This window comes from Corvus moneduloides, chromosome 26, assembly GCF_009650955.1.
Source record: "Corvus moneduloides isolate bCorMon1 chromosome 26, bCorMon1.pri, whole genome shotgun sequence".
In the NCBI taxonomy this organism is placed as follows: domain Eukaryota; kingdom Metazoa; phylum Chordata; class Aves; order Passeriformes; family Corvidae; genus Corvus; species Corvus moneduloides.
Window position 1 is genome coordinate 3,641,444 of NC_045501.1, and position 273,774 is coordinate 3,915,217.

Genomic DNA, 273,774 nt, shown 5'->3' on the forward strand with positions numbered 1-273,774 from the left:
GACAAGATTTCCTAAACCTTCAAACAAATTAAATACTTAGAAAAAATAGAACACAGAAGTGTAATTATTAAATTATCCCTCTTCACTTACCTGGTTTTACAATAATTCTTGTTCCTTGTCCAAAAGTTAATTTCCCTGTGTTTCCTGCATTCGCACAACCAGAAAGTGCTTTGCAAAAACCATTCAAAGAAATATATTTGCCTTTTTAACTCCTCCTTTCCTGAAGAGAAGACAACTAAGCAAAATTGGGAGTAATAAACGATAATATCCATAGTTTATTATGGAATGAGACTCATGGCTTAAATAAAGACATTCCCATCAACCTGTTACACCTATTGGGATGTATCCCTTCCTTTTCTTTCTCCTCTAAACTGGAAACTGATTTTTTTCACCAAGGAGTAATTATCACTCCATCTTAACTGTATGTCTACTTTCAGCAATAAAAACATGCACAAGGCAATCCTTCACTAGGAAAGAAACCCCACCTATCAATAGATTTCAGGGATCAGGGTCAGGTAAGGACATGCATCAATTCTTCCCAGCCTTTGCTATCCCACTGATTTAAAAACCTACGTTATAAATAAATTAAACATTAAATTCTTTGGCATATTGAAATGTAAGTGTTCACACATCATCCCCCACCTCAATTATGGAAACTTAGAAAAAGGAATTTCCCCATCCATGGGGAACTAGGACTGGACATCTTTGCCCAGATCTACCTGCATGCAATCCTCAGAACCACAGGCACTTGCTTCCTAAAGCCTCTCATGATTCTTTCTGGCTTTACTTTTATGTGCATTCCTCATCCACATTTAAGCTCTTGATTTTCACCTCCAAAGTTACACCTTGGCAAACCTTTACCATGGAAACTCCTGATCTATGACAGATTTTCTCTCTACTTATTAAAAAAGGAGTAATTACTAAATGCTTTTTCAATTTCTAAAAGTAAAATTTGTAAAAACCTTAATTTGAAGAGAAACTGACACTCTGAATTACATGTTCAGGGAAATGAGGTATCATGAGAGACCAGAAACCTGTCCTACACATGTGAGCTGTCTAAACTTACTACAGTCCTAGTGTCCCCTATAACCAGTAGGAAAAAAAACATGGTCATTTTTCAAGTACAGTTCTCATCTTGGGGATATTAACTCTGAAAAAAAACCCACCTCAAAAAGCACTGAAGAAGATGGAAGCAAAATCCCCTTGGGTTGGCGGATTTGACCTCAAATGTTTTGCACGAAAGAAAGTAAACTGGACTCACAAGTCCAACAATTTCAAGATCAATATTTTCACTTATTCTATATCTGAAAGGTGACACATCCACTAACTCTTGGTAGTTGGAAAGATTGTCATTTAGGAAAAAAACTATCTTAAACCCCTGATTCACAGATATAAAACATGGCTTGGGTTGAAATGGACCTTAAAGGTCCTCTCACTCCAACCCCTCTGCTGTGGGCAGGGGTCACTCACTAGATCAGGTTGCTCAGGGTCCCACATCCAACCTGGTCTTGAACAATTCCAGGGATGGGCCAAAGCTCAGCTCAGCATTAGAAAGCTCAGATTTTGATACGTTTATTTCTGGCACTTACTTGGATAAACAGACAGCTTTGTCCCTTCTCCAAAAGTCAGCTTGTTGTAGCTACCTCTGGAGTTTCACTGTGACAAAGAGCTTTACCAAAACTGCTGGCAGTAGCTTTTGAGTAAAAGGAGATTTTAAGCTTTGATGTGTGTTCAAAGATCTCCCAGGGCGTTTCTCCTCAAGCTTCCTAGGTCAAAACTGAGCAACCTGATCTAGAGAAGGTGACCTGGTCTAGAGAACGGGGCTGGAATGAGGTGATCTTTAAGGTCCCTTCCAACCCAAACCCTTCTGTGATTAAAATGCTTGAAAAAATTCTCACGACAGTTCTGTACAGTGACCCCCAGAGCTGTGGGACCCTATTTCAGCAGCCCAGCTCACATCTATCACAGAGCAGATTGTGGGTCCATCCTCCTGTAATAGCAGTGACTGTAGAGAGCAGAATAATTAACTGGGAGCAGGAAGATGAACAAGAAAAAGCAAGACAGGAGTGAAGTTTTCCTACAGCACGTTGTCCATCCACCTCAGTTAGTGCTTATCTTATCCCAGCTTACACCAGCCTGCAACATCAGGCATCTCACATCAAAACTGTCTGAACTCCTCACCCAAGTGTCTCCCATCCCCTGAACAGCACCAAAATGATGATGAAGCTTTAAGGATTCATTCCTCTCTAAGATATGAATTTGCCTTTGTTCTCACATTTCCAGTTTTGGGGAAAAAAACCCCAAACCCAAACAATGAAACAACAACTAAATCCCAAAACCAAACCAAACTAAACAACAACAAAACCACAAACACTTCTATAATCTTCTTGTATAACTAAAATTATAGACAGACAAGCCACAGAGCAACTCAGCCCCACTTTCTGCCTCTATTTTTATTCCAACAGATGCACAGAGATTTCTAGAAACTGGCATTGCAGCCCCCAAATTCAGTAGTTTCTCTTTCTGGCCTGCACGAGACCAGCTGCACCTCAGAAACTCTGATAACTTACATGCAAACAGAAGAGTGGAATATACTCAGCCAATTCTTTTTCCTTCACGTGTTTTTTTCCTTATTCTTCTTCCATTATACTCACTTGGATTTACCTTCAGAGGAGGTGAAGCTTGTGCCAAAGCTGAGTGCATTGCCATTTCCAGCATTCCCACTTCCAACATCCCCACTGCTGTGGAAGTTATCACAAAACTGCCTCAAAATCCCACTCTGAACTCTGGTTTAAAAACCTGGGGAAGCCATCCAGTTCCAGGAACCTTTTACTGTTGCTTCGTAGCTACTCTGGAATGATCAGGATCTTTACTGTTCTTCAGAATTCCTTGAATTTATTATTAAGCTCTTCCTTGGCCAAAAATTATTTTCTCGAAACTGGTGTATCACAACTGTAAGAAACATCCCAAAAATCTAAGAAACTTTACAAAAACCTGAACTTGAAACTTGCTGAGTTCTCACAACTAAAACATGGAGAAACACTTGTTTCAGCCTGGTGTAAACCCCCCTGTTCTTTAAGGCACTTCTGAGTATTAATTCCAAGATCTCCAAGTAGAGCAGCTGTTTGAGAAAACCACATGCTTCTTCTCCAACCACTTTCCTTCTCAGAATTCTCCATGAGACTTTCACTATAAAACTACAAAAGCACATGTTTTTCACCTGACAGGGCTGTAGGGGCTGCTCTAGTGCTGCAGAGAGATAAACCACTAACCTGTGCTAAAAGCAGCGCAAATTGGTCTCTTTGGCTTCAGGGACACTGGATTATTGCTGATGATTTACTGAGGACAAGAACTAATTTGCTCCTGTCTGTCTAGCTCAGCTGTAAAGCAAGAGATTTCACGGAGATGTTTTCCCCATTTGGGCTTGGTCTGTGTATTCCTCATATTTAAGGAGAAATAACCTTTTACACAAAAAACCACCAAATCCCAAAACAGGGTAAAACAAGCTCAGAAGTTCTTATGCTGAGTGGATTTTAGTGTGAGATATAAACCCTTGAGAAAAGCAAGCTGCTGTTTGCCACATGTGTTTTCAGTACCATAGAAAGGTTTGTTAAAAAAATAAAAGAAGCAAAGCAAAGCAGACTGATGCATGTCATTCATTTTTCATCCCATGCACCACTTCTAGATTTTTTTCAAATTGCTGATGTACAGAAAAAAAAGCATTGTAGAATTTTAATCCCAATTTTCCTTTCTCAAATGTAACTTCAAACCCTTCCACACAGGACAAACCATTCTGCATGGTGCCTCTGTCCCTGAACAGGCTGTAGCTTCCCAACCCTTCCTCATGTAACACTGGACTGGCAACCACAGCCAGTTTGTCCAGTCAGAAACAGGCCTGAATTTGCAGAATGACATTAAACTGAAAACATATGATTCAGTAGCAAGGATCTCAGGTGATACCAGCCTTCAAAAGCTAAATGAACTTGAATTAAAATAAAATGTAAATAATTAAAGGAAAAAGACATTTAAAATTAATAAGAAATTTAAGTAATATAAAAATGAAGTAATTATAATTAAATTAAATTGGCCATCTCTGTGTATTAAGTTCATTTAAATGCACACGGAATAATACAATATAACTTGCTCATATCCATCCGTTTGCAGTGTTTCTTTCCACTCTTTCTTACTCAGCTGCAATTTTTGTTCTGAATGGCATCTCTGGGGAGATGCCTCAGTGTTATGTTAGACTAAAGCTTTGAAAGCAATTGCTGTAAGCAGAATCTTACTGACTTTATCTTCCTTTTACTTCCCCTGCTGTAGTTGGCAGGGAAGTGATTTGTGCTTCTGTCATTTATTTCACATTTTGGAATTGTAAATGGGAATACCATCCATTCCAATACCTTGGAAATACCATCCCCACATTCCTCCAAAGAGGAGCAGCTCACCTGAAAACACTGTCAGCTGAACTCCAGACAGAAACTGGAGATTCTCAATGAACAAGCCCACAGCAGCTCAGCCCTTTACAAAAACACCACCTCCGTCCTCTCCTGAAATTTAAGATGTTTCCATGGCACATTATCATTTTTAACTATTCCTTATCACACAGAAGTATTGATAATGTTTATTTTAAAGTGATCTGATAACTATAGGCAGGGATTAACTATTCAAAGCCATGAAAGATCCATTAAAATATCAGCACCTCTAAAACCAGCCACACCTTCCTCGGTGCGGTAACTGTGCTAACTGACATGATTGTGATGAAACCAATAATTCTGTACTGGTTTCTGAAATAACTGAATATGTGCAGACTTTCCTTGGAGCAAAAAGAACATTTATTCAAAACTTTCACTTTTCCCAGGAGTGCAATCTCTCTTTCTGTGCCCCACTCTATACAGAAGAAAAACATTCTGAATGGATAGTCAGGATCAAATGGAAAAAAACCAAACTGGGCATCCCTTCCAGAATAGCTCAGCCCACCACTTCCACTGCAGTCAAGCAGTCTCGAGCACATTTACTTGCAGAAAATAAGTAAAAAGAAAAAAATTAGAACCAGCAGCTGACGATACTTCTTTCTTGGCTGGCAAGAACAGCCAGAATTTTGTCTTTACTCAGGGTTATCATGACTAAATTGAAGTGTTTGTGGTTCCTGCACAGCAGTAACTCCCAGTGTCAGTGTAACAGCACTTCACAAAATAATCCCTTCTTACCACATCCAGAGGAGTTTTTCTCAGGAGGTCAGCCACAGCAGAACTGGCATTTGGAATTTTCCCGAATGCCATTCCCAAAACTACTGTACAGCATAGTGAGGAAGGAAGGAAGTAAAGGAGGGGAGGGAGGAATGATTATTGTTCAAATTATAAATTGATTGGAAACCTTTGTGCCTGCCCATACAGAAATGATTTCTATACAAATTCATTACCTTTCCAAGCTACTTGTACTGCATGTGCAATCCCTACCAATATTTTCAACTAAAATCTGGCTGAGAGGAGGGAGGAACAACTGCTGGAAAGCAGCAGATCACATCACTGAACAGTTTTAAACATCTCACCCAGATTTCCAAATACACAAACTTGTTCAACAAATGGAAGCTCTCCCACTGATGGTACTATAGCATATATAATTGGAAAACTTTATATATTTCTATAAAATAGAAATTTCATTAATTCAAATTAATTTAAAAACAAGAACGGGCTGATTCTGTGTACTTAATCCATCCTTTTCCAAGTCCCTGCCGCATTTTGGTACAGAACAAGATTTAAGGACTTTAATTTCTCTCTCCAATTTCGCAGAGTGAATTACCCACCAAAAGATAAGGCATTTTCCCAGAGTCCCACAGCAAGTGACCATGTCTAAGGCTGGTCCTTTGAGACCCACCCTCCCCCTGTTTCCCGTTCCACCCACCCCTTAGAGCTGTTCAAAGCACACCCTCGGTATTGTGATGCCTAAAGGAGAGAATTCCAAAGCACAGCCCCCTGAATTCCCAGCTGGATTAAATCAAAGAAGTATTACATCCACAGGTTTGTGCCATGCAAACAGACTCACCTGTTGGCAGAAAGAGCCAGGTCCAGAGGCAGAACCTGATGTGAGAAACCCCTCAGCAGACACCACACGGTTCCAAGGACTGGAGCTGGTGAGGGCACCTCAGCTGCAGCCTTCCTGCAGGAAACAACTTCCTCACAGCATCCTTATCCCGGGGCACCAGGCACTCTGGCACTTGCATTCGCTCATTTTCTTATCAGCCTCTTCATCGCCTGCAGCCAGAAAGCTTGAGCTGCATTCCTTGCTGGTTCAGACTTGCTGCTTGCTCAGCCAGACATCCACGCCTTTGGAAGACCTGACTTAGGCACAACAGCTTTTTGGGGCACAAATGAACCTCCTAATCCCATCAAGACATCTTTCCTCCAGCCCAGGACATTTTGACCACCAAGTTTCCCGAATAACTTACAGTTTAAAACTCCTTTAGAAATCCTAAGGATTTTGAAAGCAGTGCTGCAAGTGCTTCCCGTATTCTACTCCATTCCTCCTGTTACAAATCACTTCCAGCTGTAACCCTGCTGTAGTTTGCACCTTCAAATGAAGCTTCTCTGAATCTCACTTCAGTTTTTCAGCTCTTTCAGCTTCCTGGCCCTGGACTTTCTAAAGCCTCTGTATCACTTAGCAAGAGTTTCCAACGGCACCTGCTGGCACGGCCAGAATGCAAATGAAGAGCAAAGAAGTTTAATTTGTGGCATGTGCAGACACAACACTTCTTGTGGGGTTTGGGTGGTTTCTTTGGTTGGTTGTTTTTTTGGTTTTTTTTCTCCTGTTTGAGCTATTTGCTGGATTTCATGAAGGTGAAAATGTTGTGAGAGCAATAAACGCTTTGGCCAGAAGGTAGCAGGAGAGATCAGAGAAAGAAGTTCAGTTGACATCAATAGATCTCATTTTATCAGGAACTTTTTAGTATTTCAGGACACAAAACAGACAAGTCAGATTGTACCCAGCAGATGCAGGAATATGCTTATTACATTGTATTTTTAATGCTGTATAAGACAGCAGAAGGATTCAGTGGTACAAAAAGCTATTTAATATTGCACATTCTCATGGAGTTTGATACTGTTTAAATTAAAACTGAGAAAATAATACATTTATCATCTTATCAAAAGGTTATGTGACCAGAGAGTGAAACAGTCTGTTTTACCCTCTCAACTGTGAAGTTGAAATTGAAAATAATATTATGACGAAATCTGATTTAAAATAAAGGAAACCAAGGAATTTTCTTAACCTCATCCCACGTATTTTAATTACTTCAAGCAAATTAAAACTCACAGAAGTTTTGAGGTTTGCTTTGAGTATCCTTTTAAATACATGCCTACCCTTCTTCCCAAACACAAGCCTTGCACCCGGGGATGCAGCAGCTGCAGTGATGGGCACAGGCAGAACTCGGACACCCAGCCCAGCCTTACCTCAGGAAGAAAGGAGCAGCATCAGCCACATCCCATCCAGACCCATCTGCACTGCAACTGGCTGCAACCTTCCCTGAGCTCCTTTGGCAGGTAAATAAACCCCGGGTCAGGTTGCTGTGTTGTGCCCAGAGGCAGCCAAGGGCCTGCGGATGAGGAATTCTGGCCCTAGAACGCTGTGGGGCACCACAAGGGAAAAGCCCCAAGGATTTCTGCAAGGGCAAGGCTGAGCCTTTGACATGTGGGGGTTCAGGGGGCTGAGGTGCAAAGGGGTCAGGTAATGCAGAGATGTTGATATTGTCCTGAACTTCTCCTTCTGTCACATTCTTGCTGGCTCTGGGAAAGCCCCTCCACTGAAGGGATGAGACTGGGAGTCCGGTCTGGTGCTGCCAGAGCCTTTCTGGCTGTGAAGCTTCACCATCCTTTGTGTCTTGGGCACAGAAACCTTTCAGATATTGAACCTTACTTGGGTCATTCCCATACATTTCTGCTTGGGTCATTCCCATACATTTCTGCTTGGATCATTCCCATACATTTCTGCAGAAGCAAGAAAGGTGTGGACTGGAAGCATCAACACTCCTCTCCCTGGATGTAAATAAAAACGTGAGAGAAAATGCAAAATATTCTCCCTGCTATTCAGATTTCCTTGTTCCTCATGATGCTTTCCCATGTAACCTCTTAGAAAGAGATTTATTCTTTCAGGATGCTTTTAATATTCTCTGCCACAGGAGAGAGCTCTCTCCATTTTGACTTGCTCAGCGGGACAGATGTTCCATACCACACTCTATGAGTGAGACCAACCAAGGGGGAGGAAAAATAAATATGATGTGCAGGAGGTGAAAATGTTCCTAAAATTACTTTGGAAGTTTTATTGCAGTTCACATTGTGGGTGGTCTTGTCACTGAAACTGCGGGAAAAACAAAAACTCTCCAGCAGCAATTTTTAGTGTTAGAGAATGAAGGCATTACTTTATTCTGGCCAGGATGTTTTTCTGGCCAGGATGTGCAACAGAAATCATTTCATCCACACATAGCCCGGGTGTGCAGAGAAAATCCTTCCATCACACAAGGTTTTCACTGATTTTTCATGTACTTATATATGGATACAAAAATGCTACTAGCAAGGATTTTCTTGCTATTTTCTAAGTCCGTGAGAGATTTTTCTCTCTCACAGAAAAGGTAGAACGGAATGTAAACAACCAAGCCACCTGCAACCTTGAAAAGTCTTGTTTATGGTATAGTAGAAAAATACTTTGACAATGGATGTTTTAGGATTTTGGCCAATCACCCCCAAGGGGTGGCTGGTCCTTTGTCCAATTAGACTATGAAGAAAAGTCTATAAAAGAGTTTGTAAAATAATTAAATCAATCAATCTTGCTGCACAATTCCTGCCTGCTGGATCTTCTCTCCTCCCCTCTACGGCTGTGGGACACGGTGATACACCCTAGGGCATTTTAATACTTATACAGTCAAAACCCAGAGAAATTCATTGGTTCAATGTTCATCGGTCCCAAGTTACACAGTTCTTAGTACTTAGTTTCCTATTGATCCCTTCACCTTCAGTCTTAATTAGTTAATTCTTCATTCTCTTATCTTCCCTTATCTCTCTTCTCCCAGACCAGGTGTCTCTGACCATGCCAGGAGTGATGTTTGAGCTGATGATCTTTAATGGTCGTTTATGCCTTGTGCATCCTCTGGCAGCTCCCAGTCTGCTGATATGTGAAACTCATCAGGCCTCCCACGGTGAAACAGTCCCCTGAAAAGGAACTTCAATTCCTTTCCCTCAGGAAAAGTGAACAAAACCCCTGACTAAAGTTACATAAAAAATTCTAAACTTGGTTTCATTTCCAGCAACTCTGCAGCTTTACTGCATGGGTGAAACAGACACAGGAACATCAAACTGGAATTAATTTAGAAGGATTGATGCTGAGACTGGGGGCAGGAAACAGGTTGAACTGTAATAGGGAGACCTTCCCACTGAGTCATGAGGTGCAGAAAAGGCACCCCTGCTTTCTAAACACCTTCTCAGGGGAGGTGCAGATGGATCCAATCCCAGCCCCAGACTTGAGCAACACTTTATGACTAAGGGATTATAACAGCACTTAATCATGGGCCTTTCCCTCCTGTCCATCTGATTCCACTGGTTTTTGTCTAAGGGACTGTTCTCAAAATAGGAATCTGCCTGAGAGACTGGGAGAAGGTGTGGCAAGAAAATGTGTCACGGGAAAATCAGGATAAAAATGCTGGTGCACAGCTCCCCCTGATTGACATTAGGGTGGTAGAATGCACTTATTGAGCGTTTTAATGTTTTTGGATTTGCCATGCAAATTTCACGTAGCTTCTGCAAGGGCAGAGGGTCTTCTCTGGGTGTCTGCAGGGCCTGAGGCTCTGACCTGAGCAAGCCTAATGCAGCACACCTTGCTCTGTCCTCTGCAGAGGCTCTCTTGAAGGCAGCAGGAGCTGAGCCAGGGGGAGAAAAGCCTCAATTCCCCTTCAGGATGTGGTGAACTGGTTTTGTCAAAAGCAGGGGAGGGTTGCTCTTGCCTGGTGTAACTGAGTCAGAAATGGTGACCACAGCGTCCTGCCTGTTGCTTGTGAGAGGGGGGCGAGCTGGGGAAGGTGTGTGCTGGGCTCCATTAGGTAAGAACCAAGTTGCTGTGGAAACTATCACACCATCAAACCGCCCGACATTATTTCCTGGTGGCCCCTTCCTCCTCCCTACCCCTGAGTGCAAAACAACTGCAGGGTTTCTTCTCTGCTCATATGAGCATTTTCCTCCCTCAGGCCTTCAGCAAGGTCTCTCCTCACTGAAGCTCTTGAATGTGCCAGAGAGACACTTCCCTGCACAAAGTCTGGAAAAGACAAATTCAGCCAACAGGAAATCTACCTTATCAAAGCTGTGTTTCCAATCCCACTGGGCATTAGGACAGTTGGATTCCAGCAATCTCCGGGCCGGCTTTGGAAGAAAAAGCACAGAAACCCCACAGCATTTTGGCCTCATAAAACTTTATTTTCATCACTACTACAGGAACCTAAAATGCACATGAGATACATTTGGCAGAAGAAATGTGGCTTAATAAATAAATATTTCTCTGGTTAAACATTATCTGGTTGAATTGAATCACTTCAGATCCTACACAGCTCTTCTCATCTGCACTATATACTTAACTGTTATTAAAGCTGTCTGAAATGCAGTGCTAGAAATGGCAACTGCTGGGTGTGAATTCCCTCAGCAGTAATACTTCCAGGTCTCCAGGCAGTAACACAACATGCCTGGGAAAGGTGCTTTTAAAAGGCCATTTATCTAGGGTGAGCCCTGGAGTTTTCAGAGCTGCTGAAGCAGGGAGGACACTTGTATGCAAATGCCAGAAGAGTGGGGAGATCTACTTAGCAGGAGCATGAGGATAAATCCACTCTCCTCTGTTCTCAGGGAAGAGGAAACAGCAAAAGCACTTAAAGCTCTTCAGTGTAAATCATCTGGCTAGGCAGGAGTGAACAGTATTCAGTGTCTGCAGGGGAAGGTGCTGCCTTGTGTCCTGGGTGGTCACTGTCAGCAGCTCTGCCACTGCTTGTTCAACCCCTCGTGCTGCTGGTTCACGTTCTTTCCTGCTCTTCCTCGGGTTCCTCTTGCCTTCATTCCCCATGTCTGGAAGAGCAGAGGGGGATTTAAACTCCATTTAATGAAATTGGGCCTATGAACCACAGCTGGACAGCTGTGTGCTCCCTTACCTCAGAAAAGAAACAGCTTGATACTCAGGAGGGTGTTGAAGGCGATGCTCTTTGCCAGCAGGACTCTCAGGCCCAACACAGCCATGGACAGCATGTTCACTCTGTGCCCTTCAGGATCTGCTCAGAGACCAGAAAAGAGGGGAGAGATCATGGTCTACGTTTGGATGTTGTGCTCGTGGCAGAAAGCGGAAAAAATCCCAGCTGGTGGTTTTGGGGAAAGGAAGAGCAGGAAAGGAAGAGACGATAGAGAACACGGCAACAGCAGGGGAGCCCAGGGTCTGTCTGTGTTGCTTTTGGCTTCCTGGGGCTTGGGTGTTAGTGCAGGAGCAACCTTGGAACAGCAGCTTGTGTCTGGTGAATATGTTGTGTTCTGACTCCTCTGCCCTGGAGAAAATACATTTCCATGCCTTTATCCCCCAAACAGCAACGTAACTTCACAACCTGTTTGGGTAACTCACCTTGTGCTGAGGGGGCTGTGCTGTTACAAACCCGGTTACTGGCCCCTGGTTCTTCAGCCTCCTCTTCTGTAGTATCATAAGGAAATTCACATTTTAAATAAATAGATTGTGTCTTCCCTCTTCCTCCCAAAGTTATTAAACAGTTGAAATAATTTCTTTCAGATGCTTTGAAACATCTTTCATCTCTCTCTGCTGAAGAACCCAATGTCTTTCTCATTTCTGCTGGCTGCCCTGGGCAATGCTGACAAGCAGGAGAACACTAAGCCCCACAGGCCACTGTCCCTTGAAATATGTTACAGCTGTGCCACCAAACCGTACCTGGCAGTATTGTTATCATGCTGCTGTCGAACTTGTCCGTGCAGGGCATCTGTGTTGTCGAAGAGGATCTGTTCTGTTCATATATGTCCTCCAAGTTCTTTGTATGGAAAATTGTTGGCAGAGGTGTTGTTTTCCCAATGCTGCCATCTTCTGATTTAGTTGATTTCTCCACCTCTGGGACAGAAGTTTTTGGACTGTATGTAAAAAACCCATGGTTTGGGCATGACTGATTTTACTGCAGGCTTGCCCAAGTGCTGAGTGAGTGAAAATTCACATATACTCCAGCTGTGACTAATCTGTAACATTCTCATTTACTGTCTTTTATGTCATTATTCCTTGCCATAAGACATACAAGTAACGAAATAAGATTGCTTAAAGTTGCAGCAGCTGTCTTAAAAGGAAATGGTGTCAAAAGAATTTAGCAGCCAACAAATCATTGTGGTACCATGGTTTCTTTTATAAACAAAATATCTTTTCCTCTAGGTCAAGTCATACATGGAAAATCAAGGGTTATCTCAAAAACCAATGTCAGGACTTAACTGAGATTAACAATTTGAATTAGAGTAAAAATATGGAACTGAAAGGAATCCTCCAGCATCCTTCCTTGCCAGAAAGGGCTCAGCTTATGAAAGGCTGTCCGACACATCCACAAAGATGTATGTGTCTGCTTTGACAGGAGCTTTCTGAGGGGTCTCTTAGTAAAGGGAAGGCCATTGGGCTTTTCATTTTGCCTGGTGTCTGCCTTGCAGGTGGGTCAAGAGATCCCTTAGCTCTAACATTTTGTTCATCACAGGGTACTGATCGAAGTTTGATCAAGGGGCTCTGATTTTCCACCCTTTCCCCATCAGCCCTATGCCACCTCTGAGGAACTGAGGTGAAAGCCAAACCATGCTCTGCCAGAACTTCCTGGGTCGGCTCCTCTGATCCAACAGGCAGAACTACACACTTGTCCACATCTACAGCAACCAGACACCCAACAGAAATCAAACTTTTCCTTCCCAGGTGTTGTACCGTGGTTTGCCAGAGCCTGTCAGCCCTGTGCATTCTGTGTTCTCTGAGAAGACCTTGAAAGGCTTTTCATGTGGTCTCCTCTCCAGGCTTTCCAAACAGCCAGAATACAAACAAGCTGCTTCTCTGCAAGAACTCCCTGGGCAAGATCTTCAGCAAGAAATAATGCACACAGTGCAATTGTAGTTCATAGAGCAGAAGATTTGTTTTGTCTGAGCCCAGAGGCCTCACCTGAGTCCCACGAATTTACGTTACCTGACAATACCATGTCAGGTAACAAAGCCATGAATTCCTACCACTGCTTGGTTGTGGAAGGGATTTGTGGTTTATGTTCTGGCATTTTATAAAGAAAAAGTTGTACTTCTCCTTCAGTCTTATAAAGTCTCAGGAAGAAACCTATATTCCACAAAGAAATGGGGCTCAGCATTCTTAATGAATGTTTAATCTGGAATAATCCAACCTGAACCAAAAGAAAAACCTTCTCTGTCCTTAACTGACCCCTCAGGACGATATGCCTGGAGTATCCCACAGCGACACTAATGGATGCTACTTTATGTCATTTTCACTTGGGGAAATTCTCAGAAGGACTAAAACCAACAATAATAATAATAACAACAATGACAACAACAATAATATAGTATGTAATATATAATACATAACCAAGATGAAATATAATAATGTATATCTTCATGTGTACATCTTAAAATACATAATAGTATCTCCCAAAGGAATTCAAAACCAAAAGGGTTTTTGATTGCTCAAATCCTGGAAATTATGGCTTCAACTTACTAAGTATTTCCGCAGTCTCAAGAGGGACTTTGATACTTAAGGCTCAATATCTTTGACAAGGTTCAAATTCAAACAGAATTCCAGAGTCTCTGTCAGCTCTGAAAATATCCTGTCTTTAGCTAGAAGAAGAAAATCATTGAACAGCATGGAAGGAAGAGATCTTTCTTCAGAATGATATCTTTGCATTTCTTTGTCCCTATGGAATTGGAAGTGCACCAAGATTGTTCCCAAATCCATGTTTATTCCCATGCAACATATCCTACAGACATGGGCATATCTTAGGCAGCACCCAAGGGAGTCCCATGCCCTTCTGGAAGGAGAGCAGGAGGTTTTAGGGATGTAAAATAACATGGGACATTCTTGCAGCACTTTCAAGACATGCAGACCTCTGAAAGCACTGCAACAATTCCTAAGGGATGCACCTGGATCTTTAGGATAACACAGATCAACATTACAAACTTCTCTGCCACCCCAACATTCACATTGCCATAGAAAAGCTTGGGGTGACATCCACCTTTTTTGTACATCATGGAATTCCAAATAAAGATAGGAATAGCTAAGGCTTCCTATAATCCCTGCTCCCCACATTGGTCTTTTCAGAGCCCACACAACTGGAGAGCCAAGGGTCTTTCATTCCAGGAGCTCTTTGGATAGGAGGCAAGAGGTTTAAATTCTTGTGAGAATTTAAGCCCAAGGCTATTTAATCTCCTTCCTCCTCTGTCCCCATGGCAGTGGAATTACTTACCTGGGGACACTGCTGAGTGTAGTGCCAGTGTCAAAAGTTCTCAAAGCAGGCAGTTACAGATCTGTCTCAAAACTCCTCACCCCTGGGAGCTCTTCACTGAGCTCTGCATTCCTGCCCCGAGTGAGTCAGTGGAAGTCCACTGGACAATTGGACACTTCACAGTAAATTTGGGCCAGTGGGCTGCCCAAACTGGGAATAAGTTATCACATGCCAAGTAGTGCCCTGCTGGTGTTCGGGGATCATGGAATAAAGGTGCTGTGCAGAGTCAGCCCAGTGGTTCCTGGGAAACCTTCCCCAGCAGATGCAAGCCGAGCATTTGGTTTGAAAGCCTGGCTGGAGAGCGAGTGCACTCAAGGGATTATTGCAGCTGAAAATTCTTACAGTGAACCCAAACCTTTACATTCCTTTGTCTGCCCCCACCTTAATTTTAAATGAAGTTTTAGAAATAAAGAAATGGCACTTACTTGGTACAACTGTGAGTGTCGTCCCTGGTCCAGTTGCTGCTCACAGTGCTAAGACTTATTCCAATAACTCATTCTTTCCTCAGGTGTTCAAAAGTGTTGTAAAACAGGAGATGAAAAGCCAGATATTAGTCCTGATTTTCCATGGGTGCATGTCCATGAGGGGATCCAGAGGTACATTTACTTCCAAAACTGGAAAGGGAAAGAAAGTTCATTGAATAGTTCCATGATTTCAAATAGCTTGACTGAGTACAGAAGTTCCAAGTTCTTCCTTTCTTCCATCATTTAGAACCCCCATGAGCTCTTTTATCTTTCCAGGGTGAAAGGAACTATAGAAAGAATGTTCTATTTGTCTCTTTAAGCATTCCAGTCATCCATCCATCTTCTTTCCCAAAATATCTCACCTTTTTTCCTTCTTTGGGCTTTTGTGCAGGTCCCTATGCTGCTTCTATCACTGTGATACTCCCGATACCCAAAAACACTGTGATCTATTTCATAGCAAAAACTGTCTCTGTTCCGCTACACAGAATTTTGGATTATACAGGCAGTCACATGACTCCTTCAGTGGTTTAAGACCCAACGTACCACATGAAGAAACACCACATGTCTTTCAAGGAAGGATCTAAAATAATATCCAAAATGTTGAGTTGTAAATGAGAACTTGTGGATGACATGACAGCTCTGCAAAGTCTGAGGGACTTAAGCTGGATAGAAAGCAGGAAAATAACCAGTACTTTTGGTGTTATTTCAAAGCATTTCTGAAAATTCTTCTGCCTTGCTGGAAGCTGTCCTCTTTTTCTCCTTTGTTTCAATGCTCAGAAGCTGGAGGAATGTGCCCTCTGGGCTCTTAGAATTGGCATCTGGGGGTCGTTTAGTACCTTAGAAAGTCTTTATGCTGTTTTAGGTAAGAGGAGAAGGTGGGCAAAATGATTGTTCTTTGTTATGTAGAGGTGCTGTACCCTTGGGAGTGAGGATCAAAGAGTAAAGGAGGTGCTACCCATTGACCAAATCCTTCATGATATTCAAGCTCTGTATCAGAACCCCTTGATGGCCAGAGGCAGACTCAGCTTCTGAGACTCTACAGCTTCAAAAGCCCAGCCGTGCCTTTTGTAACAAAGGAAGGGCTCGTTGAGTCTGTGTTCATCAGGATGGGAAATGGAGGTTCTCATGATGACAAAGGCTGGGAGCTTCTGGCACCAAGGTGAAGGCTCTTGCTTCACATGAAGATTTGCAGCTACAGAGTAGACTCAGAGCTGTCCTATGAAATGAGGAGCTGGGAGCTCTGTCAAATGAGGTGTCTGAGCCCATCACCCCTAAGCCACAGAGGAGAACCTGAAAAAGTGGTGAGTGATAGCAATGGAAGGCTCTGTGCTGCTGGACCAGCCATCACCTTGCCATGGACTTCAACTGGGGCCACTTTCAAAAGACTTGCAGAACTTATTGCAACTGCAGTCCATTACCCCTACTTCTCTTCCTAGTGGTACTAATGGTAGGGCAACGGGAGACCTGGGAAGCAGCAGGATGGCTCTGGGAGTGATGCCTTAAAGACCTAGAAATAAAACAACACGCTTTTGAGACAGTATTAGTATAGGAGGTAATATAAAGGCTGGTCTTTACTGGAGGTCTCCAAAGGGCAGACATGGAAAAATGCCCACTCCGCAAAGATTTAGTACAGTTTTATAAGTCTGGCAAATTAGCATAATTGAAAAGAGTCCCCAGTTAGAAGCACAAGTGTTGAAGTAATTGGTTCCCTCTTTGGTTCCACCTCTTCTGTAGCCCTCCTTTAGATAGGAGCTAAACTTTGTTTATGAAAATGTGTCTGGGGAGGGTATTTCATCCTTGTCTCCCAGGAAGAACCAAGATAGGATAGGGGACTTGGACCCCCAGGGTTTGGAGCCTCCGGAATGTGTTTTGTCTTTCTGTCTGTGAGGGTAGGGAAAAGGTAGGGAAAAATACTGGGGCTAGCTAGGAACTCTATAACTATACAGCAATAGCTTATAGAGCTACAAATATATATGATGGATATATAAAAGCAAAAAGCATTCTGACATCAGAGTGGTTGGAGGAATGGGTTAAAAGCAGAAGTGAGAACTCTAATCAAGTGAGAAAGCAGTGGGAAATCTGGGTAGGAAACGTGACGAATGGTATGAACAAGACAGGTTTAATAATAAAAAACCTCAAATAATTTGTGTATAATGATAAGAAACCAAAGGGCTGAAAGGGGTGTATAGGTACAAAAATGCTGCTAGCGAGGATTTTCTTGCTATTTTCTAAGTCCGTGAGAGATTTTTCTCTCTCACAGAAGAGGTAGCAGGGAATGTAAACAACCAAGCCACCTGCAACCTTGAAAAGTCTTGTTTATGGTATAGTAGAAAAATATTTTGACAATGGATGTTTTAGGATTTTAGCCAATCACCCCCAAGGGGGGGCTGATCCTTTGTCCAATTAGACTATGAAGAAAAGTCTATAAAAGAGTTTGTAAAATAATTAAATCAATCAATCTTGCTGTACAATTCCTGCCTGCTGGATCTTCTCTCCTCCTCCTCCCTATGGCTGCGGAACACAGTGATATACCGTAGGACCCAGGCCTGCGGTAATATTTGGTGACCCCGACGTGATCTGCACTCTCTGACGTGTCCTGCACGCTGCGAGCCAAGCCGAATTCCTCTAGAGGTACGCTGTTCCACTTGCCCCCTGGGACCGGGAGGTCCGACAGAACTGAGAAATGGTGAACAGCGGCTCACAAACCGACGCTGTCATACTGGTCTGGAAAGGTGTGTTTAGCATATTGCACACCTCCATTCCTGAAAACTCAGTTCGGGAATTATTAGACTGGGCTACTTTAAAAGGGATTTCCATGGACAGAGATACTGCCCTGGACTTTGCCTTATGGCAGGAACTCGGCTGTGCTGTCCGACACGAGCTCCTGACTGGGGACCCAGCAGCGTTAGAATTATACAAAACCTGGCGTTTGTTATTTATCCTGCTGACAGACCTTGACTTTGATAGCAGGGCTGGATCGCCTATTTCGGTGATGAGTGACGGAGGAATGTCCGAGGGGGGCCCCGCTGACTGGGCTTCCGGGGCAAATGATGGTGGATTTGGAAAACCCTCCCCGGCTCCACAGGCAGAGACTGCGCCGGCTCACGCTGCACAATCACAGGACTCCGCAGCCCCCAGGGACCCTGCGCCGCCAGAGGCAGGGGGGTCGGGGCGGCGAGAGGGCGCACAGCCTGCCTTGCCGCTCAGCTCAGCGGCTGCCACGGCCTATCCAGGGCCGCAAATCAGCGGCTTAGCAACATGGACGCCCAGAGCGGCTCCTAGCTCGGTTGCGTATGCACCTGGATCTAATTTCTTAGCCGGCGTAGCGCTGGGCATGCCTGCGCCGAGACTGCCTGGGTGTGGTCCACTGCCCTCCTTGGCGCTGGACTGTTCTGCGCGATCGCAGAACCGAGCCATCGACCTTTTAATACAGCATCTGCCTTTGCTGACAGTTACCGAACCTATCCCGAAGGGTGGAGGACCTGCTTAGCTTGCTAGAGCAGCGGATGCCCGAACAAACCTGCCCTGCGGGGCGCGCCGAGCCCGCGCCACCTGTGCCACCCGCACTGCCCACACTGCCCACGCCGCCAGCACTGCCTGCGCTGCCCGCGGGAGACGCGGCTCCGAGCCAGGAAATGGTGCGGCCAGCGGCGAACCCGGAAGCTGCGCTGCTGCGGGAAAACTCGGAAGCAGCGGTGGCTGCGGAGATGCGGCCAGAGACGGCGGTGCCGGGCACAGCCGGGGAGCGCGAAACAGGTGCGGGGGCAGTGGCGCCAAGCGCAGCTGGGGAGCGAGAAACAGCAGCGGAAGTGGCGACCGCGCCGAACGCAGCCGCGGTGCAAGAGGCAAGCGTGGCGCCAAGCACGGCTGCAGCCCCAGAGACGACGGCAGCAGCTCCAGTACCAGTTCGGTCGGGACTGGCCGAGACGGCCTCCCGTAAAGAAGCTGCTGTCCAAACTGCAGCGCAGCTGACTGCAGCCTGTGCTGTCTGTTCTGGCTCTAGCGAACTTAGCCAAAGTGCCCCTCTCCGTCCATTTCTGTTCACTCCCAGCACCTCAGAGTTGCATTTGCCTGATGACTCATCGTCAGGCAGTGAGGCAGATGAGGTTCTGGCCCCAGGTTGTCAGGCGGCTGTAGCCACGCAGCGAAGAAAAAGGCTGTGCCGGTCTCGGCCCTGGACCTTTCAGGACTGCATGGTAACAGTGCGTCTGACCCATTACAATCGCTTCTTAGAGTCAGTTAAGGTACGAGCATTGGAGGAGGGTGACTGGAGGTTATTAGAAACCCTTGGAATGCCAAATAGATCTGAGGATTCAGGGGGTAACCGGGGAGCTGTTACACTCCATCCGCAGGCTGTGCCAGAAGTTCAGGATGGTAGTGCTTCCCCAGAAGGGGAGATCTGAGCTTTCCCAGTGTATAAGGCTCTCCCAGATTCAGGGGAGCATGACAAGCATGAGGTAATTGCTTGGAAAGTTGCCCAGGACCTCCAATCCAAGGTAGCACAATATGGGCTAGGTTCTGCTGAGGTTATGCAGATAATAAGGGTGATAAATACAGATTTGCTTTCTCCATTTGATATCAGACACTTAGGTCAAATTCTATTTCAACCTGTACAATTTACAGTTTTTGAGAAAACCTGGAGAAAGCTGGCCGGCAAGGCTGCATTAGCAAATATACAGCTCCCTGCTGCTGATCCTAGACAGACAGCAGGAATGGATGCTTTGATGGGGACTGGTCCCTTCTCTGATCCCAGTCTACAGGGTAACTTGTCCTCTAGCGTCCTGCAGCAAGCACAACAGATTGGCATGGCTGCCCTGTTGAAAACCATAGGGTTGTCAGCACCCAGAAAGCGATATACTGAAATAGTTCAAGGGAAATCAGAGTCATTCTTCTCTTTTGTAGAGAAAGTCGCTGCTTCTCTCGAGAAGCAGGTTGAGGATGACGGGTTAAGACAGTTGTTGTTAAGGCAGTTAGTGAGAGATAACGCAAACGAGGAGTGCAGAAAAATCATAGATGCCTTACCAGGGGATCCTGAGGTAACAGACATGGTCGAAGCCTGCGCTGAGGTGGGATCTGGGAACCAGAGAAGGTCTGCTTTGGCTGCGTTCCTGCAGCCTGTTCACGCATCTTCTGGTCGTGAACCAAAGCAACCAAAACAGGTGAAGAAACGGAAGCAGCCTAAGCCGAGCGAAAAAGAGAACACACCGATCCCGCAGTGCAAGAGGTGTGGCAGGCCAGGGCATTGCACGGGCTACTGTAGATCCCAGACTCATGCCAATGGTTGGCTGTTGCCGGGAAACTTCCACCGGGGTGCAAGGAGGGGGAGTTGCTCTCCGATGCAGTTGCTCCCCCAGAGAGTGGCACAGGTAAAGGCACAGGCCTACCCAGCCACCCTAGAGACGGCACCCAAGGATCAGACGGCACCCAGGGATCAGACGGCACCCAAGGATCAGACGGGTTTGACGTCCACACCACAGCCGCAGTCGTCTTAGACTCTAGCGGTATTTATAAAGTTCCTTTGGATGCATATGGACCCTTAGCCCAGGGATCCAGTGCGATGCTGGTGGGAAAACCTGATGTTGCCCATCAAGGAATCTTAGTGCACTCAGGAGTTATTGATGCTGACTTTAAAGGCCAGATTTGCGCTATGGTCTCCACGCAAAAACCCCCTGTAACTATTCCTGAAAAGACTTGCCTTGCTAAATTAGTGCCTTTTAAGTCTCGTGTCCCCAGGATAGAGCAACAAACTCACGAAGATAACGGCAGTGGATCTACGGGACTTCCGCAGGCCTTCTGGACTGCAGACATTTCTGACCAAAGGCCACAGATGACATGTACCCTGATCCTGCCGAACGCCCATCCACCCCGGATTCAGCTTCGAGGTTTGATTGATACTGGTGCTGATGTAACTATCATCTCCTTCTCTGCGTGGCCTCCCTCATGGCCTTTAGCCCCGGTGGGATCGGCCATCGCAGGATTAGGAGGAACCACACAGAGCTATTGAAGCGAACGGCCTGTGATGGTGAGGGACCCAGAGTGGCACACAGCTACAATTAGGCCTTATGTTGCTACCACCTCCCTTAACCTTTGGGGACGGGACGTGTTGGAAGCTTGGGGCATACGGATTGGGACAAAATTTTTAGCAGGGGTCACTGTGTGTAAGGGCACACAGTATCCTACACTGCCTTTGCGGTGGCTGACTAACACACCAATCTTTGAGCTGCAGTGGCCCCTACCAAAAGAGAAGTTAGACGCCCTTCATCAGCTGGTTCAGGAACAGTTACAACAGGGGCACCTTGAACCTTCTACTAGCCCCTGGAACACTCCTGCTTTCGTAATTAAGAAGGAATCAGGGAAATGGAGATTATTGCAGGACCTCCGGAAAGTTAATGCAGTAATGGAAGGTATGGGGGCATTGCAGCCTGGCATGCCCTCTCCCACCATGATTCCCACGGGGGTGGGACATCCTGGTAATTGATTTAAAGGATTGTTTTTTCACAATTCCTTTGCATCCTGATGACAAACCAAAATTTGCCTTTACTGTGCCTGCCATTAACAACGCTGAACCTGCTAAGAGATACCAGTGGAAGGTCCTCCCTCAAGGGATGAGGAACAGCCCAATTATCTGTCAGTGGTATGTTGCCCAAGCGTTAGCCGGAGTTCGCAAGCAGTTTCCTGATGCACACTGCTACCATTACATGGATGATATCCCGGTGGCAGCGCCCACTTGGGACGAGCTGCTGAGAATACAGCCTCAGCTGCTCGCTGCTCTGCATGCCTATGGATTAGAGGTAGCTCCGGAGAAAGTTCAACAGCATCCTCCTTGGAAATATTTAGGAGTGAAAATTTTGGACCAAACTATCCAACGCCAAGAGGTGCAATTCCCGGATTCGATTAAAACCTTGAATGATGCTCAGAAGCTGTTGGGTGTCATCAATTGGTTACGACCTTATTTAGGTCTAACTGCAAAGCAACTTTTCCCGCTTTTTAATATATTAAAAGGGGATCCTGATCTGAATTCACCTCGGGAGTTGACTCTGGAAGCGTGACAAGCGCTGCAGGAGGTCCAACGGGCTGTTTCTGCTTGTCAGGTTTATCGAATGGATCCCTCCATTGCTATCACTGTTTTCATTACTATTCCAGACCTCCATCCTGCAAGTATCATTGGCCAGTGGAATGCACAATGGCCTGATCCTTTGCATATCCTAGAATGGGTCTTTTTGCCTCACCAGCCGAAAAGGACTGTGACCACAGTGTTTGAATTGGTCGCTTCTCTGATAATCAAATGTCGTCAACGGTGTTTGCAACTGATGGCTGCGGATCCTGCAGTAATTGTCATTCTGATCTCAAAGGAATACTTTGAGTGGAGCCTTATCCATAGTGCTCCTTTGCAAAGCGCGCTGCAAAACTTTTCAGGGCAGATAATTTACCATCTGCCCAGCCATAAATTACTGCAGTTGGCAAAATTGACTGTGCTTTCCTTGCGGCCAAGAAATAGCCGAGTGCCAGTGCAAGGACCCACCGTCTTTACGGATGGTTCAGGGAAAACTGGGAAAGCCATTGTTATCTGGAAGGAGGGATCGGAATGGCAGGTGCTGAAGGAACACGAGTCAGGCTCTGCTCAGTTAATTGAATTAAGGGCTGTTACCATGGCTTTTCAGCGATTCTCATAGGAACCTTTGAATTTGGTTACTGACTCTGCTTATGTAGCAGACATCACCCAACGCTTAGATTGTTCACTTCTGAAGGAGGTGAACAATGCGGCTCTGTTTTCGCTGTTGCAAACCTTGTGGTCTGCAATTCAGGCTCGAGTGCATCCGTATTACATTCTGCACATTCGAAGCCACACCAATTTACCAGGGTTTCTAACAGAAGGCAATGCCAGGGCTGACATGCTGGCCAACCCTGCGTGGGTAGGGCCTCAGCCTGACAAAATTGCACAAGCCAAGGCATCGCACGGTTTCTTCCATCAAAGTGCACATACCCTTTGCAGAAGCAGTTTCATTTAACGCCAACCGAGGCGCGCGACATTGTCAGCGCTTGTGCTGACTGTCACGGACTCGCTGCGCCTTTGCCAGCGGGGGTAAACCCCAGAGGGCTAAAAGCCTTGCAGAGTTGGCAAATGGATGTAACTCACATCCCAGAATTTGGTCGGCTGAAATATGTGCACGTGTCTATTGACACTTTCTCCTCGGCTATGTGGGCTACTGCTCACACTGGAGAGAAGGGCTGTGATGTCATTGCCCATTGGAAATTGGCTTTCTCAGTCCTGGGCGTGCCAGCTTCTGTGAAAACCGATAATGGTCCTGCCTACGCCTCGGAGAAGACGCGGCAGTTTTTACACCTATGGGGCGTAGACCATACCTTTGGTATCCCACATTCTCCTACTGGCCAAGCCATTGTCGAACGCGCTCATGGTACCTTGAAGCGTGTTTTGGACAAACAGAAAAGGGGAAATGCATGGAGAAACCCCACAGCAAAAGCTTTGTATACAATTAATCACCTTACAGTACCACAAAATTCAAAGAATCCTGTTATTCTGAATCATTTTCTCTCATTGCAGTCTGCAGGTGAGACACAACTGCCCCGGGCAAAGGTCTGGGTGCGGAATTTACTCACTAACCAGTGGGAAGGCCCGCGTGAGCTTATCGTTTGGGGTCGTGGGTATGCTTGCGTTTCCACAGATACTGAGATACGGTGGCGACCTTCAAAATGCGTTCGCCCTGCCCTACGGCACCAGAGGCAGAACAGGCAACCTCCAAATGATGACCAGAACGCCAACCATCCAAATGGCGACCAGCATGTACATCATCAGCCTAATGACTCTTCTGATGATGACCAGGATGTCAACCATCAGGCAGATGGTCCTTCTACAAGCAGAGACTGGGATGGTCCTTCCACAAGCAGAGACTGAACTTTAAATTTCTTGTTATGGAGTCAGATAGTTAAAGCCTTAAGGACATATTTAGAATTAATAACTGATGTAGATTTCTATTTAGGATTAATAGAAGAGTTGTTATCTTATAAAATAAAAAGGGGGAATTGTAGGTACAAAAATGCTCTTAGCGAGGATTTTCTTGCTATTTTCTAAGTCCGTGAGAGATTTTTCTCTCTCACAGAAGAGGTAGCAGGGAATGTAAACAACCAAGCCACCTGCAACCTTGAAAAGTCTTGTTCATGGTATAGTAGAAAATATTTTGACAATGGATGTTTTAGGATTTTAGCCAATCACCCCCAAGGGGTGGCTGATCCTTTGTCCAATTAGACTATGAAGAAAAGTCTATAAAAGAGTTTGTAAAATAATTAAATCAATCAATCTTGCTGCACAATTCCTGCCTGCTGGATCTTCTCTCCTCCTCCTCCCTATGGCTGCGGGACACGGTGATATACCGTAGGAACCAGGCCTGCGGTAATAGGGGTGCACTTTGAGAGTGTGCACATACACCAGGAATATCTATGGGAAAAAAGCAAACAGTCTCACCTTCTGGGAAATCACCATGGCTGGGTGTCTCTTTACAGCGCCTGTGCAGAAACACATGGAGTATGGGGAGCAAACATGAGACTTTAGAGCTCCAGCAGTAGGTGCAGGGCTATGGCTTCATGGACAGCAGAGAGAAGTGGTGGGACAGCTCACATGAGCCAGGAAGGGAAATGAGAGGTGCAGTGCAGGTCAGGGGACATGGCCTGGGCGCCTCTCCAAGACAGGACCCTCGGTTGGGTTGGATTGGATTGGAAGGGTCCATAAGGTCATCTACTTCCAATCCCTCTGGCATGGGCAGGGACACCTTCCACTATCTCAGGTTGTTCCAAGGACAGTCCAGCTTGGCCTTGGACACTTCCAGGGAATGGGGATGCTCTGGGCAACCTATGCCAGGGCATCACCAGCCTCACAGCCAAGAATTCCTTCCCAATATCCCATCTCACCCTGCCCTCTGGCAGTGGGAAGCCATTCTGCCATGTCCTGTCACTCTGGGCCCTTTTCCACAGTCGCCCTCCAGCTCTCTTGGAGCCCCTTAGGTGCTGGAAGGGGCTCTAAAGTCTCCCCAGAGCCTTCTCCTCTCCAGGCTGAACACCTCCAGCTCTCAGCCTTTGAGTTCTAACTCTGTGGGCTGGATGCAGAGCTGTGGGATCATGGACATGTGGTGGGAGAGCTTCCAGGAGTATTGTAGTGACTGAAGCCAGCCTCCAGGAAACGCAGGCTGGGAAGGCAAGGAGTGGGCATTGCCCTTGCTCTGAGAGAACAGCTGGAATTTGTGCTTTGGGATGTGCGATGAGCCAGCTGAGAGCGGATGATGGGTCAGGATTAGAGGCCACAGCAGCAGGGGGACACTGTGGTGGGTGGCTACTGCACATCACCGGATGGGGAAGAAATAGGTGAGGCCTTCTTGGGACAAATGGGCCATTGCTGGCCTCCGGTCCTCATGGGGTGCTTGAAGAGTGTCAAGTGTCTGTTGGCAGGACAGCACAGCTGAGCACACACACTCAGGGAGTTTCTGGAGTGTACTGGTGCAAGCTTGCTGACACAGGTGCCTGGGGAGCTGGACCTCCACTGGCCAGTGAGGAGGAATTGGTGGTGGATGTGAGGTGCTCGGGGCAGCCTTGGCTGCAGTGACCATGCACCCTTTGAGCTCAGGATGCAGGGAGAAGGGAGCAATGCAAAAAGCAGGACTGGAGCCCTGGGCTTCAGGAGAGCAGAATCTGGGCTCTTCAGGGATCTTCTGGGAGGAATCCCAAGGGTTATGGTCCTGGACACAGGAGGGGTCTAGGAGAACTGCTGATTTTCAGAGATTAGCTCCTTGAACCTCTTGAATGGTTTCTCTTCACAAAGCAGTAAGTCAAGCATTGTGTCAGAAGGCCAAAAGGATGAACAAAGGGCTCCTGAATAAACTCAGAACTGGTAAATACAAAGCATCCACAGGTCACAGTTCCTGTTCTGATGTCTATAGCTGAGAGATTCCTTGTGGGAAGTGCCATTTCTGGTCTCCAGGTCTTGTTGTTCATGTATCTGCTTCTGGCCATTTTTGGATCTGAAGTTAAAAGGATCTTTGCTCTTACCAAAATCCTCCTCTGTGCTCTGAGACAAACATAACGCTGAGCTAAAATGGAAACATCTAAATACAGAAGGTTCCTGCCCACTTGTTCAACTGGAGCTGGTGATCAAATGTCTAAAGTGACCTATTTGCAAGAGCTGAGATCTGAGGTTGAATGTTGAAGAAATCGGTCCTGGGAAAAACAGGTTTTTCTGCTGTTTGAGTAATTCTGGGAATCAAATCTGTGTATGTGCACACAGTTGTCTGGGGAAAAATAGGCGAGGTAGAGGCACCATGTTTCCCCCTTCAAGAGAAGGGAGGGCAGTTTGTGTGTGGTGGTTCAGTTGTTTTCAATCACTGTGGAACGCATTTCACACTGTGCTCGATGGTCCTACAAAAACATTTGGGTTTTTTTCAGTGCCAGGTGATGTCTCCTCTTTCATGTCTTTCAAAAGCTGCCTTTTGTTTTCCTGTCCCTCTACACTGCTCTACTTCTGAACATGTAACACTGTTCAGAGGGTTGTGTACACTAAAAATAACATTATCAACCTTGCCTCTTTAGGCAAATTGAGTAGTTAGTATTAATCTCATTAAAATATTGCCCCTACCTGTATCTGGGAAGAAGTTACCCAGGCTTGATAAGTTTAAATTTATTTTGCTCAGTTTTTTCCTTCCCCCTCTCAGGCTCAGTTTAGAGGCATAGAAAGGCACAAAAATTAATTTCTGGGCATAGGCAGTGATATGGGATACACATCATAAGGTCACCACAAGACATTTCCATATTTCCTAAGCCTTTCTGGACCTTCAAGCATATTTGTCTTCAAAGCCTATTTGCATGCCAAAAAAAAAGTGATGCCATGTTTAGAAATTTTTCTGAAGATATTTTGCTTGAGCTGATGGTGCTTTAATTGACTCTGTTTGTTTTAATGTCCTAAAGATGCTTATTTACTCAGCTATTTAATTTTTAGTATTCCTTATTTGAGTTCCATTTTTATAAGGGTCATATGAGTTTTGTTCCAATTATATCAGCACTTTCCCCCCTTCAATTTCTTTAATCTTATAAATAGACTATTTGACCACTGAGCTGGCCATTGTTTACAGTTTTGATTTATTTCTTTGTGCTTTTCAATGAGTTTCTAGGTGGGGAACATCTGGTTATAGTTGAATGAAGTTGGCTTTTCATTTGATTTTTATCTTACCTCAGTCATTTTGAATAATGGTAGTCTGGAATTGGGGAGCATTTTCCTAATTCTCAGATGCAGTTCTAAGACACAAAAAGCAAATCGCATTATTTCATCCCATTTGCACTGCTGTTGTTCCCAACGACAGAGGTGTGTTTCTCATTTTTAACCACTGGTTCTACAGCAGTGCTGCTATTTCCCGTTGGTAACACGGGCATGTTCATCTGCTGTTCCCCTGAGTGTGTCAAATTGTTTTCTCCGCCTTGTTGGTCGAGTCCTGCAGGAAAGCTGTGGAATGTGCTGATGTGATGCTGCCAGTCTCTTCAACCCTTGGCATGACAAAGAGAACAAGCCCTAAACACCTCCTGCAACAGGCCTGGGAACACAGGTTCCACTCACACATCCTGCCGTGGCTGGCAAATCTTCCCAGAGCAGTGAGACCTCACCCTCATTGAGATCTCCCAGGCTGTTAAACAGCCCCTTTCCATTTGAGTGGCCACAGAGACACCCTGTGCTCGCAGTCCCCCTCAAGTCACACAAGCTTGCATTTCTTTGCTTTAAAAGCTCAGTTCTGCCTTTCTTTTTGCTTCCAATGTCCTGGTGCAGGCTTTCCCCAAACTTACAGGAGGTACTCCAATACTGTCAGTGACGTGTTGGAGAGAATGTTTAGACTGTGTTCCACCAGGTGATACTGAACACCCCTTCTGGAGTTCTGCTTCAGAGATGCCTTGGTTTAAAAGACAGGTGTCTGCCAAGGAAGGCGGGAACCTTCCTGGGATGGAAAATGTGACCCTCCCCCCCAAATTATTAAAACTTTGAAATTACAGATCTTTCAGGCAAAGATATAGGAAAAGGAATAAAAGTTCTTTACTAGTATATATATGTATAAAAAGAGAAACAAACCACAACGGCAGCAACAACAAACAGAAGCAGACACCCGGTGCCAGCCGCGCCCGGCCGCCGGCCCTTTCCCCTCGGTGCAGTTCCGCTCACGGCCGGCAGGGGCGCTGGTGGCTCCCGGCCGGGCAGGGCGGGTGCGGTGATTCCCCCGCGCCTGCAGGGGGCGCTGTGGCGCGAGCTCGCCGCCTCACTGCACGTGGCAATGGCGGCTCAGGCGGCAGGGGAGTGGGGAGGTGGCTCCCTTTGCAAAACTCACGGGGAGCAGCCGGTCTCAGTGCCATTCCGGGTGGCCAAATGGGCTGTAGCAGAAGCCTCAGAGCAGCAGGCTGGAACAGCTGAGGCGAGCACATCCAGGGTGGCAAACAAAGTGTAGCAAAAACTCTGAAGCTGTGGCAGGAGTAGCAGGGGATCTGAGTGGATGTGAGGTGTCACATTAAAGTGTAGCAAAAAACCCGAAGCAGTGGCAGAAAACAGCAGGGCTGGGCAGCGGCAGCCGGGCCCCCACAGAGCTCCATCACTCTTAATGGAAATACAAATGCCATCACTCAATATCCCCCCCTTCCTTCATCTTCCCCATCTTTATATGCTGAGCATGATGTCCTATGGCCTCGAATAACCCCTTTAGTTAGTTGGGGTAAGTGGAACCAGCTGTGTTCCCTCCCAGCCACCTCAGCTACCCACTGGTGGGTGGAATGAGGAGCAGAAGAGGCCTTGACTCCATGTAAGCACTGCTCAGCAATAACTCAAACATCCCTGAATTACCAACACTCTTTCCAGTACAGATTCAAAACACAGTCCCATTCTAGCTACTATGAAGAAAATTACTCCCCGCCTTTCTCCTGTCCCTTTCCAGCTTCTGCCCCTGTCCTTTCATGTCCCTCTCCCCTCCTGGGCTGACCTTGTGTCCGGCTGCCGCTGAGGCTCCACAGGAACTGCAGAGCAGCTGAGCGGAGCCACCCTTCCAGTGTTTTGTCTTTGCTCTAGGGTATTCTGAGCTGGGAAGAGCTGGCATAGTTTGGGCCTTCAGAACAATGAACGCTGAGGTAAAAACTTGTAGTCTCAGGCAGGGCTCATTTTTCTAAGCATCAGTATTGCAATCAGCAGGGAGGAGGATTTAGGAAGGAGGGGCTGGAGGTGCTGCAGAGACCAGAGCAGATATTCCCCAGCTGCCCAAGGTGAAAACCATGGTTTGTCCCTCTCAGCTGGTGGGGATTAGTGGTGAAGCAGATACTGACTCTGCAGACAGTGCAGGACACCACACAGGAGCAAGGGGATATGGCCTGAAATAATCTGTGACTCCATGGAGAGCCGACATTGGAGCAGGCTCCTGACAGGAGCTGTGGTCCCATGGAGTCAGTAGCCCATCCATGAGGAGGTTTTCTGGCAGAACCTCTATCCCACAGAGGAGCCACAGTGCCACAGTCTGTTCCTGAAGGGCTGCACCCCATGGAAAGGACCCACTGGGCTGGAGGAGTTTTTGAGGAACTGCAGCCAGAGGCAAGAACCTGCATTGGAGTTCTTGGAGAAATGTTTTCTATGGTTTGGACTCCACACTGAAGCAGGGGGAGAGAATGAGAAGAAGACAAGGCCCAGAACACATGTTCTGAACTGATTGCAAGCCACATTCCCCATTCCTGTGCAGGGATCAGGTAGAGGAGATGTTTAATTATTTGTTCTGATTTCTCATTATTCTACTCTTATTTGATTGGCAATGACTTAAATTCCCGTCCCCAAGTCCATGTGTTTGCCCATGGTGGCACTGCTGGGACATCTCCCTGTCCTTATCTCAACCCACAAGCCTTAATTCCATATTTTCCCCCTGTCCAGTGGAGGAGGAGCTCTGAGGCAGCAGCTTGCTGAGCACCTGGAGGGCAACCAAAGTCACCTCACCACCCCTTCTCAACTCCTTCTTCCTGATCAGGAGCTCTGTAGCAGCCACCCAGAGCAATGTCATCCCTGCTGATGTGGCTTTCCTAAACAGCCTGCCTCCATCCACCACAGCACTCTGGAAGCTACAGCAACACATCTCCATCATCCCATGGCTCTGCAGCCAAGGCACAGAGGGAGAATGAGGCTGTGCTGGACAGGAGCCCAGGCAACGTGCACTAAAGCTGCCCTTGCCCAAACAGCCTCTGCAGTTCCCAGAAGAGATCCTCCTGCACCATAAATGCTACCAGCCCTTCTACCACCCTCCCTGCACTGCCTTTTAGTGCCACCAAGGCACGGGGATGTTTCCTGCACCTGCTATTGCCTGACAGGATCCTCGGGGAGCAGCTGCTAGAAAGAAATGCTGAGAGATCTGTCTTCCCCATCTGTTGGTTTTTGGTCCCCTCTGCTGCAGAGCTGCTCCAGGGTGGCACTTGCTCTACAATAATACGTTGCGGAATCCCCTTGCTTTGCTGCCAGGATCTGCAGTGGGAATTTGTTCTTGAATCTCTCATCTCTTATCTTAAAGCGATCCCTGAAACCTTCTCCATAGGTACCACCCTCTGTGTAAATCCATTCCTGAGTTCCACTTGGGCCCTGACGGTACCACGACATCAAGTAGTTCCTCATAGAATCTCCTTTCATGCTGCACTGGATGGTGGCTGCCTTTCCCTCCTGCATGGTCAGTTCTCTGGGGTGCTGCTCCAAGGTGGCTGCACCAGCGAGTGAGACTGCTGCAGAGAGCAAGAACAAGGCACAGTCAGTCTAAGAGTCAGCAAAGGTCAGGGCAATGCTGGTGGGGCTTTGGAATGGCACTGGACCAGTGGGAGGACAAAATCGTCCTCTTTGAAGCCAGCTGACACAGATGGGCAGAGCTGGTAGCAGCTATCAAGGCTCACAAGGAAGGAGCCACCACATTTCCCTCCCTCCTTTTCCCTGTCTGACAGGAAGCTTTTTCTGATTTTCCCCAAAGAAGCAGGAAGGATTTGCAGCATGGGGGGACAAATCCCTTTGTGTTTGCCAATGGAGAATGGTGAGGAAGCCACTCTCCTGTCCCTGGAAGTGCTGCTCCAGCTGAGCACAGGAAAGACAAAGGCCTGTGCCGGGCAATGGGCTTGGGCCCTGTGCTGCCATCCTCAAGCTGCTCTTTGCCAGAGGGGCCGCAGTGCCCCAGGAGCAGAGTGCCCAGTGCCAGGGCAAAGCGCTGGGCCCCAAGATGTGAGTGCAGCAGGGAGGTGCCCTGCGTGTCCCCAGGCTGCAGAGGAGGCAGCTTGGCTGGAGGTGCCGAGCTCACAGCCAGAGGAGGAGCAGGGCTGCTCTCGCCGTGCTCCACAGGCAGGGCTGGGAGCTCGAGCCGGGGAACAGGTCCGGCTGCAGGCGCTCGGCACAGCTCCCCAGAGCTGTGCGGAGCTCAGGGCCACGCTCAGCTGCTGGGGGCATCAGCCCTTCCCTTCACTCACCTACAATGGGCAATAAGGCCACGCACAGGGCCCTCCACATGGCCAGGCCCGCTCTGTCTCGCCTCTCTGCACCTTCTCTCTGCCTGCAGAACAGCTCTGCCCACACCTGCCCTGCCTGGGCCTCTGTCACTGCACTCAGGCCCAGTCCCTCCTAGTCCCTCCCTCTGTCTATGACAACACTGAGGGCGAGAGGTGGGGCAGGAGGAGCAGAACTGGAAGCTGTTGGTGCCCTCCTGCATGTCTCTCACCCTGCATGGTCCCCACCTTTCTTTTAAGCCCTCTCTGTGTACGTGAGGCCTCTTCCACATTCACCCCTTCTGTGATCCAGTGAAAGACTCTCAGAGACATTCACGTCTCTGCATCTGATATGGACCAGGGAGAAAACTGACTTTGCCATCTCTGTCAGTTGTTTGTCACCTGGGCAGGGACACAAGGACACTGAGCATAGGATCACCAAGGGAATTTATTCTTTTACACTTTAGCTAAGCACACGGCTGTGCCCTTGCCTAGTGCATGGCAGGCCCTGCTGCAGAGGACAGCAGGTCAGATCTGAGCCTTATCAGCGGCTCTTGCTCACATAATCCCTGAGTGCTTGTCCTGTGCTGGATCCGTGCAGCCCTGTCCCGTGGAGGTGGTGCAGATGAGTGGTCAGTGGTGTAGGAAACTCCATTCTTCTAAACCCAGGCCCCTGCAGGGGGTGGAATTTCTCCTGGATTCTGGCTGATTCCACTTCTGGATATGGTTCAGTGTTTGGTTTCCTTGAAGGATAAATCATCTAGTGCTTTTCTGTGGTTATAGGTTCTTCTGAGCTGGGAAGAGCTGCCTGGAGGTGGCTTTTCAGGACAAACCAACTCTGAGGTCAGAGCTCCCAGTCCCAGGCACTGTTTGTTCTTCTACAAAAAAGACAAAGGACAACTGTGTCCCCTTCAGGCTGCAAGTTTCAAAGCACAAAAGGAGCAGAGAAATAGGCAAGTGATACAAAAGTAATTTGTTGTGGGTAAGGCAGAGGCACACAGAGGAGTGAGGAGAGCTATTCAGCGTGGGTTTTTTTCTGTATTTCTGTAGTTTGCTGTATCTGTGGTGTGTGTTCTTCTGTCAGAACTTAGAGTGTGTTGTTCTTCTGTAAGGCTGCAGACACAGGTACAGGCACATGTGATGGGGTTGCACAACTCCGCAGACAAGCCCTGAGCTTGGCTTTGGAAGGATGGGGAAGAACGTTCATTGTGGACTGGCTGCTTTCTGGAGCACCTGTTCATGGGGCTGTGGTGCCTAACCCTGTGTATGTTCCCAAATGTGCTCCTCATGATGATATTGTGCGGGGCTGTGGGCATTGACAGGGGCATTGGGAAGAGGACAGAAACTCTCAGCCTCTGGAGGTGACTCCTGTCAAGTGTGAACAGAAGGTGTTCTCCCAAGGATGATCTAGCAGTGTGCCCAGGCAGGTGGAACCCCATGGCCAGAGAGTCTGTTTGTCGTCAAAATAAAACTGCATGTGCACAGTGCCCGTTAGAGATCCCCACAAAATGAAGCTGGGTTGTTTCTACTCTGTCTCCTTGCAGGTTATGTTCCAATACCTTCTACAGATGACAAAAGATGAAGTGCCCTGATCGTGGGAGGCTTTGACACAGCCAAGAATCAACTCAGGCCCTCCCTGCAGAAATCATAGAGCTGAAATCTATTTTCAAAGCTGTGCTTTGGAAGGACAGACATTCCCAGGAGCACTGCACTCCCCAGTCCTGAGTGGTTTTGCAGGGGCAGATCAGGTTCTCCAATACTTCAGTTCAGACAATATCTGCTGACTGAAATATAAGGGAGAGAAAGAGAAAGAGCTCTTGCCTTGCAGTCAGGTAATTAAGCACCCTCCTAATGAGTTTCTGTGATGGATATGCCCCTTTCAGCTATTCCTTGCATATCCTCTGTGGTTCCACACACATTTAAGTGGATGACTTGCTTATGGGAGGTTTTCAGAAATGCAATAATGAAGATGGCCTGATTGCAACCCCATGCAGTTGTCCTCCCTGCATCCAGTCAGGGCACAAATCACTCACTGCATCCTGAATAAGATCCGGATCAAACCAAGCCTGTAGCTGAATTAACCTACCCATTGTGGTGCTCACTCAGGTGAGCCTTGGGTTTCCTCCTGGCATTTTCTCCCTATGACTTTGCATTACCAGCATTCTCCCCTCCTCCAGTATTTCCTGATATTTGGAAAAGAGAAATGCTTGTCACAGAATTCAGCAGAACCACAGATTCTCACCTGTAAATCGAAGGCAAAATCTGACAGAAGCCCCATGCTGATCATAAGTCAGGAATCAGGACTTACTAAGACTGGGGTTCCATCCTTCTGTGATGGCAACAAATGTACAAGTTTGAATAATTAACTGTGAGCGTGAAAATGAATAAGAAAAAGCAAGGCAGGAGTGAAATTATCCCACAGCATTTGTTTGACCAAGTTTCCCGAATAACTTACAGTTTAAAACTCCTTTAGAAATCCTAAGGATTTTGAAAGCAGTGCTGCAAGTGCTTCCCGTATTCTACTCCATTCCTCCTGTTACAAATCACTTCCAGCTGTAACCCTGCTGTAGTTTGCACCTTCAAATGAAGCTTCTCTGAATCTCACTTCAGTTTTTCAGCTCTTTCAGCTTCCTGGCCCTGGACTTTCTAAAGCCTCTGTATCACTTAGCAAGAGTTTCCAACGGCACCTGCTGGCACGGCCAGAATGCAAATGAAGAGCAAAGAAGTTTAATTTGTGGCATGTGCAGACACAACACTTCTTGTGGGGTTTGGGTGGTTTCTTTGGTTCCTTGGTTGTTTTTTCTCCTGTTTGAGCTATTTGCTGGATTTCACGAAGGTGAAAATGTTGTGAGAGCAATAAACGCTTTGGCCAGAAGGTAGCAGGAGAGATCAGAGAAAGAAGTTCAGTTGACATCAATAGATCCCATTTTATCAGGAACTTATTAGTATTTCAGGACACAAAACAGACAAGTCAGATTGTACCCAGCAGATGCAGGAATATGCTTATTACATTGTATTTTCAATGCTGTATGAGAAAGCAGAAGGATTCAGTGGTACAAAAAGCTATTTAATATTGCACATTCTCATTGAGTTCTTCCCAGTGCTTTCTCATGTAACCTCTTAGAAAGAGATTTATTCTTTCAGGATGCTTTTAATGTTCTCTGCCACAGGAGAGAGCTCTCTCCATTTTGACTTGCTCAGCGGGACAGATGTTCCATACCACACTCTATGTGTGAGACCAACCAAGGGGAAGGAAAAATAAATATGATGTGCAGGAGGTGAAAATGTTCCTAAAATTAGTTTAGAAGTTTTATTGCAGTTCACATTGTGGGTGGTCTTGTCACGGAAACTGCTGGAAAAACAAAAACTCTCCAGCAGCAATTTTTAGTGTTAGAGAATGAAGGCATTACTTTATTCTGGCCAGGATGTTGTTCTGGCCAGGATGTGCAACAGAAATCATTTCATCCACACATAGCCCGGGTGTGCAGAGAAAATCCTTCCATCACACAAGGTTTTCACTGATTTTTCATGTACGTATACAGTCCAAACCCATGGAAATTCATTGGTTCGATGTTAATTGGTCCCAAGGTACACAGTTCTTAGTATTTCCTTTCCTATTGGTTATTGATGCCTTCACCTTCGATGTTAATTACGTTCTCATTCTTTGTTCTCTTATTGATCTTCTCCCAGGCCAGGTGCCTCTGACCATGCCAGGGGTGATGCTTGGAGGTGATGTTTGTTAATGGTGGTTATCTTTTGTTTATCTCCTGTGCTGCTCCCAGTGTGTTGTGATGTTAATCTCATCAGTCCTCTCCTGGTGAAACAGTCCTTTGAAAAGAAACTTCAGTTCTTTTCCCCTGGGCAAAGGCAAACAAAACCCCTAACTAAAGTTATACACAAATTTTCAACTTCTTGTCATTTCCAACACTATGAGAAAGGTATCACAGAAATGCAAACGATTGAGGTTGGAAGGGACCTGTGCTGGTGATTGGGTCTCCCCTGCTCTAGCAGGACTGTCTGGAGCTGTTTGCCAAGGAACATGTCCAGGTGGCTTTTGAATATCTCCAGGGACAGTGGCTGAACCCCATCGAGATTTTCAAAGGCTGCCTGAGCACAATCAGATATGGACACAAATTAATCTGTAGGAGAATAGAGATAGCACTGTTAAAATGTATTGTACCAAAGCCTTCTGCTTCTAGTCATCCTCCCTTATTCCACTGCTGTAGCATCCCTTAGAGAATAATAGGTTTTCTTCAGATTTCAGGATAATTCCAAATGCAAAGGTGCTTTTAAGAGAGGGAGGACAATTACTGTGGAGCACAGGTTCTCTACAAAACTCTCCTCAGCTGATCTCAGTTGGGAGAGCTGCAGATTCTGTCCCCTTCAGTGGAATTAACCCCACTAAGTCAATCTCACTATTGGCCCACAGCAAAGCTCCCAGTTGTGGGGTTCCTTCTGGGAACAATTCTATTCTCCTGTTCTCCTGAGCTGCATGTTCTGCATTGCAAATGCAAAGTGAAAAGGCACTGCTTGGTGGGGGCAGTCAGGAAGCCTGTCATGAAGTGAGGGCTTTAGGTCCATTAAACACTCACTGTCAGAGGTGTCAGCAAAAGCAGGTTTAATACCAATTTGCCAAAGCATGGCACAGTCCAACAGCAACGCTGACTCTGCAGCTTTACTGCATGGATGAAACAGACACAGGAACATCGAACTGGAATTAATTTAGAAGGATTGATGCTGAGACTGGGGGCAGGAAAGGGGTAGAGCTGTAAAAGGACCCACTGAGTCATGAGGTGCAGAAAAGACACCCCTGCTTTCTAAATACCTTCTCAGGGGAGGTGCAGATGGATCCAATCCCAGCCCCAGACTTGATCAACACTTTATGACTAAGGGATTATAACAGCACTTAATCATGGGCCTTTCCCTCCTGTCCATCTGATTCCACTGGTTTTTGTCTAAGGGACTGTTCTCAAAATAGGAATCTGCCTGAGAGACTGGGAGAAGGTGTGGCAAGAAAATGTGTCACGGGAAAATCAGGATAAAAATGCTGGTGCACAGCTCCCCCTGATTGACATTAGGGTGGTAGAATGCACTTATTGAGCGTTTTAATGTTTTTGGATTTGCCATGCAAATTTCACGTAGCTTCTGCAAGGGCAGAGGGTCTTCTCTGGGTGTCTGCAGGGCCTGAGGCTCTGACCTGAGCAAGCCTAATGCAGCACACCTTGCTCTGTCCTCTGCAGAGGCTCTCTTGAAGGCAGCAGGAGCTGAGCCAGGGGGAGAAAAGCCTTAATTCCCCTTCAGGATGTGGTGAACTGGTTTTGTCAAAAGCAGGGGAGGGTTGCTCTTGCCTGGTGTAACTGAGTCAGAAATGGTGACCACAGCGTCCTGCCTGTTGCTTGTGAGAGGGGGGTGAGCTGGGGAAGGTGTGTGCTGGGCTCCATTAGGTAAGAACCAAGTTGCTGTGGAAACTATCACACCATCAAACCGCCCGACATTATTTCCTGGTGGCCCCTTCCTCCTCCCTACCCCTGAGTGCAAAACAACTGCAGGGTTTCTTCTCTGCTCATATGAGCATTTTCCTCCCTCAGGCCTTCAGCAAGGTCTCTCCTCACTGAAGCTCTTGAATGTGCCAGAGAGACACTTCCCTGCACAAAGTCTGGAAAAGACAAATTCAGCCAACAGGAAATCTACCTTATCAAAGCTGTGTTTCCAATCCCACTGAGCATTAGGACAGTTGGATTCCAGCAATCTCCGGGCCGGCTTTGGAAGAAAAAGCACAGAAACCCCACAGCATTTTGGCCTCATAAAACTTTATTTTCATCACTACTACAGGAACCTAAAATGCACATGAGATACATTTGGCAGAAGAAATACAGGCTTATTACAGAAATGAACATTATCTGGTTGAATTGAATCACTTCAGATCCTACACAGCTCTTCTCATCTGCACTATATACTTAACTGTTATTAAAGCTGTCTGAAATGCAGTGCTAGAAATGGCAACTGCTGGGTGTGAATTCCCTCAGCAGTAATACTTCCAGGTCTCCAGGCAGTAACACAACATGCCTGGGAAAGGTGCTTTTAAAAGGCCATTTATCTAGGGTGAGCCCTGGAGTTTTCAGAGCTGCTGAAGCAGGGAGGACACTTGTATGCAAATGCCAGAAGAGTGGGGAGATCTACTTAGCAGGAGCATGAGGATAAATCCACTCTCCTCTGTTCTCAGGGAAGAGGAAACAGCAAAAGCACTTAAAGCTCTTCAGTGTAAATCATCTGGCCAGGCAGGAGTGAACAGTATTCAGTGTCTGCAGGGGAAGGTGCTGCCTTGTGTCCTGGGTGGTCACTGTCAGCAGCTCTGCCACTGCTTGTTCAACCCCTCGTGCTGCTGGTTCACGTTCTTTCCTGCTCTTCCTCGGGTTCCTCTTGCCTTCATTCCCCATGTCTGGAAGAGCAGAGGGGGATTTAAACTCCATTTAATGAAATTGGGCCTATGAACCACAGCTGGACAGCTGTGTGCTCCCTTACCTCAGAAAAGAAACAGCTTGATACTCAGGAGGGTGTTGAAGGCGATGCTCTTTGCCAGCAGGACTCTCAGGCCCAACACAGCCATGGACAGCATGTTCACTCTGTGCCCTTCAGGATCTGCTCAGAGACCAGAAAAGAGGGGAGAGATCATGGTCTACGTTTGGATGTTGTGCTCGTGGCAGAAAGCGGAAAAAATCCCAGCTGGTGGTTTTGGGGAAAGGAAGAGCAGGAAAGGAAGAGACGATAGAGAACACGGCAACAGCAGGGGAGCCCAGGGTCTGTCTGTGTTGCTTTTGGCTTCCTGGGGCTTGGGTGTTAGTGCAGGAGCAACCTTGGAACAGCAGCTTGTGTCTGGTGAATATGTTGTGTTCTGACTCCTCTGCCCTGGAGAAAATACATTTCCATGCCTTTATCCCCCAAACAGCAACGTAACTTCACAACCTGTTTGGGTAACTCACCTTGTGCTGAGGGGGCTGTGCTGTTACAAACCCGGTTACTGGCCCCTGGTTCTTCAGCCTCTGGTACTTCAGGAGGCTCTTCAGCCTCCTCTTCTGTAACATGATAAAGAAAAGGCATTTTTAACCATATCCACATTTTATAAAGGATTAAAAAGTGTTCATGTGACATTTCCCATTGGAGTTTGAGGAAAGTACAGACTGGGGCTCAGATGATCAGCATTAATTCCAACATTAATTTGTGGGGCCAGTTTCTCCATGCACTTGCAGGAAACAAAAGGATTCCTGCATTGCTTTGGTTTTACTATTTGAATGGCCTTCAGGAGTACAAAAACAATTTCAAAAATATATAAAAAGTGATTTATTAAAAGCCCCCGAACACCCCACCTATAACTCTTTGTAGGTTTTAGAAAGGCTGTTTCAGCTTGTGCTGCATGAGGTTTGCTGCTACAGGGTAAAATATTCAGTCATAAGGAAATTCAGATGTTAAACATAGATTGTGTCTTCTCTCTTCTCCCCAAGAAAAGTTATTTCCATGTAACTAAACAGTTGAAACCTTTTTTTTTAGATGCTCTGAAACATCATTCATCTCTCCCTGCTGAAGAACCCAATGTCTTTCTCATTTCTGCTGGCTGCCCTGGGCAATGCTGACAAGCAGGAGAACACCAAGCCCCACAGGCCGCTGTCTCCAGAAATAAGTGACAGCTGTGCCACCAAACCGTACCTGAAAGTGTTGTTATGTTGCTGTTGTTGAATTTGGCTGTGCAGGTCAGCTCTGTGTCTTTTGTCACATTGACCACTTTAATTGCATTGTACAGCCCCTCTGATGTCAAAATGGACGTGCTCTGTTCATATACGACCTCCTTAGAGGGCATCTCCAAGCTGATGTCCTTTGTAAGGAAATTCCTTGCCAAACAAGCTGCTTTCCCAGTGCCGCCACCTTCTTCCAGCTTCTTTGAATTCATCACAATGACTTGAGGGACAGAACTGTTTGGAATATCTGTAAAAAAAGCATGGTTTGGACAGGATTGATTTAACTGCAGGCTGGCCTGAGTGCTGAGTTACTGAAAATTCACATATATTCCAGCTGTGACTAATTTGTAGCATTCTCATTTACTGTCTTTTTGCTGTCTGTATTTCTTGCTGCTGCTTTTGAAAGACCAGACTGAAGACAGAAAGGGGTATGAGGGGCATATTTTATAGGAGATTTAATCCCACAGGATCTCCGCTTCGTTTTGCCAAAGCTCATGCCTGTAAGTGAACTCATGATTTTATAAGAGACCTACAAACAAGAAGGGAACATTTATGAATGCCACTCCAAGAGTCCACTTATTCTGCTTCCTCAATAATTTAATTCCAAAAAATAACAATTCTAGTAGGATTTCCTTGCATATTCATGAGACATGAGGGAATAACTCTGTTTTCCTTTACTCTCCCTCCCCTATTCTCCTCCCAGTGTGGCTAAAGGGTCTAAGCACAGCAGGAGTTGCAGGGAGAGCAGAAGTCAGTTTGTTGCTTCAGTGTTGTGCAAAGTTCCTCCTGTGAGGGACGTTACTTGCAGAAATGAAGTCCTGCTGCTGGAGCACGGGACAAGGTGGAGCTTTGCAGTGACAACAGCTCAGGTGCAAGAAGGAGTTTTGTCTCTAAGATGGGAGAGTAGGAGGGAAGCAATCAGAAGCCTGTGAATTGCAACTCTCCCCACGGAATCAGAGAATCACAGAATGGTCTGGGTTGGAAGGGTCCCTGAAGATCATCTCGGTCCAAGCCCTGCCATGGGCAGTGATGCCACTCACTACATCACTGCTCCAGGGCTTTCTGACAAGGTCAAGAACTTTCCATTGTGGGGGAGGTTTTCCCCACTAGAAACTGCACAAGGTGCGAGACATTCCAACCAGGCTGCATGTTCATGGACAAATTTTACAATATTCCCCAGGTTAGTACCATAACCTCCAGAGGTGCTCCTTTAGCACTAAGATACCAACAAATATCAAGACACCAAAAGAGGAACTTTGAAAGAATTTAAAAGGTGCTGACAAGTTTTCACTGGATTTGAGATCACTGCTCTCACCTGTCAGTTTCTCTGAAGGTTTTAGATGTATTTTTTTCAGTTTGGTAAGAATTGTACTCTTGAATTCCCCAGGAAATACATGACAAAGGGTTGGCAACCACAAAGGACTGAATTTCAACGGTAAAGCAGAAGCCTTCTCTGGGAAATTGCCATAAGACATACAAGTAATGAAATAAGATTGCTTAAAGTTGCAGCAGCTGTCTTACAAGGAAACGGTGTCAAAAGAATTTAGCAGCCAACAAATCATTGTGGTACCATGGTTTCTTTTATAAACAAAATATCTTTGCCTCTAGGTCAAGTCATACATGGAAAATCAAGGGTTATCTCAAAAACCAATGTCAGGACTTAACTGAGATTAACAATTTGAATTAGAGTAAAAATATGGAACTGAAAGGAATCCTCCAGCATCCTTCCTTGCCAGAAAGGGCTCAGCTTATGAAAGGCTGTCCGACACATCCACAAAGATGTATGTGTCTGCTTTGACAGGAGCTTTCTGAGGGGTCTCTTGGTAAAGGGAAGGCCATTGGGCTTTTCATTTTGCCTGGTGTCTGCCTTGCAGGTGGGTCAAGAGATCCCTTAGCTCTAACATTTTGTTCATCACAGGGTACTGATCGAAGTTTGATCAAGGGGCTCTGATTTTCCACCCTTTCCCCATCAGCCCTATGCCACCTCTGAGGAACTGAGGTGAAAGCCAAACCATGCTCTGCCAGAACCTCCTGGGTCGGCTCTTCTGATCCAACAGGCAGAACTACACACTTGTCCACACCTACAGCAACCAGACACCCAACAGAAATCAAACATCCATTAACTTGGTTTGACCCAAACTTGAGTTGAACCCAGACTCTGAACAATTTAGTAAGATTTAACTAGTCCAGAAATGTTGCATAAGATTTTATTTTACGCTTTTCTACGTTACCCTTCTCTGCCATCACTGTGTATTTTTAACTCTGACACAAGAGACAGTCTTAGGAACTTAAATGCCAACCTCTGCAGACACTTTATTTCCCTTTAGAGAGTCCAAGCATGACTTTAAAACCCAACAGTTACTATGAAAATCTTATTAAGAAGCCTGAGTAATGGATAGATGTATGTCCCAAAGAAATTCGGAATGATAGCAGACAGAACTTCCCTTGTGGAGCTCAAGTTCTTTGGCAAAACTGAGAAGTGGGATCAGAATTTTTCTACATATAAATTGTTTAGTTGCATGCAAAAGATTACTCATAGAAAGTCTGATTAGTGACTGAAAAACATGAATGAGTGTCTGCATGAATTTTAAAAGGATAAAAATTTAAAAAAAAGTGAAAAACGAAAGAGTAACAACTCAGAAAATGGTAATGTATAAAGGATACCTACTTGGCTCCACGGTCAGCTGAGTTCCTTTCCCAAATACAAGACCAGCAGTAACACACAGTTAAAATATGTAAATCAAAAAGGGCTCATTTTGCTGTTCTTCCTATACACATTTCCTTCCCAGGTGTTGTACCATGGTTTGCCAGAGCCTGTCAGCCCTGTGCATTCTGTGTTCTCTGAGAAGACCTTGAAAGGCTTTTCATGTGGTCTCCTCTCCAGGCTTTCCAAACAGCCAGAATACAAACAAGCTGCTTCTCTGCAAGAACTCCCTGGGCAAGATCTTCAGCAAGAAATAATGCACACAGTGCAATTGTAGTTCATAGAGCAGAAGATTTGTTTTGTCTGAGCCCAGAGGCCTCACCTGAGTCCCACGAATTTACGTTACCTGACAATACCATGTCAGGTAACAAAGCCATGAATTCCTACCACTGCTTGGTTGTGGAAGGGATTTGTGGTTTATGTTCTGGCATTTTATTTGGACAAAACATTGTACTTCTCCTTCAATTTAGTCTTATAAAGTCACAGGAACAGCCCTGTGTTCCAGAAAGTAATGGGGCTTAACATTCTTAATGAATGTTTTATCTAGAATAATCCAGTCCGAACCAAAGAAAAACCTTCAGTGTCCTTAACTGACCCCTCAGGATGATATGCCTGGAGTATGCCACAGTGATACTAATGGCTGTTATTTTATGTCATTTTGATTTGGGGGAATTTGCAAAAGATTTGGATAATAAAGTATTTGTGCTCTAAAGATGTTAAAACGCACATTAGTATCTCCCAAAGGAATTCAAAACCAGAAGGAGGAGGTTACTCACATCCTGGAATGTGGATGCTAAAAAGCTAGGAGCAGAGGACATTTTCAGCTAGCTTGCATGAGAAAGAAAAACTTCACAGAACTGTGCAGCAGCTGGAAAAGTCCTCTGCTCCTAGCTTTTCAGCATCCACACTGGAAATTATGGCTTCAACTTACTAAGTATTTCAGGAGACTTGAAAGGGACTTTGATACTTAAGGCCCAGTATCTTTTACTGTCAAACAGAATCCCAGAGTCTATGTGCAGCTCTGAAAATATCCTGTCTTTAGCTAGAAGAAGAAAATCATTGAACAGCATGGAAGGAAGAGATCTTTCTTCAGAATGAGAACTTTGTTTGGGGGGACATCCACCTTTTTTGTACATCATGGAATTCCAAATAAAGATAGGAATAGCTAAGGCTTCCTATAATCCCTGCTCCCCACATTGGTCTTTTCAGAGCCCACACAACTGGAGAGCCAAGGGTCTTTCATTCCAGGAGCTCTTTGGATAGGAGGCAAGAGGTTTAAATTCTTGTGAGAATTTAAGCCCAAGGCTATTTAATCTCCTTCCTCCTCTGTCCCCATGGCAGTGGAATTACTTACCTGGGGACACTGCTGAGTGTAGTGCCAGTGTCAAAAGTTCTCAAAGCAGGCAGTTACAGATCTGTCCCAAAACTCCTCACCCCTGGGAGCTCTTCACTGAGCTCTGCATTCCTGCGCCGAGTGAGTCAGTGGAAGTCCACTGGACAATTGGACACTTCACAGTAAATTTGGGCCAGTGGGCTGCCCAAACTGGGAATAAGTTATCACATGCCAAGTAGTGCCCTGCTGGTGTTTGGGGATCATGGAATAAAGGTGCTGTGCAGAGTCAGCCCAGTGGTTCCTGGGAAACCTTCCCCAGCAGATGCAAGCCGAGCATTTGGTTTGAAAGCCTGGCTGGAGAGCGAGTGCACTCAAGGGATTATTGCAGCTGAAAATTCTTACAGTGAACCCAAACCTTTACATTCCTTTGTCTGCCCCCACCTTAATTTTAAATGAAGTTTTAGAAATAAAGAAATGGCACTTACTTGGTACAACTGTGAGTGTCGTCCCTGGTCCAAACGTGAGCTTATCTGTCCTCACAGTGCTAAGACTTATTCCAATAATTCATTCTTTCCTCAGGTGTTCAAAAGTGTTGTAAAACAGGAGATGAAAAGCCAGATATTAGTCCTAATTATCCATGGGTGCATGTCCATGAGGGGATCCAGAGGTACATTTACTTCCAAAACTGGAAAGGGAAAAAAAGGTTCATTGAATAGTTCCATGATTTCAAATAGCTTGACTGAGTACAGAAGTTCCAAGTTCTCCCTTTCTTCCATCATTTAGAACCCCCATGAGCTCTTTTATCTTTCCATCATAAACAGAAATATGAAAAAGAATGTTCTGTTTGTCTCTTTAAGCATTACAGACACCCATCTTCTTTCTTTCCCAAAATACGTCACCTTTTTTCCTTCTTCGGGTTTTTGTACAGGTCCCTATGCTGTTTACATCACTGTGGTACTCCAGCCCCAAAAACACTGTGATCTATTTCATAGCAAAAACTGTCTCTGTTCCGCTACACAGAATTTTGGATTATACAGGCAGTCACATGATTCCTTCAGTGGTTTAAGACCCAACGTACCACATGAAGAAACACCACATGTCTTTCAAGGAAGGATCTAAAATAATATCCAAAATGTTGAGTAGCAAATGAGAACTTGGGGATGACATGACAGCTCTGCAAAGTCTGAGGGACTTAAGCTGGATAGAAAGCAGGAAAATAATCAGTACTTTTGGTGTTATTTCAAAGCATTTCTGAAAATTCTTCTGCCTTGCTGGAAGCTGTCCTCTTTTTCTCCTTTATTTCAATGCTCAGAAACTGGAGGAATGTGCCCTCTGGGCTCTTAGAATTGGCATCTGGGGGTCGTTTAGTACCTTAGAAAGTCTTTATGCTGTTTTAGGTAAGAGGAGAAGGTGGGCAAAATGATTGTTCTTTGTTATGTAGAGGTGCTGTACCCTTGGGAGTGAGGATCAAAGAGTAAAGGAGGTGCTACCCATTGACCAAATCCTTCATGATATTCAAGCTCTGTATCAGAATCCCTTGATGGCCAGAGGCAGACTCAGCTTCTGAGACTCTGCAGCTTCAAGAGCCCAGCCGTGCCTTTTGTAACAAAGGAAGGGCTCGTTGAGTCTGTGCCCATCAGGAAATGTTGGTACAAAACGGGTGAGGAATGGTATGAACAGGACAGGCTTCATAATGATGGAAAACCAAAGGGCTGAAAGAGGTGCACTTTGAGAGTGTGCACATACACCAGGAATATCTATGAGGAAAAGCAAACAGCCTCACCTTCTGGGAAATCACCATGGCTGGGGGTCTCTTTACAGCGCCTATGCAGAAACACATGGGGAGCAAACACGAGACTTTAGAGCTCCAGCAGTAGGTGCAGGGCTATGGCTTCATGGACAGCAGAGAGAAGTGGTGGGACAGCTCACATGAGCCAGGAAGGGAAATGAGAGGTGCAGTGCAGGTCAGGGGACATGGCCTGGGCGCCTCTCCAAGACAGGACCCTCGGTTGGGTTGGATTGGGTTGGAAGGGTCCATAAAGATCATCTACTTCCAATCCCTCTGGCATGGGCAGGGACACCTTCCACTATCTCAGGTTGTTCCAAGGACAGTCCAGCTTGGCCTTGGACACTTCCAGGGAATGGGGATGCTCTGGGCAACCTATGCCAGGGCATCACCAGCCTCACAGCCAAGAATTCCTTCCCAATATCCCATCTCACCCTGCCCTCTGGCAGTGGGAAGCCATTCTGCCATGTCCTGTCACTCTGGGCCCTTTTCCACAGTCGCCCTCCAGCTCTCTTGGAGCCCCTTAGGTGCTGGAAGGGGCTCTAAAGTCTCCCCAGAGCCTTCTCCTCTCCAGGCTGAACACCCCCAGCTCTCAGCCTTTGAGTTCTAACTCTGTGGGCTGGATGCAGAGCTGTGGGATCATGGACATGTGGTGGGAGAGCTTCCAGGAGTATTGTAGTGACTGAAGCCAGCCTCCAGGAAACGCAGGCTGGGAAGGCAAGGAGTGGGCATTGCCCTTGCTCTGAGAGAACAGCTGGAATTTGTGCTTTGGGATGTGCGATGAGCCAGCTGAGAGCGGATGATGGGTCAGGATTAGAGGCCACAGCAGCAGGGGGACACTGTGGTGGGTGGCTACTGCACATCACCGGATGGGGAAGAAATAGGTGAGGCCTTCTTGGGACAAATGGGCCATTGCTGACCTCCGGTCCTCATGGGGTGCTTGAAGAGTGTCAAGTGTCTGTTGGCAGGACAGCACAGCTGAGCACACACACTCAGGGAGTTTCTGGAGTGTACTGGTGCAAGCTTGCTGACACAGGTGCCTGGGGAGCTGGACCTCCACTGGCCAGTGAGGAGGAATTGGTGGTGGATGTGAGGTGCTCGGGGCAGCCTTGGCTGCAGTGACCATGCACCCTTTGAGCTCAGGATGCAGGGAGAAGGGAGCAATGCAAAAAACAGGACTGGAGCCCTGGGCTTCAGGAGAGCAGAATCTGGGCTCTTCAGGGATCTTCTGGGAGGAATCCCAAGGGTTATGGTCCTGGACACAGGAGGGGTCTAGGGGAACTGCTGATTTTCAGAGATTAGCTCCTTGAACCTCTTGAATGGTTCCTCTTGACAAAGCAGTAAGTCAAGCATTGTGTCAGAAGGCCAAAAGGATGAACAAAGGGCTCCTGAATAAACTCAGAACTGGTAAATACAAAGCATCCACAGGTCACAGTCCCTGTTCTGATGTCTATAGCTGAGAGATTCCTTGTGGGAAGTGCCATTTCTGGTCTCCAGGTCTTGTTCTTCATTTGCATCTGCTTCTGGCCATTTTTGGATCTGAAGTTAAAAGGATCTTTGTTTTTATCAAAATCCTCCTCTGTGCTCTGAGACAAAGAGAAGAACATAATGCTGAGCTTGAATGTGTTGTCCACAAAAATTAGGTTTTTTATCTGGTGTGTAACAAGCCAATAATTACACATTGAAGGAGACATCATTTATTTATTTCAGAGTTGCACAAGCCTGGGTGCTCGGTGGAATTCCACAACTCAGGCACATCAACTATGAAAATCTTTTAGTATTTATACATTTTAGCAAACAAAGGAATTAGTGTTCATGGCCACAAGAACACAGTTCTATTATTAATTAATAGTCTATATTCTATTGGTTAATGATTCTCTCGTTTCTCATGCTAATTTGTCCATGCTCAGTCTTTCTCTTCTTTTGGGTCAGGGGGTTTCTTGGGTCAGTGGTCCGTGCATTGGTGGCCATGATCTGCCCCTGCCAGAATTACCTTTACTGACTTGGAGCTGATTTCAACACAATTGCTGAGTTGGCTTTGTTGGTTTCTTCCTTACTTTGGGAGTTCTGCCAGATGTTCTTGTGGCCCAGAATTCCGGATTGTTTGTGTCCGCTACCAGTGGTACATCTTTCTCCCCAAGCTTTGATAGCCTCCCATTAGGACTGAGATCACTGAAACGTTGTCATGGCTTAGGAATGGCACTCCCCAAGTCAGTGTCCCCACCGAGACCCTCCAAAAAACCACTGCTGCTCTCTTTCACTTCCCCACTGCTCTGTTTTCCCCTCCACTTCCCTCTGCAATGGGATGGAGTTAAGAACTGGAGGCACAAAAGGTGAAGATGATGGGTTGAGAAGAGAACAATTTAGTGGAAACAGCAGTGAGATAAGAAAACAAACAGTAACAGCAAAAATATTAATAACAAAAGGTTTATGAAAAAGAAACTACTCAGAAAACTCACAACACCTAACAAATACAGGATGGCTTCCCCTGCTACATTTTTGGGACTGGAAGGAAGACCCGTGAAGAGAGGAAGAGTCCCTTCCCCACCCCCAGAAATGAAGAGAGGTACTATAGAATGACATCCGTATCTTAGCCATGCCACCTCCTTGCTTCTGCAAAAATTAACCCTGTTCTTGCAGGAATCAGGACAGATGTCAAGCCCTAAACCTTAACAAGGCAATTCCAAGAACAAGTCATTTGCCTTTCTAACACTTGGACATAATTTAGGGCTTGTTGGCTGCTCTCTGTTTCACAGATTAAATCTCTCTTCTTGTTGATTAGTCTTGAAAGTACACAAAGATGAAACATCATACTTAAGAAAAGTTTACATCTTCCACATTTTGCAACAAATAGAAACATCTAAATACAGAAGGTTCCTGCCCACTTGTTCAACTGGAGCTGGTGATCAAATGTCTAAAGTGACCTATTTGCAAGAGCCAAGATCTGAGGTTGAATGTTGAAGAAATCGGTCCTGGGAAAAACAGGTTTTTCTGCTGTTTGAGTAATTCTGGGAATCAAATCTGTGTATGTGCACACAGTTGTCTGGGGAGAAATAGGCAGGTAGGGGCACCATGTTTCCCCCTTCAAGAGAAGGGAGGGCAGTTTGTGTGTGGTGGTTCAGTTGTTTTCAATCGATGTGGAACGTACTTCACACTGTGTTCGATGGTTCTACAAAAACATTTGGGTTTTTTTCAGTGCCAGGTGATGTCTCCTCTTTCATGTCTTTGAAGAGCTGCCTTTTGTTTTCCTGTCCCTCTACATTGTTCTACTTCTGCTCCAGAGGATGCTCTACACAAAAAATAACAGCTGGTCATGGATTCCTTGGAGACACTACAAGTGATCATGGAAATAGATATTGAAGGTGAAACAGCAAGTCACTGTCCATCCACTATGGACAGGACAACTAAAAGCAGTGATTTGAAGTGAGCTGGAATATCTGCTTGGGGAAATCCCTGGGCTGCTGACACCGACAAGAAAAGAGGGAGGTGACAGAAGAAATCAAGTGGTATTATCTTTGTGTTTGTCGCTTTTGGCAGTGCTGTGTTGAATGGCTCTGAGATTAATCCACTACAGCAATTCTTCCATAGAGCCAAAGGTGGGAACTAGGGCAAAGTCTGCAGACAATTGCCTGACCCTCTGGCATCTGTAGCTCCTGTATAGGATGCCCTGGGCACTGTGCTCAGGAACACAAACCCATGGATGCACTTGCAGAGGTCTCCTTAGGTCTTCCATGATATCCTACACTTCTAAATAAAGAAAGGAATGCTCAGTGCTCAAAAGAAGAACACCTGTGTTTATTCACATGGAGCCAAAGCTGGGAGTACAGCAAAGGAGTTTTTCATCGTGTCCCAGGAAAGTCCATCTTGGCAGTGCAGTTCCTGGTGCAGTGCCACTCTCCTCTGATATAATGAATTGACTCCCTAAACATCATGAAGTATCCAAATGCAGTTGAGTTCCACTTTCCCGTGTTAAAACTTCAGCTCTTTCAGTGCCCACTGTGTTTCTTTGTCACGGTTTAACCACACATGGTAACTAAGCACCACACAGCTGCTTGCTCCTTTCTCCCTTCTTGGATGGGGCAGAGAATTGGAAGGGTAAAAGTGAGAGAATTCATAGGTTTAATAAATAACTCGAGAGTTTAAGAAATAAAGCTAACACTGCATGTGTGACTAGAGCAAAGAAAAACAAGGAATTCATTCACTACTTCCAGTTGTTAGGCAAGCGTCCAGCCTACTCCAGAAAAGCAGAGCTCCATCACACATAGCGGCTACATGGAACGAAAACCCTCAGTGTCCACCCCTTTCCTTCTTCTTCCCCATCTTTACATGCTGAGCATGATGTCCTGGAATAACCTCTTTGGTCAGCTGGGGTCAGCTGAACCAGCTGTGTTCGCTCCCAAATTTGGTGCACACTGAGCTACTCACTGGTAGGTGGAATGAGGAGCAGAAGAGGCCTTGACTCCATGTAAGCACTGCTCAGCAATAACTCAAACATCCCTGAATTACCAACACTCTTTCCAGCACAGATTCAAAACACAGTCCCATTCTAGCTACTATGAAGAAAATTAACTCTACTCAAACCAAAACAATCACATTCTTTGAAATACAAACCCACCCTCTTTCCCATGCTCTTTCTGCCTGTGGGAGATATTGAGAAGGAAGGAAGGAGTTAACATGTTAATGGTTTGGGGTTTGCTTGCGGGAGACTGCTTTTGTTATTGCTGTAGCACCTCTGCATCTGTTTCTGCAGAAGACAGCCCAGACTAGTCTTGAGAAGTTTGGGAAGAGCCTTGCCTTGCAGCAACCACAAAAGACCTGGGTGAATTAAAACCCCTTCTTCCCATTCTGCCCTGGCCTTGCCTGCATTTCAAGCACTGTGCCCTTTTCAAGTTCTCTCATGCTGCAGAAATAGGTGGCTGTGTCTGCAGCTGCTGGCGAGAGCAGTCGCAGCCACAGCTGGTTCCTGGAGGGGTCAGCTGAGCTGTTGACTTGGGTCTGGAAGGATGAAGCAATGTGCTGGAGTCCTGTGAAAGGATACTGCATCGCTATGTGCTGCAGCTCTTTGCCAGGAGTCTGCCGGATCCAGTCCCATGCATAGCTGCTGTCGGTGATGGCTACACCAGAGATGTGACAGGAGAGCGAGACAGATTCCGAGATCTTCCCTACTGTGGGGCCTGAGGCCTCTGTCTTCACCCGAGAAAGGCCACCTGCAGCCCCAGGAGACAAGGATAAACAAACAGCAACAATTTAAGCAATCAATCTATTCCCCCATGTCCCTGTGTTTCTGCTTGTGATGTCCAGGATCCAGCAGTTACAAACCCATCTGCTCAAAAACCCTTGCTCCCTTTAGAATCTCAGATCTGGGAGAGACACACACAGCCTTCCCCATTCTCCCACTGAGCTCCCAAATGACCCTCTGGAATTCCCCATTTCCTCTGCTCACCCCTCAGGCAGCAAAACCTATGGGCTGGACTGAGTGGACATGAGCTGTGCCCAAAAGCATAGCAGGGCTATTCACACACCACACCACTTGGACTGGGTACCCATAATACCGGAAACCAAGGGAAACAGGAAAATTGCTTCAGAGCTGGGGACTGAGAAGCAAGTTGGCATGACAAGTGGGAAGAAGAATAGCATAAAGGTTAGAGCTCACTTGGGGACAGCAAAAGATAGGAAGTCCCTGTTAGAATCAAACATTTGAAGACTTTGTGCTGTGTCTACACGAGTCTTTGGGAGCAACCCTGAACATCTGGGCAACACAGGCCCCTTCCAGCTCCCAGGCAGAGAGCTGGGATGCTGACGGGTGGTTTGTGTTCAACCTCAGCTGGATTTTGTGTCTCTGTGCGAACAGCACAGAAGTAGCGGGCACAGTCCCCAGCATGGAGGAGGTGCAGGCTGAGAGATGCCACAGAGTGGGAATTGTTCCTGGAGGCTGTGGCTCGACCTTCCACTGCTGGCCCAAACTCAATCTGAGTTGAGTAATGGCTTATCCAGGACACCCATTCGAATCTGCCTCTGGGTGCCTGACGGTACCAGCGAACATAATGATTCTCGAAGGTGAAGCCGGACCCGCGGCAGGAGAGGGTCACGGAGTCCCCGGCCGCTCGCAGCCCTCCGCCGGCCTCCTGCAGCCTCAGCTGTGCCCAGAGCCCTGCGGAGGGAGAGCGCAGGGATCGGGCAGGGCGCGAGCACGGACCGAGGGCGTTGTCCCGGTGTCCCGGTGCCCCCGGCCCCGGCACAGTGACAAAACCTGCCCTCCTTCTCCCCCGCACATCTGCATCTGCCCATGTCCCTGCGTCTCCCTGTCCCTGTCCCTGTCCTTGTCGCTCCTTCCCCCGCCCCGGGCTCGCTGCCCTCCCCGCCCGGCTCTCACCTGCCGGCCACAAGGCCAAGGCCAAGGCCAGCAGCCACGGCCCCAGCCCGGCCGACATCGTGCCCGGCCCCGGCTCCGCGGCAGCCGCCCAGGAGCCGAGCGGAGCCGCGCTCGGGCCGCTCCCGCCCGGCCCCGCCTCGCCGGGGCAGCGCCGGCGCCTCTGCCCGCCCCCGGCACACCCGCCCCGGGCCCCGGGGCCGCGGCCCCGCCGGGCAGCGCCAGCGCCGGCCACGGGCGCGCCGCGTACGCGAAGCAGCGCTGCGCACTCGGAGAGCGCATTCTCCCAACGGGACCCGAGGGCTTCGTGGGCAACGCGCCCACGAGTTCGCCCTTCTGGAAGCACAGAGGGTCACTGGGCTGCTGGGCTGCCCGAGACAAAATGCTGCCAGCGGCTTAGGGAGGGGATGGCTCCTCTCTCCTCGGCACTGCTGAGGCCACGCTTGAGTACTGGGGGCACATGTGGACTCCCCCTTCAAGAGGGAGCTGGATCTACTGGAGAGAGGCCACTGAAGGGCCATGAAGATGGTAATGGGACTGGAGGAGCTCTTGCATGAGGAAAGGCTGAGAGAGCTGGGACTGATTTCCCTGGAGAAGAGAAAGCCGGGGCTTGAGGAGGGGGAGATGTTCCCTCAACAATGGATAGAAATACAGGGAGGTTTAGAACTACACTATGGTTTGGGTTGCAAGTGAAATTTAAAGGTGGTCTAATCCAGCCCTCATGCTATTAGCAGAGATACTTCAGCAAGTAGCTCAAGCCTGGCCAAATCTGATTTTAAATGTATCCATGGTTGGAGCAGATACAACTTCTTGGGGCAGTTTGTTTCATCACTGTCATTATAAGATATTAGTGCTTAGTTTGGTGCCATACAGTGCTTAGTACAAATACCAGAGATTAATGGGACCTTGTGTTAACTCCCTACAACTGTGACTGGTCACTAGGCTTGTGTCAGCTAATGCTTCCTTATTTACTTATATTAGTGATTAATATGTACTCGCCAGTGTCTTAGTTTTCAGAACAAGGATTGTGTGTCAGAGTGAGAAATGGTAAGAGAAGTACATTATGACCTGACCACTTATTTGAGATAGTCTTACAGAGAAAAGGTTCATCAGAAGATCTAGAACCATATCCAAACAAGTCCATGGAAATAATTAGCCTATATGCATGTATTTAGTTTCGGGAATATAATCTGGTCTGTTAGGTTTCTGAGCATGCTTTGAGGAGACATCTCCATGCATCCAGCTCTGCTAATTAAGTAATGCTGGCTTTCTAACCAGCAAATTTGTTGGAGAGTTTATTTCCAGTTTTTGGTGGCACTGGGCAGAGTGGATGGGAGGAAATTCATTTGGGAAATGTTGAGTAGAAGTCCTTTTCCACTCACAGCAACCCAAAGGCCACTGCTGAAGGATTGCAGAGGGTATATGTTACATTTCATTTCTATATTAAACCAACCCAGTTCTCCCAGGCTCTCCTATGTCAGCTGCTCCCTTCCTGGTCTTCATGGCCTCTCACTACATTTGTTCCCCTCTGTCCTCTGTCCCTCCCAGGCTGGGGAGCCCAGCGGGGGCCACAGTAGTCCCCAGCCTCAGCAGTGCTGAGCTGAAGAGGATTCCTCTCCAGCGAGCAAGGAGTCAGGTCAACGTGCCAGGAGGCTGCACGGACAAACGAGGCTGGGGAAAATGTGGGCCCACTGCTGAATGGGATGGGGACCAGGTGACACAGGATGTGTGTCCTCGTCTCAGCCAGGACAGGGTTCATGTTTTACAGTAGTCGGGAGGGGGTGAGGCCAGAATCTACCATTGTTCAAAACAGACTAAGGTCACTTGCCAGGCATGGGAGTAAGGGATTCCCTCTCTTCTTCAGGTCGGGAGGAGGGACAGGGAGAAAACTTGGCAAGTGAAAGAGTCCAGTATTGTTTTACTTTCTATGTAAAAAGTTTCTTTGTCTTACACTTTTTGTTATTAATCTTGTTGCGGGTACTGTTTGTTTCTTATCTCATTGCTGTTTCCAGCAAATTATTCTCATCTCAACCTGTGCTTTGAACCTTTGTGCCTCCAATTCTCAACTTCATTCCCAGAGCAGAAAGGGAGAGGGAAGGGGTGGGAGGCCTAAACCAACGCTGGTTTGGAACAGTCTCCATAGAGAGCACTGAATTAGAGTCTACTATTCCTAAACCACAACAACATGGAAAAGGGCTGAGGTACTGAATGATTTATGCACCTCAGGCTTCACCAGTCAGACCTGGCTTCAGAAGCCCCAGGTCCCACAGTCCATGGGGAGAGGCTGGAACAAGGAACATGCACTATAGGAGAAAGTTTCACGAAGGATGTCTGGACTTCAGGCGGCTCTCTTGAAAGCTGTCTATTGCATAGGCGAAGTTACAGCATTTCAGGGAGTGGGTATCCAGAGCCAGCCCTACAGCTGCCAGCTCCAGCTGTAGGCATACCTGAAGCCACCCGCTGTTCAAGTTACAAAGCATTAGATACTTTTCTTTGCTGAGTATCTTAACACATGACAACCAGTAAGCACCATACCCAATACCTTTACATTTGCCTATAGCCTATCATTGCTACTACCATCACCATATTACAGTCATTATTATCCAATCACAAGAGTAAGTAAGTTACAATTTAAGCTTGCAGCAGAAAATTCTCAGACCTTTCTTCTTCTTGCTACATCAACATTTCTTGTTTGCCTGCCATATCTCTCTTTTTGGTAAAGACATGTTTTCTATTTACTTATGCTCTTCTTGAGACTTATTTACTTGGTGAAAAACATGTCTTTGTTTGCAATCACATACCTTTGTCCTACTCCTAGAAATCTCCTTCGAACTCATCTCCAACCTTTGCCTTCTCAGTTACTCAGCGATCAGTGTTTCAGCAAAACATCTTTTATTCTATATCAAAACTTGGTTCCATTTCTACCTCATCCCCAGCTTCTACATTCACAGACCTTTCTGCCAAGCCTACATACCTGTGAAACTTTCTTACCGAACTTTCATCCTCCCCAACATCTCCCCCTTTCTGCTGAACTATTAAAACATTAGAATTGTCTTATTCATTATTTTCTGCACACATTGAAGTACACAGGGTACTACTACTATAACCACAATTATCACTACTAAAATAATTAAGCTTATTTTATAAAGTTCCTTCAGCCAAGGTGCAAAGCTCCAGCTATCAAACAAACTGTCTAGTCAAGATGGTTCATCTGTTGTAATTTGGTTAGCTAAATCTCTTAACTTTTGCAACTGCTTATGAATAGAAGCAGAATGATCAGATAAGTTTATACAACACAATCCTTCAAAATTTTCACAGCCATGCCCATGTACTAGTAAAAGACAGTCAAGGGCAGCTCTGTTTTGTAAAGTGGCATGTTTGACAGCCTCTTCATCTGTCAGCAAGTCACTGATCATAAAAGAAGTGGCACTTACTCTTTGCCTAAAATTTCTAATTGTTGAAGGTCAAATTTATCAACTTTAAAATTATCAATATAAGTTATGTGTCTCGGGCTGGGAGTTGGAGAAATGTGATGATCATCATATGGCTAATATTTATCAAAAGTAACATTACCAAAACCTTCTGGGAAAGGCACTCAACTAAATAAGTTGAGAAAGGTTTGTCAGGGCTCGTGTTGGATAAACAGATGGTGTCGGATCCTGCGGACTTGGCTAAAGCAACCCAAACATTTGTCTTTGGTTGATTTACAGGTAAAGCTTCACTGCAAAAATAAAAACAAAAGGTTAAAAGCAACATGCATTTGCACAAATAATGCTAAAACTCCATTCTTTTCTTGAGCCGTTTCTGGCAGATGATCTTCTCTCAGTGGTTCTGCCTAGTTCACATTTGGGTGCCGCTTCTCAGCTTCCACTCGCGGGGTCACTGGCTGAAGTGGAACCGTCAACAGGCTTTGATGTGTGGTACAGCTTCACGTTCTTTGCTGGAATCCACTTGATTCCTTCACCTGTGGAGAGACATGCAAACCCCTTTCCCCATGTTATAAGATCGTATGGTCTTTCTATTTTTCCTGATTCTAAATTCTTAATTAAAACTGGGGGGTGTTCTTTCAATTTTGCTTTTTTGTTGTTCAAGAAATGTCTGTAAATGGGGAGGTCAGGCTCTTCTGCAGAGCTGTTCAAGAAATTATAAACATACAAGGCTTTATTCAACCTTAACCTTCTTTGGGGTGTAGCCTGGGCTTCTCCCCCTTTCTGTTGATTTAAAATGCGTTTTAAAGTTTGATGTGTTCCTTTTAGGGTACTTTTTAGCAGTTGTTTAAGATACGGTGAGCAAATACCACTGTATCTTACAGCTCTTCTTAGTTCTTTAATTTCGAGAGTGGGGATGGGAGCCCACGTTTTAGGACTGTCAGGCTGTTGGCTAGCTATCACAGGCTTAGTTAATAGACTAAGACTTTCATCTTTACAGATTTGGCGTCTTATTTCATGCCAATCTGTTAATTGAGAATAATCTGAGCACTTTGGAGGATTTTTTGATTCAGAAAGTAGCGCTGACAAACTCTCAGAACTCGTTTTCTCTTTCTGGGTTGCAAGATCCCCGCCGCTCGCTGGCGGGACTCTGGGGCTCATTGCAAACAAATCTGGCTGCTTTTCAGGGTTTCCTTGTGTTAGATTTAAAGCATCAGCTCCGGCAGAGCGGCTCTCCGTCTCCCCTGCCACTGGAGCTGCATCGTTGCCCTCTGTTCCCCCCCTGTTTGCGGCTTGTGAGGCGAGGCTGCGCTGCGCAGAGGGATACGGCTGGGCGGCGGAGGGATACGGCTGCGCGGTGTCGGGGGACCCCGGGGCGGGCGGCTGCGGCAGAGCGGGGATGGGGCCCGGCGGGGGGCGGTGATGGCACGGCAGAGCTCGGGAGTGGCACGGCAGAGCTCGGGAGTGGCGCAGCCGATTTCGGTGGCGGCGGGCGAGGAGGCGGCGGGGCCGCGGGGGACTGGCTCCGTGACTCCGGCACGGCCGATCGAGGCGGCGGCGGGCGAGGAGGCGGCGGGGCGGAGCTGCGTGGCGGTGGGGCGGGGGGGAGGGGGGCGCGGCGAGTATTTCCACTCACGCTGCACAAACCGGGATGAGTTTTGCGGTTCTCTTGTCCCGGCGTGATATGGCATTAAATAATTTGATTCCCACTGAGTCCTAAAAGTCTCTGGTGTAGACTGCTTTAGAGTCAGCGATTGGGACATGGGTCACAGTCCATGCTATGAGATCTTTCAGTTCTTTTTTCGCCAATTTAGTTGGACTGGACTTAACTAGAGGTTTTAGGTGCTGATAGACATCCTTCTGTTGGGCAGACACATGCTGACCCATGACTGGATTACTCGGTGCTCTCCTTTGCCGGCCCGTCGCGGCAGGTGTCTGTTGTTGAGGTCCGGTCCAGGCTCTGACCCGTCGCAGTGTCTGTCCGGCCTCCACACGCCTTCGTTTCAGGCGTCTCCTCTCGTTAGCAGCTGCACACGCTTTCCTTTCAAGCGTCTTGTTTGCAGCTACTCAGATCACTGAGTTTCAGCGACCGACTACACGTTCACCGAGAAGTCTCCTATATGCGGAAAAAATCCCTTTTTGCCCCTCTATAACGCTGAGCGCCAATTAATACGAGAAAGTTTCACGAAGGATGTCTGGACTTCAGGCGGCTCTCTTGAAAGCTGTTTATTGCGTAGGCGAAGTTACAGCATTTCAGGGAGTGGGTATCCAGAGCCAGCCCAACAATGCACCCTTGCACAATCCATGTCACTGAGCCCTTCTCAGTCCCTAATAAAAGACTTTGTCCAGAAGGTTCACAGGGAAGTCAGTGCTGGAAATGACTTAAATTGCTTTCCCCAAGTCCATGTGTTTGCCCATGGTGGCATTCCTGGGACATCTCCCTGTCCTTATCTCAACCCACAAGCCTTAATTCCATATTTTCCCCCTGTCCAGTGGAGGAGGAGCTCTGAGGCAGCAGCTTGCTGAGCACCTGGAGGGCAACCAAAGTCACCTCACCACCCCTTCTCAACTCCTTCTTCCTGATCAGGAGCTCTGTAGCAGCCACCCAGAGCAATGTCATCCCTGCTGATGTGGCTTTCCTAAACAGCCTGCCTCCATCCACCACAGCACTCTGGAAGCTACAGCAACACATCTCCATCATCCCATGGCTCTGCAGCCAAGGCACAGAGGGAGAATGAGGCTGTGCTGGACAGGAGCCCAGGCAACGTGCACTAAAGCTGCCCTTGCCCAAACAGCCTCTGCAGTTCCCAGAAGAGATCCTCCTGCACCATAAATGCTACCAGCCCTTCTACCACCCTCCCTGCACTGCCTTTTAGTGCCACCAAGGCACGGGGATGTTTCCTGCACCTGCCATTGCCTGACAGGATCCCCGGGGAGCAGCTGCTAGAAAGAAATGCTGAGAGATCTGTCTTCCCCATCTGTTGGTTTTTGGTCCACTCTGCTGCAGAGCTGCTCCAGGGTGGTTCCTCTCCCACAGTAATACGTTGCGGAATCCTCTTGCTTTGCTGCCAGGATCTGCAGTGTGGTCCTGGAACTGTCCACTTTTCCCTTAAAGCGATCCCTGAAACCTTCTCCATAGATATCACCCTCCCTGTAAATATATTTGAGAGAGCCACTTGGGCCATGACGGTACCAGTACATGAAGTACTTATAAGAACCTCCCATGTCGCACTGGATGGTGGCTGCCTTTCCCTCTTGCACGGTCAGTTCCCTGGCGTGCTGGACCAAGGTGGCTGCACCAGTGAGTGAGACTGCTGCAGAGAGCAAGAACAAGGCACAGTCAGTCTAAGAGTCAGCAAAGGTCAGGGCAATGCTGGTGGGGCTTTGGAATGGCACTGGACCAGTGGGAGGACAAAATCGTCCTCTTTGAAGCCAGCTGACACAGATGGGCAGAGCTGGTAGCAGCTATCAAGGCTCACAAGGAAGGAGCCACCACATTTCCCTCCCTCCTTTTCCCTGTCTGACAGGAAGCTTTTTCTGATTTTCCCCAAAGAAGCAGGAAGGATTTGCAGCATGGGGGGACAAATCCCTTTGTGTTTGCCAATGGAGAATGGTGAGGAAGCCACTCTCCTGTCCCTGGAAGTGCTGCTCCAGCTGAGCACAGGAAAGACAAAGGCCTGTGCCGGGCAATGGGCTTGGGCCCTGTGCTGCCATCCTCAAGCTGCTCTTTGCCAGAGGGGCCGCAGTGCCCCAGGAGCAGAGTGCCCAGTGCCAGGGCAAAGCGCTGGGCCCCAAGATGTGAGTGCAGCAGGGAGGTGCCCTGCGTGTCCCCAGGCTGCAGAGGAGGCAGCTTGGCTGGAGGTGCCGAGCTCACAGCCAGAGGAGGAGCAGGGCTGCTCTCGCCGTGCTCCACAGGCAGGGCTGGGAGCTCGAGCCGGGGAACAGGTCCGGCTGCAGGCGCTCGGCACAGCTCCCCAGAGCTGTGCGGAGCTCAGGGCCACGCTCAGCTGCTGGGGGCATCAGCCCTTCCCTTCACTCACCTACAATGGGCAATAAGGCCACGCACAGGGCCCTCCACATGGCCAGGCCCGCTCTGTCTCGCCTCTCTGCACCTTCTCTCTGCCTGCAGAACAGCTCTGCCCACACCTGCCCTGCCTGGGCCTCTGTCACTGCACTCAGGCCCAGTCCCTCCTAGTCCCTCCCTCTGTCTATGACAACACTGAGGGCGAGAGGTGGGGCAGGAGGAGCAGAACTGGAAGCTGTTGGTGCCTCCTGGATGTCTCTCACCCTGCATGGTGCAAGAACAGAGTTTCTTTGGCAGGAAATGCTGCGGTGGGCAAAGGTGACGTGTTTCTGTGGGACCAGCCCTGGCCTTTCTCTCAGGAAGTCTTGCAGGCTGCTGCTGGGACTTTGCAGCTCACCAGGGAGCCTGACAGCTTGTCCTTCCCCTGGCCCCCTGGCCCTCTGGCCCTTGCTGCTGCTGAGCTGCTGCTCACACACAGGATGCCCCAGGATCCCAGCTTGGCTTGGCCAGGGCACCCCTAAGCCAAAGTGCTCCCCACCCTGCTCCCTGCACTCTGGCCCAGCACCCTACTCCCTCCCCAGGGATGACGCTTCTCCAGCTGCCTCTTCCTGTCAAAGCCCTCCCGGGCCCCTGTCCAAGCAGGAGAGGCAGCGCAGGACTCTGCAGGGACCAGGCTGCTCAGCAGAGCCAGGACACTCCCTTCCCTGTGTCCTCCTCCTCAGCAGGAACCCAGGGCTCTCCTTGTGACCACAGAATGGGACAGCTCTGAGCCCTGACAGTGTCATTGTCCTGACTGCCACCACCCTTCTGGGGAGCATTGCCCACTCCACATAGTCCCATCAGAGACTGATTGAATTCATGGCCTCCTCTCTCTTTTCCTGGGTATTTAGGTACAGTCCCTTGTGGAAGAGATCGCCAGGACAGGGGTGGGAAAGAACAGTTGAAGAGCGTAGAGGAGCCCACTGAGAGTGGAGGCTTGAGGCTGGGGAAAGAAGCAGTGCTATGCAGGCCCAGGGGGAACCAGGTTGTCCTGGGACATGTGGGGCTGCTCCAGCATGTCAGTGGTTACCCTGAGATTAGCTCAGTTGTTTAGAGCATGGCGTTAATAGTGCCAAGGTCACTGGTCTTGTCCCTGTACATGGGTCATGCACTTAAGAGTTGGACTCAGTGATCCTTGTGAGTCCCTTCCAACTCACAATATTTTGTGGTTCTTTGACATGCCAGGTTCCCTAGAGACCCAAGCCCATGGAAGATTGGTCTGGTTTGCAGAAAAAGAGACTGAGGGGCTGCCTCATCCTTCTTCAGCTTGGTGAGGAGGGGAAGTAGAGAGAGAGGTCCTCCCTGGTACACAGTGATGGGACATGTGGGAATTGTTCAGAGCTGCACCAGAGGAGGTTAAGGGTGGATTATAGGAAGTGTTTCTTTACTGAGTGGTCAAACACTGGAACAGGCATCCGGGAGAGGTGGTCAATGCCCCAATCCTGACAGTGTGTAAAAGGCATTTAAACAGCATCCATGCAGTACAACAACAAGCTTTACATTTGGTTGAGGACTGGAATAGTCAGGCAGTTGGGCTAGGTTGGTTGTTGTAGCTTCCTTCCAATTGAAACAGCCTTTCGTCTCCCCTCCCCCCAATCTCTTCCTCTCCTCTGCAAACCCCAAGGACCAATGAGACCCCGTTTCCCTGAGCCCAGGCACAGCCCACGCAGACTCTCCCCTTGCACGGGCTGTGACCCACGTGAACATGCAGGAGGGGAGGCAGCTGATGCTTTTCACGCACACCCCCAGTGTCTCTTGCTGTGGTTGCTCCAGGGTGCAGTAACAGAGTGCACTGTCCCCCAGCTCCAGCCCGCTGATGGTCAGTGTCCCGGAGCTCCTGCCAGCCTGGCAGGAAAACCTCCTGAGGGCAAAAGGGGCTGTGTGGCTGTAGGAGCCTCCACGGCCCTGGCACTGCAGCAGCTACTGCAGGGGTCCACCAGGACACTGCCAATACCAGGCCACGAAAATACAGGAGGCTTTGGAGCTGTAAGTGCAACGGAGGGTCCCAGTGTTCCCTGCTGGCCACCACACTGCAGAGCTTGTTGCTTGGATCTCATCACCCTGAAATGCAGCTGACAGAAAAGCAGGCCCACTGCATCACTGCTTTGCTCTCAGTGGTGCAAGGAGATGGCCTCCAAAAGGGTCAAAGGAAGCCAGCAAAGGTGTTGTGAAAGGCCAGGTGCTTTGAGTGCCCTGGGGAAGAAGGAGACCAAAGGAAGGCAGAGTGAGCAGGCTGCTTTGTGCTTTGAACAACCTCTACAGGATAAACACTGTACTTGAGATTTTGGATATGCTACATGCCACTGTGGTGAAAGGAGCTCTTGATAAAAAGCCAGGATAACTTGTGGTGCACAGAGATGGCCCCAGATTTCTTGGGAACAGCCCTGAACCACTTCGGAATTCACCATCTCCAAATTTTGTGGGTGATGTGCCAGACCCGAGCTGGTTTGTGTTAAAGCTCAGCTGGATTTCCTGTCCCCGTGTGAACAGCACAGAAGTACCGGGCAGAGTCGCGGGGGTGCAGGGTCAGCAGAGAGAGATAAGCCTCGGACCGCGAATTGTCCCGGGAAATCTTGGCCCGACTCTGCACTGACTGGTCAAAATAAAAATATGTCGGATCGTAACTAATAAAGGACACCCACTGCAGGCTGCCTCCGGGTGCCTGACGGTACCAGTAAATATAATAATCCTCGAAGGTGAAGCCGGACCCGCGGCAGGAGAGGGTCACGGAGTCCCCGGCCGCTCGCAGCCCTCCGCCGGCCTCCTGCAGCCTCAGCTGTGCCCAGAGCCCTGCGGAGGGAGAGCGCAGGGATCGGGCAGGGCGCGAGCACGGACCGAGGGCGTTGTCCCGGTGTCCCGGTGCCCCCGGCCCAGCACAGCCACAGCCGCCACCCCCAGCCCACAGCCCCGGTCCCTCCGTCTGCCCCGGCTTCTTCCCGTCTTCCCTACCCTACCTCTGTGGCACTTAAGTAAAACCTTATAAAATTAAGGCCTTGTTGCCTTTGTAAAATTATGGCTCAGGCTTGTTACTTTGGCAAGAGAAGGACTATGAGAAAAGTCCGTGAGAAGGAAAACAATTAGTTCTTACCCATGAGAATGTAGTATTAACAGAAGCAACAAAGTTAAACAACAAAAGGAGTAAAACAGCAACATATCCACACCTGTTATTTTTCTGAGTGCTTGAAGGCTTATGTTATAGGTAGCCAATGGGCAGTACGTTGTAGTTAATAATAGCCAATGAGTCTATTGTAGTAGTTTAGCAGCCAATGAATATGTAACACGAATGGTAACATACAAAAGGTGTATAAAGAAGCTTCTTTGTTTAATAAACGGCTTTTTGTCGCCTAGAAGGGGCACTGTCTGTGCATGTCGTGACCGCCCCAACAGCGACATACCTCTGCTCATCTCCTTTCCCCAGTCTCTGCCCTTGTCCCTGTTCCTGCTCGGGCTCCTGCCGCTCCCTCTCCATCTCCCTGCCCCTGTCTGTCTCTCTCCAGCTCCCTCCTTCCCCCGCCCCGGGCTCGCTGCCCTCCCCGCCCGGCTCTCACCTGCCGGCCACAAGGCCAAGGCCAAGGCCAGCAGCCACGGCCCCAGCCCGGCCGACATCGTGCCCGGCCCCGGCTCCGCGGCAGCCGCCCAGCAGCCGAGCGGAGCCGCGCTCGGGCCGCTCCCGCCCGGCCCCGCCTCGCCGGGGCAGCGCCGGCGCCTCTGCCCGCCCCCGGCACACCCGCCCCGGGCCCCGAGCAGGGCAAGGGGCGGTGCAAGAAGGGACGAGAGACAGCAGCGTGCGAGGCTTTGTTTTCTCTTTGTGAGCAAACAGCGTTATATACGAGGCTCTTTATCCTCTTCCTCAACAGTGCTCAGAGGCCTTTTTTGGTTTCTCCCACAGTCTCGCCAGTGAGTGGCTGGTGGTGGGCAATAAGCTGGGATGGGACGTAGCAGCACCACTATTGCCAACCAAGCGAAGGAGCATTCCGTACTGTAAGAAAGGGTTCTCAGAAATAAAGCTCAGGGAAAGGAGGAAAGGGGACATTTGGAATGACAACCTTTGTCTTCCCAAGGAATCATTCTGTGTGAGAAAGACCATTTTTCCTGGAAATGGCTAAACACCTGCCTATTGATGGAGAAGTAGGGCATGAATTCTTCATTTTGCTTGTCTTGTAGCCTCAGCTTTTTTGGTTTTCATCTGTTGAAGTGGAACATCTCTCCAAGTTAAAAAGGCTGTCAGAGGTGGCCCTGTTTACTTACCCTGGAGATACAGAAGCTGGTTGGGGTTGTCATAAATATACAGAAACACAAGGAAACATGGCCAGGCTCTTCTCAGTGCTGCCCATCGACAGGACAATGATCAATGAGCACAAACAAAAAATCACGGGAGGTTCTCACTGAACATCAGGAAACACTTTTTCACAGCATGAGGGTGACCAACCAGTGCCAAAGGTTGTCCAGGCACCTTCTGAAGTCTCCATGTTTGGAGATATTCACAAACTATTTGGTCATGCCACTGGGGAAGTGGAGCCTGTGGAGAACCCAGGCTGGAGAGGGTTGATTTTGAAGGACAGCAGTTGTTGTGAAGGAACCATGGTGGAACCATTTGACTGCAGACTGAGGTAGGGAGCAGAAACAGTAGAGATGAAGACCTGTGATCAAGTGTTAAGAAATGACCCCACACCTGATTCCCCCTTTTCCCTTTGATTTTTGGAGAGAACAGCTAGAGAATTCAGGAATGCAGCATTGAGGATGAGGCTGGGAAGAAACAGGAACAAATTGGGGATAAGGTATTTTAGAGTTGCTCACAATTCTACTCTTAACGAAATTTGCAATAAATCAGAATCTCTGCAGTGTGCAGTGACGGCCAGGAACGTCTGTGGTGCACAGTGATGGCACCTGACTTCTTGGGAGCAGACCTGAGACCCATCGGCTGCCAGCCCCCGGCAGCTCTCACCTTCCCGACATCTAACGCAACCTCTGCCAGACCCCGGGAGGTTTGTGTTAAAGCTCAGCTACATTTCCTGTCCCCGTGTGACGGGCACAGAAGTACCGGGCAGAGTCCTGAGGTTGCAGGGGCCGCAATGACAGATAAGCCTCGGACCGGGAATTGTCCCGGGAAATCTTGGCCCGACCTTCCACTGCTGCCCCGTACTCCTTTCTACTGCCCGTGGGGCGGCTAATAAAGGATATCCACTGCAGGCTGCCTCCGGGTGCCTGACGGTACCAGTAAATATAATAATTCTCGAAGGTGAAGCCGGACCCGCGGCAGGAGAGGGTCACGGAGTCCCCGGCCGCTCGCAGCCCTCCGCCGGCCTCCTGCAGCCTCAGCTGTGCCCAGAGCCCTGCGGAGGGAGAGCGCAGGAATCGGGCAGGGCGCGAGCACGGACCGAGGGCGTTGTCCCGGTGTCCCGGTGCTCACAGCCCTGCGGAGGGAGAGCACAGGCACCGTGCGCAGCGCACCCAGAGCCCGAGGATATTCCTCTGCCGTCCCGGTGCTCCTGGCTCAGACACAGCCACATTCGCCACCCCACTTCTCGGGGGAAAACACCCGTGCCCGGGGTGATGCCCTGCGAGTCCTCCCGGGGCTGAGCCGCACCTGCTTCAGATATTGCGGCTGAACCCGCGGGTAGAGCCTGCCCCTGTCCCTGCGCCTTCCCTAGACCCTGTCCCTAACCTTGTCCTTGTCGCTCCTTTCCCCGCCCCGGGCTCGCTGCCCTCCCTGCCCGGCTCTCACCTGCCGGCCACAAGGCCAAGGCCAAGGCCAGCAGCCACGGCCCCAGCCCGGCCGACATCGTGCCCGGCCCCGGCTCCGCGGCAGCCGCCCAGGAGCCGAGCGGAGCCGCGCTCGGGCCGCTCCCGCCCGGCCCCGCCTCGCCGGGGCAGCGCCGGCGCCTCTGCCCGCCCCCGGCACACCCGCCCCGGGCCCCGAGCAGGGCAAGGGGCGGTGCAAGAAGGGACGAGAGACAGCAGCGTGCGAGGCTTTGTTTTCTCTTTGTGAGCAAACAGCGTTATATACGAGGCTCTTTATCCTCTTCCTCAACAGTGCTCAGAGGCCTTTTTTGGTTTCTCCCACAGTCTCGCCAGTGAGTGGCTGGTGGTGGGCAATAAGCTGGGGTGGGACGTAGCAGCACCACTATTGCCAACCAAGCGAAGGAGCATTCCGTACTGTAAGAAAGGGTTCTCAGAAATAAAGCTCAGGGAAAGGAGGAAAGGGGACATTTGGAATGACAACCTTTGTCTTCCCAAGGAATCATTCTGTGTGAGAAAGACCATTTTTCCTGGAAATGGCTAAACACCTGCCTATTGATGGAGAAGTAGGGCATGAATTCTTCATTTTGCTTGTCTTGTAGCCTCAGCTTTTTTGGTTTTCATCTGTTGAAGTGGAACATCTCTCCAAGTTAAAAAGGCTGTCAGAGGTGGCCCTGTTTACTTACCCTGGAGATACAGAAGCTGGTTGGGGTTGTCATAAATATACAGAAACACAAGGAAACATGGCCAGGCTCTTCTCAGTGCTGCCCATCGACAGGACAATGATCAATGAGCACAAACAAAAAATCACGGGAGGTTCTCACTGAACATCAGGAAACACTTTTTCACAGCATGAGGGTGACCAACCAGTGCCAAAGGTTGTCCAGGCACCTTCTGAAGTCTCCATGTTTGGAGATATTCACAAACTATTTGGTCATGCCACTGGGGAAGTGGAGCCTGTGGAGAACCCAGGCTGGAGAGGGTTGATTTTGAAGGACAGCAGTTGTTGTGAAGGAACCATGGTGGAACCATTTGACTGCAGACTGAGGTAGGGAGCAGAAACAGTAGAGATGAAGACCTGTGATCAAGTGTTAAGAAATGACCCCACACCTGATTCCCCCTTTTCCCTTTGATTTTTGGAGAGAACAGCTAGAGAATTCAGGAATGCAGCATTGAGGATGAGGCTGGGAAGAAACAGGAACAAATTGGGGATAAGGTATTTTAGAGTTGCTCACAATTCTACTCTTAACGAAATTTGCAATAAATCAGAATCTCTGCAGTGTGCAGTGACGGCCAGGAACGTCTGTGGTGCACAGTGATGGCACCTGACTTCTTGGGAGCAGACCTGAGACCCATCGGCTGCCAGCCCCCGGCAGCTCTCACCTTCCCGACATCTAACGCAACCTCTGCCAGACCCCGGGAGGTTTGTGTTAAAGCTCAGCTACATTTCCTGTCCCCGTGTGACGGGCACAGAAGTACCGGGCAGAGTCCTGAGGTTGCAGGGGCCGCAATGACAGATAAGCCTCGGACCGGGAATTGTCCCGGGAAATCTTGGCCCGACCTTCCACTGCTGCCCCGTACTCCTTTCTACTGCCCGTGGGGCGGCTAATAAAGGATATCCACTGCAGGCTGCCTCCGGGTGCCTGACGGTACCAGTAAATATAATAATTCTCGAAGGTGAAGCCGGACCCGCGGCAGGAGAGGGTCACGGAGTCCCCGGCCGCTCGCAGCCCTCCGCCGGCCTCCTGCAGCCTCAGCTGTGCCCAGAGCCCTGCGGAGGGAGAGCGCAGGAATCGGGCAGGGCGCGAGCACGGACCGAGGGCGTTGTCCCGGTGTCCCGGTGCTCACAGCCCTGCGGAGGGAGAGCACAGGCACCGTGCGCAGCGCACCCAGAGCCCGAGGATATTCCTCTGCCGTCCCGGTGCTCCTGGCTCAGACACAGCCACATTCGCCACCCCACTTCTCGGGGGAAAACACCCGTGCCCGGGGTGATGCCCTGCGAGTCCTCCCGGGGCTGAGCCGCACCTGCTTCAGATATTGCGGCTGAACCCGCGGGTAGAGCCTGCCCCTGTCCCTGCGCCTTCCCTAGACCCTGTCCCTAACCTTGTCCTTGTCGCTCCTTTCCCCGCCCCGGGCTCGCTGCCCTCCCTGCCCGGCTCTCACCTGCCGGCCACAAGGCCAAGGCCAAGGCCAGCAGCCACGGCCCCAGCCCGGCCGACATCGTGCCCGGCCCCGGCTCCGCGGCAGCCGCCCAGGAGCCGAGCGGAGCCGCGCTCGGGCCGCTCCCGCCCGGCCCCGCCTCGCCGGGGCAGCGCCGGCGCCTCTGCCCGCCCCCGGCACACCCGCCCCGGGCCCCGAGCAGGGCAAGGGGCGGTGCAAGAAGGGACGAGAGACAGCAGCGTGCGAGGCTTTGTTTTCTCTTTGTGAGCAAACAGCGTTATATACGAGGCTCTTTATCCTCTTCCTCAACAGTGCTCAGAGGCCTTTTTTGGTTTCTCCCACAGTCTCGCCAGTGAGTGGCTGGTGGTGGGCAATAAGCTGGGGTGGGACGTAGCAGCACCACTATTGCCAACCAAGCGAAGGAGCATTCCGTACTGTAAGAAAGGGTTCTCAGAAATAAAGCTCAGGGAAAGGAGGAAAGGGGTCATTTGGAATGACAACCTTTGTCTTCCCAAGGAATCATTCTGTGTGAGAAAGACCATTTTTCCTGGAAATGGCTAAACACCTGCCTATTGATGGAGAAGTAGGGCATGAATTCTTCATTTTGCTTGTCTTGTAGCCTCAGCTTTTTTGGTTTTCATCTGTTGAAGTGGAACATCTCTCCAAGTTAAAAAGGCTGTCAGAGGTGGCCCTGTTTACTTACCCTGGAGATACAGAAGCTGGTTGGGGTTGTCATAAATATACAGAAACACAAGGAAACATGGCCAGGCTCTTCTCAGTGCTGCCCATCGACAGGACAATGATCAATGAGCACAAACAAAAAATCACGGGAGGTTCTCACTGAACATCAGGAAACACTTTTTCACAGCATGAGGGTGACCAACCAGTGCCAAAGGTTGTCCAGGCACCTTCTGAAGTCTCCATGTTTGGAGATATTCACAAACTATTTGGTCATGCCACTGGGGAAGTGGAGCCTGTGGAGAACCCAGGCTGGAGAGGGTTGATTTTGAAGGACAGCAGTTGTTGTGAAGGAACCATGGTGGAACCATTTGATTGCAGACTGAGGTAGGGAGCAGAAACAGTAGAGATGAAGACCTGTGATCAAGTGTTAAGAAATGACCCCACACCTGATTCCCCCTTTTCCCTTTGATTTTTGGAGAGAACAGCTAGAGAATTCAGGAATGCAGCATTGAGGATGAGGCTGGGAAGAAACAGGAACAAATTGGGGATAAGGTATTTTAGAGTTGCTCACAATTCTACTCTTGATGAAATTTGCAATAAATCAGAATCCCTGCAGTGTGCAGTGACGGCCAGGAACGTCTGTGGTGCACAGTGATGGCACCTGACTTCTTGGGAGCAGACCTGAGACCCATCGGCTGCCGGTCCCCGGCAGCTCTCACCTTCCCGACATCTAACGCAACCTCTGCCAGACCCCGGGAGGTTTGTGTTAAAGCTCAGCTACATTTCCTGTCCCCGTGTGACGGGCACAGAAGTACCGGGCAGAGTCCTGAGGTTGCAGGGGCCGCAATGACAGATAAGCCTCGGACCGGGAATCGTCCCGGGAAATCTTGGCCCGACCCTTCACTGCTGCCCCGTAGTCCTCTATACTGCCCGTGCTGATAAAGGATATCCACTGCAGGCTGCCTCCGGGTGCCTGACGGTACCAGTAAATATGATAATCCCTAAAGGTGAAGCCGGACCCGCGGCAGGAGAGGGTCACGGAGTCCCCGGCCGCTCGCAGCCCTCCGCCGGCCTCCTGCAGCCTCAGCTGTGCCCAGAGCCCTGCGGAGGGAGAGCGCAGGGATCGGGCAGGGCGCGAGCACGGACCGAGGGCGTTGTCCCGGTGTCCCGGTGCTCACAGCCCTGCGGAGGGAGAGCACAGGCACCGTGCGCAGCGCACCCAGAGCCCGAGGATATTCCTCTGCCGTCCCGGTGCTCCTGGCTCAGACACAGCCACATTCGCCACCCCACTTCTCGGGGGAAAACACCCGTGCCCGGGGTGATGCCCTGCGAGTCCTCCCGGGGCTGAGCCGCACCTGCTTCAGATATTGCGGCCGAACCCGCGGGTAGAGCCTGCCCCTGTCCCTGCGCCTCCCCTAAACCCTGTCCCTATGCTTGTCCTTGTCGCTCCTTTCCCCGCCCCGGGCTCGCTGCCCTCCCCGCCCGGCTCTCACCTGCCGGCCACAAGGCCAAGGCCAAGGCCAGCAGCCACGGCCCCAGCCCGGCCGACATCGTGCCCGGCCCCGGCTCCGCGGCAGCCGCCCAGGAGCCGAGCGGAGCCGCGCTCGGGCCGCTCCCGCCCGGCCCCGCCTCGCCGGGGCAGCGCCGGCGCCTCTGCCCGCCCCCGGCACACCCGCCCCGGGCCCCGAGCAGGGCAAGGGGGGGCTCAGCAGAACGGGGGATCGGCGAGGGGCGGAGGCAGCTGGAGCAGAGGCGCCCCGGGAGGTGAAGGCTGCGGTCCCGGGGCTACCCGCGCTCCTCCGTCGCTGTCCCGGTTTCTTGCCCTCTGAGCCCTTTCGAAAGTGTCAACGCCTCAGTGCTTCTAAGAAAACTCTACCAGAAGTCTAAATACTGCAACATCATAAAACATCATCAGAGTGGGGACCTGTGCTGTCTTCTATGTCCTGAGTAGAGTCCCACCTGAGGCTGTGACAGTGTGGGGTTCCCAGCATGAGAAGATTTCATGTAAGATTTCATAACTTCCTATCACCTTTCCTGGGGTATTAATAGAATAGTCTCTATTCTGAGAGATTCATGCAGTATCTTCTAGCCTTAGAGAGATCCAGCACCTCCTGGGGCAAAATGTCATGCATCAGGGAGGGTCTTCAGGAATTAAAATCAGGGGAACAGTCTGGAGAAAGGAGGCTCTCAATAAGCTTTGAAGGATCATGGTGTTTTGGGGAGGTACCTGAGGACTGCTGGAGGAAAGCACTGCTATCTTCAAGAAGGACAAGAAAGAGAACCCAAGGAACTTCCCTCAAGCCCTGAGATGCTGACAGAGCAACTAATCCAGGAAATAATTTCCAGGCACATGAAGAACAAGAATGTTTGCAGGATTCACCAAGGGGAACTCATGCTTGACAGACTTGATAATGAACTTCTATCCTGAAATGATTGGCTTTGTAGATGAGGGGAGAGAAGTGTGTATTGTTTTCCTTAACTTCAGGAAAGCTTTCAACACTGTCCTTCAAAATAAGGTCCTCCTAAGAGAAGCTGATGAAGTCTCAACTGAATGAGTAGATGGTGATCTGGACTGAACAGTCGACAGACAGATGATCCCCAAGAGCTGTGATAAGTGGCATGAGGCCTAGTTGGAGGTCAGTTCCTAGCAAGGCACCCCAGGGGTCACTGTTGGGTCCAGCCCTCTTTAGCATCTTTAGCCATGATCTGGAAGATGGAAATAAAGACGAACCCCAACAAATTCTTTCATGAAACAAGAGTAGTAAGAGAGGCTGCTACACGGCAGGGTTGTGCTGCCACCCAGAGGGACCTAGGCAGGCTGGAGAAATGGAACCTGAGGCAGTTCAAAAAGCTGTACTAATTTTCGGTGGGATAAAGTTAATTATTTTTCACAGTAGCTTGCAGAGTGCTGTGTTTTCTATTTGTGATCAAACAGTGCTGATGACACAGACAGGGGGATGTTTTAGCTGTTGCTCAATTGTGCTCACAGAACATCAAGGCCTTCTCTGATTTGCATACTGCCCCAGCAGTGAGTAGGCTCGGGATGGACAAGATGCTGAGAGGAGAAACAGCCAGGACAGCTGATGCCAAATTAGAAAAGAATTATTCCATTCAATAATACATCATTTTTAGAAATAAGACTCAGAGAAAGAAGAAGGAAAGGAGCTGTTTGGAATTATGGCATATGGCACCCACAGTTCAGCCTCACAGTGTGAGGGTAACCAAGCACCGGTGCAGGTTCTCCAGGCAAAAGCTGAGAGCTGATAAAGAGAAACCAGACAAATTTCCAGGGCACCCTTGATGCGTTTTCCTGTTCTTGCCAGGACAAAAGAAGGTGTTCTTCAGGTCCCGGCAGTACAGTGATCCCCAGTGTACTGCAGTTAAGGTTTCCGGGTGGGAAAACCTCTTGTGAGCAACAGAAACAATGCAGCTCTGGGAGTTCTCCTTGTAGAATAGGCCAAGCTGAGTTCTACTTGAGCTCTGGGATGCCCAGATCAACTCACCTTTGAGTTTCCAACTCTACCAAACAGTGAGCCCAACCCAGGGGAAACTCCCATCTTGGTCATCATCTTCACCTTTGTCTTCAATCAGTTTCATTACCTGATGATCTCAAGTCACTGTTTTAAATATACAGCACCTCTTGCCTCATGGACAGCAATGCTATTGGTTGCATAGGTATTTCGTAGTTTTACTAGGCTATCCTTAGTTTTTCTCTTCATTAGTATCTTCCAAAGAAGCAGACTTTGTGCTGACTGGGATGTGGGAGGATCTCATCATTTAACCATGTGCAGCGCAGAGAAGGTTACCCTGCCCAGTGCTGAAGGCATTAAGGTAAAAGCTGCTTTTGTCTTCTTTTGCTGCTCTGCAAAGAGGAGCAAGATGAGGATCTGTGGTCTATTGGGTTCTTGTGTTAAGGGCTAGGGCTGGCCAGGAGCAAGGCAGAGACATGCATCCCCTGGCTCTGCCCACAGCCTGGTCAAGGCTTTGGACATGATGCCCCAGCAGCACTGGATTCTGCAGTGTCAGCTCCCTGGAAGTGCAGGTAAGGATTGACACTGTAACTGGATGTTACGTCCAGATGTGTTGATTGTTTCTGCATGAGGAAGTGAGAAAAGTCACCTTTCAGCTCATCTGCAAAGAGTCCCATGGTCCTGCCTAAGTCACTGCTCTGAATACCTCTGCTTAGATGGGGACTTCAAGAAAAATAGGGAGGAGTTGTGATGGGAGATGTTGGAAAGGCTGATATAAGAAGGGGAGGATAATTTCAGGCATGAAAGCACAGCTGAGGCTGGAGGATGTAGAGCCTCACCCCTCCTGCGCTGTTGGTGACACAGATTTTGTACGAACGGAAATTTGGCTTAGCTTAAGGTGGTGCCTCAGAGCGCAGTAATAAATTGCAGTGTCCTGAAGAGAGACTCTTGCTATTTCTAAGGGGGCTGTTTTATTTTTGTAGACCATCATAGAGAATTTGCCACTGCGGTACCTGTCATTCTCTGAAGTTCTTAGTCCTTGCAGGAGAAATGTCAAAGTTCTTCCCGAGAACTGGCGGTACCAGAAGAAATTCAAAGTGGTGGCGCTCTCCTCAGTGGTGGACTGGCAAGGCAGAACCACTCGCTGCCCAACTTTGACTAGCACCTCAGAGAAGAATTGCTTCAGGGGGTCACCTCCAACAAGACCTGCAACACAGGCACAAAGGTTTCTGCAGAGAAGTTTGCTTCCTTCTCTCACTTGCTCTCTGTTTAAGACTTCCCCAATCTTTGCTGTCTTTCCAAAGAAATGGAAAGTTCAGATATCTACATCCATCCCCCTTCTATATTTCTCCCTGACATCATCTTGTCAGTAGAGACCTCCAAGTAACTTATTAAAAACCATGAGAGACAATAGGAAGGACATGAATACACCCACCTGACTGGATTAGCAGGACACATGCTGGCACAGCCATTGTGAAGATCATTTTTCCCAGCTCAAGAATTCTTTTCGTTTGAGAGACTCTCAGCACAAAGCAGAACACTCTTGGTAGTACAATGAAATGGCTGCACCCTGCAGAGAGTGCAGAGCATGTGTGACATAGTCACGCCTCTGGGAGGGCTGGAATGAGGCCCTTTTGCCTTTGCTTGTCTCCACAGCAGAGAGTGGACAGTCTCAGTGGCTTCCTGTACTTTTCCCTTGGCTTCCTTCTCTGTTCATAACATTTACTGTACGAGGTAATGTCTCTACCTCGCTGCAGAGTGTGTCTGCTTTTGTCTGCTCCTTGATGGTGGGCGGGCTTCTAAAAGCACAACAGCTCCTCAGAGCGTCCTCAGAGCATTCAGGGGTCTGGGAAACACAGGTGTCATGCTCTTTTCAAACAGTTTTTTCTCTTAGTTTACCCTATGGTATTTTGGAAGCAGCTGTTCAGTGTTTCTCCACACTTGACGACTCAGGAGACAAGGGAGGAAGTTGATTGGTGGGGAAAAGTTATCTTAATGGGTGAACACAAAAGTTTCTAGAATAGGGTGATGAAGTCCTGGTTCCAATGGGTTGGCTTAGTGCTGGCTGGGGGAGAGCAAACTGAGGGGATGGTGGGGAGGGGGAATCTGCAGCCCCATCCCCAGTGCAGTTCTTTACCTGCGCAAGGCATAAGGGCAGGACTTGGGCCTTTCCAGCCACTGTTGGCACAGTGAAAAGGAGAGGGACTGAGATGGGGACGGGCACGGGGACAGGAACAGGAGGCAAAACCCTGGTGAGCAGAGAAGTGCCAAAGAGCAGCTCCTGAGCAGCACTCTCCCTCTCCAGGCTCCTGGCAAATCCTGAGTATTACTGCAACCCTAGGGTATATCACCGTGGACTGTAGGGAGGAGGAGAGAAGATCCAGCAGGCAGGAATTGTGCAGCAAGATTGATTGATTTAATTATTTTACAAACTCTTTTATAGACTTTTTTCTTCATAGTCTAATTGGACAAAGGATCAGCCACCCCTTGGGGGTGATTGGCTAAAATCCTAAAACATCCATTGCCAAAATATTTTTCTACTGTACTATAAACAAGACTTTTCAAGGTTGCAGGTGTTTGGTTGTTTACAGAACTCTGCTACCTCTTCTGTGAGAGAGAAAAGTCTCTCACGGGCTTAGAAAATAGCAAGAAAATCCTTGCTAGCAGCATTTTTGTATCCACACCTGACCCTCTGCTGTTTCTCTTTTTGGTGCATACTTTGACTACAATAGAGAGAGACCTTCACTGCTGGGCATCTGATTCTGCAGCAGTGTACTTTTTATCAGCCAAGGCTGCAAGGTGGGGTTGGCCCTGTAAATCAAAGAGCCTCAGCTGAAATCTGCCCGGGTGGTGAACATCCCCTGGCCAAAGCAGCCACTGTTCCTCGAGGACCCAGCGATTCCTAGAAGGTGCCCGGGCTCACTGCTCCTCAATGACCCATATGACCAGTGATTTCAGTGCAAGGGGATGATGGTGCAGATGTTTGTGACAGACTGCCCAGCCAATGTGAGCACTTTGAAAGCTTCAGTGGGAAGGAGCTGGTTTGGTGCCATGCCTGTGGGAGGGCAATAAGGTACTCAGGTTTCTGCCTTTGGACACAAGGACAATGTCCTGCACCTGGGGAGGAGCAACCCCATGCACCAGTATGTGCTGGGAACTGCCCAGCTGTTAAGCAGATTTGCAGAAAAGAGCCTGGGGAGGTCCTGCTGGATACCATGCTGACAATGAGCCAGTAATGCTCCCTTGCCTCAAAGAAGGAACTCATAAGGCAAACCCTATCCTTATTTACTCTCTAGCACGTGGGACAACAGCTGTGTCTTGTGCTGGTGAGGAACAGAGATGTGCCTTCCAGCTGTGGGGATGCACTCCAAATACTTTCACATTGAATTAAGCTAAGAATCCAAAATGATATGAAGACATCATTGTTGGGGCCTGAAATGAGCAGGAAAACTGATCTTTGCAGGTGCAGGATAGAGACAGCTGAAGATACACAAGGTTTCATTTCAGTGCGTCTGCTGTGGGCAGATCTCTGCCAGGTTTGATCTGTTGCTGCTCAGCTGCACTGAGTCTCCTTCTGGGCCTGGCTGCTTTGTGGAACCTGTGGGCAGAGGAATAGATGGAGTCCCTGCTGTGAGCAGCATGTTCCCGTGTCAGGAGGGACACACACAAACACACACATGCTCGTGTGCCCTGACTCATGTCACTCATGCAAAAATCTGCACCCAAAACCACTTGCAGAAATCTAGCATGCAAAGAAGTCCAGGCAAGAGAACACATGCAGAAACATGGCAAACTGTGCACTCAGCTGGGGATGCCCTGGGGTAACCCCATCAGGGATTCTGGAACATTCTGGACAAGGGCAAGGCCCCAAATGGGCTAACTGTGTTGTTTGAAGACTGCACAGAGGGGAAGCAAATTGGGAGCTTTAAAGAAAACTTTGTATTCGAGGAGTCAGTGATCATGGGCAAGACACGTCTGCTCTCTTAGGCCTTGCACTGAATATTTGGGAAGCCCCTACAGTGCCCTGTGCCAGCCTGTGGGTGGGTGTCATGGCAGAAAACCTTTCAGCATGTAAGGAGAAAATGTATGATTTTTTATTTGTTTGTTTGGGGTTTTTTTGTTACACCAAATAAAAGGCACCATGGTGTGGGAGGGAAGCAGAAGCTCTTTCTGGTTGGGGTCTTTCTGGTTGGTTGTCTTTGGAAAATCCACCAGGGTCTGTATAATGCTGTATGAATGCAGGATTCCTAGCATCTGAAAGGAAGCAAGGTTTAATTCCTAGCTATCTCCTGGTTTTAGTCTGTATTACTAAATTTAATATTACTAATTTTACTAATACAACCTCTTTATTATGACATATGATCAGGGAGGGACCCTGCACCCCTTCTTCTGCCATGCCACCTCCCTGATGCAGAAGAGGAAAACACAAAACAGGCCAGCAGAATTTTACTGATAAAATGTTAGGTGGGATATGGTCAAACCCAGGAACCGGCCACTTCTTGCCAACAAGATCCCAAAGGAGTGACCAAGACTGACATAATTTGCCTTTTCTGGACTCTTCCAGTGTGTGATCTGAGTCCTCTGCCCACACTGATGTGTTTGACCCAGAAATGCTTGGGCCTCTCATCCTATCACATGAAAAAAAGTCTTCATGCAGGAAGCCAAATCCCAGCCCATGGATTCAGCTGGGATGTTTTGCATTCAAGATGAGTTTGTCAGAAAAAGATCACCTCTACAAGGGATGCCTCTGTCAGCCTGGGACAGTAAAAGTCCATGCTAAAAACCAGCCCAGTTCTTTGCTCTCTCATTCCCTTCTCTTGCTTCATTCTCCTTGGGATTCAGGTGAGCCTGAAACCCTTTCTCCTCTGCTTTCTCTAAAAGGAGGTCTCAACTCAAAGCTGTCTCAGCTGAGACTGGCTTTTTCCTATGACAGCTCATGGGGCTTCTTGTCATGGGAAGCGCAGAAGGTTAGACATGGAGGGAGGCTGGGACTGTGATCAGGTGGCATCTGGACTTGGGGCTGGGCAGTGGCTGCATAGTAGCTGGTGGCTTTCTTTGAGCCCTGGCAGGATGAGGCCAATAAGCCCTCATACATCTCTGCAGAGCCTCCACCTCCTGGCCCCATGCTTTTCTTCCTCCCTGCCCTCTCTTCAGCTGCCCCTCATGCCTTAAGACATGTCCTGCACAGAGAAGTGCCAGCCCTGCCATCCTTGCCAGCCCTGTGGCCCCTGCCCGCTGGCCAACAGCTGCAATGAGTGCTGTGTCAGGCAGTGCCAGAGCTCCACCGTGGCCATCCAGCCCTCCCCAGTGGTGGTGACCCTGCCCGGGCCCATCCTCAGCTCCTTCCCACAGAACACCGTGGTGGGATCCTCCACCTCCGCTGCCGTTGGCAGCATCCTCAGCTCTGGCGGAGTGCCCATCAGCTCTGGGGGCTTTGACATCTCCTGCATCACCAACCACTATGGTGGCAGAAGGTGTCCTCCATGCTAAAGCCACTGGTGCAGCCCTCACAAGGACCCCCAGGAATCCAGAAGCTGATGCTGGACTGAGGACAGAGCTCCCGGCCATTGAATTCAGAGGTGCTGAGCATCCAGTGCTGCCCTTCCAAAGGAGGGCAGGTGGGGTTCTCTGAAACCATGGCCAGTATTTGACTTCCCTGTCTTACTCTCTCTTCCACCTCTTTCTTGTCTTTTGTATTTTTGTGCTGAAGGAACCCCAAAGCCAGAGTTACCAAGCCCAGCCAGGGAAGGGGAACAGAACCGATCCTTCACTCTCTTACTTGGAAGTCTCTGATCATGGGCTTTGGACAGTTCAGACAGCTACTGGAGCCACACAGAGTTCCTTGGGGACCTGCTGAGGGGCACAGCCTCTTCCCACACACCTCAGACCTCCAGCCCCTTAGGGCAATTTAGCAAACTTGATGCCCAACCACTCATCAAGCAGGAACCTCACAGCCTTTGAGGCTGGGTGTTAGCATGTTCAGTCCAGCTTTTATCCTGTCTCCTGGGGTCAACTCCAGCGATTCTGAGTTCTGTAAAATAAGTTCATGGTCTCAACACTGAGCCACTGTGAGGAGCACTTGAAGATGCCCATGACCACTACATTCCCTTCTTTTATGGGTGGGGAGCTTGAACTCCTGTTGATGTTGGTGCCGGTTCTGGTGCTGGTGCCGGTATCAGTGTCAATGCCGGTTCTGGTGTCGGTGTTGGTTCCGCTGCTGGTGTCGGTGTCACTGCCACTATCAGTGTCAGTGCTGCTGTCGGTGCCGGTGTTGGTGTCGGTGCCAGCGTCAATGCCAGTATCAATGTCGGTGTCGGTTTCAGTGCCAGTGTCTGTGTCAGTGTTGGTGTCTCTGTTGGTGCCGGTGACAGTGCTGGTGTCAGTGTCAATGCCGGTGCCAGTGTCAATGCCGGTGTCGGTACCGGTGCTGGTGTCAATGCTGGTGCCGGTGTCGGTGTCTCTGTCGGTGTCAATGTCGGTGTCGATGTCTCTGTCGGTGTCTCTGTCGATGTCAATGCCGGTGCCGGTGTCTCTGTCGCTGTCGGTGTCGGTGTCTCTGTCGGTGTCGGTGTCGGTGTCTCTGTCGGTGTCAATGCCGGTGCCGGTGTCTCTGTCGGTGTCAATGCCGGTGTCGGCGCCGGTTCCGGTGTCTCAGTCGGTGTCTCTGTCGGTGCCGGTGTCTCTGTCAGTGCCGGCGCCGGTTCCGGTGTCTCTGTCGGTGTCTCTGTCAATGCCGGTGTCTCTGTCGGTGTCTCTGTCGGTGTCAATGCCGGTGTCTCTGTCGGTGTCTCTGTCGGTGTCAATGCCGGTGTCCGTGTCTCTGTCGGTGTCAATGCCGATGTCGGTGTCGGTGCCGGTGCCGGTGCCGGTGTCTCGGTCGGTGTCAGTGCCGGTGTCGGTGTCTCTGTCGGTGTCTCTGTCGGTGTCAATGTCGGTGTCTCTGTCGGTGTCGGTGCCGGTGCCGGTGCCGGTGTCGGAAGCGCCCCGGCAGCCCGGCACGAGCGGGGCGAGGCGGCCCCGGCGGCCGAGCGGCAGCGCCCCCTGCTGGCCGCGGGCGGCGCTGTGGCCCCGGCCCCGCCCGGCCCCGCCCGCGGCGGTTCGTGCCCGGCCGCAGCCCCGGCTCCTCTGCCCGTGTCCCCCAGCGCGCAGTAATACACGGCCGCGTCCCCGCGCCGGGGCCGCCGGAGCCACAGCGCGCTGCTCCGGCGATCTGCCGACACCCACAGACCGCCCGCAATGTCCGGCAGCTCTTTGGACTCTTTCACAATGAGTGCTAGGAATTCGGGTCCTCGGCCCGGGAGATGACAGTACCAGTAGATATACTCGCTGGTCTGGATTTTGGGATGTGAGCAGCTGATGTTGATGCCGGTGCCCTCGGTGGTCTCCAGCCGTGACTCCTGCTGGACCTGGGCTTTGGCCAAAGCCACTGCCAAGGAGAAAAGAAGAATCACTTTTCATCAGCAGCAAATGCCGTGCACGCGGATATGGGATCGAGCAGAGGAGGACAGATCTGAGCTAAGTGAGCTCTTTTCTGAGAGTAAAGTATGGAGAGACAATTTAAGCGAGAGTGGTTGCTTGGACATTGTATGTGAGATATTTAGGAGAAGAGTCAGACTGCAGAAGGGGAGATTGGAATGAGGAAAAGGGATTGACTGCAATGAATGGGCGGGTGGATGAAGGAATGAACGAATGAAGGAATGGCTCAAGAACTGGAGTAATAAAAGCGGCAAGTTCGGAAGGAATGGATTCATTAAGGAGAGAAAGGATGAGGGCAGTGGGTGCAAAAAGGGAGAGGAGGAGCAGGAGTGCCAGAGAGGAATCCCGAGCCCAATGCTGATCCCAGGCAGATGCAGACCCAGCCCCGGCCACCGCCACCTCCACTGCCACCCCCGCGCACCGAGCAGCACCGCGGCCAGCGCCGCCAGCGCCGCGCCCCGGCCCCGCCGCATCCCGCCGCTCCGCCGCCCGAGCATCGCTGCTCCCGCCAGCCCCGGCTCTCTGCTGCGGCCGTGCCGCCTCCTCTCCGCCGCCTCCACTCCCCTTCTGTCCTCTCCGCCGCCGCCAGCTCCGCCCCGGGGCTGAGCCCTGCACCGGCGCCGCTCGGGCTCTCACCGAGTCCTGGCACGGAACGGAGGCGAGGCGAACGCGGCGGGAATGGGGCGGCGGTCCGGACTCTGCACTTCGGAGGCGGCGGGGCCGGGGTGGGTGCCAGGGGATCGGGCTGGTATCGTGGAGCTCAAGACTGACAGTCCATGTGTTCCTTTCACTCCCATGATCCGTTCCCTCGCATTCTCCCTTTGCCGTCACCTGGCGACTCCTGAATTGGCCTTCAGGGCACGGATTTGTAAGAATGGACAAGGGGCACGAGAGGCAGAGCGCCCCGCTGGGCTTAGCACTTCCTCTGGGGGCACAGCTCGGTTGGGATTTTGCCAGGGCCTTTGGCACGAACCTCCCGTGAGGCAGTTTATAGAGAAGAACCTTCCCCAGAGGAGGCACAGACATGGCACGGCATCTCCCACCTGCTCTGGAGTCATGCAGATGCAGTCTGCATTCATGGAGAGCAGGGGTAACACAGGTGGAAGGTCAGCGATGACAAGGCAGTGTGGTCTGTGGACAGACATGGATTCAGAAACATCTGTGCTTCCATGGAAAGGATAAGATGCAGGAAAGCCAGGAGAGGACTAGAAGGGTTTCTCCTCTCCAAAATGAGTAGCTCGATTTGCTCAGTCTGTCCTCACATGCCTAGATTGACAGTGCCCAAATACACTTGGTGGCCTTTGTTGCACACATTTCTGTTGATACATTTTTTGGACTGGAGAGCTCCAGCACGGTTGAAATACTCCAGGTGTGGGCTCAAACGGGCCAGAGGGGCAGGGTCACCTCCCTAGACCTGCTCACAGCACCGTGACTAGCACAGCTAAGGATGCAGTTGCCCTTCCTTGCTGCAAGGGTGCTGCTGTCTCATGTTGTGCTGGATGGCTCCTAAAACACCAGATCCTGTTGTGTGGATCTGCTTCCAGGACAGACAGCTCTCAGCCTGAGGGACCTGTGTGGGAAAAGAGTGTTAAGGGGTCTCAGTCATCTCTAGGTGCACACCTTGCCTGCCCTCCCATCTCCACGGAGATGTGATCTGGGGACAAATGAATGGGGTTTGCTCTTGGTTCCACTCGTCCCTCATTCCAAATGCATCTCCATGGGGGGGAATGTGGCCTGGCCGATGTCTCCCAGCAGAGCTTCCTGGCAATTACCTCCCCAAGGTCAGTCCATGGAAGAGTGAAAGTCCTTAACTGCTCTGTCTTAAAGCTCAACATAAGCCCAGTGTGACAGGCAGCCAGGCAGGGAGACGGGCTCAGGAACTTTGCACGCTCTGCACAGCCCTTGACAGAAGAGGGTCTGCTGTGGACACGCCTGCGGGGCACAAGGACGTGCTCTGGAATCCAGACAGTTACGGGGCTCTCAGGCTGAGATTCCAAGGTGGAAGTTAAAGGTCCTTGCGGGGTGAAGTCCAAAACAGTCTCCAGGATGCTGGTTTTCCCTGTGCAAGCCACAGGGTATGTCCTTCCTCTCACAGCACAGAGACATTAGGCTTTGTGATCCCTTCCTTCAGTCTGTGTTTGCGACAAAATCTCAGCCTCTGCTTCACTCAGCACCTGCTCACCGGGCTGCACAGGTACACTTGGCATGAGGTTAGACAAGAGAGGGGCTGTGTCCCAACCCTAATGCCACCAACAGTGCATTGAAAAGAAATCCACTCACGTGGGTACAGGAGGTGGAAAGGAACCCTCAGTCTTTCTCCCTGGCCACGAATCCAACCTGATGCAGCACAGGGGAGAAGCAGCTGTGCACTGGCCTGGAGACACATGTCTGTGTGTGTGTGTGAGCACTCGCAGCCATGCTGAGGCACTCTCAACCTTCCAAACAGAATTAAGCTAAGAATCCAAACTTGGGTGAAACCTTTGTTGGGGCCTGCAATTGGCAGAAGCAGAGCGTGATGTTTAGAGCAGCTGGAAAAGGAGGTCTCAGGAAGCAGGGACTGCATTTCAGTGCCTCTTCCCTGGACAAATCTCCTGCAGGCTGCTACATCCTTGTTCAACTGCACCCAGGCTCCTTCTGAATCTGGCAACCAGCTGAGTCGGAAGCCCCTTCCCTTTCTCTTTCTCTTCCAGAATGATCCACTTGACAAACATCTCAGCTGATGTTGTTTTCTTCTGAGCCCGCTGTCATGGCAAAGATATGGGTGGACACTGTGTATTAGAGAGAGGCTGAAATGTGGTTGCAGGGGCTCCTGCTTAAGAAATTAGGAGAGACACGCCATGGCCCAGGCTGCTCTTTGCAGGGCAAGGAAGAAAGTGGCTCCTTGTGAAGGCTCCAGCTCCCAGCTCAGGAGTGGCCTTGGTTGCTCTCATTCACCCTTGCGCTCTGTTTCCTGTCTGCTCCCTCTCCCAGGTGCACCTCTGACTTTGAGACGTGTCCTGCTACACCCCGTGCTGGCCCTGCCAGCCCTGTGGCCCCACGCCACCGGCAAACAGCTGCAATGAGCCCTGTGTCCGGCAGTGCCAGGACTCCACCGTGGCCATCCAGCCCTCGCCTGTGGTTGTGACCCTGCCTGGTCCCATCCTCAGCTCCTTCCCACCGCCGTGGGATCCTCCACCTCTGCTGCTGTTGGCAGCATCCTCAGCTCTGGCAGAGCGCCCATCAGCTCCGGGGGCTGTGACCCGTCTGGCATTTCCAGGTGCTACTATGGCAGAAGGTCCCTCCCCTGAAGAAGATGCTGGGAAAGCCCCATGGAGACACCTTGAGGAAATCAGAACATGGTACTGGGGAAAGGATGGACATTTTTCAATGTTGGTACCAGGACAGCTGGAAGGCTTTGCCTTTCCCTTTTCTTTGGTCTCCCCTTGGGAGCAAGGTCCCACCAAGGGCAGCCTGGTGGGGACCATCTGCCTCGTCTCCCTGTCTGGGACAGGTAGACAGGCACCGTACAGGAACTTCTCCACTACCAAGGAGGACACACTCTCAGATGCCCCTGGGCTACCAGCACTGCTGTTCTCCGCTTGTGGGGACTTTCCTTCTGTCTTTGTGACTCATTAAATCTTTCTGCTGCATTCAGGCCTGGCCTCTGTGCAATCATTCCCCCCCTGTAGACACTTTCCAAGCTGTCAAAGGTGAAGGGAGCCTACCAAGGCTGGGGCCCCAGAAGACCTGCTGTTTACAAACAGAGGAGTGCTGGTGGGAGATGTGGAAGCCGTCTTGGGCACAGCAACCATGAAATGATGGAATTTTCAGTATTATGTAAAGGACGGGGAATCGACAAAATCTCTACCCTGGATTTCTGGAGGGTGGACTTTGGCCTATTCAGGACACTGATTTGCAAAGTCCCTTGGGAAGCAGCCCTTTAAAACAAAGGGGCCCCGGAAGACTGGTTATATTTTAAAATAGAAATCTTGAAGGCACAGGAGCAGCGCGGCGCTATGTGCCGAAAGATGAGCTGGTGGAGAAGAAGACCTGCGTGGCTGAGCAGGGGCTTTCCGAGGAACTCAGTGAATAAAAAGAAAGTGTATCACCTTTGGGAAAAGGGCAGGCAGCTCAGGAACAGTTGAAGGATGTTATTAGGTCACGCAGAAAGAAAAGTAGACAAGTGAAAGCTCAATTAGAACTTAATCTGGCCAATTCTGTTAAAGGTAATAAAAAGTGTTTTTACAAACACATTAAGGAAGGTCGAGGAAAATCACATTTCTTCACTGGATGCCGTGGGGAATATATTCACCAAAGATGAGGAAACACACCTGAGGTGCTTACCACCTTCTTTGCCTCACTCTTTAAGAGTAGGATTGATTATCCTCAGGACAACTGGCCTCCTGAGCTGGGAGACAGGGAAGGCGAGCAGAATGGGACGTCTGTAATCAAGAAGGAGGAAGATAAAGATCTGCTAAGCCACTTAGACGCTCACAAGTCTTTGGGGTTGGATGGGATTCACGCTAGGGAGCTGGGGGAAGAGCTCATTAAGCCAGTGCTGAGAAGAGGGGCAGAGCAAGGACGGTGACTCCAAGTTGGAGCTGCCGGTGTTGGTGTCGGTGCTGGTGTTGGTGTCTCTATCGATGTCAATACCGATACCCGTGTCTCTGTTGATGTCAATGCCGGTGTCGGTGTCTCTGTCGGTGTCAATGCCGGTGCCAGTGTCGGTGTCTCTGTCGGTGTCAGTGTCGGTGTCGGTGTCGCTGTCAGTGTCAATGCCGGTGTCTCTGTCGGTGTCTCTGTCGGTGTCAATGCCGGTGCCGGTGTCTCTGTTGGTGTCAATGCCGGTGTCGGTGTCTCTGTCGGTGTCTCTGTTGGTTTCTCTGTCGGTGTCAATGCCGGTGTCTCTGTCGGTGTCTCTGTCGGTGTCAATGCCGGTGCCGGTGTCTCTGTTGGTGCCGGTGCCGGTGTCGGTGTCTCTGTCGGTGTCTCTGTTGGTTTCTCTGTCGGTGTCAATGCCGGTATCGGTGTCTCTGTCGGTGTCAATGCCGGTGCATCTGTCGGTGTCTCTGTCGGTGTCAATGCCGGTGCCGGTGTCTCTGTCGGTGTCAGTGCCGGAGTCGGTGTCTCTGTCGGTGTCTCTGTCGGTGCCGGTGTCTCTGTCGGTATCTCTGTCGGTGCCCGTATCGGTGTCTCCGTCGGTGTCAATGCCGTTGCCGGTGTCTCTGTCGGTGTCTCTGTCGGTGTCAGTGCCGGTGTCGGTGCCTCTGTCGGTGTCGGTGCCGGTGCCGGTGTCGGTGTCTCTGTCGCTGTCAGTGCCGGTGTCGGTGTCTCTGTCGGTGCCGGTGCCGGTGTCTCTGTTGGTGTCAATGCCGGTGTCGGTGTCTCTGTCGGTGTCTCTGTTGGTTTCTCTGTCGGTGTCTCTGTCGGTGTCGCTGTCTCTGTCGGTGTCGGTGCCGGTGCCGGTGTCGGTGTCGGTGTCGGTGTCGGTGTCGGTGTCGCTGTCTCTGTCGGTGTCAGTGCCGGTGTCGGTGTCTCTGTCGGTGTCTCTGTCGGTGTCAATGTCGGTGTCTCTGTCGGTGTCGGTGCCGGTGTCGGTGTCTCTGTCGGTGCCAATGTCGGTATCTCTGTCGGTGTCAATGCCGGTGTCTCTGTCGGTGTCAATGCCGGTGTCGGTGCCGGTGTCTCTGTCGGTGTCAATGCCGGTGTCCGTGTCTCTGTCGGTGTCAATGCCGGTGCCGGTGTCGCTGTCTCTGTCGGTGTCAGTGCCGGTGTCGGTGTCTCTGTCGGTGTCTCTGTCGGTGCCGGTGCCGGTGCCGGTGTCGGAAGCGCCCCGGCAGCCCGGCACGAGCGGGGCGAGGCGGCCCCGGCGGCCGAGCGGCAGCGCCCCCTGCTGGCCGCGGGCGGCGCTGTGGCCCCGGCCCCGCCCGGCCCCGCCCGCGGCGGGTCGTGCCCGGCCGCAGCCCCGGCTCCTCTGCCCGTGTCCCCCAGCGCGCAGTAATACACGGCCGCGTCCCCGCGCCGGGGCCGCCGGAGCCACAGCGCGCTGCTCCGGCGATCTGCCGACACCCACAGACCGCCCGCAATGTCCGGCAGCTCTTTGGACTCTTTCACAATGTGTGCTAGGAATTCGGGTCCTCGGCCCGGGAGATGACGGTACCAGTAGATATACTCGCTGGTCTGGATTTTGGGATGTGAGCAGCTGATGTTGATGCCGGTGTTCTCGGTGGTCTCCAGCCGTGACTCCTGCTGGACCTGGGCTCTGGCCACAGCCACTGCCAAGGAGAAAAGAAGAATCACTTTTCTTGAACAGAAAATGTGGTTCAGGGGGAGATGGGAGAGGAGGACAGATCAGAGCTAAGTGGGGTATGTTTTGAGAATAAAGGATGGAGAGATTATTTCTCGGAGAGTGTTTGGGAGAGGACGAGAACGTATGAGGGATGTTTTGAAGGAAAATCAGAACAAAATGACAAAAGCAGACTGGCTGAGAGGTATACATGGAAGGATGGATGGATGGATGGACGGATGGATGGATAAAGAAATGGAGTAAAAAAGGCAAACTGGGAAGCAATTACTTCACAGAGGGAAGAAAGTATGACAGCAGAGGAGGAGACAGAGGGTAAAGAAGAAACGAAAAGGAGCAGGAGGGTAAGAGATGACTTTTGGGCTGGGGACGGCCTCACACAGCCCGCCGACCCGGACGCCCCGACACCACCATCCACACACACCGAGCAGCACCGAGGCCAGCGCTGCCAGCCCCGCGCTCCGACACCGCCGCATCCCGCTGCTCCGCCGCCCGAGCATCCCTGTCCTGTCCTGTCCTGTCCTGTCCTCTCCTCTCCTCTCCTCTCCTCTCCGATCCCTCCAGCTCCGCCCCGGCCGGGCGCAGACCCCGCCTCTCACAGCAACACCACAATGAGCGACGCAAGGACGTTTGCCATTGCCAGGGACAAGAGACAGCTGCGTCCCATCCCGCACAGCACCGACACTGCATCGGAAGCAGATCCGCTCCGCCACTGGCAGCCCACGGGCGGCAGGATTGCCGAGCCTCTCGCCGTGCCCCCAAGGCACGGCTCCTCCTTTTGCCCTCTGCAGCGCTGCTGAGAGCGGCTGTGTCCCGCCTGGGGCCGAGGGCACGGGGGCTGCCAGCCGTGCTGAAGCCCCGCCCGTGCTGTTTGTCCCGAGTTCAACTGATCCTCCGAGCTGGAGTGAAACCGTCCTTGTGGAGCCTGAAATCAGCATCAGCGGAGCGTGAGCTTTGGAGGGGCAGGAGAGGGAGGGCTCAGGAGACAGGGGCTGCAGTTCAGTGCCTCTTCCCTTGAGACATCTGTAGCGGGCAGCTGCCGTCCCCACTCAGCTGCACTCAGGCTCCTTCTGACCCTGGCAAGCTGCTCTCTGTGCTGCTCAGGGCCGGAGCAGTGCTCGGTATCCCTGGCCCAGTCAGGAAATTCCCTCGCGGTGAGGGACACACATGCACAGACACGGCTTCGTGCACAGCAGTGTGGAGCCCCACACAAATCTGTGCTTCACGTGTGTCCATGCAAACGGGGCTGCTCCAAGAGCACACGAGGCAGGGACACAGAACCAGCCCTGGGCTCTGCTGAGGACGTGTGGGGCCAAAAGCAGCAGGGCTGGAGTGTGGAAGGACAAGGTCCCAGACAAGCACAAGGGCACTTTTTCTTTACTTAGAGACTGCACAGGGTGGAAATGAGCCAAAATAGTCCAGAATATTTTCCCGAGGGAAGTGCTAGCATGGATGGGGTGAAAACCATCAGACCATTGTACAGACGTGGGGAGGTCCCGTCTGGTGAGCATCGGGGCGATCTCAGGGTCCCTTCCCCAAGCTCACCCTCTCACAGACACATCCCCTCTCTCCCTCCCTCGCCTGGGTTGTTGCACAGCCGAGGAAGTTCCCTGCACCAGGGTGTCTTGCACAGCACAGAGGTACAAGGCACTGTCAGAGACCTCCACTTCCTCCACCTGCAGGACACTGTATTTCCCCGTGGTGTTCAGGTGCGTGGTGATACGGCCGCTGTGCTTGGCGCCAGGCCCTGCGTGATAGGAGACCAGCTGTGGGGCTTGGCCTTTCTGCACCTGGTACCAGAGCAACGCATTAAAATAATTGGTCTGGTATGTGCAGGTGGTCTGGAAGGGATGTCTCTGCTCCACTATGACTTGTCCATCTTCCTGGGTGACCGTGATCTGCCCCGTGGTGCCTGGAAGAAAATCAGTGTCAGCAGCTCCACAGGGAAGGACTGTGTGTAGCAAAACAAAATGGGGTGCAAAACCCTGGTTGAAGAAAGCTTTCTGCCTTGTAGAAGAGTCCTGAGAGATTTTGGGCAGGAGTTGGGAGCTCTTTGCACTGCATGACCCAAAGGAGAGCTGTGTTGTGTCTGTCTCCTGCTCCTACTGCTCAGAGGATCAGGGAACAGCCTGTCCTGCCTGAACTTTGTGTGCTGGAAGCAGCACCCCTCCAGCAGCCTGAGGAGCCCATCGAAGTGCAGCAAAAGGATTCATCCTGCTTCGCCATTCCTGTCACCTCTGAGGGCTCCTAGATCCCTGAGTACACACAATGCTGAGCTTGGAAAGAGGGAGCCCTGGTTGTGGTGGCAGCCCAGAGAACACTGGAAGCCACGGCAGAGCTGGCTCAGCCTGGAGGCAGAATGGGACACCCTGTTATTGTAATGAAATGGGAACTCTGAGGTACCTGGGGCAGGTTTGACAGAATCTCAGAATTTGCATTAAAACAAGAGCAATACACAACTGCAGAGACAGCTGAGATTTCCTGTGGTGACTGCAGGAGGATCAGAAGAGAGGCAGAGGAGGTGGATTGAAGGAAAGAGAAAAGACAGTGAAGGACTCTGAGGTTTCTCTTCTCTCCCTTCCCTTTTCTAAGAACTTCTTGAGAAAACTCCCAAATCTAAGAGCTTCTTGAGAAAACACTTGCAAAACCACAAATAGAAGCAGAGATTTCGCAGCCTTTTCCCTCTATTCACTGATATTTCCCCACACGATCCTGGGAAGGCTGTTGAGGTTTTCCTGGCAGGAAGGAGAATGATGCCTTAGGGAAAAGCCAGGACTTACCCAGGAGCTGGCCCAGGAAGACCGTGAGGATGAGATAGGCGAGGTGCATGCCGAGACCAAGCTGCGTGTTTGCTGAGTGAGGGAGAGGCAGAAACCACCTGCCAGCCCCGAGATAACAGAGCTGCCGGAAACCACTCTCTGGGGGCAGCAAAGGAAGGAGCGGAGGCAGGGCAGAGAAATGACCTGTCCTTCCAGTGCCTGAAATGCTCCTTCTGCGTGTCTCCCTCCTCCAGCAGCTGCCCCCGTGCCTCCCTCAGCCACCGGCATTCTGACCATTCCGTGCCTCTGGGGCCTCAGTCATGGGAAGGGGCTGTTCCCGCTCAGCTCGCAGTGGAGTCCTCACCTCCCCAGCTGGAATCACCAGCTCTGCTGCACACCCAGTGCCGGGCATCTGGGAGGTCAAGGGCTTCTTCCCCAGTGAGCTTTCTCATCTTCCCGTGGTGTCCTCAGCTCTGTGGGGTCATTGCTATTTCCTCTGGGAACAGAAGACTCCTCTGTCTCTATTGCTTCTCCCCTGCCCTTCTTCATCATGCCTGGTACAAATGCCTCTGTCCCAGCTCCCTTCCTCCCACCCCCTTTTCCGAGTCAACTCCAGAGTGATCCCATACTGGTCATTTTGGTTTCATCTAAAACGGGTATGCCACAAAACCCCGTCTAGAATGACGTGAATAATAAATAATACAGGTAATGATAATGGTCATATGAGGAACATTCTCATGCAACTGTTGCACCTCCCCATGGTTTAGAAGGGGTTTCTAGAGAAGTGGAGGGTCCTGAGGCTGTCACAGATTTTCCAGCTGAAAGAGCAGGATCAAGCTTACCCTCTTACGGGCTCCTTTGATGCTTGTGCCTTCTTAAGCTTCAGAACAGAGATAAGACAATAAGACACATACCAGGGAGATGAGGATTCTGCACTTGTGCTGAGAAGAGATACCAGGGCCACATCACTGCAGTCTGTCCTTTCCTGGGCCTTGTGTGTCCTCTCTCATCATGGCTCCACAACCTCACAAGCTTTCCTTGCTGACAGCTCCCTCATCCCACAAGACCCGCTCAAACCTCCATTGTTGTCATGTTCCTCTGTAGCAGTGAAAGCTTCTCTGGACTCAGGCCGAGAGGGAAGTCAGATTTCAGGGGCTGAATTAAAACCTTTGGATAAGCTGAGATACATGAAGTCACACCAAAGTGAAATAGAAATATAGATCTTTAACTTTTAGTAGAAATATATGCTAAGTGCCTTAAACATTGAAAAGCTGCAGCAGAGACCTTAAACTTAGTTTTTACTACAGCAGTGTTGTAGAAATTCACAGAATTTCTTTACTTTAGACAAAATATAGATAGAACTATGTGCTTCATATTTTTTAGATAGAGTGTTCACATAAACAATAAGAGCTGATAGAAACTGTAAATGCAAATCTGTGTAATACCTATGTAACACTTGTGTAAGTTTCACAACTGCTAGAATGAGACCGGGATAGGTTAAGAAAAGAAAAACTAGACTAATGTGTTAGTCGTATTGGTCAGTTAACAAATATAATCCACACTTCTGTAAGAAAAAATTTATAGAGAAACTAGAACTAGAAGAAGAAGCTGTTTTCTGCCTGCTGTGTGCTGTTGCTGCTTGGCTTTATCATGTAACCCCCTTGAACTCTGCCTTCAAGAAAGCTATGAGACTATGAAATAAAGAACTTAGCACAACAGCAGACTCCTCTGCTCTTCTACCCTGGTTCGAGAAGGAAGGGTATCCCGTGAAAAGCCCAACATTCCTATTGTCACTTCTTGTCACTGACAAAGCTCAGCCTGAGCCACTTCACAGCAGTTTTCTAATGACCCATCAATTAGAACCTGATGAGCTCCCTCCTTCTCTCCCTTATCACCTACTGCCACATTGGTGTCATTGTGTGCTTTGTTTGTCACTTTCCCTTTTCCTTGTTCTTCCCTTGGCAAGGGAAATGGACGTGATGTGAGCCTTAGAGAACCAGACACCCTGGCCTTGCACATGCCCTGACAGTGGCCTCTGCTGAACTTGCTCAAGTGAGGCAGTTCCTGAACATGCTGAACGGCTCCTGTCCCCAAAGCAAATGGGGTTTCTAGAACAAGTCTCTGCAGGGAAACCTCATGTGCAGCTCGGTCTTTCAGGTGTCTCCCTCCAACGCTTGCAGCATCGCTAAATCCTGGCATCTGCTTTGCAGGCTGCCTGAGAAGTGACAAACGTGAAGGAAAAGGGACCAATCCGTTTCAGGTGGAAGGTGGGTGTGACAGAGCCCTCCGATGATGTGAAATGCTCCTCTAATCCAACACATTCCTTGTTTTCCCTCACAGATATTCTACTGCTTCAGTAAGGTGCTGAATGCTCATCCAAGGGTGTTTGGGGAAAGCCGAGGATGAGAACAAAATGTAGAGAAGCGAATTCCAGCCTCAGGTGGGATTCAAAGTACACCTTCCTTACACATCTAGATGGGAAAGTGGCTTCTCATCCACGTTCCAGTACGAGGCAGAGACTTTTCCCCAGGGACAGAGATGGAGATTTCCCTGTCACCTCAGCAAGACTCCCTGCAAACATCTCTCCCGCTGTGACCTACTGAGGTGACGGCACTCCATTTATGAGACCATGTGTGCCTGCCAGCGCAGCTGCTTTGTCAGCTCCCAGCACAGATGCTGGCCTGAAGGAGCAGCTCTGCTTTGCAAAGCAGGCTGAGAAGAGCAATGCACGCGCCCAGAGGGCCAAAGGCCATGGCAGAGCCGCAGCCCGCAGCAGTTTCCTGCCAGGCAGAGGAGGCAGAGGGGCGGAGGGGAGGCCGGGCAGTGCGTGCCGAGTGTGTAAGCGCAGGGGGCAGGCTGTGCGAGCCGTGTGTCCGGCGGCCGTGCAGGGCTGTGTCGGGCGCGGTGTGCGCGGGCTCGCTGCGCAGGAAGGAGCTGCGGAGCCGCCTGAGGCCCGGCGGCCGAGCGGCAGCGCCCCCTGCTGGCCGCGGGCGGCGCTGTGGCCCCCGCCCCCCCCCGCCCCGCCCGCGGCGGTTCGTGCCCGGCCGCAGCCCCGGCTCCTCTGCCCGTGTCCCCCAGCGCGCAGTAATACACGGCCGCGTCCCCGCGCCGGGGCCGCCGGAGCCACAGCGCGCTGCTCCGGCGATCTGCCGACACCCACAGACCGCCCGCAATGTCCGGCAGCTCTTTGGACTCTTTCACAGTGAGAGCGAGGAGTTCGGGTCCTCGGCCCGGGAGATGACGGTACCACTGGATGTAATCGTTGCTCTGGATTTTGGGATGTGAGCAGCTGATGTTGATGCCGGTGCCCTCGGTGGTCTCCAGCCGTGGTTCCTGCTGGACCTGGGCTCTGGCCACAGCCACTGCCCAGGAGAAAAGAAGAATCACTTTTCATCAGCAGCAAATGCCGTGCACGCGGATATGGGATCGAGCAGAGGAGGACAGATCTGAGCTAAGTGAGCTCTTTTCTGAGAGTAAAGTATGGAGAGACAATTTAAGCGAGAGTGGTTGCTTGGACATTGTATGTGGGATATTTAGGAGAAGAGTCAGACTGCAGAAGGGGAGATTGGAATGAGGAAAAGGGATTGACTGCAATGAATGGGCGGGTGGATGAAGGAATGAACGAATGAAGGAATGGCTCAAGAACTGGAGTAATAAAAGCGGCAAGTTCGGAAGGAATGGATTCATTAAGGAGAGAAAGGATGAGGGCAGTGGGTGCAAAAAGGGAGAGGAGGAGCAGGAGTGCCAGAGAGGAATCCCGAGCCCAATGCTGATCCCAGGCAGATCCAGACCCAGCCCCGGCCACCGCCACCTCCACTGCCACCCCCGCGCACCGAGCAGCACCGCGGCCAGCGCCGCCAGCGCCGCGCCCCGGCCCCGCCGCATCCCGCCGCTCCGCCGCCCGAGCATCGCTGCTCCCGCCAGCCCCGGCTCTCTGCTGCGGCCGTGCCGCCTCCTCTCCGCCGCCTCCACTCCTCTTCTGTCCTCTCCGCCGCCGCCAGCTCCGCCCCGGGGCTGAGCCCTGCACCGGCGCCGCTCGGGCTCTCACCGAGTCCTGGCACGGAACGGAGGCGAGGCGAACGCGGTGGGAATGGGGGGCGGTCCGGACTCTGCACTTCGGAGGTGGCGGGGCCGGGGTGGGTGCCAGGGGATCGGGCTGGTATCGTGGAGCTCAAGACTGACAGTCCATGTGTTCCTTTCACTCCCATGATCCGTTCCCTCGCATTCTCCCTTTGCCGTCACCTGGAGACTCCTGAATTGGCCTTCAGGGCACGGATTTGTAAGAATGGACAAGGGGCACGAGAGGCAGAGCGCCCCGCTGGGCTTAGCACTTCCTCTGGGGGCACAGCTCGGTTGGGATTTTGCCAGGGCCTTTGGCACGAACCTCCCGTGAGGCAGTTTATAGAGAAGAACCTTCCCCAGAGGAGGCACAGACATGGCACGGCATCTCCCACCTGCTCTGGAGTCATGCAGATGCAGTCTGCATTCATGGAGAGCAGGGGTAACACAGGTGGAAGGTCAGCGATGACAAGGCAGTGTGGTCTGTGGACAGACATGGATTCAGAAACATCTGTGCTTCCATGGAAAGGATAAGATGCAGGAAAGCCAGGAGAGGACTAGAAGGGTTTCTCCTCTCCAAAATGAGTAGCTCGATTTGCTCAGTCTGTCCTCACATGCCTAGATTGACAGTGCCCAAATACACTTGGTGGCCTTTGTTGCACACATTTCTGTTGATACATTTTTTGGACTGGAGAGCTCCAGCACGGTTGAAATACTCCAGGTGTGGGCTCAAACGGGCCAGAGGGGCAGGGTCACCTCCCTAGACCTGCTCACAGCACCGTGACTAGCACAGCTAAGGATGCAGTTGCCCTTCCTTGCTGCAAGGGTGCTGCTGTCTCATGTTGTGCTGGATGGCTCCTAAAACACCAGATCCTGTTGTGTGGATCTGCTTCCAGGACAGACAGCTCTCAGCCTGAGGGACCTGTGTGGGAAAAGAGTGTTAAGGGGTCTCAGTCATCTCTAGGTGCACACCTTGCCTGCCCTCCCATCTCCACGGAGATGTGATCTGGGGACAAATGAATGGGGTTTGCTCTTGGTTCCACTCGTCCCTCATTCCAAATGCATCTCCATGGGGGGGAATGTGGCCTGGCCGATGTCTCCCAGCAGAGCTTCCTGGCAATTACCTCCCCAAGGTCAGTCCATGGAAGAGTGAAAGTCCTTAACTGCTCTGTCTTAAAGCTCAACATAAGCCCAGTGTGACAGGCAGCCAGGCAGGGAGACGGGCTCAGGAACTTTGCACGCTCTGCACAGCCCTTGACAGAAGAGGGTCTGCTGTGGACACGCCTGCGGGGCACAAGGACGTGCTCTGGAATCCAGACAGTTACGGGGCTCTCAGGCTGAGATTCCAAGGTGGAAGTTAAAGGTCCTTGCGGGGTGAAGTCCAAAACAGTCTCCAGGATGCTGGTTTTCCCTGTGCAAGCCACAGGGTATGTCCTTCCTCTCACAGCACAGAGACATTAGGCTTTGTGATCCCTTCCTTCAGTCTGTGTTTGCGACAAAATCTCAGCCTCTGCTTCACTCAGCACCTGCTCACCGGGCTGCACAGGTACACTTGGCATGAGGTTAGACAAGAGAGGGGCTGTGTCCCAACCCTAATGCCACCAACAGTGCATTGAAAAGTAATCCACTCACGTGGGTACAGGAGGTGGAAAGGAACCCTCAGTCTTTCTCCCTGGCCACGAATCCAACCTGATGCAGCACAGGGGAGAAGCAGCTGTGCACTGGCCTGGAGACACATGTCTGTGTGTGTGTGTGAGCACTCGCAGCCATGCTGAGGCACTCTCAACATTCCAAACAGAATTAAGCTAAGAATCCAAACTTGGGTGAAACCTTTGTTGGGGCCTGCAATTGGCAGAAGCAGAGCGTGATGTTTAGAGCAGCTGGAAAAGGAGGTCTCAGGAAGCAGGGACTGCATTTCAGTGCCTCTTCCCTGGACAAATCTCCTGCAGGCTGCTACATCCTTGTTCAACTGCACCCAGGCTCCTTCTGAATCTGGCAACCAGCTGAGTCGGAAGCCCCTTCCCTTTCTCTTTCTCTTCCAGAATGATCCACTTGACAAACATCTCAGCTGATGTTGTTTTCTTCTGAGCCCGCTGTCATGGCAAAGATATGGGTGGACACTGTGTATTAGAGAGAGGCTGAAATGTGGTTGCAGGGGCTCCTGCTTAAGAAATTAGGAGAGACACGCCATGGCCCAGGCTGCTCTTTGCAGGGCAAGGAAGAAAGTGGCTCCTTGTGAAGGCTCCAGCTCCCAGCTCAGGAGTGGCCTTGGTTGCTCTCATTCACCCTTGTGCTCTGTTTCCTGTCTGCTCCCTCTCCCAGGTGCACCTCTGACTTTGAGACGTGTCCTGCTACACCCCGTGCTGGCCCTGCCAGCCCTGTGGCCCCACGCCACCGGCAAACAGCTGCAATGAGCCCTGTGTCCGGCAGTGCCAGGACTCCACCGTGGCCATCCAGCCCTCGCCTGTGGTTGTGACCCTGCCTGGTCCCATCCTCAGCTCCTTCCCACCGCCGTGGGATCCTCCACCTCTGCTGCTGTTGGCAGCATCCTCAGCTCTGGCAGAGCGCCCATCAGCTCCGGGGGCTGTGACCCGTCTGGCATTTCCAGGTGCTACTATGGCAGAAGGTCCCTCCCCTGAAGAAGATGCTGGGAAAGCCCCATGGAGACACCTTGAGGAAATCAGAACATGGTACTGGGGAAAGGATGGACATTTTTCAATGTTGGTACCAGGACAGCTGGAAGGCTTTGCCTTTCCCTTTTCTTTGGTCTCCCCTTGGGAGCAAGGTCCCACCAAGGGCAGCCTGGTGGGAACCATCTGCCTCGTCTCCCTGTCTGGGACAGGTAGACAGGCACCGTACAGGAACTTCTCCACTACCAAGGAGGACACACTCTCAGATGCCCCTGGGCTACCAGCACTGCTGTTCTCCGCTTGTGGGGACTTTCCTTCTGTCTTTGTGACTCATTAAATCTTTCTGCTGCATTCAGGCCTGGCCTCTGTGCAATCATTCCCCCCCTGTAGACACTTTCCAAGCTGTCAAAGGTGAAGGGAGCCTACCAAGGCTGGGGCCCCAGAAGACCTGCTGTTTACAAACAGAGGAGTGCTGGTGGGAGATGTGGAAGCCGTCTTGGGCACAGCAACCATGAAATGATGGAATTTTCAGTATTATGTAAAGGACGGGGAATCGACAAAATCTCTACCCTGGATTTCTGGAGGGTGGACTTTGGCCTATTCAGGACACTGATTTGCAAAGTCCCTTGGGAAGCAGCCCTTTAAAACAAAGGGGCCCCGGAAGACTGGTTATATTTTAAAATAGAAATCTTGAAGGCACAGGAGCAGCGCGGCGCTATGTGCCGAAAGATGAGCTGGTGGAGAAGAAGACCTGCGTGGCTGAGCAGGGGCTTTCCGAGGAACTCAGTGAATAAAAAGAAAGTGTATCACCTTTGGGAAAAGGGCAGGCAGCTCAGGAACAGTTGAAGGATGTTATTAGGTCACGCAGAAAGAAAAGTAGACAAGTGAAAGCTCAATTAGAACTTAATCTGGCCAATTCTGTTAAAGGTAATAAAAAGTGTTTTTACAAACACATTAAGGAAGGTCGAGGAAAATCACATTTCTTCACTGGATGCCGTGGGGAATATATTCACCAAAGATGAGGAAACACACCTGAGGTGCTTACCACCTTCTTTGCCTCACTCTTTAAGAGTAGGATTGATTATCCTCAGGACAACTGGCCTCCTGAGCTGGGAGACAGGGAAGGCGAGCAGAATGGGACGTCTGTAATCAAGAAGGAGGAAGATAAAGATCTGCTAAGCCACTTAGACGCTCACAAGTCTTTGGGATTGGATGGGATTCACGCTAGGGAGCTGGGGGAAGAGCTCATTAAGCCAGTGCTGAGAAGAGGGGCAGAGCAAGGACGGTGACTCCAAGTTGGAGCTGCCGGTGTTGGTGCCGGTGCTGGTGTCGGTGTCTCTATCAATGTCAGTGCCGGCACCAGTGTCTCTGCCGGTGTCGGTGTCTCTGTCGGTGTCAATACCGGTGCCAGTGTGGGTGTCTCTGTCGGTGTCACTGTCGGTGTCGGTGTCGCTGTCAGTGTCAATGCCGGTGTCTCTGTCGGTGTCTCTGTTGGTTTCTCTGTCGGTGTCAATGCCGGTGCCGGTGCATCTGTCGGTGTCTCTGTCGGTGCCGGTGCCGGTGCCGGTGTCGGAAGCGCCCCGGCAGCCCGGCACGAGCGGGGCGAGGCGGCCCCGGCGGCCGAGCGGCAGCGCCCCCTGCTGGCCGCGGGCGGCGCTGTGGCCCCGGCCCCGCCCGGCCCCGCCCGCGGCGGTTCGTGCCCGGCCGCAGCCCCGGCTCCTCTGCCCGTGTCCCCCAGCGCGCAGTAATACACGGCCGCGTCCCCGCGCCGGGGCCGCCGGAGCCACAGCGCGCTGCTCCGGCGATCTGCCGACACCCACAGACCGCCCGCAATGTCCGGCAGCTCTTTGGACTCCTTCACAGTGAGAGCGAGCAGTTCGGGTCCTCGGCCCGGGAGATGACGGTACCACTGGATCGTTTCGCCAGTTCGTATCTTGGGATGTGAGCAGCTGATGTTGATGCCGGTGTTCTCGGTGGTCTCCAGCCGTGGTTCCTGCTGGACCTGGGCTCTGGCCACAGCCACTGCCCAGGAGAAAAGAAGAATCACTTTCCATCAGCAGTAAATGCCGTGCACGCGGATATGGGATCGAGCAGAGGAGGACAGATCAGAGCGAAGTGGGATATGTTCTGAGAATAAAGTATGGAGAGACAATTTAAGCGAGAGTGATTGTATGGGCATTGTATGTGAGATATTTAGGAGAAGAGTCAGACTGCAGAAGGGGAGATTGGAATGAGGAAAAGGGATTGACTGCAATGAATGGGCGGGTGGATGAAGGAATGAACGAATGAAGGAATGGCTCAAGAACTGGAGTAATAAAAGCGGCAAGTTCGGAAGGAATGGATTCATTAAGGAGAGAAAGGATGAGGGCAGTGGGTGCAAAAAGGGAGAGGAGGAGCAGGAGTGCCAGAGAGGAATCCCGAGCCCAATGCTGATCCCAGGCAGATGCAGACCCAGCCCCGGCCACCGCCACCTCCACTGCCACCCCCGCGCACCGAGCAGCACCGCGGCCAGCGCCGCCAGCGCCGCGCCCCGGCCCCGCCGCATCCCGCCGCTCCGCCGCCCGAGCATCGCTGCTCCCGCCAGCCCCGGCTCTCTGCTGCGGCCGTGCCGCCTCCTCTCCGCCGCCTCCACTCCTCTTCTGTCCTCTCCGCCGCCGCCAGCTCCGCCCCGGGGCTGAGCCCTGCACCGGCGCCGCTCGGGCTCTCACCGAGTCCTGGCACGGAACGGAGGCGAGGCGAACGCGGTGGGAATGGGGGGCGGTCCGGACTCTGCACTTCGGAGGCGGCGGGGCCGGGGTGGGTGCCAGGGGATCGGGCTGGTATCGTGGAGCTCAAGACTGACAGTCCATGTGTTCCTTTCACTCCCATGATCCGTTCCCTCGCATTCTCCCTTTGCTGTCACCTGGCGACTCCTGAATTGGCCTTCAGGGCATTGAAAAGAAATCCACTCACATGGATACAGGAGGTGGACAGGGACCCTCAGTCTTTCTCCCTGGCCACGAATCCAACCTGAGGCAGCACAGGGGAGAAGCAGCTGCGCACTGGCCTGGAGACACATGTCTGTGTGTGTGTGTGAGCACTCGCAGCCATGCCGAGGCACTCTCAACCTTCCAAACAGAATTAAGCTAAGAATCCAAACTTGGGTGAAACCTTTGTTGGGGCCTGCAATCGGCAGAAGCAGAGCGTGATGTTTAGAGCAGCTGGGAAAGGAGGTCTCAGGAAGCAGGGACTGCATTTCAGTGCCTCTTCCCTGGACAAATCTCCTGCAGGCTGCTACATCCTTGTTCAACTGCACCCAGGCTCCTTCTGAATCTGGGAAAATGCTGCTCTGTGATGGTCAGGGCAGAGCCGTGGACAGTGTCTCCAGTGCGATCAATGCATTTCACTTGTTGAATAACACACACACACACACACACACACACACACACACACACAGAGGCTCCTGGAGGCTCCTGCACATTGGTGTGGCTTTGTGCATGAATTTGTGCTCCCACATGGATTCCTGTGGACCCTGGCCGCACAGAAGCGCACACAAACCAGGAGCACAGGCAAGAACACAACCAAGCATGGATGCTGCTGAGGACACCTGGGAACAACTGTGGCAGGGCTGGAGCCTTGTGGGGAAGGACAAGGAGTCAGGCAAGGCCATGGCACCGTTTGTGTACTCACAGGCTGAACAGAGGGTAAGATGTCAAACAAGGCCCGAACACTTTCCTGAAGGCGGTTTTAACGGGACAGGGTCAAAACCAGCTGCCCAGTGCCCATACGTGGGGAGGTAAAACCCGGTGACCATCAGGGTGAGCTGAGGAGTGAAGAAGGGAGGGCATATATGTAAGTGTGTGGGAATAGATATGTGTTGGGATGTGCTTTATGTGTGCACATCTCTGTACAGGAATGTTCATGTAGATGTGTGTGGGAAGACTTGGGTGCAGGAGAAGAAACAGGAGTGAGCGTGTGTGTTTGCATATCTGTGGGTACATGCCGGAAGAAGTATCTGTGCCTGGATCTCCTTTGGCAATGTGTGTGCACACATCTCTTCCTAAATGCAGAGCAGAGGTATGAGTCACTCTTTGGGTGTATGCAAGCTCCAGAGGTTTTTTGTGGTACCGTGAACTTGTGTATGTGCAAATGGATGTGTGAGTTCTTTAATTACTTCTTTTCTACTCTGGGTGCTGCTTTATTCCCAGAAAGCCTTCAGGGAGGCTCAGGGAAGTGACGGAAGTGAGGAGAAGCGACACCAGTTAAAATGAGGGTAAATAGGCATTGAGCGTGTCAGCCTTTTCTCTGTCATTTCTCAGCAGGTCCCCTTCGTCACCGAGCAATGAACCAGCATCTCCTGAGCCTTCCTTTGGCTGCCAATAGGCTCCGAAATACCTTCCCTGATTCCACTGACCCTGCCTGCGGTGTTCCTCTCCAGCAAATTGTTTTGTGCACGTTGCAGGGGAGCAGCCTTGTGCTCGGCGGAGTCTCTCGCGGAAGGCCAGTCCGTGTGCTGGGCCCGTGACCGCTCCCGGCCGGGGGCCCGGGGGTCCCGCGCGCGGCTCCGTCCCTGCCCCGCCGGGGCCGTGAGCCGGAAGCCGAGCGCCCCCTGCTGGCCGCGGGCGGCGCTGTGGCCCCGGCCCCGCCCGGCCCCGCCCGCGGCGGTTCGTGCCCGGCCGCAGCCCCGGCTCCTCTGCCCGTGTCCCCCAGCGCGCAGTAATACACGGCCGCGTCCCCGCGCCGGGGCCGCCGGAGCCACAGCGCGCTGCTCCGGCGATCTGCCGACACCCACAGACCGCCCGCAATGTCCGGCAGCTCTTTGGACTCCTTCACAGTGACCGCGAGGCGTTCGGGTCCTCGGCCCGGGAGATGACGGTACCACTGGATCAATTCTGTCCTTTGTATCTTGGGATGTGAGCAGCTGATGTTGATGCCGGTGTTCTCGGTGGTCACTAGCCGTGGCTCCTGCTGGACCTGGGCTCTGGCTGCAGCCACTGCCAAGAAAGGAGTAAGAAAATCCAAAGCTCAGCTACAATCGTTCAGCTTTGCTGTTTCTTTTCCCACAGAGACAATCAGGAGCAGGGGCAGTGAGACAGAGCCAATCTTTTAAAAGATGGGGAGGAATGCACCTTTTCAGGCATGGAGAATGGTGCTGGTGTGTTTTGGAAATTGATGCATGGAGAAATAGAAATGTCGGCTGCATGGAGGGATGGACAGCAAGAGGGAAAATGGACAGGAGGGCTGGGTTTGCAACAGGGAATTATGATAGGCTGAATTCAGAAGAAAAAATAACTTTTGATGCACAGGGGGACGTGTGGATGTATGGAATAACGGGGACATGCAGGAGATCAAAGTTATGGATATGAAACAATCAGAGGGAGCTATGAGAGAGGTCTCGGAGTAGAAAGAGAGGCAAGGGATGATGCTTGGAAGGAAGGGTGAGGCTGTGTGGGTGGATGGATGAAGAGTAGACAGGGAAAGGAGTTGTTACAATGAAGGGTAGAGGGTCTCTGATCAGGGCAATAATAGCTGAGCATGCAGAGGAAGGAGAAGGGTGCATTGCAAAGCAGGCACAGACACAAGCAGGCTCATGCCAAGAGAGATGGGGACTTGGAGGGTTCGGGAAGGGGGATGAGATATGACAGAGATATGACCAAAGAAGGGGGTAGGAGACGTTGAAAGAGATAGAGCAGCCCCGCGCCGGGATCCCTGGGGAACATCCCAAACCCAGCCCCGCCCCTCATTCTCCGCCGCTACCCCGCGCACCGAGCAGCAGCGCGGCCAGCGCCGCCAGCCCCGCGCCCCGACACCGCCGCATCCCGCCGCTCCGCCGCCCGAGCACCGCTGCCCCCGCTCAGCCCCGGCTCCCCTCGCCTTCCCTTTCCTTCTCCCGCCTCCCTTCCCCCTCGCTGCCAGCTCCGCCCCGGGGCTGAGCCCTGCGCCGGTGCCGCTCTGGCTCTCGCCCGGGCTCAGAGCACTCAGGGGCTCTGCACGGGCACAGCTTGGTGTCTTGGCAAATGGACTCTCCCCCTCCTCCAGCAAGGACGTCCCGGCGAGAATCAGCCTGCACAGAACCAGCTGCAGCCTGAGGCAGCAGCAGCGCCCCGGCCCAGGAGATGGAGCAGCTTCCCGGAGCTGCTTCCGAGCACAGGGGCTGGAAACATCCTGGAGATGGCAGAGAACCTCCCTTCAGCTGCAGCCCCACGACGATCACTCTGAGCTGTGTTGTGGCCAAAGGAGTTTGAGGAAAGAGGTGCACATGGGCATGTGGGCATCAGGGCCAGGGGTTATTACTTCTTCTGGACTATTGCTTAATAAAACTCCCCATATTCCATCTCATGAGCACTCCAGAGAGCAGGTCCATCTTCTCTCTTTCCTCTCAGAAAGTCGTGCTAGAAAGCAAGAAAGTCAGCCTGAGACATCTCTTCTCCAAGAGAAGCAGGCCAACCCACTGTCCTCTCCTTGCATGTCATCTTTGTCAGGCCTCTAATTGACTTGGTGGCCTTGGAGGCACTTGCTTCAGGATGTCGATTTCCTTCTTGGAGCAAGGATCTCCAGCATGGATGCAGTACTCCCAAGGGTTACCTTTTCTCTCAAGGGCTGAAGGGACAGGGTCACCTTCTTGGACCTGCTGACAACACTTGGACTCATACAGCTCAGGGCGCAGTTGGCCTCCCTTGCTGCAAGTGCTCATTGCTGTCTCATGTTCTGCTGGGTGTCTCCTGAAGTCCCTCACTCTTTTCTGGGAGGGGTCTGTCCATGTCTTCTGAAGAAGAGCTGTGCCTGACAGTCAAGGCCTGTTCCTCTCACTGTGTGTTATCCATGAACTTCTGAGAGCTCCCCACTTTCCAGTACTCACGCTGTTCATGAAAACATTAACAGTATTACCATTAACAGGGTCTTCCTACTAACTTCTCTTACTAGGCCTGGGCTTTGCAGGAAAATAACAATTCTGAGCCTGGTAGGACGGGCACTTTTCCACACACCTTATGCCTGAACCCATTTGTCACTAATTTGGTCATAAAGGAAACATGAGGGAGGCTCTGTTAGGTCTTGTGAAATTCTGGGTACAAATCTCCCCTGCTCTTCCCTTCTCTGCAGTGCCCATGACCTTGTGATAAAGGGATGAGGTTGGCCCTCAGCTACTCCCAAGCTGCAGCTCAAAAGCACATCCACGAGGAAAAGAGTCAGCCCTGGCTGAGCTTGCCAGCAGAACTGCCTGGCACTGATGCCGCTGAGGTCACAGAAGGACAGCAAGAAGCCCTCAGCTGCACCAGCTGCACACTGGATCTGAGCACCACCTGCACGTTGGATCGATGCCCAGCCAGTCCCGGGGCAGTGATTGGCACCTCCTGCACCACTCCCCCCCAGTTGATACACTGAGCATGGCATCATACGGTATGGAAGCTCCCTTTGGCAATGTGGATCAGGTGTCCTGGCCATGATCCCTCCTATCTTACTGTGCACCTTGTCATTGGCAGGACATGAGGCACTGGAAAGCCCTTGACTGAGGGTAAGCACTACTGAGCAAGAACTAAACCAGCAGTGTGTTACAACATCATTCTCAGACTAAATCCACAACACACCTCTGTGCCACCTTCTAAGAAGATGCAGCAGGATGTTCTGCCTTGGGAGGGGTAAAGCAGCTCAACCTTTGCCCTATTTGCAAAAGTGATCAGTGATGGGTGGGGAAGAGGGGGAGTCACACTAGTTTTGGTGTTGCACAGTGCTGAGAGCAGTCTGACTCATCAATCCCAAAATTAAACATTCTGAAGGAGAAAAGTGTTTCCTGACACAAACTAACATTGGTGACGATGTGGCAGGCAGAGTTCCTGACAAAGGAACCAACAAGCAATAGTACTGAAAACTTCCCTAAAGCCGCTGAGCTAAGGGCTGCTGAGGTGGCGCAGCTCGACGAGCAACATCTGCCTGACAGTCCCTCACTTTATGTTATAAAAACCCAGTCCCACTTTGAAAGGGCAGGGAGGTCTAACACACCTTTCTAGGAGTACGTTGGAAATACACTCCTTGAGGGGGGAGATCCCCTCCAGATCACTTCTCAAGGCAGGGCAAAAGAGATTTTCCCATGGTCATTTGTATTGCGAGTTACATCAATATCTACTTAATAGTTGTTAAGCTAACTTTGAAATTATTGATTTGATGAATAGGGCACTATTCTGGTAGTTATAACTCTCTATACATTGTAGTAAATAATTCGGATTAAAACCTTTTATCCTAATCATTATCATCATCGATCAAACTAGTAATTCCTTTTATTCATATAAATATATTTAGGTTACCATCCTTAGACGAGTCCCTTCAAGGCAAACATGTCTGGGAACAACACCTCGTGCAAACACCTATACCCAGAGTCAGACACACTGCTTCTCTTTGGCTGCAGGACTCCCAGCAAAACCCTCTTTGGTATAACCTCCTCACTCAAGATTAGGGGATGATGACTGACACTTGTGTGGGGATGAAAGTCCTCAAAAGGGTGAGGTGATCATCTTATAAACCCAGGAATTTTCCTGCCTTATCGAATGCAGTGAGAAAGTGTTAGGGTGTCGTGAAAGACGAGGGATGTTTAGATAGAGGGCAAAGATAGGGAAAGAGAATGATGGAAGTTTTGGGACTGCAGGGGCACGAGGGTGCCGGTGTCGGTGCCGGTGTCTCTGTCGGTTTCTCTGTCGGTGTCTCTGTCGGTGTCAATGCCGGTGTCGGTGTCTCTGTCGGTGTCAGTGCCGTGCCGGTGTCTCTGTCGGTGTCAGTGCCGGTGTCGGTGTCTCTGTCGGTGTCAATTCCGATGCCGGTGTCTCTGTCGGTGTCAGTGCCGGTGCCGGTGTTGGTGTCACTGTCGGTGTCAATGCCGATGCCGGTGTCTCTGTCGGTGTCAATGCCGGTGTCTCTGTCGGTGTCGGTGCCGGTGCCGGTGCCGGTGTCTCTGTCGGTGTCAGTGCCGGTGCCGGTTTCTCTGTCGGTGTCTCTGTCGGTGTCGGTGCCGGTGCCGGTGTCTCTGTCGGTGTCAATGTCGGTGTCTCTGTCGGTGCCGGTGCCGGTGCCGGTGTCGGAAGCGCCCCGGCAGCCCGGCACGAGCGGGGCGAGGCGGCCCCGGCGGCCGAGCGGCAGCGCCCCCTGCTGGCCGCGGGCGGCGCTGTGGCCCCGGCCCCGCCCGGCCCCGCCCGCGGCGGTTCGTGCCCGGCCGCAGCCCCGGCTCCTCTGCCCGTGTCCCCCAGCGCGCAGTAATACACGGCCGCGTCCCCGCGCCGGGGCCGCCGGAGCCACAGCGCGCTGCTCCGGCGATCTGCCGACACCCACAGACCGCCCGCAATGTCCGGCAGCTCTTTGGACTCTTTCACAATGTGTGCTAGGAATTCGGGTCCTCGGCCCGGGAGATGACGGTACCAGTAGATAAACTCGCTGGTCTGGATTTTGGGATGTGAGCAGCTGATGTTGATGCCGGTGTTCTCGGTGGTCTCCAGCCGTGGCTCCTGCTGGACCTGGGCTCTGGCCACAGCCACTGCCAAGGAGAAAAGAAGAATCACTTTTCTTGAACAGAAAATGTGGTTTAGGGGGAGATGGGAGAGGCGGACAGATCAGAGCTAACGGGGGTATGTTTTGAGAATAAAGGATGGAGAGATTATTTCTCGGAGAGTGTTTGGGAGAGGACGAGAACGTATGAGGGATGTTTTGAAGGAAAATCAGAACAAAATGACAAAAGCAGACTGGCTGAGAGGTATACATGGATGGATGGATGGATGGATGGATGGATGGATAAAGAAATGGAGTAAAAAAGGCAAACTGGGAAGCAATTACTTCACAGAGGGAAGAAAGTATGACAGCAGAGGAGGAGACAGAGGGTAAATAAGAAACGAAAAGGAGCAGGAGGGTAAGAGATGACTTTTGGGCTGGGGACGGTCTCACACAGCCCGCCGACCCGGACGCCCCGACAGCACCATCCACACACACCGAGCAGCAGCGCGGCCAGCGCTGCCAGCCCCGCGCTCCGACACCGCCGCATCCCGCTGCTCCGCCGCCCGAGCATCCCTGTCCTGTCCTGTCCTGTCCTGTCCTGTCCTGTCCTCTCCTCTCCTCTCCTCTCCTCTCCTCTCCTCTCCTCTCCACCGCCTCCAGCTCCGCCCCGGCCGGGCTCAGACCCCGCCTCTCACAGCACCACCACAATGAGCGACACAAGGACGTTTGCCATTGCCAGGGACAAGAGACAGCTGCGTCCCATCCCACACAGCACCGACACTGCATCGGAAGCAGATCCGCTCCGCCACTGGCAGCCCACGGGCGGCAGGATTGCCGAGCCTCTCGCCGTGCCCCCAAGGCACAGCTCCTCCTTTTGCCCTCTGCAGCGCTGCTGAGAGCGGCTGTGTCCCGCCTGGGGCCGAGGGCACGGGGGCTGCCAGCCGTGCTGAAGCCCCGCCCGTGCTGTTTGTCCCGAGTTCAACTGATCCTCCGAGCTGGAGTGAAACAGTCCTTGGTGAGCCTGAAATCAGCATCAGCGGAGCGTGAGCTTTGGAGGGGCAGGAGAGGGAGGGCTCAGGAGACAGGGGCTGCAGTTCAGTGCCTCTTCCCTTGAGACATCTGTAGCGGGCAGCTGCCGTCCCCACTCAGCTGCACTCAGGCTCCTTCTGACCCTGGCAAGCTGCTCTCTGTGCTGCTCAGGGCCAGAGCAGTGCTCGGTATCCCTGGCCCAGTCAGGAAATTCCCTCGCGGTGAGGGACACACATGCACAGACACGGCTTCGTGCACAGCAGTGTGGAGCCCCACACAAATCTGTGCTTCACGTGTGTCCATGCAAACGGGGCTGCTCCAAGAGCACACGAGGCAGGGACACAGAACCAGCCCTGGGCTCTGCTGAGGACGTGTGGGGCCAAAGCAGCAGGGCTGGAGTGTGGAAGGACAAGGTCCCAGACAAGCACAAGGGCACTTTTTCTTTACTTAGAGACTGCACAGGGTGGAAATGAGCCAAAATAGTCCAGAATATTTTCCCGAGGGAAGTGCTAGCATGGATGGGGTGAAAACCATCAGACCATTGTACAGACATGGGGAGGTCCCTTCTGGTGAGCATCGGGGCGACCTCAGGTTCCCTTGCCCCAAGCTCACCCTCTCACAGACACATCCCCTCTCTCCCTCCCTCCCCTGGGTTGTTGCACAGCCGAGGAAGTTGCCTGCACCAGGGTGTCTTGCACAGCACAGAGGTACAAGGCACTGTCAGAGACCTCCACTTCCTCCACCTGCAGGACACTGTATTTCCCCGTGGTGTTCAGGTGCGTGGTGATACGGCCGCTGTGCTTGGCGCCAGGCCCTGCGTGATAGGAGACCAGCTGTGGGGCTTGGCCTTTCTGCACCTGGTACCAGAGCAATCCTCTAAAATTACTGATCTGGTATGTGCAGGTGGTCTGGAAGGGATGTCTCTGCTTCACTATGACTTGTCCATCTTCCTGGGTGACCGTGATCTGCCCCGTGGTGCCTGGAAGAAAGTAAAGGTCAGCAGCTCCACAGGGAAGGACTGTGTGTAGCAAAACAAAATGGGGTGCAAAACCCTGGTTGGAGAAAGCTTTCTGCCTTGTAGAAGAGTCCTGAGAGATTTTGGGCAGGAGTTGGGAGCTCTTTGCACTGCATGACCCAAAGGAGAGCTGTGTTGTGTCTGTCTCCTGCTCCTACTGCTCAGAGGATCAGGGAACAGCCTGTCCTGCCTGAACTTTGTGTGCTGGAAGCCGCACCCCTCCAGCAGCCTGAGGAGCTCATCGAAGTGCAGCAAAAGGATTCATCCTGCTTCGCCATTCCTGTCACCTCTGAGGGCTCCTAGATCCCTGAGTACACACAATGCTGAGCTTGGAAAGAGGGAGCCCTGGTTGTGGTGCCAGCCCAGAGAACACTGGAAGCCACGGCAGAGCTGGCTCAGCCTGGAGGCAGAATGGGACACCCTGTTATTGTAATGAAATGGGAACTCTGAGGTACCTGGGGCAGGTTTGACAGAATCTCAGAATTTGCATTAAAACAGGAGCAATACACAACTGCAGAGACAGCTGAGATTTCCTGTGGTGACTGCAGGAGGATCAGAAGAGAGGCAGAGGAGGTGGATTGAAGGAAAGAGAAAAGACAGTGAAGGACTCTGAGGTTTCTCTTCTCTCCCTTCCCTTTTCCTTTACAAATCTAAGAGCTTCTTGAGAAAACACTTGCAAAACCACAAATAGAAGCAGAGATTTCGCAGTCTTTTCACTCTATTCACTGATATTTCCCCACACGATCCTGGGAAGGCTGTTGAGGCTTTCCTGGGGGGAAGAAGAAGGGTGCCTTAGGGAAAAGCCAGGACTTACCCAGGAGCTGGCCCAGGAAGACCGTGAGGATGAGATAGGCGAGGTGCATGCCGAGACCAAGCTGCGTGTTTGCTGAGTGAGGGAGAGGCAGAAACCACCTGCCAGCCCCGAGATAACAGAGCTGCCGGAAACCACTCTCTGGGGGCAGCAAAGGAAGGAGCGGAGGCGGGGCAGAGAAATGACCTGTCCTTCCAGTGCCTGAAATGCTCCTTCTGCGTGTCTCCCTCCTCCAGCAGCTGCCCCCGTGCCTCCCTCAGCCACCGGCATTCTGACCATTCCGTGCCTCTGGGGCCTCAGTCATGGGAAGGGGCTGTTCCCGCTCAGCTCGCAGTGGAGTCCGCACCTCCCCAGCTGGAATCACCAGCTCTGCTGCACACCCAGTGCTGGGCATCTGGGAGGTCAAGGGCTTCTTCCCCCAGTGAGCTTCCTCAGCTCTGTGGGGTCATTGCTATTTCCTCTGGGAACATCAGACTCCTCTGTCTCTGCCACTTCTCCCCTGCCCTTCTTCATCATGCCTGGTACAAATGCCTCTGTCCCAGCTCCCTTCTTCGCACCCCCTTTTCCGAGTCAACTCCAGAGTGATCCCATACTGGTCATTTTGGTTTCGTCTAAAACGGGTTTGTCACAAAACCCCGTCTAGAATGACGTGATTAATAAATAATACAGGTAATGATAATGGTCATATGAGGAACATTCTCATGCAACTGTTGCGCCTCCCCATGGTTTAGAAGGGGTTTCTAGAGAAGTGGAGGGTCCTGAGGCTGTCACAGATTTTCCAGCTGAAAGAGCAGGATCAAGCTTACCCTGTTATGGGCTCCTTTGATGCTTGTGCCTTCTTAAGCTTCAGAACAGAGATAAGACAATAAGACACGTACAGGGAGATGAGGATTCTGCACTTGTGCTGAGAAGAGATACCAGGGCCACATCACTGCAGTCTGTCCTTTCCTGGGCCTTGTGCGTCCTCTCTCATCATGGCTCCACAACCTCACAAGCTTTCCTTGCTGACAGCTCCCTCATCCCACAAGACCCGCTCAAACCTCCATTGTTGTCATGTTCCTCTGTAGCAGTGAAAGCTTCTCTGGACTCAGGCCGAGAGGGAAGTCAGATTTCAGGGGCTGAATTAAAACCTTTGGATAAGCTGAGATACATGAAGTCACACCAAAGTGAAATAGAAATATAGATCTTTAACTTTTAGTAGAAATATATGCTAAGTGCCTTAAACATTGAAAAGCTGCAGCAGAGACCTTAAACTTAGTTTTTACTACAGCAGTGTTGCCTATTCACAGAATTTCTTTACTTTAGACAAAATATAGATAGAACTATGTGCTTCACATTTTTAGATAGAGTGTTCACATAAACAATAAGAGCTGATAGAAACTGTAAATGCAAATCTGTGTAATACCTATGTAACACTTGTGTAAGTTTCACAACTGCTAGAATGAGACCGGGATAGGTTAAGAAAAGAAAAACTAGACTAATGTGTTAGTCGTATTGGTCAGTTAACAAATATAATCCACACTTCTGTAAGAAAAAATTTATAGAGAAACTAGAACTAGAAGAAGAAGCTGTTTTCTGCCTGCTGTTTGCTGTTGCTGCTTGGCTTTATCATGTAACCCCCTTGAACTCTGCCTTCAAGAAAGCTATGAGACTATGAAATAAAGAACTTAGCACAACAGCAGACTCCTCTGCTCTTCTACCCTGGTCCGAGAAGGAAGGGAATCCCATCAAAAGCCCAGCATTCCTCTTATCACTTCTTGTCACTGACAAAGCTCAGCCTGAGCCACTTCACAGCAGTTTCCTAATGGTCCATCAATTAGAACCTGATGAGCTCCCTCCTTCTCTCCCTTATCACCTACTGCCACATTGGTGTCATTGTGTGCTTTGTTTGTCACTTCCCCTTTTCCTTGTTCTTCCCTTGGCAAGGGGAATGGACGTGATGTGAGCCTTAGAGAACCAGACACCCTGGCCTTGCACATGCCCTGACAGTGGCCTCTGCTGAACTTGCTCAAGTGAGGCAGTTCCTGAACATGCTGAACGGCTCCTGTCCCCAAAGCAAATGGGGTTTCTAGAGCAAGTCTCTGCAGGGAAACCTCATGTGCAGCTCGGTCTTTCAGGTGTCTCCCTCCAACGCTTGCAGCATTGCTAAATCCTGGCATCTGCTTTGCAGGCTGCCTGAGAAGTGACAAACGTGAAGGAAAAGGGACCAATCCGTTTCAGGTGGAAGGTGGGTGTGACAGAGCCCTCCGATGATGTGAAATGCTCCTCTAATCCAACACATTCCTTGTTTTCCCTCACAGATATTCTACTGCTTCAGTAAGATGCTGAATCCTCTCACGGCTGTTTGTGGACACCTGAGGATTAGAATAAAACGTAGTTAACTGAGTTCCAGCCTCAGGTGGGATTCAAAGTACACCTTCCTTACACATCTAGATGGGAAAGTGCCTTCTCATCCACGTTCCAGTACGAGGCAGAGACATTTCCCCAGGGACAGAGATGGAGATTTCCCTGTCACCTCAGCAAGACTCCCTGCAAACATCTCTCCTGCTGTGACCTACTGAGGTGACGGCACTCCATTTATGAGACCATGTGTGCCTGCCAGCGCAGCTGCTTTGTCAGCTCCCAGCACAGATGCTGGCCTGAAGGAGCAGCTCTGCTTTGCAAAGCAGGCTGGGAAGAGCAATGCACGCGCCCAGAGGGCCAAAGGCCATGGCAGAGCCGCAGCCCGCAGCAGTTTCCTGCCAGGCAGAGGAGGCAGAGGGGCGGAGGGGAGGCCGGGCAGTGCGTGCCGAGTGTGTAAGCGCAGGGGGCAGGCTGTGCGAGCCGTGTGTCCGGCGGCCGTGCAGGGCTGTGTCGGGCGCGGTGTGCGCGGGCTCGCTGCGCAGGAAGGAGCTGCGGAGCCGCCTGAGGCCCGGCGGCCGAGCGGCAGCGCCCCCTGCTGGCCGCGGGCGGCGCTGTGGCCCCGGCCCCGCCCGGCCCCGCCCGCGGCGGTTCGTGCCCGGCCGCAGCCCCGGCTCCTCTGCCCGTGTCCCCCAGCGCGCAGTAATACACGGCCGCGTCCCCGCGCCGGGGCCGCCGGAGCCACAGCGCGCTGCTCCGGCCGTCCTCCGACACCAACAGCTGTCCTGCAATGTCCGGCAGATCCTTGGACCTTCTAGAAGTGCCCGCGAGATGTTCGGGTCCTCGGCCCGGGAGATGACGGTAGAAGTGGATGAAATCCTCGACCTGTTTTTTTGGGTGAGAGCAGCTGATGTTGATGCCGGTGTTCTCGGTGGTCTCCAGCCGTGGTTCCTGCTGGACCTGAGCTTTGGCCACAGCCACTGCCCAGGAGAAAAGAAGAATCACTTTTCATCAGCAGTAAATGCCGTGCACGCGGATATGGGATCGAGCAGAGGAGGACAGATCAGAGCGAAGTGGGATATGTTTTGAGAATAAAGAATGGAGAGACAATTTCTGCGAGAGTGGTTGCTTGGACATTGTATGTGGGATATTTAGGAGAAGAGTCAGACTGCAGAAGGGGAGATTGGAATGAGGAAAAGGGATTGACTGCAATGAATGGGCGGGTGGATGAAGGAATGAACGAATGAAGGAATGGCTCAAGAACTGGAGTAATAAAAGCGGCAAGTTCGGAAGGAATGGATTCATTAAGGAGAGAAAGGATGAGGGCAGTGGGTGCAAAAAGGGAGAGGAGGAGCAGGAGTGCCAGAGAGGAATCCCGAGCCCAATGCTGATCCCAGGCAGATGCAGACCCAGCCCCGGCCACCGCCACCTCCACTGCCACCCCCGCGCACCGAGCAGCACCGCGGCCAGCGCCGCCAGCGCCGCGCCCCGGCCCCGCCGCATCCCGCCGCTCCGCCGCCCGAGCATCGCTGCTCCCGCCAGCCCCGGCTCTCTGCTGCGGCCGTGCCGCCTCCTCTCCGCCGCCTCCACTCCTCTTCTGTCCTCTCCGCCGCCGCCAGCTCCGCCCCGGGGCTGAGCCCTGCACCGGCGCCGCTCGGGCTCTCACCGAGTCCTGGCACGGAACGGAGGCGAGGCGAACGCGGCGGGAATGGGGCGGCGGTCCGGACTCTGCACTTCGGAGGCGGCGGGGCCGGGGTGGGTGCCAGGGGATCGGGCTGGTATCGTGGAGCTCAAGATTGACACTCCATGTGTTCCTTTCACACCCATGATCCGTTCCCTCGCATTCTCCCTTTGCTGTCACCTGGCGACTCCTGAATTGGCCTTCAGGGCACGGATTTGTAAGAATGGACAAGGGGCACGAGAGGCAGAGCGCCCCGCTGGGCTTAGCACTTCCTCTGGGGGCACAGCTCGGTTGGGATTTTGCCAGGGCCTTTGGCACGAACCTCCCGTGAGGCAGTTTATAGAGAAGAACCTTCCCCAGAGGAGGCACAGACATGGCACGGCATCTCCCACCTGCTCTGGAGTCATGCAGATGCAGTCTGCATTCATGGAGAGCAGGGGTAACACAGGTGGAAGGTCAGCGATGACAAGGCAGTGTGGTCTGTGGACAGACATGGATTCAGAAACATCTGTGCTTCCATGGAAAGGATAAGATGCAGGAAAGCCAGGAGAGGACTAGAAGGGTTTCTCCTCTCCAAAATGAGTAGCTCGATTTGCTCAGTCTGTCCTCACATGTCTAGATTGACAGTGCCCAAATACACTTGGTGGCCTTTGTTGCACACATTTCTGTTGATACATTTTTTGGACTGGAGAGCTCCAGCACGGCTGAAATACTCCAGGTGTGGGCTCAAACGGGCCAGAGGGGCAGGGTCACCTCCCTAGACCTGCTCACAGCACCGTGACTAGCACAGCTAAGGATGCAGTTGCCCTTCCTTGCTGCAAGGGTGCTGCTGTCTCATGTTGTGCTGGATGGCTCCTAAAACACCAGATCCTGTTGTGTGGATCTGCTTCCAGGACAGACAGCTCTCAGCCTGAGGGACCTGTGTGGGAAAAGAGTGTTAAGGGGTCTCAGTCATCTCTAGGTGCACACCTTGCCTGCCCTCCCATCTCCACAGAGATGTGATCTGGGGACAAATGAATGGGGTTTGCTCTTGGTTCCACTCGTCCCTCATTCCAAATGCATCTCCATGGGGGGGAATGTGGCCTGGCCGATGTCTCCCAGCAGAGCTTCCTGGCAATTACCTCCCCAAGGTCAGTCCATGGAAGAGTGAAAGTCCTTAACTGCTCTGTCTTAAAGCTCAACATAAGCCCAGTGTGACAGGCAGCCAGGCAGGGAGACGGGCTCAGGAACTTTGCACGCTCTGCACAGCCCTTGACAGAAGAGGGTCTGCTGTGGACACGCCTGCGGGGCACAAGGACGTGCTCTGGAATCCAGACAGTTACGGGGCTCTCAGGCTGAGATTCCAAGGTGGAAGTTAAAGGTCCTTGCGGGGTGAAGTCCAAAACAGTCTCCAGGATGCTGGTTTTCCCTGTGCAAGCCACAGGGTATGTCCTTCCTCTCACAGCACAGAGACATTAGGCTTTGTGATCCCTTCCTTCAGTCTGTGTTTGCGACAAAATCTCAGCCTCTGCTTCACTCAGCACCTGCTCACCGGGCTGCACAGGTACACTTGGCATGAGGTTAGACAAGAGAGGGGCTGTGTCCCAACCCTAATGCCACCAACAGTGCATTGAAAAGAAATCCACTCACGTGGATACAGGAGGTGGAAAGGAACCCTCAGTCTTTCTTCCTGGCCACGAATCCAACCTGATGCAGCACAGGGGAGAAGCAGCTGTGCACTGGCCTGGAGACACATGTCTGTGTGTGTGTGTGAGCACTCGCAGCCATGCCGAGGCACTCTCAACCTTCCAAACAGAATTAAGCTAAGAATCCAAACTTGGGTGAAACCTTTGTTGGGGCCTGCAATTGGCAGAAGCAGAGCGTGATGTTTAGAGCAGCTGGGAAAGGAGGTCTCAGGAAGCAGGGACTGCATTTCAGTGCCTCTTCCCTGGACAAATCTCCTGCAGGCTGCTACATCCTTGTTCAACTGCACCCAGGCTCCTTCTGAATCTGGCAACCAGCTGAGTCGGAAGCCCCTTCCCTTTCTCTTTCTCTTCCAGAATGATCCACTTGACAAACATCTCAGCTGATGTTGTTTTCTTCTGAGCCCGCTGTCATGGCAAAGATATGGGTGGACACTGTGTATTAGAGAGAGGCTGAAATGTGGTTGCAGGGGCTCCTGCTTAAGAAATTAGGAGAGACACGCCATGGCCCAGGCTGCTCTTTGCAGGGCAAGGAAGAAAGTGGCTCCTTGTGAAGGCTCCAGCTCCCAGCTCAGGAGTGGCCTTGGTTGCTCTCATTCACCCTTGTGCTCTGTTTCCTGTCTGCTCCCTCTCCCAGGTGCACCTCTGACTTTGAGACGTGTCCTGCTACACCCCGTGCTGGCCCTGCCAGCCCTGTGGCCCCACGCCACCGGCAAACAGCTGCAATGAGCCCTGTGTCCGGCAGTGCCAGGACTCCACCGTGGCCATCCAGCCCTCGCCTGTGGTTGTGACCCTGCCTGGTCCCATCCTCAGCTCCTTCTCACCGCCGTGGGATCCTCCACCTCTGCTGCTGTTGGCAGCATCGTCAGCTCTGGCAGAGCGCCCATCAGCTCCGGGGGCTGTGACCCGTCTGGCATTTCCAGGTGCTACTATGGCAGAAGGTCCCTCCCCTGAAGAAGATGCTGGGAAAGCCCCATGGAGACACCTTGAGGAAATCAGAACATGGTACTGGGGAAAGGATGGACATTTTTCAATGTTGGTACCAGGACAGCTGGAAGGCTTTGCCTTTCCCTTTTCTTTGGTCTCCCCTTGGGAGCAAGGTCCCACCAAGGGCAGCCTGGTGGGGACCATCTGCCTCGTCTCCCTGTCTGGGACAGGTAGACAGGCACCGTACAGGAACTTCTCCACTACCAAGGAGGACACACTCTCAGATGCCCCTGGGCTACCAGCACTGCTGTTCTCCGCTTGTGGGGACTTTCCTTCTGTCTTTGTGACTCATTAAATCTTTCTGCTGCATTCAGGTCTGGCCTCTGTGCAATCATTCCCCCCCCCGTAGACACTTTCCAAGCTGTCAAAGGTGAAGGGAGCCTACCAAGGCTGGGGCCCCAGAAGACCTGCTGTTTACAAACAGAGGAGTGCTGGTGGGAGATGTGGAAGCCATCTTGGGCACAGCAACCATGAAATGATGGAATTTTCAGTATTATGTAAAGGAAGGGAAATCGACAAAATCTCTACCCTGGATTTCTGGAGGGTGGACTTTGGCCTATTCAGGACACTGATTTGCAAAGTCCCTTGGGAAGCAGCCCTTTAAAACAAAGGGGCCCCGGAAGACTGGTTATATTTTAAAACAGAAATCTTGAAGGCACAGGAGCAGCGCGGCGCTATGTGCCGAAAGATGAGCTGGTGGAGAAGAAGACCTGCGTGGCTGAACAGGAGCTTTCCGAGGAACTCAGTGAATAAAAAGAAAGTGTATCACCTTTGGGAAAAGGGCAGGCAGCTCAGGAACAGTTGAAGGATGTTATTAGGTCACGCAGAAAGAAAAGTAGGCAGGTGAAAGCTCAATTAGAACTTAATCTGGCCAATTCTGTTAAAGGTAATAAAAAGTGTTTTTACAAACACATTAAGGAAGGTCGAGGAAAATCACATTTCTTCACTGGATGCCGTGGGGAATATATTCACCAAAGATGAGGAAACACACCTGAGGTGCTTACCACCTTCTTTGCCTCACTCTTTAAGAGCAGGATTGATTATCCTCAGGACAACTGGCCTCCTGAGCTGGGAGACAGGGAAGGCGAGCAGAATGGGACGTCTGTAATCAAGAAAGAGGAAGATAAAGATCTGCTAAGGCACTTAGACGCTCACAAGTCTTTGGGATTGGATGGGATTCACGCTAGGGAGCTGGGGGAAGAGCTCATTAAGCCAGTGCTGAGAAGAGGGGCAGAGCAAGGACGGTGACTCCAAGTTGGAGCTGCCGGTGTTGGTGTCGGTGCTGGTGTCGGTGTCTCTATCAATGTCAGTGCCGGCACCAGTGTCTCTGCCGGTGTCGGTGTCGGTGTCTCTGTCGGTGTCAATGCTGGTGCTGGTGCCGGTGTCTCTGTCCATGTCAATGTCGGGGCCGGTGTCGGTGTCACTGTCGGTGTCACTGTCGGTGTCTCTGTCAGTTTCAATGCCGGTGCCGGTGTCGGTGTCTCTGTCCATGCCAATGTCCGTGCCGGTGTCGGTGTTTCTGTCGGTGTCTCTGTCGATGTCTCTGTTGGTGTCAATGCCGGTGTCGCTGTCTCTGTCGGTGTCAGTGCCGGAGTCGGTGTCTCTGTCGGTGTCTCTGTCGGTGTCAGTGCCGGTGTCGGTGTCTCTGTCGGTGTCGGTGTCTCTGTCGGTATCTCTGTCGGTGTCGGTGTCGGTGTCTCTGTCGGTGTCAATGCCGGTGTCGGTGTCTATGTCGGTATCTCTGTCGGTGTCTCTGTCGGTGTCTCTGTCGGTGTCAGTGCTGGTGTCGGTGTCTCTGTCGGTGTCGGTGTCGGTGTCAATGCCGGTGCCGGTGTCTCTGTCGGTGTCAGTGCCGTGCCGGTGTCTCTGTCGGTGTCGGTGTCTCTGTCGGTGTCTCTGTTGGTGTCGCTGTCTCTGTCGGTGTCAATGTCGGTGTCGGTGTCGGTGCCGGTGCCGGTGCCGGTGTCGGAAGCGCCCCGGCAGCCCGGCACGAGCGGGGCGAGGCGGCCCCGGCGGCCGAGCGGCAGCGCCCCCTGCTGGCCGCGGGCGGCGCTGTGGCCCCGGCCCCGCCCGGCCCCGCCCGCGGCGGTTCGTGCCCGGCCGCAGCCCCGGCTCCTCTGCCCGTGTCCCCCAGCGCGCAGTAATACACGGCCGCGTCCCCGCGCCGGGGCCGCCGGAGCCACAGCGCGCTGCTCCGGCGATCTGCCGACACCCACAGACCGCCCGCAATGTTCGGCAACTCCTTGAACCCCTTGAGAGCGCTCACGAGCAGCTCGGGTCCTCGGCCCGGGAGATGACGGTACCACTGGATGTAATCGTTGCTCTGGATTTTGGGATGTGAGCAGCTGATGTTGATGCCGGTGTTCTCGGTGGTCTCCAGCCGTGGTTCCTGCTGGACCTGGGCTCTGGCTGCAGCCACTGCCGGGGACAGAAAAAGGACAGACCTCAAATCCTACATTGCCCTACTGCACAGAACAAAGCCCGAGGAAGCACTCAGGAATGTACAGGATGCTGAGGGAAACAGTTTCCAGAAGATTTCAAGACATGAAGGAACGGAAGTGTCCATTAATCGTTTGTGGAGAGATGAATGCGTGAATGACAGGAGGACTGGGGAAGGCACTGGAGAATGGGAGAAAGTGAGAGAAAGGACAAAAAGTCAAAAAGTAACGTAGCAAGCGGTAAGGACTTGTGAGCTAAAAAGGAGAGAAAAGGAATGTTTGTGCAGGGTTAGACAAGGAATAGAAGCCAGAGATTTCTTAGGGAGTATTGGATGGAGAAGAGGGAGGGATGAACGGGAGAATAGTTCGCGGGAAGAGGTCTGTGAACAAGTCAGGCAGGACCGCAGCCTCCAGGGACCTGCGGAGTCACCCCGGCCCCAGCCGCGGCTCCCTTCGCCTCCAGCCCCGCGCACCGAGCAGCACCGCGGCCAGCGCCGCCAGCGCCGCGCCCCGGCCCCGCCGCATCCCGCCGCTCCGCCGCCCGAGCATCGCGGCTCCCGCCAGCCCCGGCTCTCTGCTGCGGCCGTGCCGCCTCCTCTCCGCCGCCTCCAGCTCCGCCCCGGCCGGGCTCAGACCCCGCCTCTCACAGCACCAGCACAATGAGCGACACTGGACGTTTGCCATTGCCAGGGACAAGAGACAGCTGCGTCCCATCCCACACAGCACCGACACTGCATCGGAAGCAGATCCGCTCCGCCACTGGCAGCCCACGGGCGGCAGGATTGCCGAGCCTCTCGCCGTGCCCCCAAGGCACAGCTCCTCCTTTTGCCCTCTGCAGCGCTGCTGAGAGCGGCTGTGTCCCGCCTGGGGCCGAGGGCACGGGGGCTGCCAGCCGTGCTGAAGCCCCGCCCGTGCTGTTTGTCCCGAGTTCAACTGATCCTCCGAGCTGGAGTGAAACCGTCCTTGTGGAGCCTGAAATCAGCATCAGCGGAGCGTGAGCTTTGGAGGGGCAGGAGAGGGAGGGCTCAGGAGACAGGGGCTGCAGTTCAGTGCCTCTTCCCTTGAGACATCTGTAGCGGGCAGCTGCCGTCCCCACTCAGCTGCACTCAGGCTCCTTCTGACCCTGGCAAGCTGCTCTCTGTGCTGCTCAGGGCCGGAGCAGTGCTCGGTATCCCTGGCCCAGTCAGGAAATTCCCTCGCGGTGAGGGACACACATGCACAGACACGGCTTCGTGCACAGCAGTGTGGAGCCCCACACAAATCTGTGCTTCACGTGTGTCCATGCAAACGGGGCTGCTCCAAGAGCACACGAGGCAGGGACACAGAACCAGCCCTGAGCTCTGCTGAGGACGTGTGGGGCCAAAAGCAGCAGGGCTGGAGTGTGGAAGGACAAGGTCCCAGACAAGCACAAGGGCACTTTTTCTTTACTTAGAGACTGCACAGGGTGGAAATGAGCCAAAATAGTCCAGAATATTTTCCCGAGGGAAGTGCTAGCATGGATGGGGTGAAAACCATCAGACCATTGTACAGACGTGGGGAGGTCCCGTCTGGTGAGCATCGGGGCGATCTCAGGGTCCCTTCCCCAAGCTCACCCTCTCACAGACACATCCCCTCTCTCCCTCCCTCCCCTGGGTTGTTGCACAGCCGAGGAAGTTCCCTGCACCAGGGTGTCTTGCACAGCACAGAGGTACAAGGCACTGTCAGAGACCTCCACTTCCTCCACCTGCAGGACACTGTATTTCCCCGTGGTGTTCAGGTGCGTGGTGATACGGCCGCTGTGCTTGGCGCCAGGCCCTGCGTGATAGGAGACCAGCTGTGGGGCTTGGCCTTTCTGCACCTGGTACCAGAGCAACGCATTAAAATAATTGGTCTGGTATGTGCAGGTGGTCTGGAAGGGATGTCTCTGCTCCACTATGACTTGTCCATCTTCCTGGGTGACCGTGATCTGCCCCGTGGTGCCTGGAAGAAAATCAGTGTCAGCAGCTCCACAGGGAAGGACTGTGTGTAGCAAAACAAAATGGGGTGCAAAACCCTGGTTGAAGAAAGCTTTCTGCCTTGTAGAAGAGTCCTGAGAGATTTTGGGCAGGAGTTGGGAGCTCTTTGCACTGCATGACCCAAAGGAGAGCTGTGTTGTGTCTGTCTCCTGCTCCTACTGCTCAGAGGATCAGGGAACAGCCTGTCCTGCCTGAACTTTGTGTGCTGGAAGCAGCACCCCTCCAGCAGCCTGAGGAGCTCATCGAAGTGCAGCAAAAGGATTCATCCTGCTTCGCCATTCCTGTCACCTCTGAGGGCTCCTAGATCCCTGAGTACACACAATGCTGAGCTTGGAAAGAGGGAGCCCTGGTTGTGGTGCCAGCCCAGAGAACACTGGAAGCCACGGCAGAGCTGGCTCAGCCTGGAGGCAGAATGGGACACCCTGTTATTGTAATGAAATGGGAACTCTGAGGTACCTGGGGCAGGTTTGACAGAATCTCAGAATTTGCATTAAAACAAGAGCAATACACAACTGCAGAGACAGCTGAGATTTCCTGTGGTGACTGCAGGAGGATCAGAAGAGAGGCAGAGGAGGTGGATTGAAGGAAAGAGAAAAGACAGTGAAGGACTCTGAGGTTTCTCTTCTCTCCCTTCCCTTTTCTAAGAGCTTCTTGAGAAAACTCCCAAATCTAAGAGCTTCTTGAGAAAACACTTGCAAAACCACAAATAGAAGCAGAGATTTCGCAGTCTTTTCCCTCTATTCACTGATATTTCCCCACACGATCCTGGGAAGGCTGTTGAGGTTTTCCTGGCAGGAAGGAGAATGATGCCTTAGGGAAAAGCCAGGACTTACCCAGGAGCTGGCCCAGGAAGACCGTGAGGATGAGATAGGCGAGGTGCATGCCGAGACCAAGCTGCGTGTTTGCTGAGTGAGGGAGAGGCAGAAACCACCTGCCAGCCCCGAGATAACAGAGCTGCCGGAAACCACTCTCTGGGGGCAGCAAAGGAAGGAGCGGAGGCGGGGCAGAGAAATGACCTGTCCTTCCAGTGCCTGAAATGCTCCTTCTGCGTGTCTCCCTCCTCCAGCAGCTGCCCCCGTGCCTCCCTCAGCCACCGGCATTCTGACCATTCCGTGCCTCTGGGGCCTCAGTCATGGGAAGGGGCTGTTCCTGCTCAGCTCGCAGTGGAGTCCTCACCTCCCCAGCTGGAATCACCGGCTCTGCTGCACACCCAGTGCCGGGCATCTGGGAGGTCAAGGGCTTCTTCCCCAGTGAGCTTTCTCATCTTCCCGTGGTGTCCTCAGCTCTGTGGGGTCATTGCTATTTCCTCTGGGAACATCAGACTCCTCTGTCTCTGTTGCTTCTCCCCTGCCCTTCTTCATCATGCCTGGTACAAATGCCTCTGTCCCAGCTCCCTTCCTCCCACCCCCTTTTCCGAGTCAACTCCAGAGTGATCCCATACTGGTCATTTTGGTTTCATCTAAAACGGGTTTGTCACAAAACCCCGTCTAGAATGACGTGAATAATAAATAATACAGGTAATGATAATGGTCATATGAGGAACATTCTCATGCAACTGTTGCACCTCCCCATGGTTTAGAAGGGGTTTCTAGAGAAGTGGAGGGTCCTGAGGCTGTCACAGATTTTCCAGCTGAAAGAGCAGGATCAAGCTTACCCTGTTATGGGCTCCTTTGATGCTTGTGCCTTCTTAAGCTTCAGAACAGAGATAAGACAATAAGACACGTACAGGGAGATGAGGATTCTGCACTTGTGCTGAGAAGAGATACCAGGGCCACATCACTGCAGTCTGTCCTTTCCTGGGCCTTGTGTGTCCTCTCTCATCATGGCTCCACAACCTCACAAGCTTTCCTTGCTGACAGCTCCCTCATCCCACAAGACCCGCTCAAACCTCCATTGTTGTCATGTTCCTCTGTTGCAGTGAAAGCTTCTCTGGACTCAGGCCGAGAGGGAAGTCAGATTTCAGGGGCTGAATTAAAACCTTTGGATAAGCTGAGATACATGAAGTCACACCAAAGTGAAATAGAAATATAGATCTTTAACTTTTAGTAGAAATATATGCTAAGTGCCTTAAACATTGAAAAGCTGCAGCAGAGACCTTAAACTTAGTTTTTACTACAGCAGTGTTGCCTATTCACACAATTTCTTTACTTTAGACAAAATATAGATAGAACTATGTGCTTCACATTTTTAGACAGAGTGTTCACATAAACAATAAGAGCTGATAGAAACTGTAAATGCAAATCTGTGTAATACCTATGTAACACTTGTGTAAGATTCACAACTGCTAGAATGAGACCGGGATAGGTTAAGAAAAGAAAAACTAGACTAATGTGTTAGTCGTATTGGTCAGTTAACAAATATAATCCACACTTCTGTAAGAAAAAATTTATAGAGAAACTAGAACTAGAAGAAGAAGCTGTTTTCTGCCTGCTGTGTGCTGTTGCTGCTTGGCTTTATCATGTAACCCCCTTGAACTCTGCCTTCAAGAAAGCTATGAGACTATGAAATAAAGAACTTAGCACAACAGCAGACTCCTCTGCTCTTCTACCCTGGTTCGAGAAGGAAGGGTATCCCATGAAAAGCCCAACATTCCTCTTGTCACTTCTTGTCACTGACAAAGCTCAGCCTGAGCCACTTCACAGCAGTTTTCTAATGACCCATCAATTAGAAGCTGATGAGCTCCCTCCTTCTCTCCCTTATCACCTACTGCCACATTGGTGTCATTGTGTGCTTTGTTTGTCACTTTCCCTTTTCCTTGTTCTTCCCTTGGCAAGGGGAATGGACGTGATGTGAGCCTTAGAGAACCAGACACCCTGGCCTTGCACATGCCCTGACAGTGGCCTCTGCTGAACTTGCTCAAGTGAGGCAGTTCCTGAACATGCTGAACGGCTCCTGTCCCCAAAGGAAATGGGGTTTCTAGAACAAGTCTCTGCAGGGAAACCTCATGTGCAGCTCGGTCTTTCAGGTGTCTCCCTCCAACGCTTGCAGCATCGCTAAATCCTGGCATCTGCTTTGCAGGCTGCCTGAGAAGTGACAAACGTGAAGGAAAAGGGACCAATCCGTTTCAGGTGGAAGGTGGGTGTGACAGAGCCCTCCGATGATGTGAAATGCTCCTCTAATCCAACACATTCCTTGTTTTCCCTCCGAGATGTTCTACTATTTCAGGACGATGCTGAATGCTCATCCAAGGGTGTTTGGGGAAAGCCGAGGATGAGAACAAAATGTAGAGAAGCGAATTCCAGCCTCAGGTGGGATTCAAAGTACACCTTCCTTACACATCTAGATGGGAAAGTGGCTTCTCATCCACGTTCCAGTACGAGGCAGAGACATTTCCCCAGGGACAGAGATGGAGATTTCCCTGTCACCTCAGCAAGACTCCCTGCAAACATCTCTCCCGCTGTGACCTACTGAGGTGACAGCACTCCATTTATGAGACCATGTGTGCCTGCCAGCGCAGCTGCTTTGTCAGCTCCCAGCACAGATGCTGGCCTGAAGGAGCAGCTCTGCTTTGCAAAGCAGGCTGAGAAGAGCAATGCACGCGCCCAGAGGGCCAAAGGCCATGGCAGAGCCGCAGCCCGCAGCAGTTTCCTGCCAGGCAGAGGAGGCAGAGGGGCGGAGGGGAGGCCGGGCAGTGCGTGCCGAGTGTGTAAGCGCAGGGGGCAGGCTGTGCGAGCCGTGTGTCCGGCGGCCGTGCAGGGAGGGCTGTGTCGGGCGCGGTGTGCGCGGGCTCGCTGCGCAGGAAGGAGCTGCGGAGCCGCCTGAGGCCCGGCGGCCGAGCGGCAGCGCCCCCTGCTGGCCGCGGGCGGCGCTGTGGCCCCGGCCCCGCCCGGCCCCGCCCGCGGCGGTTCGTGCCCGGCCGCAGCCCCGGCTCCTCTGCCCGTGTCCCCCAGCGCGCAGTAATACACGGCCGCGTCCCCGCGCCGGGGCCGCCGGAGCCACAGCGCGCTGCTCCGGCGATCTGCCGACACCCACAGACTCCCCTCTGGCTCCAGCACTGCTTTTGTGCCTCGGACAGCCGTTGCTACCAGCTGGGGTGGTTGGTCTGGGAATTGACGGTACCAATGAGTGGAGTCTGCAGTAATTTTGGGGTGCAAGCAAGTGAGGTTCAGGCCGGTGCCCTCGGTGGTCTCTGCCCACGGCCCCTGCTGCACTTGCTCTGTGTCAGCAGCCACTGCTGGCAAAGAAGGAAGAAAAGAGAAAGATCGTCAAAACTGTGCCATTCTGAGTGTTTTTTTGCCAGACGGAGTCAGGAACAGTGTCCACAAGGCAGAGTCAGACTGGAAGGGAATGTGAGGGAATTCGAAATTCATGCATGCAGAGATCAGGCAGAAGTCAGGTCCACACATGCACGGATGCATAGAGAAATGAAGAGTTAAACTGAAGAAGAGAATGCTGTATTCAGGGCAAAAATAAATGCTGAATGTACAGGGCAAAATATAGGCGTATGGAAAAGCAGGCACCCATGCAAGCAGGATATACCGACACAAATTATGAAGACTTCTCGGGGTAAGAGAGGGCAGAGAGGCAGGGAGAGGGAAAGACTTAAGGAGGAGAGGGAACAGTCCGCGCCAGTCTCCCTGGGGAATACCCCAGCCCCAGCTCCAGCCCCAGCCCCCACCGTGTCAAACCCACGCACCGAGCAACACCGCGGCCAGCGCCGCCAGCCCCGCGCCCCGGCACCGCCGCATCCCGCCGCTCCGCCGCCCGAGCCCCTCTGTCCCTGCCAGCCCCTGCTCTCTGCTCCGGCAGCGCCGCCTCCTGTCCTCCGCTCTCCTCTCCGCCGCCGCCAGCTCCGCCCCGGGGCTGAGCCCTGCGCCGGTGCCGCTCGGGCTCTAGCCAGGTCCTGGCTGGATGCGGGGGGAGAGGCGAGAGCGGTGGGAGTGGGGCGGCGATCGGAGCTGTGGCCCACGGAGACAGCGGGGCCAAGTGCACGGACCGGGAGCCGTTTGTCCGAGGGAGCACAGGACTGACAGATTATTTTCTCCCTTCTCCCCCATCAACTATTCCTTCCCGTTCCCCCTCCACTGGCACGTGGGGATTTCCGAATTGTCCTTCAGGGCACGTGTTTGTAAGAGCAGACAAGGGGCACAAGAGGCAGAGGGCCCTGCTGGCCTCAAGACCCTGGGCTCATTTCCGGTCTAAGAGAGCATCTGTACTGGCAGAGATTGACAAGGCAGAAAAAGAGTTGTGCAATATCAGCGGGAAGAGAGGAGTGGGATTCTGTGAGAGAAACAACTCTGCAGTCAGGAAGGTCAGTGAGGAAGGAGGGAGAGGAGCTGCTCCAGGTACCAGAGTACTGACATTTCTGCAGCCTGTGATGAAGACCATGGCGAGGGAGGTTGTCCTCCTACCGCCTATGAAAGTCCATGGTAGAGCAGAGATCCATCCTGTGGAAGATCCAAAGCCACAGCAGGTGGATGTGTCGTTAAGGAAGATGTGACCCCGTGGAAAGCCCCCACGGGAGCAAGGTCCTGGCAGGACTATGTCTCCATGGAGAGGAGCCCATTCTGGAGCTGATTTTCTGGCAGGATCTGTGGACACACGGGGGACCCATCCTGGAGGCATCTCTTCCTGAAAGACTGCACTCCGTGGACAGGACACGTTCTGAAGCAGTTGATGAAGAACTGCAGCCCATAGAAAGGACCTGTGTTGGAGAGTTTCTTGCAGAATTTTCTCCCATGGGAGGGACAACAGGCTGGAGCAGGGAAAGAGCATGAGGAAGAATAGAAACTGAATGCATCCCCCATTTCCTGTCCCCTGTGAGGGGTCTAGGCAGAAATTCAGGAGTGAAGTTCAGCCTGGAAGGAAAGCAGGGGAGTGGAGAAAGTGGTTTTGGGTTTGCCCTTATTTCTCCCTATCTTCTTCTAAATTTGTAAATAAATAAAATTCATTTCCCCAAGTCAGCCCAGTTTTCCCCATGACAGTAAGTGGTGAGGGATCTCCCTGTCCTTACCTGAACCCACATTGTTTTCATTGTATTTGCCCCCTGTCCTGTTGATAGCGGGGAAGTGATAAAGCAGCTTGGGGGCCGTCTGACACTCTGCCAAGGTCAACCCAACCCCAAGAGTCCATGCTCATGATGGAGCAGCATCGCAGAAGAAATGGTCAGCAATGTTTTTAGTGCAGAAAGGACATTTCAGCAGCACTGACACCTGGAAGGAGATGTCCGCGGAGCCTGCTGCCCACGCCAACAGCACTGGCAGGCAGCTGTCTTCCTTTGTCATGATAGTGTTTTTCACCAAGCAGTTACAGACGGTGCCACAATGCCAGAAGGACGTGGCTGAGAGGATCAGGAACTCGGTCATACTCAGGAAGAAGTGGGAGAATGAAATCAGGAAATGCAAATGGTAGTGCTGGTGACAAGGAATGACTCCAGCATCTGAGGGTGACACAGCAGATCTCCAAGAAGGAAAGCCTAGAAAGGAATAACGTATCAGGATCTTCAGGGGCTGCTCAGGACTCAAGGTGGCAAGGATGAGGCGCTTCCCACTACAGTTAGGAGATCCATGGAGAAATAAAAGCAACAGGTCCATGTGGCACATGGGGACCTCACCCTGTCTGACAGATTTTGTGTTTCCTTTGGCACAATGCACTGTTCTGGTTGGAACAGCTTTTTGGGGTCCAGAAGGAATCAGTTACCCTGGCAGAAGCAGGAAGCAAAAGTGTGCTGGGCTAAGTTCTTTGTGTCTCTTGATGTCAGAAGAATAAAATCAACCGTGGCTAGAAGGCAAGGGAACCGCTTTACCTGGCCCTGGCTGGGCTGAGGAGCATGTGGCAGAACACAGAAAAGAGAATTTGGCTGAGCTCTGACAAGCATTTCTGGTATGATGGAACGGACCTTTGTCAGGTAAGGGCTGACTGTGGCCTGTGGCAACTCATTCCATGTCTGGTAACTTCTGTTTCTCTTGGTTTTCAATTGCCCAATTGCCAGTTGCCGAATTTAAATGCACAAGGAGTTGCATGAATGGAGAGAGGTATTCTTCTCATAAGAGACAGGCAGCAGTATAATTCTTTAAAATAAAACAGAGACTTAACAAAATTCAATGGCAAATGCAAGAGTAGTTTAACAGGATTTGGTGGCAAGGTAGACTTGTTCATTTACTGCAGAGATTACAGATAAAATTATCATGGAGACCTACCGAGTCCCAAGGATCAGAATGAACAGCCTTGCACTCTGAACACCTTCTCAGTGGAAGTTTAGGTGTGACTGCATCCAGATGTAGTTTAAGACTCTGTGAACAGTCTATTTCAAAAGAATATTATATGTATAATGAATCCTATATATGGCCTAGTTAAAATTTCAGTGTAGCATGCTGTTGCCGTGTCCTCACATGAACAACCTTCAGCTGTCACTTGGCCTTCACAAAAGGCAGAAAGAGCTGAGCAGCCTTAGGGAGGAGAAGGACAGAGGCAAGAGCAGAACCAGCCTGACATGGTGTAAGAGACGGTCCGAAAATCCCTCATCTGCCTCACGATCATCGCCAAGGACAGAGACTGAACACAGGAGTCCTGGCTTGGCTGAGGTGGGACGTCTGCCAAGTGTTGCCTACGGGTGTGCCCACTGGGAACTGGTACGCATTCCTGAGGAAATTAGTGCAGGTCCCAATGGACTGCGCCGTTCTTGCTGCCCAGGCGGGAAGGACTGCGCGGAAAGGAACGACCTGTCCTGTACACCTCTCCTGTACACCTGTCCTATACGTCTGTCCTGTACCTGTTTCCCAAAGCAACGGACCCCATAACAACGGCTGTAGATTTCCCAACCTCTTGGCCAGTTGCCCCTCGTTTCTGAAAAGGACTATAAAGGGACCTTCTGAAATAACCGAGTCCGAGATCTCCCCACGGAAGGAAGACAAATCTATTGGCGGAAGACCACGAGGACTTCGTCTCATCCGTTGGTAGCTATTGCCCCCTCTTTTTCCCCCTCTCTACTTTTCTCTCTCTCTCTCTCTCTTTCTCTCCCTTACTCTCTTCTATTGCATTACTGTGTTGTGGGCACTTAATAAAGGTGCACTGTTTTGATTAAAACTGAAATCTCCTTGTGTCCTTTACACTCTGAGATCAATAAACGAACCATCACGACCCCCGCTTGCATTAGCGGATCGTGACACATGGGCTGGGTGGCAATGTGTGCCCTCAGTGGCACATTTCTGAGACAACACTGGCAGGCCTTTGTAGACAGGCCAGAGGATGCCATGTTCCCCAGAAAGCACAGAGCCTTTTCTGAAGGAGCAAGCGATACCTTGGGAAAGGCCCTGATGCCCTCCCTGCCTCGCACAGGTCATCCCAGTGTGCACATGTAGCTGTGGCTGGGGGAGGCTGTTCGCTGCCGTTAGGAGCCCAGCTGCACACAGCCAGCGCTGAGAAGAGGGGCTGAGCGCTGTCGGTGACTCTAAGTTGGAGCTGCCAGTGTGGGTGTCAGTGCTGGTATCGGTGATGGTGCCGGTGTCTCTGCCGGTGTCAATGCCGGTGCCGGTGTCTCTGTTGGTGTCTCTGTTGGTGTCAATGCCGGTGCCGGTGTCTCTGTTGGTGTCGCTGTCTCTGTCGGTGTCTCTGTCAATGCCGGTGTCGCTGTCTCTGTCGGTGTCTCTGTCGGTGTCAATGCCGGTGTCGGTGTCTCTGTCGGTGTCAATGTCGGTGTCAATGCCGGTGTCTCTGTCGGTGTCTCTGTCGGTGTCAATGTCGGTGTCAATGTCGGTGTCGGTGCCGGTGCCGGTGTCGGAAGCGCCCCGGCAGCCCGGCACGAGCGGGGCGAGGCGGCCCCGGCGGCCGAGCGGCAGCGCCCCCTGCTGGCCGCGGGCGGCGCTGTGGCCCCGGCCCCGCCCGGCCCCGCCCGCGGCGGTTCGTGCCCGGCCGCAGCCCCGGCTCCTCTGCCCGTGTCCCCCAGCGCGCAGTAATACACGGCCGCGTCCCCGCGCCGGGGCCGCCGGAGCCACAGCGCGCTGCTCCGGCGATCTGCCGACACCCACAGACCGCCCGCAATGTCCGGCAGCTCTTTGGACTCCTTCACAGTGAGCGCGAGGAGTTCGGGTCCTCGGCCCGGGAGATGACGGTACCACTGGATCCAGTCGTTGGTCTGGATTTTGGGATGTGAGCAGCTGATGTTGATGCCGGTGCCCTCGGTGGTCTCCAGCCGTGCTTCCTGCTGGACCTGGGCTCTGGCCACAGCCACTGCCCAGGAGAAAAGAAGAATCACTTTTCATCAGCAGCAAATGCCGTGCACGCGGATATGGGATCGAGCAGAGGAGGACAGATCTGAGCTAAGTGAGCTCTTTTCTGAGAGTAAAGTATGGAGAGACAATTTAAGCGAGAGTGGTTGCTTGGACATTGTATGTGGGATATTTAGGAGAAGAGTCAGACTGCAGAAGGGGAGATTGGAATGAGGAAAAGGGATTGACTGCAATGAATGGGCGGGTGGATGAAGGAATGAACGAATGAAGGAATGGCTCAAGAACTGGAGTAATAAAAGCGGCAAGTTCGGAAGGAATGGATTCATTAAGGAGAGAAAGGATGACGGCAGTGGGTGCAAAAAGGGAGAGGAGGAGCAGGAGCGCCAGACACGAATCCCGAGCCCAATGCTGATCCCAGGCAGATGCAGACCCAGCCCCGGCCACCGCCACCTCCACTGCCACCCCCGCGCACCGAGCAGCACCGCGGCCAGCGCCGCCAGCGCCGCGCCCCGGCCCCGCCGCATCCCGCCGCTCCGCCGCCCGAGCATCGCTGCTCCCGCCAGCCCCGGCTCTCTGCTGCGGCCGTGCCGCCTCCTCTCCGCCGCCTCCACTCCTCTTCTGTCCTCTCCGCCGCCGCCAGCTCCGCCCCGGGGCTGAGCCCTGCACCGGCGCCGCTCGGGCTCTCACCGAGTCCTGGCACGGAACGGAGGCGAGGCGAACGCGGTGGGAATGGGGCGGCGGTCCGGACTCTGCACTTCGGAGGTGGCGGGGCCGGGGTGGGTGCCAGGGGATCGGGCTGGTATCGTGGAGCTCAAGATTGACACTCCATGTGTTCCTTTCACACCCATGATCCGTTCCCTCGCATTCTCCCTTTGCCGTCACCTGGCGACTCCTGAATTGGCCTTCAGGGCACGGATTTGTAAGAATGGACAAGGGGCACGAGAGGCAGAGCGCCCCGCTGGGCTTAGCACTTCCTCTGGGGGCACAGCTCGGTTGGGATTTTGCCAGGGCCTTTGGCACGAACCTCCCGTGAGGCAGTTTATAGAGAAGAACCTTCCCCAGAGGAGGCACAGACATGGCACGGCATCTCCCACCTGCTCTGGAGTCATGCAGATGCAGTCTGCATTCATGGAGAGCAGGGGTAACACAGGTGGAAGGTCAGCGATGACAAGGCAGTGTGGTCTGTGGACAGACATGGATTCAGAAACATCTGTGCTTCCATGGAAAGGATAAGATGCAGGAAAGCCAGGAGAGGACTAGAAGGGTTTCTCCTCTCCAAAATGAGTAGCTCGATTTGCTCAGTCTGTCCTCACATGCCTAGATTGACAGTGCCCAAATACACTTGGTGGCCTTTGTTGCACACATTTCTGTTGATACATTTTTTGGACTGGAGAGCTCCAGCATGGCTGAAATACTCCAGGTGTGGGCTCAAACGGGCCAGAGGGGCAGGGTCACCTCCCTAGACCTGCTCACAGCACCGTGACTAGCACAGCTAAGGATGCAGTTGCCCTTCCTTGCTGCAAGGGTGCTGCTGTCTCATGTTGTGCTGGATGGCTCCTAAAACACCAGATCCTGTTGTGTGGATCTGCTTCCAGGACAGACAGCTCTCAGCCTGAGGGACCTGTGTGGGAAAAGAGTGTTAAGGGGTCTCAGTCATCTCTAGGTGCACACCTTGCCTGCCCTCCCATCTCCACGGAGATGTGATCTGGGGACAAATGAATGGGGTTTGCTCTTGGTTCCACTTGTCCCTCATTCCAAATGCATCTCCATGGGGGGGAATGTGGCCTGGCTGATGTCTCCCAGCAGAGCTTCCTGGCAATTACCTCCCCAAGGTCAGTCCATGGAAGAGTGAAAGTCCTTAACTGCTCTGTCTTAAAGCTCAACATAAGCCCAGTGTGACAGGCAGCCAGGCAGGGAGACGGGCTCAGGAACTTTGCACGCTCTGCACAGCCCTTGACAGAAGAGGGTCTGCTGTGGACACGCCTGCGGGGCACAAGGACGTGCTCTGGAATCCAGACAGTTACGGGGCTCTCAGGCTGAGATTCCAAGGTGGAAGTTAAAGGTCCTTGCGGGGTGAAGTCCAAAACAGTCTCCAGGATGCTGGTTTTCCCTGTGCAAGCCACAGGGTATGTCCTTCCTCTCACAGCACAGAGACATTAGGCTTTGTGATCCCTTCCTTCAGTCTGTGTTTGCGACAAAATCTCAGCCTCTGCTTCACTCAGCACCTGCTCACCGGGCTGCACAGGTACACTTGGCATGAGGTTAGACAAGAGAGGGGCTGTGTCCCAACCCTAATGCCACCAACAGTGCATTGAAAAGAAATCCACTCACGTGGATACAGGAGGTGGAAAGGAACCCTCAGTCTTTCTTCCTGGCCACGAATCCAACCTGAGGCAGCACAGGGGAGAAGCAGCTGTGCACTGGCCTGGAGACACATGTCTGTGTGTGTGTGTGTGTGAGAGCACTCGCAGCCATGCCGAGGCACTCTCAACCTTCCAAACAGAATTAAGCTAAGAATCCAAACTTGGGTGAAACCTTTGTTGGGGCCTGCAATCGGCAGAAGCAGAGCGTGATGTTTAGAGCAGCTGGGAAAGGAGGTCTCAGGAAGCAGGGACTGCATTTCAGTGCCTCTTCCCTGGACAAATCTCCTGCAGGATGCTACATCCTTGTTCAACTGCACCCAGGCTCCTTCTGAATCTGGCAACCAGCTGAGTCGGAAGCCCCTTCCCTTTCTCTTTCTCTTCCAGAATGATCCACTTGACAAACATCTCAGCTGATGTTGTTTTCTTCTGAGCCTGCTGTCATGGCAAAGATATGGGTGGACACTGTGTATTAGAGAGAGGCTGAAATGTGGTTGCAGGGACTCCTGCTTAAGAAATTAGGAGAGACACGCCATGGCCCAGGCTGCTCTTTGCAGGGCAAGGAAGAAAGTGGCTCCTTGTGAAGGCTCCAGCTCCCAGCTCAGGAGTGGCCTTGGTTGCTCTCATTCACCCTTGCGCTCTGTTTCCTGTCTGCTCCCTCTCCCAGGTGCACCTCTGACTTTGAGACGTGTCCTGCTACACCCCGTGCTGGCCCTGCCAGCCCTGTGGCCCCACACCACCGGCAAACAGCTGCAATGAGCCCTGTGTCCGGCAGTGCCAGGACTCCACCGTGGCCATCCAGCCCTCGCCTGTGGTTGTGACCCTGCCTGGTCCCATCCTCAGCTCCTTCTCACCGCCGTGGGATCCTCCACCTCTGCTGCTGTTGGCAGCATCCTCAGCTCTGGCAGAGCGCCCATCAGCTCCGGGGGCTGTGACCCGTCTGGCATTTCCAGGTGCTACTATGGCAGAAGGTCCCTCCCCTGAAGAAGATGCTGGGAAAGCCCCATGGAGACACCTTGAGGAAATCAGAACATGGTACTGGGGAAAGGATGGACATTTTTCAATGTTGGTACCAGGACAGCTGGAAGGCTTTGCCTTTCCCTTTTCTTTGGTCTCCCCTTGGGAGCAAGGTCCCACCAAGGGCAGCCTGGTGGGGACCATCTGCCTCGTCTCCCTGTCTGGGACAGGTAGACAGGCACCGTACAGGAACTTCTCCACTACCAAGGAGGACACACTCTCAGATGCCCCTGGGCTACCAGCACTGCTGTTCTCCGCTTGTGGGGACTTTCCTTCTGTCTTTGTGACTCATTAAATCTTTCTGCTGCATTCAGGTCTGGCCTCTGTGCAATCATTCCCCCCCTGCAGACACTTTCCAAGCTGTCAAAGGTGAAGGGAGCCTACCAAGGCTGGGGCCCTAGAAGACCTGCTGTTTACAAACAGAGGAGTGCTGGTGGGAGATGTGGTGGCTGGAAGCCGTCTTGGGCACAGCAACCATGAAATGATGGAATTTTCAGTATTATGTAAAGGACGGGGAATCGACAAAATCTCTACCCTGGATTTCTGGAGGGTGGACTTTGGCCTATTCAGGACACTGATTTGCAAAGTCCCTTGGGAAGCAGCCCTTTAAAACAAAGGGGCCCCGGAAGACTGGTTATATTTTAAAATAGAAATCTTGAAGGCACAGGAGCAGCGCGGCGCTATGTGTCGAAAGATGAGCTGGTGGAGAAGAAGACCTGCGTGGCTGAGCAGGGGCATTCCTAGGAACTCAGTGAATAAAAAGAAAGTGTATCACCTTTGGGAAAAGGGCAGGCAGCTCAGGAACAGTTGAAGGATGTTATTAGGTCACGCAGAAAGAAAAGTAGACAAGTGAAAGCTCAATTAGAACTTAATCTGGCCAATTCTGTTAAAGGTAATAAAAAGTGTTTTTACAAACACATTAAGGAAGGTCGAGGAAAATCACATTTCTTCACTGGATGCCGTGGGGAATATATTCACCAAAGATGAGGAAACACACCTGAGGTGCTTACCACCTTCTTTGCCTCACTCTTTAAGAGTAGGATTGATTATCCTCAGGACAACTGGCCTCCTGAGCTGGGAGACAGGGAAGGCGAGCAGAATGGGACGTCTGTAATCAAGAAGGAGGAAGATAAAGATCTGCTAAGCCACTTAGACGCTCACAAGTCTTTGGGGTTGGATGGGATTCACGCTAGGGAGCTGGGGGAAGAGCTCATTAAGCCAGTGCTGAGAAGAGGGGCAGAGCAAGGACGGTGACTCCAAGTTGGAGCTGCCGGTGTTGGTGTCGGTGCTGGTGTTGGTGTCTCTATCGATGTCAATACCGATACCCGTGTCTCTGTTGATGTCAATGCCGGTGTCGGTGTCTCTGTCGGTGTCAATGCCGGTGCCAGTGTCGGTGTCTCTGTCGGTGTCAGTGTCGGTGTCGGTGTCGCTGTCAGTGTCAATGCCGGTGTCTCTGTCGGTGTCAATGCCGGTGCCGGTGTCTCTGTTGGTGTCAATGCCGGTGTCGGTGTCTCTGTCGGTGTCTCTGTTGGTTTCTCTGTCGGTGTCAATGCCGGTATCGGTGTCTCTGTCGGTGTCAATGCCGGTGCATCTGTCGGTGTCTCTGTCGGTGTCAATGCCGGTGCCGGTGTCTCTGTCGGTGTCAGTGCCGGAGTCGGTGTCTCTGTCGGTGTCTCTGTCGGTGCCGGTGTCTCTGTCGGTGTCAGAGCCGGTGCCGGTGTCTCTGTCGGTGTCGGTGTCTCTGTCGGTATCTCTGTCGGTGCCCGTATCGGTGTCTCCGTCGGTGTCAATGCCGTTGCCGGTGTCTCTGTCGGTGTCTCTGTCGGTGTCAGTGCCGGTGTCGGTGCCTCTGTCGGTGTCGGTGCCGGTGCCGGTGTCGGTGTCTCTGTCGCTGTCAGTGCCGGTGTCGGTGTCTCTGTCGGTGTCGGGGCCGGTGCCGGTGCCGGTGTCTCTGTTGGTGTCAATGCCGGTGTCGGTGTCTCTGTCGGTGTCTCTGTTGGTTTCTCTGTCGGTGTCTCTGTCGGTGTCGCTGTCTCTGTCGGTGTCGGTGCCGGTGCCGGTGTCGGTGTCGGTGTCGGTGTCGGTGTCGCTGTCTCTGTCGGTGTCAGTGCCGGTGTCGGTGTCTCTGTCGGTGTCTCTGTCGGTGTCTCTGTCGGTGTCAATGTCGGTGTCGGTGTCGGTGCCGGTGCCGGTGTCGGAAGCGCCCCGGCAGCCCGGCACGAGCGGGGCGAGGCGGCCCCGGCGGCCGAGCGGCAGCGCCCCCTGCTGGCCGCGGGCGGCGCTGTGGCCCCGGCCCCGCCCGGCCCCGCCCGCGGCGGTTCGTGCCCGGCCGCAGCCCCGGCTCCTCTGCCCGTGTCCCCCAGCGCGCAGTAATACACGGCCGCGTCCCCGCGCCGGGGCCGCCGGAGCCACAGCGCGCTGCTCCGGCGATCTGCCGACACCCACAGACCGCCCGCAATGTCCGGCAGCTCTTTGGACTCTTTCACAGTGAGAGCGAGGAGTTCGGGTCCTCGGCCCGGGAGATGACGGTACCACTGGATAGAGTCGGTCTTCTGGATTTTGGGATGTGAGCAGCTGATGTTGATGCCGGTGCCCTCGGTGGTCACCAGCCGTGGCTCCTGCTGGACCTGGGCTCTGGCTGCAGCCACTGCCAAGGAGAAAAGAAGAATCACTTTTCTTGAACAGAAAATGTGGTTCAGGGGGAGATGGGAGAGGACGACAGATCAGAGCTAACTGGGGTATGTTTTGAGAATAAAGGATGGAGAGATTATTTCTCGGAGAGTGTTTGGGAGAGGACGAGAACGTATGAGGGATGTTTTGAGGGAAAATCAGAACGAAATGACAAAAGCAGACTGGCTGAGAGGTATACATGGATGGATGGATGGATGGATGGATGGATGGATAAAGACATGGAGAAAAAAGGCAAAGTGGGAAGCAATTATTTTACTGAGGGAAGAAAGCATGACAGCGGAGGAGGAGACAGAGGGTAAATAAGAAACGAAAAGGATCAGGAGGGTAAGAGATGACTTTTGGGCTGGGGACGGTCTCACACAGCCCGCCGACCCGGACGCCCCGACACCACCATCCACACACACCGAGCAGCAGCGCGGCCAGCGCTGCCAGCCCCGCGCTCCGACACCGCCGCATCCCGCTGCTCCGCCGCCCGAGCATCCCTGTCCTGTCCTGTCCTGTCCTGTCCTGTCCTGTCCTGTCCTGTCCTCTCCTCTCCTCTCCTCTCCTCTCCTCTCCTCTCCGCCGCCTCCAGCTCCGCCCCGGCCGGGCTCAGACCCCGCCTCTCACAGCACCACCACAATGAGCGACACAAGGACGTTTGCCATTGCCAGGGACAAGAGACAGCTGCGTCCCATCCCACACAGCACCGACACTGCATCGGAAGCAGATCCGCTCCGCCACTGGCAGCCCACGAGCGGCAGGATTGCCGAGCCTCTCGCCGTGCCCCCAAGGCACGGCTCCTCCTTTTGCCCTCTGCAGCGCTGCTGAGAGCGGCTGTGTCCCGCCTGGGGCCGAGGGCACGGGGGCTGCCAGCCGTGCTGAAGCCCCGCCCGTGCTGTTTGTCCCGAGTTCAACTGATCCTCCGAGCTGGAGTGAAACCGTCCTTGTGGAGCCTGAAATCAGCATCAGCGGAGCGTGAGCTTTGGAGGGGCAGGAGAGGGAGGGCTCAGGAGACAGGGGCTGCAGTTCAGTGCCTCTTCCCTTGAGACATCTGTAGCGGGCAGCTGCCGTCCCCACTCAGCTGCGCTCAGGCTCCTTCTGACCCTGGCAAGCTGCTCTCTGTGCTGCTCAGGGCCAGAGCAGTGCTCGGTATCCCTGGCCCAGTCAGGAAATTCCCTCGCGGTGAGGGACACACATGCACAGACACGGCTTCGTGCACAGCAGTGTGGAGCCCCACACAAATCTGTGCTTCACGTGTGTCCATGCAAACGGGGCTGCTCCAAGAGCACACGAGGCAGGGACACAGAACCAGCCCTGGGCTCTGCTGAGGACGTGTGGGGCCAAAGCAGCAGGGCTGGAGTGTGGAAGGACAAGGTCCCAGACCTTGTGTCCCAGACAAGCACAGTTACTTAGAGACTGCACAGTGTGGAAATGAGTCAAAATAGTCCAGAATATTTTCCCGAGGGAAGTGCTAGCATGGATGGGGTGAAAACCATCAGACCGTTGTACAGACGTAGGGAGGTCCCTTCTGGTGAGCATCGGTGCGATCTCAGGGTCCCTTGCCCCAAGCTCACCCTCTCACAGATACATCCCCTCTCTCCCTCCCTCCCCTGGGTTGTTGCACAGCCGAGGAAGTTCCCTGCACCAGGGTGTCTTGCACAGCACAGAGGTACAAGGCACTGTCAGAGACCTCCACTTCCTCCACCTGCAGGACACTGTATTTCCCCGTGGTGTTCAGGTGCGTGGTGATACGGCCGCTGTGCTTGGCGCCAGGCCCTGCGTGATAGGAGACCAGCTGTGGGGCTTGGCCTTTCTGCACCTGGTACCAGAGCAAGCCATAAAAGTTATTGGTCTGGTATGTGCAGGTGGTCTGGAAGGGATGTCTCTGCTCCACTATGACTTGTCCATCTTCCTGGGTGACCTTGATCTGCCCCGTGGTGCCTGGAAGAAAATCAGTGTCAGCAGCTCCACACAAAAGGACTGCAGACAGGAAGAGCAAATTTGGTGCAAAACCCTGGTGGAGAAAGGTCAGATGCAGATGGATTGAAGGCAAGAGGAAAGACAGAGAAGGGCTCTGGGGTTTCTCTTCTCTCCCTTCCCTTTTCCTTTACAAATCTAAGAGCTTCTTGAGCAAACACTTGCAAAACCACAAACAGAAGCAGAGATTTCGCAGCCTTTTCCCTCTGTTCACTGATATTTCCCCACACGATCCTGGGAAGGCTGTTGAGGTTTTCCTGGGGGAGAAGAAGAAGGGAGCCTCAGGGAAAAGCCAGGACTTACCCAGGAGCTGGCCCAGGAAGACCGTGAGGATGAGATAGGCGAGGTGCATGCCGAGACCAAGCTGCGTGTTTGCTGAGTGAGGGAGAGGCAGAAACCACCTGCCAGCCCCGAGATAACAGAGCTGCCGGAAACCACTCTCTGGGGGCAGCAAAGGAAGGAGCGGAGGCGGGGCAGAGAAATGACCTGTCCTTCCAGTGCCTGAAATGCTCCTTCTGCGTGTCTCCCTCCTCCAGCAGCTGCCCCCGTGCCTCCCTCAGCCACCGGCATTCTGACCATTCCGTGCCTCTGGGGCCTCAGTCATGGGAAGGGGCTGTTCCCGCTCAGCTCGCAGTGGAGTCCTCACCTCCCCAGCTGGAATCACCAGCTCTGCTGCACACCCAGTGCCGGGCATCTGGGAGGTCAAGAGCTTCTTCCCCAATGAGCTTCCCCATCTTCCCGTGGTGTCCTCAGCTCTGTGGGGTCATTGCTATTTCCTCTGGGAACATCAGATTCCTCTGTCTCTGTCGCTTCTCCCCTGCCTTCCTTCAACTCCCTGGGATAAACGCCCAGCTCCCTTCCTCCCACCCCCTTTTCCGAGTCAACTCCAGAGTGATCCCATACTGGTCATCTTGGTTTCGTCTAAAACGGGTTTGTCACAAAACCCCCTCTAGAATGACGTGAATAATAAACAATACAGGTAATGATAATGGTCATATGAGGAACATTCTCATGCAACTGTTGCACCTCCCCATGGTTTAGAAGGGGTTTCTAGAGAAGTGGAGGGTCCTGAGGCTGTCACAGATTTTCCAGCTGAAAGGGCAGGATCAAGCTTACCCTGTTATGGGCTCCTTTGATGCTTGTGCCTTCTTAAGCTTCAGAACAGAGATAAGACAATAAGACACGTACAGGGAGATGAGGATTCTGCACTTGTGCTGAGAAGAGATACCAGGGCCACATCACTGCAGTCTGTCCTTTCCTGGGCCTTGTGTGTCCTCTCTCATCATCCCTAACCCTTTGTCTCGCTTGGCTGCACCTGCCTCCTCCTCAGCGTCAGCCTTCACAGCTTCTTCAGCACATCTGACTCCCTTCCCTCTTCAGCCTCCAAGTAACTCCTAGAAGATTCAAATCTCTCACTTTCACTTCTCCGTTGAAGGCTCGATCATTCCTCTCATCCTCTCCTCGTGGTTTGCAATATTGAATCCCATCATGGTTTACTTTGCAAGGGACCTCTTCTGGGCTCACTTGGTCCAAGCCCTTGCTCAGAAGGGCTTACATAGAGCAGTTTGCCCAGGCCACGTCCAGATGGCTTTTGGAGAACTCCAAGGCTGGAGGCTCCACAGCCTCACAAGCATTCCTTGGTGACTGCTCCCTAATCCCACAAGACCCCCTAAACTCTCCATTCTCGTCATTTTCCTCTTGTCACTTCTTGTCACTGACAAAGCTCAGCCTGAGCCACTTCACAGCAGTTTCTTAATGGCCCATTAATTAGAACCTGATGAGCTCTGAGCTCCCTCCTCCTCTCCCTTATCACCTACTGCCACATTGGTGTCATTGTGTGCTTTGTTTGTCACTTTCCCTTTTCCTTGTTCTTCCCTTGGCAAGGGAAACGGACGTGATGTGAGCCTTAGAGAACCAGACACCCTGGCCTTGCACATGCCCTGACAGTGGCCTCTGCTGAACTTGCTCAAGTGAGGCAGTTCCTGAACATGCTGAACGGCTCCTGTCCCCAAAGGAAATGGGGTCTTGTCGCGGGTTCGGTTTGTAACCGGGCAGAAACACCAATTTAGTGTAGTGGTTTGGTCTAAAATACTCATTACTGTTTATCTGCTGTGAGATAAGAATTAGGAGAAATGCAAAGCAGGCACCAAACTTGAAAGAATATAAAGACGTTTATTAACAGACCTAAAAGAAGAAAAAAAAATTATACCACCTTCAGAACTCTCCTCCTCCTCCCACCTTCCTCCCTTCTCCCACTGACAATGTGAAAAGACAACCCTTTAGATGTTCAGTCTGTTTACCACTTCCATAATAACCTTGTTCAGTCCATTTAGAAAGAGAAGTCTCTTCTTGCTTATGCTATGAAAACATTATCACAACGAGACAGCCGCCCACTTCCAAATATTGTTCAGTCCATTTAGGAAGAGGAGTCTCTCTGCCTGCATGTGAGTCCTTTCCCCCGACTTGCAGCTTTTCCCGCAACTGCTTTCGAGGGTCCACTCTTGAAGTTTTTTGGGGTACAATTTTAAGGTTGAGCCGTTCAGAAACAAAAACAGAGGCCCTTCTCCTTCCCTGGGAGCAAAGGGTCTTCATCATCTTCATCTTTAGGACTATCTCTGGGAGCATCTCTAGGAACTGAGGTTTTCTCCTTTCCCATTTGGAGCAAAAGTCCTCATTTGGTTCATCTCTCCCTGTCCAAACTTCTCATGAAATTACAGCTGCGTCAGCATCTGCCTATCTCAGCGCAGGTGCTTCTGCTCACGAGTTGAACACTCCACCCCCCATATCTTCATGAAATTACAACAGGATACTCTGGTATATCATAGCTTCACAAAAGAATTTCAGCTTTAAGCATCTCCTCTCTCTCTTCCTTCAGGTTTTCAGCTCTTCACAGCAATAAAAAGGGTTAATCTCACCTCGGCCTTGCAGCTTTGCAGCTGGAATGTTGAATGTTTCTTATCGCAGTGGAGAGGGGGGAGAGCTGAGCCGCTCCGGCTGCCCACGGCAAGGCAGTGGGGGGGGGTTCCACGGCTGGAACAGGTCCATGGCTTCAGGATGGCCGTGGCCCGGCCCGGCCTGGCCCAAGAAGGGCCTGGCCGGGCCCACTGGGCCCTGCTCGGGCCCTGCAGCCACCTGTCCCAGTGCCGGAAATGAGAGAGAGCTTGGGGGGGGAGTTTGCCTATTCTTAAATGTGGATCACAGAGGTGATCACAACTTTAAGTGGCTTAGAGACTTGTCCATATTCAAACTGGCCAGCTGATAGGTTCTATCAGTTCCCAGAGGAAACTGTAAGCACCCCTTAGCAAGGACGTCCCTTCCGGGACTATGCTTGCTAACCTATGACAGGTCTCTAGAGCAAGTCTCTGCAGGGAAACCTCATGTGCAGCTCGGTCTTTCAGGTGTCTCCCTCCAACGCTTGCAGCATTGCTAAATCCTGGCATCTGCTTTGCAGGCTGCCTGAGAAGTGACAAACGTGAAGGAAAAGGGACCAATCCGTTTCAGGTGGAAGGTGGGTGTGACAGAGCCCTCCGATGATGTGAAATGCTCCTCTAATCCAACACATTCCTTGTTTTCCCTCACAGATATTCTACTGCTTCAGTAAGGTGCTGAATCCTCTCACGGCTGTTTCTGGACACCTGAGGATTAGAATAAAACGTAGTTAACTGAATTCCAGCCTCAGGTGGGATTCAAAGTACACCTTCCTTACACATCTAGATGGGAAAGTGCCTTCTCATCCACGTTCCAGTACGATGCAGAGACATTTCCCCAGGGACAGAGATGGAGATTTCCCTGTCACCTCAGCAAGACTCCCTGCAAACATCTCTCCCGCTGGGACCTACCGAGGTGACGGCACTCCATTTATGAGACCATGTGTGCCTGCCAGCGCAGCTGCTTTGTCAGCTCCCAGCACAGATGCTGGCCTGAAGGAGCAGCTCTGCTTTGCAAAGCAGGCTGGGAAGAGCAATGCACGCGCCCAGAGGGCCAAAGGCCATGGCAGAGCCGCAGCCCGCAGCAGTTTCCTGCCAGGCAGAGGAGGCAGAGGGGCGGAGGGGAGGCCGGGCAGTGCGTGCCGAGTGTGTAAGCGCAGGGGGCAGGCTGTGCGAGCCGTGTGTCCGGCGGCCGTGCAGGGCTGTGTCGGGCGCGGTGTGCGCGGGCTCGCTGCGCAGGAAGGAGCTGCGGAGCCGCCTGAGGCCCGGCGGCCGAGCGGCAGCGCCCCCTGCTGGCCGCGGGCGGCGCTGTGGCCCCGGCCCCGCCCGGCCCCGCCCGCGGCGGTTCGTGCCCGGCCGCAGCCCCGGCTCCTCTGCCCGTGTCCCCCAGCGCGCAGTAATACACGGCCGCGTCCCCGCGCCGGGGCCGCCGGAGCCACAGCGCGCTGCTCCGGCGATCTGCCGACACCCACAGACCGCCCGCAATGTCCGGCAGCTCTTTGGACTCTTTCACAGTGAGAGCGAGCAGTTCGGGTCCTCGGCCCGGGAGATGACGGTACCACTGGATAGAGTCGGTCTTCTGGATTTTGGGATGTGAGCAGCTGATGTTGATGCCGGTGCCCTCGGTGGTCTCCAGCCGTGGCTCCTGCTGGACCTGGGCTCTGGCTGCAGCCACTGCCAAGGAGAAAAGAAGAATCACTTTTCTTGAACAGAAAATGTGGTTCAGGGGGAGATGGGAGAGGAGGACAGATCAGAGCTAAGTGGGGTATGTTTTGAGAATAAAGGATGGAGAGATTATTTCTCGGAGAGTGTTTGGGTGAGGACGAGAACGTATGAGGGATGTTTTGAGGGAAAATCAGAACGAAATGACAAAAGCAGACTGGCTGAGAGGTATACATGGATGGATGGATGGATGGATGGATAAAGACATGGAGAAAAAAGGCAAAGTGGGAAGCAATTATTTTACTGAGGGAAGAAAGCATGACAGCGGAGGAGGAGACAGAGGGTAAATAAGAAACGAAAAGGATCAGGAGGGTAAGAGATGACTTTTGGGCTGGGGACGGTCTCACACAGCCCGCCGACCCGGACGCCCCGACACCACCATCCACACACACCGAGCAGCACCGAGGCCAGCGCTGCCAGCCCCGCGCTCCGACACCGCCGCATCCCGCTGCTCCGCCGCCCGAGCATCCCTGTCCTGTCCTGTCCTGTCCTGTCCTGTCCTGTCCTGTCCTCTCCTCTCCTCTCCTCTCCTCTCCTCTCCTCTCCACCGCCTCCAGCTCCGCCCCGGCCGGGCTCAGACCCCGCCTCTCACAGCACCACCACAATGAGCGACACAAGGACGTTTGCCATTGCCAGGGACAAGAGACAGCTGCGTCCCATCCCACACAGCACCGACACTGCATCGGAAGCAGATCTGCTCCGCCACTGGCAGCCCACGGGCGGCAGGATTGCCGAGCCTCTCGCCGTGCCCCCAAGGCACAGCTCCTCCTTTTGCCCTCTGCAGCGCTGCTGAGAGCGGCTGTGTCCCGCCTGGGGCCGAGGGCACGGGGGCTGCCAGCCGTGCTGAAGCCCCGCCCGTGCTGTTTGTCCCGAGTTCAACTGATCCTCCGAGCTGGAGTGAAACCGTCCTTGTGGAGCCTGAAATCAGCATCAGCGGAGCGTGAGCTTTGGAGGGGCAGGAGAGGGAGGGCTCAGGAGACAGGGGCTGCAGTTCAGTGCCTCTTCCCTTGAGACATCTGTAGCGGGCAGCTGCCGTCCCCACTCAGCTGCACTCAGGCTCCTTCTGACCCTGGCAAGCTGCTCTCTGAGCTGCTCAGGGCCGGAGCAGTGCTCGGTATCCCTGGCCCAGTCAGGAAATTCCCTCGCGGTGAGGGACACACATGCACAGACACGGCTTCGTGCACAGCAGTGTGGAGCCCCACACAAATCTGTGCTTCACGTGTGTCCATGCAAACGGGGCTGCTCCAAGAGCACACGAGGCAGGGACACAGAACCAGCCCTGGGCTCTGCTGAGGACGTGTGGGGCCAAAGCAGCAGGGCTGGAGTGTGGAAGGACAAGGTCCCAGACAAGCACAAGGGCACTTTTTCTTTACTTAGAGACTGTGAAATGTAGAGATGATTCAAAATAGTCCAGAATATTTTCCCGAGGGAAGTACTAGCATGGATGGGGTAAAAACCATCAGGCCATTGTACAGACGTAGGGAGGTCCCGTCTGGTGAGCATCGGGGTGATTTCAGGGTCCCTTGCCCCAAGCTCACCCTCTCACAGATACATCCCCTCCCTCCCTCCCTCCCTCCCCTGGGTTGTTGCACAGCCGAGGAAGTTCCCTGCACCAGGGTGTCTTGCACAGCACAGAGGTACAAGGCACTGTCAGAGACCTCCACTTCCTCCACCTGCAGGACACTGTATTTCCCCGTGGTGTTCAGGTGCATGGAGATGCGGCCGCTGTGCTTGGCGCCAGGCCCTGCGTGATAGGAGACCAGCTGTGGGGCTTGGCCTTTCTGCACCTGGTACCAGAGCAATCCTCTAAAATTACTGATCTGGTATGTGCAGGTGGTCTGGAAGGGATGTCTCTGCTTCACCATGACTTGTCCATCTTCCTGGGTGACCGTGATCTGCCCCGTGGTGCCTGGAAGAAAACCAGTGTCAGCAGCTCCACACAAAAGGACTACAGACAGGAAGAGCAAATTGGGTGCAAAACCCTGGTGGAGAAAGGTCAGATGCAGATGGATTGAAGGCAAGAGGAAAGACAGAGAAGGGCTCTGGGGTTTCTCTTCTCTCCCTTCCATTTTCCTTTACAAATCTAAGAGCTTCTTGAGCAAACACTTCCAAAGCCACAAACAGAAGCAGAGATTTCGCAGCCCTTTCCCTCTATTCACTGATATTTCCCCACACGATCCTGGTAAGGCTGTTGAGGTTTTCCTGGGGGAGAAGAAGAAGGGTGCCTTAGGGAAAAGCCAGGACCTACCCAGGAGCTGGCCCAGGAAGACCGTGAGGATGAGATAGGCGAGGTGCATGCCGAGACCAAGCTGCGTGTTTGCTGAGTGAGGGAGAGGCAGAAACCACCTGCCAGCCCCGAGATAACAGAGCTGCCGGAAACCACTCTCTGGGGGCAGCAAAGGAAGGAGCGGAGGCGGGGCAGAGAAATGACCTGTCCTTCCAGTGCCTGAAATGCTCCTTCTGCGTGTCTCCCTCCTCCAGCAGCTGCCCCCGTGCCTCCCTCAGCCACCGGCATTCTGACCATTCCGTGCCTCTGGGGCCTCAGTCATGGGAAGGGGCTGTTCCAGCTCAGCTCGCAGTGGAGTCCTCACCTCCCCAGCTGGAATCACCAGCTCTGCTGCACACCCAGTGCCGGGCATCTGAGAGGTCAAGAGCTTCTTCCCCAGTGAGCTTTCTCATCTTCCCGTGGTGTCCTCAGCTCTGTGGGGTCATTGCTATTTCCTCTGGGAACATCAGATTCCACTGTCTCTGTTGCTTCTCCCCTGCCTTCCTTCAACTCCCTGGGATAAACGCCCAGCTCCCTTCCTCCCACCCCCTTTTCCGAGTCAACTCCAGAGTGATCCCATACTGGTCAGTTTGGTTTAGTCTAAAACGGGTTTGTCACAAAACCCCCTCTAGAATGACGTGAATAATAAATAATACAGGTAATGATACTGGTTATATGAGGAACATTCTCATGCAACTGTTGCACCTCCCCATGGTTTAGAAGGGGTTTCTAGAGAAGTGGAGGGTCCTGAGGCTGTCACAGATTTTCCAGCTGAAAGAGCAGGATCAAGCTTACCCTGTTATGGGCTCCTTTGATGCTTGTGCCTTCTTAAGCTTCAGAACAGAGATAAGACAATAAGACACGTACAGGGAGATGAGGATTCTGCACTTGTGCTGAGAAGAGATACCAGGGCCACATCACTGCAGTCTGTCCTTTCCTGGGCCTTGTGTGTCCTCTCTCATCATCCCTAACCCTTTGTCTCGCTTGGCTGCACCTGCCTCCTCCTCAGCGTCAGCCTTCACAGCTTCTTCAGCACATCTGACTCCCTTCCCTCTTCAGCCTCCAAGTAACTCCTAGAAGATTCAAATCTCTCACTTTCACTTCTCCGTTGAAGGCTCGATCATTCCTCTCATCCTCTCCTCGTGGTTTGCAATATTGAATCCCATCATGGTTTACTTTGCAAGGGACCTCTTCTGGGCTCACTTGGTCCAAGCCCTTGCTCAGAAGGGCTTACATAGAGCAGTTTGCCCAGGCCACGTCCAGATGGCTTTTGGAGAACTCCAAGGCTGGAGGCTCCACAGCCTCACAAGCATTCCTTGGTGACTGCTCCCTAATCCCACAAGACCCCCTAAACCCTCCATTCTCGTCATTTTCCTCTTGTCACTTCTTGTCACTGACAAAGCTCAGCCTGAGCCACTTCACAGCAGTTTCTTAATGGCCCATTAATTAGAACCTGATGAGCTCTGAGCTCCCTCCTCCTCTCCCTTATCACCTACTGCCACATTGGTGTCATTGTGTGCTTTGTTTGTCACTTTCCCTTTTCCTTGTTCTTCCCTTGGCAAGGGAAATGGACGTGATGTGAGCCTTAGAGAACCAGACACCCTGGCCTTGCACATGCCCTGACAGTGGCCTCTGCTGAACTTGCTCAAGTGAGGCAGTTCCTGAACATGCTGAACGGCTCCTGTCCCCAAAGGAAATGGGGTTTCTAGAGCAAGTCTCTGCAGGGAAACCTCATGTGCAGCTCGGTCTTTCAGGTGTCTCCCTCCAACGCTTGCAGCATTGCTAAATCCTGGCATCTGCTTTGCAGGCTGCCTGAGAAGTGACAAACGTGAAGGAAAAGGGACCAATCCGTTTCAGGTGGAAGGTGGGTGTGACAGAGCCCTCCGATGATGTGAAATGCTCCTCTAATCCAACACATTCCTTGTTTTCCCTCCGAGATGTTCTACTATTTCAGGACGATGCTGAATGCTCATCCAAGGGTGTTTGGGGAAAGCCGAGGATGAGAACAAAATGTAGAGAAGTGAATTCCAGCCTCAGGTGGGATTCAAAGTACACCTTCCTTACACATCTAGATGGGAAAGTGGCTTCTCATCCACGTTCCAGTACGAGGCAGAGACATTTCCCCAGGGACAGAGATGGAGATTTCCCTGTCACCTCAGCAAGACTCCCTGCAAACATCTCTCCCGCTGTGACCTACTGAGGTGACGGCACTCCATTTATGAGACCATGTGTGCCTGCCAGCGCAGCTGCTTTGTCAGCTCCCAGCACAGATGCTGGCCTGAAGGAGCAGCTCTGCTTTGCAAAGCAGGCTGAGAAGAGCAATGCACGCGCCCAGAGGGCCAAAGGCCATGGCAGAGCCGCAGCCCGCAGCAGTTTCCTGCCAGGCAGAGGAGGCAGAGGGGCGGAGGGGAGGCCGGGCAGTGCGTGCCGAGTGTGTAAGCGCAGGGGGCAGGCTGTGCGAGCCGTGTGTCCGGCGGCCGTGCAGGGCTGTGTCGGGCGCGGTGTGCGCGGGCTCGCTGCGCAGGAAGGAGCTGCGGAGCCGCCTGAGGCCCGGCGGCCGAGCGGCAGCGCCCCCTGCTGGCCGCGGGCGGCGCTGTGGCCCCGGCCCCGCCCGGCCCCGCCCGCGGCGGTTCGTGCCCGGCCGCAGCCCCGGCTCCTCTGCCCGTGTCCCCCAGCGCGCAGTAATACACGGCCGCGTCCCCGCGCCGGGGCCGCCGGAGCCACAGCGCGCTGCTCCGGCGATCTGCCGACACCCACAGACCGCTCGCAATGTCCGGCAACTCCTTGAACCCCTTGAGAGCGCTCACGAGCAGTTCGGGTCCTCGGCCCGGGAGATGACGGTACCACTGGATGAAATCGCTGGTCTGGATTTTGGGATGTGAGCAGCTGATGTTGATGCCGGTGTTCTCGGTGGTCTCCAGCCGTGGCTCCTGCTGGACCTGGGCTTTGGCCACAGCCACTGCCAAGGAGAAAAGAAGAATCACTTTTCTTGAACAGAAAATGTAGTTCACGGGGAGATGGGAGAGGCGGACAGATCAGAACTAACTGGGATATGTTTTGAGAATAAAGGATGGAGAGATTATTTCTCGGAGAGTGTTTGGGTGAGGACGAGAACGTATGAGGGATGTTTTGAAGGAAAATCAGAACAAAATGACAAAAGCAGACTGGCTGAGAGGTATACATGGATGGATGGATGGATGGATGGATGGATAAAGACATGGAGTAAAAAAGGCAAAGTGGGAAGCAATTACTTCACTGAGGGAAGAGCAGAGCAGGAGACAGAGGGTAAATAAGAAAGGAAACGGATCAGGAGGGTAAGCGATGACTTTTGGGCTGGGGACGGTCTCACACAGCCCGCCGACCCGGACGCCCCGACACCACCATCCACACACACCGAGCAGCAGCGCGGCCAGCGCTGCCAGCCCCGCGCTCCGACACCGCCGCATCCCGCTGCTCCGCCGCCCGAGCATCCCTGTCCTGTCCTGTCCTGTCCTGTCCTGTCCTGTCCTCTCCTCTCCTCTCCTCTCCTCTCCTCTCCTCTCCTCTCCTCTCCTCTCCTCTCCACCGCCTCCAGCTCCGCCCCGGCCGGGCTCAGACCCCGCCTCTCACAGCACCTCCACAATGAGCGACACAAGGACGTTTGCCATTGCCAGGGACAAGAGACAGCTGCGTCCCATCCCACACAGCACCGACACTGCATCGGAAGCAGATCCGCTCCGCCACTGGCAGCCCACGGGCGGCAGGATTGCCGAGCCTCTCGCCGTGCCCCCAAGGCACGGCTCCTCCTTTTGCCCTCTGCAGCGCTGCTGAGAGCGGCTGTGTCCCGCCTGGGGCCGAGGGCACGGGGGCTGCCAGCCGTGCTGAAGCCCCGCCCGTGCTGTTTGTCCCGAGTTCAACTGATCCTCCGAGCTGGAGTGAAACCGTCCTTGTGGAGCCTGAAATCAGCATCAGCGGAGCGTGAGCTTTGGAGGGGCAGGAGAGGGAGGGCTCAGGAGACAGGGGCTGCAGTTCAGTGCCTCTTCCCTTGAGACATCTGTAGCGGGCAGCTGCCGTCCCCACTCAGCTGCACTCAGGCTCCTTCTGACCCTGGCAAGCTGCTCTCTGTGCTGCTCAGGGCCGGAGCAGTGCTCGGTATCCCTGGCCCAGTCAGGAAATTCCCTCGCGGTGAGGGACACACATGCACAGACACGGCTTCGTGCACAGCAGTGTGGAGCCCCACACAAATCTGTGCTTCACGTGTGTCCATGCAAACGGGGCTGCTCCAAGAGCACACGAGGCAGGGACACAGAACCAGCCCTGGGCTCTGCTGAGGACGTGTGGGGCCAAAGCAGCAGGGCTGGAGTGTGGAAGGACAAGGTCCCAGGCAAGCACAAGGGCAATTTTTCTTTACTTAGAGACTGTGAAATGTAGAGATGATTCAAAATAGTCCAGAATATTTTCCCGAGGGAAGTGCTAGCATGGATGGGGTGAAAACCATCAGACCATTGTACAGACGTGGGGAGGTCCCTTCTGGTGAGCATCAGGGCGACCTCAGGGTCCCTTGCCCCAAGCTCACCCTCTCACAGACACATCCCCACCCACCCACCCCGGGGTTGTTGCACAGCTGAGGAAGTTCCCTGCACCAGGGTGTCTTGCACAGCACAGAGGTACAAGGCACTGTCAGAGACCTCCACTTCCTCCACCTGCAGGACACTGTATTTCCCCGTGGTGTTCAGGTGCGTGGTGATACGGCCGCTGTGCTTGGCGCCAGGCCCTGTGTGATAGGAGACCAGCTGTGGGGCTTGGCCTTTCTGCACCTGGTACCAGAGCAACGCATTAAAATAATTGGTCTGGTATGTGCAGGTGGTCTGGAAGGGATGTCTCTGCTCCACTATGACTTGTCCATCTTCCTGGGTGACCGTGATCTGCCCCGTGGTGCCTGGAAGAAAACAAGTGTCAGCAGTTCCACACAAAAGGACTACAGACAGGAAGAGCAAATTTGGTGCAAAACCCTGGTGGAGAAAGGTCAGATGCAGATGGATTGAAGGCAAGAGGAAAGACAGAGAAGGGCTCTGAGGTTTCTCTTCTCTCCCTTCCATTTTCCTTTACAAATCTAAGAGCTTCTTGAGAAAACACTTCCAAAGCCACAAACAGAAGCAGAGATTTCGCAGCCCTTTCCCTCTATTCACTGATATTTTCCCCACACCGTCCTGGTAAGGCTGTTGAGGTTTTCCTGGGGGAGAAGAAGAAGGGTGCCTTAGGGAAAAGCCAGGACTTACCCAGGAGCTGGCCCAGGAAGACCGTGAGGATGAGATAGGCGAGGTGCATGCCGAGACCAAGCTGCGTGTTTGCTGAGTGAGGGAGAGGCAGAAACCACCTGCCAGCCCCGAGATAACAGAGCTGCCGGAAACCACTCTCTGGGGGCAGCAAAGGAAGGAGCGGAGGCAGGGCAGAGAAATGACCTGTCCTTCCAGTGCCTGAAATGCTCCTTCTGCGTGTCTCCCTCCTCCAGCAGCTGCCCCCGTGCCTCCCTCAGCCACCGGCATTCTGACCATTCCGTGCCTCTGGGGCCTCAGTCATGGGAAGGGGCTGTTCCTGCTCAGCTCGCAGTGGAGTCCTCACCTCCCCAGCTGGAATCACCAGCTCTGCTGCACACCCAGTGCTGGGCATCTGGGAGGTCAAGAGCTTCTTCCCCAGTGAGCTTTCTCATCTTCCCGTGGTGTCCTCAGCTCTGTGCGGTCATTGCTATTTCCTCTGGGAACATCAGATTCCTCTGTCTCTGTCGCTTCTCCCCTGCCTTCCTTCAACTCCCTGGGATAAACGCCCAGCTCCCTTCCTCCCACCCCCTTTTCCGAGTCAACTCCAGAGTGATCCCATACTGGTCATTTTGGTTTCATCTAAAACGGGTTTGTCACAAAACCCCCTCTAGAATGACGTGAATGATACTGGTTATATGAGGAACATTCTCATGCAACTGTTGCACCTCCCCATGGTTTAGAAGGGGTTTCTAGAGAAGTGGAGGGTCCTGAGGCTGTCACAGATTTTCCAGCTGAAAGGCAGGATCAGCTTACCCTGTTACGGGCTCCTTTGATGCTTGTGCCTTCTTAAGCTTCAGAACAGAGATAAGACAATAAGACACGTACAGGGAGATGAGGATTCTGCACTTGTGCTGAGAAGAGATACCAGGGCCACATCACTGCAGTCTGTCCTTTCCTGGGCCTTGTGTGTCCTCCCTCATCATCCCTAACCCTTTGTCTCGCTTGGCTGCACCTGCCTCCTCCTCAGCGTCAGCCTTCACAGCTTCTTCAGCACATCTGACTCCCTTCCCTCTTCAGCCTCCAAGTAACTCCTAGAAGATTCAAATCTCTCACTTTCACTTCTCCGTTGAAGGCTCGATCATTCCTCTCATCCTCTCCTCGTGGTTTGCAATATTGAATCCCATCATGGTTTACTTTGCAAGGGACCTCTTCTGGGCTCACTTGGTCCAAGCCCTTGCTCAGAAGGGCTTACATAGAGCAGTTTGCCCAGGCCACGTCCAGATGGCTTTTGGAGAACTCCAAGGCTGGAGGCTCCACAGCCTCACAAGCATTCCTTGGTGACTGCTCCCTAATCCCACAAGACCCCCTAAACCCTCCATTCTCGTCATTTTCCTCTTGTCACTTCTTGTCACTGACAAAGCTCAGCCTGAGCCACTTCACAGCAGTTTCTTAATGGCCCATCAATTAGAACCTGATGAGCTCTGAGCTCCCTCCTCCTCTCCCTTATCACCTACTGTCACATTGGTGTCATTGTGTGCTTTGTTTGTCACTTTCCCTTTTCCTTGTTCTTCCCTTGGCAAGGGAAATGGACGTGATGTGAGCCTTAGAGAACCAGACACCCTGGCCTTGCACATGCCCTGACAGTGGCCTCTGCTGAACTTGCTCAAGTGAGGCAGTTCCTGAACATGCTGAACGGCTCCTGTCCCCAAAGGAAATGGGGTCTCTAGAGCAAGTCTCTGCAGGGAAACCTCATGTGCAGCTCGGTCTTTCAGGTGTCTCCCTCCAACGCTTGCAGCATTGCTAAATCCTGGCATCTGCTTTGCAGGCTGCCTGAGAAGTGACAAACGTGAAGGAAAAGGGACCAATCCGTTTCAGGTGGAAGGTGGGTGTGACAGAGCCCTCCGATGATGTGAAATGCTCCTCTAATCCAACACATTCCTTGTTTTCCCTCCGAGATGTTCTACTATTTCAGGACGATGCTGAATGCTCATCCAAGGGTGTTTGGGGGAAGCCGAGGATGAGAACAAAATGTAGAGAAGCGAATTCCAGCCTCAGGTGGGATTCAAAGTACACCTTCCTTACACATCTAGATGGGAAAGTGGCTTCTCATCCACGTTCCAGTACGAGGCAGAGACTTTTCCCCAGGGACAGAGATGGAGATTTCCCTGTCACCTCAGCAAGACTCCCTGCAAACATCTCTCCCGCTGGGACCTACCGAGGTGACGGCACTCCATTTATGAGACCATGTGTGCCTGCCAGCGCAGCTGCTTTGTCAGCTCCCAGCACAGATGCTGGCCTGAAGGAGCAGCTCTGCTTTGCAAAGCAGGCTGAGAAGAGCAATGCACGCGCCCAGAGGGCCAAAGGCCATGGCAGAGCCGCAGCCCGCAGCAGTTTCCTGCCAGGCAGAGGAGGCAGAGGGGCGGAGGGGAGGCCGGGCAGTGCGTGCCGAGTGTGTAAGCGCAGGGGGCAGGCTGTGCGAGCCGTGTGTCCGGCGGCCGTGCAGGGGCTGTGTCGGGCGCGGTGTGCGCGGGCTCGCTGCGCAGGAAGGAGCTGCGGAGCCGCCTGAGGCCCGGCGGCCGAGCGGCAGCGCCCCCTGCTGGCCGCGGGCGGCGCTGTGGCCCCGGCCCCGCCCGGCCCCGCCCGCGGCGGTTCGTGCCCGGCCGCAGCCCCGGCTCCTCTGCCCGTGTCCCCCCGCGCGCAGTAATACACGGCCGCGTCCCCGCGCCGGGGCCGCCGGAGCCACAGCGCGCTGCTCCGGCGATCTGCCGACACCCACAGACCGCCCGCAATGTCCGGCAGCTCTTTGGACTCCTTCACAGTGACCGCGAGGAGTTCGGGTCCTCGGCCCGGGAGATGACGGTACCACTGGATCCAGTCGTTGGTCTGGATTTTGGGATGTGAGCAGCTGATGTTGATGCCGGTGCCCTCGGTGGTCTCCAGCCGTGCTTCCTGCTGGACCTGGGCTCTGGCCACAGCCACTGCCCAGGAGAAAAGAAGAATCACTTTTCATCAGCAGCAAATGCCGTGCACGCGGATATGGGATCGAGCAGAGGAGGACAGATCTGAGCTAAGTGAGCTCTTTTCTGAGAGTAAAGTATGGAGAGACAATTTAAGCGAGAGTGGTTGCTTGGACATTGTATGTGGGATATTTAGGAGAAGAGTCAGACTGCAGAAGGGGAGATTGGAATGAGGAAAAGGGATTGACTGCAATGAATGGGCGGGTGGATGAAGGAATGAACGAATGAAGGAATGGCTCAAGAACTGGAGTAATAAAAGCGGCAAGTTCGGAAGGAATGGATTCATTAAGGAGAGAAAGGATGAGGGCAGTGGGTGCAAAAAGGGAGAGGAGGAGCAGGAGTGCCAGAGAGGAATCCCGAGCCCAATGCTGATCCCAGGCAGATGCCAGACCCAGCCCCGGCCACCGCCACCTCCACTGCCACCCCCGCGCACCGAGCAGCACCGCGGCCAGCGCCGCCAGCGCCGCGCCCCGGCCCCGCCGCATCCCGCCGCTCCGCCGCCCGAGCATCGCTGCTCCCGCCAGCCCCGGCTCTCTGCTGCGGCCGTGCCGCCTCCTCTCCGCCGCCTCCACTCCTCTTCTGTCCTCTCCGCCGCCGCCAGCTCCGCCCCGGGGCTGAGCCCTGCACCGGCGCCGCTCGGGCTCTCACCGAGTCCTGGCACGGAACGGAGGCGAGGCGAACGCGGTGGGAATGGGGCGGCGGTCCGGACTCTGCACTTCGGAGGTGGCGGGGCCGGGGTGGGTGCCAGGGGATCGGGCTGGTATCGTGGAGCTCAAGACTGACAGTCCATGTGTTCCTTTCACTCCCATGATCCGTTCCCTCGCATTCTCCCTTTGCCGTCACCTGGCGACTCCTGAATTGGCCTTCAGGGCACGGATTTGTAAGAATGGACAAGGGGCACGAGAGGCAGAGCGCCCCGCTGGGCTTAGCACTTCCTCTGGGGGCACAGCTCGGTTGGGATTTTGCCAGGGCCTTTGGCACGAACCTCCCGTGAGGCAGTTTATAGAGAAGAACCTTCCCCAGAGGAGGCACAGACATGGCACGGCATCTCCCACCTGCTCTGGAGTCATGCAGATGCAGTCTGCATTCATGGAGAGCAGGGGTAACACAGGTGGAAGGTCAGCGATGACAAGGCAGTGTGGTCTGTGGACAGACATGGATTCAGAAACATCTGTGCTTCCATGGAAAGGATAAGATGCAGGAAAGCCAGGAGAGGACTAGAAGGGTTTCTCCTCTCCAAAATGAGTAGCTCGATTTGCTCAGTCTGTCCTCACATGCCTAGATTGACAGTGCCCAAATACACTTGGTGGCCTTTGTTGCACACATTTCTGTTGATACATTTTTTGGACTGGAGAGCTCCAGCATGGCTGAAATACTCCAGGTGTGGGCTCAAACTGGCCAGAGGGGCAGGGTCACCTCCCTAGACCTGCTCACAGCACCGTGACTAGCACAGCTAAGGATGCAGTTGCCCTTCCTTGCTGCAAGGGTGCTGCTGTCTCATGTTGTGCTGGATGGCTCCTAAAACACCAGATCCTGTTGTGTGGATCTGCTTCCAGGACAGACAGCTCTCAGCCTGAGGGACCTGTGTGGGAAAAGAGTGTTAAGGGGTCTCAGTCATCTCTAGGTGCACACCTTGCCTGCCCTCCCATCTCCACGGAGATGTGATCTGGGGACAAATGAATGGGGTTTGCTCTTGGTTCCACTTGTCCCTCATTCCAAATGCATCTCCATGGGGGGGAATGTGGCCTGGCTGATGTCTCCCAGCAGAGCTTCCTGGCAATTACCTCCCCAAGGTCAGTCCATGGAAGAGTGAAAGTCCTTAACTGCTCTGTCTTAAAGCTCAACATAAGCCCAGTGTGACAGGCAGCCAGGCAGGGAGACGGGCTCAGGAACTTTGCACGCTCTGCACAGCCCTTGACAGAAGAGGGTCTGCTGTGGACACGCCTGCGGGGCACAAGGACGTGCTCTGGAATCCAGACAGTTACGGGGCTCTCAGGCTGAGATTCCAAGGTGGAAGTTAAAGGTCCTTGCGGGGTGAAGTCCAAAACAGTCTCCAGGATGCTGGTTTTCCCTGTGCAAGCCACAGGGTATGTCCTTCCTCTCACAGCACAGAGACATTAGGCTTTGTGATCCCTTCCTTCAGTCTGTGTTTGCGACAAAATCTCAGCCTCTGCTTCACTCAGCACCTGCTCACCGGGCTGCACAGGTACACTTGGCATGAGGTTAGACAAGAGAGGGGCTGTGTCCCAACCCTAATGCCACCAACAGTGCATTGAAAAGAAATCCACTCACGTGGGTACAGGAGGTGGAAAGGAACCCTCAGTCTTTCTTCCCTGGCCACGAATCCAACCTGAGGCAGCACAGGGGAGAAGCAGCTGTGCACTGGCCTGGAGACACATGTCTGTGTGTGTGTGTGTGTGAGAGCACTCGCAGCCATGCCGAGGCACTCTCAACCTTCCAAACAGAATTAAGCTAAGAATCCAAACTTGGGTGAAACCTTTGTTGGGGCCTGCAATTGGCAGAAGCAGAGCGTGATGTTTAGAGCAGCTGGGAAAGGAGGTCTCAGGAAGCAGGGACTGCATTTCAGTGCCTCTTCCCTGGACAAATCTCCTGCAGGCTGCTACATCCTTGTTCAACTGCACCCAGGCTCCTTCTGAATCTGGCAACCAGCTGAGTCGGAAGCCCCTTCCCTTTCTCTTCCAGAATGATCCACTTGACAAACATCTCAGCTGATGTTGTTTTGTTCTGAGCCTGCTGTCATGGCAAAGATATGGGTGGACACTGTGTATTAGAGAGAGGCTGAAATGTGGTTGCAGGGACTCCTGCTTAAGAAATTAGGAGAGACACGCCATGGCCCAGGCTGCTCTTTGCAGGGCAAGGAAGAAAGTGGCTCCTTGTGAAGGCTCCAGCTCCCAGCTCAGGAGTGGCCTTGGTTGCTCTCATTCACCCTTGTGCTCTGTTTCCTGTCTGCTCCCTCTCCCAGGTGCACCTCTGACTTTGAGACGTGTCCTGCTACACCCCGTGCTGGCCCTGCGAGCCCTGTGGCCCCACACCACCGGCAAACAGCTGCAATGAGCCCTGTGTCCGGCAGTGCCAGGACTCCACCGTGGCCATCCAGCCCTCGCCTGTGGTTGTGACCCTGCCTGGTCCCATCCTCAGCTCCTTCTCACCGCCGTGGGATCCTCCACCTCTGCTGCTGTTGGCAGCATCGTCAGCTCTGGCAGAGCGCCCATCAGCTCCGGGGGCTGTGACCCGTCTGGCATTTCCAGGTGCTACTATGGCAGAAGGTCCCTCCCCTGAAGAAGATGCTGGGAAAGCCCCATGGAGACACCTTGAGGAAATCAGAACATGGTACTGGGGAAAGGATGGACATTTTTCAATGTTGGTACCAGGACAGCTGGAAGGCTTTGCCTTTCCCTTTTCTTTGGTCTCCCCTTGGGAGCAAGGTCCCACCAAGGGCAGCCTGGTGGGGACCATCTGCCTCGTCTCCCTGTCTGGGACAGGTAGACAGGCACCGTACAGGAACTTCTCCACTACCAAGGAGGACACACTCTCAGATGCCCCTGGGCTACCAGCACTGCTGTTCTCCGCTTGTGGGGACTTTCCTTCTGTCTTTGTGACTCATTAAATCTTTCTGCTGCATTCAGGTCTGGCCTCTGTGCAATCATTCCCCCCCTGCAGACACTTTCCAAGCTGTCAAAGGTGAAGGGAGCCTACCAAGGCTGGGGCCCTAGAAGACCTGCTGTTTACAAACAGAGGAGTGCTGGTGGGAGATGTGGTGGCTGGAAGCCGTCTTGGGCACAGCAACCATGAAATGATGGAATTTTCAGTATTATGTAAAGGACGGGGAATCGACAAAATCTCTACCCTGGATTTCTGGAGGGTGGACTTTGGCCTATTCAGGACACTGATTTGCAAAGTCCCTTGGGAAGCAGCCCTTTAAAACAAAGGGGCCCCGGAAGACTGGTTATATTTTAAAATAGAAATCTTGAAGGCACAGGAGCAGCGCGGCGCTATGTGCCGAAAGATGAGCTGGTGGAGAAGAAGACCTGCGTGGCTGAGCAGGGGCATTCCTAGGAACTCAGTGAATAAAAAGAAAGTTTATCACCTTTGGGAAAAGGGCAGGCAGCTCAGGAACAGTTGAAGGATGTTATTAGGTCACGCAGAAAGAAAAGTAGACAAGTGAAAGCTCAATTAGAACTTAATCTGGCCAATTCTGTTAAAGGTAATAAAAAGTGTTTTTACAAACACATTAAGGAAGGTCGAGGAAAATCACATTTCTTCACTGGATGCCGTGGGGAATATATTCACCAAAGATGAGGAAACACACCTGAGGTGCTTACCACCTTCTTTGCCTCACTCTTTAAGAGTAGGATTGATTATCCTCAGGACAACTGGCCTCCTGAGCTGGGAGACAGGGAAGGCGAGCAGAATGGGACGTCTGTAATCAAGAAGGAGGAAGATAAAGATCTGCTAAGCCACTTAGACGCTCACAAGTCTTTGGGGTTGGATGGGATTCACGCTAGGGAGCTGGGGGAAGAGCTCATTAAGCCAGTGCTGAGAAGAGGGGCAGAGCAAGGACGGTGACTCCAAGTTGGAGCTGCCGGTGTTGGTGTCGGTGCTGGTGTTGGTGTCTCTATCGATGTCAATACCGATACCCGTGTCTCTGTTGATGTCAATGCCGGTGTCGGTGTCTCTGTCGGTGTCAATGCCGGTGCCAGTGTCGGTGTCTCTGTCGGTGTCAGTGTCGGTGTCGGTGTCGCTGTCAGTGTCAATGCCGGTGTCTCTGTCGGTGTCTCTGTCGGTGTCAATGCCGGTGCCGGTGTCTCTGTTGGTGTCAATGCCGGTGTCGGTGTCTCTGTCGGTGTCTCTGTTGGTTTCTCTGTCGGTGTCAATGCCGGTGCATCTGTCGGTGTCAATGCCGGTGCATCTGTCGGTGTCTCTGTCGGTGTCAATGCCGGTGCCGGTGTCTCTGTCGGTGTCAGTGCCGGAGTCGGTGTCTCTGTCGGTGTCTCTGTCGGTGCCGGTGTCTCTGTCGGTGTCAGAGCCGGTGCCGGTGTCTCTGTCGGTGTCGGTGTCTCTGTCGGTATCTCTGTCGGTGCCCGTATCGGTGTCTCCGTCGGTGTCAATGCCGTTGCCGGTGTCTCTGTCGGTGTCAGTGCCGGTGTCGGTGCCTCTGTCGGTGTCGGTGCCGGTGCCGGTGTCGGTGTCTCTGTCGCTGTCAGTGCCGGTGTCGGTGTCTCTGTCGGTGTCGGGGCCGGTGCCGGTGCCGGTGTCTCTGTTGGTGTCAATGCCGGTGTCGGTGTCTCTGTCGGTGTCTCTGTTGGTTTCTCTGTCGGTGTCTCTGTCGGTGTCGCTGTCTCTGTCGGTGTCGGTGCCGGTGCCGGTGTCGGTGTCGGTGTCGGTGTCGGTGTCGCTGTCTCTGTCGGTGTCAGTGCCGGTGTCGGTGTCTCTGTCGGTGTCTCTGTCGGTGTCAGTGCCGGTGTCGGTGTCTCTGTCGGTGTCTCTGTCAATGCCGGTGCCGGTGTCGGTGTCGGAAGCGCCCCGGCAGCCCGGCACGAGCGGGGCGAGGCGGCCCCGGCGGCCGAGCGGCAGCGCCCCCTGCTGGCCGCGGGCGGCGCTGTGGCCCCGGCCCCGCCCGGCCCCGCCCGCGGCGGTTCGTGCCCGGCCGCAGCCCCGGCTCCTCTGCCCGTGTCCCCCAGCGCGCAGTAATACACGGCCGCGTCCCCGCGCCGGGGCCGCCGGAGCCACAGCGCGCTGCTCCGGCGATCTGCCGACACCCACAGACCGCCCGCAATGTCCGGCAGCTCTTTGGACTCTTTCACAGTGAGAGCGAGGAGTTCGGGTCCTCGGCCCGGGAGATGACGGTACCACTGGATCCAGTCGTTGGTCTGGATTTTGGGATGTGAGCAGCTGATGTTGATGCCGGTGCCCTCGGTGGTCTCCAGCCGTGCTTCCTGCTGGACCTGGGCTCTGGCCACAGCCACTGCCCAGGAGAAAAGAAGAATCACTTTTCATCAGCAGCAAATGCCGTGCACGCGGATATGGGATCGAGCAGAGGAGGACAGATCTGAGCTAAGTGAGCTCTTTTCTGAGAGTAAAGTATGGAGAGACAATTTAAGCGAGAGTGGTTGCTTGGACATTGTATGTGGGATATTTAGGAGAAGAGTCAGACTGCAGAAGGGGAGATTGGAATGAGGAAAAGGGATTGACTGCAATGAATGGGCGGGTGGATGAAGGAATGAACGAATGAAGGAATGGCTCAAGAACTGGAGTAATAAAAGCGGCAAGTTCGGAAGGAATGGATTCATTAAGGAGAGAAAGGATGAGGGCAGTGGGTGCAAAAAGGGAGAGGAGGAGCAGGAGTGCCAGAGAGGAATCCCGAGCCCAATGCTGATCCCAGGCAGATCCAGACCCAGCCCCGGCCACCGCCACCTCCACTGCCACCCCCGCGCACCGAGCAGCACCGCGGCCAGCGCCGCCAGCGCCGCGCCCCGGCCCCGCCGCATCCCGCCGCTCCGCCGCCCGAGCATCGCTGCTCCCGCCAGCCCCGGCTCTCTGCTGCGGCCGTGCCGCCTCCTCTCCGCCGCCTCCACTCCTCTTCTGTCCTCTCCGCCGCCGCCAGCTCCGCCCCGGGGCTGAGCCCTGCACCGGCGCCGCTCGGGCTCTCACCGAGTCCTGGCACGGAACGGAGGCGAGGCGAACGCGGTGGGAATGGGGCGGCGGTCCGGACTCTGCACTTCGGAGGTCGCGGGGCCGGGGTGGGTGCCAGGGGATCGGGCTGGTATCGTGGAGCTCAAGACTGACAGTCCATGTGTTCCTTTCACTCCCATGATCCGTTCCCTCGCATTCTCCCTTTGCCGTCACCTGGCGACTCCTGAATTGGCCTTCAGGGCACGGATTTGTAAGAATGGACAAGGGGCACGAGAGGCAGAGCGCCCCGCTGGGCTTAGCACTTCCTCTGGGGGCACAGCTCGGTTGGGATTTTGCCAGGGCCTTTGGCACGAACCTCCCGTGAGGCAGTTTATAGAGAAGAACCTTCCCCAGAGGAGGCACAGACATGGCACGGCATCTCCCACCTGCTCTGGAGTCATGCAGATGCAGTCTGCATTCATGGAGAGCAGGGGTAACACAGGTGGAAGGTCAGCGATGACAAGGCAGTGTGGTCTGTGGACAGACATGGATTCAGAAACATCTGTGCTTCCATGGAAAGGATAAGATGCAGGAAAGCCAGGAGAGGACTAGAAGGGTTTCTCCTCTCCAAAATGAGTAGCTCGATTTGCTCAGTCTGTCCTCACATGCCTAGATTGACAGTGCCCAAATACACTTGGTGGCCTTTGTTGCACACATTTCTGTTGATACATTTTTTGGACTGGAGAGCTCCAGCATGGCTGAAATACTCCAGGTGTGGGCTCAAACTGGCCAGAGGGGCAGGGTCACCTCCCTAGACCTGCTCACAGCACCGTGACTAGCACAGCTAAGGATGCAGTTGCCCTTCCTTGCTGCAAGGGTGCTGCTGTCTCATGTTGTGCTGGATGGCTCCTAAAACACCAGATCCTGTTGTGTGGATCTGCTTCCAGGACAGACAGCTCTCAGCCTGAGGGACCTGTGTGGGAAAAGAGTGTTAAGGGGTCTCAGTCATCTCTAGGTGCACACCTTGCCTGCCCTCCCATCTCCACGGAGATGTGATCTGGGGACAAATGAATGGGGTTTGCTCTTGGTTCCACTTGTCCCTCATTCCAAATGCATCTCCATGGGGGGGAATGTGGCCTGGCTGATGTCTCCCAGCAGAGCTTCCTGGCAATTACCTCCCCAAGGTCAGTCCATGGAAGAGTGAAAGTCCTTAACTGCTCTGTCTTAAAGCTCAACATAAGCCCAGTGTGACAGGCAGCCAGGCAGGGAGACGGGCTCAGGAACTTTGCACGCTCTGCACAGCCCTTGACAGAAGAGGGTCTGCTGTGGACACGCCTGCGGGGCACAAGGACGTGCTCTGGAATCCAGACAGTTACGGGGCTCTCAGGCTGAGATTCCAAGGTGGAAGTTAAAGGTCCTTGCGGGGTGAAGTCCAAAACAGTCTCCAGGATGCTGGTTTTCCCTGTGCAAGCCACAGGGTATGTCCTTCCTCTCACAGCACAGAGACATTAGGCTTTGTGATCCCTTCCTTCAGTCTGTGTTTGCGACAAAATCTCAGCCTCTGCTTCACTCAGCACCTGCTCACCGGGCTGCACAGGTACACTTGGCATGAGGTTAGACAAGAGAGGGGCTGTGTCCCAACCCTAATGCCACCAACAGTGCATTGAAAAGAAATCCACTCACGTGGGTACAGGAGGTGGAAAGGAACCCTCAGTCTTTCTTCCTGGCCACGAATCCAACCTGAGGCAGCACAGGGGAGAAGCAGCTGTGCACTGGCCTGGAGACACATGTCTGTGTGTGTGTGTGTGTGAGAGCACTCGCAGCCATGCCGAGGCACTCTCAACCTTCCAAACAGAATTAAGCTAAGAATCCAAACTTGGGTGAAACCTTTGTTGGGGCCTGCAATTGGCAGAAGCAGAGCGTGATGTTTAGAGCAGCTGGGAAAGGAGGTCTCAGGAAGCAGGGACTGCATTTCAGTGCCTCTTCCCTGGACAAATCTCCTGCAGGCTGCTACATCCTTGTTCAACTGCACCCAGGCTCCTTCTGAATCTGGCAACCAGCTGAGTCGGAAGCCCCTTCCCTTTCTCTTCCAGAATGATCCACTTGACAAACATCTCAGCTGATGTTGTTTTGTTCTGAGCCTGCTGTCATGGCAAAGATATGGGTGGACACTGTGTATTAGAGAGAGGCTGAAATGTGGTTGCAGGGACTCCTGCTTAAGAAATTAGGAGAGACACGCCATGGCCCAGGCTGCTCTTTGCAGGGCAAGGAAGAAAGTGGCTCCTTGTGAAGGCTCCAGCTCCCAGCTCAGGAGTGGCCTTGGTTGCTCTCATTCACCCTTGTGCTCTGTTTCCTGTCTGCTCCCTCTCCCAGGTGCACCTCTGACTTTGAGACGTGTCCTGCTACACCCCGTGCTGGCCCTGCGAGCCCTGTGGCCCCACACCACCGGCAAACAGCTGCAATGAGCCCTGTGTCCGGCAGTGCCAGGACTCCACCGTGGCCATCCAGCCCTCGCCTGTGGTTGTGACCCTGCCTGGTCCCATCCTCAGCTCCTTCTCACCGCCGTGGGATCCTCCACCTCTGCTGCTGTTGGCAGCATCGTCAGCTCTGGCAGAGCGCCCATCAGCTCCGGGGGCTGTGACCCGTCTGGCATTTCCAGGTGCTACTATGGCAGAAGGTCCCTCCCCTGAAGAAGATGCTGGGAAAGCCCCATGGAGACACCTTGAGGAAATCAGAACATGGTACTGGGGAAAGGATGGACATTTTTCAATGTTGGTACCAGGACAGCTGGAAGGCTTTGCCTTTCCCTTTTCTTTTGTCTCCCCTTGGGAGCAAGGTCCCACCAAGGGCAGCCTGGTGGGGACCATCTGCCTCGTCTCCCTGTCTGGGACAGGTAGACAGGCACCGTACAGGAACTTCTCCACTACCAAGGAGGACACACTCTCAGATGCCCCTGGGCTACCAGCACTGCTGTTCTCCGCTTGTGGGGACTTTCCTTCTGTCTTTGTGACTCATTAAATCTTTCTGCTGCATTCAGGTCTGGCCTCTGTGCAATCATTCCCCCCCTGCAGACACTTTCCAAGCTGTCAAAGGTGAAGGGAGCCTACCAAGGCTGGGGCCCTAGAAGACCTGCTGTTTACAAACAGAGGAGTGCTGGTGGGAGATGTGGTGGCTGGAAGCCGTCTTGGGCACAGCAACCATGAAATGATGGAATTTTCAGTATTATGTAAAGGACGGGGAATCGACAAAATCTCTACCCTGGATTTCTGGAGGGTGGACTTTGGCCTATTCAGGACACTGATTTGCAAAGTCCCTTGGGAAGCAGCCCTTTAAAACAAAGGGGCCCCGGAAGACTGGTTATATTTTAAAATAGAAATCTTGAAGGCACAGGAGCAGCGCGGCGCTATGTGCCGAAAGATGAGCTGGTGGAGAAGAAGACCTGCGTGGCTGAGCAGGGGCATTCCTAGGAACTCAGTGAATAAAAAGAAAGTTTATCACCTTTGGGAAAAGGGCAGGCAGCTCAGGAACAGTTGAAGGATGTTATTAGGTCACGCAGAAAGAAAAGTAGACAAGTGAAAGCTCAATTAGAACTTAATCTGGCCAATTCTGTTAAAGGTAATAAAAAGTGTTTTTACAAACACATTAAGGAAGGTCGAGGAAAATCACATTTCTTCACTGGATGCCGTGGGGAATATATTCACCAAAGATGAGGAAACACACCTGAGGTGCTTACCACCTTCTTTGCCTCACTCTTTAAGAGTAGGATTGATTATCCTCAGGACAACTGGCCTCCTGAGCTGGGAGACAGGGAAGGCGAGCAGAATGGGACGTCTGTAATCAAGAAGGAGGAAGATAAAGATCTGCTAAGCCACTTAGACGCTCACAAGTCTTTGGGGTTGGATGGGATTCACGCTAGGGAGCTGGGGGAAGAGCTCATTAAGCCAGTGCTGAGAAGAGGGGCAGAGCAAGGACGGTGACTCCAAGTTGGAGCTGCCGGTGTTGGTGTCGGTGCTGGTGTTGGTGTCTCTATCGATGTCAATACCGATACCCGTGTCTCTGTTGATGTCAATGCCGGTGTCGGTGTCTCTGTCGGTGTCAATGCCGGTGCCAGTGTCGGTGTCTCTGTCGGTGTCAGTGTCGGTGTCGGTGTCGCTGTCAGTGTCAATGCCGGTGTCTCTGTCGGTGTCTCTGTCGGTGTCAATGCCGGTGCCGGTGTCTCTGTTGGTGTCAATGCCGGTGTCGGTGTCTCTGTCGGTGTCTCTGTTGGTTTCTCTGTCGGTGTCAATGCCGGTGCATCTGTCGGTGTCAATGCCGGTGCATCTGTCGGTGTCTCTGTCGGTGTCAATGCCGGTGCATCTGTCGGTGTCTCTGTCGGTGTCAATGCCGGTGCATCTGTCGGTGTCTCTGTCGGTGTCAATGCCGGTGCCGGTGTCTCTGTCGGTGTCAGTGCCGGAGTCGGTGTCTCTGTCGGTGTCTCTGTCGGTGCCGGTGTCTCTGTCGGTGTCAGAGCCGGTGCCGGTGTCTCTGTCGGTGTCGGTGTCTCTGTCGGTATCTCTGTCGGTGCCCGTATCGGTGTCTCCGTCGGTGTCAATGCCGTTGCCGGTGTCTCTGTCGGTGTCAGTGCCGGTGTCGGTGCCTCTGTCGGTGTCGGTGCCGGTGCCGGTGTCGGTGTCTCTGTCGCTGTCAGTGCCGGTGTCGGTGTCTCTGTCGGTGTCGGGGCCGGTGCCGGTGCCGGTGTCTCTGTTGGTGTCAATGCCGGTGTCGGTGTCTCTGTCGGTGTCTCTGTTGGTTTCTCTGTCGGTGTCTCTGTCGGTGTCGCTGTCTCTGTCGGTGTCGGTGCCGGTGCCGGTGTCGGTGTCGGTGTCGGTGTCGGTGTCGCTGTCTCTGTCGGTGTCAGTGCCGGTGTCGGTGTCTCTGTCGGTGTCTCTGTCGGTGTCTCTGTCGGTGTCAGTGCCGGTGTCGGTGTCTCTGTCGGTGTCTCTGTCAATGCCGGTGCCGGTGTCGGTGTCGGAAGCGCCCCGGCAGCCCGGCACGAGCGGGGCGAGGCGGCCCCGGCGGCCGAGCGGCAGCGCCCCCTGCTGGCCGCGGGCGGCGCTGTGGCCCCCGCCCCGCCCGGCCCCGCCCGCGGCGGTTCGTGCCCGGCCGCAGCCCCCGCTCCTCTGCCCGTGTCCCCCAGCGCGCAGTAATACACGGCCGCGTCCCCGCGCCGGGGCCGCCGGAGCCACAGCGCGCTGCTCCGGCGATCTGCCGACACCCACAGACCGCCCGCAATGTCCGGCAGCTCTTTGGACTCTTTCACAGTGAGAGCGAGGAGTTCGGGTCCTCGGCCCGGGAGATGACGGTACCACTGGATAGAGTCGGTCTTCTGGATTTTGGGATGTGAGCAGCTGATGTTGATGCCGGTGTTCTCGGTGGTCTCCAGCCGTGACTCCTGCTGGACCTGGGCTCTGGCCACAGCCACTGCCAAGGAGAAAAGAAGAATCACTTTTCTTGAACAGAAAATGTGGTTCAGGGGGAGATGGGAGAGGAGGACAGATCAGAGCTAAGTGGGGTATGTTTTGAGAATAAAGGATGGAGAGATTATTTCTCGGAGAGTGTTTGGGAGAGGACGAGAACGTATGAGGGATGTTTTGAAGGAAAATCAGAACAAAATGACAAAAGCAGACTGGCTGAGAGGTATACATGGAAGGATGGATGGATGGATGGATGGATGGATAAAGAAATGGAGTAAAAAAGGCAAACTGGGAAGCAATTACTTCACAGAGGGAAGAAAGTATGACAGCAGAGGAGGAGACAGAGGGTAAAGAAGAAACGAAAAGGAGCAGGAGGGTAAGAGATGACTTTTGGGCTGGGGACGGCCTCACACAGCCCGCCGACCCGGACGCCCCGACACCACCATCCACACACACCGAGCAGCACCGAGGCCAGCGCTGCCAGCCCCGCGCTCCGACACCGCCGCATCCCGCTGCTCCGCCGCCCGAGCATCCCTGTCCTGTCCTGTCCTGTCCTGTCCTGTCCTGTCCTGTCCTGTCCTGTCCTGTCCTGTCCTGTCCTGTCCTGTCCTCTCCTCTCCTCTCCTCTCCTCTCCTCTCCTCTCCTCTCCTCTCCACCGCCTCCAGCTCCGCCCCGGCCGGGCTCAGACCCCGCCTCTCACAGCACCTCCACAATGAGCGACACAAGGACGTTTGCCATTGCCAGGAACAAGAGACAGCTGCGTCCCATCCCACACAGCACCGACACTGCATCGGAAGCAGATCCGCTCCGCCACTGGCAGCCCACGGGCGGCAGGATTGCCGAGCCTCTCGCCGTGCCCCCAAGGCACAGCTCCTCCTTTTGCCCTCTGCAGCGCTGCTGAGAGCGGCTGTGTCCCGCCTGGGGCCGAGGGCACGGGGGCTGCCAGCCGTGCTGAAGCCCCGCCCGTGCTGTTTGTCCCGAGTTCAACTGATCCTCCAAGCTGGAGTGAAACCGTCCTTGTGGAGCCTGAAATCAGCATCAGCGGAGCGTGAGCTTTGGAGGGGCAGGAGAGGGAGGGCTCAGGAGACAGGGGCTGCAGTTCAGTGCCTCTTCCCTTGAGACATCTGTAGCGGGCAGCTGCCGTCCCCACTCAGCTGCACTCAGGCTCCTTCTGACCCTGGCAAGCTGCTCTCTGTGCTGCTCAGGGCCGGAGCAGTGCTCGGTATCCCTGGCCCAGTCAGGAAATTCCCTCGCGGTGAGGGACACACATGCACAGACACGGCTTCGTGCACAGCAGTGTGGAGCCCCACACAAATCTGTGCTTCACGTGTGTCCATGCAAACGGGGCTGCTCCAAGAGCACACGAGGCAGGGACACAGAACCAGCCCTGAGCTCTGCTGAGGACGTGTGGGGCCAAAAGCAGCAGGGCTGGAGTGTGGAAGGACAAGGTCCCAGACAAGCACAAGGGCACTTTTTCTTTACTTAGAGACTGCACAGGGTGGAAATGAGCCAAAATAGTCCAGAATATTTTCCCGAGGGAAGTGCTAGCATGGATGGGGTGAAAACCATCAGACCGTTGTACAGACGTGGGGAGGTCCCGTCTGGTGAGCATCGGGGCGATCTCAGGTTCCCTTGCCCCAAGCTCACCCTCTCACAGACACATCCCCTCTCTCCCTCCCTCCCCTGGGTTGTTGCACAGCCGAGGAAGTTCCCTGCACCAGGGTGTCTTGCACAGCACAGAGGTACAAGGCACTGTCAGAGACCTCCACTTCCTCCACCTGCAGGACACTGTATTTCCCCGTGGTGTTCAGGTGCGTGGTGATACGGCCGCTGTGCTTGGCGCCAGGCCCTGCGTGATAGGAGACCAGCTGTGGGGCTTGGCCTTTCTGCACCTGGTACCAGAGCAACGCATTAAAATAATTGGTCTGGTATGTGCAGGTGGTCTGGAAGGGATGTCTCTGCTCCACTATGACTTGTCCATCTTCCTGGGTGACCTTGATCTGCCCCGTGGTGCCTGGAAGAAAGTGAAGGTCAGCAGCTCCACAGGGAAGGACTGTGTGTAGCAAAACAAAATGGGGTGCAAAACCCTGGTTGGAGAAAGCTTTCTGCCTTGTAGAAGAGTCCTGAGAGATTTTGGGCAGGAGTTGGGAGCTCTTTGCACTGCATGACCCAAAGGAGAGCTGTGTTGTGTCTGTCTCCTGCTCCTACTGCTCAGAGGATCAGGGAACAGCCTGTCCTGCTTGAACTTTGTGTGCTGGAAGCAGCACCCCTCCAGCAGCCTGAGGAGCCCATCGAAGTGCAGCAAAAGGATTCATCCTGCTTCGCCATTCCTGTCACCTCTGAGGGCTCCTAGATCCCTGAGTACACACAATGCTGAGCTTGGAAAGAGGGAGCCCTGGTTGTGGTGCCAGCCCAGAGAACACGGGAAGCCACGGCAGAGCTGGCTCAGCCTGGAGGCAGAATGGGACACCCTGTTATTGTAATGAAATGGGAACTCTGAGGTACCTGGGGCAGGTTTGACAGAATCTCAGAATTTGCATTAAAACAAGAGCAATACACAACTGCAGAGACAGCTGAGATTTCCTGTGGTGACTGCAGGAGGATCAGAAGAGAGGCAGAGGAGGTGGATTGAAGGCAAGAGAAAAGACAGTGAAGGACTCTGAGGTTTCTCTTCTCTCCCTTCCCTTTTCTAAGAGCTTCTTGAGAAAACTCCCAAATCTAAGAGCTTCTTGAGAAAACACTTGCAAAACCACAAACAGAAGCAGAGATTTCGCAGCCTTTTCCCTCTATTCACTGATATTTCCCCACACGATCCTGGTAAGGCTGTTGAGGTTTTCCTGGGGGAGAAGAAGAAGGGTGCCTTAGGGAAAAGCCAGGACCTACCCAGGAGCTGGCCCAGGAAGACCGTGAGGATGAGATAGGCGAGGTGCATGCCGAGACCAAGCTGCGTGTTTGCTGAGTGAGGGAGAGGCAGAAACCACCTGCCAGCCCCGAGATAACAGAGCTGCCGGAAACCACTCTCTGGGGGCAGCAAAGGAAGGAGCGGAGGCGGGGCAGAGAAATGACCTGTCCTTCCAGTGCCTGAAATGCTCCTTCTGCGTGTCTCCCTCCTCCAGCAGCTGCCCCCGTGCCTCCCTCAGCCACCGGCATTCTGACCATTCCGTGCCTCTGGGGCCTCAGTCATGGGAAGGGGCTGTTCCCGCTCAGCTCGCAGTGGAGTCCTCACCTCCCCAGCTGGAATCACCAGCTCTGCTGCACACCCAGTGCCGGGCATCTGGGAGGTCAAGAGCTTCTTCCCCAGTGAGCTTCCCCATCTTCCCGTGGTGTCCTCAGCTCTGTGGGGTCATTGCTATTTCCTCTGGGAACATCAGATTCCTCTGTCTCTGTCGCTTCTCCCCTGCCTTCCTTCAACTCCCTGGGATAAACGCCCAGCTCCCTTCCTCCCACCCCCTTTTCCGAGTCAACTCCAGAGTGATCCCATACTGGTCATCTTGGTTTCGTCTAAAACGGGTTTGTCACAAAACCCCCTCTAGAATGACGTGAATAATAAATAATACAGGTAATGATAATGGTCATATGAGGAACATTCTCATGCAACTGTTGCACCTCCCCATGGTTTAGAAGGGGTTTCTAGAGAAGTGGAGGGTCCTGAGGCTGTCACAGATTTTCCAGCTGAAAGGGCAGGATCAAGCTTACCCTGTTATGGGCTCCTTTGATGCTTGTGCCTTCTTAAGCTTCAGAACAGAGATAAGACAATAAGACACGTACAGGGAGATGAGGATTCTGCACTTGTGCTGAGAAGAGATACCAGGGCCACATCACTGCAGTCTGTCCTTTCCTGGGCCTTGTGTGTCCTCTCTCATCATCCCTAACCCTTTGTCTCGCTTGGCTGCACCTGCCTCCTCCTCAGCGTCAGCCTTCACAGCTTCTTCAGCACATCTGACTCCCTTCCCTCTTCAGCCTCCAAGTAACTCCTAGAAGATTCAAATCTCTCACTTTCACTTCTCCGTTGAAGGCTCGATCATTCCTCTCATCCTCTCCTCGTGGTTTGCAATATTGAATCCCATCATGGTTTACTTTGCAAGGGACCTCTTCTGGGCTCACTTGGTCCAAGCCCTTGCTCAGAAGGGCTTACATAGAGCAGTTTGCCCAGGCCACGTCCAGATGGCTTTTGGAGAACTCCAAGGCTGGAGGCTCCACAGCCTCACAAGCATTCCTTGGTGACTGCTCCCTAATCCCACAAGACCCCCTAAACCCTCCATACTCGTCATTTTCCTCTTGTCACTTCTTGTCACTGACAAAGCTCAGCCTGAGCCACTTCACAGCAGTTTCTTAATGGCCCATTAATTAGAACCTGATGAGCTCTGAGCTCCCTCCTCCTCTCCCTTATCACCTACTGCCACATTGGTGTCATTGTGTGCTTTGTTTGTCACTTTCCCTTTTCCTTGTTCTTCCCTTGGCAAGGGAAATGGACGTGATGTGAGCCTTAGAGAACCAGACACCCTGGCCTTGCACATGCCCTGACAGTGGCCTCTGCTGAACTTGCTCAAGTGAGGCAGTTCCTGAACATGCTGAACGGCTCCTGTCCCCAAAGGAAATGGGGTTTCTAGAGCAAGTCTCTGCAGGGAAACCTCATGTGCAGCTCGGTCTTTCAGGTGTCTCCCTCCAACGCTTGCAGCATTGCTAAATCCTGGCATCTGCTTTGCAGGCTGCCTGAGAAGTGACAAACGTGAAGGAAAAGGGACCAATCCGTTTCAGGTGGAAGGTGGGTGTGACAGAGCCCTCCGATGATGTGAAATGCTCCTCTAATCCAACACATTCCTTGTTTTCCCTCCGAGATGTTCTACTATTTCAGGACTATGCTGACTGCTCATCCAAGGGTGTTTGGGGAAAGCTGAGGATGAGAACAAAATGTAGAGAAGCGAATTCCAGCCTCAGGTGGGATTCAAAGTACACCTTCCTTACACATCTAGATGGGAAAGTGGCTTCTCATCCACGTTCCAGTACGAGGCAGAGACATTTCCCCAGGGACAGAGATGGAGATTTCCCTGTCACCTCAGCAAGACTCCCTGCAAACATCTCTCCCGCTGTGACCTACTGAGGTGACGGCACTCCATTTATGAGACCATGTGTGCCTGCCAGCGCAGCTGCTTTGTCAGCTCCCAGCACAGATGCTGGCCTGAAGGAGCAGCTCTGCTTTGCAAAGCAGGCTGAGAAGAGCAATGCACGCGCCCAGAGGGCCAAAGGCCATGGCAGAGCCGCAGCCCGCAGCAGTTTCCTGCCAGGCAGAGGAGGCAGAGGGGCGGAGGGGAGGCCGGGCAGTGCGTGCCGAGTGTGTAAGCGCAGGGGGCAGGCTGTGCGAGCCGTGTGTCCGGCGGCCGTGCAGGGCTGTGTCGGGCGCGGTGTGCGCGGGCTCGCTGCGCAGGAAGGAGCTGCGGAGCCGCCTGAGGCCCGGCGGCCGAGCGGCAGCGCCCCCTGCTGGCCGCGGGCGGCGCTGTGGCCCCGGCCCCGCCCGGCCCCGCCCGCGGCGGTTCGTGCCCGGCCGCAGCCCCGGCTCCTCTGCCCGTGTCCCCCAGCGCGCAGTAATACACGGCCGCGTCCCCGCGCCGGGGCCGCCGGAGCCACAGCGCGCTGCTCCGGCCGTCCTCCGACACCAACAGCTGTCCTGCAATATCCGACAGCTCTTTGGACCCTCTAGCTGTGAGTGCTAGGAATTCGGGTCTTCGGCTCGGAAGGTGGCGGTAGAAATGGATGTAATCCTGAGTCCTTTTTTTGGGATGTGAGCAGCTGATGTTGATGCCGGTGTTCTCGGTGGTCTCCAGCCGTGACTCCTGCTGGACCTGGGCTCTGGCCACAGCCACTGCCAAGGAGAAAAGAAGAATCACTTTTCTTGAACAGAAAATGTGGTTTAGGGGGAGATGGGCGAGGAGGACAGATTAGAGCTAACTGGGGTATGTTTTGAGAATAAAGGATGGAGAGATTATTTCTCGGAGAGTGTTTGGGTGAGGACGAGAACGTATGAGGGATGTTTTGAAGGAAAATCAGAACAAAATGACAAAAGCAGACTGGCTGAGAGGGATGGATGGATGGATGGATGGATGGATGGATGGATAAAGAAATGGAGTAAAAAAGGCAAAGTGGGAAGCAATTACTTCACAGAGGGAAGAAAGTATGACAGCGGAGGAGGAGACAGAGGGTAAATAAGAAACAACAAGGAGCAGGAGGGTAAGAGATGACTTTTGGGCTGGGGACGGTCTCACACAGCCCGCCGACCCGGACGCCCCGACACCACCATCCACACACACCGAGCAGCACCGCGGCCAGCGCTGCCAGCCCCGCGCTCCGACACCGCCGCATCCCGCTGCTCCGCCGCCCGAGCATCCCTGTCCTGTCCTGTCCTGTCCTGTCCTGTCCTCTCCTCTCCTCTCCTCTCCTCTCCGCCGCCTCCAGCTCCGCCCCGGCCGGGCTCAGACCCCGCCTCTCACAGCACCACCACAGTGAGCGACACAAGGACGTTTGCCATTGCCAGGGACAAGAGACAGCTGCGTCCCATCCCACACAGCACCGACACTGCATCGGAAGCAGATCCGCTCCGCCACTGGCAGCCCACGGGCGGCAGGATTGCCGAGCCTCTCGCCGTGCCCCCAAGGCACGGCTCCTCCTTTTGCCCTCTGCAGCGCTGCTGAGAGCGGCTGTGTCCCGCCTGGGGCCGAGGGCACGGGGGCTGCCAGCCGTGCTGAAGCCCCGCCCGTGCTGTTTGTCCCGAGTTCAACTGATCCTCCGAGCTGGAGTGAAACCGTCCTTGGTGAGCCTGAAATCAGCATCAGCGGAGCGTGAGCTTTGGAGGAGGGCTCAGGAGACAGGGGCTGCAGTTCAGTGCCTCTTCCCTTGAGACATCTGTAGCGGGCAGCTGCCGTCCCCACTCAGCTGCATTCAGGCTCCTTCTGACCCTGGCAAGCTGCTCTCTGTGCTGCTCAGGGCCAGAGCAGTGCTCGGTATCCCTGGCCCAGTCAGGAAATTCCCTCGCGGTGAGGGACACACATGCACAGACTCAGATACACAAAGGCTTTTGCACACCAGTGTGGTGTCAGACAGAAATTTGTCCTTCACGTGTGTCTGTGCTCACTGCCAGCTCCAAGAGCGTACAAGGCAGGAAAACACGAAGGAACAATGTCAGCTCTTGGCTTTGCTAAGGACACACGGTGCCAGAAGCAGCAGGGCAGGAGCGTTGTGTGGAAGGTAAAGGTCCTAGTCAAGCACAGAGCAAAGTTTTGTTGTGCACAAAGTGGAGATGAGTCAAAATAGACCAGCATACTTTCCTGCGGGCAATAATAGCACGACAGGCACACACATGGAGAGGCAACCAGAACTGAACCTCGGCGGGAGTTGAAGAGAGAGGGACAGACAAGGCTAGGGGACATCATCCTGCACAACAGCCCCTGAGCTTCCCATCTCACTGGAGTGAGGATGGCTGGAGCTTCTTCCTGAGACTGATACCTCAAATCAGAAGCACCCAGGCAGACACATCACTCTCCTGTTCTGGATCCATCCAGCACTGCAGCTGAGTCTTCTGCCTTCAGTGCTGCATTCCTGCCCAATATATCCCGGTGCCTTTCATCCCGATGTTCAGAAGAAGCCTTCTTTTTGGAATGGGCATGGAACAAACCTGGAAATGAAAAGGCAGCAGTGCAGGAAGTGAAAGCACAGTCCCTAGGATTAGGTATGCTGGTTTGCATTCAGATGAGCTGGTGGGGAAATTCTTTCCTCTGCAAAGGTGTCTTCTAGTCCTGTGGAAATGAAGGGCAAGTCTAAAAGGCAGCCCAAATCCCTGGGGTCTTACCAATTTTTCTTGCCTTTTTCTATGGCCTACTACAAGGATGAAAATACTTTGGAAAATCAATCTAGAATCAATACCGAATGATTTATAGGGAGACCAAACATGCCAAAGGCTAAGGGAGACCTCCCATTGACTCACAATGTTCAGAATGGAAGCCCTTGCTTTCTAAACACCTGACAGAGCTTTGGTGTGGCTTGGTCCAAACTTAGTCTCAGACTGAGACAATCGTTTATGTCCGAAGGAATTAACTGCATGGATTTCATTAGAATGGATCCATCATGAAATCTTGTGATGATGTGTTGCAAATAAGGACTCTCTGCATACTGGGAAAGGAAAGGGTCTCTCAGTCTCAAGTAAGAAATTTCAAACCCGGAGAGGTGTGTGTGAGTCAGCACAGGCAGACAGCTAGAACAATCACCAACCCACAGCTAAAATGAAAAATGTGTTTCCCTTCCCTCACGGACCGCGGCATCCCTGAAACCACCTCTGGGCAAAACTGCCCAAGAAGAGATGCAAGCACACCGAAACTCGGTGCATGCTAAGGGATCACCAGCTGCTCTTCACACTGCGTTATCAAGGGCTCTTTCCAGCTGCAAGGTCACTTGATGAATTACAATCCTCCTCACCAGTGCCCCACTTTTAACCCATTCCTCCCAACACCATGGCCACAAGAGTCAGGGACAGACACATATCAGGGAAGGGCTTTAGTGTGGGTGAGTGGGCTCAAGATGGGCATCTGTCGCTCTCAGCAAACTCAGATCAGTCTTTTCCCGGCCACACTGAAGCCTTGGAAACACGAGTTGCAGAAGCTGACTCTTCCAACCCCTGCACAGTGGCCCTGGAAAGTGCAAGCAGCCTCGAGTCTCCTCAATGAACTCAAGAGGACTAGAGGTGCAGATTTGTGGGTGCCAGTCTATGTGTGCTACCTAAGCAAGCTGTTGTTCTGTCTTGAGTGTTGTTGAGGGTGAAATCCCACACCTGTGAGAGAAAAGCAACAACACATTTGATTGATGTAAAGTAGTGAGTGAACAAAGTTAATGAGACGGTGGTTTACCTAGATTTGATAACAAGGTACACTTGATTATTTACAGGGTCAGCTAAAGCTGTCAGGGAGACTCTGCCACTGAGTCACAAGGTTCAGAAAGGACCCCTTTGCATTCCAAACTCCTTTTCATATGGGGAGTTTATGTGCAGTTGGATCCTGACTTTGTCCCAGACATGGTCAATGCTTTAAGTCTAAACAATTCTATATGCACCATCCATGCTTTATATCACTTAGCTAAGGTTTCAAAGTTTCAGTGCTCTTCTTCCCAATTAACACACCGAGTACAAGAGGAAATAAGGATTCTCTCAGCCTTGAGGAGTGACCTTGAGAGGTGTCCCTGCTAAAGGGAAGATCCTGGTGTGCAACCCAGTAGCACACAGGAGAGCTGAGTGAGACCTGGTCTGTCCACGTTTTCTGGAATAAGATCGTTGACTGCCAGTTGCACACCACGTGTATTTGAATTGGCACAGGCTCTAATAGCCCTCGGCTGTTTAGCAAGATTTGTGGCTCTCAGCTGTGGTTGTTATGTGTCTGCCCAGAGTGCAGCTTAAGGTAGATGCAGCCATTGTATCACAGGTGGGAAGGGAAGGGAAGGGAAGGGAAGGGAAGGGAAGGGAAGGGAAGGGAAGGGAAGGGAAGGGAAGGAAAGGGAAGGGAAGGGAAGGGAAGGGAAGGGAAGGGAAGGGAAGGGAAGGGAAGGGAAGGGAAGGGAAGGAGCATTTGCTAATATTAACTTTTATTAGAGTCATCTTGCAGAATACTTTTCTGCAACCTGGGTTAATACAAAGTCCTCACAGGGCTTTCCTTAAAGCTCTTTCACCATCTCATTTCCTCTCCTCTGGACATATTTCGCTACCTTTACTTCTGCTCTAAATAGTGGGGGCAGAATCTACACTCCAGAAGTGGCGACATCAACACTGAATATATCAGGATCAGGTAAGTAGTTTTCCCATGAGCTCCCAATGCTTTGTCCTCAGATGAGCACCCGCGCTGAGAAGAGGGGCTGAACGCGGTCGGTGAATCCAAGAGCTGCCAGTGTCGGTGCCGATGGCTGTGTAGGTGCCGGCGTCTCTGGCGGAGTCAGTGTCAATGCCGGTGTCTCTGTTGATGCCGGTGCCAATGTCGGTATCTCTGTCGGTGTCAATGCCGGTGTCTCTGTCGGTGTCAATGCCGGTGTCCGTGTCTCTGTCGGTGTCAATGCCGGTGCCGGTGCTGGTGTCGCTGTCTCTGTCGGTGTCAATGCCGGTGTCCGTGTCTCTGTCGGTGTCTCTGTCAATGCCGGTGCCGGTGTCAATGCCGGTGTCTCTGTCGGTGTCTCTGTCGGTGCCGGTGCCGGTGTCGGTGTCGGAAGCGCCCCGGCAGCCCGGCACGAGCGGGGCGAGGCGGCCCCGGCGGCCGAGCGGCAGCGCCCCCTGCTGGCCGCGGGCGGCGCTGTGGCCCCGGCCCCGCCCGGCCCCGCCCGCGGCGGTTCGTGCCCGGCCGCAGCCCCGGCTCCTCTGCCCGTGTCCCCCAGCGCGCAGTAATACACGGCCGCGTCCCCGCGCCGGGGCCGCCGGAGCCACAGCGCGCTGCTCCGGCGATCTGCCGACACCCACAGACCGCCCGCAATGTCCGGCAGCTCTTTGGACTCTTTCACAGTGAGCGCGAGCAGTTCGGGTCCTCGGCCCGGGAGATGACGGTACCACTGGATCGTTTCGCCAGTTCGTATCTTGGGATGTGAGCAGCTGATGTTGATGCCGGTGTTCTCGGTGGTCTCCAGCCGTGGTTCCTGCTGGACCTGGGCTCTGGCCACAGCCACTGCCCAGGAGAAAAGAAGAATCACTTTCCATCAGCAGTAAATGCCGTGCACGCGGATATGGGATCGAGCAGAGGAGGACAGATCAGAGCGAAGTGGGATATGTTCTGAGAATAAAGTATGGAGAGACAATTTATGCGAGAGTGATTGTATGGACATTGTATGTGGGATATTTAGGAGAAGAGTCAGACTGCAGAAGGGGAGATTGGAATGAGGAAAAGGGATTGACTGCAATGAATGGGCGAGTGGATGAAGGAATGAACGAATGAAGGAATGGCTCAAGAACTGGAGTAATAAAAGCGGCAAGTTCGGAAGGAATGGATTCATTAAGGAGAGAATGGATGAGGGCAGTGGGTGCAAAAAGGGAGAGGAGGAGCAGGAGTGCCAGAGAGGAATCCCGAGCCCAATGCTGATCCCAGGCAGATCCAGACCCAGCCCCGGCCACCGCCACCTCCACTGCCACCCCCGCGCACCGAGCAGCACCGCGGCCAGCGCCGCCAGCGCCGCGCCCCGGCCCCGCCGCATCCCGCCGCTCCGCCGCCCGAGCATCGCTGCTCCCGCCAGCCCCGGCTCTCTGCTGCGGCCGTGCCGCCTCCTCTCCGCCGCCTCCACTCCTCTTCTGTCCTCTCCGCCGCCGCCAGCTCCGCCCCGGGGCTGAGTCCTGCACCGGCGCCGCTCGGGCTCTCACCGAGTCCTGGCACGGAACGGAGGCGAGGCGAACGCGGTGGGAATGGGGCGGCGGTCCGGACTCTGCACTTCGGAGGCGGCGGGGCCGGGGTGGGTGCCAGGGGATCGGGCTGGTATCGTGGAGCTCAAGACTGACAGTCCATGTGTTCCTTTCACTCCCATGATCCGTTCCCTCGCATTCTCCCTTTGCTGTCACCTGGCGACTCCTGAATTGGCCTTCAGGGCATTGAAAAGAAATCCACTCACATGGATACAGGAGGTGGACAGGGACCCTCAGTCTTTCTCCCTGGCCACGAATCCAACCTGAGGCAGCACACGGGAGAAGCAGCTGTGCACTGGCCTGGAGAGACGTGTGTGTGAGCACTCGCAGCCATGCCGAGGCACTCTCAACCTTCCAAACAGAATTAAGCTAAGAATCCAAACTTGGGTGAAACCTTTGTTGGGGCCTGCAATTGGCAGAAGCAGAGCGTGATGTTTAGAGCAGCTGGGAAAGGAGGTCTCAGGAAGCAGGGACTGCATTTCAGTGCCTCTTCCCTGGACAAATCTCCTGCAGGCTGCTACATCCTTGTTCAACTGCACCCAGGCTCCTTCTGAATCTGGGAAAATGCTGCTCTGTGATGGTCAGGGCAGAGCAGTGGACAGTGTCTCCAGTGCGATCAATGCATTTCACTTGTTGAATAACACACACACACACACACACACACACACACACAGAGGCTCCTGGAGGCTCCTGCACATTGGTGTGGCTTTGTGCATGAATTTGTGCTCCCACATGGATTCCTGTGGACCCTGGCCGCACAGAAGCGCACACAAACCAGGAGCACAGGCAAGAACACAACCAAGCATGGATGCTGCTGAGGACACCTGGGAACAACTGTGGCAGGGCTGGAGCCTTGTGGGGAAGGACAAGGAGTCAGGCAAGGCCATGGCACCGTTTGTGTACTCACAGGCTGAACAGAGGGTAAGATGTCAAACAAGGCCCGAACACTTTCCTGAAGGCGGTTTTAACGGGACAGGGTCAAAACCAGCTGCCCAGTGCCCATACGTGGGGAGGTAAAACCCGGTGACCATCAGGGTGAGCTGAGGAGTGAAGAAGGGAGGGCATATATGTAAGTGTGTGGGAATAGATATGTGTTGGGATGTGCTTTATGTGTGCACATCTCTGTACAGGAATGTTCATGTAGATGTGTGTGGGAAGACTTGGGTGCAGGAGAAGAAACAGGAGTGAGCTTGTGTGTTTGCATATCTGTGGGTACATGCCGGAAGAAGTATCTGTGCCTGGATCTCCTTTGGCAATGTGTGTGCACACATCTCTTCCTAAATGCAGAGCAGAGGTATGAGTCACTCTTTGGGTGTATGCAAGCTCCAGAGGTTTTTTGTGGTACCGTGAACTTGTGTATGTGCAAATGGATGTGTGAGTTCTTTAATTACTTCTTTTCTACTCTGGGTGCTGCTTTATTCCCAGAAAGCCTTCAGGGAGGCTCAGGGAAGTGACGGAAGTGAGGAGAAGCGACACCAGTTAAAATGAGGGTAAATAGGCATTGAGCGTGTCAGCCTTTTCTCTGTCATTTCTCAGCAGGTCCCCTTCGTCACCGAGCAATGAACCAGCATCTCCTGAGCCTTCCTTTGGCTGCCAATAGGCTCCGAAATACCTTCCCTGATTCCACTGACCCTGCCTGCGGTGTTCCTCTCCAGCAAATTGTTTTGTGCACGTTGCAGGGGAGCAGCCTTGTGCTCGGCGGAGTCTCTCGCGGAAGGCCAGTCCGTGTGCTGGGCCCGTGACCGCTCCCGGCCGGGGGCCCGGGGGTCCCGCGCGCGGCTCCGTCCCTGCCCCGCCGGGGCCGTGAGCCGGAAGCCGAGCGCCCCCTGCTGGCCGCGGGCGGCGCTGTGGCCCCGGCCCCGCCCGGCCCCGCCCGCGGCGGTTCGTGCCCGGCCGCAGCCCCGGCTCCTCTGCCCGTGTCCCCCCGCGCGCAGTAATACACGGCCGCGTCCCCGCGCCGGGGCCGCCGGAGCCACAGCGCGCTGCTCCGGCGATCTGCCGACACCCACAGACCGCCCGCAATGTCCGGCAGCTCTTTGGACTCCTTCACAGTGACCGCGAGGCGTTCGGGTCCTCGGCCCGGGAGATGACGGTACCACTGGATCAATTCTGTCCTTTGTATCTTGGGATGTGAGCAGCTGATGTTGATGCCGGTGTTCTCGGTGGTCACTAGCCGTGGCTCCTGCTGGACCTGGGCTCTGGCTGCAGCCACTGCCAAGAAAGGAGTAAGAAAATCCAAAGCTCAGCTACAATCGTTCAGCTTTGCTGTTTCTTTTCCCACAGAGACAATCAGGAGCAGGGGCAGTGAGACAGAGCCAATCTTTTAAAAGATGGGGAGGAATGCACCTTTTCAGGCATGGAGAATGGTGCTGGTGTGTTTTGGAAATTGATGCATGGAGAAATAGAAATGTCGGCTGCATGGAGGGATGGACAGCAAGAGGGAAAATGGACAGGAGGGCTGGGTTTGCAACAGGGAATTATGATAGGCTGAATTCAGAAGAAAAAATAACTTTTGATGCACAGGGGGACGTGTGGATGTATGGAATAACGGGGACATGCAGGAGATCAAAGTTATGGATATGAAACAATCAGAGGGAGCTATGAGAGAGGTCTCGGAGTAGAAAGAGAGGCAAGGGATGATGCTTGGAAGGAAGGGTGAGGCTGTGTGGGTGGATGGATGAAGAGTAGACAGGGAAAGGAGTTGTTACAATGAAGGGTAGAGGGTCTCTGATCAGGGCAATAATAGCTGAGCATGCAGAGGAAGGAGAAGGGTGCATTGCAAAGCAGGCACAGACACAAGCAGGCTCATGCCAAGAGAGATGGGGACTTGGAGGGTTCGGGAAGGGGGATGAGATATGACAGAGATATGACCAAAGAAGGGGGTAGGAGACGTTGAAAGAGATAGAGCAGCCCCGCGCCGGGATCCCTGGGGAACATCCCAAACCCAGCCCCGCCCCTCATTCTCCGCCGCTACCCCGCGCACCGAGCAGCAGCGCGGCCAGCGCCGCCAGCCCCGCGCCCCGACACCGCCGCATCCCGCCGCTCCGCCGCCCGAGCACCGCTGCCCCCGCTCAGCCCCGGCTCCCCTCGCCTTCCCTTTCCTTCTCCCGCCTCCCTTCCCCCTCGCTGCCAGCTCCGCCCCGGGGCTGAGCCCTGCGCCGGTGCCGCTCTGGCTCTCGCCCGGGCTCAGAGCACTCAGGGGCTCTGCACGGGCACAGCTTGGTGTCTTGGCAAATGGACTCTCCCCCTCCTCCAGCAAGGACGTCCCGGCGAGAATCAGCCTGCACAGAACCAGCTGCAGCCTGAGGCAGCAGCAGCGCCCCGGCCCAGGAGATGGAGCAGCTTCCCGGAGCTGCTTCCGAGCACAGGGGCTGGAAACATCCTGGAGATGGCAGAGAACCTCCCTTCAGCTGCAGCCCCACGACGATCACTCTGAGCTGTGTTGTGGCCAAAGGAGTTTGAGGAAAGAGGTGCACATGGGCATGTGGGCATCAGGGCCAGGGGTTATTACTTCTTCTGGACTATTGCTTAATAAAACTCCCCATATTCCATCTCATGAGCACTCCAGAGAGCAGGTCCATCTTCTCTCTTTCCTCTCAGAAAGTCGTGCTAGAAAGCAAGAAAGTCAGCCTGAGACATCTCTTCTCCAAGAGAAGCAGGCCAACCCACTGTCCTCTCCTTGCATGTCATCTTTGTCAGGCCTCTAATTGACTTGGTGGCCTTGGAGGCACTTGCTTCAGGATGTCGATTTCCTTCTTGGAACAAGGATCTCCAGCATGGATGCAGTACTCCCAAGGGTTACCTTTTCTCTCAAGGGCTGAAGGGACAGGGTCACCTTCTTGGACCTGCTGACAACACTTGGACTCATACAGCTCAGGGCGCAGTTGGCCTCCCTTGCTGCAAGTGCTCATTGCTGTCTCATGTTCTGCTGGGTGTCTCCTGAAGTCCCTCACTCTTTTCTGGGAGGGGTCTGTCCATGTCTTCTGAAGAAGAGCTGTGCCTGACAGTCAAGGCCTGTTCCTCTCACTGTGTGTTATCCATGGACTTCTGAGAGCTCCCCACTTTCCAGTACTCACGCTGTTCATGAAAACATTAACAGTATTACCATTAACAGGGTCTTCCTACTAACTTCTCTTACTAGGCCTGGGCTTTGCAGGAAAATAACAATTCTGAGCCTGGTAGGACGGGCACTTTTCCACACACCTTATGCCTGAACCCATTTGTCACTAATTTGGTCATAAAGGAAACATGAGGGAGGCTCTGTTAGGTCTTGTGAAATTCTGGGTACAAATCTCCCCTGCTCTTCCCTTCTCTGCAGTGCCCATGACCTTGTGATAAAGGGATGAGGTTGGCCCTCAGCTACTCCCAAGCTGCAGCTCAAAAGCACATCCACGAGGAAAAGAGTCAGCCCTGGCTGAGCTTGCCAGCAGAACTGCCTGGCACTGATGCCGCTGAGGTCACAGAAGGACAGCAAGAAGCCCTCAGCTGCACCAGCTGCACACTGGATCTGAGCACCACCTGCACGTTGGATCGATGCCCAGCCAGTCCCGGGGCAGTGATTGGCACCTCCTGCACCACTCCCCCCCAGTTGATACACTGAGCATGGCATCATACAGTATGGAAGCTCCCTTTGGCAATGTGGATCAGGTGTCCTGGCCATGATCCCTCCTATCTTACTGTGCACCTTGTCATTGGCAGGACATGAGGCACTGGAAAGCCCTTGACTGAGGGTAAGCACTACTGAGCAAGAACTAAACCAGCAGTGTGTTACAACATCATTCTCAGACTAAATCCACAACACACCTCTGTGCCACCTTCTAAGAAGATGCAGCAGGATGTTCTGCCTTGGGAGGGGTAAAGCAGCTCAACCTTTGCCCTATTTGCAAAAGTGATCAGTGATGGGTGGGGAAGAGGGGGAGTCACACTAGTTTTGGTGTTGCACAGTGCTGAGAGCAGTCTGACTCATCAATCCCAAAATTAAACATTCTGAAGGAGAAAAGTGTTTCCTGACACAAACTAACATTGGTGACGATGTGGCAGGCAGAGTTCCTGACAAAGGAACCAACAAGCAATAGTACTGAAAACTTCCCTAAAGCCGCTGAGCTAAGGGCTGCTGAGGTGGCGCAGCTCGACGAGCAACATCTGCCTGACAGTCCCTCACTTTATGTTATAAAAACCCAGTCCCACTTTGAAAGGGCAGGGAGGTCTAACACACCTTTCTAGGAGTACGTCGGAAATACACTCCTTGAGGGGGGAGATCCCCTCCAGATCACTTCTCAAGGCAGGGCAAAAGAGATTTTCCCATGGTCATTTGTATTGCGAGTTACATCAATATCTACTTAATAGTTGTTAAGCTAACTTTGAAATTATTGATTTGATGAATAGGGCACTATTCTGGTAGTTATAACTCTCTATACATTGTAGTAAATAATTCGGATTAAAACCTTTTATCCTAATCATTATCATCATCGATCAAACTAGTAATTCCTTTTATTCATATAAATATATTTAGGTTACCATCCTTAGACGAGTCCCTTCAAGGCAAACATGTCTGGGAACAGCACCTCGTGCAAACACCTATACCCAGAGTCAGACACACTGCTTCTCTTTGGCTGCAGGACTCCCAGCAAAACCCTCTTTGGTATAACCTCCTCACTCAAGATTAGGGGATGATGACTGACACTTGTGTGGGGATGAAAGTCCTCAAAAGGGTGAGGTGATCATCTTATAAACCCAGGAATTTTCCTGCCTTATCGAATGCAGTGAGAAAGTGTTAGGGTGTCGTGAAAGACGAGGGATGTTTAGATAGAGGGCAAAGATAGGGAAAGAGAATGATGGAAGTTTTGGGACTGCAGGGGCACGAGGGTGCCGGTGTCGGTGCCGGTGTCTCTGTCGGTTTCTCTGTCGGTGTCTCTGTCGGTGTCAATGCCGGTGTCGGTGTCTCTGTCGGTGTCAGTGCCGTGCCGGTGTCTCTGTCGGTGTCAGTGCCGGTGTCGGTGTCTCTGTCGGTGTCAATTCCGATGCCGGTGTCTCTGTCGGTGTCAGTGCCGGTGCCGGTGTTGGTGTCACTGTCGGTGTCAATGCCGATGCCGGTGTCTCTGTCGGTGTCAGTGCTGGTGTCTCTGTCGGTGTCGGTGTCGGTGTCAATGCCGGTGCCGGTGTCTCTGTCGGTGTCAGTGCCGTGCCGGTGTCTCTGTCGGTGTCGGTGTCTCTGTCGGTGTCTCTGTTGGTGTCGCTGTCTCTGTCGGTGTCAATGTCGGTGTCGGTGTCGGTGCCGGTGCCGGTGCCGGTGTCGGAAGCGCCCCGGCAGCCCGGCACGAGCGGGGCGAGGCGGCCCCGGCGGCCGAGCGGCAGCGCCCCCTGCTGGCCGCGGGCGGCGCTGTGGCCCCGGCCCCGCCCGGCCCCGCCCGCGGCGGTTCGTGCCCGGCCGCAGCCCCGGCTCCTCTGCCCGTGTCCCCCAGCGCGCAGTAATACACGGCCGCGTCCCCGCGCCGGGGCCGCCGGAGCCACAGCGCGCTGCTCCGGCGATCTGCCGACACCCACAGACCGCCCGCAATGTCCGGCAGCTCTTTGGACTCTTTCACAATGTGTGCTAGGAATTCGGGTCCTCGGCCCGGGAGATGACGGTACCAGTAGATAGACTCTCCGGTCTGGATTTTGGGATGTGAGCAGCTGATGTTGATGCCGGTGTTCTCGGTGGTCTCCAGCCGTGGCTCCTGCTGGACCTGGGCTCTGGCCACAGCCACTGCCAAGGAGAAAAGAAGAATCACTTTTCTTGAACAGAAAATGTGGTTCAGGGGGAGATGGGAGAGGCGGACAGATCAGAGCTAACGGGGGTATGTTTTGAGAATAAAGGATGGAGAGATTATTTCTCGGAGAGTGTTTGGGAGAGGACGAGAACGTATGAGGGATGTTTTGAAGGAAAATCAGAACAAAATGACAAAAGCAGACTTGCTGAGAGGTATACATGGATGGATGGATGGATGGATGGATGGATGGATAAAGAAATGGAGTAAAAAAGGCAAACTGGGAAGCAATTACTTCACAGAGGGAAGAAAGTATGACAGCAGAGGAGGAGACAGAGGGTAAATAAGAAACGAAAAGGATCAGGAGGGTAAGAGATGACTTTTGGGCTGGGGACGGTCTCACACAGCCCGCCGACCCGGACGCCCCGACACCACCATCCACACACACCGAGCAGCACCGCGGCCAGCGCTGCCAGCCCCGCGCTCCGACACCGCCGCATCCCGCTGCTCCGCCGCCCGAGCATCCCTGTCCTGTCCTGTCCTGTCCTGTCCTGTCCTGTCCTGTCCTGTCCTGTCCTGTCCTGTCCTCTCCTCTCCTCTCCTCTCCTCTCCTCTCCACCGCCTCCAGCTCCGCCCCGGCCGGGCTCAGACCCCGCCTCTCACAGCACCACCACAATGAGCGACACAAGGACGTTTGCCATTGCCAGGAACAAGAGACAGCTGCGTCCCATCCCACACAGCACCGACACTGCATCGGAAGCAGATCCGCTCCGCCACTGGCAGCCCACGGGCGGCAGGATTGCCGAGCCTCTCGCCGTGCCCCCAAGGCACAGCTCCTCCTTTTGCCCTCTGCAGCGCTGCTGAGAGCGGCTGTGTCCCGCCTGGGGCCGAGGGCACGGGGGCTGCCAGCCGTGCTGAAGCCCCGCCCGTGCTGTTTGTCCCGAGTTCAACTGATCCTCCGAGCTGGAGTGAAACCGTCCTTGGTGAGCCTGAAATCAGCATCAGCGGAGCGTGAGCTTTGGAGGGGCAGGAGAGGGAGGCTCAGGAGACAGGGGCTGCAGTTCAGTGCCTCTTCCCTTGAGACATCTGTAGCGGGCAGCTGCCGTCCCCACTCAGCTGCACTCAGGCTCCTTCTGACCCTGGCAAGCTGCTCTCTGTGCTGCTCAGGGCCAGAGCAGTGCTCGGTATCCCTGGCCCAGTCAGGAAATTCCCTCGCGGTGAGGGACACACATGCACAGACACGGCTTCGTGCACAGCAGTGTGGAGCCCCACACAAATCTGTGCTTCACGTGTGTCCATGCAAACGGGGCTGCTCCAAGAGCACACGAGGCAGGGACACAGAACCAGCCCTGGGCTCTGCTGAGGACGTGTGGGGCCAAAGCAGCAGGGCTGGAGTGTGGAAGGACAAGGTCCCAGGCAAGCACAAGGGCACTTTTTCTTTACTTAGAGACTGCACAGTGTGGAAATGAGTCAAAATAGTCCAGAATATTTTCCCGAGGGAAGTGCTAGCATGGATGGGGTGAAAACCATCAGACCATTGTACAGACGTAGGGAGGTCCCTTCTGGTGAGCATCGGGGCGACCTCAGGGTCCCTTGCCCCAAGCTCACCCTCTCACAGACACATCCCCTCCCTCCCTCCCTCCCCTGGGTTGTTGCACAGCCGAGGAAGTTCCCTGCACCAGGGTGTCTTGCACAGCACAGAGGTACAAGGCACTGTCAGAGACCTCCACTTCCTCCACCTGCAGGACACTGTATTTCCCCGTGATGTTCAGGTGCGTGGTGATACGGCCGCTGTGCTTGGCGCCAGGCCCTGCGTGATAGGAGACCAGCTGTGGGGCTTGGCCTTTCTGCACCTGGTACCAGAGCAAGCCATTAAAGTTATTGGTCTGGTATGTGCAGGTGGTCTGGAAGGGATGTCTCTGCTTCACTATGACTTGTCCATCTTCCTGGGTGACCTTGATCTGCCCCGTGGTGCCTGGAAGAAAATCAGTGTCAGCAGCTCCACGCAAAAGGACTGCAGGCAGGAAGAGCAAATGGGGTGCAAAACCCTGGTGGAGAAAGGTCAGATGCAGATGGATTGAAGGCAAGAGGAAAGACAGAGAAGGGCTCTGAGGTTTCTCTTCTCTCCCTTCCCTTTTCCTTTACAAATCCAAGAGCTTCTTGAGCAAACACTTGCAAAACCACGAACAGAAGCAGAGATTTCGCAGCCTTTTCCCTCTATTCACTGATATTTCCCCACACGATCCTGGTAAGGCTGTTGAGGGTTTCCTGGGGGGAAGAAGAAGGGAGCCTCAGGGAAAAGCCAGGACTTACCCAGGAGCTGGCCCAGGAAGACCGTGAGGATGAGATAGGCGAGGTGCATGCCGAGACCAAGCTGCGTGTTTGCTGAGTGAGGGAGAGGCAGAAACCACCTGCCAGCCCCGAGATAACAGAGCTGCCGGAAACCACCCTCTGGGGGCAGCAAAGGAAGGAGCGGAGGCGGGGCAGAGAAATGACCTGTCCTTCCAGTGCCTGAAATGCTCCTTCTGCGTGTCTCCCTCCTCCAGCAGCTGCCCCCGTGCCTCCCTCAGCCACCGGCATTCTGACCATTCCATGCCTCTGGGGCCTCAGTCATGGGAAGGGGCTGTTCCCGCTCAGCTCGCAGTGGAGTCCTCACCTCCCCAGCTGGAATCACCAGCTCTGCTGCACACCCAGTGCCGGGCATCTGGGAGGTCAAGGGCTTCTTCCCCAGTGAGCTTTCTCATCTTCCCGTGGTGTCCTCAGCTCTGTGGGGTCATTGCTATTTCCTCTGGGAACATCAGATTCCTCTGTCTCTGTTGCTTCTCCCCTGCCTTCCTTCAACTCCCTGGGATAAACGCCCAGCTCCCTTCCTCCCACCACCTTTTCCGAGTGTAGCAGTTTGGTCCAAAATACTCATTACTGTTTATCTGCTGTGAGATAAGAATTAGGAGAAATGCAAAGCAGGCAGCAAACTTGAAAGACTATAAAGAAATTTATTAACAGACCTAAAAGAGGGAAAAAAAAAAATTATACCACCTTCAGAGCTCTCCTCCTCCCCCCACCTTCCTCCCTTCTCCCACTGACAATGTAAAAAGACAACCCTTTAGATGTTCAGTCTGTTTACCACTTCCATAATAACCTTGTTCAGTCCATTTAGAAAGAGAAGTCTCTTCTTGCTCATGCTATGAGAACATTATCACAACGAGACAGCCGCCCACTTCCAAATATTGTTCAGTCCATTTAGGAAGAGGAGTCTCTCTGCCTGCATGTGAGTCCCTTCCCCCGACTTGCAGCTTGTTCAAGGTCACACACAGATAGCAATTGGTTTTCCCGCGTTCGAGGGTCCACTCTTGAAGTTTTTTGGGGTACAATTTTAAGGTTGAGCCGTTCAGAAACAAAAACAGAGGCCCTTCTCCTTCCCTCGAGCAAAGGGTCTTCCTCATCTTCATTGTTAGGACTATCTCTGGGAGCATCTCTAGGAACTGAGGTTTTCTCCTTATCCATTTGGAGCAAAAGTCCTCATCTGGTCCATCTCTCCCTGTCCAAACTTCTCATGAAATTACAGCTGCGTCAGCATCTGCCTATCTCAGCGCAGGTGCTTTTGCTTACGAGTTGAACGCTCCACCCCCCAGATCTTCATGGAATTACAACGGGATACTCTGATATATCATAGCTTCACAACAGAATTTCAGCTTTAAGCATCTCCTCTCTCTCTTCCCTAGGGTTTTCAGCTCTTCACAGCAATAAAAGGGTTAATCTCACCTCGGCCTTGCAGCTTTGCAGCTGGAATGTTGAATTTTTCTTATCACAGTGGAGGGGGGGGAGAGCCGAGCCGCTCTGGCTGCCCACGGCAAGGCAGTGGGGGGGGGTTCCACGACTGGAACAGGTCCATCGGCTCCAGGATGGCCGTGGCCCGGCCCGGCCTGGCCCAAGCAGGGCCTGGCTGGGCCTGCTGGCCCCCGCACGGGGCCCGCAGCCACCTGTCCCAGCGCCGGAAATGAGAGAGAGCTTGGGGGGGGAGTTTGTCTATTCTTAAGTGTGGATCACAGACGCGGTCACAACTTTAAGTGGCTTAGAGAATTGTCCATATTCAAACTGAACCGCTGATAGGTTCTATCAGGTCCCAGGGGAAACTGTAAGCACCCCTTAGCAAAGACATCCCTTCCGGGACTATGCTTGCTAACCTATAACACCGAGTCAACTCCAGAGTGATCCCATACTGGTCATTTTGGTTTTGTCTAAAACGGGTTTGCCACAAAAACCCCTCTAGAATAATAAATAATACAGGTACTGATAATAGTCATATGAGGAACATTCTCATGCAACTGTTGCACCTCCCTATGGTTTAGAAGGGGTTTCTAGAGAAGTGAAGGGTCCTGAGGCTGTCACAGATTTTCCAGCTGAAAGAGCAGGATCAAGCTTACCCTGTTATGGGCTCCTTTGATGCTTGTGCCTTCTTAAGCTTCAGAACAGAGATAAGACAATAAGACACGTACAGGGAGATGAGGATTCTGCACTTGTGCTGAGAAGAGATACCAGGGCCACATCACTGCAGTCTGTCCTTTCCTGGGCCTTGTGTGTCCTCTCTCATCATCCCTAACCCTTTGTCTCGCTTGGCTGCACCTGCCTCCTCCTCAGTGTCAGCCTTCACAGCTTCTTCAGCACATCTGACTCCCTTCCCTCTTCAGCCTCCAAGTAACTCCTAGAAGATTCAAATCTCTCATTTCTCCATTGAAGGCTCGATCATTCCTCTCATCCTCTCCTCGTGGTTTGCAATATTGAATCACATCATGGTTTACTTTGCAAGGGACCTCTTCTGGGCTCACTTGGTCCAAGCCCTTGCTCAGAAGGGCTTACATAGAGCAGTTTGCCCGGGCCACGTCCAGATGGCTTTTGGAGAACTCCAAGGCTGGAGGCTCCACAGCCTCACAAGCATTCCTTGGTGACTGCTCCCTAATCCCACAAGACCCCCTAAACCCTCCATTCTCGTCATTTTCCTCTTGTCACTTCTTGTCACTGACAAAGCTCAGCCTGAGCCACTTCACAGCAGTTTCTTAATGGCCCATTAATTAGAACCTGATGAGCTCTGAGCTCCCTCCTCCTCTCCCTTATCACCTACTGCCACATTGGTGTCATTGTGTGCTTTGTTTGTCACTTTCCCTTTTCCTTGTTCTTCCCTTGGCAAGGGAAATGGACGTGATGTGAGCCTTAGAGAACCAGACACCCTGGCCTTGCACATGCCCTGACAGTGGCCTCTGCTGAACTTGCTCAAGTGAGGCAGTTCCTGAACATGCTGAACGGCTCCTGTCCCCAAAGGAAATGGGGTCCCTAGAGCAAGTCTCTGCAGGGAAACCTCATGTGCAGCTCGGTCTTTCAGGTGTCTCCCTCCAACGCTTGCAGCATTGCTAAATCCTGGCATCTGCTTTGCAGGCTGCCTGAGAAGTGACAAACGTGAAGGAAAAGGGACCAATCCGTTTCAGGTGGAAGGTGGGTGTGACAGAGCCCTCCGATGATGTGAAATGCTCCTCTAATCCAACACATTCCTTGTTTTCCCTCCGAGATGTTCTACTATTTCAGGACGATGCTGAATGCTCATCCAAGGGTGTTTGGGGAAAGCCGAGGATGAGAACAAAATGTAGAGAAGCGAATTCCAGCCTCAGGTGGGATTCAAAGTACACCGTCCTTACACATCTAGATGGGAAAGTGCTTCTCATCCACGTTCCAGTACGAGGCAGAGACTTTTCCCCAGGGACAGAGATGGAGATTTCCCTGTCACCTCAGCAAGACTCCCTGCAAACATCTCTCCCGCTGTGACCTACTGAGGTGACGGCACTCCATTTATGAGACCATGTGTGCCTGCCAGCGCAGCTGCTTTGTCAGCTCCCAGCACAGATGCTGGCCTGAAAGAGCAGCTCTGCTTTGCAAAGCAGGCTGAGAAGAGCAATGCACGCGCCCAGAGGGCCAAAGGCCATGGCAGAGCCGCAGCCCGCAGCAGTTTCCTGCCAGGCAGAGGAGGCAGAGGGGCGGAGGGGAGGCCGGGCAGTGCGTGCCGAGTGTGTAAGCGCAGGGGGCAGGCTGTGCGAGCCGTGTGTCCGGCGGCCGTGCAGGGCTGTGTCGGGCGCGGTGTGCGCGGGCTCGCTGCGCAGGAAGGAGCTGCGGAGCCGCCTGAGGCCCGGCGGCCGAGCGGCAGCGCCCCCTGCTGGCCGCGGGCGGCGCTGTGGCCCCGGCCCCGCCCGGCCCCCCCCCCGGCGGTTCGTGCCCGGCCGCAGCCCCGGCTCCTCTGCCCGTGTCCCCCAGCGCGCAGTAATACACGGCCGCGTCCCCGCGCCGGGGCCGCCGGAGCCACAGCGCGCTGCTCCGGCCGTCCTCCGACACCAACAGCTGTCCTGCAATGTCCGGCAGATCCTTGGACCTTCTAGAAGTGCCCGCGAGATGTTCGGGTCCTCGGCCCGGGAGATGACGGTACCAGTGGATGAAATCCTCGACCTGTTTTTTTGGGTGTGAGCAGCTGATGTTGATGCCGGTGCCCTCGGTGGTCTCCAGCCGTGGCTCCTGCTGGACCTGGGCTTTGGCCACAGCCACTGCCGAGGAGAAAAAAACCCCTCAACTCCTACTTTCTACCCAGCCCTGCCCAGAACAAAATCCCACAGAAGCAGTCAGGAACGTACAGAGATTATGATGAAAATAGTTTGCAGAGGATGTCAATATGTGCAGGAACGGAAATGTCCATTAATAATAATAATGACTACATAAAATATACAAAAAGACACAGAGGAAAGGAAGGTACAGGAATGGTTGGACAAAGAGGAGAGAGATGAGTTTTCTGACGCAATATGGAATAGTGCAGACGAAGGGATGGAGACGAGTATGGTTATGGGACAGAGGCCCGTGAAGAAGCCAAAGGGGACAGTAGTTTACAGGGACCTGCCGGGTCGCCCCAGCCCCACGCCCGCGCACCGAGCAGCAGCGCGGCCAGCGCCGCCAGCCCCGCGCCCCGACACCGCCGCATCCCGCCGCTCCGCCGCCCGAGCATCGCTGCTCCCGCCAGCCTCGGCCCTGTGCTCTGGCCGTGCCGCCTCTTTTTCTCTTCTCTCCATAGCCTCCAGCTCCGCCCCGGGGCTGAGCCCTGCGCCGGTGCCGCTCTGGCTCTCGCCCGGGCTCAGAGCACTCAGGGGCTCTGCACGGGCACAGCTTGGTGTCTTGGCAAATGGACTCTCCCCCTCCTCCAGCAAGGACATCCCGGCGAGAATCAGCCTGCACAGAACCAGCTGCAGCCTGAGGCAGCAGCAGCGCCCCGGCCCAGGAGATGGAGCCACTTCCCGGAGCTGTCTCACCTCAATGGACCTCTCAGCTGATTCCTGCTCTATTCTACGACGGCTCTTGGGGCTGTTTGTCATGGGAGAGAGAAGTCGGAAGAAGGTTCAAAATGGAGGGAGGCTGGGATGGTGATCAAGTGGCATCTGGACTCGGGGCCTGGGCAGTAGCTGCGTAGGAGCTGGTGGCTCTTTTTGGGCCCTGACAGGATGAGGCCAACCAGCCCTCATACATCTCTGCAGAGCCTCTGCCTCCTGGCCCTGCATGTTCTTTGACTCCTGATGTAGTGACAGGCTGCTCCTCATATATCCTTATATTTTGCTTCTTCCGTGCCCTCTCTTCAGGTTACCCTCATGCCCCATGACATGTCCTGCACAGAGAAGTGCCAGCCCTGCCAGCCCTGCGGCCCCTGCCCGCTGGCCAACAGCTGCAATGAGTGCTGTGTCAGGCAGTGCCAGAGCTCCACCGTGGCCATCCAGCCCTCCGCAGTGGTGGTGACCCTGCCCGGGCCCATCCTCAGCTCCTTCCCACAGAACACCGTGGTGGGATCCTCCACCTCCGCTGCCGTTGGCAGCATCCTCAGCTCTGGCGGAGTTCCCATCAGCTCCGGGGGCTTTGACATCTCCTGCATCACCAGCGGCTATGGTGACAGTAAATGTCACCTCTGCTAAATCTGCTGTCAATGGCCTCAGATAAGAATACCGAGGAACTCAGAATATGAAGCTGGACAGAGGATCAACCTTTTTGTCATTGTTTTAAAAGCAGCTGATCATTGCTGGTTCGCCTTGCCAGGGTAAACTTGAAGGGATCAACCTGAGCAAGTTGTTACTGCGTTCTCTGAAAACTTGGCCAATGTCTACCTCTCCTTTCACTCTCACCCTTTCTCACTCTAGCCTTTGTTTTCTTGTGATTCCTTCAAAACCTGCTGTGAGGACCCCAGAGACCAGCATGCAGGGGCATGCTGGACTGTCTCCTGTTGCTGGACAGGTCAACAGATTCCCTGTGGGAACTCTGCCACAGGAAAAGGGAAGAGATTCTCAGCTGTTTCTGCTCCTCTTCATACTTGGAGCCTCTGCCTAGAGTGACCTCATTTTCACCTTCGGACACATTAAAAACTCGCTGCCTGTGTCCTTTAGTTGTCTTTCATCTGTGCACTGAGTGCTGAGCAGAAAAGCCATTGGTTGACAGGCACAAGGGGAGCCCTTCATCATTCCTAGTGGCACTGGGGCGTGGGACAAATTGCAATGAAACTTCTTTCCAGAACTGCTTCCAGGCACTGAGGCATCTCAGAATTTCATAGAATTTTAGGCTGGAAGGGTCTTCTAAATTTCTCCTGGTCCAATCTTCCTACAATGAGTAGTGACACCTTCCACTAGACCAGATTGTTCAAAGCCCCACCCAACCTGACCTAGAATGCGTACAGGGATCTATTGTCTCTCCGGGCAACATATTCCTCTGTATTATCACCCTCTTTGTAAAAAATTTCTTCATAGCTAGTCTGAATCTACCATCTTCTAGTTTAAAACTGTTTCCCCTGCCCTATCACAATGCACCCTGCTAAAATATTTCTTTTAAGCCCCCTTTACATACTGAAAGGCTGCAACAAAGTCTCCTCAAAGCCTTCTCTTCTCCAGGCTGAACGAGCCCAATTGTCTCAGCCTGTCCTTATAAGAGAAGTGCTCCGGTCCTCAGATCATTTTTGTGAGCTCCTCTGGGTTTGTTTCAAATGGTCCATGTCTTCCCTCTGCTGAGGACTCCAGAGCTGGAGGCAGTATTTGAGATGGGGTCTCAGTGTAGAGGGTCAGAATCAGGAAACAGTTGGTTTTCTGGGCTGCAAGAGCACATTTACAGCTCGTATCCAGCCTTTCATCCATGAAGGAAGACATCCCTAGTTATTCCACTGCCAATCGCTGTCAGTCCTTGCCTGGCTGCGTCTCCTTTCAGAAATACCTCTTGGACCTGAAGCACATCATACAATCAGGAATCCTGAAGATTGCTGTTCTCTAGAAGAGAACTGCAGGCATGTGAGAAGCCTGAGGAGGTCAGCATTTCCACAAGTTCTTGGGGAAGAGTGCTCCTCTTGCTTTGTGTGAAGCTGTGCTGTGCAAGAAGGCTCACAAGCCAAAGAATGGCAGGAATTGGGAATGGGTTAATAGCCTTGGAATGGCCTAAATTCCCTACTCCACTGTCCCTCTCTTCCATCACCTGATCCAGGGGCCATGGTCAGTGTGCCTGGTCATGGGCAGCAGATACAACTTCCCCATGCAGCCCTCTCCCCCTGCAGCACAGCGTCTGACCTGGCTCACCTGGTGCTCTTTCTGTAGGGCTGAGGTGTTCCTGGGCAGCACTGGGATCAGCTACAGCAGGCCCCACACTGGAGTCCCCTTTCCCTGTGAACCCAACACCCATCAGGTGAAGCCAGCCCCGGGACAGGGAATGGTGGCAAAACACAAACAGGGCTTTGTTCTGCCTTGTCTTGCCCCAGGACAGAGCAGCTTTCTGGAGGCCCAGGAACTCTACGGCCCCACAGGCATCACAACCCAGCCACAAGTGCACTTCTACCCCACACAGGGTGTGTGGGAGTCAGAGCAGAGTTAGCAGGTAACCCTGGGACAGGGAGTATGAGGACCAAGCCCACCTAGACCAAATTCATCCATGCGCTCAGCTCCACCTTGGTCCCTGCCAGGGCCTCTGTGAGAGCCCAGGCCTAGCACAGGCCTGTCCCAGCTCTGCCCTCTCAGTGCCTGGGTCCGGCCTGAGCTATTCTTGTTCTTCTGACATAGCCAGACCCCTTCACCACCCATGGCAGTCACAGGATGGACCCTTTACATGGGCCTCTCTTGAGTCTGGCCTTGCCCTGAGCCCCAGCACCAGCTCTGGCCCTGCCACTCCTGTCCAGATCTGGCCCTCCTGCACATCTGTAAAACAGATTAGGGCAATAATCAACAGATACTTCTGGGGCAGAATTATCCCCTAAGGCAGAGGCCTGAGATGGAAAAGATCTCTTGCTGTTTCTCAGTAGAGTTCTACACCAAGGATGTATTTCTAGGCACTTCCCTCAACAACTGGCTCCCTAAGGCTCGTGTTTCCTCAGGACTGGTGATGAATATGCATCTACCCCCCTTCACTGAGCTTGGTGTCTGCAGGGCTGTTTCTCTCACATCTTAGCTCTCTTTTGTCTGCTGTTCCTCAGTAGGTGTTTCCTCCCTTCCTAAACATGTTACTCCAGAGCTGCTTCCACCATCACTGATAAGCTCAGCCTTGGCCAGCGGTGGATCAGTCTTAAAGCCATCTAGTGTTGGCTGCCCCACAAGCAAAACCCTTCCATGGAACCCAAATCCAGAGGGTGCAAGGCAAACAGAGCCAGGGGCTTCTCTGAGGTCCTGTGACAGGACCACAGGCAATGAGCACAGGCAGGAACACTGGAAGCTCTGTCTGAAACATAGGAAAGGCCTTATTGTTGAGGGTGACCAAGCACTGGCTCATATTGCCCAGATTACCTGGGGATTCTCCCTCCTTGGAGATATTGGAAAGGCGTAAGGGGAGATTTAGGAGCAAGAGAATGAAACCCAACAGTTCAGCCCAAATGCCTGAGATTCTGAGCAAAAGTGAACATTGGAGCAAGTTGGGAGGCATGGAGGAAAGAAACATGGCATATAATTTTGCAGTGGTATCATGGCATATCCTTGGGTGACCAGTCAAGGGCTGAAGTGCTGGGAGCAGCTGGGCCCCTTCCTGTCAACAAGACCACAGACAACACCACCAGTGAGCTCCAGGCCAACCTCATTTCCCTGCACTGCACCCACCCAGCACTTGAGCTGAGGATTCTGCAGACACTGACACATTCCTGCCCTGGAAATCCTGAGGCATCTCAATCCCAGCACTTAGAAGAAGCCTCCATGAAGAAATGTGTATGACATAAGCTAGGAAATGAAAAGGTGGCAACACGGAAAACAAGCACCCAGCCCATGTCATTAGCTGGCATGTTTTCCATACATTATGAGGACCTTAGGAAATTACCGCTTTCATAGAAGCCACCTCTGGGCCTGGAGCAACTCAGAGCCACCATAAAAGGCAGCCCAACTTCATGCTCTCTCATCCACTTCTCCTGCCTCCTTCTCCTTGGGATCCAGGTGAGTCTGAAGCTCTTTTCCTCTGTCCTTTTCTGGTGAAGCAGATACGTGTTCCTATAGCCTGTGAGAGGTCTTAGTGCTGCTGGTGCTGAGGGGTCAGAGAAGAGCTAAGGTCTGACTTAGAGAGTGTCAAGGATTTGGCTGAGGGAGCTCTTTATTGAAGAAATAAGGTGAAACTTTGCAGTACTGTGTCAGGATGAGGCTGAAAACCCCTTTCTCTCACTGCCTAGTTTCTCCCTTCTGGCGTAGCAGGTACCATTGAAATTCTTGCAGTGGGATGATGGACTCACAGCCGATGCCTCCTCACATATGCCTGTGCTCTGCTTCCTCCCTGCCCTCTCTCTCAGGTGCATCTCCAGCCCCAAGACATGTCCTGCTACACCCCGTGCCGGCCCTGCCAGCCCTGTGGCCCCACCCCGCTGGCCAACAGCTGCAATGAGTGCTGTGTCCGGCAGTGCCAGGACTCCACCGTGGCCATCCAGCCCTCCGCAGTGGTGGTGACGCTGCCCGGGCCCATCCTCAGCTCCTTCCCACAGAACACCGTGGTGGGATCCTCCACCTCTGCTGCTGTTGGCAGCATCCTCAGCTCTGAAGGAGTTCCCATCAACTCTGGCGGCTTTGACCTCTCCTGCATCACCAACCGCTATGGTGGCAGAAGGTGTCCTCCATGCTAAAGCCACTGGTGCAGCCCTCACAAGGACCCCCAGGAATCCAGAAGCTGATGCTGGACTGAGGACAGAGCTCCTGGCCATTGAATTCAGAGATGCTGAGCAACCAATGCTGCCCTTCCAAAGGAGGGCAGGTGGGGTTCTCTGAAACCATGGCCAGTGTTTGACTTCCCTGTCATAGTCTCTCTCCCACCTCTCTCTTGTTTTCCATACTTTTGGACTGTAAGCCTCTCTGGGGGATCTGCTAACTGCTGCCCACTGTGGGGCAGGCAGATGGATGCCCCGTGGGATCTCCAGTATCGGTGATGGGCAGAGACTACCGGCAGTTGCATGTGGTCTCCCACCACCACCAGCAGCCTCCTCTATAAGGGAACTCATTTCCCACTTCAATGACAATAAAACTTTCTGCATCTCACCCTCAGCCTCCATGTAATCCTTTTTTGGTGTCCTTGTCTCGAGTTGCTGAAACCAAAAGGCATTGCTATGGGTGGTGGAGGAAAAGGTGGGGACACAAGTGGACCATTGATTATTCCCAGAGGAAGGGGAGGGTGGTATACACAGCAGTGGGGCCCTTTCAGGCACTGTCCACTGGAGCTAAGGAAGACATCCCTGACTTCTCCACAGACAGCAGGGATCAGGCTCAGCCTTCCAACATTTCTGCTCAGATATGACTCCTTGGTCTCAGAGCACGTCCTGCAGATGGGGAACACAACCCATCTTCAGGACCAGATTTAACAGACTCTGTAGACTCTTTCCACAGTCAGTGATGGGACATCAGGTCACCCAGGGGACTTATCCCATCCCAAAGCAGATGTGCACAGGAAATGGCACAAACCATCTTTCTGGAGACACAGATCCTGCAGCTGACCAGTGGCGGCCTCTGAACTCCCCAGCTAGGGAGGGAGCTCACAGCAGGGCCTGCATACCTGGTCACGTGCTTATCGCTTGCTTCATTAAGTGATCACAAGTGAACACACAGGCTCCAACACCTCCATCCCATAGCTAAACCCCACATCCATGTCCACAGGATAGGACAGCTAGATAGTGGGGAGATGGTTTCATGGCCAGAAAACAGGCTCAAGCTGAGAACTTTACTCCCATTAGCTGCATGTCAGCCTCACACCAAGTACAGGTCAGTTTTCTCTCAACCACACTGAAGCCTGGGACACAGGACTTGCAGAAAATGTCTGTCAAGTCCAACACCTGTGTGGTGATCCTGGACAGTGCAGACAGACTCTCTCTGGAGGTGAATCTAACTCAAGATGCCTAGAGGACGAGAAGTGTGTGTATTTTTGTATGTGTGTGGTCTAAGCCAGCTCTCTAGTTTATCTTGAGTGTCAACAGAAGAAAAATAGGTGTTTGTCAGGCCTGGATTGCCTGATCTGTGAGAGACAGCTTTTTTTATAAGAGTTGAACTAAGGCTTGAGAGTGCCTCTTTCTCTCAGCTGATGATAAATGGAGCAAAGATGAGTACTTCAATTGGAGACACCTTCTCTGGAGTCAGGGGAAATCAATTTTCCTCTACTAATGTCTCGTCTCGTCTGATTTTGAACTTAGATCTTTACTTAGTTCTTCAGCTAAGCCTGAAGACAGAGGCCTTAACTGCATTAAGAGGCTCTGAAATGAGGTAGGTGAACTCCTTACCTTACAGTATCTGTATTCATGTGCCCATAGTTGCCTTTAGTTACTCCCCACCTTGGAGGTTTCACAGCCATCTTGGTATCCAGCACCAAATACTTGGAACATGACTATTTCAGACATCTCCATGTCAGCTGAGTTCCTGACAAGGTTCTCATACCACAGCTGCAGGCAGGAGGCAAACACCCAGCCTAGCAGCCACTTAGGGAATTGCATTGCTGTTCTTTAATTGCCCTGTGTGAAGAGAGAGTACTATCCATCTCTGACAAGCCCATAAGACCTCCCAGAGGTCAAACTCCCTGAGGCACACCAGAGGGAAAACAGAAAACAATCTCCTAGGTGTGGCCAGCTGGAGCTTCATTGTGTTAATGAGGTGGGTGTAGGGATGTTCTTATGCTAATGATGCTGGCGACTCTCTGGTGTATGATCTCGCTATATGAAGCTAAGCTGAAGAGAGTTTACACTTTGTGTGCGTGCACACAAAGCTCCCTTTAGTGGAATTACAGCCGTGGCTGCGAGAGGGAAAAGATCAGGGCTGCAAGCTGTCAGATCCTACTGGATGGAGAGGAAACAAGGTCAGGCAGTTGCCATCAGCTTGAAGTGAGTCGGCAAGGGGAGAGCTGCTCATCCACACACCTTCATCTGAATCCAGAGTTCCCCCCCCAAAAATCTACCTCTTTCTAATGTTCTCCATTAGCCAAGGGGACCATGGCTTCCTCGGGAAGATGGTGCATGAAAAAATGTCATTTGGATCATTTCCACTGGCAAATCTGGTGAGTGAAGCCTGCCCAAGACATATAGCACAGACTTCCGATGCCTTGCATGTTTAAGGAGAGCTTATTTAAGGGAGATTTCTTTACTCTTTAAGTACATGAATTTTCTGGTATATATTGCTGTGGAGGAAGATAGGAAAAAAAGAGATGATTCAGATGGTGATTTAGTCCATCTGTCTTCCACATCCACCTGAAGATATGTTCTCCTTAGAGAACTGATCAAGAATCCTCCCTTGCCTACAGGAACAGTTCAGCACAGCTACCTTTAATAGGATAGAACTCAGAGGATTTTGCCTTCAGTCACTGAGGCTAAATATCTCTGCCTAAGTTGGGATGTCTGACATCCATCTAAAGTGCTCACTAGATTCCTGCCTTAGACCTCAGAAACAACCTGGCACTTCTAGAGGGCTTTTGGCCATGTATATAAGACAAAATGAGCCATGTTGCCCTCATGCTTTTTCTCTATCTGTGAAGAAAGAAGGGGGGTAAGCTGAGGAGCTGAGATAGGAGTATTTCACAGTAGATATTTCAGCTTGGTCAGCAGAAATCCTTCCCCTGACTCTGAGAAGGCAAAATTGCAAAGAGGTGAATCGTACTCCTAGTAGCTATGCTGAGAAGCAGACATCAATGCAGGAAATGGAGGTATTTGCAAAAGCTTCCTGTTCTGAGACTTGAAAGAAAGCAAATATAGGAGACTTTGAGTAGTGACATACTAACCTGCTTCCCTGTGAGCTGCAGCTCAGTCTCAATCCCTTGTAATAAGCTGACCTAGAAGAGGTGGGAAAAATCTCTTGCAGTGCCACATTAACCTGACGGTATTTGTATTCCTCAGTTGCATTTGCTGATATCACACCTCAGTATTGCCTGCCTTGGAGAGTACAGGTTATGTTATTCCCTTCGTATTTCTAACAGCTTTTCCCATAGCTGGAGTGCCTCAGCCTATTGTCCATAGTTTCCTAAGTGGGATTTTCATCTCACAGAAGTGACTACATTCCCCATTTTTAAAGGAGGTGCATAATCTGATAAATAATTCTCCAAATATTCATTTGTTGGGTTTGGCCTGATTTTCAGGGTTAGATCTAGTTGTCTAAACATGTTTTATCCGGGAAGGATTTCTCAGACAATTTTAATTTAGGATTAATGCCATTTTCCCATGTTGTGAACCAACTGCATTTTCAGGGATGGTGATTTTTTTTCGCTACTTGTAGCATCTGAAGGACCAGCACAGGCATGCAAACTCTCACAGAAGCTTTTCTTTCTCTGCAGATGGACCTCAACATTTGGAAGGACATGGCAAATGGGACAAGTGTGGAAGAATTCATCCTTCTTGGCTTCCCAGGCACATGGCAATCCCGAGTTTCCCTTGTGGTAGTGTTTGCACTGATGTACACCCTGACAGTAATAGGCAATGCATCCATCATAGCCCTTGTGTGGAAAAGCAGCAACCTACACACCCCAATGTACTTTTTCCTCTGTAATCTCTCCTTTCTGGAGATCTGGTACACTACAGGTGTTGTTCCCAAAGCCATAGGGGTCATGCTGGGGACTAGTCAGACCATCTCCTTCAGTGTCTGCATCCTCCAGTTGTTCTTTCTTCTCTCTCTAGGCTCCACTGAGTGTTTTCTCCTGTCTGTCATGGCCTATGACCGCTACTTAGCCATATGCTACCCCCTGAGGTACAACTCCCTCATGAACAGTGTCCTCTCTCTTCGGCTGGCACTCAGCTCCTGGCTGGGAGGCTTTTTGTCCATCTCCCTGCTGGCCTTTCTGACATCCAGGCTGACTTTCTGTGGGCCAGATGTCATCAATCATTTTCTCTGTGATATAGATTCCTGCCTTGCCCTCTCCTGCAGTGATACATGGCCTGTGGAGCTGGCAACCTTCCTCATCTCCATAATTGTTGTGGTGTCCTCCTGTGTGGTCACCCTGGTCTCCTACATGTACATCATCTCCTCCATCCTGAGGATTCAGTCAGTCCATGGCCGGAAAAAGGCCTTTTCCACCTGCTCTGCCCATCTCAGTGTTGTCACAATCTGGTACGGCTCCACCATGTTCCTGTATGTCAAGCCATCGGCCCAGAACTCCCTGGATCTGAACAAAATTGTGAATACCTTTAACACAGTGGTAACTCCTTTCTTAAACCCCTTCATTTACACACTCAGAAACAAAGAGGTGAAGCTCGCTCTGGGACGGGCTTTCCAGAAGAAGTGAAGTGAATTTTCAAAGTTGAACAAACAGATTCATCCCCTCCCTCCCATGACTTCTGCCCTGCAGAAAATCCCCACTGATATGGAGGTCTGTGTGGGCATCGCAGGCAGTGAGAAGCCACCAGTTCCCCAATGAGCTCATATCAACTTACAGCCATCTCTGGCTGGGCTGAGCCTCAGTTCTGCTGCTCCCACCACCCTCTGTTCATTCCTGGTGAATTCAGAATGCCTCCTAGTCCTCTAAAGTGCTGTGCTTGGAAAGGGTCACAAACCCCATCCATAAATGGCTCTGTAACAGAGCTGGAGGAGTGGTACTCCCACAGGTTTCTACCCCAGTTTGCCAAGTGCTTCATTCTGTCAGGGTTCATCTGAACCTCCTAAAGAAATCCCAGCAACTTCAGGAAACATTGCTTTAGGAAACAGACATGTTGCTCCATTTAGCCTGATGTTTTGTGGACGTATCTGTGCCACATTCTTGTAGCTATTTCATCAAATCATACCCTAATTCAGGATAAAATTTGGCAATGTCTTATATCTCTACCTATAGCCATTATTCCTAGCATAAGAATGCAAACAAAATTTGCATAATTCCTCTTCCTTCCTTGCCTTAGTATCTGAATCTACTCTCTTATTTTTAATTAAAATTATGCAAAATGGTGTGTTTCATACTAGATGTGTCTGGGCATTTCCACATCTAAAACTCCACATCATTTTTAGCAGTACATTATTCCACCCATTTTGGGCTTTGTTGTGGAAAAACTTTAATGTGATTGGCAAAGCACTCAAAGTGCAGAGCTGTGGAAGGCTGGCTGGGAAGCAAGTCTCTCTTTATACTCATTGGGAGGGTATTAGTGCTTCCAAACAGCACTTGCTTTTCCCCTCCCAATTTTCATTTCAGAACAGATTAATCACATTCTCAAAGCTTTTCTTTTTGCACACTGACAGTGAAGATAGTCCATGTAGCCACTTCATAATGAGGAGGCATCAGCATGGTATACACACCTTTATGGAGAGTGTGGAATTAATTTCACCTGAGTGTAGAGCTCTCTGAGGAAGATGATTGAGTCTGAACTGAACATCTACTCCTCCCTTCTAGAAGCAATGGCACTTCTGGAGGAGATTTACAAACCTCCTGCATCCACCTGGGCACTTGGCACTTAGACCTGTATCCAGGCCCAGGCACCTTTGCCCAAGGACAGGCTGATTCCCACCCTTTGTCGGCTGTGCTCTTTTTCAGTGGCATTTGGGAAAATGGCTGGGACAGCAGAAAGAGCCCAAGACTGGATTTATCCTCAGACAGACATCACTGCTTGTCATTTCTGCCTAGGAATGATGCATTTCAGAGAGAATTGTGTATTTGGAGTGTTGAAGCCCACTACAGTCCTGGAAAGCAACAAAAAGCATGACCTGACATGTCCAAGAAATCCAAGACACGGCAGAGTGCAGGACACTGAGAGCCGCTGTGAATTCCTCGTCAACACTGCTTGAAGCCCTCTGAGATAAACAGGGGCATGCAAAGCCTCACACAGGGCTGTCAGAGCAGACCCAGGTCACTTGGGAGATCCAGGCTATCTGAGAGAGGAACAGCAGCAGGAAAACAAATGAGTACCCTGAGATTTCTCAGGCAAAGGGGATGATACTTCATGAGCAACAGACTCCAATTCAAAGGGTGGGATCCATCTGGAAACTCAGCACCCTTGAGCTGAGTTTCCATAAGCAGTGCTGTAGTAGGATTGCCTGAAAATAGGTCCCCAGAACCCCTCCTTTAGCTCATGGGAGGAAAGGAGATCACTGAGATCTCTTGATCACTGAGATCATTACCAGCTGTTGGACAGAGAAACTGGCATGGACTTGGGAACACAGGAGCTCCCTCCAGCATGGGTGGTTTCCCTGGAAAGAAGGAGAGCTATGAAAAGGAGTGGTACAGCTCTCTGGCAGTGGATGAGTGCAGGAAGAATCTTGTCCAGAGTCTGGCTGATGGCTGTTTTCCACTTGCTGATGCAGGGTAAGGAAGGGCCCTTCCCATCTTGGGCTACTGTGACCACAATGGCAAAACCATAAGAGCAGTTGTGCCTCCTACCAAAGGCCTCCAGCTGTGGCCATCAGTGGAGGTCCACAGAGAGTAGGAACAGGAAGAAGAGCTGGTAGGCTATTTGCTCTGAGAATCCCAGTGTTATTTTAAGCAGAGGGCATTGACAAGGATGGTTTGGCTTGTTTATGGTGTAGCCTCCAATAGATCTGCCCCAAGTCAGGTTTCTTGAACAGTTTTCATTGTCAAAATCCCTGGATTTAGAAGCAACTGTAAAAGTTGCAAGAGTATGTGCTTCACAGCAGCACAGCCCTCACTTCCAGGGATGGGGCAGCCAGAGCTTTTCTGGACAACCTGTGCCATGGCCTCACCACCCTCAGAGGAAAGAATTTTTTCTTAGTAACTGGTATGAATCAATCCTGTTTCAGTGGGAAGCCATTCCCCTTGTCTTGTCACTCCATGCCCTTGTAAAAAGTCCCTCTTCGTCTCTCTTGGATCCTCTTTGGGCCCTGGAATGTGATTTAAGGTATCCCCAGGACCATCTCCAGGCTAAACACATCCATCTCTCCCAGCCCTTTTTCCATAGCAGAGGGGCTGCAGCCCTCTGAGCATCTTCGTGGCCTCCTCTGGCTTCAGCACCTTCACATCCCTCTTATGTTGGGGGCCCCAGAACTGGACACAGCACTCCAGCTGGGGTCTCACAAGAGCAGAGTAGTGGGGGAGAACCATCTCCCTAGACCTGGTAGTCACTCTTCTTTGGATGCAATACAATTCTGGGATACAATTGGCTTCCAGGGCTGCATGTGCACATTGCAGGTCATGTCCAGCCTCTCATTCACCAGTACACCCAAGTTCTTCTTGGCTGGGCTGACCTCAGTCTACTCAGTACCCAGTCTGTGTCCATCCTTGGGAGTGACCCAACCCACATTCAGGACCTTACACTTGGCCTTCTTGAGCTTCATGAGGATTGCATGGGCCCCCCTCTCTTACCCTGTAGAAGTCAAGGTTGTAAGAACAAAACACACTGTGGACTCTGCTGAGGACACCTGGAGACAACTGCATCAGGGTTGGAGCATTGTGAGGAAGGATAAGGAGCCAGACAAGCCCATGACATTTTTACTGCTGCACAAAGAGGGGATAGGTTAAAACAAACTAGAATTTTTCCCTGATAGCAGAGTTAGGCAGGTTGGGGCCAAAATTACTTGCACAGTCCGTGGACACAGGGAGGGAAGAAGTGACCATAGAGAGGGAAAGAGAAAGCTAGGACATATCCTCATGCACAGGAGCCCTTGGGCACCCAGCTGAGAATTGCTGGAACACAAACAACCCCACCAGTTATACAGACTGTTACATCACTTGCCTGGTCTGGGCCCATACAGTACATAAACTGAGTTTTCTGCCTGCACTGCTGCATTCCTGCCTCAGAAATCCCAGGGCCTTTAATCCCAGGGATCAGAAGAAGCCTTCATTGGGAAACGGGCATGGAACAAACCTGGAAATGAAAAGGCAGCAGTGCAGGAAATGAAAGCACAGCCCGTATCATTAGGTGTGCTGGTTTGCATTCAAGATGAGCTTGCCGGGAAATTGTTACCTCTGCAAAGGCTGTCCCTGGTCCTGTGGCAGTGAAGGGCAGGTATAAAAGGCAGCCCAAGTCTCTGCTCTCCCATCCACTTCTCTTGCTTCCTTCTGCTTGGGAATCAGGTGAGTCTGAAGCCACTTCTCTTTCTCTTCCAAAGGGAGATCTCCACTTGGTGGACATCTCAACTGATGTTGGCTTTCTCGTATTTGGGGTTTGGAGCATCTGGTCATGAGAGAGGAAAGGAGGGAGGAGGCTGGCATAGAGAGAGGCTGGTGACTGTGGTTCGTTTTGGTTTATGCCCTGGGAGAGAACTTCCTGAGTCAGGCTGCTCTTTGTAGGGCTCCTGGCACAATCTCCAGCTTCCCACTCACAATGGCCTTGGTTCTTTTGTGATGGGGTAACCAGGCTGCTCTTCACCCACCCACCCACTGTTGTGCTCTGCTTCCTCTCTGCTGTCTCTGCCAGGTGCACCTGCAGCCCCAAGACATGTCCTGCAACACCCCATGCCGGCCCTGCCAGCCCTGCGGCCCCTGCCCGCTGGCCAACAGCTGCAATGAGCCCTGTGTCCGGCAGTGCCAGGACTCCACTGTCGTCATTGAACCGCCTGCTGTGGTAGTGACCCTGCCCGGGCCCATCCTCAGCTCCTTCCCACAGAACACCGTGGTGGGATCCTCCACCTCTGCTGCTGTTGGCAGCATCCTCAGCTCTGAAGGAGTTCCCATCAACTCTGGTGGCTTTGACCTCTCCTGCATCACCAGGCGCTACGGTGGAAGGAGAAGCCTCCCCTGCTAATGGTGCTGGGCATATACAGGTCTTGGGAGGTGTCCCCCAGATCTCCAGGCATGGTGCTGGACAAAGGAAGAATCTTCAGGTCATTTCTTTCAGAGGAACTGACCATCTTTAGTTCCTCCTGAAAATGCTGGCAGGAAGGGCCCAGCTCAGGCACTTTGAAAGCACGGCCTATGTCTTGCCTACATATCTCCTTTTCTCTATTTCCATTGTGTCCTTCTGCTCCCCTGGGCTGCAAGGCTCCTCTAAGCCAGCCTGCACTCTACAGGCAAGCAAACGGATGCCCTGCATGGACTTCACCATGGCCAAGAGGTGAAGTGTCTTGCTTGTCCCTCCAGATCCCTGCATTGAGCATCTGTGCTTCTAACAACTTTGATTTCCTCTTTAAATTCAATAAAGATTTTTGCATCTCAGGCCTGGTCTCCAGGTGGTCCTTCCCTCCACATATGCCCTTGCAAGCTGCTGGGAGAGAATGGTGTTGATGCTGGGAGGGGATAAGGTGACAATGTAGTGAGATCCTTCATCCAGAAAAATGTGAGGTTGGGTTACACTGCAGAGGGTCCTCCTTGGGGTACAGTCCTGGGGCAGGATGCAAAACATCCCCAGCTCCCTGAGGGCAATCAGCCCTTGCCGTTCAGTGTCTCTGCCCAGATACACCCCCAACACCTCCTGCAAAACCTCTGCTGTCCTCAAGTGACAACTAGAATTCTGTCAGAGGTCCTGAAGACAAACCACCCTGCAGGATCATGGGAATGCATCACTTCTTTCTCTGGTCAGTGCTGTGCTGGGGTAGACAGAAAATGTTCCCAAAGGATGTCAGAAGTGTGGTTCTGTGGAATGGCCTCAGGGCTGGCCCATGGCCTCATCTCCATCTTCTCCTCCTCTCCATTGCCCAGTCTCAGACCATGGCCAGCACAAATGACCATGGGCAGCTGGGATCTGTTCCTCCTTGAAGCCCTACCACAACACCTAAGGCCCATGGCAGGGTCCAGGTTTTGGCAGGCGTGTAGGGCTGGCATCATTCACAAGTTAGTACTGGGATTAACCACACTGGGTCTCACACTGGAGTCCCCGTGAACCCTCGGCCAGGGCAGTCCATGGACAGTAACCAATGCCCACAGACCCTTCACTTCTTGGTGGTACCTTGTCACTCCCAAGCACAGATGGAGCAGCTTTGCTCAGGCTCAGGGCCTCGAAGGCCCTGCTGTGTCAGGACCAGCACTGCTCCAGAAAAGTTCTGTGCAAAGTCATTCTGGTCCCCTTGAGTTGTGGGGGTAACAAGGGGACACACTCAGCAGTATCTGCGAGCTGTCTGTGGCTGACAAGTTTTGTTCGCAAACATCCCTCTTGCTCAGTCTGATGCTCTTGGGCACTGTTTTGATCAAAAGCACATCAGAAGCCTCAGTCAGTAAGGGCTGGATAAACAGAATCCATCCATCCATCCATCCATCCATCCACAGTGGAAATTGTGTAAATTGCCCTTTCCCCATCCGAGAGTCTGGAATGCAGACAGATGTCCTTTTCTTCCAGAAAGTGAGGTTCTGAAGTCCTTTGATGACATCGCCTCCTCTTGCCTGTTTGACCAACGGTCAGTCAGGGTGACAGAGGTATCAGGGCACTGAACACATCTCTCTTTGCAATAAGGTTGATGGGGACTGCATAAGCCAAGTTCTGCAGGATACAGTTCTAATGAATGTCTGTACCCTGTGCATACCTGTTGGAAATTTCTGCTTTTTAGCCATCCCTTCACTGTTTATAGAAGATGGGTAACAGGACTGATGACAGCATGGCACAGTGTCTCTACAGAAAGTTGGGCCTACTAGTGTACAACATTCTTCTTCCTTTCCACGACACAGTTGTGGCATTAATCTCTGAGCGTCTGTGAAGAACAGCTGGCTTCACTATTAACACAGACATCTAGGGATTTTTTTCCGTGATACTCCAAAATTTCTCTTTCAACTTCCACCCTCAGCTTAAGCAAGTGATTAAAAGGCTGGGACATCGCAGATGTTTACAGTTCCCTGAATGCAGGGAAGGGGCTGATGAAGGCAAAGCTAAGTTCAAAACAGGGGCTGAAGCATGAAGGAACTAACAGGGGAAGTTCCCTGCACATTCTTCCTGCTGGAGATTTAGGGAAGAGTCTCTGAACTCCTCCACCTCTTTGGCCACGGACATGTTCTTGTGATGATCACACCTCACCTTTTCCCCCACAAGACCTGCACTGCTGTCACTGGATAAATTGCTAATATAGGGGCAATCCAGCTCCTTGCTCTGCCTGGCACCACTGGAGTCCCCCACTCTCTCTCTGCTCCACTCCTACCTGGACACGGTGACATCTGTACCACAGAGCGACTGCTGGGGCATCCCCTGCTGGAGCCCATCTGCCCAATAACCCCATTTATTGGCTTCCCCTGTGCAACACACAGTATCTCTGTCCTTCCACTCCAGTGCACACCAACAGCATGTACTGTGATTCTTTAATTCAGTACCTGTTTAGGTCAAGATCTCAACCTGACACAGCACCAGGTCAATGAGCTGCACATTTGACATTGGCTTTGGCATGGAGAAGGCTGTGTCCCACATCCAGAAGCAGCAACAATTCACTGGAAGCAGATCCATTTGGACACGGCCTGAACAAGGAGAGTAGGTAGGATTCCTTATTCTTTCTCCAGGATAAAGCAAACCCCATCTTTTCGAACTCTCTAGCAGCTGTGTCCTGACCCGGTGAAGCAGGCAGAGGGGGACTGCTGAGGCAGTCCCAATGCTGCTACACTGAACTAAACTAAGGATCTAAAATGGTAGTCCTTGCTGGGGTTTGGCATCATCCTCAGTGGAGTACGAGCTTTGGAGGATCAGGAGGAGGAGGGTTCAGGGAACGGGTTGATTACAGTGCCTCTTTTTGGAGAGATTTCTAGGAGGCTGATGCCATTACTTTTCAGCTGCACTTGAGTTCCTGCTGCTTTGCAGAGCTCACGAACAGAGCTGTGGAGAGTGTTCCTGCCATGAGCAACACAGTCTGTTTGTGAGGAGAGACACAAAAGGACATGTGTTCATATACACCTGTCAAATATGCACCTGTGGTACATTCACAAGTCTGGTTGCACACAAGAGCACCAAGACATGAACACGTGTAGGAACACACCCTACTGTGAACTCTGCTGAGGACACCAGGAGACAGCCGCAACAGGGCTGGAGCCTTGTGGGGAAGGGCAAGGCCCCAGGCAAGCTCATGGCATTTTTTATGTACTCACAGACTGCTCAGAAAGTGGACAAGTCAAAACAAGCCAGAAATTTTTCCTGAGGGCCGAGTTAGGTAGGGTCAAACCCAGCAGCCCAATGCACGCACATGGGGAGACAACAACAAATAACCATCAGGGTGATCTGAGGAGGGAGGGATAGGGAAGGACATGGCCCATCCTTGTGCACAGGAGTCCTTGGGCATTCAGCAGCAGACTGGATTTTTAAAGAGGAGATACAAAAGACCCGGAGAATCACAGACTGGTAAACCTCACCTCTATGCCTGGGGATATGATGGAGCAGATCCCCATGAAAGCAACTGTAAGTCATATTCAGGACAAGGAGATGATCCAAAGCAGCCAGCAAGGCTTCTCTTAGGGCAAGTAATGTCTGAGCAATCTGGTGGCCTTCAATGATGGAGTGACTGAAACAGTCAGCAAGGGAAGACTGGCCAGTGTAATCTACCTAACTTCTGTCAGACCTTCAACATAGCCCACACAACATCCTTATCTCCAACTTGGAGAGACAGTGTAGTGGGTTGACCCTGACTGGATGCCAGGCACCCACCAAAGCCACTCTATCACTCTCCTCTACGAGTGGACAGGGGAGAGAAAATATAACAATGGTTCATCAGTTGAGATAATGACTGTAAGAGATCTCTCATTAAATACTGTCATTGGAAAAACAGACTCAGCTAAGGGATATTACTTGAATTTATTACCAACAAAATCAGAGGAGGATAATAAGAAGTAAAATAAGTCTTATAAAAAAACCCCAAAAAACCAAACATCTTCCCCCTACCTCTCCCTCCTTCCCAGCTCTATCTCCTCCCCCACCCAGTGGAGCAGGGAGACAGGAATGGGGCTCATGGTCAATTCATCACAGATTGTTCCTGCTGGGGCTAAGGGAGAGGAGTGGGAGTCCTTCCCCTGCTCCAGGGTAGGGTCACTCCCATGGGAGAAGTTCTCCATGAACTTCTCCAAAATGAGTCCTTCCCACAAGCTATGGTTCCCCACAAACTGCTACAACATGGGTCACTCTTCCACGGGGTCAGTCCTTCAGGAACCCTCACAGGGTCACAAATCATTCCAGCAAACCTGCTCCAGCAAGGGCTCCTCTCTCCACAGGTCCCTGCCAGGACTCTGCTTCAGCACAGGCTTCCCATGGGGTCACAACCTCCTCTCAGGCATCCCCCTGCTCTGGTGTTGGCTCCTCTAGGGGCTGCAGGTGCATCTCTGCACCCCTGTGCCCTCCATGTGCTGCCTCACCATGGTCTTCACCCTGAGCTGCAGAGTAATCCCAGCTTTGGAGTCTGGAGCAGCTCCTGCTCCTCCTTCTCCACTGACTTTGGTGTCTGCAGAGCTGTTCCTCTCACATATTCTCACTCTTCTCTGGTTGCAATTACACCTGTGCAATAACTTCTTTCCTTCTTAAACATCTTATTCCCGAGGTGTCACTTCTATCTCTGATGGGCTCAGCCTTGGCCAGCAGTGGGTCCATCCTGGAGCCAGTTGCCTTTGGCTCTGCTGGACACCAAGGAACTTTTTGCAGAGGCCACCCCTGTAGCCTTCCCACTACCAAAACCAGGCCATGCAAACCCAATACACATGGATTTGAAGGGTATTCTATTGTGAATATGGAAATGGCTGGATGGGCACAGCCTTGGTCTGTGGCTCTATGACCACATGGGGGCAGGGGAAGAGGGGCATGTCTCAAGGCTCTGTCTTGGGACTGATGCTTTTTAGTGTCTTTTTCAATGACAGAGATAATAGATCAAGTGCCCCCTTGGCATGTTTGCAGATGACACAAAGCTGAGCAGTGCAGCTGACACTACAGAAGGAGACTTCCATCCAGGGAGACCTGGAGAAACTTGAGAAGTGGGCCCATGCAAACCTGATGAAGTTTAAGAAGTGCAAATGCAAGGTGCAGCACCTGCATCAGGACAAACTCAGACATGAGTACAGACTGGGAGATGAACTCATTGCGAGCAGACCTGTGAAGAAGGACTTGGGAGTTCTGGTGGATGAAAAGCTGGACATGAGCCAAGAGTTTGCATTTGCAGCCCAGAAAGCCAACTGCATCCTGGACTGCATCACGAAAGGCATGACTGGCAGTGGTTCTCCTCATCTACTCTGATCTCGTGAGACCCCACCTGCATTCAGACCTGGAGTCTTCAGCACAGGAAAGACATGGAGGCCACAAGGATGTGTGTCCGAAGGTCCGAAGGAGACCACAAAGATGCCCAGAGGGCTGGAGCAACTCTTCTCTGAAGACCGGCTGAGAGAGTTGGGGTTGTTCTGCATGGAGAAGAGAAGGCTTTAGGAAGACCTTATTGAGGCCTTGCAGTATGTGAAGGGGGTCTATAAAAGATGGATGCCAACTTTTTACACAGTCAGACACTGATAGGACAAAGTGGAATGTTTTAAACTAAAAGAGGAAAGATGTAGATTAAATGTTACGAACAAATTCCTTTCTCAAAGGGCGGTGAGACAATGGAACTCTTCTCATAGAAGCTGTGGCTGCTGCATCTCTGGAAGTGTTCAAGGCCAGGCTGGATGGGGCTTGGAACAACCTTGTCTAGTGATTGTCTCTGCTTCTCTTTATGAAGGAGTTCTATGCAGCCCAAACCATTCTATGATTATATGATTCTATGAGCACTGCAGCTTCTTCCTGAAAACAACACTTCAAACAACCACACCAGAGTGATCAGGATAGCATCACTTGCCTGGTCTGGGCCCATACAGTACATAAACTGAGTTTTCTGCCTGCACTGCTGCATTCCTGCCTCAGAAATCCCAGGGCCTTTAATCCCAGGGATCAGAAGAAGCCTTCATTGGGAAACGGGCATGGAACAAACCTGGAAATGAAAAGGCAGCAGTGCAGGAAATGAAAGCACAGCCCGTATCATTAGGTGTGCTGGTTTGCATTTAAGATGAGCTTGCCGGGAAATTGTTACCTCTGCAAAGGCTGTCCCTGGTCCTGCGGCAGTGAAGGGCAGGTATAAAAGGCAGCCCAAGTCTCTGCTCTCCCATCCACTTCTCTTGCTTCCTTCTGCTTGGGAATCAGGTGAGTCTGAAGCCACTTCTCTTTCTCTTCCAAAGGGAGATCTCCACTTGGTGGACATCTCAACTGATGTTGGCTTTCTCGTATTATTTGGGGTTTGGAGCATCTGGTCATGAGAGAGGAAAGGAGGGAGGAGGCTGGCATAGAGAGAGGCTGGTGACTGTGGTTCGTTTTGGTTTATGCCCTGGGAGAGAACTTCCTGAGTCAGGCTGCTCTTTGTAGGGCTCCTGGCACAATCTCCAGCTTCCCACTCACAATGGCCTTGGTTCTTTTGTGATGGGGTAACCAGGCTGCTCTTCACCCACCCACCCACTGTTGTGCTCTGTTTCCTCTCTGCTCTCTGTTCCAGGTGCACCTGCAGCCCCAAGACATGTCCTGCAACACCCCGTGCCGGCCCTGCCAGCCCTGCGGCCCCACCCCGCTGGCCAACAGCTGCAATGAGTGCTGTGTCAGGCAGTGCCAGAGCTCCACCGTCGTCATTGAACCGCCTGCTGTGGTAGTGACCCTGCCCGGGCCCATCCTCAGCTCCTTCCCACAGAACACCGTGGTGGGATCCTCCACCTCTGCTGCTGTTGGCAGCATCCTCAGCTCTGACGGAGTTCCCATCAACTCTGGTGGCTTTGACCTCTCCTGCATCACCAGGCGCTACGGTGGCAACAGAAGTCGTCCCTGCTAAAGCTGCTGGGAAAGCCCCATGGAGACACCTCAGGGAACTCAGAACATGGTGTTGGGCAGGGGATCTAGGTTTTGGTGCTGTTTGTGGGATAGCTGACTGAACTTGCCTTTCTGTTTTCATTGTTTGCATTGGTTCCTATGTGCTGCAATGATCCCCAAAGGCCATCTTGGTAGGGACCATTTGGTTTCTCCCCTTTGTGGGACAGGTAGACCAATATCATGCAGGAACTATTCCAGAGCCAAGGAGCGCAGACTCTCTGCTGCTCCTGGTGCTGCCTGTGCTGCTGACCTCTGCTTGCAGTGGCTTTGTTGCCTTCTTTCATTTCATTAAAGTTCTGCTGCATTCAAGTCTGGTCTCTGTGTGGTCCTTCCCCCAGGATGCACTCCTGCATGCCAAAGCAGAAAGGTGTTGCTCAGTTATGGAAGTGGGTGAGGGCATAAGGAGACCCTTCTCCATTCACAGAGGAATGGAATTTTGGGGCACCATGGAGGGGCAACTCTTAAGAGTACAATCTCTTGGAGCTGAGGAAGACATCCCCTGGCTGCTCTGCTTCCGGACACCATCAAGCCTTGTCTTGATGTTTCTTTGCCCAGAAAGCTGGGAGACCCTGAAGCAATAGCACCCCATGATCTCCTGAGGACGAGTGTTCCTGTCAGTATGGCCGGAGCTGCACTTGGGTCATTGGTGTAATGGTCCTGGACATAATTTCCTCTGTAGAATATCAGAAGTTGGAATGCAGAGAACAACCTTTGTGCTGGACCATGGTTTCTACTCCATCTTCCTCTCCCCTTCACAACCCAATAAAAAGTGAGGACAAATACCCATTGAGCACTTTCTTTTCCCTATGCCATTTCCATTAGATCAGAACACGTTGAATCCGAGGTCTCAGCCTCTGCCTGACACAGCACCAGGCTGATTGGTTACACTGGCACATTTGGCATTGGCTTGAACACGAGGCAGAGATGTGTCTCACACCAGACAGCACTGACACTGCAGTGCAAGCAAACTCACTCAAGCATAGCCTGGATGAAGCGGGCAAGGTTTCTTAGACTTTCTGCTGTCCATAGAGCAAACCTCATCCTTTTGAAGTCCCTAGATCTTGGGAGAGCTGTGTCCTGGCCTGGAGAAGCAGGGAATGAGGACTGCAAGCCATGTTTAGGCATTCCCAATATTGTTTACACTGAATTAAACTAGGGATCCAAACTGGTGTGAAATCAGCCTAATTGGTCCAGGAATCATCATCAGCAGAGTGTGAGCTTTGAAGCAGTAAGAAAAGGAGGACTGAAGATAGAGAAGACTGCATTTCATTGCCTGTGGTGAGGATAATTCTCTGCCAGGTTTGTTCTGTTGTTCAGCTACAAGGAAGTTCCTGCAGACTCTGGGTGCTCTGTGGAGCTTATTGGCAGAGCAGTGGAGAGTGTCACTGCTGTAAGTAGAGCAATCCCTCATAAGGAGGGGCACACACACACATACACACTCTTATGCATGCCAGAAAGGAATCATGCACAAATTTTTGCACCTATGTGTATTCACGCAGCCCCAGCTGCACACAAGTGCACGTGAGACAAGTCACAGCCAGCACAGCTTCATGAGAGGAAAGTCCTGCTTGTAAGAACTGATTTCCTTTTATGACAAGGTAACCCACCTGCTCGATCAAGGGAAGTCAGTTGATATAATCTTTTTGGACTTCAGTAAAGCTTTCAATACTGTCTCCCCCAGGATCCTTCTGGACAAAATGTCCAGCCCACAGCTGGATAAACACATCATGTGATGGGTGAGCAACTGGCTCACGGGTCAGGCACAAAGAGTGATGGTGATGGGGTGACATCAGACTGGTGACCTGTCACTACTGGGGTTCTGTAGTGCTCCATCTTAATCTTTTTCATAAATGACTGGGATGCAGGATTGGAAGGAAAACTAAGCAAGTTCATAGATGATACAAAACTGGGAGGAGCTGTCAACTCCCTCAGAGGTAGCAACACCCTGCAGGGAGACCTCAACAAGTTAGAGGGCTGGGCAATCACCAGCCATTTGAAGTTCCACAAGGGCAAGTGCCCATTTCTGCACCTGGGATGGCACAACCCTGCACGTACAGGCAGACTGGGCAACGAGAGCCTGGAAAGCAGTGCCATGGAAAGGGACCTGGAGGTCCTGGTTGATGGCAAGCTGGATATGAGTCAGCAGTGCCCTGGCAGCCAGGAGGGCCAACAGTGTCCTGGGGGGCATCAGGCCCAGCATCACCAGCTGAGCAAGGGAGGGGACTGTCCCACTCTGCTCTGCACTGGGGCGGCCTCACCTCGAGTCCTGGATGTAGTTGTGGGCATCACAACTTAAAAGAAGACATTAAGCTGTTGGAGAGTGTCCAAAGCAGGCCACAAGGATCAGGAAGGGCCTTGAGGGGAAGCTATATGAATAGCATCTGAGGTCATTTGGTCTGTTCAGCCTGGGGAGGAGGAGGCTGAGGTCAGACCTCAATTCAGTCTACAGTTTGTGAGGGGAAGAGGAGGGGAAGGCACTGATCTCTGCCCTGCGGTGACAGGACTAGAAAGAATAGGCTGAAGTTGTGTCAGAAGAGGTTTAAGTTGGATATTAGAAAAATGTTCTTTGTCCAGAGGGTGGTTGGGTACTGGACCAGGCTCCCCAGGGCAGTGGGCACAGCACCAAGCCTGACAGAGGTCAACAAGAGTTTCAACAACATTCTCAGGTGCATAGGGTGACTCTTGGCAGTGTCCTGTGCAGGGCTATGAGTTGGACTTGACGATCCTTGTGGGTCCCTTCCAACTCAGCATATTCTGTGATTCTGTGAAAGAATGAACTGTGGCCTCTGCTGTGGACATGTGGAGATGATGGTGACTGGCTGGAGCATTCTGGAGAGGAACAAGGTCCCAGACATGGGCTCCACACACTTCTCTCTGGAAGAGAAGGAGGAGCAGAATTTGTCTGGGTTCATCGTTACACAGGATAGCATAAAACCCAGGAACTGAGTCATGCCTTGCCAACAAGGCCACCAAAGACCCCCAAAGCAGAGATCCAGACTGACATAATTTGCTTTTACTACACTTGTCCAGCATATCACATGAGTCCTCTGCCCAAGCTGATGTGTTTTGATCCAGAATTGCTTGGGCCTCACATCTTGTCACACAAAACAAACAAACAAAAATAATGTGTTGACTGGGAAATGTGCCTGAAATACAGCAGGAAGTATAAGCACAGCCATTCAGGAAGCCAAACCACAGCCCATAGCATTAAATGGGATGTTTTGCATTTCAAATGTGATATTTTGCATTCAAGATGAGTCTGACAGAAAATTACTCAGGGGCTGGGCAGTGGCTGCATAGGAGCTGGTGGCTCTCTTTGAGCCCTCATAGGATGAGGCCAATGAGCCCACATACATCTCTGCAGAGCCTCCACCTCCTGGCCCTGCATGTTCTTTGACTCACTCCTGATGTGGAGACAGGCTGCTCTTCAGGTATCCTCATATTTTTCTTCCTCCCTCCCCTGTGTTCAGGTGCTCCTCATGCCCCAAGACATGTTCTGCATAGAGCAGTGCCAGCTTTGCACTCCTTGCTGCCAGCCTTGCGGCCCCACCCTGCTGGCCAACAGCTGCAATGAGTGATTGGGATTTTGAGAAAATCTCAGGGAACAAAATGAAGACTTTTTATTTAAAAAAGAAAACACAAAAACCCAAACCTTTTTCACAGGAAGGTGGCTCAGGTGAGTCTCTGATTGGTTCCTTCCAGCCCTTGGTGCAGAGCACACAGAGAGGAGAATGGTCAAGTGTTCCGTTCACAGCACATGGCAAATAATTTCCTGTCTGAGGATGCACAGGGAAAACAGTTCCAAAGCAGTTTTTTTTTCACCACCTTTTCTTTCTTCTCAGGTCACTTACATTGACTCCTTCTGGAAGGATGTAATGGCTGGAGGTCCCTGGGTGCACCCAGGAAATAGTGTTCCAAGAGAAGAGCTCACCTTTCCCCAAGCTCACCCACTCACAGACACATCCCCTCTCTCCCTCCCTCCCCTGGGTTGTTGCACAGCCGAGGAAGTTCCCTGCACCAGGGTGTCCTGCACAGCACAGAGGTACAAGGCACTGTCAGAGACCTCCACTTCCTCCACCTGCAGGACACTGTATTTCCCCGTGGTGTTCAGGTGCGTGGTGATACGGCCGCTGTGCTTGGCGCCAGGCCCTGCGTGATAGGAGACCAGCTGTGGGGCTTGGCCTTTCCGCACCTGGTACCAGAGCAAGGCATAAAAGCGATTGGTCTGGCAGGCACAAACGGAATGGAAGGTGCCCTCTCCTCTCCTCTCCTCTCCTCTCCTCTCCTCTCCTCTCCTCTCCTCTCCTCTCCTCTCCTCTCCTCTCCTCTCCTCTCCTCTCCTCTCCTCTCCTCTCCTCTCCTCTCCTCTCCTCTCCTCTCCTCTCCTCTCCTCTCCTCTCCTCTCCTCTCCTCTCCTCTCCTCTCCTCTCCTCTCCTCTCCTCTCCTCTCCTCTCCTCTCCTCTCCTCTCCTCTCCTCTCCTCTCCTCTCCTCTCCTCTCCTCTCCTCTCCTCTCCTCTCCTCTCCTCTCCTCTCCTCTCCTCTCCTCTCCTCTCCTCTCCTCTCCTCTCCTCTCCTCTCCTCTCCTCTCCTCTCCTCTCCTCTCCTCTCCTCTCCTCTCCTCTCCTCTCCTCTCCTCTCCTCTCCTCTCCTCTCCTCTCCTCTCCTCTCCTCTCCTCTCCTCTCCTCTCCTCTCCTCTCCTCTCCTCTCCTCTCCTCTCCTCTCCTCTCCTCTCCTCTCCTCTCCTCTCCTCTCCTCTCCTCTCCTCTCCTCTCCTCTCCTCTCCTCTCCTCTCCTCTCCTCTCCTCTCCTCTCCTCTCCTCTCCTCTCCTCTCCTCTCCTCTCCTCTCCTCTCCTCTCCTCTCCTCTCCTCTCCTCTCCTCTCCTCTCCTCTCCGTTGTCATTGCTGGGTGATCCTGATCTGCCCAATATGGTGCTTGGAAGAAAACATGGGTCAGTGATTCTGCAGGGAAAAGCTCTGAGAGGTAAAACAAGAGGATGCAAAGTGACAGCAGAAAATGCTCCCTGTTCCTTGTTCTGTGCCAAAGCCACATTTACAGGAACACCAAGGCAGGGGTGTGCTTGGACAGGAGGTTTGAGACCTCAGCTCAGCATGTATCCCATAGCAAAATAATGCCATTTACCTCCCACAGGGATACCCCAGAGAGAACCAGATCTTCCGTACCTAATATCATGCTGCCCAGAGTCTCCAGGGAACAGCCTGTAGTGCTTGGTCCTTCTGTACTGGCTCCAGGACACCTTCAGCAGGATGAGGAACCTGTGAGATGTTTAATCCTGCTCCTCATTTCTTGTCCTTTTGGAAGTCTCCAAGGTTAAAGGAGACAAAAAAGCAAGCCCTGGCATTGTAAACATGCAGGAGGAATGGCTAGCCAGGGCATGCTGCACAACACATGCCAGCTAGAGGAGAGACTGGGACATCCTAAGAATGAGTGGGATGAGAGAGTTTTTGTGTCCCTGCATCAACTATCAAAAGTCCTGTCTGTTTGGGTTGAAAGGTATGAAAATGTTTGCCGCAGAGAGAGAGAAGAGCTTCTGCAATACTTTTTCTTCATGTACATCTGTGAAAGACTAAGCTGAGACAGATCAGAAGGAAGAGGCAGAAGTGATGGAGGATTGGAGAAAGAAAAATGAGACAAGGGGTCTGAGATGATCAGGAGAGGAGATAGTTTTCCTCTCTCTCATTGTTTTTAAATTTTTAAGTAGTAACAGCATCTAGACAAACCAGGCACAAACCAACATATTAACTAATATTTCCCATAATTTGATCATAATTCAAGACTTCAGTCAGGAAGACATTGATGGACAGATTAGATCCATCCACACATGGGACAAATGTTGTGATTTAATACTGAAGCCATAAGTCCTTCGCACAAACTCAACCAAAAGTCATTTACCACAGTGTATCCTGAGTACATGACTGATACCAATCCAAAGCTGTGAGTTACCTCAGCCCTGCATGCCTGGACAGCAGCTTTGCCTGCCTGTGCTGAAGGAATGCATCTCATCTGCTCGTACTCCTGTGTGGGAGCCATGGACCCTAGACTAGGTAAGAGAGTAAAGGAGAAAGAAGAGAAGAGATTGTGGGCTGGACCCCAGAATTCTTTTTTCCCTTCACAACTGTTGCCTGATGTCTCCCTGATGGCCTTTAGCTGCTGAGTAGCCAGGGATGACTCTGTCAGCTCCAAGGAAAAGGGCAGGAAGGAAAGTCCACTGCAGGGAATCTCATCCTCTGCTTCCTCCACCTATTCTCCCTGAGCAGACTGGAAGATTTGCTAGAGAACAAAGGAGGGCTTAGAGGCCAAGGCTTGGATGCAAAACAACTTTATTGAGTGTAAAGAAGAAAAGGAGGTGGCTCACAGAGACCACCAGGGGCAGCCACTAAAACGCAATGGAGCTCCTGCAGAGCAGCGTGCATCTGCCTGCCCAAAAGAGGGAGGAAGGAAAACATGTCCCCCCTAGATTGGCCTGGGGAGACATGGACAGCAAAGGAAAGACAAAAAAAAGTAGAAGAAGGGAACAATGAAAATGTCCCAAAGCTCTATCTCCTGCCCAGAACTATGTTCTGAGGTCTTGGAAGTTCTTGACCAAAAATGTTGCCAGCAGATTTAGCAGGGACGACATCTGTTGCCACCATAGCAGTTGGTGATGCAGGAGATGTCAAAGCCACCAGAGCTGACGGGCACTCCACCAGAGCTGAGGATGCTGCCAACAGCAGCGGAGGTGGAGGATCCCACCACGGTGTTCTGTGGGAAGGAGCTGAGGATGGGCCCGGGCAGGGTCACCACCACTGGGGAGGGCTGGATGGCCACGGTGGAACTCTGGCACTGCCTGACACAGCACTCATTGCAGCTGTTGGCCAGTGGGCAGGGGCCGCAGGGCTGGCAGCAAGGGTTGCAGGACATGGCTCGGGGTCACAGGTGCACCTGGCACAGAGGGCAGGGAGAAGCAGAATGTTAGGACGCTTGAGAAGCAGCAGTGCCCCCAAGCACCCTGCAGCCAAGGCACCTCCTGGCCCACACTGCAGTGCCCACCTCAAAGCCCAGGAGCCACCTCAGCCAAGTCCCAGCCTCTCTCTGCACAAGATCTTCTCCCCCCTGCCTTCTCCCAGCAGAAGCAGCTGCCAGCCCTGGGCTCTGACAGCCCCGATCAGCTGAGACCTCCAGCCAGGAAAGAGCTGGTCTGGAAGCAGGAGGAGAGAAGGATTGGAGGCTTCCCACTCACCTGATTCCTGAGGAGGAGGAGGAGGTGAGAGAAGTGGATGCAAGAGCAGAGACTTGGGCTGCCTTTTATAGCAGTCCTGCACTGCCTCAGGCCCAGTAGCACCTTGGTGGAAGTAATAATTTTGTGACCAGCTCATGGCAAATGTGCACCATCCCAGCTAATGGCAGGCGCTGTGTCCTGGTTTCCTGCACTGCGGTCTCTTCATTTCCTGTCTAATTCCGTGTGCTTTCCTATATGAAGATCTCCTTCTATAAGTGCTGGGACAAGAGGCTCAAGGATTTATGAGGCAGGAGTCTCAGATTAAGGGCTATTAGCATCCCTTGTGGGCAGGTGATGTTCACTTTGGTCATTTCTGAGTGGTTTGTTTGTGGTAAAGCTGTCAATAAAGGGGCACCGCTCTTGTGCTTCTTGCTCACATGCCCAAGGACTGCCATGTGAGGGGACATGACAACTTCCAGACATCGTTTCCTTCTTCCCCTCTGCTCTTTCTTACCATCTGTTCTCTGTGTCTCCCCAGGCCAGTCTATTGAGGATATTTTGCTCTCTCCCTCTGCGTGGCAGGCAGATGTGCACCCTGCAGGAGCTCCACTGCATCTTAGTGGCTGCCACTGGTGGTCTCTGTGAGCCACCTCCTTTTCTTCCTTAGACTCATTAAAGTTGTTGTGCACTCATGCCTTGGCATCCAATTTCTCCTTTGTTCTGTGGCAACTGAACAAATTGTTTTGTTCCAGTCCTCATGTACAAGGTTAAACAAGGCAGAGGGTGAGAATCCCTGCAGTGGATTTTTCCTCTGTGTTCTTTCCCTTGGAGTTAATGAAAACATCCTTGACTGCTGCACAAACAGTAGCCACCAGTGAAACCACAAGTTCAAAGGGTGGCAGCAGTGGGGGTGGGATACAAAAATTCCTTTGCCTTCAGCCTTGAGTAATGCTCTAATCTATGTCATTCCCCAGATATCCATGGTCTTCTGCATGCAGGAAAGGAACTCTTCAAGGCGTTGCTGGGTTCAGGTACAGAATGTCCTGTGAGGTTCCACACATGCTCCTCCTGCCCTCAGTTCAGGGCAGAGACATGATCTTTCTCCATCCTACTGGCCCCTGTGCACATCTTGCTATGTCCAGAAACCAAGGCTTCACCTGCTCCTGCTGAGACCCAAGCACTGGTCTCAGTTGCCAGCACCCAAATCATCCCCAGTTCCTCTTCATGGTCAGCCCCTCCATGTGGGTCCTTGTGCTGAGACGGTCTTGGTGCTCTTGGTAGATCCCATTTGTGATGAGGTCCTCCCCAAGCGTCCAGTTCTCCAGGGAGAAACAGCCACACTACTTCAGTCTTCCCTCATAGCACAAGTTCCCCAACTCTCTGCTTTTCTTTGACACATACAATGGGGTGGGAGCGGATCAGCAGAGGCCACATCAGGGGACTTGAATTAAGTGATGCCTTTTTTTGTGCAGAAGGGCCAGTCAGCAGGAGAACCACCTGGGTGAAGAGCACCACAAACCCAATGTCCACATGACCACAGCTTGCAGGAAGCCATGGGTTTCCTGGTGACAAGGAAAGTCTCCATCAGCATTGACGCAGCAGTGGAGATGTACCAGATCTTCACAAAGGAAACACGATGACAAAGAACAAATGCAGTAAGGTCTGGAGGTACTGATTGCTCCATGCAGGGGCAATGAGAAGGCCATTCCCCACTAGGGTTAGAAGATACATGGAAAAGAAAAGGTTCACTGTATGTGTGGTAATTCCTGGTTGCACTGACTTTTGTTTGTCTCATTCTTAATTGTCTAACTCAAATGCCCAAGACTCCTGATAGCTGCACAGTAACACAATCATGAAAACACCTTCAAGATCATCAAGTCCAACTGTAAACCTAACACTTCCCACTCTAGCACTAGCCGGTGTGTCCTTGTGCCACATCTACACTTGTTTGAAATCACCTTCAAGAGTAGTGAATCAACCACCTCCCTCAACAGTTTGTTCCAGTACTTTCCAATCCTTTCAGGGATTAATTTTTCCCTGATATCCAATCTAAACCTCCCCTGGTGCAACTTGAAGCCAATTCCTCTTGTCCTATCACTTGTTACTTGGAAGCAGAGACTGACACCCATGTCACTAGAGCCTCCTTCCAGGTACTGGTGGTGAGTAATAAAGTTTCCCCCTGGACTCCTTTTCTCCAGGCTAAATAATTACAGTTCTCTCTACAAGGTAGATCATAGGTGGAGGTTTTATCACATGTCATTGGGAAGAGGAGAGAATGCTGGGTGAGATGTGACATGGTCTGTGCCCAAGGGAGCTAAAGTTATGGTGGGACACCAACTGAGCTGAGCATTCCTCTGCAGCAATTAATTCATTCATGAAAACATGTAATTAATTTACTATATTGTTGAGTGAAAGACTCACAGCTGTTGCTTTGTCTTCAGGGAAACAAGCTCGATGTGGGAATGGATGGATATCTGTCCCTTCTGGGTTTGACATATTCCTGAGGCAAGGCCAGCTCACCTTTACAGACAGCACCAAAGATGCTCCATAGGGAGCATAGGGACCTTGGTGGACTTTGAGACCTGGGCCTGTGCAAAACTCATGAAGTCCATGAAGATCATGTGAAAGGTTCTGCACCTGGGTTCAGGGCAGGACCAAGGAAAAATACAGCATGGGTGGGGAATGGATTGAGATCTACCCTGCAGAGAAGGACTCTGGCTTTTGGTGCAGAAGAAGCTTGACATGACCAGGCAATGTGTGCTTGCAGCCCAAAAATCCAACCATATCCTGGGTTGCATCAAAAGAAATATGAGCAGCAGGCTGAGGGAAGATATTCTCCCCCTCTAGTTTCCTCTCATGAGACCCCATCTGGAATAGTGCTTCCAGCTCCAGGACCCCCAACATAAAAGGCCCATAGGAAGGATATGGACCTGCTGGAAAGGGTCCAGAAGAGGCCATGAAGATGATGAGAAGGCTGGAACACTTCTGCTACAGATTAAGAGAGTTGGGGTTGTTCATCCCTGAAAAGAAAAGGCTCTGAAGAAACTTTATAGCACCTTCCAATACCTAAAGAAAGCTAGGGGGACTCTTTACAAGAGCATGTAGTGATAAGATAAAGGGGAATGGCTTTAAACTGAAAAAAGTAGTTTTAAATTAAATATTAGGAAGAAATTATTTACTGTGATGGTGGTAAGGCACTGGAAGAGGTTGTCCAGAGAAGCTGTGGCTGCCCCTTCCCTGAAAGTGTTCAAGGCCATGTTGGACAGAGCTTGGAACAACCTAGTCTAGTGGAAGCTGCCTCTGCCCACAGCAGGGGGTTGGAACTAGGTTATATTTAAGGTCCTTTCAAACACAAACCGTTCTATGAAAATATTTTATCTTATCACAGCTGAAATGGTAAATGTAATCCCGTGCTGGGGCTCAGGAGAGTAACAAACACATGGTGGATTTTCTCTTATCACCTCTTCCTTTTCCCTGAGGCAAAAACCTCAGTCTATCACAGGAAAGGGATCATTGTACCATGCCGCTCCTCTGAGCTCCCACCTCTCCTGTAGCCTGGAGCTCATGGGGAACAGCCTTTGGTGCTTCAACCTCAGAAATTTGGGACTACAAAGACAGTTGAGATTTTCTGCACTGTCCTTTCTGGGAAACGTGGAAAGTGGTTGGGCTGGGAGAGAGGGGCAATGAGGGATGGAAGGTTGGGAAAAAAAGCTGACACTGGTCGCCAGGTAGACAAGTACAAGGGCCAATTGATATCACTGCCCACAGTCCTCTGAGGAGAAAAACAGTAGGAGATGGAGACTGTTCCTGCTGAAACAGATAGGAAGCAGAAAAAACCCGTTGAATATTCTCAAGAAAAATGGTATTTCTAGTCATGCTTAAAGATTCAGAAGAAATACTCCAAAAATACAGCTATCCAATGTCCTTGGTAGGTCCTTCAGGAAATGAAACACGTGGAGGTTATTATGTGGTTTCCTTAATGTTAGTATCATCAGATGATGTCTGGATGAGGTCCCATGACAATAACCAGGGTTCAGCAAAGTCCAGCAATCACCACATGGGCTCACAGAGATGAGACAGGTCCAGGTCAAGTTGGGAAGTTACCTGTGTATCAAAGCCCAAATTCAGAGCAGTGGGGTCCTGGCCAGATACAGGCACAGATGTGTGACAGCTGGAGATCTAACTCAGATCACAAGCATTAGGACCTAATCATGAAAGCTGCTTCAAGAGGAAGAGGAGTTGGTTCTGGCTGAAACCTGCCAGCAGAACCACCTGGCAAAAATCTCAGCAAGGCCACCAAAAGCTAGGGAGAAACACTCCCAGCAGAAGCCCACCTGAACATAACACTGAGTGTTGATCAGAGAGTGATGAAGGAAGCAAAAGAAAAAATGTGTCAAGTCACATGTAGACCTTGGGCATGTATACAAGATGCACAAGAGCAGGGTCGATTTTCAGCCACCAGAGGAGTCCAGAGGAATGACACAGGTACAAATCATCTGCCAGCATGGGATGCCAACAGCCCTTGATCTAAACCTTCTTTATCCGCTGATGTCCTTCTGCCCTAAAATCCTTGATGCTCTCATCCTGGCACTTTGAGAAATGACCCTACACATAGGAAAGCATGCGGAATTAGCCAGGAAATGAAAAGGCCGCAGTGCAGGAAACCGGGACACAGCCCCTGCCATTAGCTGGGATGGTGCACATTTGCCATGAGCTGGTCACAAAATTATTACTTCCACCAAGGTGCTACTGGGCCTGAGGCAGTGCAGGACTGCTATAAAAGGCAGCCCAAGTCTCTGCTCTCGCATCCACTTCTCTCACCTCCTCTTCCGCCTCAGGAATCAGGTGAGTGGGAAGCCTCCAATCCTTCTCCTCCTGCTTCCAGACCAGCTCTTTCCTGGCTGGAGGTCTCAGCTGATCGGGGCTGTCAGAGCCCAGGGCTGGCAGCTGCTTCTGCTGGGAGAAGGCAGGGGGGAGAAGATCTTGTGCAGAGAGAGGCTGGGACTTGGCTGAGGTGGCTCCTGGGCTTTGAGGTGGGCACTGCAGTGTGGGCCAGGAGGTGCCTTGGCTGCAGGGTGCTTGGGGGCACTGCTGCTTCTCAAGCGTCCTTACATTCTGCTTCTCCCTGCCCTCTGTGCCAGGTGCACCTGTGACCCCGAGCCATGTCCTGCAACCCTTGCTGCCAGCCCTGCGGCCCCTGCCCGCTGGCCAACAGCTGCAATGAGTGCTGTGTCAGGCAGTGCCAGAGCTCCACCGTGGCCATCCAGCCCTCCGCAGTCGTGGTGACCCTGCCCGGGCCCATCCTCAGCTCCTTCCCACAGAACACCGTGGTGGGATCCTCCACCTCCGCTGCTGTTGGCAGCATCCTCAGCTCTGGTGGAGTGCCCGTCAGCTCTGGTGGCTTTGACATCTCCTGCATCACCAACTGCTATGGTGGCAACAGATGTCGTCCCTGCTAAATCTGCTGGCAACCTCCTTGGGCAAGAACCTCCACAACCTCAGAACATGGTTTTGGGCAGAACATGATTCTGGGCAGGAGATAGAGCTTCAGGACATTGTATTTACAGCTTCAGGATGATGTTTCTTTACCCTACTATTCCATCTTGTTTCTGTGCTGTGTTTCCCCAGGCCAGCCTAGGGGGACATGTTGCCCTCTCTCTTAGGGCAGGCAGATGGACAGCCAGCAGGAGCTCCACTGCATCTTAGTGACTGCTCCTGGTGCTCTCTGTGTGCCATGTCCTTTTCTTTAGACTCAATAAAGTACTTTTGCATCCAAACCTGGGCCTCTGAGTCATCCTTAATTTTCCAGCAAATCCTCCATATTGGTTAGGTAAAAACGTGAAGGAAGCAGAGGATTTGACTCCCTCAAAGCTGACAAAGCCATCCCTGGCTACTCAACAGCCAAAGGTCATCAGGAAGACCATGGCTCCAAAGTTTCGCAACAATTGTGAAGGGAAACAGCAATGTCTGGGGACGGCCTACAACCTCACCTCTTCCTTCTCCTCCCCTGCATTACCTGGTCTACAGTCCATGGCCTGCACACAGGAGCATGGGCCCTCAGCACAGGCAGAACCCAGCTGGTATCTAGACATGCAGGGCTGAGGTAATTCACAAGTTTGCTATTGGCCATATTCAAGCTAATGCAGTGGTAAACGACTTTCAGCTGAATTTGTGCAAATGTCTTATGGCTTTTTTATAAATTTGTAGCATTTCTTGCATGTATGAATGTATGTAATCTGTCCATTGAGCTCTTCCTGGATGAGGCCTTTGATCAAACCAGTGCCCACTGCTGCTGTGCTAACCTTTGATCGACTGTCCATGCCCACTTTGTAACCTCATTCCTGTGTTTGCACGGTAATGTGTTGTACTTGTCTCCAGGAGATAGAACAAGGACGTTTGTTCCAAAAATGGGCTGCCTACCTCAGTAGGCCCCTTGTCCAGCCACAGCTTGTTTTTTCTCACAGTGCCTTCTCACCAACAGTCCTTGGTTGGCTCCATGCCTATCTGGCTGTTGGTGTTTGAGACACCTTATCATCTGGGCTTCTGCATCACCTGTGGCTCAAACATCGATACGGATTTGGACTGAAAAGGGAGAAGGAGAAAGAGAGAAAGGGGAAAACTATATAAGCTATCTCTGAGTTTGGGGGGTAATCTTTTTATAATTCCCCCACATTTTAATACACCATTTGATTACAAAAATAAAAGGCAAAAAGGTTAACAATCAGAAGGAAGGGTGCAACCTCTTATTAAGAACTTCAATTGCTCTTGGTGACCATCCAAATACAATTTCCCAACAATGGCGTTCCCTGCCTTTCTTTGGTCACTCCAACACCCGGTGGATTTTTCTACATCAGGATGAATGGTAATCAAAGTTTTCTGTCCATTTTCCTGAGCTTCCTTCCATAGCAGTTTTCACATGCAAGTGAGATTAACTCAGTAGGAATAGGCTGCACATCTTAAGTCAGTATATAATTAAATCATAACAATTGGTAAGATATAAGAGGAGCCAAATAACTAAAATCACATCCCAAAATGTCAACAAAGCTACAAACACAAATATTAGGTTACTTGTATGGACAATAATGTTGTCTACAAATACAAAATCATAAGAGGTTCTCGCACAGGCACATCCATCCCATCGGGCCCATACTCTGTGCTCTAGGGGCTAGAGTGCATCTCCATTGGGATTTAATCCTGACACAATGACTGGGTATGTGGTATAAACTGAAGCACCATGTATTGTTGCAACAAAAGCTGTGGGTTTATGGTTAGTGAGGTCATAAATGAAAAATAAATAGTTGCTACTATTATCTAGTTGCTAGTAGTGGAATTCCTTTTCAAATGTAGTTGTATTATCCCGGCTTACCTTTTGAATGTCACCGTCCTTCGTAATTGCTGCCACATAATTGCACCCAGAAGAGAGAAGCACGTGTGGTGCAGAATGCATATGGTTACCATACTGATTAGCATAAACGAAAGAAACGAGGGTCTCAACCCTGTGGGTCGAGCTTGTTGATGTGTGAACCAAATTTGGTTCCTGCTGGCAATGATTTCTCCCACAAAAATGATAAGCAGTCCTTTGATGATTAACTCAGCCTTCAGTGGGATGTGCTGGCACAACTCCCGGTAACATTCCTGGAAAGATAAAACACTACATGTCTTGGCAGAGTTGGCCCAGACACGTTACCCCTTAGCTGCTCAAGGTGTATAACAGCTTGGAGTAATGACAAAAGTACCTTTTCCCACTCAGAGTATCTCTCTTCCATCTCTTTAAATACAGTTGAGTTGAGTAATAAGGATCTCTTTGGTCCATCAGGGCCAGTTTGGCCTTGACATTCCTCAGATGTAATCTCAACTGTAATCTCAACTTCTAGTTCATGAACTGTTCGCCACACTACTGTTGCTGTTTTGCCCACTTTTTCAGAGGGGGTGGTGGTGGTGGTGTCTCCTGCAATTAGAATATTGCATAATTACATGTCCAGAGGAAGTGAGATTGTCTGTAAAAGTTTGGCAAGGACAGCCTGTACAGAATCTTTTTGCCTGTGTGAGTGTCTGATAAAGGTGTATTGTCCTTCCTTCCAGACAAGTGCAAACTGAGCCTTGTCATATTCCTGGCAGGGAACTATAAAAAAATATATCTTTTACATCCAGGGTTGCTGTACACGAGTGGGAGGCTCTCTACATCTGAGTTACCAATTCTGCAGAATTCAGCACATCAGCAGTTAAAGGCACACTATTGGCACTCAGTTGGCTGTAAAAAACTAAGATACAACTCTCTTCAGCTCTTTCAGGAGCCAGAAAGGAGAATTAGAAAGGAGTGTGAGTGAGTCTTTTCTCCAGGTCTGTTACCACCCCATCAATGCCCAAGCACGTGGGCAAGGAGGGAGAATCTGCTGCTACTGCAGAGTTTTGTCCTTCACTTCACCTCACATGGGTGAGTCTCTGCTCGTAAGAGCGGCCATTGAACTGAGACCTTTACAACACCCAACCTCACTGGGAGGGACCCTCACCATCTGCTTGGGTGCCTCAGGGGAAGCCCGCGATCCTGACCCCCTCCAGAGGGAGCCTCTCCCAGCTGCTTGAGGGAGCCCCGCTCCCACTGCCATCCCCAGGACATCACATGGGAGATGTGACAGCCAGGGGAAAACCCAAAACAACCCCTCCCTCCACCTTCTCTCTCCTTCCAAGACTGCCCAGGCCCTGCTGTTTTCTGCTGCAGCTTTGGGGGTTTTTGCTGCATTTTAATTCGACACCCCACGTCTGCCCAGACCCCCGCTGCTCCTGCTACAGCTTTGGGGTTTTTTGCTATGCTTTCTTTGCCATCCCAGGTGTGCTTGCCTCAGCTGTTCCAGCCTGCCACTCCAACATTCCTGCTACAGCCCATTTTGCAACCCGGAATGGCACTGAGACTGGCTGAGTTTTGCAAAGGGAGCCACCTCCCTGCTCCCCCGTCGCCTGAGCCGCCATTGCCACGTGCAGTGAGGCGGTGAGCTCGCGCCACAGCGCCCCCTGCAGGCGCGGGGGAATCACCGCACCCGCCCTGCCCGGCCGGGAGCCACCAGCGCCCCTGCCGGCCGTGAGCGGAACTGCACCGAGGGGAAAGGGCCGGCGGCCGGGAGCGGCTGGCACCGGGTGTCTGCTTCTGTTTGTTGTTGCTGCCGTTGTGGTTTGTTTGCCTTGTTATATATACTAGCACAGAACTGTTATTCCTTTTCCCATATCGTTGCCTGAAAGCCCTGTAATTTCAAAGTTATAATAATTTGGAGGGAAGGTTGTCATATTTCCCATCCCAGGAAGGTTCCCGCCTTCCTTGGCAGACACCTGTCTTTTAAACCAAGACAATATGGGGTAGAGTGAAAGAGAAGTGAGAGAGAGACATTAAAAAAAGAAAGGAAGACAGTTCACCAGTCCTGGCTCCAGCACTGATTCAGTGGATGGAGTATCCAGCCAGAACAAGGATATTTGTCCCAGAAAAGTCTGTCCTATGTCCACATGGATCCTTCTCCAGCCACATCCCGTTTGTTCTCACAGCGTCTTCTTACCAAGAATACCCAGGTGGCTCTGCAGCCATCTGGCTGTGGGTTTGAGACATGCACGAGGATCCCTCGTCTTCTATGCTCCTACACCAGTGCCCAGTGAGATAGACACAGATGCTGTCTGTGCCATGAACTCTGGGCAGGAAGAGCATGGGGGGAACCTCACAAGGTCCATAGGGTGTTGTGTGCCTGAGTTGTTATTTTGAGCACCACTGTGCTTCAGGAGTTCCTGAAGATGCTGTGAGAAAAACCAGGATGTGGCTGGAAAAGGGGCCATACAGAGGCAGGACAGCACTTTTCTGGGGCAACCAATATTGCTGTAGTTCCTGGAGAGAAGCACAACATGGGACAGCACAAGGACAGGAATGAGGCCACAAAGTGGGCATGGACTGTAAGGGGGGACCAAGGCCACAAAAGACCCCTGAAGCCTCCGACCCATTTCCAGAAAGGTCTGAAAGAACAGGCTGCATGAGAACTCATTTGCATAGAAAGCAAGAAACCTATCTTTGGGGCAGAGAAACCTATCCATGAAAAGGTACACCCCCAAGTCAGGGCAGTGCCCTTAGGACCTTGGACATCCTGTGGACTGGACTGGTACAGCTGGACGGATGCTGCAACCAGGACTGACATCTTACTCACTGGATTGATGCTGGTACCAGGACTTCTTTTTCTCTCTGGTTCTCTCTCTTTCCCTCTTTTCCCCTCTCTTTCTTTCTCTCTTTCCCTCATTAATTTATCTCTCCCTCTTTAATTTCTCTCTTCCCTTTCACCAAGCCCCTTAATCCAAAACACACTGCCATGTGCTTATATAGTAGGTCTGGGACTACTACAACATACTAATTTCCATACCAAGTGTGCAATTTACTAATAAAATTTTCTGATTTTATTCAGACTCTCTGACTTTTGCCATTCCTTTTGACTGTGAGCATTTATGAACCTTGAGTGTTTTCTACACCTTAAAGGTGGCACCCCGTGGTCTGCGTAACTTAATTGGCAGATGCTAATCCCAGCTTCTGCATCACCTCAGCCCTGCATGTCTGGACAGCAACTGAGTCCTGCCAGGTGCTGAACGATTCTATGAGCTACCTATCTCATCTGCCTTTGACCACATGTGCTGCTCATGGACTCTAGACCGGGTAGTGAAGGGAGGAGGAGGAGATGAGGCTGCGGACTGTTCCCAGACATTGCTGTTTCCCTTTCTCATTCCTGCAACTCTTTGGACCATCTTTTCCCTGTTTGCCAGTGGCTGTGGAGTAGCCAGGGATGTTCTTCATCAGCTCCAATGGAAAAGGCAAAAGTAAAATCCACTAGAGGGAGTCCCACGCTCTGTCCCTCCACCTTCCACTCTGAGAAGGCTGGAAGAGTTGCCATGGAAAGAAGGAGGACTTAAACGCCAAGGCTTGGATGCACAACTTTAATGAATGTAAGGTAGAAATAGAGGTGGCTCACAGAGAGCACCTGGAGCAGCCACTAAGATGCAATGGAGTTCCTGCGGGGTGACCATCCACCTGCCCTAAAGAGGGAGGGGAGGGCAATACGTCCCCCTAGGCTGGCCTGGGGAGACACAGAGAGTAAAGGAAAGACAAAAAAAAATAGAAGGGAACAATGGTTCAGGCCCTAAATACAATGTCCCAAAGCTCTAGCTCCTGCCCAGAACCAGGTTCTGAGGTCTTGGAAGTTCTTGACCAAAAATGTTGCCAGCAGATTTAGCAGGGACGACATCTGTTGCCACCATAGCGGTTGGTGATGCAGGAGATGTCAAAGCCGCCAGAGTTGATGGGCACTCCGCCAGAGCTGAGGATGCTGCCAACAGCAGCGGAGGTGGAGGATCCCACCACGGTGTTCTGTGGGAAGGAGCTGAGGATGGGCCCGGGCAGGGTCACCACGACTGCGGAGGGCTGGATGGCCACGGTGGAGCTCTGGCACTGCCTGACACAGCACTCATTGCAGCTGTTGGCCAGTGGGCAGGGGCCGCAGGGCTGGCAGCAAGGGTTGCAGGACATGGCTCGGGGTCACAGGTGCACCTGGCACAGAGGGCAGGGAGAAGCAGAATGTAAGGACGCTTGAGAAGCAGCAGTGCCCCCAAGCACCCTGCAGCCAAGGCACCTCCTGGCCCACACTGCAGTGCCCACCTCAAAGCCCAGGAGCCACCTCAGCCAAGTCCCAGCCTCTCTCTGCACAAGATCTTCTCCCCCCTGCCTTCTCCCAGCAGAAGCAGCTGCCAGCCCTGGGCTCTGACAGCCTCGATCAGCTGAGACCTCCAGCCAGGAAAGAGCTGGTCTGGAAGCAGGAGGAGAGAAGGAGGAGAAGGACTGGAGGCTTCCCACTCACCTGATTCCTGAGGAGGAGGAGGAGGTGAGAGAAGTGGATGCGAGAGCAGAGACTTGGGCTGCCTTTTATAGCAGTCCTGCACTGCCTCAGGCCCAGTAGCACCTTGGTGGAAGTAATAATTTTGTGACCAGCTCATGGCAAATGTGCACCATCCCAGCTAATGGCAGGGGCTGTGTCCCGGTTTCCTGCACTGCAGCCTTTTCATTTCCTGGCTAATTCCGCATGCTTTCCTATGTGAAAATCTTCTGTAAGTGCCGGGATGAGAGCATCAATGATTTCCAGGGCAGAAAGACATCATCATAGGCAGAAGTCTCAGATTAAATGTTTTTGGCATCCCCTGTGGGTAGGTGATGTTTACCTGTGTTATTCCTGTGGTCTTGTCTGTGGCAAAGTTGTCAGGAAATGGACACCACTCTTGTGCTTCTCTCCCATGTGCCCAAGGACTCTGCTGTGAGGTGACATGCTGCATGTCCACAACAGTGTTCTCAGTTAATGATGTTTCCTGACCTTATTTGAATGTAAAGATTTTTGTTTTCTCCCTGAAGACATGTGTGAGGACATGTGTGATGGTCTAGGCTTGTAGCAAAATCCTTGGTCAAATTAGGGGTAAGATTATTCTAGGATGTCTTGACAACACCTGAATAACAAGGCAGTCATTGATCACAACCCGTGTGAGTTCATGAGAGGAAAGTCCTGCTTGTCAAACCTAATTTCCTTTTACAACAAGGTAACCCACCTAGCTGATGAGGGGTAGCTAATTGATGCAATCTTTTTTGCATTTCTCTAAAGTGTTTGATACCATCTCTCAGAGGATCCTTATGGACAAAATGTCCAGGACACAACTGGATTAACACATTGTGTGATGCGTGAGCAACTGTCTCTTGGGTCAGGCACAAAGGGTGACAGTGATAGGGTGACATCAGACTGGCAACTGGTCTCCAATGAGGTTCCTCAGTTTTAGGGTCAATCCTCTTCAACATCTTCATGAGCAACTTGGATGCAGGACTCAAACAAATACTAAGTAAGTTCGCACATGATACAAAACTGGGAGGAGCTGTCAACTCCCTCAAAGGCAGAGATGCTCTGCAAAGAGACCTCAACAAATTAGAGGGCTGGGCAATCACCAACCATTTGAAGTTCCACAAGGGCAAGTGCCCATTTCTGCACCTGGGATGGCACAACCCTGCACGTACAGGCAGACTGGGCAACGAGAGCCTGGAAAGCAGTGCCATGGAAAGGGACCTGGAGGTCCTGGTTGATGGCAAGCTGGATATGAGTCAGCAGTGCCCTGGCAGCCAGGAGGGCCAACAGTGTCCTGGGGGGCATCAGGCCCAGCATCACCAGCTGAGCAAGGGAGGGGACTGTCCCACTCTGCTCTGCACTGGGGCGGCCTCACCTCGAGTGCTGGATGTAGTTGTGGGCATCACAATTTAAAAGAAGACATTAAGCTGTTGGAGAGTGTGCAAAGGAGGGACAAGAAGGTGGTGAAAGGTCTGGAAGGGAAGCCTTATGAGGAGTCACAGAGGTCACTTGGTTTGTTCAGTCTGGATGAGGGGAGGCTGGCAGGAGACCTTATCGCAATTTACAACTTGTGGAGGGGCAGACACTGATCTCGTCTCTCTGGCAACTAGGGACAGGACTCAAGGCAAAGGCACGAAGTTGTGTCAGGGGAGGTTTAGGTTGGCTTCTAGGAGAAGGTTCTTCTCTCAGAGGGTGGTGAGGCACGGAACAGGCTCCCAGGGAATGGTCACAAGCCCTAAGGCTGCCAGAGCTCAAGGAGCATTTGGACAACATTCTCAGGCACAAAATGGGATTGTTGGAGTGTCTGTGCAGGGCCAGGTGTTGGGACTTTGAGCAGCTGCTCTCACCCTGTTGCGTGTGTCAAAGAAAAGCAGAGAGCTGGGGAACCTGTGCTATGAGGGAAGACTGAAGGAGTGTGGCTGTTTCTCCCTGGAGAACAGGACGCTTGGGGAGGACCTCATCACAGTATTTTAGTAATTAAATGGGATCTGCCAAGAGCACCGAGACTTTCTCAGCACAAGGACCCACACAGAGGGGCTGACCATGAAGAGGAACTGGGGATGATTTGGGTGCTGGCAACTGAGACCAGTGCTTGGGTCCCAGCAGGAGCAGGTGAAGCCTTGGTTTCTGGACATAGCAAGATGTGCACAGGGGCCAGTAAGATGGAGAAAGATCATGTCTCTGCCCTGAACTGAGGGCAGGAGGAGCATGTGTGGAACCTCACAGGCTTCATGGGACACTGTACCTGAGCTTTTATTCTGAGAGCAGCAGTGCTGATAAATAACATAGAGAATAAGAAATTTTCAGTTCTCCTGAAGTTGCTTAATAGAGCTTAGATTAAATGGCAAAAAAAAGATAAAATGATGTAAAGATATGAACTCAGGATGATAAACATGGCTGCAACCAGTGGAGAATCAGATAAAAAGAACTACAGTGTTTTTTGCAAGTCATGGGTTGTTTGCAAGTCATGTAAGAAAGAAGCAACAGTGCATGCCCAAAGAAAAAATTCAAGGAAAAGTGACATTTAATATCAAAGCATTCAGTGAATATGACCATCAGAAACATCTTTTTATGACTCTCCAGGATCATAAAAGGACTTCCAGTAGGAGGTGGATGCATGCAAATCAGTTCTAGGAAAGTGATCTTTATGAATTAGATAGGAAGCACATTTTAATGAATATGAATGATTATGATGGATAAATACCTTGTTGTAATACCTCATGATACACAAAGAATAAGGAGATATCATCTGTGTGTCCTGTGCAGATAAAGAATGCCTGCTTTTTAATGCTTCGAATTGTGTTAGGAAGTTTATTCCTGCCAATTTAGGTATCAGTGCCTTGAACAGATCCTTTTCTGCATGCAGGAGACCATGGATACCTGGGGGATGACACAGAGTAGATCATTATGCAAGGCTGAAGGCAAAGGTCTAAGAAGGAATTTTCACCTAAAACTGAAAAGCATCCCTGAATTTTGGCATTATAAACCACAAGGCATTTACACAGGAAAGATGGACACATGACCAAAGCCAAGAGCACCTTTTGGAGGTCTTGGTTTCACAGGAACAGGGACTCCATTGCATAGCAGGAGCATGCTTGATACCAATTCCAACTTGTGAAATATCTGAGAACTGAATAAAACAGCTGGGCCCTGCCATGCGCTAAAGGAGGTATGAGATACATATCTGTGCCTGTGTGCTGGCCATGGACACCCGGTAACTGAGCAGAGAAGGAAGAGATGAAGCTGTGGGCTGTTCCCAGGCACTGTTGTTCTCTATCTCCACTGCCAGTATATTTTGGATCAGTGGTCTGATTGCCGTTGGCTGTAGAGTACTAGGAGATGTCATCATCAGCTCCAAGGGAAAGGGCACAAAGTAAAATCCACTGCAGGGACTCCCACCCTCTTCTTCCTCTATCTTTTTCCCTGAGAAGACTGGAATAGTTCCCACAGGGAGTATCAGTGGCAAACACCAGGATGCAGTGGAGATCCTGCAGGGTGTCCGTCAGCCTCTCCTGTGGAAGGAGGGAGGGCAACATGTCCCCACTAGACTGGCCTGGGCAGATAAAGACAACAAAAGAAAGAGAAAAGTGGAGGAAGGAAATAGCAACTGAAGCTCTGTCATGAGCCCAAACAATGGAGACCTTGGGCATGCAGGTGAGAAGCACAAGAATGGTGCCTCTTTCCTGACAACTTTGCCATAAACAAATCTGCAGGCATGACACAGGTTCACATCACCTGCCCACAGGGGATGCCGCCAGCCCTTGATCTGAGCATTGTGCCTGTGCTGACGTTTTTCTGCCCTGAAGTTCTTGAACCTCTCATTTTGACACTTACAGAAGTTTGCATAGAGGAAAGCACGTGGAATGCACTAGAAAATGAAAAGGCAACAGTGCAGGAAAACAGGACAGCCCCTGCCATTAGCTGGGATAGTTTGCATTTGACATGAGCTGGTCACAAAATTATTACTTCCACCAAGGTGCTACTGGGCCTGAAGCAGTGCAGGACTACTATAAAAGGCAGCCCAAGTCTCTGCTCCCTCATTCACTTCTCTCACCTCCTCCTCAGGAATCAGGTGAGTGTTAAACTTCATCCCCTCTTCCTGCTTCCAGCAAGCTCTTTCCTGGCTGGAGGTCTCAGCTGATCGGGGCTGTCAGAGCCCAGGGCTGGCAGCTGCATCTCTGGGGAAAGAGGAAGGGAGTGACGGTCTTGTGCAGAGAGAGGCTGGGACTTGGCTGAGGTGGCTCCTGGGCTTTGAGGTGGGCACTGCAGTGTGGGCCAGGAGGTGCCTTGGCTGCAGGGTGCTTGGGGGCACCGCTGCTTCTCAAGCGTCCTTACATTCTGCTTCTCCCTGCCCTCTGTGCCAGGTGCACCTGTGACCCCGAGCCATGTCCTGCAACCCTTGCTGCCAGCCCTGCGGCCCCTGCCCGCTGGCCAACAGCTGCAATGAGTGCTGTGTCAGGCAGTGCCAGAGCTCCACCGTCGTCATTGAACCCTCCCCAGTGGTGGTGACCCTGCCTGGCCCCATCCTCAGCTCCTTCCCACAGAACACCGTGGTGGGATCCTCCACCTCCGCTGCTGTTGGCAGCATCCTCAGCTCTGGTGGAGTGCCCATCAACTCTGGTGGCTTTGACCTCTCCTGCATCACCAGCGGCTATGGTGGCAGCAGATGTCGTCCCTGCTAAATCTGCTGGCAACGTCTTTAGGCAAGAACTTCCAAGACCTCAGAACCTGGTTTTGGGCAGGAGATAGAGCTTTGGGACATTGTAATCAGAGTTTCAAGTCATTGTCCCCTTCTTCTCCTCTCTCCTTTTGCTCTTTCTTTTGCTGTCCATGTCTCCTCCATCCAGTCTAGTGGAGACCTGTTGCCCTCCCCTCCCTCTGCAGGCCAGGCAGAGGGACATCCCTACTGCAACTTAGTGGCTGCTCCTGGTGCCCTCTCTGAGCCACTCTGAGTATTTTTTTCCTCTGCACTCAATAAAGCTGTTTTGCATCCATGTATGGGCCTCTGAGTCCTCCTTCGTTGTGTAACAATTCTTCCAGTCTGCTCAGGGAAAATAGCTGGAGGAAGCAAATGCTGGGATTCCCTGTAGTGGATTTCCTTTTGTGCCTTTTCCCTTGGGACTGACAAAGTCATCCCTGGTTGCTCTACAGCCAAAAGCCATCAGGGAGACTAGCTCCAAAGGGTGGCAGGAATGGGGAAGGGAAAAAAACAGTTCCTGGGAACAGCCCTCAACCTCATCTCTTCCTTCTCTTCCACTCCCTTACCTGGTCTAGACTCCATGGCTTGCACACAGGAGCACAGGCAGATGAAATGCACTCCCTCAGCACAGGCAGGCAAAGCTGCTGTCCAGACACATGAGGCTGAGACATCTGACAAGTTAGGATTGTTATCAGCCATACTCAGGGTACGCAGTGGTAAATGATGTTTGGTTGAGTTTGTGCAAATGATTTATGGCTCCACTATAAATTCACATTTCTTCCACATATGGATGTTATCTGACCATCAATGTCTTCCCTTTTGACCAAACCAGTGCTTAAGAGTATCAGGCAAAGGATGATGGACCCTGGTGAACAAAAGGTCTGCCAGAGACAGCCCACAGATCATGGAGTCATAGAACGGTTTGGGTTAGAATGGATCATACGGATCATGTAATCCCACCCAGTTGCCAAAAGCACAGGTGCCTTTACCTAGACCAGGGTGTTCCAAGCCCCGTAATTTAGAGACTGGAAGGATTGCTGGCTTGAAATACTTCACGTGCTTTTGTGTGGAGGAAGGGGCAGCTTGGGCTCTGCCCTGGTGAGGCGATGTCCTCCTCCATACACCCCATTTCCCGGACCTGTATCCCAACCCTTCAGTGGCCACTAATCCCTGGAAAACCAGAGGCAATGCTCCACACCCCACCCCTGCACCCCAGTCTAGCCCCAGAGTGGCCAGATGGCTGGACATCCCACCAGGACCCAGAAAAGTCAAAGGGTATTTAACCTGAGACACAAGGTAAGCATATGCCTTGACCCTACTGGCACCAGAACTGCAGGAAAAACAAAAACCTCCAACAACATTTTTAGTGTTAGAGAATCAAGGCATTACTTTATTCTGGCCAGGATGTTGTTCTGGCCAGGATGTGCAACAGAAATCATTTCATCCACACATAGCCCAGGTGTGCAAAGAGAATCATTCCTTGACACATGAATTTTACTAGATTTTTCACATACTTATACAGTCAAAACCCATAGAAATTCATTGGTTCAATGTTCATTAGTCCCAAGTTACACAGTTCTTAGTATTTGGTTTCCTACTGGTTACAGATTTCTTCACCTCCGATGCTAATTTGGTTCTCTTATCAGTTTTTTCTGGACCAGATGTCTTTAACCATGCCAGGGGTGATGTTTGGAGTTGATAGTTCGTTAATGGCCATTGATGGTCGTTATCTTTTGTGTATCTTCTGTGCTACTCCCAGTCTGTTGACATGTTAAGCTCACCCTGAGTGATGAAACAGCCCTTTGAAAAGAAACTTCAATTCCCTTCCCTCGGGGCAAAGCTGAACAAGACTGACTAAAATTACAAAAAAATTTTAAACTTGGTATCATCTCCAACACTACCTCTTCTTGGAATTTGTGTAAGCTGAACACTATTGGAACCAGGAATGGTAGTTGTGTTTGTTCTTTTCTATTTCTTTTCTGTCTTTCTCTCTTTCCCCTTCTTCTTCTAATTCCCCTTCTCAGAATTTTGAGTAATTTAAAATTAGACGGGCTTAGAATCTGTTAAATTGAATGGATTAAGTTAATGCTTTGATAAGTGTTATGTATTGATTGGATGCTGCTTGAAACCTTTTGCCAAAGTTCTTTGATTTTCTAAAGTTGCCAGTACAGAGTTTTTTTTTGGTTTTTGTGACCTCTTGAGGATATCTTCTTGGTATTTCTCCCTTGTGTCTAACTCAGAGTACATGAAAAACTAAAGCCCTTTTAAGTGTCACACTGAACGAGATTTTGGGGGCCTTACATTTTAATTGGCACAGCAAGCAGACTACTCGTGAGGTGATGAAGAGGTATTTTATTCGGACATAACTGCTCATTACAGAAAAAAGGAGAAATTAATTTTTCCTTGAAACTGATATTCTCCAGCAAAAAAATCATGGAATCCTGGGTAAAAACTGATCTGACCTGTTCTCCACTGATAGAATTACTAAAAACGTACAAAGCTTGTCCAGCCTGGTAAAGAGGTATGTGGGCTGAGAAAAACTGGCAAAATCTGCAGCTAGTTGCAGAGAAAACCTGAACTTTGGCAAAAGACAGGGGAAAAAAACCCCAGCAAGGGAAAAGGTCTAGTGTGCATATGGGTGGAGGCTGAACTCAAAGGGAAAATGTTGTGGAGCAGCAACAGAAAGACCTGATTCAGTTGGGAACTGCCTTGGAGGCTGAAGCAATAGCCCACCTCAGGGAAGATAGAGAACAGAATGCCCAGAAGAAGCTAGCCCAAAATCTGAAAAACCAGTTAAACAAACTTGTCCAGTGCCAAAGATCTTTGGAGTTGCAAATTAACGCTGCTGGGGGAGGTGTGGAGAATGAACTAGAGATTTTCAGCCCTGAGGAAAAAAGGTGGACCACCTTGAACATGATGTCACAATCCTCAGCCCTTGTGAGTTTAATGAAGCAAAGCTAAACCCTCCCTGCACCCTAAGCTCTGTCCACCGGTAAAAATTGAGGAGGCAGAGAGGGAGGCAGGACTCCCTGAGTATGATGTCACTTCCCTCCATTTCCCAGCAGAGGGATTTGAGTCAGCAAAGTCAATGCTCCTTCACTTCCCTTCACCCGAAGCTCTGCCTGCTTGTAAAGACAAAATTCACTTATCAGGAGGCAGAGTCCACAATAATATTATCTCACACTGCAACAGAATTGGTTATGTTACAAGGGAAAATTAGTAATTGTGCCAAAGAAAATGGAATGGAGAATGTTTGGAAAATTTCACTAATGGGGGTTGTCTTGGTTTAAGATAATTTAAAGAGCTGGGCACTCTAAAATGAGTAATCTTCCCTTAATTCTAACCAATCCCTTTCCACCAATAAAGAACAAAATACGAGTAGATATAAGTGAAAAAATAACAGTTTACTAACGAATGGAACAGCAACAGGCAAAAAATAACGGTAAATTACTGCTAGATACAAAATTGCTGAACCTCACAAAACCCATTGGAACAAAGAGAGACACAAAATGCCAGAAATATCCTTCCCAAGGTGGTGCCTGGCATGCATGGCTTGAAGGACAAGGGGAAGACGACATCACACTATTTCCTTCCAAGATGGTGCCCTCTGGGTGACCATGTGGTTCTGGGAACAAAAGGGACAAGATAATGGTAAACCCTACTGGGAAAGGCAGAAGCCCATGGAGCAGTTTTAGTGGCAGATGAAGAGTTGCCAGCTCATGTGGGGTCTGCATCGCTGCCACTTCCCCCTGCCATTCATGGGGCTCCCCTGGTGCTGCTGCTGTGCTCTGCACTGTGGCTGTGGTAGAGGGGAAAGGACAGGTCTGTCCACACCAGCACAGGGTGGTCTGACCCCAGGAACGTGCTTGCATTTTTGCTGCTTGCAAAGTTTTCAAAGTTCATTTCAAAACAGTTTCTAATTGGGAAATGCAGTCTTTACAAGTGGCTACAGTTGTAAACCCAAAGCAACCGCCTTCAAAGCCAAAATCCTACCTTCAGCAAAAGCTGCCATGAAAGAGAAAGAGTCTCTGTTTCTGTATTCTTCTATCCTGGAGTAGGGGCTGATCCATGTGGACCAGCTTGATGGAGCAGGGCCGCCTGCTGTGACAGGCAGCACCTGTGGGATTCACCTCCAGGCAGCTCAAAACTCCTACCTACAACCTCTCTGAGACAAGGGAAAAAAACTGCAAAGATAACCCAAAAATGGAGAAGCCTCTGCCCAAGCAAGACCAAGAGCCCAGCCAGGCTGTAGCCCATGGGGGTGTTCAGTTCAGAGGAATGGGGAATGCACTGTGTAGCCTGAATATGGCAGATATTGATACCAACTTGTGATTCACCTCAGCCTTGCATGTCTGGAAGGCAGCTGGGCCTTGCCAGGTAATGAAGGAGTGTATGGGGTGCATAGCTCATTTGTCTTTGACCATCTGTGCTGACCACGGACTGTAGACCAGGCAATGGAGGGGAGGACATGGCAGAGGTGAGGATGTGGGTTGATCCGAGGACTTGTTTCCCATCCCTATTTGCTTCCACCCTTCAAAGCCAGTGTCTCCCTGAAGCCATTCTCTGCAGAGTAGCCAGGGAAGATTTTGACAGCTCCAAAAGAAAAGCCATGAAGTAAAATTCACTACAGGGAGTCCCAACGTGCTTTCTCCAACTTTTTCCTTGAGTAGACTGGAAGAGTCGCTGTGGAAAGAAGGAGGATTCAGAGGCCATGGCTTGGTTGCAAAACACCTTTATTGAGTCTAAAGAAGAAAAGGAGGTGGCTCACAGAGAGCACCTGGAAGAGGCACTAAGATGCAGTGGAGCTCCTGCAAGGTGTCCATCTGCCCACCCTAAAGAGGGAGGAAGGGCAACAGGTGCTTCCGGGTTGGTTTGGGGAGACACAGACAGCAAAAGAAAGAGATAAAGAGGAGACAGAAGAAGGGGACAATGGCTTGAAACTCTAATTACAATGTCCCGAAGCTCTATCTCCTGGCCACAACCAGGTTCTGAGATCTTGGAGGTTCTTGCCCAAGGAGGTTGCCAGCAGATTTAGCAGGGACGACATCTGCTGCCACCATAGCAGTTGGTGATGCAGGAGATGTCAAAGCCGCCAGAGCTGATGGGCACTCCGCCAGAGCTGAGGATGCTGCCAACAGCAGCGGAGGTGGAGGATCCCACCACGGTGTTCTGTGGGAAGGAGCTGAGGATGGGCCCGGGCAGGGTCACCACCACTGGGGAGGGTTCGATGACGACGGTGGAGCTCTGGCACTGCCTGACACAGCACTCATTGCAGCTGTTGGCCAGCGGGCAGGGGCCACAGGGCTGGCAGCAAGGGTTGCAGGACATGGCTCGGGGTCACAGGTGCACCTGGCACAGAGGGCAGGGAGAAGCAGAATGTAAGGACGCTTGAGAAGCAGCAGTGCCCCCAAGCACCCTGCAGCCAAGGCACCTCCTGGCCCACACTGCAGTGCCCACCTCAAAGCCCAGGAGCCACCTCAGCCAAGTCCCAGCCTCTCTCTGCACAAGATCTTCTCCCCCCTGCCTTCTCCCAGCAGAAGCAGCTGCCAGCCCTGGGCTCTGACAGCCCCGATCAGCTGAGACCTCCAGCCAGGAAAGAGCTGGTCTGGAAGCAGGAAGAGAAGGAGGAGAAGGATTGGAGGCTTCCCACTCACCTGATTCCTGAGGAGGAGGTGAGAGAAGTGGATGCGAGAGCAGAGACTTGGGCTGCCTTTTATAGCAGTCCTGCACTGCCTCAGGCCCAGTAGCACCTTGGTGGAAGTAATAATTTTGTGACCAGTTCATGTCAAATGCAAACCATCCAAACTAATAATGGGGCTGAGTTCTGGTTTCCTGCATTGCGGCCTTTTCATTTCCTGGCTTCTGCCACGTGCTTTCCTATATGAAGGCCTACTTCAGTAATTGGTGTGATGAGAGGCTCAGTGATTTCCGAGGCAGAAAACGTCAGCACAGGCAGAAGGCTCTGATCAAGTGCCAGCGGCATCTCTTGTGGGCAGGTGATGTTTACTTGGGTCATTTCTGATTGGGTTGTTTGTGGCAAAGTTGTCAGGAAATGGGCACTGCTCTGTTGCTTCTTGCTCACATGCCTAAGAAATGCCACGTGAGGGGACATGACAGAGCTTTTGATGTTCTTTCCTTCTTCCACTCTGCTCCTTCTTACCACCTGCTGTCTGTGTCTCCCCAGGCCAGTCTAGTTGGGATGTGTTACCCTCTGTCCCTTGGCAGGGGAGCAGATGGATACCCTGCTGGAGCTCCACTGCATGTTAGGGGCTGCCCCTGATGCCCTCTGTGAGCCACCTCCTTTTCTTCCTTCGACTCATTAAAGTTGTTCATCCAAACCTGAGCCTCCAAGTCATCCTTTGTTCTCTGGCAATGCTTCCAGTCTGCTCAGGGAAAAAGGTGGAGAACCTGTGTGTGGGAGTCCCTGTAGTGGATTTTACTTTGTGTCCTTTCCCTTGGAGCTGATGAAGACATCCCTGGCTACTCCAATGGCCATCAGGGAGATCCTGGATGCAAAGAGTGGCAGCAGTGAATGTGGGAAACAATCTTCACTGTGAGAGGAACAGCCCACAACCTCATCCGTTCCTTCTCCTCCTCTCCATTACCCACTCCATGAGCAGCACACATGGTCAAAGACATGACACCCTTTATGACACCTGTACTTCCTACAGTCCTCCAGCACCTGGCAGGGCCCAGCTGCTGTCCCGACATGCAGGGCTGAGGTGATTCACAAGTTAGGATAACATCTGCCACAATCAGGCTGCGCAGAGAAAAGCAATGTGTAGTATTTGTCAATTGCTCCTCTAAGTGTTAACATCTAACACAGCTACAACCTCCCTTAAAATGCAATAGCACCAAACAAATTTCTTACGCCTGGGACAACACTAAGTTACCTATAGGATGGGTTTTGCTGTGTGGCTGACCGGCCTACTCGTGTTCTGGCCAGTATTTTTCAAGTGCCCTGTGTGATTGGTAGGTTAACTCCTCTACTGTTTCACCAAGAGGATGTGAAGCACAAAAGAGAAAACTGCTCAGCTTGTCAGTCGACAGAGGATTGTGATCCTCTAGTTACCCTATCTAGTGAGAGTGACCTGGTTGCTGCTGCCCTTTGAACACCTGGAGTTGGGGTAGCTGTGAACTATCAAACCATAAAGAGAACCACGTGTGCTTTAGTTAAAGATATAAATTACACTTCACAAGCATTAACAGGTCTGAGGACAGAAATGACACAAGTCAGAGAAGCTGCCCTTGAAAATCGAGCAGCAATTGACTACTTCTTGTTGAGACATAATCACGGATGTGAAGAATTTAAAGGGATGTATTCAGTCTTTCCAATAACTCCTGACTAATGGAAAGAAATAACTAAAGAAACCAGCCACAAGTGCTACAGAGAGAGAGGGACTAGATTTCTCTTGGCTGCTTTTGTGGCCCGATACTCCTCAGCTTAGGACGGTTAAAACAATCTGTTGTACTTATTGTAATGCGATGTAGTACTCATGACCTTAATCACTTGTTTAATTCAGTGCTTACTGTTGTGCAGACTCAGTTAATAGAATAACTGGATATGACACTTTAAAGAAATTATATTAAAGTCTCAAAGGGGGCATTTGTTACTAAACAAGTTGTATTTCCTCAAGAAGTCTTTGCAGCAATGGGAGAAGATGTTGGAAAATTCTTTTGACTTTAGCACATATTGTATGATCCCTATATTCATGGTTAATGCTTAGTTTTGTAGCAGACAGTGCTTAGTACAAATACCGGAGATCAATGTGGCCTAATGCTTCCTCATATCACCTTCCTTATATCATGTATTAGCCAGTATCTTAGTTTTGAGAACAAGGATTGTGTGTTAGAGTGAAGAATGATAAGAGAAGTACCTTATGACCTGACCACATATTTAAGATACTCTCATGGAGAAAAGATTAATCGGAAGATCTGGAACCATATCCAAACAAGTCTATGGAAATAATTAACATATATGCATGATGAATATGTATTCATTTTCAGCATACAACCTGGTCTACTGGGTTACTGAGCATGCTTTGAGGAGACATCCCCATGCATCCAGCTCTGCTAATAAAGTAATGTCAGCTTTCTGACCCAGGAAATTGGCTGGAGATTTTATTTCCAGGTTTTTGGTGACAATGGGGCTTTGAGCAGCCTGGTCTAGTGGAAGGTGTCCTTGCCCACAGCAGCTGGATGGGACAAGATTGTCTAACCTAAACCATTCGATGACTCTATGATCTGTGGGCTGTCTATGGCAGACCCTGTCTTCACCAGGGTCCATCTTCCTTTGTCTGTCTTGCAGTCCCCCTTGGGCACGGGTTTGGTCAAACGCTTCAGTCAGGAAGACACTGATGGACAGATTACATCTACCCGTACATGGGAGAAATGTGAATTAACAGTGAAGCAGTAAGTCATCTGCACATACTCAAGCAAAAGTCATTTACCACTGCATATGCTGAGTATGGCTGATACCAATCCTAACTTTTGAAATACCTCAGTGCTGCATCTTATGAGAGAGCTGGGCACTGCATGAGCTGAGGGACTCTATGAGATGTGTGTGGACCCTAGACCGGGTAATGGAGGGGAGGAGAAGGTAGAGATGAGGCTGTGGGCTGTTGCCACACATTGCTGTTTCCCAGCTGTTGGGAGGAAAAGGTTAAAACTGGAAGATTTGGAGAGGAGGATGATAGATTTGCACAAAGTGACCTTGTAGCTGGGGAGGCTGAGAATATCCACGCGAGAAACTTCACATATTTACTGCTGATTACCCTCTGTCGCTTGAGGGATAATAGAAAAGCTATCAGAACCTTAAGAGGCATCTCTCACAGACAGTCTTGAACCTCCTGCTGAGAGACAGAGAGATCAAAAAGCTCAGAGGTCACAAAAGCACAGCATTGCGATGAACTGCGCGTGCATGAGGCCTCCTGAGATATTGGGACAGGCAGTGACCTGCCAGGATTGGACTGAGCCTAACGGTGCCACTATTGCCATTTTATGTGTCTCTGTAGCCTGGTGATGCCTTGGGACCTTTCAGTTAATGAGGTAATGAAATAAATCAAGTCTTTGCATTTCAGCTGCGGTTTGGTGACTTGCACATATCAATTCACACACCAACCCACTCCTGCTACCCTCTGGAGCCTCGGTGTTCCTGATGGCCATTGGCTGTGCAGTATCCAGGTACGTTTTTCTCAGCTCCAAGGGAAAAGGGCACAAAATAAAATTCACTGCAGGGACTCCCACCCTCTGCTTCTCTACCTTTTACCCTGAGCAGACAGGAAGAGTTGCTGTGGAAAGAAAGAGAACTTGGAGGACAAGGCTTGGATGCAAAATAACTTTATTGAGTCAAAAGAAGAAAAGGAGATGGCTCACAGAGAGCACCAGGAGCAGCCACTAAGATGCAATGGAGCTCCTGCAGAGTGTGCATCTGCCCACCCTGCAGAGGAAGGGAGTGCAACACGTCCCCACTAGGCTGGTCTGGGGAGACACAGACAGCAAGAGAGGAGAAAGAAAAGTAGAAGGGAATAATGGCTTGACGTTGTAAATGCAATGTCCCAAAGCTCTATCTCCTGCCCAGAACCAGGTTCTGGCATCTGGGAGAATCGTGCCCAAGGACGTTGCCAGCAGATTTAGCAGGGGGGACAGCATCTGCCGCCATAGCCGCTGGTGATGCAGGAGATGTCAAAGCCCCCGGAGCTGATGGGCACTCCGCCAGAGCTGAGGATGCTGCCAACAGCAGCGGAGGTGGAGGATCCCACCACGGTGTTCTGTGGGAAGGAGCTGAGGATGGGCCCGGGCAGGGTCACCACCACTGGGGAGGGTTCGATGACGACGGTGGAGCTCTGGCACTGCCTGACACAGCACTCATTGCAGCTGTTGGCCAGCGGGCAGGGGCCACAGGGCTGGCAGCAAGGGTTGCAGGACATGGCTCGGGGTCACAGGTGCACCTGGCACAGAGGGCAGGGAGAAGCAGAATGTAAGGATGCTTGAGAAGCAGCAGTGCCCCCAAGCACCCTGCAGCCAAGGCACCTCCTGGCCCACACTGCAGTGCCCACCTCAAAGCCCAGGAGCCACCTCAGCCAAGTCCCAGCCTCTCTCTGCACAAGATCTTCTCCCCCCTGCCTTCTCCCAGCAGAAGCAGCTGCCAGCCCTGGGCTCTGACAGCCCCGATCAGCTGAGACCTCCAGCCAGGAAAGAGCTGGTCTGGAAGCAGGAGGAGAGAAGGAGGAGAAGGACTGGAGGCTTCCCACTCACCTGATTCCTGAGGAGGAGGTGAGAGAAGTGGATGCGAGAGCAGAGACTTGGGCTGCCTTTTATAGCAGTCCTGCACTGCCTCAGGCCCAGTAGCACCTTGGTGGAAGTAATAATTTTGTGACCAGCTCATGGCAAATGTGCACCATCCCAGCTAATGGCAGGCGCTGTGTCCCGGTTTCCTGCACTGCAGCCTTTTCATTTCCTGGCTAATTCCGCGTGCCTTCCTATGTGAAGGGTAATTTCTGTAGGTGCTGGGATGTGAGATTCAAGTATTTCCGGGGTAAAAACAATGCTGAGTGCATTTAGTATGCTCAGATCATTGGCTGGCAGCATCCTCTGTGGACAAGTGTGTTCACCTGTGTCATTCCTGTGGGTTTGTTTTTGTCTAAATTGTCAGGAAATGGGCATCACTCTCGTGCTTCTTGCCCACATGCTCTGAGACTGCCATGTGAGGGGACATGACCCATCATTTTCTCTTGATTTTCCCATCTCTCCGTGATGGTCACTCGCTGTTGCACACAGGTCTGCATCTGCTGGGAGGGTTGGAGCCTGTTGCTACTCTGACAGTGCTCATAGAAAAATTGTGTTGGCCTCATTTAGCTCATCCTCTTTCTGTGCACTCTCTGTGGGTCCTCTGCGAATACCAGGAGTTGTCTGGGACCTAATCCTTCTCCAGGATACCGAAGTAATTTTCTGCCACACTTGTCCCTAGTATCTCCTCAGCAGAGTTCCCAGAACTGCCCATCTTTTTTGTCTGTTCTTCTTTCTGTCTTTGCTGACTCTGTGTGAGCATACAGATCGTTGCATTATTCCACGCAGGTGTGTTTGAGCACACGCGTGTCATTCTGTGCTTGGGTGACCCTCCTGAGGGCATGTGCAGGTCAGAGCAATGGGACTCTGCCCTGGTGTGTTCATGATCTCAGAGAGAAACACGTTCCCTTTGACATCAGGAATGGCACTTGGTCTGGAATCTACAGCTGAATGGTCATGGCTTCAACCTGGCAGAGCACTGAAATCAGCTTTGGCCTCCTGCACTCTCCATTTCTTGCCTCATGGAAAGGGAGAAAGACCAAGGAAGCCTGCCCACTTCTGCAGGTTGTTATCATTCAGTGGATGCCCTTCTGGTGTAATGTTGCTGGTGACTGGGATGGGACACAGGCTCCTCCTGTCCGGGCCAATGCCAGATGCACTTCTACAGCTCACCGGTACTGACCGACTGAGCAGGGCTGAGACCTCCCAGCAAACGGGTCTTAGACTGAAGGAGCTCATGTTCAGGTGTTGCTCTGCTGTGAGATGTAGGACAGTTGGATCAACCCACATGGCATAGCTGAGTGCTGCTCCCTTCCCTTTAGAGGCCTTGCTGGGAACTTTGGCAGATGGTGCTGCCAGGAGGCTTCAGCCAGGTCCAACTTCTGTTTGCACAGGAGGAGCTCTCAAGCTAAAATTCTAATACTTGGCTCCGAACATCTGTGCCTGTATCTGGCCATGGAGCTCACCAATCTCAATTTGGACTCTGACATATGTGTGACTTCCCAGCTTGACTTGGGACCTTCCTTTCCTCTACGAACACTCCTGGCGACTGCTGGATATTGTTGGAGCTTGAATACTGTCATGAGGCCTCATCCTGACCTTGACTCTCTGACTCACTGACTTGTCTTGCCCACTTGACTCCAGACACGTGTAAGAGAAGCCTGAGGCAAAACATGAGCAGAACATCATAAAGTTTGTGCACACCTGCAGACCTGAGACCTTACCGGGATTTTGGAGAAAGCTGGGGTAGCTCTCCTGTCTGTGGTGTGCAGTGGCTGTGCAGAACAGAGGGCAAAATTGCAACCCTGAACTCCATAAATGCAGACTTTTGTTGCCTCAGGGACCTGCTAGGAAGAATCCTTTGGGAAAGTGCCCTGGGGGGTTCAAAGAGGTCCAGGGAGAATGTGAAATACTGCAGTTAAGATCTCCAGGTAATAACATTATGGAAATGACCATAACTAGCTCCATCTGTTCAACTTGCCAAAGATACAAAGTAGATCTACCAAGGACTTTAGATGGTTGTGTTTTTTGGAGCATTTCTTTCCAAATCTTACAGCATAATATCTTTTTTTAAGATAAGATCCAGGCACCCCTGGACTCCTCTCTCTGAGAAGGGGTTTAGAGAGCAAGGGGGTCTTCTCGGCACCTTGTGACTCAGTGGCCAGGCTTCTTTAATAAACTGTCTGAAGCTCCCTCTCCACCCGCGACAGATGGGCTCACATTGGAGCAGGGGAAAATGGGGGGAGGAAGGATGGACAGAAATGTTGTGTTCTTCCTTTTTTGTTGAAATAATTTTTATTCTCAAAGCTTTCCTCTTGGGAGGTAATTCTGATCAAGTGTAGCTAAAACTTCTTTACCGCCACAGTGATATGAATGGCCAAATATTCTCCTTGAGAGGCATTTGACAATTCCTTCATGCTTGAGGATGGCTTCAAATACCTGAGCAATAATTACATGAAACCTTAAAGCTCTCTAGCGGTTCTTGCTAGGGATTCTGGGGGCACCAAGAGCTGCTCTTCATGAAGCAGTGTCTCAATATTGTACTCCCATGGCTGAAGAGGGTGGTGTTTCTGGGACAAGCAGACTCCCCACTGCCTGCAATTGTTGAGACTGGGACATCAGAAATGATGCTGTGCATTTATGATTCTGTCAGTGATGTCCTTTGATTGAGGCCTCACTGTCGGAGGTTAGGGTTTTTCCTTTTGTTTTTCTTTCTCTAAGGGAGTTTTCACCCATTTTGTTGCTAAGAAACAATAATGACCAGGTACTTAAGAGAGACAAAAGAAGTTGCCAAGCAATTGGAGGAGAGCACCTGACCGCACTTCTCTTATATGAGAGTTTCTCTTGGTGGGGCAGAGGTACTGAGAGAATTGGGCTGGGAAAAACAGGGGCTGGGGAAGCTGGGAGCTCTCTTGTGTTCTAGGCATTCAGAGGGGAAGGAGGCTGCAGTCACTATGGGAGGAATTCACCACCACTGTAAAGAGTGATCAGTAAAATGGATGATACACTCTCAATTTAATAAATGAAATTTATTAAAAATTAAGCAAGTAGAATGTGAGCAAAAGCAGCGCTGGGTGACAGGGGGGGGTGTCTGCTCCACCGACTGCCACGGTAATACTCTAAACTATTGTCCTTTTATACTCTCGTACTTCCGCTTTCTTGTTCCTGTATTGCTCTCTTGATTGTAGCTTGTGGCTCCCTTTGCGCATGTGCCTCTTGTTGCTAAGGGGTCTTTTTCTGCCTCTCGGTGGTCGTTGAGGCTGAAGTAAGAAGTCTTCCTCTCTTGTCCTGTTCATGACCCTTATCTTTTTCTTCCATATTTGGTATACTATCTCTCTACTTACATAACTTGTAAACGGAAGCAGGCAGAAGCGATACATATTTGGCGATACATGTTTCACAAACCACAAAGATACACCGTTGGCAATTCATATGATACCGGATATATGGCGTAACTCTGCAAGCACATCCTCTTTGCAGTCGCGGAGGAGAACTCATCTACCTTTATAATTTAATAAACATTTGCAGCTATAGTTTAATAAACATTTGCAGCTTTTAACAACTCCCCCCTTTTTCTTTTGAACCTCTATTGTTTATTAAACTATGTCGATTTCCTCCTCTCTTATCTTCTTCCAACACCATGCACATCTACTGTAACAATCACAAAATTCTATTCCATTTTCTGCACAGCAACAATTATAAACAGGTGATTTAGAATTACATTCGCAGTATTCATTTTCATCTTTTTCAGATATAGCTTGGTATCTAGCAGTAGTTGTTAAAATTAGCAATTTGGTTATATCAAATCTCTCGTTTATGGACCTCAACACATACCGAATAATGCATGGTCCGAACATAAGTCCTAGAATAATTATTATTAGGGGTCCTGCTAGGGCAGACAATAGAGTTGTTAACCAAGGGGTGGCAGTAAACCATTATTCGTACCATGATTTATTCATTTCTCGATCTTTTTTCCGTTGGTCTAATCGTTTTCGGAGTTCAGACATAGAGTCTTTTACGACTCCGGTATGGTCCGCGAAGGAACAACATTCTTCTTTTAGTGCAACACATAATCCTCCTTCTTTAAGGAATAATAAATCTAATCCTCTTCGGTTTTGTAACACTACTTCTGAAAGTGATTTAACTGAAGTAGCCAGGTTTTCAATGGACTGTTCTATTCGCCCTAGATCTTCGTCCACAGCTGCTTGTAACTTTTGAATTTCAGTACTTTTGACTATAGAGGCAACACCTGTGCCTGCTCCTACTCCTCCTGCGATCAGTAAGGTCGCTAATGTTATCGCAGTCAGAGGTTCTCTTTTTTCCCTGCTTAAGTCTCTTTCAAAATGATACATTATCTCTTCCGAAGTATGGTACATTAATCGTGGGACTATTATAACTTGCACACAAAACTGCCATGACACATTTAGTGCTCTGATTGATAAACAAGGTGTTACTCCTATGTCTGAACACACCCACTTTGCTCCGGGAGTAGGTATTATCCACCTGTTAGATTCACTTTTCTTCGTTTCGATATTATGTCTAGTGATGGTTGTATCACACAAAAATCTGTATTGTTTAGGTACTGCTCTAGGCATTTCCCTTTTCCAGTTATACTCTGTATTGTGATTCCTTAGGTATAATTTTTCTGCTCACTCCAGGAGCACTCTCGTGGGTTTGTTCCATTGGACCACTGGACTTTGTTAGTTTTCCCTATAGCTTCATAATAGGGTGGCTTTACGCTAAAACATAACCAACAATCTTCGGTTAGATTTGGTCTGGATTTGTTTAAGGCCTCGTACGATGCTTGCATCAAGTTCCAAAAAGGATCTCTATTTTGATTTTTGGAGCTATTTAGGTTTCCTTCCTGAAAACTCTCAGGGGTATTTTGAGGGTGCTTGGTTGGTTTTTGTCGTTCAGTTGAATTAGTGGTATCGGGGCTCTTTATATCTGTAAACGAAGACTGTGAATGCTGCTTGATGTCATTATTTGGCCCAATAGGAGCTGGGTCGTGCGGGATTCTTTCCTTAATTATTTTGAATATGCTTCCTCTATCTGCTCCTGATTCCCAGAATCTTATTCCCCACATTTTTCCTACGAGCCAATGTTCGGCTTCAGGGTTTTGAACAGAGATATTTAGTGTGTTACACTTACAATTCGGTTTAGGTATATTTTCAACATCTTTGTTTACATACTGAGGGGCTGGTACATTTCCTTTCTGCCATGAAGACTTTTGGCATCCTGGAGGCCCCCAGGCCATTTTTATATTTTTGTCTTGAGGTGTGGGGATCCAGTTTGATGCTATGGTTTCACAACCCCAATATCCACAAAAATAGTGCCCTGGGTCTTTGCAGTATGGTTTCCCTGGGTTAGAGGCCGGACAAACGTAGAATGCATGGCATCGATAAAGTCCGACAGGATCGGGAAATGGAAGCAATGAAGTTAAATTTACAGTGAAGTTCCATTGTCCGGGTCCTGTTTGGGTTTGTATTATTTTGCTATCTACCACATTGATAAGTTTCCATAACATAGGTTCATGTCGGTTTCCAGCTTCAACCAGCCTCACAGGCTTGCTTAGGATGACAGAGAAAAGGAGGAAGAGCCATTGGTGATATTTTTCTCGCTTGAGCATTAGACAACTTTTCTTCCCCGGGTTACCTCCTCTGCCTCGCTCGTCAGCTGGGTTGCATCCAGCTACGAGGTGTCTCATCTTCTCGGCAGCAGGGGTTTCCTATTCAGGGAAGGGAACTTGTGCCTTCGATTACTCAAGGTCTGGTCTGGTTTATCTCTTCCCTTTTCTGTATCCTCTGCAGTGGTTTTTTATGACATGCGATTCTAATTGGGCGGTGACAGCTGCTACCCACACCTTTAAATCCCAATGCAGGATTGCTAATTGTAATTGTTCAGCTGATTCAAAAAGTTTATGCTCTACTATTTGTCTCCCTTCTTCCTGATATATTATTTGCCGCCTGAATCTCTGTGCACAATAAAAACACCACCAATCATAAAGGAACGTCCTACGGGCCTTCACCACTTGCGAGCAACCTCCGCAATAAAATGTTATATAGGCTTTGCACTGATTTCGGGTACAAAGTGGACAAGGCTTGTATGCTGGCCCTTGATCGCGTAAGTTACCTAATTTATTGATTAATGTTTGAACTCTAAGAAAGGTGTATGGGGGTGGAGGAATTTGGGATTTTATTTCTCTTGGCAGTCTCTCAATTATAGGCGTAAATATTAAACGTGTCTTTTGATTTAACCTTTCAATATCTAGTGGTAGGTTCCATACTTCGGTTTGTTCCCTATTATTCATCTACACAGATTCCTTTTCCGCATTTAACAATTTTCCATAAAAAGTATATAACTATTGATAATGCTAAAGCAATTACAAATCCTATTATACACTGCACAGCAAATGGCAACTTAAGAATTGGTTCAATTACAGTCTCTATCATTTGGTTTTTGTACTTATCGCTCTTCTTAATACGAGTTTGTTTTCTCCCGGAGGGCTGGTGACTTTCCACTGAGGCGGTGGTACTGGTCCCTTGATTCTGCTTGCATGCGTCCAGCCACGTTCAGCTGTTCTGACGGCAGTTTCTGTGGTCAGCAAAACAAGATAAGGACCCTCCCATTTAGGTTTTAGAGTCTCTTCCCTCCATACCCGGATTAGCACCCAGTCTCCGGGTTCAATTTTGTGAATTTTTAAGTCCAGTGGGGGTCTTTGTACTACCAGTCCTCGTTTCCATAAATCTTCTCGGTGTTTCGCCAGTTGTGAAACATATTCATTTATAGCATAGTCTCGAATTAAAAGGTTAGTCTGCGGTTTTTCAATACGATAGGGCATACCATACACCATTTCATAGGATGAAATTCCTAAATCAGCTCTTGGTCGAGTTCTTAAAATTAATAAAGCCATTGGTAAGCATTTAATCCAAGATAATTTAGTTTCTATCATCAATTTTGTTAAGATGATTTTGATTTCCCCATTTATTCTTTCAACTTTACCTGAGCTCTGGGGATGCCATGGTGTATGGTAATCCCATCTAATTCCTATATTATCTACTATTTCTTTAATAATCTTAGATGTGAAATGGGGCCCGTGATCTGAGTCAATTACTTCAGTTATCCCGTATCGGGGTATTATTTGCTCCAGCAACACTTTTGCTACCTGATTGGCAGTTGCCTTACCGGTAGGAAAAGCTTCAACATAATGGGTCAGATGGTCTATTATTACGAGGAGGTATTTATACCTTCCTACTTTTGGTAGTTCCGTAAAATCGACCTGTATATGTGAGAAGGGTCGATATGCTGGGGGTCGTCCTCCTGATTGTTTCTGCTTACTCCTACTCCGATTCACTCTCTGACAAATCTCACAGGACCAAGTTACTGATTTTGCAATGTTATAGACCCCTACACAGGCATATAGCTGCTCAAAATGATCTACTAAGGCTTGGGTACCCCAATGTGTTTTCTGGTGAATCTTTGTAATGATGTCTATAGCTATTCCTTTGGGTAATATTTCACGACCATCTGGTAAAATATATTTGTTATTTTGTTCTTTAACTCCCATAGTTTGTAATTTCTCTTTCTCTTTTTGGTCAAAACTGAGGTTCTGGTCTTTTTGTAGTATCTCTTTCATTGTAAGAAGAACACTAAGATTCCCTGCGACCCGCTTAGCTTCTTCATCTGCTACATTGTTTCCCCTAATTTGATAACTAGTGCCCCTCTGATGGCCTCTAATATGCACTGCTGCTATTCTAGAAGGGCCCCTTAGCGATTTTAAAACTCTCCGTATTAGTTCTAGGTGAATTAATTTCTTCCCTTGGGAGTTTATAAACCCTCGTTCTTCCCAGATCTTCCCGAAGGTGTGCACTATTCCATAGGCGTACTTGGAATCTGTGTATATTGAACCTGTTTTCCCTTTCAGTAATTCTAAAGCTTTCCAAAGAGCATATAATTCACATGCTTGGGCTGACCAAGTTGCACTTAAAGGTCCAGATTCTACTATTCTAAATTCTCCTTTATCAAATTTCACAATAGCATATCCTGAAATACACTTCCCTTCTACTACTCTCGAGGATCCATCTATAAACAAGACTTCCCCTTCTTCAAGTTCTTCTTCTTCTAAATCAGGTCTTATTCGGCTTTGGTATTCTATAGTCTGAAAGCAATCATGTATTATTTCATTATTTTCTCCCGAATATAAAAATTCTGCTGGATTCATGGCTCCGGTTGTCCTAAGTGATAGTTTAGGTGATTCAATTAGTATTCCTTCGTATTTTAACAATCGACTATCTGTGAGCCACTTCTCTGCCTTTTGCTGCAATACCCCTCTAATATTATGGGGGGCATAGAGAATTATGTCTCCATTAAAAGTAATTTTGTTTGTTTCTTCTACTAACAAGGCAGTCGCCACAATGATCTGGATACATACTGGCCATCCCCTACTTACAGGGTCTAGTAGTTTAGACAAATAAGCTACTGGTTTCTTCTGTCCTGCCCATTCTTGAGTTAATATTCCAAACGCTGTTCCTTCATTTGTGTTTACAAATAAATGAAAGGGTCTCTTTACATCTGGGAGACTTAGGACAGGTGCTTGGCTTAATTCTGTTTTTAATTTAACAAAATTTTCTTGATCCTGAAAGGTCCATTTGGGCAGATTGTCTTTTGCTAGTTGTTCGTATAAGAATTTAACCTTGGAGCTATAATTTTCTATCCATTGTCTACAGTATCCAAATAAACCTAGCGCTTGTCTAATTTGTCTTTTGGTTTTTGGTATTGGTAATTCTAGTATTCCTTTAATGCGTTCTGGATCAATTATTTTCTGCCCTTCAAATAAATAATGTCCTAAGTACTTGACTTTTTCTTCTACAAACTGCAATTTCTCTTCAGAAACCCGCAATCCTTTTAATGCTAAGAAATTTAGTAGTTTAATACTTTCTATTCTAACTTCTTCCTTCTCATCCCCTGCTATTAGTAGATCGTCTACGTATTGCAAAAGCACATTCCCTGATTGTACTTGGTACTCAGTTAATAGTTCTTCTAAGGCTTGCCCGAATAGGTTTGGTGATTCGGTAAATCCTTGGGGTAGTACTGTCCACCTTAGCTGTTGTTTACGCCCCGTTTCTGGGTCTTCCCACTCAAAGGCGAAATAATCTCTACAGTCTTCTGCTAGTGGGCATGCCCAGAATGCATCTTTCAAATCTATTACACTATACCACTTCTTGTGTGGTCCTAACTGGCTTAATAATGTATATGGGTTAGCTACCACGGGAAATCGAGTGACTGTCCGTTTATTTATTTCTCTTAAATCATGAACTAATCGATATTTTCCATTAGTTTTCTTTACAGGCAAAATGGGAGTATTAAAGGAGGACATACAAGGTTCTAGGATTCCCTGTTTTAATAATCTATCAATTTCTGGCTTTAGTCCTTCCCGTCCCTCCAAGGAGATCGGATATTGTTTTATTCTTACCGGTATCTGAGGATCCGTTATTCGTATCTTAATTGGTGGGATATTTAGCTTGCCTATTGTGTCTGGGGAATACCATATGTTAGGATTAATATCTTTTCTGTCTGTTTCTATAAGGGGGTATGCTCTGATAGCTAATTTTTCGTTTTCAACTTTGATTTCTAATTGTAACTCAATAATCATGTCCCGTCCTAATAAATTGTAGTCCGCTTCTGGGACTAGCAGGAGTTCACCTATCCCATATTTATTTTCAGATTCGAACATGACATTTTTAATTCTGTTTACTTTAAATGGTTCTCCTTTTGCCCCTATAACTTGAACTTTTTCATGTGAAAGGGTGCATCCCTCCGGTAATTGCCTAATTGTGGATCGTTCTGCCCCTGTGTCTACTAAAAAGGTGAACTCCTGGCGTTGGGGACCTATTCTTAATTTTATCAAGGGCTCCTGATGACTCCGGTCCCCTAATATATAGAGCCCCTGACTATCCTATTCAGCCTTTAATATTTCTTCATCTCTGATTCGTTCTCTGCAGTTCTTTTTTATATGCCCTCTCTTTCCACAATAGAAACAGTTTCCTTGTTCTTTTCTTTCCACTACATTCGACTTCCTCTGAAATCCTCCTGGTCGTCCTTTTCTGTCTTCCCTAACCGCTGCTACCATCATTCTTATCTGTCGCTTACTGCTCTCTTCCTCTCTCCGCACATACACTTTCTGGGCTTCCCTCAATAACTCCTCTAACCCTCTATCTTGCCAATCTTCCAGCTTTTCAAGTTTTCTCCTAATATCGTCCCAGGATTTCGCTACAAAGTGAGTTTTTAAAACAGCTTGCCCTAAAGGGCTTGCTGGATCCGCTCCGGAGTATAACTGTAAGGCTTTTCTCAATCTTTCTAACCACTCAGTGGGGCTTTCATCTTTTCGCTGTCTCTCATTAAAAGCTTTACTGATATTTTGGCCGCGAGGTACAGCTTCTCTGATTCCCTGAATCACTATAGTTCTTAAATCCCCCATGTGGACCCTATGTTCGGCATTCTGGTTATCCCAGTTGGGATTTTGTAATGGCCATTTAGTGTCTGCCTGTGGTCCTTGGGCATGGCGAGCATCCCATATTCTCATGCCAGCCCGCCTAATCATTTCTTTTTCTTCTGATGTAAACAACTGGCTTAATATTGAATTCATTTCCCCCCAGGTATAAAGACTGGGTCCTAAAAATTGATCTACCCTCTCAGCTACTCCTAATGGGTCATCTAATAAACTCCCCATTTCAGTTCTCTTGAATTCTCGCAGGTCCCCTGAATTTAAAGGGACAGAAACATATCCGATCCCTGGCTGGGCTCCTCCCATGGGCACCTCTCTCAGGGGGTACATCTGAGCTTGTTCTCGTTGACTCCTAGTTCTCCTCCTGACTGGGATGGGGGACCCTTGTTCTTCGTTTAGTGGCGCATTAAGGGGAATTGGCGGTGGTGGTGCCTCTGGTACTAGTGCCGGGGGCACATATGGGGGTGGATTCAGTAACAGTTCATCTTCCTGCTCCCCTTCTTTCCTTTCTTTCTTTCTTTCGTTTAAAGGAAATAAAGCTACCTGGGGTTTTTCTAACCACATTGCAGCATATGCACTCTCTTCTGGGTTAGGTGGGCTCTTATCGTTTACCCACAGATTTAACTGCTGTCTCACCCAATCCTCGTCTGACCCAAAAACTGGCCAAATCACATTCTTTTGTATTTTCTTCCCCCCCCATATTTTAGTACAAAATTCTATCATTCTAGCTTGACGTTTTCCGAGTGAACTGGGAAAGTATCTCCAATTATTCAACATAAATGCTAGGGGGGTGTTTTGGGGTATCCTTGGGGCCTTCTCTACTGGAGCCCTCCCCATGGGGACCGAAGGCTTGCTGCCCTTCGCCCCCATCTTCTGAGAAATCTGCACACACACACACACTCGCTCCCCTTATTCCTAGCCCGGTCCCTCGCGGGAGTCGGGAAACGTAGTACTAAAGGGTCCGCACTCGCTTGGTTCAGTATTTCGAACCTCTCAGTCGTTATATCTCAGGAAACCCAATCCCGCCCGAATGGTACGCCTTTATACTCACGCAGTCCTGCGTCTTCGTCCGGACTTTAGTGCACTAAATTTTTATGGGATTTAACCGGTTCTCAATTGCTCATCATTCTAGGATTTAGGTTCGTCGGAGTGGGGGTAAGCGTACTACCAACCCCTGGGCCGAGGAATACCTCGGGGCGCCTCCCTGAGGGATGGTGGATTGCTACCTTCCCATCCGAGTCACGGCACCAAATTGTAAAGAGTGATCAGTAAAATGGATGATACACTCTCAATTTAATAAATGAAATTTATTAAAAATTAAGCAAGTAGAATGTGAGCAAAAGCAGCGCTGGGTGACGGGGGGGGTGTCTGCTCCACCGACTGCCACGGTAATACTCTAAACTATTGTCCTTTTATACTCTCGTACTTCCGCTTTCTTGTTCCTGTATTGCTCTCTTGATTGTAGCTTGTGGCTCCCTTTGCGCATGTGCCTCTTGTTGCTAAGGGGTCTTTTTCTGCCTCTCGGTGGTCGTTGAGGCTGAAGTAAGAAGTCTTCCTCTCTTGTCCTGTTCATGACCCTTATCTTTTTCTTCCATATTTGGTATACTATCTCTCTACTTACATAACTTGTAAACGGAAGCAGGCAGAAGCGATACATATTTGGCGATACATGTTTCACAAACCACAAAGATACACCGTTGGCAATTCATATGATACCGGATATATGGCGTAACTCTGCAAGCACATCCTCTTTGCAGTCGCGGAGGAGAACTCATCTACCTTTATAATTTAATAAACATTTGCAGCTATAGTTTAATAAACATTTGCAGCTTTTAACAACCACTGTGGGGTTCTGTCTTCTGCTGCCTTCTCCCACCATGAGTGGAGCTCTGCTTGTAAGAGCAGCCGTTGCACTGGGGCCTTATTAACACCCTGCCTTACCAGACAGGGGACCCTTTAGCATCTGCTCAGGTGCCTCAGGGGAAACCCTGAGATCCCCGAGCCCCTTTTCCCTCCCAGGCGGTCTCTCTCTGCCATATTCAGGAGCTGGGCTGCCTCTGCCCAGCCCCCGCCGTTTCTCTGCCACTGCTCCGGGTTTTTGCTACACTGTAGTCTGCACTCCCTGCCTGTTGGGACACCCTGCAGTTCCAGCTACAGCTGCAGAGTGTCTGCTACCTCTTGATCGCTCCCCTGGGTGAGCCCGCCCTGCCGTTCCAGCTTGCTACTCCGAGATTCCTGCTACAGCTCCTTCTGCTATCCAGGGGGGGCACCGGGCCTGGCTGTCCCTGAGGGTTTGTGAAGGAGCCCCTTTCCCATCCCTTCCGCCGGCTGTGCTTGCCATTGTCCACCTGAAAAGGATGGCCGAGTTCGTGCCACAGCGTCCCCTGCAGGCAGGGGGGAATCACCGCACCCGCCCTGTCCGGCTGGGAGCCACCAGCGCCCCTGCCGGCCGTGAACGGAACTGCACCGAGGGGAAAGTGCTTAAAGAGCGGGAAGAGACTGCTTATTGGGTTTTCTGCTCTTCTTTGTTGTTGTTACCATTGTTGTTGTTGGTTTGCCTTGTTATACATACACACACTAATAAAAACGGTTATTCCTTTTCCCATATCTTTTCCTGAAAGCCCCTTAATTTCAGAGTTATAATAATTCTGAGGGAAGGGGATCATATTTTCCATTCCAAAAGAGGCTCCTGCTCTCCTTGTCAGACACCTATCTTTCAAACCAAGACACCCACTATCCGCAAATTGCTCTGTTACGCCATTGTCATGAAAAAGAAAATCTGCTTCCTGCAAGCCCTGGTCATGTGGACATTGGTTTTGGGGTCATCTTCACCCAGGTAGTTCTCCTGCTGACTGGCCCTTCTGCAGCAGCAAAGGCATTGCTTAATCCAAGGCCCCTGGTGTGGCCTTCGCTGATCCTGATCCAGCAGCTGCTCCCACCCTGTTGTTTGTGTCAAAGATGACCAAAAGGCTGAAGAACGTGTGCTGAGGAAAGTGTCCTGGTTTAAATACAGGTGTTTGCCAAGGAAGGCAGGAACCTTCCTGAAATGGAAAAATGACACCCTCCCTCCAAATTATTATAACTTTGAAATTAACAGGGCTTTCAGGCAAAGATATGGGAAAAGAAATAACAGTTCTTTACTAGAACATATATATACACACATGTAACAAGACAGACAAGCAACAACAACAACAGCAACAACATGAACAAAAAGGAAAAACCCAGTAACAGCCTTTTCCCACCTGTCAAGCACTTTCCCCTTTGGTGTAGTTACAACCACAACCAGCAGCAGGTGCTGTTGGCTCGTGTCGAGGCAGAGAGGCTGCAGTGACTCCCTCACAGTTTCAGGGGACACTCCGGTGCAAGATAGGGACCTCTGTGGTAGTGATGGCAGCTCAGATGAGGAAGAGGGAAGAAGGGTCAACTCCCCCCAGCACCCACCTGAGACGTGATTGGTCTTCAGCACTGCTAACAGCAGCTGGTACACACTGGGAAGGGAGGCAGGGCTTTATCCCAATGTCGCACTACCCTACACAGAAAAGGTCCAGCGGGGCTGTTGCTCTGGCTCCAGGCAGCCCTCCACGTGGCAGCTTCAGGGGAGGAGGGGGGAATGACCCCCCCAGGCACCCAGGTGGACCATGTTGGTCTCTTGGTGTTTCTCTCTTGCAAGCAAATGGGCTCACAAGCTGGCGACAGGCACAGCTCCACGGCAGTGTTGGAAAAAAATCGCTGTGCAGGAGAGGTCCAAGGCAAAGAACCACCACATGACCATCTCTTCTCCCAACCCAGCAAAGACTGAACTACCTCCAGCTAACAAACTGAAAAAACCCACACTGCTTCACTTTCCCATCACCCCACCCTTTCCCCCCTCCAACCCCCAGAACAATTCTGACGGTATACCGAAGCACTTAGCCATGTCTTTAGTATCTTGATCATAGTCCATTTATCATCTCCCTGGCACCAAATAGGAAGAAAATTCCCTGAGAGAAAAAAAGCCCAAAACAAAAACCTAACCCCCAAGAGAAAGATTGAAGGAATGCAGTCTTTTCTCCCTGGAGAACCAGAGGCTTGGGCAGGACCTCATCACAGTATTTTAGTAATTAAATGGGATCTACCAAGAGGACTGAGACTTTCTCAGCACAATCATAGAATCCTAGAATCATAGAAGATACTGAGTTGGAAGGGACCCATCAGGAGCATCAAGTCCAACTCCTGGCCCTGCACAGGACACCCCAAGAGTCCCACCAAGTACCTGAGAGTGTTATCCAAACACTTCCTGAGCTCCATCAGGTTTGGTGCAGAGAGCACTTCCCTGGGGAGCCTGTTCCAGTGCTCAACCACCAAAAACCCTCTGGGTGAAGAACATTTTCCTGATATCCAACCTAAATCTCCCACATCTCAGCTCCAGCCATTTCCTCAAGTCCTGTCACTGGTCATGAGAGTGAAGAGTTTGGTTCTTGCCCTTCTGGTGCCCCTCAGAAGGATGTCAAAGACCACAATGAGGTCTGACCTCAGTCTCATCTTCCCCAGGCTGAATGGGCCAAGCGACCCCAGCCACTCCTCATACGGATCCTCCAGACCCTTCCCCATCCTCATGGCTTCCCTTGGTCACTCTCTAGTAGCTTACCATCTTTTTTATATTGTGGTTCCCAAATGGAGCCAGGTAGAGGGGCTGCCCACAGGGGACACGCCCACGGTGAAGAGGAACTGGAGATGATTTGATTCTGGCAACTGAGACCAGTGCTTGGGCAACAGGTCTCACTAGGAGCAGGTGAAGCCTTCATTTCTGGACACAGCAAGATGTGCCAGCACCCAGTTAGAAGGACAAAGCCAGCTGCTGTCTCTGCCCAGCGGTCTAGGAAGGAGGAGCATATGTGGAAGGCCACATGAATCACAGAATGCTGTGAACCTGAGCTGGTATTTGGAGCCCAGCAATGTCTTTGGGAGTTCATTTTCTGCACCCAGGAGAATGTGGATACCCAGGGAATGACGGGATTTGGAGCACTGCCTGGGGCTGAAGGCCAAGGACCAAACAGAAATTTTCAAGTACAGCTGAAAACATTCCTAAATGTTGGCATTAGTAGTGAAGCCACAAGTCATTTGCACAGGGAAGATGGACACCTGGAACAAAACATTAGATCCTTTTGGGGGTGTCAGGTTCATGGCGATGGGAACTCCAGTGCACAGACTGAGTTGTTACCAATCCTAACTTATGACTCACCTCAGCCCTGCATGTCTGGGCAGCAGCTGGGCCCTGCCAGGCACTGAGAGACTGTGTGATGTTTGGATCTCATCCACTTTTTCCCAGGTGTGCTGGCCACAGACCCTAGGCCAGGTAATGAAGGAAGGATTGGAAGAGATGAGGCTGTGGGGTGCCCCCAGGCGTTGTTGTTTCCCATCCCCACTCCTGAAACACTTTGGAGCCATAGTTTCCATGATGGCCTTTGGCTGCTGAGTAGCCAGGGATGTTCTTCATCAGCTCCAAGGGAAAAGGGCACAAAGTAAAATCCACTGCAGCAAGCCCCACCCATTGCTTTCTCTACCTTTTTTCTTGAGCAGACTGGAAGAGTTGCCAGAGAAAAATAGACGACTCAGAGGCCAAGGCTTGAATGCAGTGCAACTTTAATAAGTCTAAAGAAGAAAAGGAGATGGCGCACAGAGAGCACCAGGAGCAGCCACTAAGATGGAGCTCCCATGTGGTGTTCTTTGGACTGCCCTGCAGAGGGAGGAAGGGTGAGAGGTCCACATGAGACTGCCCTGGAGAGAGAGGGACAGAAAAGGACAGAAGAGTAGAAGAAGGAAGAGATGGTCCAAAGCTCTAAATACAATGTCCTGAAGCTCTATCTCCTGCCCAAAACCATGCTCTGAGCTCATGGAGGTTCTTGCTCAAGGAGGTTGCCAGCAGATTTAGCAGGGGGGACAGCATCTGCCGCCATAGCCGCTGGTGATGCAGGAGATGTCAAAGCCGCCAGAGTTGATGGGCACTCCGCCAGAGCTGAGGATGCTGCCAACAGCAGCGGAGGTGGAGGATCCCACCACGGTGTTCTGTGGGAAGGAGCTGAGGATGGGCCCGGGCAGGGTCACCACCACTGGGGAGGGCTGGATGGCCACGGTGGAGCTCTGGCACTGCCTGACACAGCACTCATTGCAGCTGTTGGCCAGCGGGCAGGGGCCGCAGGGCTGGCAGCAAGGGTTGCAGGGCTGGCAGCAGGACATGGCTCGGGGTCACAGGTGCACCTGGCACAGAGGGCAGGGAGAAGCAGAATGTAAGGACGCTTGAGAAGCAGCAGTGCCCCCAAGCACCCTGCAGCCAAGGCACCTCCTGGCCCACACTGCAGTGCCCACCTCAAAGCCCAGGAGCCACCTCAGCCAAGCCCCAGCCTCTCTCTGCACAAGATCTTCTCCCCCCTGCCTTCTCCCAGCAGAAGCAGCTGCCAGCCCTGGGCTCTGACAGCCTCGATCAGCTGAGACCTCCAGCCAGGAAAGAGCTGGTCTGGAAGCAGGAGGAGAGAAGGAGGAGAAGGACTGGAGGCTTCCCACTCACCTGATTCCTGAGGAGGAGGTGAGAGAAGTGGATGCGAGAGCAGAGACTTGGGCTGCCTTTTATAGCAGTCCTGCACTGCCTCAGGCCCAGTAGCACCTTGGTGGAAGTAATAATTTTGTGACCAGCTCATGGCAAATGTGCACCATCCCAGCTAATGGCAGGGGCTGTGTCCTGGTTTCCTGCACTGCAGCCTTTTCATTTCCTGGCTAATTCTGCATGTTTTCCTTGCTGTGATGAGAGGCTCAATAATTTCCAGGGCAGAAAAACGTCAGCAGAGGCAAAAGGCTCTGATCAAGGGCCGGTGGCATTCCATGCGGGCACGTGAGGTGAATCTGTGTAATTCCTTTGGGCTTTTTTTTGGCAAAAGTGTCAGGAAATGGGCATCACTCCTGTGCTTCACTTCCACATGCCCAGGGACTCCCATGTGTTGGGACATGCTGTATCTCCACAGCAGAGTTCCCAGCTGGTGACATTTCTTGGCCTTATATGAGGGCACAGATTTTTGTTTGGCTCCATGCAATTATGCATAAGCACATGTGTGTCTGTCTGAGCTTGGGAACCCTCATCCTGAGAGTATCTGCAGGTCATGGCCAGGGGACTCTCCCCTGGTGTGCCCTTGAGCCCCAAAGTGTTGCCAGTTGTACTTGCAGAAGGAGCCAATCTCCAGCCGAATGGTGCAGCCTTCAACCTTGTAGAGAAGTGTCCAGGGAACTGAAACACAGCCTCTGCCTCCTGTACCCTCCCTTTCTTGCTTTATGTTCAGGGAGAAAGGCCAATAAATCCTGCTGGCCTCTGCAGGCTGTCATCCCTGAATCAATCCCCTCTGGTGTAATGTTGCTGGTGACTGGGATGGGACACAGCCTCCTCATGTCAGGGCCAATGCAAGATGCACTTCTACAGCTCAGCAGCTTGGTGCTGAGGCAAAGGTTGAGAGTTCCTACAAGTATGTATTGAACTGAAGGCACCATGTTCATGTATTGCTCTGCTGTGAGATGTAGAAGAGTTTCTCTGGATGAGTCAACAACTTTGAGTCAAACTTCTTTGATTTTCTATGCCAGCTTTTCCATATCCCTCCAAAAAACTTAATCTCAGGGCCTAGCAATTGTGATTCGGGAGCAGGAAAACGTGACTTAGGACAAACTGACAAATTCCTGCTGCATTTTCTTATTCAGGTCCAGCAGTATTGCACAGAAAGAAACTGTTGTGTACCAGCTGCAACCCCCATTCTCCATCCCACTGTTCTGCTTAAGGGTGGAGGAAATAGGAGATCCAGGAATGAAGAAGAGGAAAAGAGTGAAAAAGAGGTGGGGATGGAATGAAGGCATTTTAGTGCCTTTTTTTTTTTTTTCTGTTTCTCCAAATAGGATGAATGTTCTCCAAGTGAAGCCTGATTTTTCCTCTGATGGTATTGGTGAGTAATCCCATTGTCTTTATCTTAATTCACAACCTTTTTCAAGTTACTTTCCTCTGACCCATAAAATATTGAGAGTGAGACAGCATCTGGGTGGGTCTGGAAGCTAGTTAAGGTCTCTGTTGTTTTGCAACAATTATGGTAATTAGAGGTGTCTTTAGAGTTTTTAATTTACATGGTTTTTTTTCTGCTTTCTATGTGTGCCAGAAGGAGCAAATCTCTTTCTCCCACTCTTTTTCCCCTCAGAGGATGGTGGACAATGCTGTCATTTGGCCTTTGTGCTTGTGGACTTGGGAACTAACGAAAGGTTCACAGGCACAGGCAGAGCTCAGCACACCAACCTCCTGCCATAGCCACAACTGAACAAGTAGACCTTCAAAGCAAACGTCAGGGAAAAGCTGTAAAAGGGAGCTGCTGTGCTGCTGATCTCCTTTCTTTGGCTCCTTCTGACTCTGTTAGAAAACATCTCACATCAGAACAGATGACAAAGAAGAAACAGTGGCTCCCTCAGTTGTCTCAACACCTCTCCACATGCTTTTTTTTCCCAAACCACCCATCCCTCATTACCACTATTTTCCAGCCCATCTGCTCTCCATGTTTCCCAGACAGATCTTTCAGACTGTCACAACCATCCTGTAGTCCTAAATTTCTGAGGTTCAAGCATTAGGGCTGCTCCCCATGAGCTCCAGGCTTTCCTGTCCTGGAGGTGCTCTGTTTGATGGGAGTTCGGGATGTGCCATCTGCAAGACACCTCAGCCCTGCAAATGTGTGCAATGAATGGCTGGGGCTGCACAGGGCATGGCATGGCTGTGCCAGAGGAGCAGGGGACCTGCCTGAGGTATCCTTGGCCTTCCATGCCCCCTTCTCCTGGACATGGGGGGGAAGGTGAGGCAGAGACTCCGGGTTCAAGCCAAGGTGATTTCTCCTACATGGCCATCTTCTGTCTGAGAACTTTTTTTCAGCAAAGGTCAATCCACAGCAAGAGGAACTTCCTTGTGTGTTTGGGGAGTGGCTGAAACTCCCCGGGCCTCTTGGAGGTCCTAATGCCCAAGAAATAAAAAAGGGTTCACTACTGCCCATGATATCCCCTTTCTCACAGGACATGTTTAGTGAGGATCCAGACAGGAAAGGACCACACTGTCCCAGTTTAGAGACAAGTTTAGGAGGAAAACTCTCTGGAATGAGTGTTTACTCTAAAAAAAAGGTTCCAACACCAATAAGAAATGAATACTAGTGGATGAAAATAAAAAAAACCCCAACCATTTATTGACAAACAGAGTGCCCACTCGGCATGGGAAAAGGTAAATAAATGCTAGATATTGAACTGTCAGACCTTATTCCCCCCCACACACACCAGAACAAAAACCCAAAATGCCAGGGAAAGAAAAAAACCTCAACAGCCTGCCACGTGGTGGGGAGAAGGATGGCGCTGACTCCTGTCTCAGGGAAAAAAAATCCAAAAGGTTCATGCAGCAGCTCAGGCAAACAGATGGGAACCTGGCGAATCTCTGGTGTTGGTCCCCTATTCACAGCAGATGAAGCAGGTGGGCTTGATGTGCCTTCTCTTGCCAGCTCTACTTTTTCCATGGTCTGAGGCAGAAACAGAGTCACCCCTCGCCTTTCCCGCCAGTCATGGCCGACTCCTGTCCCGCCAGTCATCCTCGCTGATCTCAGACCAAAACCAAACCATGCAGTTCACCTGGAAAAAGCCGCTGAAGGATTGCTGCTGCAGCCTCTTTAAGGCCAAGGAAGGGAAAAAAACCTTCTTGCCTAAGCTAACAAAAAACCAAGCCAGCCAAGGAAAAACACCAGACCGCCCAGCACCCCGGACACCTGGGGAGTGAGGCTGAGAAAAATCCCACCGAAGAGCCCAAAGGCCCCCTACTCCCCACAGACCCACCATAGACCAACCATTTTTTGGGCATAAAGCAGATGATCAGAGAATAGACTAATCATCATAAAATCACCTCAAGACACACAAAGAGCCAAAAGCTGGAATGCAGTAAATTTTAAAGAGTGTAAAGAGAAAAAGAAATATCTGAGAGGAGGAAATGGTGAAAAAATTGACAAGGGCAGCAAAAGGTCAATGCCTAACAGAGACAGAAGTGAGGGAGGCCTTTCCTAGGCTGGTCTCGGAAAGCATCAAGACTGAAGAAAGCAGGAAATAAAAAAGAAAAAGGTGGGAAAGGAGAAAGGAGAAAGGAAGAGAATGAGAGGCATAGACCATGTTCTAACACTGTCCAGGCAGGCCATTTCAAAAGTGCTGAAACCCTCTGAAGCAGGAGAGGCACATACTCAGCCATTCTGAAAACCACAGCCACAATCTGCTTAATTTCAGTCTGGAAACATCTTCTCAGCTCCTTGTCCAGTCTGTCACCTGTGTCTCTAGCAAGGGGGGCAACTCCTGCTGCCACCATAGCCGCTGGTGATGCAGGAGATGTCAAAGCCCCCGGAGCTGATGGGCACTCCGCCAGAGCTGAGGATGCTGCCAACAGCAGCGGAGGTGGAGGATCCCACCACGGTGTTCTGTGGGAAGGAGCTGAGGATGGGCCCGGGCAGGGTCACCAGCACAGCAGGCGGCTCAATGACGACGGTGGAGCTCTGGCACTGCCTGACACAGCACTCATTGCAGCTGTTGGCCAGCGGGCAGGGGCCGCAGGGCTGGCAGCAAGGGTTGCAGGGCCGGCACTGCTGGCACTTCTCAGGGCAGGACATGTCTCGAGCCTGGCGCTGCACCTGGCACAGAGGGCAGGGAGGAAGCAGAGCACACGCACACCTGAGACACAGCCCGCAAGGCACCCCCAGCAACACAAGGCCCCTGCTGCTTGCACAGCTCCAGCCTGTGCGGGCCCAAACTGGGGATCCTGGGCCTCAGCCCAGCACGCTCCTTCAGAGCTCAGCCAGCCCCAGCCGTGCTGCTGCCCAGCCTGGATGCAAAGAAGCACCTCAGCCCAGCCTCAGCCTCTGGCCACAACACATGCTCTCCCCTCTGCCCACACGAGCACCATCGGAGAACACCCCAGAAGAACAAGGAGTGGGAACAAAGGCTGGAAAGCTCAACCCTGTCCTAGAGAGGGTGGAGGAGAAAGGGGCTTCCAGCTCACCTGGTTCCCAAGGAGCAGGAGGTGACAGAAGTGGATGAGACAGCCACCAGTTAGGCTGCCTTTTATGCTGGCCCCACAGTGCCTCAGGGCTCCAAGTCCGTGCTGCCTGAGTGATAAATTTCCTGTGTGATCCCAATGAATGGAAAGATCTCTGGGAATGGTATGGCATGACTTGCTGGTTCCCTCTACCATGACTTTGCGTTTCCTGGCCTACATCATTCCCATTCCCTCACGGACACTTCTTCTGAGAGCTGGTATGTGAGATTCCAGTTTTCCTGAGGGCAAGGATGTGTTGGTGTGCAGAAATTATGAAATTATGAATTAATTGCAGAAGGGATGCCAAGGAGGCAGGTGATGCCAGCCTGGGGCCCTCTGGTGATTTGTCCCTGCCAGATTTTTTCTAATTCCTGCTGACTGGAAGGGCCTCATCTGCTCCCAGCCCTCTGCTCTTTGAATTGTCGCCCAAGGGTTCCCCTGTGTGCTTTTCCCATGGGGTAGAAGCTCTTTGCCTTCCTCCTCGGCCTGCACAATCCATGAGACTCCTGTAGCACTGCTGCCTGAGCTTCTGTCCTGCTTGGAGTGCTGTGTCCCTGCTCTGGCTGGGAGCTGCCCAGCAGCTCCTGAGTCACATCCCTTGCCATGGCCTGTGCCCCATGTGCTGCCCCGCAATAATGTGCGTGGCAGCGTGGCTGTGCCCCAGTGTGTGCGAGTGCCTGCACATCCCTGGGCTTGTGCACTCGTGGGAACACCCCCTGAGAGCCTCTGGCCTACACGGGGATGGTTGTGCACAGGGCAGAGCACTTGTGTGCAGCCCCCTGCCCGTGCGCCTGTGCACGTTTGCTGGGGTCTGTGCGTCTGGGTTCATCTCTGTGCACACCTGGGCAGGCTGGCAATGTGTCAGTGCCCGTTTGTGTGTCTGTGTGTGTGTGTGTCCACAGCTGTGCCTGAGCTCACGTCTCAGCCCAGCCATTGCAAGCCTCGTCGGGACTTCCCTGCCCAGCAGTGCCAGCCACTCGCACACACTCAGCCCCGCGTTATCGGCAGGGACCTGGAGAGGGCCACGGCCCTCACGGCACACCGAGGACAGTCCCAAAGCCAGGCCATCCCTTTGATGCTGCCTCCAGGCAGCCTTGGGACACTCCGCTCTTTCCCGGGGTCCTTGCTCCTGCCTCATGGAGAAACTTGGAGGTTACCGGGTTCTGGTGGCTCTGTGGGGATGGGGGAGTCCTGTGGCCACCGTGGCCTTTGTCCTGAGCCAGGAGCTATGGGAGAAGGATGCTGTCAAAGAGCACGAGGCATGTGGAGAAAAGAGTTTGACCATGTCTGGGAGGTGGAGGCAAGAAGGTGGAAGATTTGCTCCTCTCGCACACCCAGAAGGGGAAAAAGTGGCAGCTGCCAGCACGATGTGAGGAGGATTTTGGCTCTGTTCTCATGCTTGGTTGAGCCAGTGAAACCCCTCAGCCCTGCGTGTCTGGACAGAAGGTGGGCAGAAGGCTTATTGTGAGGGAGCTGTTTGAAGAGAGGACGTTGTGGACTATCCCCAGGCATTGCTGATTGCCATTCCCTCACCGGTGACCTTTTAACATCATCCTCTCCTGCTGGTCACCATTTTGGAGAAGCCAGGGATGTGTTTGTCAGCTCCAATGGAAAAGGCAGAAATTAAAGTCCACCGTGAAGTGTCCACCCTCTGCTGTTTCCACCTTTTGCCCTGAGCTCACTGGAGGAGTTGCCACACAAGGAAGGAGAAAGCAGAGGCCCAGGTTTGGATGCAAAACAACTTTATTGAGTCTAAGCAAGAACAGGCTCAGAGAGGACACCAGGAGCAACCACTGAGGTGCAGTGGGGGTGTCCGTCTGCCTGGCCTGCAGAGGAACGGAGGGAGGCCAACAGGTCCCAGTAGGCTGGCATTGAGTGGTGCTGACAGGAAAGGGAGGGAGGGAGGGGAAGAGAGTGGAAGAAAACAGCAGTAATCCAAGGGGTTAAATCCGTTGTTCCCAAGATCCATCTTCAGTCCAGCCCCAAGTTCTGAGGTCGTGGAGGTTCTTGCTCAAGGATGTTGCCAGCAGATTTAGCAGGGGGGACAGCATCTGCCGCCATAGCCGCTGGTGATGCAGGAGATGTCAAAGCCCCCGGAGCTGATGGGCACTCCGCCAGAGCTGAGGATGCTGCCAACAGCAGCCGAGGTGGAGGATCCCACCACGGTGTTCTGTGGGAAGGAGCTGAGGATGGGCCCGGGCAGGGTCACCACCACTGGGGAGGGCTGGATGGCCACGGTGGAGCTCTGGCACTGCCTGACACAGCACTCATTGCAGCTGTTGGCCAGCGGGCAGGGGCCGCAGGGCTGGCAGCAAGGGTTGCAGGACATGGCTCGGGGTCACAGGTGCACCTGGCACAGAGGGCAGGGAGAAGCAGAATGTAAGGACGCTTGAGAAGCAGCAGTGCCCCCAAGCACCCTGCAGCCAAGGCACCTCCTGGCCCACACTGCAGTGCCCACCTCAAAGCCCAGGAGCCACCTCAGCCAAGTCCCAGCCTCTCTCTGCACAAGATCTTCTCCCCCCTGCCTTCTCCCAGCAGAAGCAGCTGCCAGCCCTGGGCTCTGACAGCCTCGATCAGCTGAGACCTCCAGCCAGGAAAGAGCTGGTCTGGAAGCAGGAGGAGAGAAGGAGGAGAAGGACTGGAGGCTTCCCACTCACCTGATCCCTGAGGAGGAGGTGAGAGAAGTGGATGCGAGAGCAGAGACTTGGGCTGCCTTTTATAGCAGTCCTGCACTGCCTCAGGCCCAGTAGCACCTTGGTGGAAGTAATAATTTTGTGACCAGCTCATGGCAAATGTGCACCATCCCAGCTAATGGCAGGCGCTGTGTCCTGGTTTCCTGCACTGCGGCCTCTTCATTTCCTGGCTTCTGCCGTGTGCGTTCCTGTGTGAAGACTTCTGTTAGGGCCGGGATGAGAGGCCTAAGTATTTCCAGGACATAAACACGTCAGAGTCGGCAGAATGCTCGCATCATGGTCTGGTGGCATTCCATGCGGGCACGTGAGGTGAACCTGTGTCATTCCTGTGGGTTTGGTTGTGGCAAAGTTCTCAGGGCATCACTCTTGTTCTTCTTGTACACATGCACCTCTCTCCCTCATCTCTGCGTGAGAGCACATGAGTTTTCATGTGCAGCCTGGTGTTCTGGAGCATTCGGGAAGTGGCTCAGATATGCTTTGTGGTCTTGCTTCCCCTCTAATACGTCTCCCTTTGGCCAACAGCCCATGCCCGCTTCTGCAGCTCCTTCCTGCTCTTGCCCTGGGCTGGATGACCAGCTGTCCCAAGGTTGGCCTTGGCTGCATGGATGGTGCTCACGACGCCACTCTATCAATCCCATGCGTGCAGTGGACAGAGAAGAGAAAATAAAAGAGAAAACAACTTGGAGCTTGTTACAAGGCAGTTTGCTAAAGCAAACCCAAAGCGTTATGCGTGTATGAGAAAAGCAGAAAAATAAATAATTTTATGTCCAACTTCCCTCAGCAAGTGATGGCTGGCCACTTCCCTGGAAGCAGGGCTTCCTCATGTGTAGTGGGTGCTCAGGAAGGCCAACTTTGTAAATAAGGCTGCAGGAATGGGCTCTGTGGGAGGAGTGCAGCGTCTCCCGCCGCGTCTGACTGAGTCAGTTCCAAGGGTGTCCAAAGGGGACTCAGCGCTGCCCAACACTGAGCACATTTGTCACTCTGATGATGCCTCTGTGAAAGCGTATGTCATTAGAAATGGTCTGGGCTGGAAGGGAACTTAAAGATCATTTATTTCCACTCCCGCTGCCCTCAGCAGACGGGCACTGACGCCACCCACTAAAGCGGGTTGATCAAAGAGGTGTCCAACCTGGCCTTGCACACTTCCAGGGCTGAGGCATCCAAAACTTTTCTGGGCAATTTCCTACAGTGCCTCAGCAGCCTCACAGTGAGGCACATCTTTGTCAGCTCCAAGAGAAAGGGAACAAAGAAAATTGCACTGCCGGGATTCCAGCGCTCAGCTTCCTCCACTTTTTCCAATGGGCAAACAGGCAGAGTTGCAACAGGAAGAAGGAGAAATCAGAGGCCAAAGTTTGAATGCAAAACCAACTTTATTGAGTCAAAAGAAGAAAAGGAGGAGGCTCACAGAGGGCACCAGGAGCAGCCGCTAAGATGCAGTGGGGGTGTCCATCTGGCCGGCCTGCAGAGGGGAGGAGGCCAGCAGGTCCCACTAGGGCTGGCATTGAGCGGTGCTGACAGGAAATGAAAAGGAAGAGAAAAAAGAGAGGAGAGGAGAGGAGAGGAGAGGAAACAATAGGCAGAAGCTCTAAATCCAGAGTCTTAAAGTTCTGTCTTCAGTCCAGCAGCATGTTCTGAGGTCGTGGAGGTTCTTGCCTGAGGATGTTGGTGGTGGCAGCAGCTTTAGCAGGGACGACAACATCTTTCACCATAGCCGCTGGTGATGCAGGAGATGTCAAAGCCCCCGGAGCTGATGGGCACTCCTTCAGAGCTGAGGATGCTGCCAACGGCAGCGGAGGTGGAGGATCCCACCACGGTGTTCTGTGGGAAGGAGCTGAGGATGGGCCCGGGCAGGGTCACCAGCACAGCAGGCGGCTCAATGACGACGGTGGAGCTCTGGCACTGCCTGACACAGCACTCATTGCAGCTGTTGGCCAGCGGGCAGGGGCCGCAGGGCTGGCAGCAAGGGTTGCAGGGGCCGGCACTGCTGGCACTTCTCAGGGCAGGACATGTCTCGAGCCTGGCGCTGCACCTGGCACAGAGGGCAGGGAGGAAGCAGAGCACACGCACACCTGAGACACAGCCCGCAAGGCACCCCCAGCAACACAAGGCCCCTGCTGCTTGCGCAGCTCCAGCCTGTGCGGGCCCAAACTGGGGATCCTGGGCCTCAGCCCAGCACGCTCCTTCAGAGCTCAGCCAGCCCCAGCCGTGCTGCTGCCCAGCCTGGATGCAAAGAAGCACCTCAGCCCAGCCTCAGCCTCTGGCCACAACACACGCTCTCCCCTCTGCCCACACGAGCACCATCGGAGAACACCCCAGAAGAACAAGGAGTGGGAACAAAGGCTGGAAAGCTCAACCCTGTCCTAGAGAGGGTGGAGGAGAAAAGGGCTTCCAGCTCACCTGGTTCCCAAGGAGCAGGAGGTGACAGAAGTGGATGAGACAGCCACCAGTTAGGCTGCCTTTTATGCTGGCCCCACAGTGCCTCAGGGCTCCAAGTCCGTGCTGCCTGAGTGATAAATTTCCTGTGTGATCCCAATGAATGGAAAGATCTCTGGGAATGGTATGGCATGACTTGCTGGTTCCCTCTACCATGACTTTGCGTTTCCTGGCCTACATCATTCCCATTCCCTCACGGACACTTCTTCTGAGAGCTGGTATGTGAGATTCCAGTTTTCCTGAGGGCAAGGATGTGTTGGTGTGCAGAAATTATGAAATTATGAATTAATTGCAGAAGGGATGCCAAGGAGGCAGGTGATGCCAGCCTGGGGCACTCTGGTGATTTGTCCCTGCCAGATTTTTTCTAATTCCTGCTGACTGGAAGGGCCTCATCTGCTCCCAGCCCTCTGCTCTTTGAATTGTTGCCCAAGGGTTCCCCTGTGTGCTTTTCCCATGGGGTAGAAGCTCTTTGCCTTCCTCCTCGGCCTGCGCAATCCATGAGACTCCTGTAGCACTGCTGCCTGAGCTTCTGTCCTGCTTGGAGTGCTGTGTCCCTGCTCTGGCTGGGAGCTGCCCAGCAGCTCCTGAGTCACATCCCTTGCCATGGCCTGTGCCCCATGTGCTGCCCCGCAATAATGTGCGTGGCAGCGTGGCTGTGCCCCAGTGTGTGCGAGTGCCTGCACATCCCTGGGCTTGTGCACTCGTGGGAACACCCCCTGAGAGCCTCTGGCCTACACGGGGATGGTTGTGCACAGGGCAGAGCACTTGTGTGCAGTCCCCTGCCCGTGCGCCTGTGCACGTTTGCTGGGGTCTGTGCGTCTGGGTTCATCTCTGTGCACACCTGGGCAGGCTGGCAATGTGTCAGTGCCCGTTTGTGTGTCTGTGTGTGTGTGTGTCCACAGCTGTGCCTGAGCTCACGTCTCAGCCCAGCCATTGCAAGCCTCGTCGGGACTTCCCTGCCCAGCAGTGCCAGCCACTCGCACACACTCAGCCCCGCGTTATCGGCAGGGACCTGGAGAGGGCCACGGCCCTCACGGCACACCGAGGACAGTCCCAAAGCCAGGCCATCCCTTTGATGCTGCCTCCAGGCAGCCTTGGGACACTCCGCTCTTTCCCGGGGTCCTTGCTCCTGCCTCATGGAGAAACTTGGAGGTTACCGGGTTCTGGTGGCTCTGTGGGGATGGGGGAGTCCTGTGGCCACCGTGGCCTTTGTCCTGAGCCAGGAGCTATGGGAGAAGGATGCTGTCAAAGAGCACGAGGCATGTGGAGAAAAGAGTTTGACCATGTCTGGGAGGTGGAGGCAAGAAGGTGGAAGATTTGCTCCTCTCGCACACCCAGAAGGGGAAAAAGTGGCAGCTGCCAGCACGATGTGAGGAGGATTTTGGCTCTGTTCTCATGCTTGGTTGAGCCAGTGAAACCCCTCAGCCCTGCGTGTCTGGACAGAAGGTGGGCAGAAGGCTTATTGTGAGGGAGCTGTTTGAAGAGAGGACGTTGTGGACTATCCCCAGGCATTGCTGATTGCCATTCCCTCACCGGTGACCTTTTAACATCATCCTCTCCTGCTGGTCACCATTTTGGAGAAGCCAGGGATGTGTTTGTCAGCTCCAATGGAAAAGGCAGAAATTAAAGTCCACCGTGAAGTGTCCACCCTCTGCTGTTTCCACCTTTTGCCCTGAGCTCACTGGAGGAGTTGCCACACAAGGAAGGAGAAAGCAGAGGCCCAGGTTTGGATGCAAAACAACTTTATTGAGTCTAAGGAAGAACAGGCTCAGAGAGGACACCAGGAGCAACCACTGAGGTGCAGTGGGGGTGTCCGTCTGCCTGGCCTGCAGAGGAACGGAGGGAGGCCAACAGGTCCCAGTAGGCTGGCATTGAGTGGTGCTGACAGGAAAGGGAGGGAGGGAGGGGAAGAGAGTGGAAGAAAACAGCAGTAATCCAAGGGGTTAAATCCGTTGTTCCCAAGATCCATCTTCAGTCCAGCCCCAAGTTCTGAGGTCGTGGAGGTTCTTGCTCAAGGATGTTGCCAGCAGATTTAGCAGGGGGGACAGCATCTGCCGCCATAGCCGCTGGTGATGCAGGAGATGTCAAAGCCCCCGGAGCTGATGGGCACTCCGCCAGAGCTGAGGATGCTGCCAACAGCAGCCGAGGTGGAGGATCCCACCACGGTGTTCTGTGGGAAGGAGCTGAGGATGGGCCCGGGCAGGGTCACCACCACTGGGGAGGGCTGGATGGCCACGGTGGAGCTCTGGCACTGCCTGACACAGCACTCATTGCAGCTGTTGGCCAGCGGGCAGGGGCCGCAGGGCTGGCAGCAAGGGTTGCAGGACATGGCTCGGGGTCACAGGTGCACCTGGCACAGAGGGCAGGGAGAAGCAGAATGTAAGGACGCTTGAGAAGCAGCAGTGCCCCCAAGCACCCTGCAGCCAAGGCACCTCCTGGCCCACACTGCAGTGCCCACCTCAAAGCCCAGGAGCCACCTCAGCCCAGTCCCAGCCTCTCTCTGCACAAGACCTTCTCCCCCCTGCCTTCTCCCAGCAGAAGCAGCTGCCAGCCCTGGGCTCTGACAGCCTCGATCAGCTGAGACCTCCAGCCAGGAAAGAGCTGGTCTGGAAGCAGGAGGAGAGAAGGAGGAGAAGGACTGGAGGCTTCCCACTCACCTGATCCCTGAGGAGGAGGTGAGAGAAGTGGATGCGAGAGCAGAGACTTGGGCTGCCTTTTATAGCAGTCCTGCACTGCCTCAGGCCCAGTAGCACCTTGGTGGAAGTAATAATTTTGTGACCAGCTCATGGCAAATGTGCACCATCCCAGCTAATGGCAGGCGCTGTGTCCTGGTTTCCTGCACTGCGGCCTCTTCATTTCCTGGCTTCTGCCGTGTGCGTTCCTGTGTGAAGACTTCTGTTAGGGCCGGGATGAGAGGCCTAAGTATTTCCAGGACATAAACACGTCAGAGTCGGCAGAATGCTCGCATCGTGGTCTGGTGGCATTCCATGCGGGCACGTGAGGTGAACCTGTGTCATTCCTGTGGGTTTGGTTGTGGCAAAGTTCTCAGGGCATCACTCTTGTTCTTCTTGTACACATGCACCTCTCTCCCTCATCTCTGCGTGAGAGCACATGAGTTTTCATGTGCAGCCTGGTGTTCTGGAGCATTCGGGAAGTGGCTCAGATATGCTTTGTGGTCTTGCTTCCCCTCTAATACGTCTCCCTTTGGCCAACAGCCCATGCCCGCTTCTGCAGCTCCTTCCTGCTCTTGCCCTGGGCTGGATGACCAGCTGTCCCAAGGTTGGCCTTGGCTGCATGGATGGTGCTCACGACGCCACTCTATCAATCCCATGTGTGCAGTGGACAGAGAAGAGAAAATAAAAGAGAAAACAACTTGGAGCTTGTTACAAGGCAGTTTGCTAAAGCAAACCCAAAGCGTTATGCGTGTATGAGAAAAGCAGAAAAATAAATAATTTTATGTCCAACTTCCCTCAGCAAGTGATGGCTGGCCACTTCCCTGGAAGCAGGGCTTCCTCATGTGTAGTGGGTGCTCAGGAAGGCCAACTTTGTAAATAAGGCTGCAGGAATGGGCTCTGTGGGAGGAGTGCAGCGTCTCCCGCCGCGTCTGACTGAGTCAGTTCCAAGGGTGTCCAAAGGGGACTCAGCGCTGCCCAACACTGAGCACATTTGTCACTCTGATGATGCCTCTGTGAAAGCGTATGTCATTAGAAATGGTCTGGGCTGGAAGGGAACTTAAAGATCATTTATTTCCACTCCCGCTGCCCTCAGCAGACGGGCACTGACGCCACCCACTAAAGCGGGTTGATCAAAGAGGTGTCCAACCTGGCCTTGCACACTTCCAGGGGCTGAGGCATCCAAAACTTTTCTGGGCAATTTCCTACAGTGCCTCAGCAGCCTCACAGTGAGGCACATCTTTGTCAGCTCCAAGAGAAAGGGAACAAAGAAAATTGCACTGCCGGGATTCCAGCGCTCAGCTTCCTCCACTTTTTCCAATGGGCAAACAGGCAGAGTTGCAACAGGAAGAAGGAGAAATCAGAGGCCAAAGTTTGAATGCAAAACCAACTTTATTGAGTCAAAAGAAGAAAAGGAGGAGGCTCACAGAGGGCACCAGGAGCAGCCGCTAAGATGCAGTGGGGGTGTCCATCTGGCCGGCCTGCAGAGGGGAGGAGGCCAGCAGGTCCCACTAGGGCTGGCATTGAGCGGTGCTGACAGGAAATGAAAAGGAAGAGAAAAAAAGAGAGGAGAGGAGAGGAGAGGAGAGGAAACAATAGGCAGAAGCTCTAAATCCAGAGTCTTAAAGTTCTGTCTTCAGTCCAGCAGCATGTTCTGAGGTCGTGGAGGTTCTTGCCTGAGGATGTTGGTGGTGGCAGCAGCTTTAGCAGGGACGACAACATCTTTCACCATAGCCGCTGGTGATGCAGGAGATGTCAAAGCCCCCGGAGCTGATGGGCACTCCTTCAGAGCTGAGGATGCTGCCAACGGCAGCGGAGGTGGAGGATCCCACCACGGTGTTCTGTGGGAAGGAGCTGAGGATGGGCCCGGGCAGGGTCACCAGCACAGCAGGCGGCTCAATGACGACGGTGGAGCTCTGGCACTGCCTGACACAGCA

At 51.9% G+C, this 273,774-nt stretch overlaps 18 protein-coding genes, 6 long non-coding RNA genes, 1 pseudogene and 12 gene segments (V, D, J or C); 7 read left to right on the forward strand and 30 right to left on the reverse strand.

Annotated features, from left to right (window-relative positions):
* Positions 1–11,201: 11,201 nt before the first annotated feature.
* LOC116456083 lies at positions 11,202–15,628 on the reverse strand. Of its 4 annotated transcripts, none has more exons than XR_004244531.1 (4): positions 15,354–15,628; positions 14,953–15,141; positions 11,947–12,120; positions 11,202–11,287 (listed from the first exon to the last, which is right to left on the reverse strand). It is a non-coding gene; the product is annotated as an uncharacterized LOC116456083 (long non-coding RNA). The 4 variants fall into 4 exon arrangements; XR_004244532.1 differs by adding an exon at positions 11,629–11,694 and having other exon boundaries at positions 11,262–11,287; positions 14,953–15,622; XR_004244533.1 differs by having other exon boundaries at positions 11,947–12,140; positions 14,953–15,600.
* A 14,119-nt stretch (positions 15,629–29,747) lies between these two features.
* Positions 29,748–31,643, reverse strand: LOC116456082. The gene is made up of 2 exons (XR_004244529.1): positions 31,489–31,643; positions 29,748–30,762 (listed from the first exon to the last, which is right to left on the reverse strand). It is a non-coding gene; the product is annotated as an uncharacterized LOC116456082 (long non-coding RNA).
* Positions 31,644–37,293: 5,650 nt separating this feature from the next.
* LOC116456079 lies at positions 37,294–51,552 on the reverse strand (annotated as a pseudogene).
* Positions 51,553–57,377: 5,825 nt separating this feature from the next.
* LOC116456087 lies at positions 57,378–61,247 on the reverse strand. Its single transcript, XR_004244537.1, has 2 exons — positions 58,895–61,247; positions 57,378–58,168 (listed from the first exon to the last, which is right to left on the reverse strand). It is a non-coding gene; the product is annotated as an uncharacterized LOC116456087 (long non-coding RNA).
* A 1,456-nt stretch (positions 61,248–62,703) lies between these two features.
* LOC116456054 lies at positions 62,704–64,756 on the reverse strand. The segment is given in 2 exon segments: positions 62,704–64,250; positions 64,643–64,756. Coding segments are annotated over 2 exon segments (399 nt in total).
* Positions 64,757–64,880: 124 nt separating this feature from the next.
* LOC116456055 lies at positions 64,881–66,934 on the reverse strand. The segment is given in 2 exon segments: positions 64,881–66,427; positions 66,820–66,934. Coding segments are annotated over 2 exon segments (399 nt in total).
* A 123-nt stretch (positions 66,935–67,057) lies between these two features.
* Positions 67,058–69,109, reverse strand: LOC116456056. The segment is given in 2 exon segments: positions 67,058–68,598; positions 68,991–69,109. Coding segments are annotated over 2 exon segments (393 nt in total).
* Positions 69,110–86,087: 16,978 nt separating this feature from the next.
* Positions 86,088–87,665, reverse strand: LOC116456050. The segment is given in 2 exon segments: positions 86,088–86,638; positions 87,507–87,665. Coding segments are annotated over 2 exon segments (420 nt in total).
* A 2,005-nt stretch (positions 87,666–89,670) lies between these two features.
* LOC116455806 lies at positions 89,671–91,566 on the reverse strand. Its single transcript, XM_032134094.1, has 3 exons — positions 91,319–91,566; positions 90,270–90,847; positions 89,671–89,700 (listed from the first exon to the last, which is right to left on the reverse strand). The coding sequence occupies exons 1-3, from the start codon at positions 91,392–91,394 to the stop codon at positions 89,671–89,673; spliced, it is 684 nt and encodes a 227-aa protein (XP_031989985.1). The 5' UTR covers positions 91,395–91,566.
* Positions 91,567–97,153: 5,587 nt separating this feature from the next.
* Positions 97,154–99,978, reverse strand: LOC116455807. The segment is given in 4 exon segments: positions 97,154–97,183; positions 97,314–97,336; positions 98,680–99,147; positions 99,920–99,978. Coding segments are annotated over 4 exon segments (573 nt in total).
* Positions 99,979–100,988: 1,010 nt separating this feature from the next.
* On the forward strand, positions 100,989–101,998 carry LOC116456085. Its single transcript, XR_004244535.1, has 2 exons — positions 100,989–101,551; positions 101,635–101,998. It is a non-coding gene; the product is annotated as an uncharacterized LOC116456085 (long non-coding RNA).
* Positions 101,999–102,458: 460 nt separating this feature from the next.
* Positions 102,459–107,835, reverse strand: LOC116455808. Its single transcript, XM_032134096.1, has 4 exons — positions 106,483–107,835; positions 103,244–103,670; positions 102,901–103,034; positions 102,459–102,487 (listed from the first exon to the last, which is right to left on the reverse strand). The coding sequence occupies exons 1-4, from the start codon at positions 106,529–106,531 to the stop codon at positions 102,459–102,461; spliced, it is 639 nt and encodes a 212-aa protein (XP_031989987.1). The 5' UTR covers positions 106,532–107,835.
* Positions 107,836–108,813: 978 nt separating this feature from the next.
* LOC116455809 lies at positions 108,814–110,717 on the reverse strand. The gene is made up of 3 exons (XM_032134097.1): positions 110,271–110,717; positions 109,269–109,799; positions 108,814–108,833 (listed from the first exon to the last, which is right to left on the reverse strand). Exons 1-3 carry the CDS (start codon positions 110,344–110,346, stop codon positions 108,814–108,816), a joined length of 627 nt encoding a protein of 208 aa, XP_031989988.1. The 5' UTR covers positions 110,347–110,717.
* Positions 110,718–117,015: 6,298 nt separating this feature from the next.
* LOC116456049 lies at positions 117,016–118,916 on the reverse strand. The segment is given in 2 exon segments: positions 117,016–117,566; positions 118,435–118,916. Coding segments are annotated over 2 exon segments (420 nt in total).
* A 7,370-nt stretch (positions 118,917–126,286) lies between these two features.
* LOC116455810 lies at positions 126,287–133,358 on the reverse strand. The segment is given in 2 exon segments: positions 126,287–126,769; positions 133,241–133,358. Coding segments are annotated over 2 exon segments (559 nt in total).
* A 1,030-nt stretch (positions 133,359–134,388) lies between these two features.
* LOC116455811 lies at positions 134,389–135,502 on the reverse strand. The segment is given in 2 exon segments: positions 134,389–134,759; positions 135,099–135,502. Coding segments are annotated over 2 exon segments (420 nt in total).
* A 5,327-nt stretch (positions 135,503–140,829) lies between these two features.
* LOC116456035 lies at positions 140,830–142,074 on the reverse strand. The segment is given in 2 exon segments: positions 140,830–141,353; positions 141,693–142,074. Coding segments are annotated over 2 exon segments (558 nt in total).
* Positions 142,075–142,426: 352 nt separating this feature from the next.
* On the reverse strand, positions 142,427–168,487 carry LOC116455812. Its single transcript, XM_032134098.1, is given in 4 exon segments — positions 142,427–142,481; positions 144,092–144,381; positions 144,383–144,669; positions 168,357–168,487. Coding segments are annotated over 4 exon segments (708 nt in total). The 5' UTR covers positions 168,433–168,487.
* LOC116456052 lies at positions 146,080–147,127 on the reverse strand. The segment is given in 2 exon segments: positions 146,080–146,628; positions 146,969–147,127. Coding segments are annotated over 2 exon segments (408 nt in total).
* Positions 168,488–173,688: 5,201 nt separating the features above from the next.
* Positions 173,689–176,497, reverse strand: LOC116455814. The segment is given in 4 exon segments: positions 173,689–173,718; positions 173,839–173,861; positions 175,199–175,666; positions 176,439–176,497. Coding segments are annotated over 4 exon segments (573 nt in total).
* A 3,131-nt stretch (positions 176,498–179,628) lies between these two features.
* Positions 179,629–182,787, reverse strand: LOC116455815. The segment is given in 2 exon segments: positions 179,629–180,200; positions 182,515–182,787. Coding segments are annotated over 2 exon segments (621 nt in total).
* Positions 182,788–184,586: 1,799 nt separating this feature from the next.
* On the reverse strand, positions 184,587–187,491 carry LOC116455816. The gene is made up of 3 exons (XM_032134099.1): positions 187,159–187,491; positions 186,205–186,782; positions 184,587–184,601 (listed from the first exon to the last, which is right to left on the reverse strand). The coding sequence occupies exons 1-3, from the start codon at positions 187,232–187,234 to the stop codon at positions 184,587–184,589; spliced, it is 669 nt and encodes a 222-aa protein (XP_031989990.1). The 5' UTR covers positions 187,235–187,491.
* Positions 187,492–187,853: 362 nt separating this feature from the next.
* LOC116456062 (feather keratin Cos1-2-like) lies at positions 187,854–188,201 on the forward strand. Its single transcript, XM_032134560.1, has one exon. It carries the CDS (start codon positions 187,869–187,871, stop codon positions 188,184–188,186), a length of 318 nt encoding a protein of 105 aa, XP_031990451.1. The 5' UTR covers positions 187,854–187,868; the 3' UTR covers positions 188,187–188,201.
* Positions 188,202–191,535: 3,334 nt separating this feature from the next.
* LOC116456066 (feather keratin Cos1-2-like) lies at positions 191,536–192,731 on the forward strand. The gene is made up of 2 exons (XM_032134566.1): positions 191,536–191,648; positions 191,996–192,731. The coding sequence occupies exon 2, from the start codon at positions 192,017–192,019 to the stop codon at positions 192,320–192,322; it is 306 nt and encodes a 101-aa protein (XP_031990457.1). The 5' UTR covers positions 191,536–191,648; positions 191,996–192,016; the 3' UTR covers positions 192,323–192,731.
* Positions 192,732–194,371: 1,640 nt separating this feature from the next.
* Positions 194,372–200,511, forward strand: LOC116456027 (olfactory receptor 6F1-like). The gene is made up of 2 exons (XM_032134524.1): positions 194,372–194,727; positions 195,994–200,511. Exons 1-2 carry the CDS (start codon positions 194,638–194,640, stop codon positions 196,936–196,938), a joined length of 1,035 nt encoding a protein of 344 aa, XP_031990415.1. The 5' UTR covers positions 194,372–194,637; the 3' UTR covers positions 196,939–200,511.
* A 5,953-nt stretch (positions 200,512–206,464) lies between these two features.
* On the forward strand, positions 206,465–208,654 carry LOC116455817 (feather keratin Cos1-1/Cos1-3/Cos2-1-like). Its single transcript, XM_032134101.1, has 3 exons — positions 206,465–206,669; positions 207,567–207,634; positions 207,981–208,654. Exons 1-3 carry the CDS (start codon positions 206,465–206,467, stop codon positions 208,305–208,307), a joined length of 600 nt encoding a protein of 199 aa, XP_031989992.1. The 3' UTR covers positions 208,308–208,654.
* A 6,017-nt stretch (positions 208,655–214,671) lies between these two features.
* Positions 214,672–215,292, reverse strand: LOC116456074 (feather keratin Cos1-2-like). The gene has a single exon (XM_032134580.1). The coding sequence runs from the start codon at positions 215,266–215,268 to the stop codon at positions 214,972–214,974; it is 297 nt and encodes a 98-aa protein (XP_031990471.1). The 5' UTR covers positions 215,269–215,292; the 3' UTR covers positions 214,672–214,971.
* A 5,080-nt stretch (positions 215,293–220,372) lies between these two features.
* On the forward strand, positions 220,373–221,343 carry LOC116456072 (feather keratin Cos1-2-like). 2 transcript variants are annotated; one of them, XM_032134576.1, is made up of 2 exons: positions 220,373–220,411; positions 220,708–221,206. In XM_032134576.1, exon 2 carries the CDS (start codon positions 220,729–220,731, stop codon positions 221,023–221,025), a length of 297 nt encoding a protein of 98 aa, XP_031990467.1. In that variant the 5' UTR covers positions 220,373–220,411; positions 220,708–220,728; the 3' UTR covers positions 221,026–221,206. The 2 variants fall into 2 exon arrangements, with proteins under 2 accessions (XP_031990467.1, XP_031990468.1); XM_032134577.1 differs by lacking the exon at positions 220,373–220,411 and adding an exon at positions 220,466–220,599 and having other exon boundaries at positions 220,708–221,343.
* LOC116456081 lies at positions 220,960–232,263 on the reverse strand. The gene is made up of 2 exons (XR_004244528.1): positions 232,166–232,263; positions 220,960–221,054 (listed from the first exon to the last, which is right to left on the reverse strand). It is a non-coding gene; the product is annotated as an uncharacterized LOC116456081 (long non-coding RNA).
* LOC116456073 (feather keratin Cos1-2-like) lies at positions 226,503–227,513 on the reverse strand. Of its 2 annotated transcripts, none has more exons than XM_032134578.1 (2): positions 227,434–227,513; positions 226,503–227,126 (listed from the first exon to the last, which is right to left on the reverse strand). In XM_032134578.1, the coding sequence occupies exon 2, from the start codon at positions 227,103–227,105 to the stop codon at positions 226,809–226,811; it is 297 nt and encodes a 98-aa protein (XP_031990469.1). In that variant the 5' UTR covers positions 227,106–227,126; positions 227,434–227,513; the 3' UTR covers positions 226,503–226,808. The 2 variants fall into 2 exon arrangements, with proteins under 2 accessions (XP_031990469.1, XP_031990470.1); XM_032134579.1 differs by lacking the exon at positions 227,434–227,513 and adding an exon at positions 227,235–227,381.
* Positions 231,459–232,450, forward strand: LOC116456070 (feather keratin Cos1-1/Cos1-3/Cos2-1-like). 2 transcript variants are annotated; one of them, XM_032134571.1, is made up of 2 exons: positions 231,459–231,526; positions 231,819–232,450. In XM_032134571.1, the coding sequence occupies exon 2, from the start codon at positions 231,840–231,842 to the stop codon at positions 232,134–232,136; it is 297 nt and encodes a 98-aa protein (XP_031990462.1). In that variant the 5' UTR covers positions 231,459–231,526; positions 231,819–231,839; the 3' UTR covers positions 232,137–232,450. The 2 variants fall into 2 exon arrangements, with proteins under 2 accessions (XP_031990462.1, XP_031990463.1); XM_032134572.1 differs by lacking the exon at positions 231,459–231,526 and adding an exon at positions 231,686–231,710.
* Positions 232,451–236,869: 4,419 nt separating this feature from the next.
* On the reverse strand, positions 236,870–237,747 carry LOC116456076 (feather keratin Cos1-1/Cos1-3/Cos2-1-like). Its single transcript, XM_032134582.1, has 2 exons — positions 237,611–237,747; positions 236,870–237,502 (listed from the first exon to the last, which is right to left on the reverse strand). Exon 2 carries the CDS (start codon positions 237,479–237,481, stop codon positions 237,185–237,187), a length of 297 nt encoding a protein of 98 aa, XP_031990473.1. The 5' UTR covers positions 237,482–237,502; positions 237,611–237,747; the 3' UTR covers positions 236,870–237,184.
* A 20,802-nt stretch (positions 237,748–258,549) lies between these two features.
* LOC116456063 (feather keratin Cos1-2-like) lies at positions 258,550–259,595 on the reverse strand. Its single transcript, XM_032134561.1, has 2 exons — positions 259,489–259,595; positions 258,550–259,181 (listed from the first exon to the last, which is right to left on the reverse strand). Exon 2 carries the CDS (start codon positions 259,158–259,160, stop codon positions 258,852–258,854), a length of 309 nt encoding a protein of 102 aa, XP_031990452.1. The 5' UTR covers positions 259,161–259,181; positions 259,489–259,595; the 3' UTR covers positions 258,550–258,851.
* Positions 259,596–262,137: 2,542 nt separating this feature from the next.
* LOC116456044 (feather keratin Cos2-2-like) lies at positions 262,138–264,210 on the reverse strand. The gene is made up of 2 exons (XM_032134544.1): positions 264,004–264,210; positions 262,138–263,635 (listed from the first exon to the last, which is right to left on the reverse strand). Exons 1-2 carry the CDS (start codon positions 264,193–264,195, stop codon positions 263,285–263,287), a joined length of 543 nt encoding a protein of 180 aa, XP_031990435.1. The 5' UTR covers positions 264,196–264,210; the 3' UTR covers positions 262,138–263,284.
* Positions 264,211–265,764: 1,554 nt separating this feature from the next.
* On the reverse strand, positions 265,765–266,648 carry LOC116456075 (feather keratin Cos1-2-like). The gene is made up of 2 exons (XM_032134581.1): positions 266,498–266,648; positions 265,765–266,389 (listed from the first exon to the last, which is right to left on the reverse strand). Exon 2 carries the CDS (start codon positions 266,366–266,368, stop codon positions 266,072–266,074), a length of 297 nt encoding a protein of 98 aa, XP_031990472.1. The 5' UTR covers positions 266,369–266,389; positions 266,498–266,648; the 3' UTR covers positions 265,765–266,071.
* Positions 266,649–268,083: 1,435 nt separating this feature from the next.
* Positions 268,084–269,929, reverse strand: LOC116456086. The gene is made up of 2 exons (XR_004244536.1): positions 269,130–269,929; positions 268,084–268,761 (listed from the first exon to the last, which is right to left on the reverse strand). It is a non-coding gene; the product is annotated as an uncharacterized LOC116456086 (long non-coding RNA).
* Positions 269,930–273,210: 3,281 nt separating this feature from the next.
* Positions 273,211–273,774, reverse strand: part of LOC116456045 (feather keratin Cos1-1/Cos1-3/Cos2-1-like) — a 1,253-nt gene continuing 689 nt past the window's right edge. Inside the window, exon 2 of the mRNA XM_032134545.1 lies at positions 273,211–273,774. This exon is cut by the window's right edge and continues 114 nt beyond it. Within this exon, the coding sequence (XP_031990436.1) occupies positions 273,541–273,774 (234 nt within the window). The 3' untranslated portion in view covers positions 273,211–273,540.

Coding starts and splice junctions, on each gene's coding strand:
- LOC116455806 (XM_032134094.1), bottom strand. CDS start 91,394: ATGCTCGGGCGGCGGAGCGGCGGGATGCGGCGGGGCCGGGGCGCGGCG. Junction 90,848..91,318: donor GCTGGCCGCGGTGCTGCTCG/GTGCGCGGGGGT, acceptor TCTCCTGGGCAG/TGGCTGTGGCCAGAGCCCAG. Junction 89,701..90,269: donor CCCTCTGCCTCCTCTGCCTG/GCAGGAAACTGC, acceptor GTCACTTCTCAG/GCAGCCTGCAAAGCAGATGC.
- LOC116455808 (XM_032134096.1), bottom strand. CDS start 106,531: ATGCACCTCGCCTATCTCATCCTCACGGTCTTCCTGGGCCAGCTCCTG. Junction 103,671..106,482: donor CTTCCTGGGCCAGCTCCTGG/GTAAGTCCTGGC, acceptor TCTCCTTGGCAG/TGGCTGTGGCCAGAGCCCAG. Junction 102,488..102,900: donor TGACACCGACAGAGACACCG/GCACGGCACTGA, acceptor TGTTGTTCCCAG/ACATGTTTGCCTTGAAGGGA.
- LOC116455809 (XM_032134097.1), bottom strand. CDS start 110,346: ATGCTCGGGCGGCGGAGCGGCGGGATGCGGCGGGGCCGGGGCGCGGCG. Junction 109,800..110,270: donor GCTGGCCGCGGTGCTGCTCG/GTGCGCGGGGGT, acceptor TCTCCTGGGCAG/TGGCTGTGGCCAAAGCTCAG. Junction 108,834..109,268: donor CCCCTGCGCTTACACACTCG/GCACGCACTGCC, acceptor TCTAATCCTCAG/GTGTCCACAAACAGCCGTGA.
- LOC116455816 (XM_032134099.1), bottom strand. CDS start 187,234: ATGCTCGGGCGGCGGAGCGGCGGGATGCGGCGGTGTCGGGGCGCGGGG. Junction 186,783..187,158: donor GCTGGCCGCGCTGCTGCTCG/GTGCGCGGGCGT, acceptor TCTCCTCGGCAG/TGGCTGTGGCCAAAGCCCAG.
- LOC116456062 (XM_032134560.1), top strand. CDS start 187,869: ATGCCCCATGACATGTCCTGCACAGAGAAGTGCCAGCCCTGCCAGCCC.
- LOC116456066 (XM_032134566.1), top strand. CDS start 192,017: ATGTCCTGCTACACCCCGTGCCGGCCCTGCCAGCCCTGTGGCCCCACC.
- LOC116456027 (XM_032134524.1), top strand. CDS start 194,638: ATGTTCTCCATTAGCCAAGGGGACCATGGCTTCCTCGGGAAGATGGTG. Junction 194,728..195,993: donor CATTTCCACTGGCAAATCTG/GTGAGTGAAGCC, acceptor CTTTCTCTGCAG/ATGGACCTCAACATTTGGAA.
- LOC116455817 (XM_032134101.1), top strand. CDS start 206,465: ATGAAGTTTAAGAAGTGCAAATGCAAGGTGCAGCACCTGCATCAGGAC. Junction 206,670..207,566: donor CCTGGACTGCATCACGAAAG/GCATGACTGGCA, acceptor AGTGAAGGGCAG/GTATAAAAGGCAGCCCAAGT. Junction 207,635..207,980: donor TCCTTCTGCTTGGGAATCAG/GTGAGTCTGAAG, acceptor TCTCTGTTCCAG/GTGCACCTGCAGCCCCAAGA.
- LOC116456074 (XM_032134580.1), bottom strand. CDS start 215,268: ATGTCCTGCAACCCTTGCTGCCAGCCCTGCGGCCCCTGCCCACTGGCC.
- LOC116456072 (XM_032134576.1), top strand. CDS start 220,729: ATGTCCTGCAACCCTTGCTGCCAGCCCTGCGGCCCCTGCCCGCTGGCC.
- LOC116456073 (XM_032134578.1), bottom strand. CDS start 227,105: ATGTCCTGCAACCCTTGCTGCCAGCCCTGCGGCCCCTGCCCACTGGCC.
- LOC116456070 (XM_032134571.1), top strand. CDS start 231,840: ATGTCCTGCAACCCTTGCTGCCAGCCCTGCGGCCCCTGCCCGCTGGCC.
- LOC116456076 (XM_032134582.1), bottom strand. CDS start 237,481: ATGTCCTGCAACCCTTGCTGCCAGCCCTGTGGCCCCTGCCCGCTGGCC.
- LOC116456063 (XM_032134561.1), bottom strand. CDS start 259,160: ATGTCCTGCTGCCAGCCCTGCAACCCTTGCTGCCAGCCCTGCGGCCCC.
- LOC116456044 (XM_032134544.1), bottom strand. CDS start 264,195: ATGGTAGAGGGAACCAGCAAGTCATGCCATACCATTCCCAGAGATCTT. Junction 263,636..264,003: donor TCCTGCTCCTTGGGAACCAG/GTGAGCTGGAAG, acceptor CCTCTGTGCCAG/GTGCAGCGCCAGGCTCGAGA.
- LOC116456075 (XM_032134581.1), bottom strand. CDS start 266,368: ATGTCCTGCAACCCTTGCTGCCAGCCCTGCGGCCCCTGCCCGCTGGCC.